General features: G+C 39.0%; 2 protein-coding genes across 6 annotated transcripts; one reads left to right on the forward strand and one right to left on the reverse strand.

Annotated features, from left to right (window-relative positions):
• The first annotated feature begins 20,375 nt into the window (after nucleotides 1-20,375).
• Nucleotides 20,376-20,900, forward strand: LOC149829966 (uncharacterized). The gene has a single exon (XM_090015349.1). The coding sequence runs from the start codon at nucleotides 20,376-20,378 to the stop codon at nucleotides 20,898-20,900; it is 525 nt and encodes a 174-aa protein (XP_089871475.1).
• Nucleotides 20,901-44,088: 23,188 nt separating this feature from the next.
• On the reverse strand, nucleotides 44,089-209,512 carry LOC149829967 (aromatic aminotransferase ISS1-like). Of its 5 annotated transcripts, XM_090016191.1 has the most exons (10): nucleotides 209,334-209,374; nucleotides 209,179-209,258; nucleotides 208,094-208,141; nucleotides 199,542-199,670; nucleotides 159,219-159,278; nucleotides 103,715-103,871; nucleotides 102,026-102,138; nucleotides 101,893-101,951; nucleotides 101,129-101,237; nucleotides 51,269-52,083 (listed from the first exon to the last, which is right to left on the reverse strand). In XM_090016191.1, the coding sequence occupies exons 2-10, from the start codon at nucleotides 209,239-209,241 to the stop codon at nucleotides 51,628-51,630; spliced, it is 1,194 nt and encodes a 397-aa protein (XP_089872317.1). In that variant the 5' UTR covers nucleotides 209,242-209,258; nucleotides 209,334-209,374; the 3' UTR covers nucleotides 51,269-51,627. The 5 variants fall into 5 exon arrangements, with proteins under 5 accessions (XP_089872320.1, XP_089872317.1, XP_089872318.1 ...); XM_090016194.1 differs by lacking the exons at nucleotides 51,269-52,083; nucleotides 209,334-209,374 and adding an exon at nucleotides 44,089-44,387 and having other exon boundaries at nucleotides 209,179-209,327; XM_090016192.1 differs by lacking the exons at nucleotides 208,094-208,141; nucleotides 209,334-209,374 and adding an exon at nucleotides 209,491-209,512.
• Between the last annotated feature and the right edge of the window lie 78,846 nt (nucleotides 209,513-288,358).

Raw genomic sequence — 288,358 nt, forward strand, 5'->3', positions numbered from 1 at the left:
ATATATATATATATATGTATGTATGTATTGTTGTGCTTCAGTGACGGAAATTCCTTGTGTGACTGCAAGAATTTTTCATAATTTATGTGTACTTGACTACACAAAACCTTAAATCAAGTAAGTATAATATATGAGTTAGAAGGGCACAATTCTGGACAAATTAACTTCTAAAAATTTAAGGGTAAGTGCATAATATATGTATTTAGTTTGTCCCCGAGTTTGGGACCTATACGATGAAAAAACTCCTTCAATGCATGTGAATTACTGAAATTGCATATCGATAGTATGCGGGTCGTAACGAGAGCACTTCTCGCAAACGATGGAAAATTTCTCTATGGAGCTTTGAAAATTATATGGTGATTGGGAATTTTAAAATGATAATACGTCATGGTAAATTTAATTTCAATTAGAGAATTAAATAAGCATTTTACTTGATATATATATATATATATATATATATATCGTTTTGGGTTGGGTCCGACCAGGGGTGATCCAGACCCATTGGGCGATTTTTCATGTGGACGTTTTTAGTCTTGGTGGACCAGCTGGTCAATGGTTGACCAGCTGGGCGGTGGCAGCATGGTAACATTTTTGAAACCTTTAGAATGTCGGCCATAGGTTTGCCAAATGGGCGGCAGCCCATGGCATTTTTACAAGATTTTTGGTGCAGCCTAAATGGCGCACTTCTAGTGGCTGAAAGGGGCGGCAACTTGAGGGCTCCCTTGTAAATTTTCAAAGTCTCAATGGTCTTTTAAAACCCTTTTGAATGGCATTTTTGAAAACCTTTTTGAAGTTTTTGAAATGAGAAAAACGATTGGCTTGTTGGGCGGCTATGAAAGGGGCATGGAGCACCCTAGCCCTTCATCCATTCCGGATTAATCCTAGCCCTACGTTCTAAAACCCTAGGTATTTATGCCTTGAAGAAAGAGAGAGAAAGCCCTAATGGGCAATTCTCTCTCTCTCTCTCTCCTCTCCTTCCCCTAAACCATGAGAGGTGTGGGTGCTAAGCACCATTTTCGTGGAAGCTCCTAGGCTTCCTCTCCATCATTTTGAAGGCCTTCGGAGGTGAGGTTTCAGTCCATCTTCCATTTTTGCATGTCTACGATTTTCTTTCAAAAATGTATGTATATGTGAGTACCTTCTTCTTTAAAGGCATGAAAACAACATCCTACTATGCGTTTTGTGATATGCATGAAGGTTTTCGGGGATTGAGATGTAAATCTGGAAAGTTCTTTCATTGTATGGCGTCTTTTAAAGGTATAGCACGAGACGAGACCATGACACCGAGCCACCTTGCATCCATGGCATGCAAGGGGTTTTTCGGGGGATTAGATAATTTCGCTCATGTTGCATATTCGTTTTTCATTTACTATTTGTTTTGGTTTTCTCTCCCAATGTTGTGTTTCCGGGCTTCTTGTGCTTCTTTACCCATTTTGGGTTCGATGGCATGGGTGTGGTCAGTTCGGTTTGCAGCCACCACTCACGGTGGGAGGGATGGCAGCAACACTGCCATCTTTCATTGTTGTGTTTGGGTGGCGGTTTGGGCTTGCACCTAGCCGAACCCACCATCTCTATCTCTTTTGGTCTGTCTCAATCTGAACCGATTTGGTTCAGACTAGACCTCAGCACCGCCAGTCTGAGCACAGGGCTCAGATAGGCTTGGGGTGGCCTTCGGCGTGCCCAAGTCAGCGCCGAGTGTTAGAAGCGCATTCGGGTGGGCACGTGACGTTAGCGCCCATGCGCCAGGCGCTGGCACTCTTGTGGCAGGCGCTGACCTGCAGCGTCGTGCCCCTTTCTCGTTCGGTGCGACCTGCACTCGTTGCTGGTCTGGACATCCCAGTCCAGACCAGTGCTCAGGGCTCGAGCATAGGTTCAGGTTTGTACCAGACCTGAACCAGGCATTTCAGCACCTGAACCGAGCCCGATTCAGGTGGTGCATTGCGGACGCAGGTTTGGTCAAGTCTAGACTGAATGTCCAGACTTGCTGCCGAGTTTCTAGGGACCCCATGGTCCAGCTGTGTGGGTCTGGACTGCTGTCTAGACAAGTGGGCCGCTAAACCCCGCGTGTTGGCAGCGAAGTAGTACCGTGAGGGAAAGGTGAAAAGAACCCCCATCGGGGGGTGAAATAGAACATGAAACCGTGAGCTCCCAAGCAGTGGGAGGATAATTTGATCTCTGACCGCGTGCCTGTTGAAGAATGAGCCGGCGACTCATAGGCAGTGGCTTGGTTAAGGGAACCCACCGGAGCCATAGCGAAAGCGAGTCTTCATAGGGCAATTGTCACTGCTTATGGACCCGAACCTGGGTGATCTATCCATGACCAAGATGAAGCTTGGGTGAAACTAAGTGGAGGTCCGAACCGACTGATGTTGAAGAATCAGCGGATGAGTTGTGGTTAGGGGTGAAATGCCACTCCCTACGTGGGTAGGTTGGGAGGCATCGCTCCCAAGCTGCACCTAGATGTGCAGCTGTGGCATTTTGTCAGCAACTTGGGTTGGTGTGTGTTGCGGCTTTGAGGCCAGAGCGTGGCCTTGGTGTAACCCTGTGTATGAGGTTGTTGCAGCAGTCGGGGGCAGCATGTTGTCGGGCCCCATCATCGCTATTTTTGCGGTTTTTCACGTATCGTGGCCACAATGGCCGTCTGGTTTAGTTGCACATCTCAAATGCACGATGACTTTTTCCATATCAGCATTTAGCAAATTTTTTTCTTTGACGCCGTGGTAACGAAAATATATATATATATTTTTTCCATACGTGTGATGACATTTCACTTATGTCACTTACGTGCATCATAGTTAGCTCTTTACGCAAATGTGTGGTTTGCTAAATATGTGAAGCAAATTAATATCATATGCAATGTTATGATTCATTGAAAAACAAGGAAATCACGTGCTTATTGCTCTTGCACTTAATCAGAATTATTTGAATGCAGTGGTTCAATAATTCGGACACTATGTTTCCCATTAAGTGTTCATGCCACTTGTCACTTGCATATTTTCTTGATGCACATTACTTTTGGTTGCATATTTATGGTAATTCTCGAATGCGAGATAACTTGGGAAAAATGGCATGTGTCAATGATTGATTTCGTGTTAGGCATGGCAATGATTTTGAGTACCCGTGTCATAGAGACTAGGGGTTGATAGAACTCCTTTGCGAGTTATCTTGGGCGATAGACCCACCTCGTGAGTTAAGCTCACTAATGTTGAAACGTGAGGTTACACGTACTCTTTCATCTAAGTGCACCTCGTATGATGTATCTCTAAAAGAGGTTTACTTCAGATAGCTAATTGCATGAAACAGTTGTTATTGCCATCAAATGCCAATGTTAAGTTCCATAAGCTCGTTAATTGCAATATTACATTTCTAATGCTTATTGTGATCAAGATGTGAGAGTTGTATTTTTCCTTGGCTTAAATGTTTGGCGTGTTGTCTAAGTATGTTAGTGCATGTCCTTGTCATTATTGATTAGCATCACTCCATTTACTCATGGCAGTTACTCTTGTTTTCCTCTCTTAGAATATGTTAACTGTCTCACCATGATGCACATACATGTTCACTTATACTTATGCATATCATGTCATAAATGCTATGGTTAGCTTATGGATTGTCGTGGTTGATTTCTCACCACCTCGCAAGAGGTCTGACCTCGTTTTATGAGGGTGCAGGTGTTTGCTTCTAGGTGTGCGATGGAGCTCGATGCACAGCGGAAGACATGAACCCACACTTCTAGAACCTTGTGACCCTGGCAGTGTTTTGTAAAGGGAATTGTTGTATCATTTTGTAAAATGTAGTAAATAAAATGCTTCATATTCTTGTTGTTCACACTGTGATCCGCCCAGAGCTTTCCACTTGTTTTTCCTTTCTAGTTTTTCTGCTTCGCGCAATGCATTTCAAAAAAAAATTAACCCTAAAATCTGAAGGATTTTCCAAGTTGGGAATTCTGGGGCGTCACAAGGGGATTAGGGAAAGCCCCTCATCCCCCTCCTTTCCCTCCCCACCATACATCTCCATCCGTTTCTTTTTAAAATGGAAAAAGAGAGGAGAGAGAGGGTCGATACCCTCTCTTCTCCTCCTCTCTTCCCCCTCCATCGTCTCTCCCTTCTCACGTTGTGTGTCTGTGTGTGGAAGAAGTGCAGCAGACTCCAGCCACTTCCTCCATCAGCCCCAACTCTAAGGTGAGCTCCCTCCCCATATGTTTCTCATTTTTTTTGGAATGCCTTACGGTTTGGGCAAGGGCACCCAAATCAAATATTTTTGCACACACTTGTGCAAAGGATCTTGGGCTGTTGAAACCCATAAAATGTTGTGGAAACCCCTGGTTTCCCCCTTCCATTCTTGTTTCCCATATAGGCATGATGTGTAAAAAAAAATTTATGTCTTCTTCACTCTCTTCTTAAAAAGGAAAGAAACGCCCCATTGAGAGGCTGGAGTTTCGTGGGCTGCTTGGCTGGGTTCTTCCATGGCCAGTCCAGGTCCTTAGGTGGTTTTGCTGGGCCCCTTTGGGCATGTTGTTACCCAAGCAACAAAGCCCCAGACTGACCATGGGAGTTTGGGCCTTTGTTGGGCGCCCCCTTGTCAAGGTAGACGTCAGGGCTGCTGCTGCAGCCCTCTTTAGAGGCCCGTTGGTCTGGGCGACGAAGGACCCAAACCCCACTAGAGGACCCACGCCCCCTCCTTGCTACTGTGCAGCCTTCCCCAAACCGGGTGCTGGGTGCACCCGGGTTCATCCCTTGGGCGCACCCACTGGTGGGGCGCTCGGCCCCATTTTGGCCGGTCTAGACCCTCAGTAGGGTCAGACCAGGGAGGTACAGGCTCCAGTCTGTAGCCCCCCCCCCCCCCTTTTTTGTTGACTCAGCAAGGTCTGAACCCACTGGGTCTAGACCGTGTTGTTTTGGAGCCCCCATCCTAGCTGGAACCAGGTGCACTTGGCACCCGGGACCCCCTCGGGGGGAGGCAGTCTTTGGGCGGCTTGGTATGGACACCTGATTGGGTCAGACTAAGAGCTACAGACCTAAGGTCTGTAGCTGGTGGCCCACCTTTGGGCCTGCGCGGTCTGGACGCAAGGTCCAGACCTTGCGTCGGTTGTAACCATCACAAAGGGTGGTAAGCACCCTTGGGCGCACCACTGGGTGCGGGTGCAGGCTTGGTCAAGGATCCTCTAGGGAACCGACCAGGGGCATGGGCCCAGCACACGCTCTAGTGTGCTGCCCTGCCCCACCTACTTCAGCAGGGTCTGAACTCCTGGGGTCCAGACCCCGCTATTTTGTTGACCCACCAAGTCGGGTCCCTTGGACTAGTCGCACCCCAACTGAGCATGGGCTTAGTCCGGCACCCTGGTTCGAAACCCCTTTGGGTTCAGACCAGGGGCCCAACCCAAGCCTAGCTGGGTCTGGTCACAGCTGGACTAGACCCTGTTAGGTGGTTCTTGGCCCAACAATTCGGGCATTTAGCCCAACCGAGCCCTTCGTTGGGCTCTAAGCCTAACCGGGTGCTAGTGCACCCAGGGGAAACTTTGTGTTGGCCCCTGGGCCATTGCTGCAGCCAGCAACACTTGGTCTGCACGTGAGGTGCAGACCAAGGTTGACTTAGGCCCAGTGGCTCAGTCAACAGCAGGCCCCCAGATGGGCCTTGCTCCTCCCCTTTGGCGCCAAAATCGGCACCGGGTGCTAAGGCACCCGACAACCTTGTTGCCACTTGGGCAGTCCGGTGTTGGACTCTGGCACTGGGTCCAGACTGCTAGTGGGCTTCGACAGGGTTGGCACGACCCCGTTGAGTTTCCCACGAAAACTCACCGGTGGCGGCAACCGCCCCTTCGTGTTGCCAACCTACAAACAGAGTTTAGTGATGTCTATTTGCAATCATTGTAGTTTTTGAAAAGATTTTTATATGTAAAACACGTGAAAACCAGACATCAAATAATAAAAAACGGTTCTCACTAGTAAATGAGACTGGGTTGAACTCATGGAACGGGAATATTTCGTATCCAAACAATCAATTAAACTAATTCAATTCTTTATTGCCGAATTATAAAATGTAAACTGTGCGAGAAAAGTAAGAACAACTAACTATTACACCAAATGAATACCCTTCACAGAGGGCGTAAAAAGCGATATTTACAAATCCAAAACTAAATAACTAATTCTAAACTGAAAACAAAATTCTTCTATTCTTGTGCTTCTGTGTCGTGTATGCGCTTGAGCTCCGCTCCTGTGCTATCCTGCACAAATCAAATGAACACGAGCAGTATACGAGATAGAAGTAGAACTATACTAAACTGACTAACTGCTAAAAATATGAAATCAGGAACTGACTAAATATTGAACTAATGGTTCAAGTAACTCAATTAACACTAATGCTTAGTCAAAACAACATGAATTGAAATGCTTTGAAAAACATATAATGCATGAAAGACAGTAAGTTCAGTGAAATGAAGAACAGATATTAAAAAAAACTTGAACATGAACTCTAAAGGTGAAAAACAAGAAATTACTGAAGATACATGAAAATCAGAATTTGAACCAATGAAAAATAGAAATTCAAAAAAGCATGTAATACTAGAAAACTGGAAATTAAATGACATGGAATCAAGAGAAATTTACTAAAAAAATACGAACAAGAAAATGGAAATGAAGACTGCGATATGAAAGAAAAAAAAAGAATTGTATTAGCAGGAAATCAAACATCAAATAAGAAATCGTGGTAACATGAAACAGAAAATTACTAAATATAAAAACAAGATTGAAAACAGTGTGAATACAAAACAAAAATGCAGGAAATGAAATCATAACAGGAAAATACAATCAAACAAACAGAAATTTAAGCTTTAACAAATGAAAAACATTAAAACTGGAAATGAACAACGCAGAAAACAAAACAGGAATTAAAAAAAAAAAACAAAACAGGAATTTAATCTGTGATGAATGAAAACAGGAATTAACAAACAGGAAAACAGAAAAGAACAAAACAAAAGATGATTGACGAAAAAAACAGGAACTCTATGTGAATTACGAATGAAAACAGAATTACGTTAAACAGGAAAATGAAATGAAAGAAATAAAAAAAAATCAAGAAATGAAAGAAAAACAAACTGAAGATAACAAGACATTAAATAGAAAATACGATGAATGCAAAACAGGGAAATCTATGCGATGAATGAAAGCAGAGAATTCAAAACAACTAATGAATGAAACTTATGAAACGAAAATGCTAACAAACAAATTAAACAGAATTACAAATGAATCAAAGAAATCTAACTAAAGAATCAACGAAACAGAAGGTCGGATGAATGAATGTGAAAGAACATAAGATCGGACAATGAACAGAAAAAAAATCGGAAATAACAACGATCTATATTTTTTTCATTTTCGTTTTTCACACAGAATCAATTGAGCAGGGAGAAGAAGAAGAAGATGAAGAATCTGAAGAAGAAGAAGATAAAGAAATTGCAGAAATTACCGTGAACCGTAGCTGGAAGGATTAGAAGAGAGGTGGCCTTCCACCCTCACGCCATTGCCGGATTGATTAGCTCCACTGGAAAAAGGGAAGAAGAGAGAAAGAGGGAGAAGGGGAAGAAGAGGTAAGGAGAGGTGGAGAGGAAGGGGGAAGAAGAGAGGGTTCTGGCAAAGGGGGAAGACGCTGGAATTTTTCTTTTCGTGGGTTTTTAAAGAGCAAACCGGTTTGTTAAACCGGTTTGTTATTATTTTTCAAAAAAAAAAGACTACAAGAAAAGTTATTTGCAGAAAAACTCATTTGACTTAAAAAAATATAACTACTCTAATATTTTTATAACTATAAAACTAAAACGATTTTAATAACAATATAAAAATGTATACTAAATTGCAAAATAAAACTATTTTTCTCTATTTTTTTATTAAAATGCTCTATCCTAGCATATAGATGGGTTTTTTAATTGATTTTAATACGAAATCATGCTTGTTTTTATGTAAAATGTACCTAAAATCTATGCATGATCATTTAGCCCTAAAGCGAGATTTCATCGCTTGCAAGCAACGTGGTAGTTGCAATCTCGGGATTCTGTTGCTCATACCCCGTTGTCCCATCGTGGCAGCGAGGTGGTTGAGCTCGCGACTGGTGTCGCGCCACACGTGTGCATGTGTTTGTTCGCCTTGACGGACCTTTCTAGCGGATAACCTTGTTCGTGCCCCGTTGTGCGGGCAGAGCGCGGTCATGCCTTGGGAATTGATAATGTACTTTCTATACAGATGGAATTGGGTTAAGTCTCGCTCTCGACACTCGTGAGTGTCGAATTCATAAAGGTCCTTCGCGAAAGGCTTCACTACGTGAGATTTGCCACGATACGATGGTTGGAGGATGCGTATTCAGAAAAATACGTAGTCCAAGCTCTAGACACCCCGCGCATGTACAATAGCTATTATATATATGTTTTGAGCTTCGTGTTGCTCAACAATAGTTTTATGCCACTTTATATCCTAGTTGGCATATTGTCGCTCACAGCACGATACTTGTTGGAAATTATGACTTTGTGATTTTCCTGCTTTCGCACGTGCACGTTGGCACATCCTGACACGTTTGTCACTAGTTTTTGGTTGTCCAGTGTATTCTTGTTTGGCTCACATTCATATATCGATGGATATACGATGCACCAGAGGTGTGCTTTACACTCGACATGACCTACACTTGAAAAGAATTGAAAACACTGTAGGGTATGACACTTTGACCTGTTGAGGTTTTGGGACTCGGTTGGAGTCTTCAGGCAATGGCCCGGGTTCGTGAGAGTGTACTCACGTATTGTGTCACCCTAGGTATAAAATGAACATGGTAATATATTGTCTTCACATCCAATGTGCTCGTGGTGGCCGTGTGAGGCTGATCACGTGAATGGCTAGGCCAAGTCCTCGTTTGCGTACCCCGCAGAGACCACGAGGCACTACTACCTCGAGAGGAGGTACGACTTGAAGAATGAGCCTAAATAAGATAAACTTGTCGTGCCCCATTCACAATTTGGTCACCCAGGGAGAGGGTGAATGGTACAACCCCGAGTGACATGTCATTACTACGACCCATTCTTCGAGGAGCCACAGAGCCCTCTAACCTCCAGTCACTCAGAGTTAGGGAGGTTGAGGTTTGTCCTCTTTAGGGACCTCTGCTACTACAGTAGCATGGATTGCAATCATTTGCCCCTGCAAAAGGTTTCTCTTAGTTGTATGCTGCCCGCAGGTGGTTTTGACTCGGTCTGTAGCATCCCTGGTTATCACATTAGAAATTGAATAACAGACACCTGGTGCATGTCTCACAGAATGCGAGGTTTCCTTCGCGTACCCGAAAGAGTAATCAGAAGAACATAAGTACTAACCAAACAGACTGACGTACAATAGTTGGTTACTTGTTTTACTCTAGCACTGCTTGTACTTCTGTTTAGTTGCTGCAATCTGTTGGTTAGTTCCTACTTTGTTTCAGTTGTTGCACTGTTACTTACTTCGTAGTTTTACAGTCGTGTAGCACGTGCACCTACTTAACACACACTTGTACTTTTATTTAAATGTTTCTAACTGTTTCATCATGATAGTCGTAGTATATTGCTTACCTTCTGCTTTTCCATAAAAATGATGATGTATGGATGGTTTGTCTCACCAGCTCGCAAGAGTACTGACCCCGTTTTATGGGGATACAGGTGACAAGTAGACACAACACGATATGACGGTGCACAGCAGGAGGCTTGAGACCCACACTTAGCAGCGGATCCTGGCTTCTTCTGGTTTTGGGGTTTTAGGGGTTATTCCTCTCTTTTGGAGAGATTGTTCCTTTTTGTACTCAGTCTCCTTTTGTAAAATTGTAAACATTATGGTAATGAAATGTATTTTGCTTTGACTTGTGGTTTGACTTCCTCACTGTGGCCCGCTCATATTTGCGGCCTTTGTTTTACCCCTGTTTTCCCTCCTGTGCTTTTGCTGGTTATTTTCACTCTGTGTATCTTTCAAAAAAAAATGCTCAAAAACCAAAGGTTTTCACAAGGTCGGGGTTTGGGGCGTCACAGAGATTGGTATCAGAGCTGCAGTTATAAGTGTGATCCAAGACTTCTGCGTGCATCGTCCATCGCAGTGTAAGTATGTTTTGTGTAGTTACTTTTGCTGCTTATTGATGGTTTTTGCGGTATTTTAGTTTGGCATGCTTAATTAGTTAAATAACTTGTTAGATGCCTGCTGATTAGAGAAATGAGCGAATGCACGGAGCTCTTATCAACTTGATCCGAGGCACAGAGGCCCTCGACCAAGCGGTTCAGCAGATTATGCGGAGTGCCCGGATACTTGCACATCTGGCACCTCCTTGTGGGAGATGTGACCAGTATCACACGGGATAGATTTGTCCACGTGCTTTGAGTGTGCGCCCCTATTGTGGTCTCAGGGGGCATATCAAGATTGAGTGTCAGCATAAGTTGGGTGATGAACTCGCGATGGGTAACGCTGAGACCGAAGAGAATGAGGCTTCTGGGTTCGGTCAGGCACAACCAGCGGTTGACCCGGTGGGAGACGCACAGGTTGCATCAGGTTCTTCCGAGTACACACCAGCTTCCTACTCACACTTAGTTTCTCCCGAAGTCCTTTGTGAACACCCCAAATTTTCAAAAAATCCAAAAATTCCTTCTTTGCCCCTGACCTCCGTCATCTGAATAATTGGGTCAATTTTTAACAAAAAATCTATTCATTTCTCGGATTCACTAGAATCCAGACTCAATTTTCTTTCTGATCCGAATCGGATATCCGGATCCAATTCTGATCCTGGATCTCTTATTGTTCAAAAAATTCAATTCTTGAATTTTATCGGATGTTTTTTTCTAGATCCAATCATAATCTAAGATCCAAATCCATTTTTTTTGTGCATATTCTAAAATAAATCTGGTATTTTCATAAAAACCTCATTTTAAAAAAGTCTTAAAGTTCTAAAAGCAAAATTCTTTTTTTTATTCAAAAACCTCCGTCAGGGTCTTGTTTCCCTCAAAAACCCTCCTTTTGAAAATATTTCTCAAAAATTACAAAAAAAATAGTTTCAAAAACCTTTATTTTTCTAGTTTTAAAGTTTCTATGTCAAAAATATAAAAATATAGAAGGTCTTTTAAAGCGCCTTTTTGAAAAAAAATCAGGTTCATATGAAAACCCTTTTTCTAAGGGGTCTCGATTTGGAAATTGCACAATATCGAAAGGGGGCTCGTTGAAAATCTTTTTTTAGGGTTTCTCTTTAAGAACCCTTCGCAAGGAAATCGAATGGTCAGGGCAGCGCCTCTCTCCCTCTCTCTCTCTCTCCTCCATCGCCCACTGATTTACCTCCTTCTTCCATCGTCGATCCCCAACGGCATGGCCCCTTCTCGAATCATCTTCCCCCTCTTTAAAAGGGGCGCGATGCGGAAACATTCACCCATCCGTCCTCACCCCTCCCCCTTCTGTGTATATCAATCTCTTTTTCTCTTTTTTTTCCCCATCTTCTTTTACTTCTGCTTCTTCTTCATCTTCTGTCTTTTCTTTTGATATTCTCCTAATCGGCTGAAGGAGAAGGTCGACCTCATCCTGTAGCAGCAATCAAAACCCCTCTCTTGCTTCGATTGACGATTCAGTAAGCATTTCCTTTCATGGGTTTTTCCCTTTGATTCTTTTTTTTTTAGTTTTTCTTGTTCTGACATCATCTACGCACTTCTGGTAGTGTTGAGTTGCCTGTGCAACATCAACCATCCCTATGCAAAAGTAAAAGGAGCATACTGATTCTGACATTTCCCTTTTATTTTGTAATTTATTCGTTTTTGTTCTGTTCATGTTATCAGATTTAGTAAGGTTATATAATTCTGTCAAATTTCACATCCGATTTTGTTAATTCTCAATTTTATCTATGTTGTGATTTCTTGTTTATGTTATAATCCTTAGATTCTAACACTTTTTCTTTGTTTTCTTTGTAATGCATTCCGATTTTTCCTCAATTTATAGGAGTTTAGATGAGCGTTTATATTGTTTAGATGTAATCCTCCCTTATGCTTCATTATTGACCCTTCATGCGTGCCATACATACCCTGTACCTTCAAATTTTGCACTATAATGATATGTCTCTCTCCGCAACGACCCAAATCCTCCTCTGAATCCATGACTCAATCAGATCAAACTGTTTATACATGGAGCAGAGGCCGATTTGGCGCAAATGGACAGTAGAGGCCAATAGGCTGTGAGTTGGTAGTAGAAGTCAATATACATTCCATACCAGCATGTGTTTGTTCACCAATACCCATATAATGCCATTAATTGCCTAGCATCAACATTCAACATCTGTTTTCGGGCTTCATCTAGGTCCAATCCTAATCCTCCATTGACCCTTGATTTTTATTTCCACTTTTTTTTTAGATGGTCATCTTTATTTCAAAAATTCAATTCCCTGTTTCTGTTTGGATATTTGCATTTGGATTGAGTTAAACATTATAATTCTCTTAGAAATTTTTCATCATGATTAAAACTTGTTGTAAGAGGAATTAGTATATGCCGTTCTTTTATCCCCTTTTTAGTTATTATGAATTTTATTGTCACTTCTACCTCCCCAATACATGTTTTATATAAAATTAATGTCTGCATATCAATCGTGGTGGCTGTTAAAATTTCTGCGTGATTACTATAGAATCTCCATTCGGTCCTCTGATATGCCCTTACGGCTCTTCATTTAAATACCATGTCATTACACATTTCAGTTCATTTGACCTTTTCAATGCATAATGCCATTCTTTTTCCTTTTTAATGGGTCTGGTCTCTCTTTCAATCAGAGTTTGTTATTTTTGACAAAGTATAAGGCTGGCGTGCTTGGTCTGCCTTCTCTTGAGATATCTGCAGGAGCTCTAGAGGTGCGTAAACTACAGAAGGAGCGGCGAGAAGGTCCCCCTTTTCAGATCTGAAGAGCAGGGTTTAAGGAATATAATCAATAAGCATCTATGCTACAACAGGAGAATGGTCTGAGATACCAAAAATAAAGATGATCTTTCATCCAAAAGACATGAGGGATTAGATGGAGTCAATCTCAAATTGTTTTCCTGCTATAAGCTCACGCAGGGGGTTGGAATTAGAATATAGGAAATTTTCTCACAGTTTGTAATGATATCCAACTTGTCACTTATATATCAGTATGCACTCATTCATTTTATTAAATCTTGTAGCATGTATTATACATCTCAAAAGGGTCATACATTACTTCCATTTTCTGGTGCGTTATCCATCAAGTAGTAATCTAGCATCACATTGCTATTACTTAAATGTTCCTCTTATATGACAAAAGCCATCACTCGTGAACCACGAATTTCTGTACAGGGGTGATTTAAGATCTTTTGCTTTCGGTTGTTCGTTATTGATAATATTATCTTTTGTAGGAATCAGTTTGTTGTTGCCGGAATCATGAAGATCATTTCATTGCTGTGGGAGTGCTTTTTTTTCACCCACTGGAATACTGTATTAACATACCATCCGCATTTGGTTACTGTTATTTGTTATGTCTCTAATGGTTTGATGTATTGGTAGGGATGTCATAGGATATACAGTGCTTCGAGAAGCAAGTTGCAGCATGGGGGTGATGATTCTAATGAAACAGCAAAAACCAGACCATTAACTCTGGTTGGCTGTGGAGCACATCATTAAGAAAGAGGAGTTAAACCATCAAACCTGTTTGTTTCAGGATTTGAACCCAGAAATTACAGGTATGGTGGGCTAGTGATTGACAATCCACTAGAGGTATACTTGATTTCATATAGCTTGTACATTCATTTTATTTGATTTTTGATTTTTACATTGCTCCTCATTTACATTCGTCCAATTCATAGGCATCGATTCATGTCATTCCATTCATGCAACATCTAGTTTCATCAGATTCATCAAACCGATTTTTGAGTATCCATTCCCTGCATCTATGCTTCATAAATATAGCATTTACACTTTATCTGAATTTGCTTTCTGATTCATATATAATATATTGATCAAATAATCCAACTAGATTCAGTTGCCATAATAAGTTTACTTTTGATAGTTGTCTGAATAATGGGTTTGATCTGTTGTGAGAATAAGCTCGAAAAAAAAAGAAATCTAACTTACTATGGAAAGCCCCTGTTGAGCCGCTTACAACAAATCCCTCCATTCATTACAAACAATCTCTGTTATATCTTACCATCCATCTCTCTTGTACACTTCATCTCTCCAGCATGGTTGAATGACAACCGAGGTCATAGCTCGATGGACTCATGTGAGATTTTACATCGCAACCTAATGGATGAGTCCCAGCCATAAGAGATTTAATTCAGCTGTCACCATCAAAATCGGTCTGCTAAAACTGATTTGCAGCTAGTAGCCCAGATTTTGTATAACAAACAGTTAGTGTGTTAAGTCATAAGCGTCGTCCTTGCCACTTTGGCACCTCCATTATGAGCTCCCACTAGCTACACAACAACACTTTACTATTTTTCATCCACTCACATATGCTTCTACAGCAAAATGGCCATATACACAGTGTTCCATCTTCATTCCTTCATTTCATCATCTCTATTGTATATATATTAGCACAGCACCTGTGCACTGAACATTTTTGGGTCAGTAAATGCACTTCAATTTGCATGGTTCCATATAAATTTCAAGTGCCCTGCACTGATTTCCATGCACTTTCATATACTTACCTGTGCATGGCTTCTGCATCCAGCCATACTCATTTCATTGCCCAGCCCTTGCCTACTACAGAGTGATTACATTCACTTGTAGCATCATTTACACCACCTTCACTACTGCAATACACTTACAACAATCACTACTTCCCACCAGAGAGCAAAGTACTAGCTTGACCAGTGAAATTTGTGGTCTAGGTAGCATATTGCATCAAAGCCAAAATGGAAAGGGAGCTTTTGTTCAGAAAAATAAAGACAGAAAAATAAAGTAAATAATCTGAATTTATTAAGATTATCCAGACTTTGGATAATGTTTGATTTACCCCATTTTTTGTTAATGATGGCAACTTTTTATCTCATTAAAGTTGGTTCTATGTTTCAGAACCTACATTGTCATTGTCTTACCACAGTGTATACTCACTGCACTACACTTATTTCACTGTATTCCCTTTCACAGCATCTCTTCACCAGCACCAAGCTCTACCATTGCCTTCATAACATATGTCCTATAACACAGCATTATCCCTTCTCCCTACTATACCACATTCACCAGCCACCCTCACCTTCCTTGTGGCACTTAGCACTACACATCCATATCACCTACATTTTCAGCACCTATCTCATTCACTATTCTCTGTACCTTCATTACTGTACACACTTGTACATTAGCATCTTCACCTAACCGTTATCACCCCTCGTGTCTCTATACTGCAGCATCTACTGCTGCATCTACTGCAGTATCCATACATTGTTGTGTACTTCCCCCACATTGCAGCCATACTTACCTTCAACACTCTCCCACAGCACCTTCACCCACATATAGGTATCATTTAGCATCCACCTGTATGCTTACATCCAGACTACTACATATGGCATCCCCATTTGATATCTCATCCACCTCGCAGCATCATAAGCATCCCATAATACTTGATGGCCATCATTTTAGCCTCACTTGTCACTCCAACTCTACCAATGCCTAGCCCACTCACGTTTCTCAACTTATCAGCAGCATGTGCATATTTCATTGCATTACTTGCTGCAAAATGCACTATTCATGCACTCATTTCACCACTATCACCCAGTGTCATACAATAATGTATAGACACCTTCATGATTGGCCACGATCACTTATAGCAACTCACAAACTGCGGCAATTCATGAGTTGCTATATTTTAACCCCCATGGTATATAGGATCCTCATTAGGCATGTACACCTTTTCCATCAGCTTAGTATATAACATGTTTGTTGCTATAACACATCAAATATACATCTCCATATAGATTTGCTCATTGATAAAATCATTGTATATGCATTTTCATTTAGGAATCGTCATATTACAATTTTGTTTCAATATAACCTCTTAGTTTTTTTTCCATGTTTCATATTCTGCTTTATGCTAACTTTGTTTTTGCAGGAATCTCTAGAAATGTTGGTTTCCTTCTTAGATTAGGATTTCAAATTCAATTTCATGGTTGTAATAATCAAATATTAATGAGAATCTTATCTTTTCAAACATAGATTAGAATATATGAGCATATAAATTATCTGTTTCATATCATTTTCCTCTTATTTCTCAAAAATTCATAAATGGGAACACAAATGGCACGTGCACCATTTTATAAAAAGTGATTAAATCCTAAGTTGATGATTTACATCAATGGCAATAGTCAGGATGTAAACAAAACTTAAATTTTTCATCTTTTATGGAATAACACTGGATCCACACTGGATCCCTCTTCAAAAATCATCATATTTCTAAAATATCTTCTTCTTTTTATCAGAGTTTAACTTAAAATTAACTCAACATATATATCAATGGCCATAGTCAGGATATATTGAGAGTTAATTTCCTTTTAAACTCTATAAAAGCACCAAAATATATTTTATTCTTCACCTGAATTCAAATGTGATTATTACATAATACATTCAATGACCATAGTCAGGGATGTATTATATCTTCAATCTTATTTTAATTCACTTAAAGAATAAAATAGGATTTTCAAATCCAATTTCAAATTCTTTAAATTCATTCATCATTTAGGATAGAATTGCATCATATTTTCAAAATTCTTTTTCAAAAAATCCAAGTGGTTTTGAATATCTTCTTCATTTCTCAAATCAATTCTTATTTATAGATTCAAATTCAAATTTCTATCTCATTTTCAAAATTCAAAGTCCAAATTGACTTTGAAATTTATTTCTATATTCAAAATTCAACTTCCAATTCAGAACCAAATTCAAATTCAATTCAATATCTCAAATTCAATTTCAAAGTTCAAATTGACTTTGAAACCTCTGATTCATCTTTTGATCTCAAAATTATTCTTTATCTTCAAAGTGCTTCTCAATTCAAAATCTAAATTTGAGATTGATTCTAAAATCTCAAAAATTCGATTCTTTCTAAGTTTTAAATTCAATCTGGGTTTTCAAAACCCAGACCCATCTTCAAAAGTCCCACTTGGACTTTCAAAATCCAAATCCAAAGTTAGAATCCAATTCCATCTTGGACCTCAGACCTCAGATCCAATTCCATTTAGGATCCAAAATTCAACTTTCGGATCTTAGACTTCGGATTCAACTCCACTTAGGACTCCAGAATTTAGCTACATCTTGGATCCTAGACTTCGGATCCAAATTCCATTTAGAAATTCCCAGACCTCGGATCCAATTTTATTTAGAATTGCAGTCCCATATTCAAATTCCATTTTGGATTTCCATATTTCAAATCCAATTCCATTTTCAGATCCCATCTGGACTCCTCAAATCCATTTCTATTTTTAATTTCTGTTTGGATTTCTCAAATCCAAATCCCATCCTGATTTCAAACTTTAAATCTGGAATTCAATCCCATCTCAAATATTCATTTCTTCTCCTAAATCCAGGATAAAAAATTCACATTTTAAAGTCCATTTCTGACTTTGAAACTTCATTTCTTTTCCTTTTATCTCAAAACCTCAAATCATTCTTTTCAAAGTCTGGATTTATTCTCCCAAAACTCTAATTATTTTCAAAGACTTAGAATATCGTTCTAAGTCAGATTCAAGTATTCAAAAATCAATTCTTCACTCCATTATCAAGTCCATCTCAAAAACACTTGGAAATTTTGAAATCATTTTCTCATAAGAGCATACATCTTTGCATTTACACAAGCATGATTCCTTGTGCATCTTTAGACTTAGAATAAATTCTTAGATAATATTAAGGCAAAGCAAAAGGCATAAATTTGATCCTTGGTTCAATTACCCCTGGTAAAGGCTCCAGGAACGGTCGAACCTCGTACCGATGAGCGAGCCCCGTCTCCCAATTTTCCTGCAAACATTTCAAAATGGAGGCGAGTAATCTTTTTAAATATTTTCAAAACTAAGGTCAAGTGACACCTTCGCAGAAGATTTCCTCTCTCTCTCTTATTTCTTTTCTCTTCTCTTCTCTCTTCTTTTTTTGTCTTTTATTTTCCCCTTTAAAAAGGGAAAATAGAGGTTAGAAAAGGAAAAGAGAATGAAGAGAGAGAAATACACAAGAGAAAAAATTTTGCAATGATCACAGTCCTCCTGAGTACACACATTCTTTTCCTCCTCATCCGATGCATAAACAATATGGAAACCGGAACACCTACCGCAACTACTCTTCAGAAACAAGCTGGATTAAACAGATAATGTTATAAAAAACAAGGCAAGGCTAGTGGCTCAAGGATACAATCAGGAGGAAGGTATTGATTTTGATGAAACATTTGCTCTTGTTGCTAGACTTGAATCTATAAGAATGTTTTTGGCATATGCAAGCTATATGGATTTCAAACTGTACCAAATGGATGTTAAAAGTGTTTTTTTAAATGGTTTTATAAATGAAAAAGTTTATGTAAAACAACTTACAGGTTTTGAAAATGAACAATTTCTGGATCATGTCTTTAAACTAAAATGTGCTTTATATGGGGACATTCAAAGGAAAGAGCTAAAATCTGCAATTTTCTTTCTTTCATTTTATTTAGTGATGTAATAATGTAACTTTGGAATAAGAGATTTACTTTTCTGCTTAGATTAGGATGCATATCATATAGTTTGAATTTTTGCAATATCTTGATTATGTGATTCATGCATTTTACTTAGAAGATCATTGTGTATAAACATGAATGGCACGTGCACCAACTCTTAGGGAGTTGATGAACTCGATGGAGTCCATATTTATGGCCCTAGTCGGAATATGGACGAGACCCAGCTTCAGCATCTTTCTACTAGTCACACCGAGCCTACACTCTTGGGCTATCTTCCAAAATTCACTGCATATCTTCAATTTTACAAAATATTTTAGAATTAACTAAGTAAATTACAATCATATTTACGGCCATAGTCAGAATATGTGGTAATATTACCTTAGTTTAATTTTAAAATTGCATATTTTCCTGAAAAGATGTTTTCATAAAAAGACATTCATTCATTCAGGATAGTTTGCATCATGAAATTACATGCATTTCTTATACTTTTTCTCAAGAAAAATTCATTCTAAGGAAATTGATTCCTCAGGAGACTTTGAAAATTTTCAAAGTTGGATTTTCTCAAGTTAAGTTTCCTATGATTTTCCTGGAAAACACTCTTTTTTTAGAATTCTTTTTCAATTCTTCAATGAAAATTTTCTAGCATCTTCAAAAACTCAAAAATCGATTTTCAAATATTTCAAGGCTAAGATTTTTAGAATTTCAATTTCCTGACTTTTGATTTTCCTTCTCCAAAGAGTTCTCCTATGAATTTTCAATCATTTTCCAAAGAAAATTTTCAAAGCTGGAGTTTTCCTGACAAACATTTTCTCTTTCAATGTTTATCTTTTCTCAAGAATTCTCTCCACTTTCCTAGGATTTTCTTACATTCTCAGAAACTTTCTTATGATTTTCAAATCCTTTTATCTGAGTTTTACTGAGAAATTGATTTTCATCTTTTGCCTTAGAAATATTTTCCAACTCCAAAGCATTTTCTAAGCATACATCATGTTTTCCAACCTACATTTTACAAAGTTTCATAGCACATGCTTGAATTCTCTGTGCATTTAGGATAGAACACGATTTTGATAATTTAGCTAAGTCAAGCACACATTTGGTCCTTGGTTCGATTACCCCTGGTAAAGGCACCAGGAATGGTCGAACCGCGTACCGACAGGTTGAGTCCCATTCCACGGAATATTTCCTGCAATTTTAAAATGAAGGCGAGTATTTCAAAACAATTTTCAAACTCTGGTCATGTTTGACTCGCAAGATTGTTTCCCCTCTCTCCCGTAGGGAAGGGAAAAATTTTGCGACGAAAACAGGTTTGGCGACCGTGATGGGACCTGTCCTTGTCTGATCAAAAATGTATTTGACTTAGTTTAATTATCGAAATTGTGTTCTCAAAATGTAGACTTGCTTTGTGTTTGCTTTTGTTGCAGAGGTATATGTGTGGTAACCCTGTTGTAGAATGGTAATTTTGGCTTGTACGGAATATATGTATGCATTACTTGTTTCATGCAATGAAATTATGTTTTGACTTGCCTCTTTCGCTTATACGAGTCTTTTTTTTGTTTAAGATGGCTTGGCGTGAGTGTTATGACCTCATCATAGATACCCTAAACAACCTAGCAGAGGTTGTTGGCAGGCAGGCCAAGGCCATGTGTGTTATGGGTGAGAATCTGCAAGCCTCTTAGGGATGAGAGACTCCTATTCCTACTCCCTCTCCAGTTTCAGCAATAGTCGTACCCTACAAGCAGTTCATGGGTATGAACCCTCCGTCTTTCGATGGGAAGTCTACACCTGAGGCAGCCGAGGACTGGATACAAGAGATCGAGTGGATCTTTCGTGTGTTGCAAGTCAGTGACGACCGAAAGGTGGACTTCGACACATATCGACTTCGGAAGGATGCCGAAAGGTGGTGGGCGACCACCTTAGATGTCAAGTTCTCGGGCGGTGCAGTTACGTGGGAGCAGTTCGTAGAGGTTTTCTACGCAGCCTACTTCCTGACCCACGAGCGCAGCCGAAAGATGCAGGAGTTCCTCGACCTTCAGCAGGGGAACTCTACCTTGGTGGACTATATCATGAAGTTCAGAAGCCTGGAGCGCTTCTGTTCACATGTCTACGTGACGAAAAAGGAACGAGCGATGAAGTTCGCTCGCGGACTGAAACTAGCTCTGCGTATGAGGGTGATTACGCGTGCCCCCTCGACTCTTGAAGAAGCCTTGGAGAAGGCTATACTTCTGGAGCAGGAATGGACAGAATCCCAGAAGATGCTACAATCCTGAGGAAATCAGCAGCAGCAAGGCCAAAAGAGTTGGCCTAAGAAGAGATCCTTCCAGCAGAATCCGGGAGAAAAGAAGTCTGCCTCGCCAGCAAAGAGGAACTGTCACAACAACAACAACCGTCAGTGACAGTACCGTCAGCCCCAGCAGCAACAGCAACAGCAGAGACAGGTAGTGGCAACAATGGGTTGCCCGAAGTGTCATATGGATCATCCTAGCCGACCGTGTCCTCGGGACCTCGAAGGATGTATCTATTGTGGCAAGATGGGCCACTACATCAGGGATTGTCGAAAGAAGCAGTCTGATGATCTGAGGAGAAACGCACCAGAAATGTCGCAGCCTGCACTTTAGCGACCTCCTCACCAGCAACAGCAGTCTTACCTGCCGCAACAATCTTCCCAGCAGAAGACAGGTAACCAGAGGACAGTGGCAGGGTGTGCCTACGCAGCCAATGTGGAGCAGGTGACAAAAGGAGAGTTGGTCCAAAGTACTATTCCAGTCGCTGGACATGCAGCTTTCACTTTGTTTGATTGTGGTGCTTCACATTCTTTTATTGCTACTAAATTTGCTAGTTCTTTGCCTATGTCTGCTATATCGTTGAATTATCCGCTGGAAGTTTGTACACTGACTGGTGATCAGTCTTTATGTACCTTGTACATTCCGGGAATAGAGGTATCGGTGGCAAGTCAGAACTTGCCAGCTTACTTGATCCTACTAGACATGACGGAGTTTGATGATATTCTAGGCATGGATCGGTTGTTTGAGTATCATGCTCAAGTCCTGTGCCGAGAAGGCAAGGTGGTTTTGTACCCTCCTGATCGTCTGATTTTGAAGATCAGCCTTGCTTGACCTATCAAAGACAGTCGCTTGATTTTGTCTTTTAAGGTTCAGAAGTATCTGCGGAATGGGGGTACTGCATTCTTGGTCAGTATCGCCCCAGTTGAACCAGTGTTAACCCCTATCAAAAATCTTGAAGTAGTTTGGAAGTTTCCTGACGTGTTTTTTGAGGAACTGCCTGGATTACCTCTGAAGCATGAGATCGAGTTTTGTATTGAGTTGTTACCTGGAACAACTCTGATCTCAAAGGCACTGTATCGTATGGCTCCGGCAGAACTCGAAGAACTGAAGCGTCAGTTGGAAGAGTTGATGGAGCAAGGCTTTATCAGAAACAATGCATCACCATGGGATGCACCTGTTTTGTTCGTGAAGAAGAAAGATAGATCCTTGAGGTTGTGCATTGACTACAGAATGCTCAACCAAGCCACGATTAAGAACAAGTATCCGTTGCCAAGAATTGAAGATCTCTTTGATCAGTTGCAGAAAGCGAAGATATTCTCGAAGATCGACCTCAGATCGGGTTATCATCAACTCTGGATCAGAGAGGAAGATGTCTTGAAGACAACTTTTCGAACTAGATACGGGTTGTACGAGTTTATGGTGATGCCTTTTGGGCTCACGAATGCACCAACAACATTCATGGACTTGATGAACCGTATTTTTCGTCCATTCGTGGATATGTTTGTGATCGTATTCATTGATGACATCTTGATCTACTCAAAGACTCCTGAGCAGCACCGAGAGCATCTGCGTATTGTTCTAGGAGTACTTCGGGAGCACAGATTGTTCGCCAAGTTTTCCAAGTGCAAGTTTTGGCTCCGGCGAGTCATGTTTTTGGGTCATGTGATATCCAGTGATGGAGTGTCAGTTGATCCTACGAAAGTCGAAGCAGTGTTGGACTAGAAGCAGCCTCAGTCTGTTATTGACATTCACAGTTTTCTCGGGTTAGCTAGTTACTATCGGTGTTTTATTCAGGATTTCTTCAGGATTGCGCTTCCTTTGACAAAGCTTTTGCGTAAGGGAGTCAAGTTTGAGTGGACTAACTCTTGCGAAGAGAGTTTTCTGATCCTGAAGACAAAGCTGACTACCTCTCCGGTGTTAGCTTTACCTTCGGGTAGAGGTGGTTTTGTGGTGTACACAGACGCCTCAAGTACAGGTTTGGGATGCGTGCTCATGCAGCACGGTCGAGTTATTGTGTTTGCTTCACGACAGCTGAAGATTCACAAAAGGAATTATCTGACTTACAACTTGGAGTTAGCAGCTGTAGTGTTCGCCTTGAAGTCATGGCGACATTATTTATACGAAGATACATTCGAGGTCTTTTCTGACCACAAGAGTCTCAAATATTTATTTTCTCAAAAGGAATTGAATATGAGACAGCGTCGTTGGCTCGAGTTCATCAGGGATTATGAGTTCATGTTGTCTTACCACCCTGGTAAGGCGAACGTCGTGGCAGATGTGCTTAGTCGTAAAGCGAGCAGTGTTCTGGCTAGCCTTGTATTGAGCCAGAAGTTGATCGAAGATTTCGTGGCTTGGAAGCCATTCTCCATTGGAGGCGGGTGGATCAGATTGTCTGGGTTGGCCATTCGATCAGAGTTCTTGCCTAAGGTTATCGAGGCGCAGAAGCGAAATGCTCAGTATCAAAAGTTTATTGATCGAGCTCGTGAAGAGGGCTCAACCTTTCGCATTGATGATGGCGATTGTATCCGCATGAAGGATCGACTTTGGGTGTCAGATGACCCTGAGTTAAGGAAAGAGATTCTTGATGAAGCACATCTGTCGAAGTACACCATTCATCCTGGTGGTACTAAGATGTTCAAGGATCTTCAACGTAAGTATTGGTGGAACAGGATGAAGCGTGAAGTCGCAGCATATGTATTGAGGTGTTTGACTTGTTAGCAAATCAAGATTGAACACAAACGTCCCGGAGGTTCCATGCTGAGGATCGAGATTCCTTAGTGGAAATGGAAAGATATCATGATGGATTTCATGGTAGGGTTACCGCGAACCAGGCGAAAGTATGATGCAATATGGGTGATTGTGGATAGACTCACCAAGTCTGCTCACTTCTTACCTATCTAGATCAGTCAGCCACTTGAGAGCTTAGCAGACTTGTACATCCGAGAGATTATACGGTTACATGGGGTACCTACGTCTATCATTTCAGATCGTGATCCCAGATTCACGTCGCGATTGTGGGGACAGTTGCAGTCAGCTTTGGGAACGAAGCTGAAGTTCAGTACTGCCTTTCACCCTCAGACTGATGGTCAATCGGAAAGAACAATTTAGATGTTAGAAGATATGTTGCAAGCTTGTATGCTCAATTGGAAGGGTGATCGGGATTCACACTTATGTTTGGTCAAATTTGCCTACAACAACAGTTATCATGCTAGTATCGAAATGGCTCAGTACGAGGCTTTGTATGAGAGACCTTGTCGATCATCGTCGTATTGGGACAATATCAGCGATCGATCCAGTAAATCGCTGATTGTTCTTCAGTACTACATTCAGCAAGTGCAGAAGATCCGAGAGCGTTTGAAGACAGCTCAGGACAGACAGAAGAGTTACGCTGACAAGAGGCGGCGAGAGCTTCAGTTTGATGTCAACGACATGGTTTTCGTGAAAGTATCACCGACAAAGACCATCTTTCGTTTCAGAAAGAAAGGAAAGTTGAGTCCTAGATACATTGGGCCGTTTTGGATTCTTGAGAGGATCGGTGGAGCAGCCTATCAGATTGAGCTACCGTAGCAGTATGCTCATATTCACAATGTTTTTCACGTGTCGATGCTGAGAAAGTACATTCCTGACCCATCACACGTCATCCGATACAAAGATGTCGAAATACAAGAGGACTTAACTGTAGTCGAGAGACTATAAACACCCCAAATTTTCACTCACCTCCCTGATATTTCCACCAAACATCACAACTCATCCCCTGAGGTTGCCAAAGGGCAAAATGGTCATTTTTTGAGCCTGGAACTCGCAAAAGTCCAAATTTCATCTACAACTCTCAAAATTTCTCCACCATGCGCCACTCTCTCTCCTCTTCCTTGATTGCCACTTGTCAATGTGGAGCCTCCGCTGGAATGGCACCACATGTCTTCAGTCTCTTTCCTTATTCCATGCCAAGTGTCACATGTCTACCCTCCTCATTTCTCTCTCCCTTGCCACATGGCACTCTGGGCCACCCTGAGTCACCACGTGTCCAGCTCTCCTTTCTCCAGAAAAAGTAGATTTGTCCCCCCTGAGGTGGCACCATCTGAGGTGCTTTCTCCTGCAGCTGACACATGTCAAGCTCTGCTCTCTTCAGAAAAAGCAAATGACACATGTCAAGCTCTGCTCTCTTCAGAAAAAAACAAATGACACATGTCAACCTCTGCTCTCTTCAGAAAAAGCAAATGACACATGTCAAGCTCTGCTCTCTTCAGAAAAAAAGCAAATGACACATGTCAAGCTATGCTCTCTTCAGAAAAAGCAAATGCCACATGTCTCTCTGCTTCCTTCATAAAAAGCAAGAATTTAAATATTCAAACTCCAGACTGAGGTGGCGCAAATCCAGAATTTTCCTCCTTAATTTTATTTTTTATTTGATTTACAAAATAACAACCTTTGAGGTGGTGCCACATAGGAGATTCCTGCAGAGAAAATCAAGCCAACTCCCCTTTAAAAAATTTCGAATTCTGCTGAGGTGTCATATTTACAAAATTGGTATTTTTATTCCAAAAATCCAAAATAGCATCCTCTGAGATGGCGCCACATGGAGGGTCCAGATTCATTCTGTTTGAATTTCAAAATTCTTTAGAAAATATATAAATACCCTAGCCCATGCCCAGTCAAGGAGGAGCTCTCTTCCTGGATCTGGATTTCAACTCCATTTTGACCCTTCCTCCTCTGAATTCACACCCCCCTTTGGTTCCATTTAATTTTTTTTTTTTTTGCATCTGAAGCTCCAGAATACCAGAAGAACGTAAGGTGAGTTCCAATTGAATTGATTTTATTGCAATCATGCTTTTATTTCAATTCACATGTCGAATCACATGGATTTTCGTTTTAAAGAAATGGTTCACCCGAATGATGGATTGAACCATTCTCATAAAATAACATATATTAAAATAATTATGCTTCCTTGATGATTTTCTAGCATTCATGCATTAGTTAGGTTTAGTTCATATTTTATTTCGTTAATTTAGCATATTGCATAAGTTAATTAGACTTTTTTTAGTATTTATGTCAAGCATGCTCAAAATTCGTATGTCTCTATTTTTTGTCAGTCAGTCTATGCATCATTTCATGTTTTTATTTTTATTCAAAAATGCCAAAAAAATCATATTAAATGTGAATAGCTATCCCTGATAATCTGAAAAAAAAAATCAAAATCATTTGAGTTCATATGCTTTGTTCAAAATTCCAAGTCGGGTTTTAAGACCCGGAAAGCATTCAGAATGTTGAATCCCGATTTGTAAAATCGAGATCTCCCTCATAAGAGATCCGATTTTCAATCCCAAAAATGCCTCAGACTCAAAATTGAGTCTAATTTTTTATCTCGTTTTCTTATATTTTTATGAATTTTTATGTTACCTGTTAAAAATCCGAGAGTTTGGGACACGTGTCAGAGCCCCATTGGAGCCTCTGAGATTTTGAATCGGCTTGGGTCGATTAATCCGCTCTGAATATAGATCCAAATACAGATTTATAAAAAGTGAACTTTACGTTCTAAGTTTCCTCTGTTTGATTCTAAAAGTTTGTAATTTTTAAGACAGTGTGCATGCCTTTTTCGGATTTTTTATTTTTGTCTCCTGTTTTGGTATTCGTATTTGCTCTTCTGATTTATGCATGCTCCATCATATTTTTATTTCTATGTCAGTTGCTTAAATGCTGATTACATACAAATAAAAGTTGTTCATATGCATGTCAGCAGTCTCAATTCTAATTTTCGAAAATTTTGGTAGTCAATTAGCTTTTTTTACCCATTTTCACATCAAATCCTATTAATTTTAGTCTCGTCAGAACCAAATCTTTGCTACAGAACTCACTGTAGGTCAAATTCCGTGGCTGTAAAAGACAAAGATGCTCCTTTTTATGTCCTTTAGTAACCTGCAAAATATCAGACATTTCTATGGTAGATTTCTGCATTATTGAGTTAAATACTATGTTTGGTTCGTATCCGTAGGCGAAATTTGCTTATTTTAGGGTTTTCTTTAAAATTTCGCATCTAGGCCATGTCATTTCATGCATTTTATCATTCTATGTTGTTTCTAAGGGTAGAGGAATGCTTTCTATCGAATTTGGCATGATTTGATAACCATTTGATGACAGGTTTAACCGTATCATCAAATCAGGGTTCCAGTGGGACCTGATCCAAGCGAAAAACAAGCAAAATTCGTTATTTTGGCCAAATTTCCAATGTTAATTCTGATTTTTACAGTCCCATCATAATTAGTATCATGTCATCATGTATTTCATCATCATTTGATTCCATTTGCATTTTAAAATCCCCAAATTTTGTTAAAACTCCTTAAAAAACCCTGATTTTAAAGGTATAACCTCAATATTAGGGGTATTTTGGTCATTTTGATCATAATTCTGAATTTCAAACTATTTATTACCTGATTTTCATGCATTTGCATCATTCAAATATCAAGAAAGCATGAAAATCAGTTTTATATCCAACTCAATCTAATAATTTCAGGATATTTTTGAGAAATCTTGGAAAAAACCCACATATTTGAGCTAACCCCATTTCAAGCTTGGTCGGCTTCTTGATATCATGCGAACCTAGGAGCCTAGATTCTGACCTAGATGACATTGATTTCATATAGCTTATGCATGGTTTGGTAGGACTATATTGAGGAGATACTTTCATGCTCACATAGACTTAGGTCTAAACACAACTCTTCTCAATTTAGGATCTGAATGCAAACAATGTATGCTTCTTCAAAAGTTTTCAAAAATCTATCTCTCTAGGACTTTGAGCCCTCTATTTCTTGCATGTGATCATTTTTTAAACCCCCCTTACCTATCTTTACCCGGTCTTTACGTTGTTGGGCTCTCTTCCAGAACCCTAGTTCGGGGACAGAGCCTCACAACTGAGCCACTTATTTGGGTTGACGCCCCCCTACCACGTACTATGGGCCACAGTCCGAAGTATATCGGTAGGCTCTCAAGGATGTTGGAAAACTTAAGCCTAGAACCGAAGATGAAAATTATATGCCACGTGCCTCGGATTTCAATTCGGGTATATCGGCATAACTGGATTGGACAAAGATGATCTGAACTTAGAGTTAGGATTAAGATCCTACAGTTGTTTTCAAAATGATGCATCTAGAGTCAGCCTTTTAGGGAGTGTTGTATGTGCATGAATGTATGCGCAGGATGTGATTGTATGTACCTTGTTTTCTCAATTCCTCATATTTCTCATATTAGGCAATTTTCCAAATATCCTTATTTTTCCATTTTCATGAAACATTCCTCTTATTTTCTACAAACCCTGGATGATTTTTCCAAACCATCTACTTTTTTCTCAAAACTCTAGGTGATTTTCCATTCTTTCGTTCTACTGGACCTCGAATTTCCAGCTTCATTTTATCCTGACTGCAATTTTCTAAAATCATATCTTTTTCTCTCATTGTTTTCTTTGATTCTCAATCCTTTTGTCTATTTGATGCTTCACCTTATTTTTCTCATGCATACCTTGATTATTGCAATGAAAATTGTTTATCCATCTTCCCTTTTGCCATCTCCTTATTCTAAATCCGTTTGCGGATTATTTTTCCAAGAGATATCTCTTTCCTTCAAAAAATGGTATTTTCCTCGTGGTTGACGACCTCGCCTAGGTAACAAGGCACATTTTCCGTTGTTTATTTCTCTTGCAAAGAATGACAACACAATTATCGTGATTTCAGCGGCGACTCCATCCCTAGTAATGGGATATTCTTCCAATTGTCTACCATATCGTCAATAATCATTTTCCTCCCAATCCAAAAATTTCCTCAGAGTCTAATCAAGACTTTATCCTGTAGAGAGCCTTCACAGCATTTGATGGTTCAGACAAGGTCAGGGAAGAAGACCGCACCAATTCAGCGTATTATCTACTCTTCAGCTTTAGAAGAAGAGATGGACTCGCCAAGATCAATCAGGAGTCAGGGTCAACAAGAAGATGATGTCATAGATCCTCAAATGTATGTCATGTTCCAAAAAATGATGAAGAAGATGATGAGTGAGCAGGCCGGCACCAGCTCAGACAAAAATCCATTCAGTCAGAGAATTAGAGATCGAGTGGCCAAGAAATCAACCAAGTCTTCTAAGAAACATGTTCAATCAGAAGACACTTCAGAAGAATCAGCAGAAGATACTGATGAAGATTGCGAGATTGTCCAGAAAGTTACTCACAAGCCAAAAGTTCAAGCAGTGACAGATCCATTTCAAGCACAGTTCAAAGAAATGGCTAGAGTGGTAAAAGATCTGCAAGCCCGCGACAAGGGCAAGAAAGTCTTTACCAGTGAGGATTTTTACGACGGTTTAGAAGGGGATGAAAATCTGGAGAATCTTCCCCGTAAGTTCATCAAATTTGACGGTTCTGGTGATCCCAAAGCCCACCTCGTCATGTTCTTCGCTGAGTGCCCCAAATTTAAGAAAGACAATAGGGCCCTATTTCTCTGTTTTCCTCACAGCCTAGAAGGCACCACTGCCAAGTGGTACTCCGAGCATATCAATTCAATCGAACTACGAGAGTTCGATAAGGTGGTCAACCTATTCATTGAGCGATTTATGTTCAACACTGAAGTGCTACCAACGTTAAATCACCTTTGTAATCTGAAGCAGGGAGATAGTGAAAAAGCCAGAGACTTCATTCGCAGATGGAGAGAGACCTGCAATAAAATGAGGAGCCTGATTTCAGAGGAGCATGCACTCCAAATTATTCTGAACAACTTTTCACAGCCTTTGAGGAGTCTTATTTCTACCTCACCCTCCAAGTCTTTCATTGAACTCACTGAACGAGCCGAATGGTTCGAGATGGGAATGGAGAATGGGGTCTATGAGGGCATTACTATTACAAGAAGCAGTCAAGAGGCCAAGAAGAAGACTCACTTCACTTTAGGCCTTCCACAGCAGTTCATTTTCAACTGTTGTAACGATGGGCCTTTCATAGCAGTTCATTTGAACTGTTGTGGCCTCTTGCCTTTCACAGAAGTTCATCTTGAACTACTGTGGCTTTTGCCTTTCACAGTAGTTCATCTTGAACTGTTGTGGGCTTTTGCCTTTCACAGTAGTTCATCTTGAACTATTGTGGCCTTTGCCTTTCACAGTAGTTCATTTTGAACTATTGTGGCTTTATGCCTTTTACAGCAGTTTATCAAATTGTTGAGGCTTCGTGCTTTTCACAGCGGTTTATTGAACTATTGTAAGCCATGTCTCATACCTTACTTCACTTAATACAAACCATACCCTTGGGCATTCCTATATTGTATTTCCCCATTAGCATTAGACTTACATATGCATATTCAAATGCATTCTCTCATTAAATATATGCATTGCATCCTCATAAGCACTCCATCAGTAGGTATATGTGTGCCCATAGGTAAATGTATGTGTATTTTTCATGAGCCTAAGGCATTGCATGTATCTTCTCATATAAATTTTCATTAGCTTAAGACATTGCATATGCCTTCTCATCTAGATTGTCATTAGCCTAAGATATTGCATGCACATTCATACATATATTTTCTCATCAGCATAGGGCAGGCCATATGCATCTCTCATTTAGCATAAGCATAACATCTTGCATACGCATTGCCTCGTTAGAATCGACAAGATCATATTCATTTCAGTGCTAATATAGCCTTTTCAAATTCTCTTTATATTTTATATCTCTGTCACTTGGTGCTGACTCATATTTGCAGGAGAAGCTTAGAAGATGTTGATTTCCTTCCTAGATTAGGAATTTTATAATTTCAATTTCAATTTCAATTCAAGGTTGTAATAATGTGATATTAATGAGAATTTCTACCTTTCATTTTAGAATAGAATGCATGAGCATATAGATCTCATAATTACTTGTGACATCTCATTTTATTTTCATTTCTATTTCAAAAATCCACAATGGTGAAACACGAATGGCACGTGCACCATTCTAATAAAAGGTAATTATTCCTAAGTAAATGATTCACATTTATGGTCATAGTCAAAATGTGAACAATACTTAGGATTTTTATCTCTTATGGAATAACATTTGACCTCCACTTAGGTCTCTTTTGAAAATCATCATATTTTTCTGAAAAATATTATTTTTCTGAAAAATATTATTTTTCTCTCACTATCAGAGTTTAAGATATAAATTAACTTGAGATATATTTGTGGCCATAGTCATGGATATATTAAAAGTTAATTTTGTTTTAAATCCTATAGAGGCACAAAAAATTATTTTATCCTTTATTAGAATTTAAATATAGATTAGATTATAATATATTTATGACCATAGTCATGAATGTATTATGATTTAATCTTATTTCAATTCTATTAAAGAATAAAATATGCTTTTAAATTTCAATCCTTAAATAAATTTCAAAGCATTCATCATTTAGGATAGAATCGCATTCTTTCTCAAATTATTTCAAATCATCTTCAAAATTTCAAATGATTTTTTAAATAAACTTTCATAATACAGTTTTCATTTTCTAAATTCAAAATCATTTTCAACTCTTATTTACAAATTCAAATTCATCTTTTATTCTCAATCCTATCTTATTTCAAATTCCAATCTTCAATCTTATTTCTGAATTTCACCTTTCTAAATTTCATTCAAATTCATTATTTCCATTTTCTAATTCTATTTCAAATCGTGAGTTTTAATTCAACTTTAAATCAAAGTTTTGAAATTTATTTTGAGATTCCAAATCAAATTTTGAGATTTACTTTGAAATTCAATCCAATTTTCAAATTCCCCTCTGATTTCAAATTTCAAACTTGAATTCAAATTCCATTCTCAAAATTCAAAATTCAAAATTCAAAATCCAAAATCCAAAGTTTATTCCAAATTTTCAATCTCTGGATTCATTCTTATGTTCCAGTTTCAACTTCAATTTCAAGTTCTGACTTTAATTTCAAGTTTCAATTTCTAAATTCGATTTCAAATTCCAATTTGAATCCAAATTCATTTCCAACTTCAAAGTCGAACTTCAAATTCAAAATCAAATCAATCTTCCAATTTCCAATTCCAATTCCAATTCCAATTTCATTTCCAAGTTAAAATCCTGATTTATCAATTTCAAAAACTTTAAATCTAGTCTTTATTTTTCCAAATCTCACTCTTTCTAAATTCCATTTTTGATTTCAAAATCTTCCTTTTAAATTTCAATTTCAGAAAACTCTCAAAGTCAAAATTCCATCTTTGATCTCAGTTGTGATTTTAACTTCAGAACTTCAAATTTCCTTTTCAAAATCTCAAATTCACTTCAAATTCCAAGTTTAGATTCAAATTTCAGTTTTTCAAATCAAGTTCAATTTCTGAATCACTTCTTCAAGGATATTTTCCAATTTCAAAATCACTTGGAAAAATCTAAATTTCTAAAATACTTCCAAAACATGCATCATATTCCAAACCATCATTTTCAAAATTCATTGCACAAGCATGACTCTTTGTGCATTTAGGATTTTTCGAATAATCATTTAGACAAATTTAGGCAAAGCAAAAGGCATTGATTCGATCCTTGGTTCAATTACCCCTGGTAAAGGCGCTAGGAATGGTTGAACCTCGTACCAACGAGCGAATCCCGTCTCTCCATTTTTCCCACAAATTTTCAAAACGGAGGTGAGTAAATTTTCAAATCTTTTTCAAATAAAGGTCAAGTGAGACCTTGCAAAAGAGTTTCCTTCTTTCTCTCTCTTCTTTCTTTCTTTATTTCTTTTTCCCCCTTCAAAATGGGAAAAAGGGCTAGAAAGGAAAAAGAAAGGAAAGAAAGGAAAGAAAGGAAAAGGGAAAAAAAATTGTGACGATCACACTGTCCTATTTGGACGTCCAACTCATAGCCAGTCCCACTAGGTTTTCTAGTTAAGTTAAGTTTTAAATTAGTTATAGTTTTAATTAAGTTAGATTTATCTTTAAACTAAAGTTAAATTTAAGTTAGAGTAGTTGTATTTTGTAAGTAGTGGTTTAATTTCATTATTTGAGTTATATTAGTACATTTACGTTAGAGTAGTTAATTAGATAGTCTAGTAAATGAGTTGAATAGAGTTCATTTTAATTGTTTAGGCCTTCTTTTCATTTTATGTATTGTAATTAGATTTATTTTATTGTCATTTATAGTCTTTCATTGCTTTGATTCAGTTCATGTTCAATTGTTTTCTTAGCTTAGTTTAATTAGTTTTAATTCAATTAAATTTAGTTGATAATTAGAGTAGATATTGTAGCGAGTGTTTAGAATGGATAGTTAATTTTTAATTATCGTTGTTTACTTTCAGAAATTTATTTTTAAATCAATTTTGTTTTTAGAATAGAGTTTAGACAATTGATTTTCTGTTTTTATCAATTATTTAGTTGTGATTAGGTGCAATGTATTTTTTCATTAGTAGATAATTAGGAATAGTGGAAACAAAAATTTCTGCAAAAGACCTATTTTTTAGCGAACTGAAGGTCATCATTTTATGAACTATTTGAACTAGTTTTGACCTGAAATTTTTATACTGATTTTATCAGCATGTCTACTATGTCTCTACCAATTTTCAGAATTTTTTATGCTGATTTGGTCAGGTAATTAATTTGATTTTGAAAACTGGTTCTGCAAAAAATCTTTTTTTGATTCATTGTTGTCAAGGGGCATTTTTGTAAATTCAAAAATTATTTTCTGAAGATTTTGGAAGAATTTTTAAATTATGTAAATTGGGTCTGATCCCTAAGTGTTTTTAGAATATCTCTGAAAAAATTCAAGGCCATCCGACCCCGTTTACATTTTCAAAATCCCAATCTTCCAGATTCTATCCTGAAATGTCATGTTTGACTAGGGGTTAGGGTGTTTAGTCATTTTTCTTAGAATTAATTTTTATTCAGTAAGTCTGTTATTTTTTTGAGTATTTTTAGAATAGAGTAATTATAGTCTTTGTCAGAAATTAGAGAATTAGATTAGAAAATTATAGTTAATTATTTATTTATTTACTTCATTGCTCAATTTTCTCGCTCTGTAGTATAGTTACATAGATAGTCACTTAGTGTAGTATAGTAGTGATTTAATCAGTTTTTAGTATTGGTTTACTTGCTTTCTTCAGTTCTTCAGTGTGTTGTTATTGCTTTCTTAGTTGTGGAATTAGTTGTTTAGTGGTTTCATCAATTTTCTTATTGCTTTCTTTATTTATTATGTGATTGTTTACATAATTTAGGTACTAACCTTATTGCTTGAGCTTGCATAGATTAGGTTGTTTTATAGGTTTTGCATATATATGGAGGAGGGCAGATATTGAATGTTAAAATCATTGGCTTCTTGAGATCTCATTGGAATCCCGGTGATTAGTTTTAGGATTTTATTATTTCTATTTGTTTTAGTGATAGTGTAATTTCTTTAAGTTTTGAGATATTAATAAAGTGAATAATTCAAGTGAATTGTATATTGCCTCATTTCGTTCCCTGAGTTCGACCTGGTCTTACCACTAGTGTAAGCTGGTTTATTTTTATTATTTGGTGTACAGTTTACACGAGAGTTTTATTGAAAAATATTATTTTAAAATTTATTTTTACAAAATCTACACCAACTGACTATAGGAAGGCTGGGCTGGGGGGTAGCTAGATCTCTAAAAACTAGGTGCATAACCGCCCTTCCTGGGTTGGTTTTGAGAAGGGATGGGGAGTTGGGCTTATAAATTTCTCCACAAGAAATTGGGATGGTTACGCCAACCTGGATTATATGTGTTGGAAAATGGGTTGGGTGCCGGCTTGGCAAAACCTTGCGCCATTTGAGCTTGCCCTTGGACAAACTCAGGGTACTGTGGCGCCACGGGGCAATCAAAGATATGGTGTGCTGGGCTAGCACACAGTGCACACACCTACATGGCCGGGAAGGGATTCGACAATAGTTGATCCAATTTTTGGGTCAGCAGGTCAACCTTGTTATGCAACTCAAGGTTCATCCCTAACTCGAAGATATCAGTTTTATTGGCTCGAACAGGGGCAGGTATAGCCCTCTGAGATCGTGAGACAGAAGCGTGGTGCATTGAATTCTTACTCAGGGTCTCAAATAGGGTCCACGCTTTATCCTCACTCTTCAGCATGAAAGTGCCCACATAGGCAGCATCAATCATTTGACGGTTCTTCTTGGTCAATCCGTCATAAAAATATTGCACAAGTTGCCAGTAGGGAACCTGGTGGTGGGGACACTTTTGGAGAAAATCTTTCATCCTCTCCTACGTCTCATGAAACATTTCACCCTCAATTTGCGAAAAGTTGGTGATGGCTTTTCGATATTGGTTCGTCTTACCAATCAGAAAGTATTTCTTGAGGAACTCTCTTTGCATGCGTTCCCAAGTGGTAATCTGAACTGTATCTAAGGCCTTCAGCCAATGTTTGGCTTTGTCCTTGAGGGAGAAGGAGAATAACATCAACCTCAATACGTTATCCCCGAAATTGTTGATTCGCACCGTAGAGCAGATCTCGATGAACTCATCAAGATGATGGTAGGGGTCTTCGTTGATAAGATTGTAAAATGATGGTAACATTTGAATGACATTGGTCCTGATCTCAAAATGATTTGCTTCTACATCAGGTCTCGTGATGCAGGAGGAGGGGGTGTAAGCATTGGGCATGAAGTACTCCCTGAGAGAACGGGTTAACTGTTGATCATCAGCCATGAGGGCGGATATGTGAGCTCTCCTAATAAGAGACTTGGGGTCCTCAACTAACTTAGCAAGCTCAGGGTCAAGCGAGTGCCGCTCTTCCATGCACCTGATGGTAGACTGGTGCAACAACCGTCCTAAGGAATAGGTTTTCTATCTACTTAACGTGTAGAGCGGCTAAACCACAGCAAAGCATAAAGCAAGTAAAGAAAAAAAATCTAGAAAGCAAGAAACAAACACCACACACTTGCACCCAACAAATATTTTGCGAAAAGCAAACTATGAGCAGGGTACCAATCGTGCACAATCACCTCCTAAGGGAAAACCTACTAGGTGGGTCATGCAGGAAAAGTAAACTATTTTCTAGGGCTCACAAGCAACGTGGTTTTAAATCCTAAGTACTGAAAGAAACTAGCAATCCTAAATAATTAAACATGAAAAGAAACTAGCAATCCTAAGTAAAGAACAGAAAGAAAACTAGCAACCTAAGCAATCGAGAACACACAATGGCAATAAAGTGAATACTTGTATTTTAATCGCCATTTTTCGATAACGACACCAAAAATTTGATGCAACTTTTTCAATAAAATGTTTTAAAAAGATATTTTCAATAAAAATGTTTGAGCAAACCATGCATCAAATAATAAAAATTGACTTGCACAAGTGGTGGAGTCCGGTTTGAACTCAGGGAATGGGGAAATACTTTGTATTCAAACAAATAATTAACTACTCTTTATTGCAAAAAAAAAAGAATTAATTAAAAAAAATAACTAAGAGAGTGCGGCCCTCTGCGGAGGGCTGAAACAAATAAAATAATAGTGCCTTATTATAAACCCAATTAATTGAATTGAATAAAACAAAAACTTAATCTAAAATATAGAGGAAAAGTCTTTAGTGCTTGAGCTTCTTTAGTCCCCTTGAGGTTATACTTGTTTTCTTGAACTTTTTCTTCTCTGAGGGCTCCCCGAGAGCTTGAAGAGCCTTTTGAGGGGACTTCAGAAGGCTCTTCAGGGGTACTTTTGAGGGCTTATCGCACGTGTAAACGCTTTCCTGCAAGAATCAAAACACGAAACACATAATAGAGAAAGAAAACTCTGAGAAAATCACAAGTTAGTTTTGAGAAAAATCACAAAAATGTGAATTAACTATCAGGAAATAAACTAATAACCTGTAACTAATTAATAACAAACTAAATTACTAAAAGACGAAATAGCAAAACTAACTAACTCTCAAGAACTAAATTATAACAAACTAATCAAGATTCTATAACTAGAAACACAAAAAATAACTAAATTTACCGAAAATCCAACTTGGCTAAAACTGACGATTAATGAACAATTAATGGATGAAAACAAGTAACAAATTTAACTAATTTAATTGACTAGCTAACAGGCTGAAACTAACTTCACAATCTAACTAGTAATAAAGCATCAAGAAATCAAGTTTTAAGTTGCTAACTAACTAGATATTTATCAAGAAACAAGAACCTGATTTTGTGCATTAATTAAAACTAACCCGAATAATGAATCGACTCAATGGTAAACTAGCTGACTAACAAGATGACATCTAATCTATCAGTGTTGTACCAAGTTTAACGAATTTAGCAATCTAGGATTGAAAGAAACTTACTACGTCAAAGCTATAAGGAATCAATACTAACTGACTATGCAGGAACTCACTTGACTTCAAGAACAAATACGTAAATATCAACTACCTAACCACTAACAGAATCTGGACGTGTGGGCTGTAGCTAATGGAGAACTAAGTCTAATGGAAGTGGTTGTATCTAAAAAATTATATCAAGATTAGCTATGCTCAAAAGAACGGTAATGCAATAGAGAAACGGGGCATCGGCTGAATCTTGTATTCTATGCAAAATAGTAAAACAATCAAATCTAATAACTAAATCACTTAACATAGACTAACGTGCATGATTATATGAATCTAAAAAAAATAAACTGTACCAATGATGGGAATAATGTGTTGTGTAAAAAAAAGGGAAACTCGATAATGGATTAAACAGAGATTCTACTTTAACGTCTAACTAAATTTAATTGGGTTAACCTAATTTAATCTAATGAATGTGAACTGAACACTACTCTATGCTACAGCAAAACATACTTGGCAGGTTACTTTATACTATATTGAAAAGCGAAAAAAAATTACTATCAATATCCTAATGGGCTAATATAGAAACACCTAATTAATCAATCTAATAACCACCGAGTAAGAAAAATAATTGATCTAGACCGAACCTAATCTAAATCTAACGCAAACTAAATTAAAACACAAGACAATGTTAGAAAATGCTAAGTTAAAACTATCGATTTACCTAAATTGGGGTTATTCTATGAACAAATCAAGAAAATGGTTAAACTATATTAAACAAAATATATATATTTTTTTTAGATGCTAAATCTAAAATTAATCTAATTAAATATGCAGATGATACAATGACATGATTTTTGAGATGCACAAACTAAAACTACTATGAGACGAGGAAGGAGAAGCAAATCGTACGATCCTCTTCTGACGGATGGGTTGAGAAGAAGAAACAACTTTTCCATTTGTTGCAAACACCTCCCGATGAAGAAGAAAGAAGGACCAACGAAGATAGGGGCAAGAAGAAGAAGAGAAAGAAAAAGAGAGAAGAAGAAGCCGGTATGGAAGAAAAGGGAAAGAAGAAAGAAGAGGGAAGAGAGAGAGAGACAGAGAAGGGAGAGAGAGAGCAAGGGAAGACGTCAACTTCAAGAGGGCTGGAAAAATGTTTTTCTTCATCTAAAAACACTATTTATATTATGAAAATTAGGTTAACACTTTTTTTTTCAGAAAACTCTAATATATTTTCAAAAATTTCAAAACAGTGCTTCTAAAAAATATGTTTCACAAAGCTACCGCTCAGAAACCAAATAGACTATGACTTAGACACTTCTACACTAATTAAAACACTAATCAAAACATCCTAAACAAAAGTAAACATTGAAAAATGCAATGAAGTATTTAAAAACATGATTTTTTATTTATTTTTAATTTAAATGCAATTTCTCAAAAATATCGATAAGGCTGGGTTTTTAACACGATTTTTTAACGAATCATGCATAAGATAGTATGAACCAAATGTAACAATATATGCATGATCAGCACGCATTGATCAAATAGGCCAGAGCACTATGTTTGATCACGCATATCAGTCGTGATCACCAGTGAGTCTAGGCTGACATGCGTGATTTCTTGATCATGCAGATCAGCCGTGATCATCCGACTGCCAATTTTTTTAAGACCGAAGGGCAACCCGAGCTGCACAAAAACCGATCCTTCTTCTCTTTTCGAGGCTGCCGCAGATAAGCATATATTATATATGATTCCTTGTTGTCATTACTTGGACGAGCCTTAGCAACAACCCAGCGTGATCACTACTCGGTCTGCATGCCCAACACGTTATTGTGTGTACATCATCTCATGAAGTGCGGCTTTGCTTATTAGTCTAACAGAATATATTAGTTAATCATTAGTTTTGTTTTGGTATTCTAAGGTGGTTAGAATTAGTTTAAGTATTTGTTAGTAGTTAATTTATATGCATGTTTTATTTGCTTAGAATAATATATTAGTTTAATTAGGTATAAATCGTATTCATGTTTTTCTTCCTGTGGGTTGATTAACATAGTTTGTTTCTTTTTTTAGTTTGTTCTTAGTTAGTTTCATAAATTGTTTCTTGTTAAGTAGATTAGTTTGTTATGTTTATTTGTCTTTTAGTTAGTTTATTTCATAATTTGATTCAGGTTAGTTCATGTTAGTTATAGAGTTAGTTATGCTATCTTGTCCTATAGTGTAGTGTTATTTCATGGCTTGTTTAGCGTTTTTGTGATTTTTCTTCAAACTAACCTTTGATTTTCTCATAGTTTTTCTTTGTATTTTTGTGTTCTGTGTTTTTATTTTTACAGGAAAGCATTTAGATGTGCGGTGAGCCCTAAAAGAGCTCTCTGAGGCCCCAAAAAGGTCCCCTCAAAAGGCCTTTCAATCCCTCAAGATGCCCTCAGAGGGAATGAAAGATCAAGAGATCAGCTAGCAGGTAGAAGAAGAAATCAAGAGACAAGAGGCTCAAGCACTGAAGACCTTTAATCTTTTTTTTTAGCTTAGGCTTTTATTTTATTTCAATTCAATTAATTTGGGTTTGTAATAAGGCACTTATTATTATTTTTATTTGTTTAAGCCCTCCGCAGAGGGTCGCACTCTCATTTATTTAATTAATTATTTTTTATTTTTCAAGGCAATAAAGAGTAGCTTAGTTATTTATAAAATATAAAATATTTTTCCCGTTCTTTGATATCGATCTGAACTCCACCACTTGTGCAAGCCAGTTTTTATTATTTGGTGTCTGGCTTTCGCACTGCTTTTATTAAAATACTATTTTAAAAATCTATTTCATAAAACTCACACCATCTGTCGATCATCAATCCATTGGGGTGAAGTGGGTGAGCAAACCTTAGACTCGCTCATTGTACTACAGTATTACACTAAGCAGATCCATATGATTAGAAAGAAGCTACTGACTGGTAAGGGGCGACAGAAGAGCTAAGCATATAAACGGCGTAGGGAACTCACTTTTTTAGTTGAAAACAAGGTTTTCGTCAAGGTCTCCCCAACCAAAAGTGTGTTCCGTTTTGAAAAGAAGGGAAAGCTCAGCCCTAGATTCGTTGGTCCCTTCGAGGTTTTGAATCGGATCGAAGAGACAGCATATAGAGTAGCATTGTCACCACAGTATGCATAGATACATAATGTATTCCATGTGTCAATGCTTAGAAAGTATGTTCATGAGCCTTTTCGCATCATCCAACATAAAGATATCAACATTCGAGAAGATATGATGGTGGAAAAAGACCCATAGAAATCGTGGACCGTCGGGAACAAGTGCCAAGAACTAAGGTCATTTTACTTGTTAAAGTGAGATGACAGCATCACGGCATCGATGATTGCACTTGGAAACCCGAATCTAATATGCAGGATAAGTATCCTCAGCTATTCACTTAGTACTCTTAACGAAATTTTAGGGACAAAATTCTTTTAAGAAGGTAATGATGTAAGAACCGTAATTTTTCAGCAAAAAAATTTAAATAAATTCATGAGGCATTTTCATATAAAAATAGCATATGAACTCGAAATACGAATTGAATAGATTTCAACAAACCAATTATACTTAGGATATTTGTATCTTCGTAAATATATGCTCAAACACTCAGGGAGCCATAACTTCCTCCCTAAGTAAAATTAAGAGATTTGTACAAGCCAAATTTTTTAGTTTAAGTGATACGAAGATAATGACGTACTAAAAAATTTTCAGAAAAAAAAAACACTGAAAACCCAAAATTTTTGTGGGACCCACAAAAATATTGGTGAAACCTACAAAATTATTCCTCAAAAAATATCTTGTGGGACCCACAGAATATTTCATGAAATATTTTATATGGGCCCCACACCAAAGGAACCTCCTGAAAATTTTTTAAAGCCAAGGGCAAAATGAGAAAGGGCTTTCTGGATTTTTCTAGAAATGAGGTAGGCTTGGGCTATAAATAGCCCTCCCCTCTTTCTCTTCTCATATTTTTGACCCCCCCTCTCTCTCATGCTCTCCTTCTCTCTCTAAAACCTCCCCTACCTAGTCTACTTGGTCTAAGTCTGTCTGACCTGGTTTGAGCCTGCCTAAGGTTTTCCCCTGACATTAACGGAGAAAGAGATGAGGGCAGGCGACCACAATGGTGGCAAGTGAGTTGGCCTCCGGCGAATCCCAAACAGGAGGAGGCTTAGGGAAAAGGTGGAAGCTCTGTTGTTGTAGAGAGAACTCAAGCAGCTCCGCCAGGCATGGGTGCTGGAAGGGAGTGGCGCCCTCAGATGCTCGAGGAGGAGGGCTGGCCATTGGTGGTGTTCACCGAAGATGGGTGGCGATGGTGGTCGGCCACCATTCTCGGGAAAACTGGAGAGAATTGAGAGAGAATGGGGTCAGCTTAGGTGAGAAAAGAAAAAAAATAGAAGAGATAAAAAAAGAGGGTTTTCATTGGGATTAAAAAAGAGGGGGTCAAGTGCCCTAGTGGGCCCCACCCAACTCTCATTTAGCTTCAATCGGTCTTATTTGGAACCGTTTTGGATTCAAATAGGCCCAAAACCCTACAATAAATTCTAAGTCCTATATATAAAAAATATCAAAACTAACCTAACTAAGATTATTATTAGCATTACTATATATATACAAAATTGTCTAAACATTCAAATTAGAGTTAAATGTGATATTATGTATTTAAAAAAAACATAAAACCTAATTTGAGTTGATCTGTTTGGGTCTGAACCCACTTGTAAAACCAGTTTCCATAAAAATCTTAATTTCATTTTAAAACTTTGAAATATATTTAGGACTTCTAAAACCCTTCCAAGATATTTATTTTAACAATAATTTATTAAACCTTTTGACGAATTAAAAAGTGCTATTTGGTTAAAATAACCAAAGTACCCTTTTTAAGAAAAAATTTCAAAAACCATCAAAATGTATCTAGTTAAGTTCAAAACACCTCATAAACACTAAGATGTGTTTATGACTCTAGAATAAATACTTTTTATTATAAATTAAATATTTTAATAGTGTTTTGTCTGAATAATTTTTGAAATGACTATTTTACCCTTTTTTATCAGAAAAGAATAATTTAAGCATGTAAAATATATACCCATAATTGACATCTAAAAGATAGAAATACATTTCTAACTTTGAAATAAAGATAATCTCTTTATTTATTTATAATCTCAAAATTTTACAGGTTTTACAAACTAAGTCCAAGGTTAACCATGAGTCACAAACCCCGACTCCCTATGGGATTTGACTTGACAAGATCTCTAACTTGAGAGCTGACTTAAACAACTATGCAGAACATAAATGCATGCATATTTTTTTTCATTTAAATTCATATTTTGCTATCTACCAATGCTCACAACAATTAACTTAAGTTTCAATAACATTATTATCTCCACGAGGGCACCACTGCCTTGGGTCGCTATAGGCTTGCCAATCTACATGTGGGTGTATATTCAACTATGAGTAATTTAGATATTTTGTTTTAAACCCAACAAGAACTCGGTTTACGAGGACAAAAGTCCAAAATCCTTCGTCAAGGAGTTCATTTCCTTGGAAAAAGTCATATTGCACTACTGCGAGCGTACGTAGTTGGGCCTCCACTAAAGGAGTCCTCCCTAGTGACCAAAGCGGGGCCCACAACAAAAATATGTCACCGCTAGCTGAAAAGTAGTCCATTGGCAACTTAGTAGAATCCCACGGGGTCGGTGCAAGCTTGCTCTCAAGGTGACAAGTTACCCCATCTTTCAGGGTGTAACCATGGTCTGTGTATCTTATTTATATTAAATTAAAACCTATTATTAAATTTTTAGTTTTTTAAAGTACCCTTCAGGTACTCATAGCCTTGCCCAACAAGACACACTGAAATTTCTAATTTAAGAGATAATTCATCTCTCGAGGCTAGTGTAAACACCTCATTTCACTGTCAATGAGCCCTTACTGCACCAAACAGTAAGCTCTTACTTGGAAAAATAATTTCCCGAGATCCACACTATCGGAAAAGAAATTGGGAGCATTCGTAAATCTCAAATTTACGAGTCCCAAACATCATACATAACTACTAGGGCCTATGTATATGGCTAAACAACCAGCTTCCTAGATCAACGAACAGCCATGTGATTCATAGCTGAAGTATATATATATATATATATTCAACATATAGGACAACCATGTGATTCATAGCTGAAGTATATATATATATATTTGTACCTATATTATTTTCTTTCAATGTATCAATATACAGGTCAGCATTAGGCATCATAAATATTTTTTTTTCATACATCAACATACATGTCAGCATTTGGAATCATATCTGTAAATTTTTTTTTACAGCATAGAACACATCTATTTATTAAAAACTACAAAAAATTTTGAGAGCAATAGAACAAGTATAAGTGTATTGAAACACTATAGAAAAAATTTTGACATCAATAGAACTCATATATGCATATTGAAACACTACAAATTTTTTTTTACAGCATAGAATACATATTTATGTATTGAAACACTACAGAAATTTTTTTACAGTAATAGAACTCATAAAAGTGTATTGAAACATGATAGAAAATTTTGTTGACAACAACATAACTCACATATGCATATTTAAACACTAAAAAAAAATTTGAGAACATAGAATACATATCTATGCATTAAAACACTATAAATTTTTTTTTAAATAATATAACTCACATATGCATATTGTAACACTAGAGATTTCTTTTTTGACAGCATGGAACTCATATAAGTGTATTGAACCACTATGAAAAGGTTTTTTTATAGCAATAAAACTTATATATGTATATTAAAACACTAAAAAAAAATTACAACATAAAACACATCTCTATGTATTGAAACACTAAAAAAAATTGACAGCATAGAACACATATATATGCATTGAAACACTACAAATTTTTTTTACAGCAATAGAATATATGTAACGACCACATTTCATACCCGTGAAAAAGTGGCAATTTTTTTTTATACAAGTGTGGAAACATTTTCAGAGACGCCTTACAGTTAAACACCACCACCACCACAAGGGATCTTATACTCATCTTTCATACCAAACCAAAACAAACCAAACTTTATTTATTCAAATATAGAGAGTCTGAGACATAATTAATTAAAGGTAAAGAAAGAGTCACACCATCCCAAGAATCTGCCATGTAGTCGTGTAGTCCCCTCGTGACTCTTCTCAAAAGCAAGTCCTCCCCACTAGGCATCTGAGGCTGCAAAAAATACCAAAAGTAGGGTATCAGAATCTAAAGAAATCTGTGTACAGGTTCCTCTAATGAATCAAATAAGAACAAACATAAATAAGATTCAGCCAATATTTTAAGAGACATAAAAATAATACATTTATAATTCAATTAATCATTCATGCAATAGGGAACAATTATTAGGCATGAGCGAACATTTAAATAACAACAGGGATCACAGTTTAAGCATTAAAGATATTTAGCATGCATTAAGGAACAACATTATGCATTCTTCAATATATCACAGTTAAGGAAACAAGTAAATATGCATGATCTAATGCATAGCAAGAATATGCATGATTCAGTGCAATGCATGAATAAATTATTATCTTTTATCAGAATTTTCTTTTTATATGCACGTCTTTATTAAATGTACACAGTTTAAGATCCTCTTTTTAATTACCATTGCCCGCGGATACTCAAAACGGGTAAGAATTTTTTAGGTCAAGTAGGGTTTACAGGGTAACTTAGCACACAAGTATTTTAGTACTGGGTTCCAAAGTTAGCCATCGACCGATATCAGAAAACAAGACCATTTATTGGAACATTAGAAATCAGCATCTAATGTCGGGACACCAGGGACATCAGCATCAACAAGTACCACTTTTCTTGGTATACCAAAACAACAGTTATGTCTACACACCACCTCCAAGCAAAGTGGCAGATTCTCTCTAAAACCATGGTCAGAATAAGAACCTCAATATCGGGTTCAGGGGTAACAACGCACACAGAGTTTTAGTATCCTCACGGTTTCTCCAAAACCACAATATCCAAAATTCTCACACTCTAGAAGGGACATCAAGGAAACGCAGATTACATTGTTCTTTAATTTTTTTATCTTGTTATTAATTCATCTCTTTTAATTTGCAATTCAACATGCAAAATCAATGACATAAGCTTGCAAATCAACATGTGAAGCTCTTTACGGGACCACAACTCATGGCAACATAGAATAGTGCAATAAGACAATAATATCATATTTGATTTTTATAATGTATATAACAACTACAACAAGAGCAACACATGCTCAAGGCTCACACAACCTAGGATGATCCATTTTGATCATCGATGCATTCATATGCAAAAATCATCAATCACATGCCACTATGCATTCCTTTCACATGCTTATCAATGCACACTCATACATGCAATTTTCATAGATGTGTAGGAAACAATAGTATTCAAATGCACACATTCATTTTTTGAATGTATGGGTTCACATGATCATGACCAATGCGTACTTTCATTCATGAACCAATTCCAGTATACATGAGAGCTAAGGCATACTTTTATTCATGAATTAACTTAACTAAACATGTGAACACTCATAAAATCATTTCATGCAATAACATGTCAATCTCATATTTATAAGTGTGCATGAGACAATAATATTCATATGCATATGCATGAGTTTACACATATCTAGGTTAAATGCATGCTTTCATTCAATACTGATATCCATGTCAAATGCATGCTTTCATTTATGAATCATTTCAATTTAACATATGCACACTCATGCCATTATACACATGCCAAAACACATCCATTTAATGTATGCACATGCACCAAAAAGCAACCTTGTATTAATACTTTGATTCAACATAGTGTAACAAGTTCTTTTGCATGCGAAAAGCCAAGTCTAATACAAATAGCAGATTATGGAATTTTACATGCATAACTGAATTCAAATGAAGCTTCATGATATCAACAGTAAACATGAACTAACAAATTTGAGTATATTTTAGTTAATCCAAAATCATGACAATAGCCTCCACTTTGAAATTCTTTAACAATTTTTTTTTTATAATCTAGCACAACCCGAGAATGTTACCAAAATACATAAATCCACAACTATGTTCAACTCATTATATCTTTGAATCTGCAACGTCCCAGCACAAGAGGACGTGTATAGTAGGGTAAGTTGTGGATTATGCAAACCCCAAACTATTATTATTCAAGATACCCAAAAGGTCTGGAATCAACAATAATCAAGCATAAGGTGCAGTGCTCATACAAATTTATTTATTTGTATCATTTTTTTTAATCTGCCCAACTGCCCAGCCAACAGTCGGTTGGGCTTCTGTCTTAATAACTGCCCAACCGACAATTGGCTGGAATAGCTTGGCACAAAGATTTACTACCAGAAAGGCTGAGCCCACCATCATGCTGGCAGGGACTCGGCCCTGCCCAGCTACATAAAATTATTATTTGTTTCCCTTACTCAATTGCAGAGTTCCTGGTGATAGTCATAGTTATGCTCTAAACCAGCAATTGGGGATCGTGCAGACCTCAGCCTGCCAATTTATAGCATGTTGCCATGGGCAACAGCAGGGTACTGCACTCATGTACAGGTAGAACAGACCCTGATTGGACTGAGTTCTACTATCACTTTATAAGGCCTATCACCTACTAATTTCCAGCGTAACAAAACTAACACAATCAAGCCTGTAGGGACAGCATATTGAAATTTGCGGTAACATCTGGTTTGGAACAGATCTGGTCCAAACCAGATTTTCACCTAGGCAATCCCCACACACACCCCTATATATATATATGGACTAATATTAAAACCAACAAAACATTGGATAAATACACCTGAAGATAAAATCTTAAGATGCATCCCTTGACAAAATCCATGTATGATAATAGGACAGCATGCATAAAAAAAAATCTCACTTGGGGAAAAGATAAATCTGCATCTACCTATACCTGTGTACCCAAAATCATATATTTCAAGATTTATGCAAGGAGGATCATATTTTCCCCTCTGTTTCTTTTTTTTTCAAATCTATATATATATATATATATATATAAATTCAGCGCATGTACATATTCAAAATTTCAAGCACTGCAATCCCTTGTCCACCTTCCCAGAATTGTCCACTTGTCCAGCGGACAAATCTGTCCAGGATGGACAGATCTGTTCAGGATGGACAAAATAGACAAAGGTTCATATCTGTCCAGATCTGCCCATCATCGCGATGGCCAAATCTGTCCAGATCTGCCCGCTAAACATATGGGACAGATCTATCCAAATATATATGTAAATACATGCGTTCCACATATGTATATATATATATATATATACATAAATACATAAATATGCATATAATCTAATGTAGGAATCAAAAATATGTATTCTAACCATGCATACATTGATTCCCATGAATCAGAATGGTGAAACTAAAATAAAATCCATGGTTTTCTTCAAAAAAATATTGCCTAAAACTTATTTTGGCTCTTTTTCTCATCTGAATCAAAAGAGAACACCCATACCATGAATCTAAGATAAAGAAAACGATGGTGGAATGTGGATTTTAAGGCTGGAGAAGGTTGAATCCCCCTTTCTTTTTCTTTTTCTTTTTCTTTTTCTTTTTCTTTTTCTTTTCCTTTTCCTTTTTCTCATCTCTTTCTCCCTCTTTCTTTCTTTCCCCTTTTCTTTAATTTTTTTTTTATAAAGTGAGGGAGAGGCCCCTTCTCCAACCCTCTTTAGATGGGCTGGAGAGGGAGGGTTTCCCCCTTGGGACCCTCTCTCACCTTCCTTCTTTTCAAAATTTCCAAACTTAAATTTTTTTGACTTTTCTAAAACTTTCAAAAAAAAAAAATTTTTGAGAGTCCTTAAACCCTCTTAGTAGCTCTTTATAGGTAAGTATGAGGACCCATCTTAGCAAGCCCTAATCAGCCCTAATTTCAAACTCGGAATTAATAAAAATTAAATAATTAAATAATTGTTTTTTATATTTATTATTTATTAATTATTTAAAAGCTTCCAAAAATAGTCAAATTGACTAGGAAGACTTTTTATACTTAATTAACTTCAATTTAAAGCCCCTAACTAAATTTAAAGCTTGTAAAAACTTTGGACATTGGATTTGGATTTGGATCCTGATCCAAAATCTAAACCCATACCCAAAACAAAAATAGATCTGGACTAAATCCAGATTAAAGTAGGTCTTAAATAAGATCCAAATCCATAATAATTCGGATCATATCCATCGGATCCAACTCTGAATCCATATCAACAAACTGCTCAATTTTTGAAAAAATACAATTTCTAGGCCAACCATAGCCCAAATTTAGAAAAGTAAAACATCGTTGCGCTCAGAATTTTGAGACGCATCCAATGACATATTACATAAATATCAAATTTTGAATTTCACTCGAAAATAACTTGAATTTCATTCAAAATTTGCTTGAATTTAAAGGTCGAAAACAAAACTTGTTCTCACGTTTCGATTGGCTTGTTTAGACCTTGTCGATGACACCTGGGCCAAGCCCAGACTTAAAAGCATCGATCTAAAATTGATGCTCAAACGATTTTTCTCCTAGACTTAGCCAAATTTTTGAAAATCTCATAAAATGACTAAGTATGAAAATACACGATATTACAATACATATAAGTGTATTGAAACACTGTGAAAAAAAAAATTGACAACACTAAAACTCATATATGCATATTGAAATACTACATAATTTTTTTAGAGCATAGAACACATTTTATGCATAGAAACACTATGGAATTTTATTTTTTTACAGCAATAGAACTCACATAAGTGTATTGAAACACTATGAAACTCACATACGTGTATTGAAACACTATGGAAAAAATTTTTGACAGCAATAAAACTCATATATGCATACTAAAACACACAAAAAAAAATTATAGCATAGAACACATATCTATGCATTGAAACACTATAGAATTTTTTTGACAGCAATAGGATACATATAAGCATGATTGAATCACTACAAAAATTTTTTAACAGCCTTAGAACAAATATTTGCATGATTGAGTCACTGCATAAATTTTTTGACAGGCTTAGAACACATATATGCATGATTCAATCACTACATTTTTTTTGACAACCTTAGAACACATATTTGCATGTTGAAATACTATAAAAAAAATTTACAGCATTAAAACGTTCACCTATATACATAATTAAATTACTAAAAAAAAAAATTGACAGGCTTAGAACATATATATGTATGATTAAATCACTAATTTTTTTTTACAGCCTTAGAATGCATATTTTCATGATTAAATCACAATAGAATTTTTTTGACAACCTTAGAGCACATATTTTCATGTTGAATAGCTATAAAAAATTTTACAGCATTAGAACACCTATATGCATAATTGAATTACTACAGATTTTTTTTTGCCAGCCTTAGAAAACATAGATGCATAATTGAATCACTACAATTTTTTTCCAGCCTTAGAACACATATTTGCATGATTGAATCACTAAAAAAAAATTTGACAACCTTCGAACACATATTTGCATGTTAAATCACTATAAAAAAAAATTTACGACATTTGAACACCTATATGCATAATTGAATTACTATAGAATTTTTTTTAACAGCCTTAGAACACATATTTTCATATTGAAAAAACTACATAATTTTTTTAAAACATTACAATACGTATATGCATATTAGACACACTACAGAAAATTTTTTACAGCATTACAACACGCATATGCATATTAAAAACACAAAAAATAAAATGAATAAAAATGACTATTCAACAAGCATGCAAATGTTAGAAAATTCGCATTCCAAAAATTTGTGTTGATTGCCCATTATTTGTGAATATCTTTAAAGATCAATTACTTGAATGAGATTCTCACGATTCTTTGCAAATTTTATACTATATATGAAAATTTGATGAAATATTTGCAAAGTTTCTAGATTTCAATTACAAAAAATTCATAGATTTGGTTATGCAAACTTCATACTATACATTCAAATTTAGTTAAATATTTATGAAGTTTCCACAAGTTTAAGTTACAAGAATTTCACATATATGGTTACGCAAACTTCGTACTATATATGAGAATTTAGTGAAATATTTGTAAACTTTCTAGGTTTCAATTACAAGAAGTTTGCAAATATGGTTATACAAACTTCTTGAAGTCTGCAAAAAAGAACGTATAAATATACATTTTAGTGAGAGTTTACAATGCATGAAGAGCATACTGATATATCACACAAACTTTATGTAAAGATTAAAATGATCCTTTTAAAGCCCAACACATTAGACATTGAGCAAATTTAAAAAATTGTAAAGCATTTAGGGAAAAGTGTCATTTTGTTGTACAACATGGTCATTTTTCATTCTAACTAACCATTCTAGACCAGCCACTTGCAAGGCCTCAAAGGCTCACATCCGAGACCTGTTTAGGTCACAATGAATGTCAAGACAGAGAAGCAAGCTCTTCCAACCAAGTCTTACCTAGACTCTCCCCTTGTCATCCAGTCATATGCATTCCAACTTACCTGAATTTTCTATACAAGGCTAGATTCATTCAATATGAAACATAACCAAGTGAATCAACTGCAACTCTCCCCTTGTCATCCAGTCATATGCATTCCAACTTACCTGAATTTTCTATACAAGGCTAGATTCATTTTATATGAAACATAACCAAGCGAATTAACTGCAACATTTCTATCAATAACAACAATTTGACAAGATCGCACCTGCAGGGTCGCCCAGTTGGTTAGGGTGAGTGTTGGGTGTCCAGAGGCCCCAGATCTCACGAGTTTGATTCTTCCTAAGATAAAACCCAGGACAGGCATGAAGCAGCACTGTGGTGCCGGTTCAATTCTCGGGGTTTGACAGTATAAGGTGGGACCAATTAGGGGTCAAAATGAAATTAACAACTCCACGATTGAAGATGAGTTAAGGTAAATTAAGTTGTATACAAACAATGGGAAAACCATAATGACTTGGCAAGTTACTTTCCTGGTTGCCCATGTCCAAAAACCACTTCACCTAAACAGGGTCACAAGGCTGCTCTTGAGCTAAATGAGTCAACAGCAAGCAACAATATTAGCCAGAATTGATATAACCAAGAGTGATTGACTTCAACTAAGTAATGCGTTGTCTATCAAAACCCAGCCAAGTTGATCATTTCTCAACTCGGCAAGTTCTTTGCATAATTTTTATTTTACAAGTCTGATAACAAGGATATTTTGGCATCATATAGTTAAAAAAAAATTTGTGATGTGCAAATTAATTGATTTCATTTCTTCCTCTAATTTATAAAAAGAAAACTTCTGCCACCACCAGTTGGAGCTATGAAGCACATACGGCACAATTCAAGAAGGCCACACTTTTCCTTTCATCAGCCAACCAATCCTTTTAACAGGAAGAGATCACAGTCACTGCAAAATGTTGGCCCATTGTCCTCACTTCCTGTCACTCTATGACCATTCCATGGCTCACAAGCTCTTCTATCCCCTTCCTTAGCCTACCAGCAGCAGCAATACAGTCTTCTTCTTTCAACCCTCCAAAGGATACTCGGATATATCCTGGACCACCGCTTGCACTCCCAGGAATCACGACTACGCCATGCCGTTTAGCGAGCCAGTGAACAACAGAGAAATCATCAGACAAGTGGTCAGGAAGCTTTGCCCACAAGTAAATGGCACCCTCTCCACCTTTGACAGCATCCTCACCTAGTGGTGATAAAGCATCGCGGAGCAGGTCCCGACGCTCAACCAGGGTTTGGACCTTGACTGATATCCACTCACGGCCAGCTTCTAATGAGTAGAGAGCAAGGCGCTGGCCAATAATGGAGGCACAAATGGGGATGTTGTCTTGGACCTTGAGAAGTTGCTCACCAAGCCCTTCTGCACTTGAAGGATAGGCTATCTGCAGATATGCACAAATTGGGCATGAGACAACTAACATATAAAAGTACTGTGGATGTAAAATGTCAAATGATGCTGCATTAGGTAGTCCACAGTGACTCATTAAGTTGATCACATTGAGCAAATTGGAGTGCAGGAAAGCTTGCTGATAGACTTGCTGATGAATATGGCCTCTAGCTAAAGGCCGGAGTGCACCTTGGGCTTCCATTACATATTTCTTACTTTATATTCACACCAGCCAATTAAGAATGGAAGGTGCAGGAATCTACCACGATTTTAATTTCCAATACAAGAAATAGCTTATATTTGATATGAATATCCATCAGCTGCCGGAGAGATACAGAACTCTCAATGAAATGACCTCATGATCACCAAGTCAAGATGAGCCAAGAATCTCAGACACCAGATGTATCATTTTACTAAAGTTTAGACTCAAGAATGTGTAACAGATCAGAATAGGATCATGCTATGCCTGTACTGAACTATCATTGCTTTCAATTTGAGTAAGATTCTCAAAGTGATGTTAAGGAAACATAACACAGGCACGAGGAAGGTTTGTTGGTGATGGTGATGTCACCAAGTTGACGTGATGTCACAGGTTTGAAACCCATGGGTGGTCCCTTACCGCAACGCCGAAGCTGGGTGTACTCCCCGGCGGGCAGGGGGGACCTCAAGGTGATGGCGGGGTCGGCAATGAAGCCGACCCACAACCCGTGATCCAACCGGATCTCCACGCGCGGAAGTTGACGATGATGACTGATGAGTCCAAACAGGACTCAATAAAAGGTCGATTCGGGATAACAGACCTTTGTTTCGACAAAAATGGTAAACACAAGAAAGATGCGTAACAGACACGCAGTTCCAACAAATGTAAGTACGCAGGAATTGTAGGGGTATTGCCCGATTTATATTGTTGTGTTTTATGTTCTAAGATATACGAATTGTAGAACAAGATTTGGAACATGCAGAGAACAAGAGAATATATGAAGCAGTAAACGAGTATAAACACCCCAAATTTTCCAGGTTCATTTCTGAACGCCCCCTTCATAGATGTCAACCTTTTTAGTACAGTATAGGAGTCTAGCTCCTAGGTCTATTCCAGTTTAGGTGTCATTTCACCCCATTTTACCAGAAAAATAAACATTTTATCCCTAGATAACCCTAGATCCTTGTCAGTTAGGTCCAACCAAGCTCATTTTAAGCTCAGAAGAGCGAGAATATCAATCATTTCTTGCTCCCCTGAGCTCACGACGAGTAAACCCTGTTCATTTTAGTTAAATTTGGTTTATTTCATGAAAAATGAGCTCATTTTTAGCTTAAATTCAATCCAATTGTCTCAGAGTTGGTCATTCTTAGTAGAGCCTATTCCTCTGTATTTAACTTGAGCTTATCAGGAGTTCAAGTGGTCCAATTTCAGTTCAAACTCGTTTTTTCATATTATTGGACTTCATTTTTAGCTCGATTCAGTTAATTTCAGCTAGAATTGAACTAAACCTAGTTAGCCTAGCTAAGATTTAGTTTGTTTAAGCTCAAGATTAGTTCACTTGAGTTCAGAAACCTTAGAACCCAAGTCAAGCCAGTTTAAACCTTACTTTCCAAGTATCACTCTTTCACCCTACAGGGCAAAATCATCTTGGTCATTTTTATTTAGAGGGGCAGTTAAGTCAATTTCTAAGCCAGGATAATTTCTAATCTGGACTCAGATCAATTCTAGTATTTGATACTCTATCTATATCTGAGATTCAATCTATGTTTCAATTTGGACATTGGATACCTGATCGGATCCAATACTGGATCTGATGTCCAATATTCATTCTCTATTCTGGACCTAGATCTTTTTATACAATCTGCTTTGTTATCTATTTCCAGGGTCTATTTTGTCCTCAGACCCGGATCTCTACATTAGATATCCAGGGTCCACTTATCAATTATTTATCATTTCATGATCCATTCTTCAACTCTTATTTAATATCCAGGATCCATTTCCACCATATTATCTTGATTCGGGATCCGCTTCTGCAAGCTCATCCTTGATCCAGGATCTAGCTTACCCTTTTACTATTCAGGATCCATTTTTAATGTCTTATCTTTCATCCAGGATCTGTCCATCATTTTCAAGCATGGATCATACTTATTGTCTGAGATCCAGATCCATTTATCATTTGAAACTTCGGATCCAAATCCGAATTCAAAACTTTCTTCCAATTTCAAACCTGGGTTCAAAATTGATCTTTATATTTTAATCAAAACCCAGTGTTTTACATTTGATATTTTGAAATGCCTTTTTCATAAAAACAATGTGTACCAGATCTAGATCCAGATTGGATTTTGATTTGGATTTTTGTTAGATTCGAATTTCAAAATGGATCTTAAGATCCAATCCACATCAGATGGGACCCACCTAGGCGGCATCACCTCTAGATCATTCTTTTCATTTTATTATTTCAAACAACTAGTTGATTTAGGACTTTGTTTTGATTTTTTATCTTTTAATTTTATCCCCTCTTGATTTTAACCTTTTATTATTTGTTTTAAAATCAAATGTGGACCCCACTCAAATGGTGCCACATCTAGAGAGTTCTAATCCCTTTTTTGTTAGGTATTTTAATTAGATTAAAAAAGAAAAAGTCAAAAATAAAACCAAATGTGGACTCTTTTGAGAAAATTGATTTTCCCTAATTTTGCTAATTAGTTGCTAATTAATTAAGCAAATATGGGACCCCCTAGAATCCCTATCCTCTTCTGATTTTTCTTATAAATAGAATTCAAGGGGGGGCGTCCAGCATGAATGAAGCAAGCCCAACTCTCTCTCCTCTAGCTCGCTCTTCTTCTTGATTTCTTTTATTTTCCTCCTTCCCTAAGTGTCGCCCTCCTTTTTTCTTCGTTTTCGATTGCAGCGAAGGAGGAACCACAGGTAACTTCTCTCCCTCTCTTTTTATTTTCTTTTACTGTTATTACTATTATTGTTGCATTTTTTTCTTTTTTTCATAGTCATGAGAAGGCTGGAACTCGGTTTCTCATAAACCGAGTCCCTCCTTCCAATCAGCTATAGCAAAATAAATCCCATGCTTCATTATTTTTCTTTTATTATTTATGTGCATCATAGATCTAGGTTTGCATTATTGTTTGCATCCATACAGAATCAAGAATATTTCATCTTTTTCTTTTTTTATGCATGTTTAGATTAGGTTTAATCTTGTTTATCAGTCATGCTCAAAATCTTGATTTTGGCCCTCGTGTTAGCATCATTATTTTATATACTTATTTTTATCGTTTTGAGTTGAATTTTTTATGAGATATAAATCCATATGCTTACGTGAATCTGGCCAAGTTTCATTATTTTTTGGCATATTTTGACCCGTTCTCAAAAATAAAAGTCGAAACCTGTTTTTTGCATCGTTTGATCGCTATTCGCAGCCTGGTTCAACTTGTCGGAGTCATATCTCCCTAACCGGAGATGATTTGTCAGATTCGTAAAAAGTGACTTCTTCGTCTGCATGTCTAGTTTATTCCTGATGAATCTGGTAATTTTTTATGTCTGTTTGCTATTTTATTTTAGCCAAAAAAACAGAACCTGTTTTTCTACACCGTCAGGCCGTTGTTCATAATCAGGGTCAACTTGTCGGAGTCATATCTCCCTAACCGAAGATGATTTTTCATATCCGTAAAAAGGGATTTCTTCGTTGTCGTGTCTAATCTATTTCTGAAAAATTTGGTAACTTTTTATGACTGTTTACTATTTTATTTTGACCCAAAATTGTGACAGGTACAAAATATCTCGTTCTGCAGCCTGTTTCTACTTGTTAATTTAATAGCTTTTCCCTGAGCATTTATTAAATTTATTTTTTGATTGCATGCTGTCTCTAGGGTTTTTAGGAGTCTTCATGTCAATTTTCAAGATTTTAGGAGGTCAATTGATATTTTATTTTGCTGATTTCAAAGAACCAGTTTTCTGTAAAATCCTGTTCTGCAGAAATACGGGCAAATTCGACCTTTTCTCGTTTATATTATTATTTTTGTAAGTAGTTTTTGTAGTTTTAAAGATTGTTCATGTTCCTGATGATGTCAGGGTGCTCTCCACCCGATTTGGTGTCAATTTGAACTTGTCTAGTTTTTGTATTAGACATACTTTAAAAATCGTTTCTAAAACCCTAGTTTTTAATACTGTTTTTGCAATTAGTCTAAATTTTTAGGGGTATTTTGGTCTTTTTACCTTCAATTCGGAAATTTATTTTATAATAAGTTTTGTTTTATAGTTTATTAAATCATGTATTTTATTTAGATTATTTAGAAATTTTGTTTTATGAATGCATGGGAAAAGGCTTATTTTGGATAATATCCCTCAAATTTCAGATATTGTTGGATAAATCTCGAAAAGCCTACATATTTCTACTAACATGTTTGCTGATTTTGCAAGAAAGTTCAAGACTTTATTTTTTCTCTTTTCTTTCTTTATTTTATTATTCAATTCCTCAATGTAAATTATAATCAAATACCAAAAATAGTGGAAACTTTATTTATTTATGCATAGCTTAGGATTGCATAAGCATATAGTTTTTTTCTCCATATATCTATTTTTGGTAAAAACTCATGAAGTTAGGCTTTTGAGAAATAAGTTTCAGCATTATATGAATGTTTTTACATGATCTTACAATTTAGAGGATTTTTAAGCCCTACGTGAAAAAAAAATCTGAATTCAATCTCGAAAGAGTGGTTATTTAGGTGGATTTCAAAGAAAAGATAGGATATGATTATTAGAGTTTGTTTTGAATTGCATGAATGAATATGCACAGTTATTTTGTGAAAAAATAAGCAGTGAAAATATAAAGTGATAATCAGAATAGAGCACATGTGTAGTTTGTCTTGAATTTCGTAGTTGTTCCTTAGTAGCTGGGTTCATGCACAATGCAAATTGCTTGCGCTCACACAAACAGGGCAATTGGGACGGTCAAACTTCTTTGTCTAGTCAACACTTGTGGCCTAGTGGGTTCGAGCAAGTAAGCTCGAGGGGTGTTCTACACCTGGTGCCCTAAAGCCGTCTGGTTTGGGAGTCACTGGCCCAACACTCGTTACGTGGACTCATTAGAAAGCCTAAGATGTGTAGACATTGCTGTTAAAATGTAAAACTGTACATATATGTATATATAATAATATTATATTATTATATATATAAATACATTTTTAATTTCTTTCTTTTCTGTATTTTTTTTCCTTTATTTTTATTTTTTGTCTTTATGTCATCTAGTTCAGTTTGAACTAGAATGACTGTTGCTAGTCAAGTCTTGTCCAGACTTGACTAGCAATAGAGCTGTTGGACTGACACAGTCCAACAGCTCTTAATAGAGCTGTTGGACTGACACATTCCAACAGCTCTAAATAGAGCTGTTGGACTGTGCCCAACAGCTCTATTGAGTCCTCTTTCAGCTGTGTATATAAAGGGGTGCAACCCCTCTTGTATTTCACTCCAATGCTTCTTAAGCAATTGGTTTTTCATATCAATAAAGAATACATTTTTATTTTTATTTTGTTTCCAGTTATACCCTTTTTAAGGGTTATGCTTTAGTGTCATTCTTGACACTTGCTCTTGTTAATCAAAGCTCGTGTTTCGAAGATCCCCATTTCATTTCATGGTATCAAAGCCGCGGAAGTACTAAATCTTGAGGAAAAGCTGCCTCGGTTTCCGTGCCCGTTTGCAAAAGTGTTCGCCACTTGAAGAGAAGTGTTTTATCACTTCATTGGAGAAGATTTCACATCTTGTTGTATTGTTTTTTTTTTTCTTTCTTTCTCATTTTCCTTCTTGTTTCTCTTCTATCCCTATTCTTTCTCTCCTTGTAATCGATGGATGACAATGATAAAGTCACCATCATGCCTATGAAACTAAGCGATACGAACTATGTAACATGGGCTTCAATCATGAAGCACCATATATGGGGAAAAGGCTTATGGGGGATTGTGGATGGTTCTGATTCGGAACCTAAGCTATCTCTTACTAAAAAGGAGGGAGATAAAGACGTCCCTCTATCGGAAGAAGAGAAAATCAAGGCTATTGCCTCATACGAGAAGAAATGGAAAGAATGGAGAATATCTCATGCGAAGATAATGTCATGGCTTATCAATAGCGTTGACATTAAAAAATGCTCAAGTCTTGCCAAATTTGATCATGCCGATAAGGCATGGGAATACCTTAAGAATATGTATTCCCTTAAAGATATTGCACACATGTGCAACCTCCAAGAAAAAGTTCGAATGATGACACAAGGAGACAAAACTATTCGTGAATATTACAATGGGTTGTCCGAACTTTGGGAAGAACTTTCCCTTTTAGAACCAAAGTGGCATTGTGCCGAAGACATCGAGCTTCGTCAGAAACAACTCGATGTTGAACATTTTTACCAGTTTATCACTAAATTAAGGCCGGAATTTGAAACCACTAAATCGGCCCTACTTCACCGGGGAAAAATTCCTTCTATTGTGGAAACTATTGAAGAGTTAACAATGGAAGAAAATCGCCTCCGGAAAGGTTCTTTAAAAATTGAAGATGATTCCGTTTTAGCCGTCTAGACCAGGGAATCATGTTCGATCATATAGGCCTCCTCACTTTAACCGACAAAATGGTGACTATGATAAGAAGAAAGTTATTTGTCATCACTGTCATGAACCGGGACACTACAGGCCACAATGTCCCAAACTTAAGGAGCTGAGAGAAAAAAGAGCTGCAATTGCTGGATCGGAGCCTAAAGATCAGGATGCACCAGTTTCCCTGGCCCAACTAATGGAGATCCTTCAGCCTCTCATCAAAGGTGCCTCTTCCTCATCTGAAGCTTCAACCGGCGCAGCAGCCTCATCTTTTTCTGATTTAGGTAAAATTTCTTGGCTTCTTGACTCTGGTGCATCTTTTCATATGACCCCAAATAATCAAAGTCTATCCAAATGTGTTAAAAATAAAACAAGTGTGTCAAAGGTCTTTACTGCTGATGGGACTTCTCTTGAAATAGAAGGAATAGGAGATTTTGAAAAAATTTATAAAACAAAAAATTTTTTTATTCCAGAAATTAGACATGTTCCCAAATTAAATTTAAATCTTTTATCTGTATCTCAAATTTCTGATTATGGGTGTAATATTTCTTTTTCTTCTCATGGTTGTTGGGTACAGGATCGCCAGTCAGGCAAGCTGATTGGGGAAGGCCATAGAGAAGGAGGACTCTATTACATGGATTTTTTGGAAATGCCGAAGAAAGCTTTTTGTTATAATATTCAAAAAATAGAGTTGGAACTGTGGCATAAGAGACTTGGTCACCCACATATAGCCAAAATCCAACATTTTCCAAATCTAGGGAAATTTTGTAACTCTGAATCATTTGATTGTAAAGATTGTATTCTCGGCAAAATGAAAAGATTACCATTTCAGAACAGAACCTTTTTCTCTTCAAGACCACTTGAATTAATACACTCGGATGTTTGGGGTCCTGCACCAGTAATTTCTAAAGGAGGATTTGTTTACTATGTTATTTTTGTCGATGATTTCTCCCGACATACGTGGATGTACTTTCTCAAAAATAAGTCTGAAGTATTTTCATACTTTCAAACTTTTCATAATATGGTTAAAAACAAATTTCAAAATGATATTACTATTTTTCGCACAGATTCAGGGGGAGAGTTTTTATCCACAGATTTTCAAAATTATCTTAAATTGCATGGCATCACACATCAAAGATCTTGTCCTTATACACCTCAACAAAATGGACTGGCAGAACGAAAACATCGTCATATTATAGAAACCACTAGAACTTTATTAATAGCAAATCAAGTCCCTAAAGACTTTTGGGCAGAAGCTGCCTTAACTGCCACCTATCTCATTAATAGGATGCCATCTTCTTCGTTACAAAATATCACTCCCATTGAAAAACTTATGAACATTTCTCCAGACTACTCTAGATTAAGAATATTTGGGTGCAAATGTTTCATATTTACTGACAAAAATGATAAACTTTCCCCTCGTGCGATTCCCTGTGCCTTTTTAGGATATGCTGAAAACCAGAAAGGTTATAGATGTTTTGACTTCAAAAATAATAAACTATATGTGTCTAGAAATGTTTCCTTTCTTGAAAAGGAGAGCTTCTTTGATTTTAGAAAATTAAAAGACGTCACTGAGTACTCCTTTTTGCTAGATCTAACATCAACATCTGATGAATATGACCTTGATTGTAACTTTGATGATGATCCAAGAATTATTGATCTTAATGTTGAAAATGAAGAAGTTCATAGAGATACTAGTATTCAATATTCCAGGCGACAAGAGTCTAATACTCCATGTGCACTTGAGAAATATTTTAACATTCCAACTAGACAATCATCCCGAATCTCGAGGCCTCCAGAAAAGTTTGTATCATACGAGTCTTTCTCACCCACATATAGGGCAGTTATTGCATTAATTCACTCATATGAAGAACCATCCACATATTTTCAAGCAAAAAATGATATCAAATGGATAGAAGCCATGAAAGTTGAATTAGATGCACTTGAAAAGGCTTCTACATGGAATATTCAAGATCTTCCTCCAGGGAAGAAAACTATAGGATGTCGATGGGTTTATAAAATTAAAACCAAGAGTGATGGTACTCTTGAAAGATATAAAGCCCGTTTAGTAGCCAAAGGTTATGCCCAAGAATATGGGATTGATTATGAAGAAACCTTTGCTCCGGTGGCTCGTATGACTACTGTCCGAACCTTAATTGCCTTAGCTTCTATCAAAAAATGGTCTATTTTTCAAATGGATGTCAAAAATGCTTTTTTAAATGGAAAGCTAGTTGAAGAAGTATATATAGAACCCCCTCCTGGTCTAAGTATTCCTAAGGGTAAAGTCCTTCGCTTAGAAAAAGCTCTTTATGGACTTAAACAAGCACCAAAAGCTTGGTATGATAGGTTTAGTCGTGTTATGATTGATATTGGTTTTCAATTCTGTTTAACTGACACTGCTTTGTTTATTAAGAATTCTGATGCAGGAATCATTGTGCTTCTTCTTTATGTGGATGATATGATCATCACCGGAAGCGATAAACAGGGAGTTGAAACAATCAAAACACTTCTTAAATCTCATTTTGAAATGACTGATTTGGGCTTGTTGAGATATTTTTTAGGCATTGAAGTTGCTTATTCTCCTAGAGGATATTTATTATCTCAGACTAAATTTGCTTTTGATATTGTTTTCAGGTCTGGTATTACTGATGATAAGAAAGTTGACACTCCAGAAGTTGTTAATGTTAAAATGAAGATTGATGATGGAGAACTTCTTGCAGACCCTACTCCTTACAGACAGCTTGTCGGGGCACTTTCCTATCTATCCATTACCAGACCAGATATAGCACATGCTGTTCATACAGCAAGTCAATTTCAACATGCTCCTACTTCTGTTCATATGGGAGCAGTCATGTGTATTATCAGATACATCAAGTCCTCTCTTTCACGAGGACTTTTCTTATCTTCCTCCTCTTCTCTTGATTTAATTGCATATACTGATGCTGATTGGGGAGGTGATCCCAATAACAGACACTCAACCACTGGCTTTTGTGTCTTTTTAGGAGAATCATTAATCTCGTGGAGGTGTAAAAAGCAGCAGAAGGTATCTCTCTCATCCACCGAAGCTGAATACAGAGCTATGGCAACCACGACCATGGAAGTAGTTTGGCTCTGACGACTGCTTGCTGACATGGGAGTTGAGCAACAAAGGCTTCACAAATGTGTTGTGACAACAAAAGTGCGATCTACATTGCCAGTAACAGAACATTCCACGAACGCACCAAACACATCGAAATGGATTGTCACTACGTCAGAGAGGAATATCTACACGGGATAATTGATCTGCCATATGTCACTTCAGAATATCAGTTAGCAGACCTCTTTACAAAGCCTCTCGCTGCTCCCCGATTTCACTTTCTCTTAGACAAACTTTCGCTCATTGTACCGTAAGTTTGAGGGGGAGTGTTAAAATGTAAACCTGTACATATATGTATATATAATAATATTATATTATTATATATATAAATACATTTTTAATTTCTTTCTTTTCTGTATTTTTTTTCCTTTATTTTTATTTTTTGTCTTTATGTCATCTAGTTCAGTTTGAACTAGAATGACTGTTGCTAGTCAAGTCCTGTCCAGACTTGACTAGCAATAGAGCTGTTGGACTGACACAGTCCAACAGCTCTTAATAGAGCTGTTGGACTGTGCCCAACAGCTCTATTGAGTCCTCTTTCATCTGTGTATATAAAGGGGTGCAGCCCCTCTTGTATTTCACTCCAATGCTTCTTAAGCAATTGGTTTTTCATATCAATAAAGAATACATTTTTATTTTTATTTTGTTTCCAGTTATACCCTTTTTAAGGGTTATGCTTTAGTGTCATTCTTGACACTTGCTCTTGTTAATCAAAGCTCGTGTTTCGAAGATCTCCATTTCATTTCAATTGCACATGACCGGAAGAAAATTGTATAGCTATGAAAATCTAGAGTTTAGTGACTCGAGTGATTAAGTCTGAGGGATATTTTGTATCTAGTGCCCTAAGGTCGTCTGGCCCGAGAGTCACTGACCCAAAGCTCGCTATATGGGTTGTGAAAGCTTGAAATTGACATAGTGCTCGAATTGAAAAAATAAAAAAATGGAGCTTAATGAAAATTCATTGCTTAGAAAAAAATTTAAAAATTGTTCAGAAAACATACATGTGAGGATAGATGGGCAATAATATGAATGTTCTTGATTTTCTGAGAAAAAAACATAGATAATTACAAACTCTAGAAAAGTAGAAGGAAAATCTTTATTACTATGGAGGCGTGTTAGACTCTAAACATGTTATGAGAATACATTTGCATGAAATATATGTTCAAACTCGTTTTCTGAAATGCCTAATGCTTTTTGGAAAATACTGGATATATTCATAACAGAGATGTTTGTGGGTAGCATCACTTTAAACCCTCGTGAAACCAAACTCGCACACTGGAGTAACCCAGGGGTTTAAAGGTCGTGTTGCATATGCTAAATGCAATCATAATTCCTATGAATTAGGATAATTAGGAGTTGTACTTGTATTACTTTTGAATTTATGCATTGCTATTTTCAGTTTCTTAGCGTATCTAATTAGAGGTTGCTTAGGATTTGTTTGGTCAGGGACTGGCAAACAAGCAAGCATGGGGGCATTTGATAACGCATAAAATGCATATTATTTTATCATGCATTTATATGTGGTTTTATGGCTTAAGTATCCATGTTTGTGATGTCTTAGGTACAAAGAGGCTTCGGTTAGCGCTTGAAACCGAGTTAAAATGAAAGAGAGAGCTATTTCAAGGTCATAGAAACAGTTTTCAAAGAGATTTGGATCCATATCTGACCCAAAGCCTTTACCATGGACCTTGGATCAGATTCATACTCGAACTCATCCAAGATTTGAAGATCCAAGGTGAGAAAAGACCGAATCACCCTCAAAGATGGCGCCTAGAGGTAAGTTGCAAATTTTAACAAATTGAAGGTAGTTGTTGAAAATAGCCTAAACTAAGGGTTGTTTTAGGAAATAGGATAATTTTTTCATATAAAGAGAAAGCTACAGCAACCCTAAAACTCGTCCAACAGCCTTGGAAGTCATGCCATCCTCTTTTCTTCTTCCTCTTCTTCTTCTCTATCGTTTTTCTCTTCTTTTCTTTCTTTTCTTTTTGGTTTTCTCCAGGATTCTCTTCGTGTTCTTCGCATTCTCTTTATTCTTTTTGCTATATTTTGTATCTAATCGTTGTAGGTACAATCTTTTGGAGCTTCAAAACGGATTTGGCTTGAAAACGCCAATTACCTTCATTGCTGGAGGCCGAGAATCCCATCTAGCAACCGTCGGCCATCTTTTCTTCTCCATCAATCTTCCCCTTCGTAGACTCGGCTCCGGGACGTGTGCAGCAAGAGGATATCAACGTTGCAGCAAGAAAAAAATGTGGGTACGTGTTTACAAGAAAGGTGGACAGCTTTCTTCTTTCTAAAACTCGTCGGACAACCCTTGAGGTAAGTCTTCTCACCCACTGCTTGTAGTTAGGCATATAATAGATTTAAGTAGATTTAGCATATAGTTCTTTGTTAGTTTATTAAATTGGTTTATTCATTAATTTTTTTTCAGTTTTCTGGTTATTTTAATAATAGTCTTGCTAGTGTAGGTATAGTTGTGTTATTTTATTTCGCACGAATTTTCGCTTAGAGGTTGCTACTTACGAAGGAGGATATTTATCATTGCCTCTTTAATTGAGCCCGAAGAGAGAGTCACGAGCTTAGTTTAGGATTTGCTTTCATTTTAATCATGTTAATTTTATCGCATTGTAATTACAAACATAGTGTAATTCTTTTATTTTCTTTTGAAGTATTAATAAAGTGAGATTTTAAGTGAAATATTATGTCTTATTTCTCGTTTCCTGAGGAGACGATCTGACTTGCCACTCTACACGAGTGCAAAAACTGGTTTTGAATTTATTATTTGGTGTGCAGTTCTTGTTTTAAAATAACTGTTTGCAAAAAATCACATCAAGGAGCATTGTAAGCATGCTTTAATATCTTACCTTAATCGACCAAATATCGTTTATGCAATGAATCAAGTTTAACAATTTATGCATTGCCCACGTACTAGTTATGTTGAAGCAATTAAAAGGATCCTTCAATATTTAAAAGGCACACTTGGAAATGGGCTTTGTTATCGTAGAAACAATAACAATGACAACAAGGTAAAAGTAATGGCCTTTTGAGATGCAGATTGGGATGGAGACCCAGATGAGATAAAATTTGTTTCTGGATATTGTATTTTTATTGGACATAATTTAGTTTCGTGTAGTAGTAAAAAACAGAAAGTCGTAGCTTGTTCCAGTACTGAGGCAGAACATAGATCTATGACAACTTCATCTGAAATCACATGGATTAGATAATTATTATCTTATTTAAATCAATAAGTGCCAAGCTCAATATTGTTTTGTGACAATCAAAGTGCCATTAAGATCAGTTAATCCTATTCAACACAGGAGAACTAAACGTATCAAGATTGATCAGCATTTTATCAAAAGCAAGATTGAAAATGGTGAAATCACAACACAATTCATTGGAACTCAGGATCAAGTGGACGATCTATTCACAAAAGGATTAAGCAAGCATATGTTTTGGTACTTGAAGAGCAAGTTGTCTATGCTCCTTATCAGGGGCAGAGCCACATTAGAAGGAGGGTGGGCACGTGCCCACCCTGACCTACTGAAACCCCCCAAGGGGGTATGGGTCAAGTTGGGTAGTGCCCACCCTGACCCGCAGCAAGGCCCACCCTAACCACAGAAGGTCAATGGTAGTGCCCATCCTGACCCGATCGGGTTCGAGTGAGGGTGGTCACTGGGGCCCCATTAAGCCCGACGGGCCCCAAGTCCTTACCCTCCCCTTTCCCAACTAAATCCCTAATCCCTAACCAAACCCATGCATAAGGCCAAATAACCGCAGGACTTCTTCGGTGTGCGCTTGTTTTGCTAATCTAATGATAACAACATTCATGGTTTCACAATCCCTTTGTGGAATTGAATCAAACAGGTGAAGTGCTTCCCTCTGAGGCATTTCATCAAACATATCACATGCATCTTTAGGTAGAGTTTCATCAGAAGATTGCTGCCCAACTCTCTCAGGAATTTGAACAAACACTTGGTCATTTAACTCCTTCAGGACTCTGACTCTGGGCAACACCGTGAAAGTGGGGACAATGAGAGCATGTTAACCTCAATCTTCTACAGCTAACGAGATTATGAAGCAATGCAAATGCCTTAATAACCATCGACAATTCTAGCCGGAAATTGAAAATTGCCTACCGTAAATTACTCGTCGAAGTTACCCACTCCACGGATTCAGACATTTTTCCAATGCCAGAATCCGTTTGTCAAATACCCAAATCTGTGAAGGCAACCATCCTATTTGTTTCTGTCGTTTTGGGAACAATCTGCTTCTCAGCATCATATGAACACAACTCCTCTTGGCAAAAGGACGGATCTCATCATGTGACATATGATGGAAATTCATGCTAAACTGATCCTAGACATCCAATTAGCACTTAGGATTAGTCCACGCTACCCAAATGTGGATCTAACTCTAGCCATTCAGATGCATCTGTTGGATGGCCACGATCGACATGGGATCGTGCGACATCATATGTCGTAGGATAGGATCCTTTCTCAAGCAATGTCTACTCAAAAGGTAGACACTAGAGTTTGGATCCAGATCCTTACATGGATCAAGTTTAACCAAAACAGGTGGAACCCTTTAGGGATGTCAATGGATCAGATTTTATACAACATTACTCTGTTTAGTTGGATTTGGTAACCCAAATTTGCTTATAATCATATGCGGATATGGTTTTGACTGTTTGCTACTGAATCCGACAAATATCCAGATTTGATGAAAATCTGAATTCAATTACATGTAAAAGATAAGATATGGTTGAAATGAAGTGAATAGCAATCACATTGGAATGCCACTAAGGGCTACAAGAGATCACAAACTCACAAAGACCACTATTGGGTCAAATATAATTTCACAAAGGAAGCAAGCACACAATCTCACAAGAACAATATAAAAATAAATATTATCATAATAACACACCAAATGCTTGTGAAAAGCATGAGAGAACAAGAGGTAGTGAGGCTCTATTTATAGAGCCTCACATGCAATAGAGGCAGTCCAACTGCCTCCAACGGTGATTGTTGAACTGCCACCCAACAGTCATATAGACATACAATATAAAAAAATAGAAAAAAAAAAAAGACTCTATAGTCCCTAGTGGATTGTATTCTATTACAGGACATTAAATGACCAAAATACCCTTGATATATGTATATTGTATAGATATATGTATATCAGTTAAATACAAAAGAATATACATTGTATTTTAACACTCCTTAAACTTACATGAAAGTTTGTTAAGAAAAAACAAAAATCTTGGTACAGGAAGAGCTTTGGTGAAGAAATCCGCAATTTGAAACTCGGACTGAACATATGGTAAAGTAATCGTCCCCTTCAAGTATTCTTCTTGAACATAGTGGCAATCCATCTCAATATGCTTTGTTCTTTCATGAAACGTATGATTGCTAGGTATATATTATAATATTTTTGTTATCGTAGCACAACTTTGAAGGTTCTGAAACAGCTAACCCTATATCTGAAAGCAAGGATGTCATCCATATGACCTCGGTTGTTGTTGTAGCCATCGCCCTATATTCAGCTTATGTAGAAGACAAAGACACTTTTTATCATTTTTTGCATCTCTAAGAAATGAGAGAATCACCTATAAACACATAAAAACCTGTGGTTAAGTGTCAGTTATTGGGATCCCCACCCCCAATCAGAATCAGTATAAGCAATAAGATTTAAAGATCAAGAAGAGAATAAGAATATACCTTTAGATATAGTCTTCTTGATGTATCGAACTATTCTTAACACAACACTCATGTGAACTGATGTAGGCGCATGCTGAAACTAACTAGCAGTATGTACTGCAAGCACAATATCTAGTCTAGCAATAGATAAGTACATTAGTGATTCGATAAGTTGCCTATAAGGAGTTGGATTATCTAATAAGACTATGTCTTCAGCTTGCATTTTGGCATTTATTATTTCAGGAGTGTCAGCATATTTTGTGTTTGCGATTTCTGAACGTGCAACAATATCAACTGCAAACTTTATTTGAAACAAAATGTATTTTCTTGGCAAATATGCTACTTCAATACCTAGAAAATATCTCAAAAAACCAAGGTCAGTCATATCAAAAGATTTCTTAAGTATAATTTTAATTTCTTTAATTTTCTTCTAATCATTTCTAGTGATGATCCTATCAACATACAAAAGCAACAGGACGAGTGAAGTACCTGTAAATCTTACAAAAAGAATTATGTCAGTATAACAGGATTTAAATCCAAAATTTATCATAGTTTCACTAAACCGATAATACCAGGCTTTAGGAGCTTGTTTAAGCCCATATAAAGTCTTTCAAAGACGAAAAACCATACCATTTTCAATAGTCAAACCAAAAGGAGGATCCATGTAAACTTCTTCATTTAAATTTTCATTTAGGAAAGCATTCTTAACATTTAACTGATATATAGGTCATTTCCTAATAGATGCTATTGCAACTAAAGTCCTAACAGTGGTCATGCGAGCTACTGTGGCAAAGGTTTCCTCATAATCTATACCATATTTTCGATAATACCCTTTCGCAACTAATCTTGTTTTATATCTTTTTAGGGATCTATCACTCTTTGTTTTGACCTTAAATACCCATTTGCATTCTATTGTCTTATTTCCCTTGGGTAAATGTTGAACTTCCCAAGTATAGGCCTTGTGTAATGTATCTAATTCTATTTTCATAGCCTCTATAGTTGGATGGTTCATAATGCGAGTAAACTGCTAGAAGACATGCCCTATAGTTTGAAGAAAATGATTCATATGAATCAAACCTACTTGGAATTCTAGTTATTCGTTCAAATCTTTTAACACTAGGATCTTCATTGTGATGCTCCCTATTGTCACGTGTAGAGTATTTTATAAGGTTATGAGTCGGTTCTCTTTCTTCTCTTGGTTCATCATTTTGCTCAACATTATCACTAACTATATCATCATTATTGTCATAATTGAACTTAGGCAATAAGTCAAACAAAAAAGCATTCCCAGAATCTTCCTTAGGTTTTTCAAAATCAAATCCCTTTTCTTTTTAAAGAAAAGTAATGTCACTAAATACATAAAGCTTATCATTTTTTCAACCATAACATCGATAGCCTTTTTTATTATCAGCATATCTAATAAAAACACATTCAATAGCTTTAGGAGAGAGTTTGCTGTATTTTTCAAGAAGCACAAAACATTTACATCCAAAAAAAAAATTATTTTTTCAAATCGGGAGTAGTCTTAACAAATATTTCAATTGGAGATTTGTTTTCTAAAATTTTAGAAGGCATTCTATTTATCAAATAGACCGCGATGAGAGCAGCTTCGACCCAAAACATCTTTGGAACTTCCTTTGAAATAAGTAATGTTCTAGTAGTTTCAATAATGTGGTGATATTTTCTTCCAGCAATTCCATTTTGTTAAGGAGTCCAAGGACATGATTTTTGGTGTAAAATAAGATGGGTTTTTAGGTATGATTGAAATTCTTTTGAAAGAAACTCTCTCCCGGAGTCGAAGTGGAAGGTTTTAATATTTGTTTTAAATTTGATTTTTAATAAGATTGTAAAAACATGAAAAAACGTCAGATTTGAGTCTAAGGAAGTAAATCCAAGTATGACTACTAAAATCATCTATGAATGTAGCAAAATATGAGTAACCACCTTTTGACATAACGGGAGCGACACCTCATGCATCCGAATGTACCAATTCAAAAATTTCATTAGTCAAAGTTCTAGATCCAAAAGGTAATATTTGCATTTTTCCAAGAATACAATCTTTGCATACATATTCTTTTTCCTTACAAAATTTTTCAAAAAATGAAAAGAGAGAAAGTTTGGATATACTTAGATGTCCTAATCATTTATGATAATGATCTAACTCAATTTCTTGGGCATGATTACAAAAAGAATTTTTGGGTAGACATAAAGAGTTCATATAATAAAGGTCTCCTCTTCTATGGTCGTGCCCAATCAGCTTCCCTGACTGAAGATCATGCGCCCAACTAGCCTTAGATGAGAAGAAGACCTTGCACCTATAATAAAAAATTTGAGAAACCGAAAGAAGGTTTAAGTCAAGTTTTGGAATAAATCTAACATTTGGAATAAAGAACTTATTTAAATCACCTTAGTTTGTAAAAATTTCTTATACTTTTAACTTTTAAAAGAGTACCATCGACAGTTGATAAACATGAAAAATATGAATTAGTGTAATCGGATAGTAATGACTTATTATTGTTAAGATATACATATAAGTGTGTATGTATATATATATACATATATATATGTATATGTGTTTATTGTTAACCGAAATACCCATTAGGAATATTTTGGTCTTTTCTCTGTAATAGGTGTCAGCCCATTAGGGGCTGACATTTCTGTATTTTATTTCATGTATTTATTTTTTGTCTTTTTTCTTTTTCACCTTTTGTCTTTTTCAGATTTGATGGGACAGCTCCAAATAGCGGTTGGAGCTGCCCCAACAGCTATATTTATGACTGTTGGGTGCAGCCCCAACAGCCATATGGACCTGCACCCTATTGGCTCCATTGTATTATATATGGGCCTCTTGTGGCCATGTATTCCCAACTCATTCTTGAGTGCTTCTATGCAATAACAAGTTTGTAGACCCTTGTGTGGGTGGTTTCGTGATTCAATCAAGTATTTTTACTTGATTGAAAGTGTGTTCTTGCATGTGTATTGGATTCAATCCACTTCATTACATGGTATCAGAGCTTTGGTGGTCTAAAGGCAAGTTTTTTGAAAAAAGTTCGTGGCAATATCAAGAGGAGAATCGTACACTTAGAGGATTCAACAAATCGAGGATTGTTGCAACGGGAAGCATGCCAACTCTCAAATAAGTCTTGTATTTCAGTCTTTTTCTTTCTTCTTCGTTCTCTACCCTTTCTCTTAGCCTTGTAAGGAAATGGAGAATGAAAGAGAGGTAATGGTCTCCATTCCCGTACGCCTAAACGATACAAACTATGTGATGTAGGCATCCATAGTTAAACACAAAATTGTTAAATTATGTAATTAATCATGTAATGTAATATATATATTTTATATATATAAGGTAATACATATACATATATTAATATATATGTATATGTATCTACTTATTATATATATAAAATATATATTTCTATTTGTTTAGCCGTAGGGGTAGTTTAGTCTTTTCCACTGTTTTATGCACATTCACTTTTATGAATGTGATTGTAAATTAATTTTATTTTTTCTTTCTTTTTATTTTTTATTTCTTTTCTTTTAAGTACCAAAAAGTACCTTGGGGGGCCCACTCAAATAGACGTTGGGCCCCTCCAACGGTCACATTTGTGACCGTTGGAGGGGCTTTAACGTCTATGAGTGGAGCCCCTCCAAGTCTCCTTTTGGTTGTTATAAATAGGGGCTCTCCCCTTTGTATTTTCTCATGGCTTTGAGTCAAAGCCCAAGTGCTCAATAAAGTGATTCCAATATTTTTTATGTCGTTGTGCATTTGTGAGATTTTGTGAGTTGTGCTTTTGTGCACAAGTGTTCTAAAGTGTTCTTATTGTGCATATGTGCCAAGTTTATTATCAAGAATACTAAGGTCTTGATCTTAGTATCTTGTTGGAGATACTTTTACAAAAATATGGGAAAAGAGATTATGGGGTTGGTGTACAGTACTGGAAGAGATCCCAAGCTCATTCTTACGAAAATTTAGAATGGGAAAGAGGTTGTTCTTCAAGGAGAGGAAATAGGTAAAGCCGTTTTCGATTATGAGAAAAAATGGAAAGAGTGAAGGATGGGTCACTCCAAAATAATTGGATGGCTCATCAATAGTGTAAACATCCACAAATGTTCTAGCTTAGCGAAATTTGATTTCGCTAGTGATGCATGGAAATATCTTAAAGACATGTATAGTCTTAAAGATATTGCTCACATATGCAATGTCCAAAACAAGGTGAGAACCATGACCCAAGGAGAAATGAGTATTAGAGAATATTACAATGCACTTTCTCTCATTTGGGATGAATTGGCTCTTCTTGAGCCAAAATGGCATTGTCCTCAAGATGTAAAATAGACCATTTCTACCAATTTGTGAATGGGCTTAGGCCCGAATTTGAGGGAACTAAATCGGCTCTCCTTCATAGAGGAGGTGTGCCATCCATAGTCGAAACTCTTGAAGAATTGACTATGGAAGAAAATAGATTGAAGAAGTCATCCGCTTCAAAGGATGAAGAAACCGTGCTTGCTATGTCAAAGCCCGATAATCATACTAGGAGTTATAAACCTCCTCATTTGTGAAAAATGAGAATGGGAGAAATCCTAACTATGAGAGGAACGACAAAAAAGGTGGCAAAATCATATACTATCATTGTTATGAACCGGGACACATCAAGCCGTTTTGTCCAAAAAAAAGAAAGAAGATCATTGAGATGATAAGAGAGTTGCTTCGGTGGAAAGAAATGATGTTGACGACTCCAAATGCATTGGCTCCCTATCTTTAGCTCAATTAATGGAGGCGCTACAACCAATGTTCAAAACTCAAGCTTCTTCCTTTTCGGGGGCAGCCGTATCCACAAGTGGTGACCCTGGTAAGACTTGTTGGATCTTGGACTCTGGTGCCTCTTTTCATATGACTCCAAATGAGTCAATATTATCCGAATGTCATTCTAACTCAAATGATTCTTATGTTTCAACCGCCGACGGAACATCCTTAAAAATCAAAAGTTTTGGAATCTTTAAAAAACAACCAAACTTTTACATATCAAATATTAGGGTTGTGCCAAAATTAAATTTGAACCTTTTATCGGTTTCACAAATTACAGATCATGGTTGTAAAGTTTTATTCTCTTCTAATGATTGTTTAATACAGGATCTCCAGTCCGAGAAGCAGATTGGGCGAGGCATAGAAGAGGAGATCTCTATGTAATGGACAATCTTGAGTTATCAAAACAATCTTTTTGTAATTTTGTGGAAAAGAAAGATATAGAAAATTGACACAAAATACTAGAACATCCTAGTATGACCAAATTACACTTGTTTCCATTTCTTATTATAAAGAAAAGAATTTGGTTTGTGAAGATCGTATTCTTGGTAAAATGAAAGTTTTACCCTTTGGGCAAAGACAATTTATATCCAAAAATCCATTTGAGTTAGTACATTCGGATGTATGGGGACCGGCTCCAATTATATCTAAAGGCGGGGTATCTTACTATGTTATATTTGTAGATGATTATAGTAGACATTCTTGGATCTTTTTTTTTATGCAAAAGTCAGAAGTATTTGATTGTTTTAAAAGATTTTTCTACTACGTAAATACTCAATTCAAAACCAATATTCAAATTTTTAGATCTGATTCTAGGGGAGAATTTATATCAAAAGAATTTAAAAAATTTCTTGATTCAAATGGCATCATTCATCAAAAATCTTGCCCTTACACTCCTCAACAAAATGGACTAGCTGAAAGAAAGCATAGACATATTGTTGAGACCACTAGAACACTTCTTGTATCAAGAAATGTTCCAAAAATGTTTTGGGCCGAAGTTGCTCTTACGACAGTCTATTTGATAAATAGAATGCCCTCAAAAGCTATTAAAAATATATCCCCTATTGAAAAATTACTTAAAATTCCCCCCGATTATAAAAGATTGAGAGTCTTTGGATGTAAGTGTTTTGCTCTTATCCATAAGAACGATAAACTTTCCCCAAAAGCAATCCCTTGTGTTTTTTTGGGCTATGCCGAAAATCAAAAGGGATATAGATGTTATGACAGGGAAAGGAACAAATTATATGTTTCACGAAATGTTACATTTCTTGAAAAAGAAGATGGTTTTAGCAAGGAAAAAATTCAAGAAAACTATGATTATTCGTTTCTTTTTTATCTAATCAATGAACATGAAGGGTATGAAAATCTTCATAATGAGCATGAGAGTGAACATGAAGACTCTCATGATACAAGTGAAAATATTGACCCATCCCATAGTAACATACAAACATATACTAGGCAAACTGAAGGGAACCCACCATGTGCTTTAGAAAGATATTCTCAAAATCAAGATATTGATTATGCTAGTATTAGAAAATCGGTAAGAATTTCAAAAGCCCCTAGTAGATTTGTATCATATGATTCCTTTGAACCAAGATACCGAGCATGCTTAATAGCCATACACTCATATTCGGAACTGTCATCCTACTATGAAGCTAAAAATCATCAAGAATAGATTAAAGCCATGAACGATGAATTAGAAGCATTAGAAAAGGCAAAAACTTGAGAAATTCAAACATTACCTAAAGAAAGAAAAACTATAAGATGTAGATGGGTTTACAAAATTAAAACCAAATGGAATGGGACATTGGAAATATATAAAGCTAGACTAGTAGCTAAGGAATACAGTCAAGAATATGGAATTGACTATGATGAGACCTTTGCCCCAGTTGCTCGAATGACGACTGTCAGAACTCTCATCTCTATAGCATCAATCCAAAAATGGCCAATTTTTCAAATACAACAACAACAACTACGCCTTCATCCCAAAACAATTGGGATCGGCGATATGAACCAAAAAAGAAAATCATTCTGGGTCTTCAACATGAATCCTTCTCCTCCAATCATTTCTATCCAAATGGATGTAAAAAATGCATTTTTAAATGGTAATCTGGATGAAAAGGTTTGCATGGATCCTTCACCAGGTTTGAATTTAGCACATGGAAAAACTCTTCGTCTACGAAAAGCCTTGTATGGGTTAAAACAAGTTCTCAAAGCTTGGTATGATAGATTTAGTAATCTGATAACTCAACTGCATTTTAAATCTTGTTTTACTGACACTGCATTGTTTGTTAAGTCTTCCAATGCAGGGATGATTATACTGTTGCTTTACGTAGATGATATGATAATCACAGGAGGTGATAAGCAAGGACTAAATCGTATCAAAGATGTGTTTAAAGACAACTTTGATATAACAGATCTTGGTTTTTTACGATATTTTCTTGGAATTGAAATAGCTTACTCACCTCGTGGTTATTTTTTGTCACAGACTAAGTATGCCGCAGAGATCATAGAGAGATCAGGACTCTCAGATGAAAAACGGGTTGACACTCCAGAGGTCATAAATGCAAAAATGAAGAAGGATGATGGAGAACCTCTACAAGATTAACCCCATACAGACAAATGATTGGAGCTTTGTCCTACCTTTCTATTACTCGTCCTGATATCTCTCATGCTATTCATTCTACCAGTCAATTTCAGCATGTTCCCACTATAGTACATATGAGTGTTGTAATGAGAATTATTAAATATATTAAGAATTCTATAAGTCATGGATTGTTTTTATCACCTTCTTCCTTATTAGAAGTCATTGCATACTCAGATTCTGACTGGGGAGGGGATGTAAATGATAGACGCTCAACTACTGGTTTGTGTGTTTTTTAGGTGACTCCCTAATCTCCTGGCGATGCAAGAAGAACAGAAGGTGTCTCTCTCCTCAACTGAAGCTGAGTATCGTGTCATGGCAATGACTACGTCTGAGTTAGTATGGTTGCGACAACTACTAGAGGATTTGGGAATTCACACCACAGAACCTTCCAAATTATGTTGTGACAACAAGAGTGTTGTATATATCGCAAGCAATCATACGTTTCATGAGGACAAAACACATTGAAATAGATTGTCACTATGTTCGGGAAGAATTTTTGCGGAAAACTATCACATTGCCTTATGTTTCATCAGAGTATCAACTCACGGACTTCTTCACCAAAGCACTTCCTTCACCCAGATTTCACTTCCTACTTGGCAAACTCTCGGTTGTTACACCATGAGTTTGAAGGGGGGTGTTAAGATATACATGTGTGTGTATATATATACATATACGTATATGTATATGTGTTTATTGTTAACCGAAATACCCATTAGGGGTATTTCGGTCTTTTCTCTGTGATAAGTGTCAGCCCATTAGGGGCTGACATTTCTGTATTTTATTTCATGTATTTATTTTTTGTCTTTTTTGTAACACCCGCGAATTTCCTGAGGAATTTACTGCTTACTTAGTGTTGATATGTATGCTTTCGTATATTTACGAGGTTATATCACATAATTAAGTATATTTTGATTGTGCCTTGTGATTTAGCTTTGTGTGCGCGACCCGAAAATCGCGTAAATATACTGTGTAAGTAAGAAGAGCCTAATTCTGGACGAATTAATCTTTGAAATTTTAAGGGTTAATTTATAATAGATTTTTATAGTTTGTCCCCGAATTTGGGACACATACGATGTAAAAACCCTGTCAGTGCATGTGAATTACGAGTTTTGCTCCAAGTTTGGACACGAATCGTAATATGCCTAATTCTTGCAAACGAAAGGCAATTTTCTTGAGAGGCATTGAGCATTCCATGTTAATTGAGGTTTTAAAGAGAACTAAATGATTTGTTGGGATTAATTTAATATTTAAATGCATTAAATAAGCATTTTCTTGAAGTATTGCATTTGGCAATTTTTGGATTTGGACCCGGATCACTAGAAGAGGACCCAAACCCATTGGGCGCCCCTCTAGAGGACAATTTTAGACATGGTTGACCAGCTGGTCAAGGGTGGACCAGCTGGGTGGCATATTTGAAAGATTTTGCATGGTGTTTGAAAAGAAGGCCACTATTGGCCCTTTTTCTTTTCAAAAACCTCATGATGGAGCCTAGGGCCCATCATGAGGGGCGCATTTTCCAAAGAAAAGGCATGGGGCTGGCGCCCCATGGCATTTTTGCAAACTTTTTGAAGGTATTCAAATGGTGAAACTCATATGGCTGGCTTGGGTGGCAGCCAAGGGGCAGCCCATGTAATTTCTACAAGTTATAAAGGCTTTTTGAAACTCTTTTCAATGGCATCTTTGAAAACCTTTTCAAAAGTTTTAAATGCATGACATGCATTGGGAGTGAGCTGGCTATGGGGGGGGGGCGTGGAGTACCCCAGCCCTCCATCTACCCACATTAAATCCTAGCCGTTCCTTTTTGTAAACCCTATGTACTTAAGTCTTGGAGAGAGAGAAAGAGGAGACCCCTTGGGCGATTTTTTTGGTGGAACTCCTCTCTCGTCCTTCCCTTCTCCAACTGTGAGTGAGAGAGAGAGTTTGAGAGTGTGCGAGAGAGAGTACCTTGTTGCAGCTCCAACCTTAGGCAGCATCCTCATCTCCATCTTCACTAAAGCCGCGAAGGTGAGACGCTCCTTCACAAGACCGTGGTTGTGGTTTTCGGTTGAGCTCCTTAGTCTCATTTTTTCTCACTTAAGTATTTAGCAAATAGGTTGCATGCATTGAGAATGTGGTTTATCGTTTTGAGAATGCCTTCACGCATTGTTTCTTGTTGTATCATGGGCGTTGTTGGCTTGAAAGCATTGCGGTTTTCACTTTCCCCCCTTGTTGATTTCATTGAGTGCATGTACATGCTTTGCATTTGTAGATTTTATAGAACATACATGCATGCGTTTTAGTTGCACAATGTAGTGGTAAGTTCCAAATGGTGGATTCTATTGTTTGCACACATTAGGCCCTCGTTTTACAATGCATGCATTTTCCTTTCATGCATCATAGTTGGTAGATGGCCTAAAAGCATTTCAGCCTTTATTTTCGCTCGCCTTTGTGGCTGGGATCGTGGCAGCCATGGATCTGCCCAGCTATGCCATGAGTTTGATTTTTCAGCAGAGTTTCTGTTTGGCAAGGACGCCGTGGACTAGCCCCACGCCATGCAGCCTACCCGATTGGGCCAACCACTTTGGGTTTGGGTGTTGCTGGCCTGGGCTAGTCGGGTCGAGCCTAGGTGAAGCGTGCCATCAGTTTTCACCATTTCCATTTAGTTGTTTCTGTTCGTTGGGCCATAGACGCCATGTCTCCTTTGCTTCATTTGCAGATTGGCTGGACGTTCCAGCAAGTGTGAACCAGACCGACGCCCAGCCAGGGCGTCCTCTTCTTCTTCCTTGTAGTGCGACGTGAACCGTGCCCAAACCCACCAAACCGGGTGTATGTGGGTCGGTTTGCCCCTGACCTGACATGGTCTGGACCGCATGTGGTCCAGACCTGTCAAGGGCCTGTCTCAAGTTTGTTTCATGGAACGTCTCTCTCTCTCTCTCTCTCTCTCTCTCTCTCTCTCTCTCTCTCTCTCTCTCTCTCTCTCCATTTTTGTTTTGGCGCACTTGACTCAGCACCCATTTTTGGGTAGCTGGAATGTTTGGATATCCTGACATGGTCTGGACCGATTTAGGTCCAGACCTGTTAGAGGCCCCTAACCGAACCATGTTTCGGTTAAGGCGCTCCTCGTGTTGTGCTCAGCTTAGGGCTGGTGCCGTTGGGGGGGGGTGCTGCAGCCTAGCTGCAGCAATTTTTGGACTGCGGCTGGGTGCAGGCCGCATGTCTGCGCCCCTTCTTTGGTGGCAGTCGTGCCACAGCTTGGGCCTGGACCGATTCAGTCCAGACCCGGGGCCTCCCTCACGTTGTCGTGGCCAGCCTGGTGGCTTTCCCCTGGACCAAACTCATTTGGCCCAGGAAGTTCGGCCCTAGCAGCATGTTGCTGCCTTCTTTTTTTGGTTCAGCAGGGCCGCCCATCTTTGGGTCTGCTGCATGCGCATGGTGCCTCATGGTGCCGATGTAGTGGTTAGGTTGATAACCTGTTTTTGGACGGACACCAGCCAGCAGTGGGGTCTTTTCCTGTTTTGGTCATGCCTTATGGATAGTTTTAGCAAGTCTCCGGACTGCAGCCTTTGGGGCTGCGTGTAAGCATACCACACGGGATCCAATATCCCAATGATCACATCAAGTGCTTTGCCTATTTACAACTTGTGCGACGAGTGTGTATTATTCAATGCGAACTATGTAAGAATGGTTGCGTATGCACACAAATGTGGTAAAAACCGCCAACTAGAATAGTATAGATTTACCCTCGTTGTGGGTATGGCTACCTTAGTAAAGGACGAGAAATGTTCGCAAATGACACCTTATCAATGCCCCTTTTCAATAAAATGAAGTATGCGTAGTTAAAAGACTTATGGCTCGTTGACCAAGCCAGATTACGTAAATATGGTTATGTTTGTGCAAAAGATGAAAACCCATCAATGCGGGTATTGTGAATGCCTACTCTCGTGCGTAGGTGTGTGACATAAAACGCAATTTATATTCGCGAAATGAATACCTTGATTAAACGCCTTCAAATAAAATGGGGTTTTTGCGAAACCCATAGCGTATATCATCAAATTAATGCTATCATCATATTCGTTATAATTGAATGTAAGATTCAGCTTTGGCAAATTAAATGTGTTTTCCCTATGTACGAGGGAGCTTGAGGCACACGTATGGAAGTTATTGGTCATATGTGACTTATGCAACAATTGGAACTCCTTGGCGAGTTGTTTGTGGGCGATGGACCCACTTAGCGAGATGAGCTCGCTTATGGTTGAGAAACATCGTTTATGAACTTTGGCACAACTTATGAGTCACGCCTTACCGTGACAAAATGCTTCTAACTGTCTCATCATAATGTGCAATGCTTTGTAATGTCACTTGGTTTGTTCTCGCACTTATGGCACGATGCACATACTTGTCCACTTGTATTTATGCACAGTTCACGATGACACATCAGTTTGCATGTCACAGCTTTTGTGTCGTTACATTAAAAATTTTATGTTCCTTGATGCATACCATGCTATAGATGTTAATATCTCATGCTATGCCTAATTATGTTCTAAATGCATGTTAATGATAGTAGTTATCATTTATTGCTTCATGTGTGGTTTTATCACTGCTTTACACCTGCTCCTGTTGTAAGTGCTCAATTCTTGTAAATAAGCATGCTATGTGTTTCATGATAAGTCTGCTTTCGATTTCCACATATGGTATATTGTGATTTGGTTTGTCTCACCAACTCGAAAGAGTACTGACCCCGTTTTATGGGGATACAGGTGTTTGTTAGGCGTGAGATGGAGCTCGGTGTGCTGCAGCGGACGCGAACCCACACTTTTGAACCCTTGTTGGATCTTTGCAGTTGTTGGTTTTGTATAAGGGACTTGGTTGTACATTTTGTAAATATTAATAAAAGTTGTTTTAAACCTTGTTGTTTCACTCCTGCGACCCGCCCCGGAGTTCGCCGCTTGTTTCCTTTTTGGTTTCTTCCGCACTTGCGCTTTTGTTTTCAAAAAAAAAAAAAAGTTTAACCAAAATCCAAAGGATTTTTAAAGGATTTTCAAGTCGGGAATTTTGGGGGCGTCACATTTTTCCTTTTTCACCTTTTGTCTTTTTCAGATTTGATGGGACAGCTCCATATAGATGTTTGAGCTGCCCCAACAACTATATTTATGACCGTTGGGTGCAGCCCCAACAGCCATATGGAATTGCACCCTATTGGCTCCATTGTATTATATATGGGCCTCTTGTGGCCATGTATTCCCAACTCATTCTTGAGTGCTTCTATGCAATAACAAGTTTGTAGACCCTTGTGTGGGTGGTTTCGTGATTCAATCAAGTATTTTTACTTGATTGAAAGTGTGTTCTTGCATGTGTATCGAATTCAATCTACTTCATTACACTTATGTGTCCTATGGAAAGAGGCTCTCGAATCCAAAATCCAAGAGAACTTACCCGGCGGAAAAGAGGAAGAGACGGTGGCATCAGATGTAGAGGGAGTGGCTTTTAAGATTTGTGAAATGGCCTCCGCAATTTGGGCAATCATCAAATCATTGAAGTTGTCACCTTTTATTGTTTCTTCATGTATTGGAGACTTCACTTATCGCAGCCACTTTTTTGAGTTTGGGACAATCCGACCTTATATGCCCCCGGTTCTTTGCAATAGTGGCAAGTAATTTTATCGCCCTTTATCATCCTTTATTTCATCCCCCATTGTATCCACTCCTATTATATCCTTCTCCATTGATTTATCAAAATGTAGGGGTTTATAAGTCTTTACAAAGTTTTTGGGTCTTGATACGGCAAGAACCTCATCACTAGACTTGTGTATTCCAAATCTAGTTTCTTTGCATATTTGAATAAAAGCATCACTAATGGAAGGAGCCAAGGTCCTATAAAGTAAAGAGGACCTAACTTGCTCAAATTCCGGTCGAAGACCGTACAGGAAAGAGAAGAGATTTTCTCTTTCAACTTATTGTTTTATCATCTCAATAGCCGAACCTTCCCATTTTTGTTCCACCATAGCCATCTCATTCTAAATCGAAGATAAGAGACTAAAAATCTCTTACAGTTCTATCATTTTGTTTAGTACGTACCTTATCTTAGAGATAATATAGCCTTGCCATATCCTTTGGAATTAATGTACTCTTAAGCCTTTTTGAACTTGATGATGTTGGTGGCAATCTTAAATTTCATGATATTCATAAACAATCAAAGTATTTGAGCGTTATTGGCCTCCCAATCTTCCATTTTGTCTTGATATTCTTGCAAAGCCTTCTCCTTTTCTTCTTCGGAGAGTTTGATTTCCTTCTTTTCTCGTTAGCTTTAGTTGGGGTTCATTAGTGGTTCCACTAACAAAATCCCGAAGTTTTTTCCCCTTGGTATGGTTTTCTATTGCGATGACCCACATCAAGTAGTTGCTTTCGTTGAGCATGTAGGAGATGACAAAAGCAGATTCTCTTTCACCCATGTTGAAAAAGTAAGCTTGAGGTTAAAGAACCAAGCTTGAAGACCACCACCACAAAGAGAGCACACCCAAGATAATTTTCACTACTACAAGAGCACAATCACACTCGAATGCCACTAAGGGCTATAAGAGATTACAAACTCATAAAGACCATTATTAGGTCAAATACAATCTCACAAAGGAGGTACACAATACCAAAATCTCACAAGAACAATATAAAAATAAATAGTTTTATATTAACACACCAAATGCTTGTGAAAAACATGAGACAACAAGAGGTAGTGAGGCTCTAATGCAATAGAGGGAGGCGGTCCAAGAGTCAATGGACTGCTGCCAAAGGTCATATTTATGACCGTTGCTAGTTGGACTGTCTCCCAACAGTCATATAGACATATAATATAAAATATAGAAAAATAAAAAAATAAAAAAAGACTCTACAGTCCCTAATGGACTGTATTCTATTATAAGACATTAAATGACCAAAATACCCTTGATATGCATATATTGTATAAATATGTATAGCAGTTAAATACAAAAGAATATACACTGTATTTTAACAATGGTATGAGCTTTTCACCATCTGTATCCAAATTTTAATTCAAATATGCAATGACCCTAGCTGTTCCCTTGCGACTTACAGTGTACAGTTGCGCTAGAGTCTGTTTTGCTTTTGTTGAGTCTAATGTAAGCTGCCCGGTTCAGGTGAATCAATACCCCGAAGGGGCAGCCCGTATACTTAACTGTAATAGCCTGCGGGCAAAATTGTGAATGAATTAAATGCGTTGAGCTTTCTTTTGTTCACCCTCGTTGTGATTGCTTCTTGTGATTGCAACTTCTCTCCCTCTATTCTCTCTTGCTCTCTTGCACTCTGATCATAAGCTTCCGCGACCGGCAAGCGAGCTGACGAGTAGGCTTGCGGCGGTAAGGAAGGACCGTCGCGCCGCGCTGGCCCATTGAAGGAAATAGGCCCGTGACAAGTGGTACAAGAGCCCGTTCTCGTGCTGGGGAAGGGACTCCGGAGTCGGTGTCGACAGACACGCCACGCCGACAGGCTGCGATTTGTGAGCAAGACATCGTGGCGCCTTATCAACACTTGCGCAACACCAGAGGCAAGGCAGTTGCCGAAGCTGAGGAGATGGGTTCACCTCGGGGCCAAGAAGAGTTGGCTGCAACTGTTAACAAGTTGGTGGAAGATGTGACTTCGCATGATGAAGCGATTTCACGCGCATGTGAATCATTCAATGGATTGAATGATGTGGTGGCGAGCCTGCAAGAGCAGGTGAACTTACTAATGGGGCAGGTCACTTCGTTGACGACTACAGTGATCGATCTTGAGTTGAGGAACCGTACGTTGCAGCGGACGGTGACCCTGAATGGCGGAAATGGTGAGAGACCATCAAGGATTGAAGTACCTAGACCCGCAAAATTCAATGGTTCTCGCGACAGCAAGGCCATTGAGAACTTCTTGTTCCAAGTAGAAGACTACTTGGATATCCAAAATGTGACCCTTGAAGATCTGAGGATCAAGGCTGCAGCGGCCTTACTTGATGGTGATGCTATCGCTTGGTGGAGGCGGAAGCGCAATGACATGAAGAGGGGTCAATGTGTGATAGACACCTTTGACGACTTCAAAGTAGAGTTGCGCAACTACTTCATGCCAAGAAATGCGCAGAGACAGGCTTACCGGATGGTTCGTGAACTCAAACATACTGGTTCGTTGCAAGACTATGTCAGAACGTTCCAGAAGCTTATGCTGGAGATACCTAACATGCCAGAAGACGACATGCTCAACTGGTTCATTGTGAGACTTCAACCATGGGCACAGTCCGAAGTGGAAAGGAGCAACCCCCGTATTTTGGAAGATGCATATGTGGCGGCTGAGCGCTTAGTTGATACTCAGCGCAAACCTTTCACCCCATCAACCAAAGTTGGGAAGAAGCCTGACCACGGAGGCAAGAAGGATGAGCAGCGCAACGATAAAGGTGAGGCGTCGACACGCCATCAATCCGAAAAGAAACAGAACTACACAAAGCATAACAACAGCAACAAGGGTGCGGTTGTGACATGTTGGTTCTGTGGTGATAGACATATCGCCCAGCAATGCCCAAAGCGCCTTGTAAAGGACGACGGGCAAGCCAATGCTGCACAGAAAGAATGCAGCGATACTGAAGGCAGTGACACTAAGACCATGCAACCGAGGATGGGCGCCATGCGATCGATTAACGCAGCTAGAAGTTGCGCAGCTAAGAACATGCAGGTCAGTAAGGAACTTATGTACGTAGAAGTCATTATGAATGGAAAGTCTACTTCGGCAATGGTAGACTCCGGGGCCACACACAACTTTGTCTTGCGGGAAGAGGCAAAGCGGTTGGGCTTGAAAACTGGGCCAAAGCAGAGGACTATCAAAACAGTAAACTCTGAGGCCAAGCCCATTCTTGGTGAAGCAAGAGATGTGGCTACTCAAGTGGGGAGTTGGGTCGGCAAAGCCAACTTCTCTATGGTGCCCCTGGACGATTTCAAGGTGATTCTGGGTATAGAGTTTCTGCGAAGCCAGAATGTGATGATGCTGCCAAAGTTTAACACGTTGACGATCATGGGATCAGACCTGTCCCACACAGTGCAGTGCCTTACGCAAAAAGGCAAGTCTTCAGTGTTATCAGCAATGCAACTGAAGAAGGGTGTCAAGCATGGGGAGCAGACATTCTTAGTTGCAGTGCGTGCAGATGAAGGGAAGGTAGAAGCAGCAGTGCCGCCGACCCTAGCCCCTCTATTGGAGGAGTTTCGGGGGGTGATGCCTCCGGAATTGCCAAAGCGTCTTCCGCCAAGACGCGAGGTCGACCACAAGATTGAGTTGACCCCGGGAGCAAAGCCTCCCGCAATGGTTCCATACCGTATGGGGCCAGCAGAGTTGAAGGAGCTGCGCAGGCAGCTAGACGAGATGTTGGACGCAGGCATTGTTCGTCCATCAAAAGCCCCATTTGGTGCCCCGGTCCTTTTTCAGATGAAACATGATGGCTCTAAACGGTTATGTGTGGATTACCGGGCCTTGAACAAGGTCGCGGTGAAGAACAAGTACCCATTGCCATTGATAGCAGACTTGTTCGATCAGCTAGGCAGTGCCCGTATCTTTTCCAAGCTAGATCTGCGATCGGGTTACTGGCAGGTGAGGATTGCCGAAGGTGATGAGCCGAAAACAACTTGTGTCACCCGCTATGGTGCTTACGAATTTCTAGTAATGCCATTCGGGTTGACAAATGCTCCAGCCACGTTCACGACTTTAATGAACCAGATTTTCTACCCTTACTTAGACAAGTTTGTGGTAGTCTATCTGGAAGATATCGTGATCTACAGCAGTAACATGGAGGAACATGTCGGGCACTTGCGAACAGTGTTTCAGGTGCTGAAGGAGAATGACCTCTGTGTTAAACGAGAGAAGTGTCTCTTCGGGCAGGAGGAGATCAGCTTCCTTGGCCACGTTGTGGGGCGTGGTGTGCTGCGTATGGATGGGCAGAAGTTAAGGGCCATCCAGGAATGGGTTCCGCCAAGCAAAGTGCCAGAATTGCGGTCATTCCTCGGCTTGGCAAATTATTATCGGCGTTTCATCGAAGGTTATTCCCTCATTGCTGCGCCCCTCACAGATTTGTTGAAGAAGAATCGGGTATGGCTCTGGACAGGAGCGTGCCAAGATGCCTTCGAGGGCTTGAAGAAAGCCTTAGTGAGAGAGCCAGTGCTGCGACTGCCTGATCATTCGAGACCCTTCGAAGTCCACACGGATGCCTCAGACTTTGCCATTGGCGGAGTTATTATGCAAGATGGTCATCCGATCGCATATGAGAGTCGCAAGCTGAAGGATGCAGAGAGGCGTTACACAGTGCACGAACGTGAGATGACCGCCATTGTGTATTGCCTCAGGACCTGGCGGCACTACCTTTTGGGTGCTGAGTTCGTCGTCAAGACGGACAATGTGGCCACGAGCTATTTTCAGACGCAAAAGAAGTTGACGCCCAAGCAAGCTCGATGGCAGATGTTTTTGGCTGAGTTCGACTTTGCCTTAGAGTACAAGGTTGGAAAAACCAATGTTGTGGCGGATGCCCTGAGCCGTAGGGCTGAATTAGCTGCTGCGCGCGCAGAGCCTTCTGAAGTGCATTTGGAGGGTGCATTGCTGAGCCGCATCCGCGAGGGTACACAGCAGGATCCGACCGCACAACACCTTGTTTCTCTGGCGCAGGCAGGGAAGACTCGGCGATTTTGGCTACAGGATGGCCTTCTTGTAACAAAAGGGGGACGCATCTTTGTACCACGGTGGGGAAGCCTTCGTCGAGAGCTACTCAAGGAGTGCCATGATACACTATGGGCCGGCCATCCTGGTCAGGAACGGACCTTAGCACTCCTTGAGCGCGGTTACTATTGGCCGCAGATGAGAGACAATGTTGAGGGGTATGTGCGGACATGCCTCATCTGCCAGCAAGATAAGGGGACAAACCAGAAGGCTGTCGGTCTCCTTGAGCCTCTACCAATTCCAGAACGTCCTTGGGAAAGCATCTCTATGGACTTTATTGTTAGTCTGCCAAAGGTAGAGGGCCTCAGTTCTATTTTAGTCGTGGTGGATCGTTTCTCAAAGTATGTCACCTTCATCTCAGCTTCCAAGGAGTGCCCTGCAGAGAAGACTGCAGAGTTGTTCGTAAAGCATGTGGTGAAGCACTGGGGCATACCAAAGAGCATTGTGAGCGATCGCGATGCTCGCTTCACGAGCAAGTTCTGGCGTGAAATATTTCGGTTACTTGGCTCTGATTTGTTGTTTTCAACAAGCTTCCATCCGCAGACAGATGGGCAGACAGAGCGCATCAACGGGATACTGGAGAAGTACCTTAGGCACTTTGTTAGTGCCAATCAGAAAAATTGGGTGAAGCTCCTTGATGTGGCACAGTTTTGCTATAATCTGCAGAAGAGCGAATCTTCAGGCCATAGCCCGTTTGAGATAGCCACGGGGCAGCAGCCACTGACCCCGCACACTCTTGCCGCACAAGAAAAGGGAAGGCCATCCTTCGCCTATCAGTTTGTTCGCGACTGGCACGAGCAGAATGAGCTGGCGAAGGCATTCTTACACAAAGCGGCGAAGAGAATGAAGAAGTGGGCGGACAAACACCGTCGGCCCGCAGGGTTCCAGGTTGGGGACCAAGTGTTGGTGAAGTTATATCCTGGTCGCACAGGCATCTTCCGCGGGCGGCACCGCAGACTACTCAGAAAGTATGAGGGACCCTTCACCATCACAAAGAAGGTGGGCAAGCTGGCATATAAGCTGGAGTTGCCCCCAGACTTCAAGGTGCACCCGGTGTTCCACGTGTGCAACCTTAAGCAGTTCCATCCAGATGATGGAGACCCGGAACGCAATGTGCCGCAACGCGCTCCCATCATGCAGAGGGCCCCGGCAGCACAACGGGCCGAGAAGCACCTCAGTCAGATCCTTCGCCACAAGGTCAACTACCTGGGGCAAGCGAAGAAATACTTGGTGCAGTGGGAGGAAACAGCGGAACCAACGTGGGAGCCTGCATTTCGAATGAACAGCCGCTACCCGGCTGAAGTCAGGGCTTACCACGAAACAGATGGCGCCGAGGACGGCGCATGATTTGAAGGGGGGAGCATGTTCCCTTGCGACTTACAGTGTACAGTTGCGCTAGAGTCTGTTTTGCTTTTGTTGAGTCTGATGTAAGCTGCCCGGTTCAGGTGAATCAATACCCCGAAGGGGCAGCCCGTATACTTGAACTGTAATAGCCTGCGGGCAAAATTGTGAATGAATTAAATGCGTTGAGCTTTCTTTTGTTCACCCTCGTTGTGATTGCTTCTTGTGATTGCAACTTCTCTCCCTCTATTCTCTCTTGCTCTCTTGCACTCTGATCATAAGCTTCCGCGACCGACAAGCGAGCTGACGAGTAAGCTTGCGGCGGTAAGGAAGGACCGTCGCGCCGCGCTGGCCCATTGAAGGAAATAGGCCCGTGACACTAACTAATCCTCGTAAAATAGTGATTTTTTTTTTTAACAATTGCAGAAACAAACCCAAGGATCTGGGGTTTCACAGATTTAATATACCAAACCACAAATAGTTTGTGCATTGAATCATCAAAGAATAATCAACTTTATTAATCAATGAATAATGTCAAATAACTGAATCAGTAAAATTGTCTACGACATAATAAGCCATTCTGTCAGGGAACCAAAATTAGTCACACAAAGCTCGCAGTCTCCAAGTAGCAAGTCAACCTATCACTGAACACCCGGACCTGTAAAACAAATTTTGAAAATGGATAAGAACCAAAGTCCTTTGTACGAATTCCTCTAAAAATTCAAATAGTAAGGAAATAGCATAAACCAAATTCATGCATAAATTTCAGAGGAATATCGCAATAACAATTTACCATAATCAATTTATCTTTCAAGCATTTAAACAAATATCATGCAATAACAATTATTATGCGAAACAAATTAAGTATGAATGCATGAACTAATGCAGAACAATAAATATGCATGATTCAATGCACATGCATGAATAACTTATTAAGTTATTTATCAGAGTTGCTTTTGCATGCATGTCCCTATTAAATGCACACAATTTTAGTTTTCACTTTTCCTTAAACCTGTAAATACTCAAAACGGGCACAAATTCTCGAAGTTCAAGTTAAGTTTTCAGTTGTAGCATAACACAATTTATATTTTATTATTGGGTTTCACACTTGTTGCTCGACCGATATCAAGAATCCTGACCTTCCATCAGAACAGTAGGAATCATCACCTAATGTCGGGACATCAATGGAAATCCTCAACCATTGACACCACTTTCTTGGTATACCAAAACTACAGTTGAGTCAACAACAACACCCTCAGGCAAAGTGGTTGAAATCTCCCTAAAATCGTGGTCGGGAGGTGAACCACCACATCGGGTTTCAGGGGCACAATCGCACACAAAGTTTTAGTATTCTGACGGTCTCCCATCACCGCTATCCAAGATTTTCACTCTATAAAATGGACATTAAGGAAGAGATTAATTACATTGTTTGGTCTCTTTTATCATTTAAATAAATTTCAAGTTCTTTACACAAGAACCATTTTGCAAATCCACGTGCATAACCAATTTCGGGCCCTAGTCCGCCACATTGTAACAGTGTAATTATTTTTGAAAAACCAATAATTTTCAAAAATAAATTTTGCAATGCATAAATAAAATAAACAATAAGTATAGCAACACATGCTTCTGGACTACACGACCGGCAGTGGATCATATCTGACCACTACAGCATCTCAAAAATGATTTATACATCTTTTGTAAAATGTTAGTGAACATGCAACACACACCTTGTTTCAAAACATGTTCACAGTGCACATTCAAACACACAACATGATTGCACATAAAGCCAATTGCATACGCATGAGAAGAGATGCTTGCAACACACATTATGTAACGCCCTAAAATTTCGAACCTTATAATTTCCTTGAAATAGTTGGGAAATTTCTTTTCTTTACAGAGTTTATTTCTAAAATCAGCGGAAACGATTTCTTTTAAAAGAAAGAGGACAGGTTTGACAACCTTGGGCACGTTAGCGAGAAAACAAAGATTTACCATGGACGATCTGCAATAAAACTTAGGAAACCATTTCTTCTATTTAAAGAGAGTATCAAGTTTGTACAAAATTTGGGTTTCCTCAAGGGAAACCGTATCAAAAACCAAAATGTCCAGGAGAAGAACTACGAGCAGAAACAGTGGATCCTTAAATCATCTCGCAGTCGCGCCATCGCCTGATGCACCTAATCGTCACATGTACCCATGAGATGGGTTAGTTTTGCGAAAAACTAGCAGGAGAGTACAAAGACAGAAAGAACTAAATTAGGCATAGATAATTTATGCAGTAGGTAGTAACGAGCAAACTAAGCAGATAGACTGGAGGAATAAGCTAAGTACAACAAACTGAAAAGGGTGTGCATGCTCAATTTAGTTATTACTTGATAACCGGCCATGCGGGTACATACATGGCACGTGAGTCGAAACAGTCGAGTCTAAGCCGAGTGTTCATTATGTTAAGTATTTTAATATACCTCGGTTGTCTGACTGAATCTTATTCCTATGGAGACGACCGATGGTCGAGAGAGTAAGTCCCCAAGGCCTGATAGGGATGCATCCAACTTCTGCAGAAGTGTTAGGCTAACTTATGTAGCCCCTATCCCTCCCCCTCTAACCTCCGATGACTGGGGAAAAACGGGTCTTTTGCCCTTCTTGAAAGCCATAAATGGACTGTCTATCGGAGTTGGTACCCTTCGTCCTCTCTCTTGACGAAGCCAGGTTGAATTGAGCGCGACGGGGTTTCTTAGCCGTTGCCTCATTCTTCATGCTCTGGTCCATTAGACCGAAACGAGCATCTTGCCTATGAAGGCGATCCCACTCTTATATGTGTTTTCAACAACCTGCACTAAGCATTAATCGAGGTCATAAGACTCTCTCATCCAATCGTCGTAGTACTAACATGTCTCGTATGTTTAAGAAGTACACTTACGAGAAAAGGGATACAGGTCCTTAATAGGAGCCTCGGGAGTGTGTTTTGCAAAGATATAATGTTTTAAAAAACTATTTTAACATATCAAATCTTTCGAAACGACACACAACTTGCCAACATAAGGCATGTGATTTTCTCGAATCTGACATCCGATGACGCAGTGTCTGGGTGCTATGTAAGTCACGACACTGGTTTTGGTAATTGGCTTCATAAATGAACCCATCACCTAAGAACTTGATCTTGCCCCAGATCAAGGGTTCTCCCAAAACCTATGTCACACGGACTCGGCTCCAAGGTCGCCGCACCCGCGTCGACACGCACCGACACGGGTGCGGACACGGGTGCGGCTCGGACTCGGTCAACCCGACCCTGGGTGTGGTCAACGCACCCAGGGTCATTTTGGTCCATTTTTTGGAAAAAAAAAATTTGAAATTTTCTGGGCTACAGCTGTAAGGAAAAAAACCCATCACAACTAAAAAACCTGTACACTTTCAAGTTTTAAGTACAGAATGGGCACAACTCAAGTTTTTGTGGTTTTTTCCTGTATGAAGAAAGTGAATTATTACAGTGTATGAAGAAAGTGCCCAAAAGTGAATTATTCCTGTATGAAGAAAGTGTACAGAATGCCTTCACAACTCATCACCTGTCCCCTAATGGGCACAACTTTGACCGAGTCTTATATATATATATATATATATATATATATATATATATATATATTAATATATATATATATATAGCCGAGTCCCCGTGTCCAAAATTTTTGAAATTGCGCCGCACCCGTGTCGCACCCGCACCCGCACCCATGTGACATAGCCCAAAACATATCGGGTAGAAAGAGGAATAGGTATTCCTCCTGAGTACACTGAGTCTATGGCAAGGCAAAAACAAAAGACAATAATGCGAAAAAAGAAATGCCTGGGCGCGAAGCGCGACGGCAAACAGGAACTGCGAAAGCAAGGGACAAGGATCGCGAAACCGCGTCCTTGAATTAAAAGACAGTAAGTAGTAACTATGAAAGCAAAAGCCTGGGCGCAAAGCGCGATGGCAAAAGAAACAGAAAGTGCGTAAGCAAAGGACAAGGACCGCAAAACCGCATCCTTGAATTAAAAGACAATAAGCAGTAAATACGAAAGTAAAAGCCTGAGCGCAAAGCGCGACGGCAAACTGAAATGCGAAAGCAAATGACAAGGATCACGAAACCGCGTCCTTGATTTAAAAATGTACTTATATACATATAAGTATATAAATATATCATTAAGTCCTTTCGATCATCAATTATTTAAGCTTGATTTAATTATTTAAGTCCTTGTGCAACTTCTCCTACCTTGGAGTATTGCGAGAATGAAGCCGTCTACGAACGTAAGTGATCGTCGGTTTAGTTCGCGGGGCGCGAACGGGCACCGTTGCGTAACACTGCAAAAGTACGTAGTTTAGCATGTATAAAATGAATATAGGTAGGGAGAAAGCTCGGTTTCTCCGCAACTCAATGCAAGAGTCATCGACCCCTACCGTTACGAAAGAGAACGGGGTAGGGTCCAATGACCCATGCCATTTAAAGGAGATGGGTGCAGGGGCCATCGGCCCCTACTGGATATCTAAAGGAGGGCAGGGGCCATCGGCCCCTGCCGTGATAATAGTAAGAGGGGCAGGGGCCTTTGGCCCCTGCTAAGTCTTCAAAAGGAGGGGCAAGGGCCTTCGAGGCCCTTGCTGGGTTTTTAAAAGGAGGGGCAGGAGCCTTCGGCTCCTGCCAGCCTTCTTAAAAGAAAGGGGCAGGGGTCGAAGGCCCCTGCCAAGGGAATGCATAGGGGGAGAGTGCAGGGGCCAAAGGCCCCTGCCGAGCCCTTGCTCGCCAGAAAAAGAGACAAGGGCCTCTGGCCCCTGTCGGTTAAAAGAGGGGCAGGGGCCAAATGGCCCCTGCTTGGTTTCCGAGGGGTGGGGTAGGAGCCTTCGGCTCCTGCTTCCTCTCTTAAGGAGAAGGGTAGGGGCCATCGGCCCCTACGTGGAAAGGGAAGGGCAGGGGCCATGGCCCCTGCCAGAAAATTAAAAGGGCATAGGGCTCCGCCCCCTGCCTGCTAAGAAGAGGAAAGCAAGGGGGGCGGAGCACCTTGCCTGTCGAGAAAAGGAGGAGGAAGGCTCTGTAGGGGCCGCCGGCCACCTGCCGGCCTTCCTGCGAATGAGGGGGAGGAAAAAGGGGGAAAAAGAGGGGGGAAAAGAGGGGGCTACCTGGGCTGCCGTGAAGGGGGGGTTCGCCGGAGAGGGTGGCGCCGTGAAGGGGGTTGGCCGGCGTCGACAAAGAGAGAGAGAGGTAGAGTCGGGGGAAGAGAGAGCAGAGGGGAGAGAGACGAGAGATGAGAGAGAGAGTCGGGGGGTCGGGGGAAGAGAGAGCGGAGGGGAGAGAGACGAGAGATAAGAGAGAGAGAGTCGGGGGGTCGGGGGAGGCTCGTAAGCCTTCCCCTCTCCCCTCTCGCCTTTTAATAGGGAGGGGGCGCACACAGGGCCCGCCCCCTGTGTCGCCGAAGGTTCCCCTCCCTCTGCGTGCTGCCAGCCCCTCTGAAAAGGATTTTCGAGGGGCTGGCACGGGTTGGATCCGGGTCGGGTCTGGACCCGACCCGGGTCCGATCTTTTTTAATTTTTTTTTTTTAACTGGTTTTTACACATTATCATGATCAAGTTCATGCATAAACACCTGTAGAGAGAGAGAGGGAAAGTCGTCAAAATCATATTTAGGTCTAATCTTCTCTAGTTTAAATAGAGATTAGCCAAAAGAATAGATTTACATATGGGTCCCTCATTATTTAGTAAATACCAAAACAGCCTTAAGTATAAATAAAAATTTAAGAGGTCGACTTATCTTAACACTCCCCCTCAAGCTGAAGTATAGATATCAATCATGCTCAGCTTGCCACAACATTTTGAGAAACTGGACCTGGCAAGAGGTTTTGTAAAAATATTTGCAACTTGATCCTCAGAGATTACATGCTTGGTAAAGATATGTCCGGCTTGAACCATATCTCTTATGTAGTGGCAGTCAACTTCAATATATTTTGTCCTCTCATGAAATACCAGATTATTGGCTATATATGTAGTCGCCTTGTTATCACACATCATCACCATAGGAAATGAAACCTTCACTTGAAGATCAGTCAGCACAGTTCGAACCCACATCAATTCAGCTGTCGTTTGGGCCATAGCCCTATATTATGATTCGGCACTCGACCTAGCAATCACGGTTTGCTTCTTGCTTCTCCAAGAAATTAAGTTACCTCCCACAAATACACAGAATCCTGTGGTAGATTTCTTATCCTCTACAGACCCAACATAATCAGCATCAGAGTAAGCAACTACCTCCAGGGTACCCCCTTTTTTTAATAATAACCCTTTTTTTAGGGGAAGATTTTAAGTACCTGAGTATCATCATTATAGCATTCCAGCGTACCTCATTCGGTTTGTCCATGAATTGGCTAACCTTGCTTACAGCCAAAGCAATATCAGGTCTAGTCACTGTCACATATAGTAACTTCCCTACCAATGAGCTATAGCTCTTGCTATCAACAAGTTTTGACCCCTCATCTAATAAATGAACTTTGTGATCCATGGGAACATACTTCCATTGAGACAAAACCACGCCCTCACTGCTTCTGGCCACTTCTATGCCCAGAAAGTATCTAAGTGGACTAAGGTCTTTTGTAACAAAATGTTTTTGAAGATTAGCCTTTATAGCTGCAATATCTTTCATGTTATCTCCTGTAAGGATGATGTCATCCACATATACCACCATAACGACTAGGCCTGAGTTAGTTTTCTTAATAAATAATGTGTGGTCTGACGCTGACCTATTAAAACCAAACTTTAACATCACATCAAACAACTTTTGAAACCATGCACGAGGACTTTGCTTTAGACCATATATCGTCTTTCTTAATCTGCACACCTTCTGACACTCCCCCTTAACCTCGAATGCAAGAGGTTGTTGCATGTATACTGTCTCAGACAGATCCCCATATAGGAATGCATTTTTCACATCTAGTTGACACAAACTCCATCCATGGTGAATAGCTACGGAGAGAACACGACGGATGGTGCCCATCCGTGCGACAGGAGAAAATGCCTCAAAGAAATCAACATCATATGTCTGAGTATAACCTTTTGCTACTAACCTGGCCTTGTATCTTTCAATTGAACCATCTGAGTTGTACTTAATGGTATATACTCATTTGCATCAAACAATATCCGCATCCAATGGGGGATCAACAAGGTCCCATGTCTGTCGAGACAATAAAGCATCAATTTCATCTTGCATAGCCTGCTTCCACCTGCTATCGAGTACTGCCTTTTGATAACTCAGAGGAATAGTTTCAGCAGATAAGGCTGAAATAAATACTTTCATCTGATTACCAATTCTGGCATCTGACACAAACTGGGACATAAGATATAAGGTACATTGTCGTGTCCCCTTTCGTAGAGCGATTGGTCTGTTATCATCAACATGAATGTCATTGCTATCAGGAGCACTTACTTCAGGAGAATAAGAAGATGGAGACACTGGAGGAGGTGGAGTTCTACGCACATACACCAATAAAGGATTGTGAAACCGTGAGGTAGGTGAAGTTGAAGGTGGAGTTGGATTCGGTAATGGGGGCACTGATTCCAAAGGAAAAAGAGGAACAGGAAGAGGAAAAGAGTCATCTTGATCAGCTTGCATCTAAGCACCAGTACTGGAATAATATGGAAGAGACTTCAAGAAAGATACATCCGCACTGACATACTCCCGACAAAAAATCGGATCATAACATCGATACCCCTTTTGATTTTTTGGATAGCCTATAAATATACACTTAGTGGCTTGAGTTGCTAATTTATCACGGTCAGGTCTGAGTCTGTGCACAAAACAAATGCACCCAAATACCTTGGGCAAAAGAGAGAAGAGAGGTCCATTAGGATACAGGATTTGCAAAGGAATTTGGTCTTTCACGGATGATGAAAGCATGTGGTTGATCAAATAACAAGTTGTGATAACCGCATCACCCTAATATGAAGCAGGAACATTGGATTGAATCAAAAGGGTGCGGGCTACATCAAGGAGGTGCCTGTGTTTTCGCTCGGCCACCCCATTTTGTTGGGAAGTATAGGCACAAGTGGTTTGAGGTTGATAAAATTGCAAAAGTGCTTTGGTTTTAAATTCAATGGCATTATCAGTGCAAATAATCTTGACAACAGATTCAAACTGAGTTTTTATTTCAATAACTAATGATTTGAGGATACTAGGAACTTCAGATCTTTCTTTTATTAAGAACACCCAAGACAACTTAGAAAAATCATCGATAATAACAAGATAATAACGACATTGGGTCCTGGTAGGAATCTTACTAGGACCCCATACATCCGCATTAAGAAGTTCAAAGACCTTATGACCGGACTAACTCTGACTAGAAGGAAACGAACTCCGATGATACTTGCCCAACTGACATGCTTCACACTGGAATGATGTAGTAGACGGAATTTGAGGAATGACACGACGAAGCTTCGACAATGAAGGATATCCGAGACGGCAATGCCACTAAACAGGACTCGAGGAATAATCGACTGCAGCATAAATGTTTCCCACAGGGTGATGTAGATAGTAGACTCCATTTTCTTCATAGCCTCCACCAATCTTCTTCCCCGTCAGCAAATCCTAAAAATGACAGCACACAGGATCAAATATCACTCTACAATTTAGCTCTTTTGTAAGGCAACTCACTGAGAGTAAACTTTGAGGAAATGCAGGAGCATGAAGGACATTTTTCAATTGCAAGGAAGAGGATATAGAGACATTTCCCTGACCGATAACCGGGGAGGAACTCCCATCAGCTAATGAGACTCCCTGATGTGCAGTAATAGCCTTTAGACCTGAAAAAATTTGAGAGTTTCCACATAGATGTCTAGATGCACCAGAGTCAATAATCCACTTACTATCATGAGGAGAAAGATGGTCTCCGGTAGAGTAGGCCACACCAGCTACAGGAGAAGAGGAACTTGAAGGACGATGAGAGACCAGCTCCTCATATTCTGCACGGCTAAGAGTGATAGATTCACTAGGAGAATTAGTTTCATGCTTTACCTCTAGTTTTGTAGCATTAGCTTTTGGAACATTTGGCTTCAATGGAGAAAATGCAGGCCGTCCATGTTTATCCTAGTAACAATCTTCAAAATGTCCTGATTTTTCGCAATAGGTACATTGGAGTTTACCTCTACCTCCCATACCTCTTCCATGACTTTTGCCTCTAACATTCATAGTATTTTTTCATCCATAACTAGATGGAACAGCTAAAGCAGATGACTGAGTGCAGGTTGAGATTGTGGAAGAGAGATGGCAAGTCTACTCAATCGATTGTATGCATCAACAAGAGTAGGAACATCAGACCCGGTCAACATTTGGACTTTTGCAACTAAGAACTCTGATGATAGGCCTGTGAGGAACCGAGCAACCATAGTCTGTTCTTGATGATCCTTTTGTTTAGAGCAACACAAAGGCCTATGAGCATTCAGCCTTTCAAAGGCAGCCTTAACAGAGGCATAGTACTGGGCCAAGTACTAATCACGTTGCTGCAAATTATATATTTCCTGTTCAACTTGGAGAATACGACTCATATTAGTCTCTTGAGAGTACGTATCTCGAAGAGTGTCTGACATCTGTTTAGCCGTATTGTAATAAATTAAGTCGTCTGCAATATGAGATTCAATGTCATTCATGATCCATGACATAACAATGTCATTATCTTCTTCCCAAGTATAATATTTTCCTATTTTATCATTTTGTTCAAATTCCAACAGAATATGTTTTCTATGATGTCCAGACACGGACATCATAAATGTTCTGGACCACCTTGCATAGTTTGTTTCATTTAATTTCACGGAAGAACCATATGAGAAAGGATTGGCGAAGGCTTTATATTCCCCAATAGCCTCATTCTTATAATCAGATTTTTGAACTTCACCTATAATGAATAACACGAACTAAGGATCCACAACCAATCTTGTTGTTACAATAGATGTCCTCGTGTACACAAAACTTTGTCACAATTCGTAAATGATCTGCTCCACAATATACAGATCCACTATGGTGATTTTTCTTTACCACAACACCCAGATCTGTGATCAGATCTGAACCAACCAGGACATAGGATAAAAACCATATGCAGATCCACGGTACATATGATAAAAAAAAACACGACAATATAAGATTTTTAATCTTCACAGCAACCTGAACATATGATCAGATCCAAAAGAATATGCAGATCCACGAAGATATAAGAATCCATTTTTTTTCGACAACCAGAACATACAAAAAAATGATGATATAAGATTTTTAATCTTCACAACAACCTGAACATACGATCAGATCCAAAAGAATATGCAAATCCACAACGATATAAGAATCCTTTTTTTTTCCGACAACCAGAACATAAAAAAAATGTTGACCCACGACAAATCTGGTCGTCACCCACTTCACGACGTCATCAATGCACCTGTACCTGTATCCACCAGATTTGGTCGACTGAAACCCATATTTCCACCACGACTTTTAGATCTGAGTCATGACTTTTGTCAGACTACAATCCGTTATCAGATTTGTACCACTCGGTTCCAAAAAAATTTGACTGAACACACCTTAGATCTAATCTCCTTCACGCGATCTGGTACCCTTCACGCAAGCTTTGGCGCAGACACCGAAATCACGCTCCCAAGGCCAATGGCTTTGATACCATGTAGACAGAGAGAGAGAGGGAAAGACGTCAAAATCATATTTAGGTATAATCTCCTCTAGTTTAAATAGAGATTAGCCAAAAGAATAGATTTACATATGGGTCCCTCATTATTTAGAAAATACCAAAACAGCCTTAAGTATAAATAAAACTTTAAGAGGTCGACTTATCTTAACAACACCCAAACATGCATACGATCATATTTATGCAAACATCAAAATAACTTCAAAATTTCATGGGTATGAGATGCACATTTGCAACATGGTATTCGGATGCATAAGCATGCATAATCAAATCACATCAGATATATCACCCTACAGTCAACATGAATGCGGGCATGAGCATAGCAACACTGTTCAAATTCAACATCCAACATACTGCCAACCTGAAGATTTGATAACAGTCCACAAAATAACATGTACTCAAATTTGATAACAGACTTCAAATTACATATTTTGAAATCGGATAACAGTCATCCAGTAACAACATATTTTCGAGTCTGATAATAGTCATCAAATTATATATTTTGAAATCTAATAATAGTCATCCAATAACAACATATTTTTTAATCTGATAACAGTCATCAAATTATATATTTTGAAATCTGATAACAGTCATCCAATAACATATTCAAATCTGATAACAGTCATCAATGTGACACATAATCAGATTCAATATCAGCCATCCAAAAATAACAGTCAAATCTGATGGCAGTCATTAACATGACACATAATCAGATTTGATATTAGTCAACCAAAAATAACATAATCAAATCTAATGGCAGTCATCAACATGACACATTCAGATTCAATATCTGTTAACAAACATAAAAATATGATAACAATTAATAAACTAACTTGAAATCAAATATGATAACAATTAATAAAATAACTTATGGGCAGATCTATAAACAACATAAAAAATTTACATGTTGCAGGTTTGATCTGACTACACACGACAAGTCTGATCAAGCTGCACCCATACCCATAGTGTCGATCTAATCAGATTGCTCATGCTCACATGCATCGGCAATCTGATCAGATTGCACAGTACATCCACGATAGGTGTCTAATCAGATTGCTCATACAACACACCAGCAATCTGATCAGACGTTATCAGCATAAAAAACATATAGGCAAGACTAATTCAATCAATGAACAAGATTCATCAAATATCAAGGTCGATACATACACACATGTATATATATATATATATATATATATATATATATATATATATATATATATATATATATATATATATATATATATATATATATATATATATATATTCAGCATGCTTAGCTAAAAGAAGAAATCGACAACATTTATTTATGCATATCGAAAATCAACATAGGTTAACATATGCTTAAACAGGGAAAAATTGATGGCATGCTCCTATCAAATCAAAAATATATAAAATCGTAACTTAATACATATTCCTATACATAGTTTTAAATCATATTTACCTTTTCCATCTAAACTTACACATGAACCAAATTTAAAACTATTTCTTCCCATAAGAACCTAGAGAAAAACCTGTACCTTAATCGAACGTAGAAAAAAGATCGAAAAAACGACGGATGTAGGGTGAGAAATTGATTTTTCTTCCTCTCCTTCCTCTTCTTCTTCTTCTTTTCTTCCTTTCTTTTTTTCTCTCTCTTTCTTTCTTTTCCCTTTTTCCTTCTCTCTCCCCAACGAGTTTGGGGTTTCCTCACTCTCTAACTCTCTCCCTCTCTCTCTAGAACCATGATTCAAGAGAGAGAGGAGTCCAGCCCACTCTTTTATATTCTTTCTAGAATTTTTTCTATTCTTATTATCTCTTTATTTTTATTTCCTTTTATTTTATTTTGGATTTTATCCAGAGGGTGATATTCCCTCTAGAATACTCAGGTAGATAAATCCAACATTTATTTAATTATTTTATTTTATTATTATTTAATTTAACAATTTATAGAAGACTCCAGAGGGTGCCGCCCCCTCTGGAAGACACCCATCGGGTAAAGTTCTACCCCAAGTAGAACTCTACCTCATCTAAATTAAATTTAAAATTGAATTTGAAGTTTTAAATTGGTCATATATGGATTTCGAATCTAGATTCAGATCCAAGCTCCAAATCCATATCCAAAATTCATATGGATCCTACCTAGACTAGATCCTAGTTAATATGGGTCCTGGACTGGGTCCAAATCCATATCAACTTGGATCAAACGGAGTGGATCTAGTCCGATCCAATCCAAAAAAAAGCAAAAATTGAGGTGGGTCATTTTTTAAAAACGCAATTTTCGAGTCAACCGTAACCAGATTTCAGAAAAATAGGACACCAACGTGCTCAGAATTATGAGGCGCATCTAATGGTATACATACCTGATTTTCGCCTCTGAATTTTGCCTAAATTTAACTCGATTTTCGCTCGAATTGAAAGGTTAAAAACAAAAATTTTCTCAAACTTTAATTGGCTCATCTAGATCTTGTCATTGGGCTCTGGGCCACACCCAGACCCAGCTGACATCATCTATATTTAAGGATATTTTTCCATGATTTTATCTTTTTCATTAAATACTTTAATTTAAAAATCAAAATTTTTGAAATTAAAAATCATGAGAAAATACGCGATATTACAAAATCCATGTAATCATATTTGGTATTGGCTACATCTTATCGAAATCTGAACTATTTACATTCCTAGAACCCTTGGTTCTAACATAGAAACATAGAAAGTTGTTGGATCCAGATCTGGAACCCCAAATTTCCTGGCAACTGAGGTATTTTTGATGCACCATGGACGTGATCTCGGTACAATTGTTGGACTTTTTTACCTGAAAATCTAAAATGGTTGGATGTATAGATTCAAGGTCCAAATCCTAAATAATTGGTCCAACTCTCTGGATCTAAATTGGATCAAAACCGAAAAATGGGATCATGCACAATATCAAAGGTTGGAACCAATCTCTGAATCAAATTTTTTTTGCACTTGCGAGTATAGTTTATTGTCATAGAAATTATTTTTATTTTTACTGTGTATTTATGCCCACCCTAGCTTAAATTCATGGCTCTGCCCCTGCTCCTTACCATGCACAACTTGAGGAGGGCTATTGGACCGTGAGGTTTCGAGTATGGATCAGAATCTGGATCCAGTTCCCATGATGGTGTCTTTATAATGCTTGTAATAGTCATGTGTTTACTTAGTTTTATATTTCCTTTATTGCCCTTATCTTATTTGTATTCACGTGTATATTAAATGGGGGTATTTTTGTAACAGCTCAATATTATTGATATATAGCCATCCATGACCCACAATGGGCTGTGTGGAATCAGTTTTGCTGCAGCCCCATTTTTCCCTTCTCATATTCCGTCACTCCCTCCTTTGCTCTTGGTGATATGCTCTGTTCTTACAGGACATTGGTAGAATTGATGATTTACTGCACTTTTCTGCAAAATATGCTAATAAATAAAGAGATAAAAAGACATACATATCCCACTCGCCATCCCATCATCCCATAGACCTTTGAGAAGGAAAAGAGATTGACAACATGCTGGTCCTCTATGCATGAGTGCTTTAGTCCATCGTACATAAAATACCTTGACAAGTACAGAGAAAATATACATCAGTTGAATAATAACTAAAATTTCATGACACCAATATACATTCTAGATTCAGAAAAATGACAGCACTCAAGAAGATAATGTACATTAACCCAATAACCAGTTTATTTTGTGCATGTTGCGTGCTATCTTCTGGCCACATATCAGCCTGATTGAATAAGTCTTGGTGTTCCCAGACCAAAGATGATGCAGCATGATCTGTAATATCCACTAGATACTGGAGAACAAAGCGGACTTTGGCACTCTTTCTTCATGAGTCAATAGCAAATCCACTTAACTATCCATTTGAGATGCACAACAGATACATCATGTAACACCTCTTCTAGTAAAATCAGACCAGAAGACCTTAAAAGAAGTTTCTTGGAAATAATTTCTCATGGATTTGTTTATCCTATTAACAGATTTTCTTTTCACAAACTGTTGAAGTCTTTCTCTAATGACTAACAGTAGCTGTCTCTGACAAATTCAACTTTCCAAATACCTAATGATGCTTCGATTAAAGTGATTTTCATGAGAAGTTTCACTCATTTCTGAAAATTTCAGGGAATATTACTAGAAATATAAAGGTGTTCATGTATATTTACCATGACTTGCTATACCCATACATCATATTCACAAAGGAAAACCTTACTCATAGGTATTATCTACTACAAGCCAAGCACCAGCTCTTCTACAGATATTTGTAATTCTCTGCATGACATGTTATTAAGGAGTTAGTGCAAATTTGAAGAACATTGTCAACCATCCAAATTTGCAACATTCACCTTCAGAAGGGGCTCTGGTATGTAGGTCCCAGACGGGTTGCCTGGGTTTACAACAGTGACAAGCTTTGGAGTTGGCATGTTCTCATTCTCTAACAAAGTCCTCTCCAACCAGTCTGTAACATCATTAAATTTTCATAAAAATCTAATGGCACCCATTGCTGAATGGTCATGTAGTATTCATGCAAGCATTTACAAGGAAAACAAATAAGATAGCTGGATGGTTAGAATCATACTATCTTAATCAAGGAGTCTTGGGTTCGCATTCCAGCCCCTAGCTCAACTAATAAAAAAGAGAAAGTGCCTAGATCTGAAAGAAAACTAAGGTAGCCACTGACAAGCTAAAAAAATCAAACTGATTACAGCAAATATTCCAATTACTAACACATTAATTTGGTTTTCTGAGTTTCTCCCTTCCAATAAATTTCAAATGAACCATTAAAAAGCCCCCTTAAAACTTCGATGCTGTATATGAATGTGAGTTAAGCTTAAGCATTAATAACATCATGATGCAAATTGCAGCTAGTTTGAGCTGTTTTAGAAATTTTGTATTGATCGTCATCTGAAATCTATATGCATTTTTTGGACATGAATGCTTAAAATAATGTGCAATTTATATGAATTATCAACATACAAAAACATGCATCACTACTATATTATGTGAAAAATTACTCTAAACATTTTGCCACGTTTTTTTTAACAATTAGTGCCATCAAGTTCAATCAATAACAATTAATTAAACAAGCAAGAAAGTTTCATGGAAGAATATTATAAATCCTACTATGGTTAATGTTCATCTACAATTCCATAAATATCAAATATAAAAATAATAATCATACAATATATTAAAATCAAAGAAAGGCAAATTATGGCATTTTTTCATAACATTTTGTAAAATGACAGGATTCTACAGTTATTATTCATGGAACTCTAAATTTGTTGTCTTTTCGGTTGTTCATATAAATTGTTGCTTGCATCCCTAAAAGTAGATATCCTTGTGGAAAAGGTGGTTAAGCTATGTCACATAGGTGCGGGTGTGGCAATGCAGCACTTTAAAAAAACTTGGGTGCGGGAGGTAAACAGTTAACAGCAGTAACACTAATTTTTAACAGTATTTTTTTTTCAAGTCCAGATTTGGACATTTATGACCCTGGGTGTGTTGACCGCACCCAGGGTCGGCTTGACTGCACCGGCTGACGCACCCGCACCCGAGTCGCGTCACGTCGATGCAGATGAGGCACCCTGCTGGCCGAATCCCTGTGACATAGTGGTTAAGCAACCGAAAGGTCTTCATCAAAAGAGACATCCTCTCATAACTTTTCAAGAACTATAAATTTCCAAATGTAAATTACTGTTCTCAAGATCATTTTGGTGATAGGTCTCTCTCTCTCTCTCTCTCTCTCTCTCTCTCTCTCTATATATATATATATATATATATATATATATATATATATAATTATATATATATATTATGTTATATTTATTAGCTAATACCCACTCATTCATTTGTAATTATGCTAAACAATAAAAATAGATAACTACACATAATTTGCAAATATTTAAAGCAGGAAGACAAACTGAACTTAGGTTTTAACTTTTAACCAAGTTGTACAGAAGGCCATCATTAAAAAAATGGATCACTTAGAAACTAGAAAAATATTTGCATACAAAAAAATAGGAGCATGTTAGAACCTGCATCTGGATGGAGAGTTTTAGGATTTCCAGGGCCAACCAATATGTTTGTAATGCCTGTCATCTGGAATGACATATATGCATTGAAATAGTATGGTGCAAACATTACGACGTAATCCCCGGGATCACAAAGTGTAAGGACAATATTTACAAATGCCTGTTCAAGCAACAAAAATATGAGATCAATGCAAAGAAGAGCTATGGTGCCATATTATTGAAATTCAAACTTCAGTTTACACACATCAATTTGAAAAAGAAGAGGCCGATTCATGTTTGATTATCATGTTTTGTCCTCAGCTGACCAAACATATCAAAATATCTGAAAAAATAGCCAGTTCAACATTTGGCTCTAGAACAGTGAAGAAGATACAGAATGATGGTTTTATATGAAAAAAGTTGAATACAATAGCACGCCCTCAATGAATTGGAGGAGCATTTCAGATAATTTAAATAGAAAACATTAATGACGGATGAGATGCAAAACAAGATAAACTTGTCTAAATGCCATGGAGCATGTGGAACAGAGGCACAACGTTTGGAAATAAAAAATACATAGATGATGAATATGTGATATATTGATGCAAATAGGTTTTAGTACAATAACCATAATACCAAACTCCTCAAATTGAAAATATCAAGTTGGTCATAGTTTGAATGCATATAAGTTAAAACTTTCAACTCTTATCAATCTAACCAATTATTCTGTGCATTTAACTGTTGCTATCATTCATAATCATTACACATTAGGTTCAACTAAACTTTTGCAATTTCTGGGTGCCTGTGGGTAATACCACCTTGCACTCTGGAAACTTTCAGACTCCCAAAAAAATATATATATATAATCATATCTTCTACAATAAATGTCTGTTCTGGTACATATTTCTTTATTGTTCAAATATATCTTCATAATTTTCTCATATCTAAATTGATGATATGCTTACATCTATATCATCTTGCTCTTAAAATTTTCCCAACTTCCCACTTATATTTATCAATACTTGTTAAAAATGTAAATTGTAATATATATATATATATATAATTATATTATTATTATTATATATATTTTTCTATTTTTCTTTATTTGTTTTTTCTTTATTTTTATGCATCTAGTTCACATTGAACTAGATACATAATCTAGTCAAGTTCTAGTTAGAACTTGACTAGACTATAACCGTTGCACTCTAGTCCAACGGCTATAATAAGAGTCGTTGGACTATCCAACGACTCTTTTTGGGAGAGCTCAAAGTGAGCTCTCCCCTCTCATTTCCTCTTGTATGAATAGGGGTGAACCCTTCCTTGTAAAGTCACTCAATGCTTCTTAAGCATTTTGATTATTAATAAAAAAATTTATTTTATTGTTGTGTTCTTCCATTTATACCCTTTTATGGGTTTTGCTTGAAGTGTCTTTTAGACACTCTTTTTGTGGATTCAAGTGCTTTTGTGGAAGAAGTGCTTTCGCCTTGATTTTCATGCCTCATTTGCAAAAGGTGTTTCATCACTTTGTTCTTGTCTCAAGAAGATTTGTTTGAAGAAATGAGGACTTGCACTACAAAAATTTGTTTGTTTCCTCTCTCTTACTCTCTTATTTACTCTTTTCTCTCTCTTCTCTCATCTATTCCTCTCTTACCCTTGTAAAAGATGGATGGCAATGATAAGATCGCCATTATACCCATGAAGTTAAATGATACTAATTATGTAATGTGGGCTTCGATTATGAAGCACCACATTTGGGGAAAAGAATTATGGGGTATAATAGATAGTTCCAATTCGAAACCTAAACTATCTCTTACCAAGAAATAGGGTGATAAAGAAGTTCCTCTAACGGAAGAGAAGAAGAGAAAGGCGTTAGCCACTTATGAAAAGAAACGGAAAGAATGGAAGATAGGACATACACAAATTATACCATGGCTAATAAATAGCGTAGAAATTAAAAAATGCTCGTCTTACCAAATTCGAGCATGCCGATAAGGCGTGAAAATATCTCAAAAATATGTATTCCTTTAAAGACATTGCACATGTATGCAATTTACAAGACAAAGTTCGGACAATGACTCAAAAAGATAAAACCATTCAAGAATATTACAATGAGTTGTCCGAAATTTGGAAAGAGTTAGCTCTTCTTGAGCTCAAATGGCATTGTGCCGAAGATATCGAGCTTCATCAAAAGCAACTTGATATGGAACATTTCTATCAGTTTGTGAATGGTTTGAGGCCGGAATTTGAATCCACCAAATCGGCCCTTTTACATCGTGAAAAAATTCCTTCTATTGTCGATACTATCGAAGAACTCACCATGGAGGAGAATAGACTCAGAAAAAAATACTTCTAAAGTTCATGATGATTTTGTTCTAACCGTGTCTAGACCGAAAAATCATACACGCACTTATAGGCCGCCTTATTTTAGAAAACAAAATAGTGACTTTGACAAAAGAAAAATCATTTGTCATCACTATCATGAACCAGGGCACTATAGGCCTCAATGTCCAAAGTTAAAAAGAAGAGATGAAAAAAGAATTGCATCTGTTGAATCTGAGTCAAAAGATCAAGATGCACCTGTTTCTATGGCTCAATTGATGGAAATTCTTCAACATCTTCTCAAAGGGGTATCCTCCTCAACTGAAGCCTCAATTGGAACAGTTGTTGCATCTCTCTCTGATCCAGGTAACTTTCTTTGGCTTTTAGATTCTGGTGCTTCTTTTCACATGACCCTAAATGTCAATAGCCTATCTGAATGTCTTAAAAATAACTCAATTGTGTCAAAGGTTTTTACAGTCAATGGTACATCTCTTGAAATTAAAGAAGTAGGATGTTTTGAAACTTTTCAAAAATATAAAAAATATTTTATTTCAAAAGTTAGATACATCCCTAAACTAAAGTTGAATCTCTTATCTGTTTCACAAATATTTGACTATGGATGTAATATCTCCTTCTCTTGTCATGGTTGTTGGGTATAGGATCGTCAGTGAGAGAAGCAGATTAGGAAAGGTTACAGAGAAGGAGGACTCTATTACATGGACTTTTTAGAATTACCCAAGAATGCATTTTATTATAATATTCAGAAATTAGAATTAGATTTATGGCATAAAAGACTTGGCCATCCTCGCATGTCTAAAATTCAACATTTTTCAAGTTTGGAAAAAATTTGTAATTCTGAAACTTTCTCTTATAAAGACTATATTCTTGGCAAAATGAAAAGACTATCATTTCATAGTAGAACTTTTGTTTCTTCAAGACCACTTGAGTTAATACATTCAGATGTTTGGGGACCAACACCAGTTATTTTTAAAGGTGATTATACATATTATGTCATTTTTGTTGATTTTTCTAAACATACTTGATTTATTTTCTTAAACATAAATCTAAAGTTTTTACTCACTTTCAAATATTTCATAGAATGGTTAAAAATAAATTCCAAAATGATATTTTTATCTTTCGCACTGATTCAGGGAGAGAGTTTATGTCCAAAGAATTCAAAGACTATCTCAATTTACATGGCATTACACATCAAAGATCATGTTCACAGACTCCACAACAGAATGGCTTAGCCGAACGTAAACATCGGCACATTATGGAAACTACTAGGACCTTGATAATTTCAAATCAAGTTCCAAAAGGTTTTTGGGCTGAAGCCACCCTAACTACCATCTATCCCATTAATAGAATGCCATCTTCTTCATTAAAGAATATAACTCCAATAGAAAAACTTGTCAATTTATCTCCTGATTATTCTAGATTAAGAGTCTTTAGATGCAAATGTTTTGTTTTTACAAACAGAAATGACAAACTCTCTCCTCATGCAATCCCATGTGCCTTTTTAGGATACACTGATAATAAAAAAGGCTACAGGTGTTTTGACTTTCAAAACAAAAAAAATATACGTGTCAAGGAATGTATCCTTTTTGAAAAAAGAAAGCTTCTTTGAATTTGAAAAATTCCAAGGATGTCATTGATATTCTTTTTTAATTGATCTAACTTCAAAATCCAATGAATGGGATTTTGAATGTGACGCTGACAATAATCAAAGTCCTATCGATCTTGAAAATGATGTTGATAATGGTGAGCAAAACCATAGGGATGTTAGTCTACAATATTTGAGACGTAGAGAGCAAAATCTTCCATGTGCATTAGAAAAATATTCTGAAACTCCACCCAGAAGGACATTTAAAATTTCTAGACCTCCTGGAAAATTTGTATCTTACGAATCTTTTTCACCCACATATAGGGCAACTATTGTGCTAATACAATCATATGTTGAACCATCATCCTATTCTCAAGCCAAAAATCATATACAATGGATAGAAGCCATGAAAACAAAACTAAATGCATTAGAAAAGGCCAACACTTGGACTATTCAAGATATTCTTCTAGACAAGAAGCCTATAAGCTGTCGGTGGGTCTACAAAGTCAAGACCAAAAGTGGCATGCATGACCATTGTTAAAACTTTAATTGCTTTGGGTTCAATTAGAAAATGGCCTATATTTCAAATGGATGTCAAAAAATCTTTTTTGAATGAGAATCTCATTGAAGATATATATATGGAATCCTTAAGGGTAAAGCTCTTCGTTTAGAAAAAGCCCTTTATGGTCTTAAACAGGCACCAAAAGCCTGGTATGACAGATTTAGTTATGTTATACTTGATATTGGTTTTCATTCTTGTTTAACTGACACTGCTTTGTTTATTAAGAAATTTGATGCAAGCATCATTATCCTTCTCCTTTATGTGGATAATATGATCATCACCGGAGACGACAAACAAGGAGTTGAAAATATCAAAACCCTTCTTAAAACTCATTTTGAAATGACTAACTTAAGATTATTAAGATATTTTTTAGGAATTGAAGTTGCTTATTCCCCTCGGGGTATTTAATATCTTAATCTAAATTTGCCTCTGATATTGTTTTCAGGTCTGGCATTACAGATAATAAGAAGGTGAACACCCCAGAAGTTGTTAATGTTAAAATGAAAATTAATGATGGAGAGCGTCTTGATGATCTCACTCCATACAAACAACTTATCGGAGTACTTTTTTATCTTTCTATTACTAGGCCAAATATAGCACATGTTGTACACATAGCTAGTCAGTTTCAACATGCTCCCACTTCTATAAACATGGGAGTTGTTTTGTGTATTATTAGATACTTAAAGACCTCTCTCTCACGAGGCCTTTTCTTGTCTGCCTCATCATCGTTAGATTTAATTGCTTATACTGATGCTGACTGAAGAGGTGATCCTAATAATAGGCACTCAACCACTGGTCTTTGTGTTTTTTTAGGTGAGTCCTTAATATCGTAGAGGTGCAAAAAGCAGTATAAGGTCTCTCTTTCCTCCACCGAAGCTAAATATAGAGCCATGGCGACCACTACAATGAAAGTTGTTTGGCTCAGACGTCTGCTAGCTGATATGGGAGCTAAAGCAACACAAGCTTTTTAAGACTGTGCTATGACAACAAAAGTGCAATCTACATAGCAAGTAGCCGGACTTTCCATGAGCGCACCAAACACATTGAAATGGATTGTCACTATGTCCGAGAGGAATACTTACAAGGAACCATTAATCTGCCATATGTTACATCGGAATTTCAATTAGCAGACTTCTCCGCTAAACCACTTGCGGCTCCCAGATTTCACTCTCTCTAGAAAAACTTTCACTCATTGTACCGTAAGTTTGAGGGGGAGTGTTGAAAATGTAAATTATAATATATATATATATATATATATATTATAGATTTTTTTTCTATTTTCTTTATTTGTTTTATCTTTATTTGTTTTTTCTTTATTTTTATGCATCTAGTTCACATTGAACTAGATACATAATCTAGTCAAGTTCTAACTAGAACTTGACTAGACTATAGCCGTTGGACTCTAATCCAACGGCTATAATAAGAGTCGTTGGACTAGAGTCCAACCACTCTTTTTGGGAGAGCTCAAAGTGAGCTCTCCCCTCTCATTTCCTCTTGTATAAATAGGGGTGAAGCCCTCCTTGTAAAGTCACTCAATGCTTCTTAAGCATTTTGATTATTAATAAAGAATTTTATTTTTTTGTTGTGTTCTTCCTTTTATACCTTTTTTTATGGGTTTTGCTTGAAGTGTCTTTTAGATATTCTTTTTGTGGATTCAAGTGCTTTTGTGAAAGACCACCATTTCATTTCAATACTTGCAGTTTCTACATCAGTGTTGTAAAAGGCATTAATTTCAAGGCTTGAAACACACACTTCAAGGAAAAGTGTATGCTTCAGGTCTGAACCACTGACCTCAAATATAACCTGCACTAAGGCACGTGTCTCGGGATTGTGAAGTCATCCTTTGTCTTGAGGTTGCTCCTCACAATGAGTCACATAACTCAGTTAGTGGGAGAAGGTAGTTCAAGTTTTTCTGTGTTTAGTCATCCCAATTTACTTCTTGTCTTCATCCAATCCTTGCTAGTTTTCTTTCCTTCAGGATTTCATTAGAATACTCCTGGTCCTACGGTCACAATGGTGGTGTTAAATATGTATATGTAAATGGATATATTTCATGTACTATATTGTACCACTGTACTGTATTGTACCACTGTACTGTATTGTACCACTTGTACAGCATACTGTACTGTATTGTACCACTGTACTGTATTGTACCACTTGTACAGCATATAAATATCAATGGAAAGGGGAGAAGATCCTATTGCCGCACAACATTTTTTTTTTCTCTCTTCCCTCTTACCACTCTCTCTATCTCTTGTTACGATAGTAAGGTGACTCCCACATCTGATTTCTCACATGGTATCAAAGCCAAGGGCGTGGTAATCACGATCATCTGGAAGGCCCCTAAGGACCTTGACGTGCGTTTTTGGGCGTTCTCAAGGAAAGTGTTTTTTCCATCTTTTCTCGGTTGTTTCTCCGTTGAATCACTATATTTCGACGTCGTTTCTTCATTTCCTCATATCGTGCATCTTTTCCTTCTTACATATTCTGTTATCCCCAATTTTATCAACCCTAATTTCTGTTTTCCCCAAATTTGGGAACCCTCATTTCTCAAAAGTGCCTCTTTTCTCAAACTTCTTGTGATTTCTTATCTATTTCTTGCAATATAGTTGATAAATCGTACATTCTGCACGATTAACTGAAAAATTGTGATTTCCAAAACTCAAAAATTCCTGTCCGTACGGTTCTGTCCGTACAACCTACGAATTTCTGTCGTGCTGTTTGATTCATCCTTGATCTTCTTCCTTATGGATTCTAAAATCAGCCCCGGATTTCTTTCTCAACTTGTTTCTCACAAATTAACTCATGATAACTACTTACTTTGGAAACGCCAAATTCTGCCGTTTATCCGAAGTCATGGTCTTTCCGGGCATCTGGATGGGGGATCACCCGCCCCACCTATGACTATTACGCAAGAGGTAACTGGTAATGATGGGAAGGTGAGTTGCATTGCTATTCCAAATCCTGCGTATGATGTTTGGTTTCAGAAGGACCAATCTGTGGTTGCCTATTTGACTGCCACGTTATCTGATCGTATATTACAAACTATCTCTGACCATTTTACTGCTGCAGAACTATGGAGACATCTTGCTCACTCTTATTCACAGGTTTCTGAATCACGTGCACTTCAACTGAAATGGCAGTTCCAATCTATGCGAAAGGGAACTAAGACCATTACTGAATTTCTAGGGGATATCAAAATTATCATTGATCAGTTGGCCGCTATTGGATATCCTGTTTCTGACAGAGATGTTGTTCAGCAGGTATTGGGAAGTCTTGGGCCCCAATATCGTATGTTTTGCACTGCATTACAGGTTGCCTCTACACTTCCATGCTTTGAGGATTTACAGGCCAAACTCCTACAGTATGAAGTTAGTTTGACTCAAGATCATCTTATTGATGATCCTCATCCTGTCATGTTTACATCTGGGTCTACCTCATTTCGTCCACCTGCTGCTCATATGGGCCGTGGAGGACTCCTTCCTACTCCTACTGCTCCACCTGCCACTAGAGGTACCCGTGTCCCTACTTGCTTCCATTGCAACAAGCGTGGCCATGTGAAAGCAGATTGTTGGCACAACCCACAGAATCGCAACAAGGCAGGGAGGCCAGGACCAAGAGCTGGACAGATGAATGTTAGACAGTTTCAGGGGCAGCCGCAGGGAAATTTTCGAGCACATCAGGGTACTGATCAGGGACAGAGTGCAGGGTTGCCACATGATGTGCAACAAATTCTGATGACTGCATTTAACAACATGAATTTGCGTCAGAATGATGATGGAGTTTGGTATATTGATTCTGGAGCAGCCGCATATGTTACTTCTGATGCAGGTAAACTTTCCAACATGGTTCCTTATATTGGCACTGGCACTATTGTCACGGGAGATGGTTCCCACCACCCTATTTCTCATACTGGAAATGCATCTCTCTCTTTGTCACAATCTACACTACCATTGAAAAATGTCTTACTCCTGCCATTGAGAAAAACATTTTATCTGTTTCTAAATTGGTTGATGAAACAAATTCATCCATGGAATTTACTCTGTCTTCTGTTTGTCTTAAGGACCTTCGAACCAAGAAGATGCTCGCTAAGGGTGAACGACGCGGAAACAAGTACGTCTTCGAAGTAGCCCCCGGGACTTTGAAGACGTCATCTACCGTGACTCCATCTTTTCCTACTTATTTGAGTCAGTCTTCTTCTGTTATGCAATGTAATAAGCCAGTTTCTTGGCATCGTCGGTTAGGTCATTGTAGTCAAGGGTTCCTTGACAAATTGTTTTCTCAGGGTTTTATTCCCAAAGTCAAATTAGATCATAAGTGTCCTAGTTGTAATGTCTGCAAGAGTCATGTACTTCCCTTTCAAAGTATCAATAAAAGAGCTTCCAAGCCATTTGAAATTATTCACTCTGATGTTTGGGGCCCAGCTCCTGTTTCATCTCTATCTGGCTCTCGTTATTATGTGTTATTTCTTGACTCTTTCACTCGTTACACTTGGATTTACTTTATGAAATCTAAATCTGAAGTGTTCAAACTTTTCAAACAATTCCATGCTCTTGTTCAGAACCTTTTCAATTCAAATATCACTTATTTCCAGTGTGATGGTGGTGGAGAATACATATCTCATGATTTTAGTGAATATTTAAAGGACCATGGCATCACACGTAACTCCTCTTGTCCTTACACTCCACAACAGAATGGAGTAGCAGAACGTAAGCATCGGCATATTGTTGAAACCGCGTTAAGTATGATGCACAATATTGATATTTCTTTCTCTCTTTGGACTGAGGCCTTTCACACTGCAGTGTATATCATTAACAGGTTGCCTATGGAATTATTAGGAGATCAGTCTCCTTATTATTTGCTTCACGGTCCTCACCCTTCTTATGATGATTTGCATGCTTTCGGATGCATTTGTTATGCCCATGTGGATCATTCTTTACGTAACAAGTTTCAGGACAGAGCAGTTCAGTGCAGATTTCTGGGATATGCCGATGGGTATAAAGGATATAGATGTTATGATCCTATTTTGGGTAAGATTAAGGTGTCTAGAAATGTTGTTTTTGATGATGACCATTTCAGCACTTGTGATACTTCTCAGGTATATGAGCAAACTACTTATGATCCATGGCTTTGTGATACTTTGCTATATGACTCTATCAGAGATCCTGTTGTTGATGAACCAATTCAGTTTGAAGCAGACAACTCCATCATCCAGGATGCACCTTCACGGTTTTCAGGTTTGGTTTATGCCCGTCGAGGAGCCCCTCCAACTCCATCTCACGAGGCTCCCCCTCTTCGACGATCCACACGTGAAAGGCATCCTATCCATCGTTGGGTTAGTTACAACAATTTTTCTCTTGACTTTCAGTTGTTTCTAACCAATGTGGCCAAAGAGAAAGATCCGTCTACTTTCCATCAGGAAGCCCATTCTCGAGCTTGGGTTGAAGCTATGAACGAAGAAATGGCAGCACTTCATGAATGTCATACATGGGATATTGTTCCTCGACCTGTTGATAGAAATGTTGTTGGTTCCAAATGGGTTTACAAGATCAAGCGTAAACCAGATGGTAGCATTGAAAGATATAAAGCTCGCCTTGTTGCACGCGGATTCACACAACAATATGGGCAAGATTATGAGGAAACTTTTAGCCCTGTTGTCAAAATTGGCACCATTCGTGTGATCCTCACTTTGGCACTTCAGCATTGTTGGTCTCTTAGCCAGTTGGATGTCAAGAATGCGTTCCTACATGGGGACTTGAAGGAAGAGGTGTATATGGAGCAACCTCCTGGATATAGTGAACATGATGCGGCTACATGGGTTTGTAAATTGAGAAGGTCTCTTTATGGTTTAAAACAGGCATCTCGGTCTTGGTTTGAGAGTTTCTCCATGGAAATTCAGCAGCATGGCTTTTCTAAGAGTATACTTGATCATTCTTTATTTATGTATAAGAATGATCATGTTACTACTTGGGTTCTTATATATGTTGATGACATCATTATCACTGGGAGTGATGATGCACATATTGCCTTGGTCAAGTCTTTACTCATGGCCAAATTTAAGATGAAGGACTTAGGCCCATTGCGATACTTCTTGGGAGTTGAAGTCGATAGGCAAGATGATAGACTCACTCTAAGTCAACACAAGTATACTCTTGACATTCTTCACACCACTGGTATGATTAATTGTAAACCTCTCAGCACCCCATCTGTCTTAAATCATAAGTTTAGTGCAAAAGAAGGCCAATTATATCATGATTCCACTTTATATCGCCGCATTGTTGGTATGTTGCAATATCTTACATTTACAAGACCTGACATTGCTTATGCTGTAAATCAAGCATCTCAGTTTATGCATGCTCCCACTGATTGTCATATGGAATGTATTAAGCGTATTCTCAGATATCTGAAAGGGACTATTGGAGATGGATTGCTCTATCACAAAGATGAAAGCTTCACTACAGGACACCGTTTACTTACATATTGTGATGCAGATTGGGGTGGGGACCCTGATGAGCGTAGGTCGGTTTCAGGATATTGTGTTTTCATTGGCCCAAATATTGTCACTTGGAGTAGTAAGAAACAAAAGGCCATTGCTAAATCCAGCACTGAGGCAGAGTACAGGGCAATGGCAGCAGGGACAGCTGATGTCACTTGGGTACGGCATCTTCTTCAAGAGTTGAATGAACCCATCTCTTCCTCTCTGCTTTTATGTGATAATCAAAGTGCCATTAATATTTCTTTTAACCCTATTCATCATTGTCGCACGAAGCACATTGAGATTGATCAGCATTTTGTTAGACAAAAGATTGAAACAGAAGAAATTGAGGCTTCGTATGTCAGATCAGAAGACCAAGTGGCAGACATCTTCACCAAAGGATTGGTTAGTCATCAATTTTGGTTACTTAAGGGCAAGTTGAGCATGATTGAAGATCATCCTCAACTTGAGGGAGGCTGTTAAATATGTATATGTAAATGGATATATTTCATGTACTGTATTGTACCACTGTACTGTATTGTACCACTTGTACAGCATACTGTACTGTATTGTACCACTGTACTGTATTGTACCACTTGTACAGCATATAAATATCAATGGAAAGGGGAGAAGATCCTATTGCCGCCCAACATTTTTTTTTTCTCTCTTCCCTCTTACCTCTCTCTCTATCTCTTGCTACGATAGTAAGGTGACTCCCACATCTGATTTCTCACAGGTGGCACCTGAGCCAATCAATGCCAGTGATCTCTAAAGGAAGAAGGTGATGATGGTGATGAAGGCACAGTGTGATCAGACCACTATGGCTGGATGGGAGCTCGAGAGGAAGAATGTGTAATGAAACAAGTAGAAATACAATAAAGAACCCAATAAGGTTCAACAAGAATGTGAAAGAAGTGCACAAGCACTAATCCACCAAGGGATAATATACTCACAAAAATGAGAATGAACTCAATAGCACAACACATGCATACAATAGCCATAAAGGGCCAACACAAAGTAAAAAAATATAAACTTTGAATATAAAATGCTTAAGCATTGGAGAATACAAGAGAGTGAGTGCCCTTAAATAGGCACTCCAAGACACAAGGGGCTAGTTGGACCAGCCCAACAGCTATAAAGTACAAAACAAAAAAAGAAGAAACAGAAAATAAATAAAAAATAAAAAAAGACAAGTCAGTCCCTAGAAGATTGACACCTATTACATAGTTAAATTATCTGAAATACTCCTTATGGATATTTCATTTGACAAACAGAGAATACAAATATATATAAATATATATATGTATATTGATACATATAATTTAACACTTCCCTTCAAACTTTTAGTGTAATCACCGAAAGTTTGCTAAGAAGGGATATAAACCGAGGTGAAGCCAAAGCTTTAGTGAAGAAATCTGTCAGCTGATTCTGAAGTCACATAAGGCAATTCAATAGTTCCTCACAAAAGTTCTTTTCGGACATAATGACAATCCATCTCTATATGCTTGATTTGTTCATGGAAGGTATGGTTGCTTACAAAGTACATAGCACTCTTATTGACATAGCACATCTTCAAAGAACTAAAGATGACTAATCCCATGTATTTGAGTAGACTCCTTAACCAAATAATCTTCATAATTGTTGTTGTCATGACTCGATATTCAGCTTCGGTGGATAACAGGGAGACCTTATATTGCTTCTTACACCTTCGAGATATAAGAGTCTCCTAAAAGTACACAGAAACCAATAGTTAAGACTCTATCATTAGAATTACCTTCCCAATCTACATCAGGATAATCAATTAAATTTAAAAAAGAATAGGGGGATAGAAATAGCCCTTTAGTTCTAGAACTTTTGATATATCTGACAATTTGTAGAACAATACTCATATGCACCATAGATGTGGCATGCTAAAATTGATTGGTTCAGTGTACCACATGAGCAATGTCTAGTCTTGTGATAGATAAGTAGGTCAAGGATCCAATCAGCTGGCGGTAAGGAGTTGGATCTTTAAGAGGTGTTTCATCTTTCAATCTTAATTTTGCATTTACAACTTCCAGTGTGTTCACCCTATCAACAGAAATTTCAGATTTGACAATAATATCTGCGGCCAACTTCATTTGAGACAAGATATATCCTCTAGGTGAATAAGTCACTTAAATACCTAAGAAATATCTCAAAAAACCAAGGTCAGACATATCAAAATGTTTTTTTAGAATATTTTTAATTTCACTGATTCCCTTTTTGTCAGTCCCTGTAGTGATCATATCATTAATATACAGTAGAAGAATATGTAATGATCATATCATTAACATATAATAAAAGAATAATAATGTCAGTACCAGTATCTTTGATAAAAAGAGCAGTGTCAGTATAAAATTTATAACTCAGGTTTAACCATGGTTGCTAGTCGAGGAAGCAGGAGCGGAAAGCAATACGAGAAGCGGGAGCAGAAAGCAAGGCACTTTCAAAAATTTAGGAAGCAAGAAGCGTGGGACTACTTAGAAGGGAGTCACAAACCGTCTCGGAAGCGACTTAGGAAGCGAGGGGGAAGCGAAAAAAGAAGAAAAAAAATAAAAAATAAAATGGAAAAAAGAGAGAAGCGAGGGGGAAGCGCGCTTCCCCTAAATGGGAAGTGTGTTTCCCATAAAAGGGAAGCACGCTTTCCAAAAAAAAGGGATGCTTCCCCACGCGTTTTGGAAGCACGACGTTTCGCACTTCCGAAGCGCGTATCGGGGAAGTGTGCTTCCCCTACTATAGGGGCGCTTTCGATAACTCTGGGTTTAGCATAACTTTGATAGAGCCATCATACCAAGCTTTAAGGGCTTGCTTAGGCCCATATAAAGCTTTTCTTAACCGAAGAACTTTTTTCTTATCGATTTCAAAACTGGGAGAAGGATCCATGTACACTACCTCGTTTAGGTCCCCATTCAAAAAGGCGTTCTTGACATCAAGTTGATAGACTATTTTCTAATGTAAGCTAAGGCAATTAGTGTTCTAACACTAGTCATACGAGCTACAAAAGCAAAAGTTTCTTCATAGTCTTTCATACTCTTGAAAATAGTCTTTGGCCACTAACCTTGCCTTATATCTTTCTAATGATCCATCTTTTTTTGTTTTGATAGTCTTTTTCTCTATAGGTAATGATTGGATTTTCTAGGTCTTGGCTTTCTCAAGGGCTCCTAATTTTAGGTTTATTGCATCAATCCATTCGAGAATTTTTTAGCCTCATTATAGGTTGAGGGTTCATAAAAGGAGTAGATATTCATAAGACAAGCTCTATATCTAGGTGAAAAGTTTTCATGACACATCTTACATGATGTCTAGAGTATCTACTAGATTTCCTACCACTGGTTTCTCCTAAATTTTGGTTATGAGAATAACTATCAAGTGCATGTAAAGGGTGTTCAACAGTTCTTCTAGAATAGCTTTGAATATCACGATTTTGGGTAACCTCCATGGAAATCCCAGAGTCGTCAATATGCATATCATCAAGATTATTATCATGTATAAATTCATCAGAAGCCTTCTTTGACAATAGATCAAATAAAAAGGAATATTGAAGATCGTCCTTAGGCTTATCAAAATTAAAACCTTTTTTATTTTAAAAAAAGTTAACACTTTTTAAAACATATAATTTGCCATTTTTCTTATCATAGCATCTATACCCTATTTGGTTATTGGCATAACCAAGAAATACACATTCAATGGCTTTGGGGGATAATTTGTCTCTTTTTTCAATAAGTACAAAACATTTACATCCAAGGATTCTTAGAAATCTGGAGAAGTTTGACAAAGTTTTTCAATTGAGGATATGTTTTGTAAAGAGGATGAAGGCATTTGGTTGGTAAGATATATTGTTGTTAGGGCACCTTCAGCCCAAAAACTTTTTGGAATGTTTTTTGAAATAATCAAAGTTCTCGTAGTTTTAATGATATGACTATGCTTTCTCTCAGCTAAGCCATTTTGTTGAGTGAAATTTAGATAAGATTTTTTTATGTGAAAATTAATTTTTGAAATCATTAGACAAATATTCTCCCCTAAGTCCAATCGAAAAATGATAATATGAGTTTGAAATTGGTTTTGCACAATTTTGTGAAATTCTTTGAAACATGATAATATATCAGATTTTTGCCTAAGGAAATGGATCCAAGTATACCTAGTATAATCATCAATAAATATAACATAATAGGAAAAGCCCTCCTTTTGACATGACCGGAGTTGGTCACCATACATCCTAATGCACAAGTTCAAAAGTTTGATAGAGATAAAAGTTCTAGAGCCAAAAGAAATTTTCTTCATTTTTCCAAGAATACATTTATTACATATGAACCCTTCAGAACAACAGTCTTTCAAAAATGGAAAAAAGAGCTCAGATACCTAATCTTTGATGCCATACAAAAATACCTTTTTCATTAACAAAATTACAAAATGATTATTTATTAAGATAAAGAAAATCCATGTAGTAGAAATTTCTCCTCCTATGTCCTTCCCCAATCAGCTTCCGTAAAAAGGGATCTTGCACCCAACATTTTTTTTATGAGGAGACCTGTAAAACCCGAGATTTCTTATTTGAAAATATCTCAAAAATTTTCAATTTGGGCCTAGACCCACATTACGGATCCAGGACCCATAAAGGGGAGGGGGTAATTAGGATTGATTATTTGAAATCTTGATTAAAAGGGTAATAATAAATAAATGAAAAAATTTTCTAATTTAAAATTTTTAATTTTTTTTTTATTCGAGGATCCACAATGGATCCATTTGGATCCACTTGTGGACCCATTTCGTTTTGGGGCTGGGTTGCGGGTCCCGGGTTCGGACCCGAGCCCCACCCCAACTAATAGCTTTTTAAAATAGGAAGGGCAACCCGATAAGGGTTGCCCGATAAGCCCTAGCAGGAAAGGAAAGGGGGGGGAAGGGGGTGTTATGCAAGGCGTAACCGACCCCCTCCCATCTCGGCGAGGAAGGAGGGGGGCTGGGGTCGATAAAAGGGGGGGTGAAGAGGGGGTTATGCCCTCTTCACTCGGGCGCTCTCTTCCCCATCTTTCCCCATCTCTCTCTCTCTCTCTCTCTCTCTCTCTCTCTCTCTCTCTCTCTCTCTCTCTCTCTCTCTCTCTCTCTCTCTCTCTCGCTCGGTGTGCGCACGCCGGAGGGCAAACCACCATCGTCAGGCAGCGTGGGCTACCGGCTGCCATTGAGGGTCGCGGCAAGCAGCATCCACCCTCCCTTCTTCACGACAGCAGCCTCCAGCCACCGGAAAACCACCGTGAAAAAGGTACGGGTACCTCTTTTTGATTTCAAATGGGGCATCGGTGGAGGTCTGATTCCATGCAGCAGTCGATGGGAAATCTTGTAGAACAGTTCCACTGTTGCTCCCTTGCACCTTCTGTGCTTTTGTTGTATAGAAAAAAAAAACTTTCAGTTGCTAGATAAGTATGTTGTCGATTGCTGGCAGCATACACAGGCCCATATTGGGCCTGTGTATATGCTGCTAAGCCCAGCCAACAAGGTCGGCTGGGCTGGGCAGGTGTGTATATGCTGCTAAGCCCAGCCAACAAGGTCGGCTGGGCTGGGGCAGGTGTGTGTATGCTTTTGAACCCAGCCGACAGGGTCGGCTGGGCTGGGTGTTCTCCTTTTCAAAAAATATATATATATATATATATATATATATATATATATATATATATATATATATATATATACATGACATTTTTACAGGTAATGTGCGTAAATAACATTTCTTTTAATGTTGTTCTTGTTGACAGCGTACACAGGCCCATATTGGGCCTGTGTATATGCTGTTAAGCCCAGCCATCAAGGTCGGCTGGGCTGGGCAGAGTTGCAATAAAAACAATTAAAAAAAAAAAAATCAGTTCCTTGTCGCAGGTATGCTGTTCTTTTTGACAGCACACACAGGCCCAAACTGGGCCTGTGCACATGCTGGTGGACCTAGCCGACAGGGTCGGCTGGGTTGGGCTGGGTGTTTCCTCTTTACAAAAAAAATATATATATATATAATAACAAAGGTGCTTAAGCTGTTGGATTAAGTTGTGGACAGTAAAAGAAGGATGGGATTTAAGTTATAAGCCTTTTTGGGCTGATTTGTTTTTCTACACGTCATGTTTAATCATGTTTTTTTTTAACAATAACAAGTCTCAATTTGTATTTTTAATACATGAATATATCACTATGATGCATGTGCGTATCTGTGATACATACAGTATATGTTTCTTTTTCAACTTAAATCAAGTCAACTCTCTTTGTGATCCATCCTAATCTTCCATTATGAATATAAATATTTTCTTAGCTTCTGATCCATCCTTGTTGACCCATTTTGTGTTTTCATATATCGATATGAAATTTCATGGAAAAACATTTAGATTTATCATGCTGTTAGGCATTCTTATTTTAATTTGAATGGTTGGACAATATTAATATTGTTAAATGAATTGGCATCAGATTTATCATGCTGTTAGGTATTCCTATTCTAATTTGAATGGTTGGAAAATATTGATATTGTTTAAATGTATCAGATTTATCATGCTGTTAGGCATTCCTATTCAAATTTGAATGGTTGGACAATATTGATATTGTTTAAATGAATTGACATCAGATTTATTATGCTGTTAGGCATTCCTATTTTAATTTGAATGGTTGGAAAATATTGATGTGGTTTAAATGAATTGGCATCGGATTTATCATACTGTGAGGCATTCTTATTTTTATTTTGAATGGTTAGAATGTGATGATAATTCATCCATGGTTTAATTCTGATATGTCTTAGAAATTAAAGATGGTATTGAATTTGTGATCCGTGTATTTGTGTTCCGGTGATCAAAATGAATCATCGAGGGTTTGGTAAACACGAGCTGTGGGAATATTTTTCCCTTACTCATTTCAATGCATTTCAAAGATCAGGCTTCATAAATATTTCAGCTTTATTGCACTGTTCTATATGTTTCCACAGGCCGGAGTCCTGTGATGGCTCTCGCGAGGTAGATGCGAGCTTTTATCTTTCCTTTTGCATATTGTGTTGCAAAACTTAAGAAATTAAATTTTAAATAAAAGAAATAATAAAGCACAGTGTAATATACCTTCTGGGATCACCCATCTGGAGAATGGGGATCTTAGAAATCCGGTCTTGGGGAGACTGTGAGGATACAAAACTCCGTGTGCTTAATTTTGGTCACCTGAACCCGATATTCAGGTTCCTTCTCCTGGCCACGGTTTTAGGGAGAGTCTGTCACTTTACCCGAGAGTGGTGTATTTGACACAGCTGTTGTTTTTGGTACCAAGGAAATGGCACTTGTGGGCGTGGGGTGTCCCTTGTGTCCCCGACATTAGATGTGGAGGTCTAATGTTCCGAAGGTGATTCGGTCGAGGGCTAAGTTAGAACCCAGTAATAAAATATAAATTGTGTGATAAGCTACCCAGGGAACCTAACTTAACCTCGGGGTTTGTAACCGTTTGGTGTATCCGCGGGCAACGGTAATTAAAAAGAGAAACTTAAAATTGTATGCATTTAATAGGGCACGCATAAGGAAACAAAAGACTTAAATGGAAGATAATAAAATGATTCATGCATTGCATAAAAGACATGCATTTTTCCTGTTATGCATTAGATCATGCATACTTTAATGGTTTCCTTACTCAGTACATGAGGGTAAGTGTTGAATGTTTAATTCTTGTTGCATGCTGAAATTTTAGTAGATGCTGTTACTTACTGTCTTTGCATGCTTAGCAATTATGATTGTTGCATGAATAAATTCTCAGTTGCTATAATCTATCTTGTATGCAATTCCATTAATTGTTACATGATATCTCATCTTCACTCGTTCTCTCATTTGTTTCATAAAGAAGTAGCTGTGCTCAGGATTTCGATTCTGACACCCTACTTCATTGTTTTTTTCGCAGAAACAGGTGATTAGTGAAGTCGACAGCTATTGCGAGGGCGCGAGAGTCACAACGAGTTTTGACAGTCTTCTATGTGGACAGAGTGGCTCTTTGTTTTGTTTTGTTTTTTTTATATCTAGTGTTCTTGTTATTTGCTTATTGTCATCAGTAGATACTTTAGACAGACACTTTATTTTTGAGATTTGTTTTTCATTCATGAATAAAGGTAATGGTTAGTTATGGATGTTAATTGCAAGTTCCTTTGTGGTTTGTGGCTATCCAATTGGAATTGGAACTGTGAGGACCCCGGATCTCTTGGGAGTTCTCCGCACTGTTTTTTTTTTTTTTTTTTTTTTTTTAAAAAAAAAATCCGCATTTTCAAAGGGGATGAGTTGGGGTCGTTACAGGTTTGGTATCAGAGCGACCACAAATACTTGCAATTTTATCGTCTTTTAATGTTTAATTCTCATAATTAGTATGTGAGCCCTGTCCTGAAGCGTCAACAAGTTGTGACTCGTCCTCCAAAGCAGTCTTCTTCACTGGTATGTTGCTTAATACTTTTGCTTACTTTATATAAGATCTGTGTGATTATGGTAATTATAATTTCATGTTCTTTGGGGTGAATTGTAAAAAGTCTGATGTAATTCGAGAACGAATATTGTTCGTGATCAACCCTAAGGGGGTAGTATCGATAATGGTCTAATTTGGAAAAGGTGGTGCATTGTAGATGTCGCACTATACCCGTAGAGGCGCTTCGTGTTCTACTGCTGCTCCCACAAACTGGCAGGAGGAAAGAGATTTCATGATGGGGGCCATCCATACCCTGACAGAGACTATGACGGCTCAAGCTGCACAAACGGCCCAAGGGGCACAGGCTGCACAGGCGGCCGTGCAGGCAGCAACTCGTGACCCTCCGGTCAATATTGTTCCCAACGCAGGTGGCGTTTCGTTCGAGCGGTTTCTGAAGTTGGACCCGCCTTCCTTTTCAGGAAAGACAGACCCAGAGGCTGCTGCGAGCTGGATCGAGGAGATCGAGCGGGTGTTTGACGTCTTACTTGTCCTTGAGGAGAGAAAGACGCTCTTTGGCACGTACCGCTTAAAGGGCGATGCCATGAACTGGTGGGACACCCTGCGAAGGGTGAAATTTGCTGACTGGGATGAGATTCCTTGGGAGACGTTCAGGGAGGAGTTTCTGGACGCCTATTTTCCCCCTTACGCCGAGGAGCAGATGCAACAAAAGTTCCTCGATCTGACTCAGAGGACCATGAGTCTCGTGGAATACACTACTAGGTTCCGGAGTCTGGAGAAGTATAGCTCAAACCTCTTCAAGAATGAGAAGGCAAGGGCGGCTAGATTCGTGCGTGGACTGAAGGACGGGTTGCGGACTCGTGTACTCGGGGGTCGTCCTTCTACCCTGGCCGAGGCGATCGAGTCAGCCACCGTACTGACCGAGGACTGGGAACGATCCAAAGGTGGTTTTCAGAAGAAGGGTGGCAGCGGAGGAGGTTCTTCAGGCGGGACCAAGAAGAATCCTCCAGCAGGAGGGGGAGTGCAGAACGGGAAGAAGCAGCGGACCTGGGACGGGCGACAGCAGGGCGCGCAACAGGGCCGACCTCAGCCGCGGAGACAACAGGGGAAGGCCCAACCGGCGTGTCGCAGATGTGGCAAGAATCATCCATTAGGTTTTTGCCCATCGTTTAAGGGGGTATGCTACCAGTGCCAACAGCCAGGGCACATTGCCCCATTCTGTCCGAACAAGCCTGCGGTTCCGGGTGGACAGCCGCAACAACCACAGCAGCAGAGGCCTCAACAGCAGCAGGGTCAGCGCAAGACCAATGGACGGGTCTACGCAACGACAGCAACCTCCAAGGATGATCAGGCTGATCTGATCGAAGGTATATTCTTAGTTGCCGAACACTTTGCACGTGTTATGTTTGATTCGGGTGCAACACACAGCTTTATTTCCTCTTCTTTTGCAAAGTTGCTTGATTTGGTTCCATCTAGCCTCGAAAGGGCTCTTGATGTGATGTCACCTATGGGTGCATCCTCTTCCTGCGGGAAGTATTTTCCGTCCATATGTGTGGTGATAGAAGGCCTTGAGTTGTCGGCCGATTTGGTCATTTTGGATATGACATTCTATGATGTCATCTTGGGCATGGACTGGTTGTCCAAGCATAATGCGACCCTCCAGTGTCGAGGCAGGAAGGTAATCTTGGAGCACCCCAAGTTATCGGCATTGTTGTGCCATTCGACGAGACCAACCGATGGGGTGAAGATCATGTCAGCTTTGAAGGTCTCCAAGTACCACAAGAAGAGTTGCATGGTATTCTTGGCCAGTGTTTTTGCTCAAGACAGTCAGGCGCCGTCCTTGGAGCAGTTAGACGTTGTCCGCGAATTCCCGGATGTTTTTCCCGAGGATTTGCCGGGTTTGCCTCCGCATCGAGAAATTGAGTTCTCGATCGAGCTAGTGCCTAGTACAGCACCAGTTTCACGCGCTCCGTATCGCATGGCACCTGCTGAGTTAGGGGAACAGAAAAAGCAGTTGCAGGAGCTTCTTGACAAAGGATTTATTAGACCGAGTGTATCCCCTTGGGGTGCCCCGGTCCTCTTTGTTAAGAAGAAGGATGGTTCAATGCGACTTTGTATTGACTACCGCATGTTGAATCAAGTGACGGTGAAGAACAAATACCCTTTGCCTAGGATCGATGATTTGTTTGATCAGTTGAGAAGGGCCAAGGTGTTCTCGAAAATCGATCTTCGTTCAGGATATCATCAGCTGAGGATTAAAACCGAAGATATTCCTAAGACAGCGTTCAGGTCCAGATATGGGCATTATGAATTTCTAGTGATGTCATTTGGACTTACAAATGCCCATGCGGCATTTATGGATCTGATGAACCGGGTTTTCAAGTTGTGGCTGGATTCTTTTGTCATCGTGTTCATAGATGACATTCTGATATATTCGGAGAGTGTGGAGGATCACCGAGAGCATTTGCGACTCGTGCTGCAGACACTGAGAGAACATCAGCTTTATGCTAAATTCTCAAAGTGTGAGTTTTGGATCGATAGGGTGATGTTTCTTGGTCACGTGATATCCGAGAGAGGTGTAGAGGTTGATCCAGCAAAGGTGGAAGCCGTTTTGTCATGGGAACAACCGAAGACGGTGACAGACATTAGGAGTTTCTTGGGATTGGCGGGTTATTATCGTCGATTCATTCAAGATTTCTCGCGTATAGCGGCTCCGATGACTCGGTTGTTGCAGAAAGGAGTGAAGTTCGAATGGTCCTCTCGCTGCGAAGACAGTTTCCAAGAGTTAAAAAAGAGGTTGACCACAACGCCGGTGTTGACATTGCCTTCCGGGGCGGGTGGTTTTGTGGTATATAGTGATGCGTCAGGGACTGGACTGGGTTGTGTTCTTATGCAACATGGAAATGTCATAGCATACGCTTCCCGACAGCTAAAGGTGCATGAGAAGAATTATCCCACACACGACTTGGAGTTAGCGGCAGTAGTGTACGCGCTGAAGATTTGGCGCCACTACCTTTATGGAGAAACGTTTGAGGTCATGTCTGACCACAAGAGCCTCAAATATATCTTCACCCAGAGGGACCTGAATTTGAGGCAACGTAGGTGGTTGGAATTCCTAAAGGATTACGACTTCTCCATCGCTTACCATCCGGGTAAGGCGAATGTGGTGGCTGATGCGCTTAGTAGAAAGGCGTCAATCACAGCAGCTAGCTTAATTGGACGCAGTTGGAATCTGTTCGAGGAGTTCGTACAATGGCAACCTTTTTCTGATGACTCCGAGCGCATCCTTTGTGCCGGGATGCAGGCCCGACCAGAAATCATAGATCGAATTGAGGAACTCCAATCAGAAGATCCGGACTTTGAAAAGTTGTGCGAAAGTGCTCAGAAGCCAGAAGCGCAGTTTCGCCGGGAGGAGGGCGGAACCATTATGTTCGGGGACCGATGGTGGGTTCCAAAAGCGTTACGGGAAGAACTGATAAGTGAAGCTCACAGGTCGAAGTATTCCGTTCACCCTGGTTCCACCAAGATGTTCAAAGATCTTCAGAGGACGTACTGGTGGAATGGGATGAAACGGGACATCGCGGAGTTCGTATCTCGGTGTCTTACTTGCCAGCAAGTGAAGATTGAACACCAGAGACCGGGTGGACTTTTGCAGCCTCTTGAGATTCCAGAATGGAAGTGGGATGATATCTCGATGGACTTCATCGTAGGGCTGCCTAAGACCCGACGACAACGGGATGCCATATGGGTGATTGTGAATCGGTTGACAAAGAGTGCTCATTTTCTCCCGATCAGGATTAGTCAAAGCTTGGAGAGTTTGGCCGATCTCTACGTAGAAGAGATTGTTAGGCTCCACGGAGTGCCTCGTTCGATAGTGTCAGATCGGGATCCGAGGTTCACATCTCGATTTTGGCGCCAGCTTCAGAAAGCCCTTGGCACTACCTTGAAGTTTAGTACTGCTTTCCATCCGCAGACAGACGGGCAGTCAGAGCGAACGATTCAGACACTCGAGGACATGTTGAGAGCGTGCGCTTTGGATTGGGCCGGTGATTGGGACAAACATGTGAAGCTTGCAGAGTTTTCTTATAACAATAGCTTTCATGTTAGTATTGGTATGGCCCCGTATGAAGCACTGTATGGCCGACCGTGTAGATCTCCGGTTTGTTGGGATGAGGTTGGAATGAGAGCAGTAGAGTCTCCAGAAATCGTTCAGCACTATGCGGATCAGGTGCGTTTAATTCGGCAAAGGTTGATTGCAGCTCAAAGTAGGCAAAAGAGTTATGCCGATCGGCGGCGCAGAGAGCTCAGTTTTGAGGTAGGCGATCATGTGTTTGTTCGAATCTCGCCTACGAAAAGTATCTTCAGGTTTGGGAAGAAAGGCAAGTTGAGTCCTAGGTATGTGGGACACTTCGAAGTCCTTGGACGTGTCGGAGAGACTGCGTATCGAGTAGCCCTTCCTCCTCAGTTTTCGCAGATTCACGATGTTTTTCATGTCTCGATGTTGAGAAAGTACGTGCCTGACCCCTCACACGTAATTCACTATGAGGCGATCGAGGTACAACCTGACTTAACAACGGACGAGAAGCCGATAGAGATTGTGGAACGCCAGGAAAGGGTACTGCGCAGTAGGACGATCCCATTTGTAAAGGTGCGTTGGCAGCATCATGGGCTAGATGAATGCACTTGGGAGCCTGAGGCGGACATACGTCAACACTATCCTCTTTTATTTGGTACGTGCTAATTTCGCGGACGAAATTCTTTTAAGGGGGTAGAGATGTAAAACCCGAGATTTCTTATTTGAAAATATCTCAAAAATTTTCAATTTGGGCCTAGACCCACATTACGGATCCAGGACCCATAAAGGGGAGGGGGTAATTAGGATTGATTATTTGAAATCTTGATTTAAAGGGTAATAATAAATAAATGAAAAATTTTTCTAATTTAAAATTTTTAATTTTTTTTTTTATTCGAGGATCCACAATGGATCCATTTGGATCCACTTGTGGACCCATTTCGTTTTGGGGCTGGGTTGCGGGTCCCGGGTTCGGACCCGAGCCCCACCCCAACTAATAGCTTTTTAAAATAGGAAGGGCAACCCTATAAGGGTTGCCCGATAAGCCCTAGCAGGAAAGGAAAGGGGGGGGAAGGGGGTGTTACGCAAGGCGTAACCGACCCCCTCCGATCTCGGCGAGGAAGGAGGGGGCCTGGGGTCGATAAAAGGGGGGGTGAAGAGGGGGTTATGCCCTCTTCACTCGGGCTCTCTCTTCCCCATCTTTCCCCATCTCTCTCTCTCTCTCTCTCTCTCTCTCTCTCTCTCTCTCTCTCTCTCTCTCTCTCTCTCTCTCTCGCTCGGTGTGCGCACGCCGGAGGGCAAACCACCATCGTCAGGCAGCGTGGGCTACCGGCTGCCATTGAGGGTCGCGGCAAGCAGCATCCACCCTCCCTTCTTCACGACAGCAGACTCCAGCCACCGGAAAACCACCGTGAAAAAGGTACGGGTACCTCTTTTTGATTTCAAATGGGGCATCTGTGGAGGTCTGATTCCAAGCAGCAGTCGATGGGAAATCTTGTAGAACAGTTCCACTGTTGCTCCCTTGCACCTTCTGTGCTTTTGTTGTATAGAAAAAAAAACTTTCAGTTGCTAGATAAGTATGCTGTCGATTGCTGGCAGCATACACAGGCCTATATTGGGCCTGTGTATATGCTGCTAAGCCCAGCCAACAAGGTCGGCTGGGCTGGGCAGGTGTGTATATGCTGCTAAGCCCAGCCAACAAGGTCGGCTGGGCTGGGGCAGGTGTGTGTATGCTTTTGAACCCAGCCGACAGGGTCGGCTGGGCTGGGTGTTCTCCTTTTCAAAATATATATATATATATATATATATATATATATATATATATATACATGACATTTTTACAGGTAATGTGCGTAAATAACATTTCTTTTAATGTTGTTCTTGTTGACAGCGTACACAGGCCCATATTGGGCCTGTGTATATGCTGTTAAGCCCAGCCATCAAGGTCGGCTGGGCTGGGCAGAGTTGCAATAAAAACAATTAAAAAAAAAAAAATCAGTTCCTTGTCGCAGGTATGTTGTTCTTTTTGACAGCACACACAGGCCCAAACTGGGCCTGTGCACATGCTGGTGGACCTAGCCGACAGGGTCGGCTGGGTTGGGCTGGGTGTTTCCTCTTTACAAAAAAAAAAAAATATATATATATATATATAATAACAAAGGTGCTTAAGCAGTTGGATTAAGTTGTGGACAGTAAAAGAAGGATGGGATTTAAGTTATAAGCCTTTTTGGGCTGATTTGTTTTTCTACACGTCATGTTTAATCATGTTTTTTTTTAACAATAACAAGTCTCAATTTGTATTTTTAATACATGAATATATCACTATGATGCATGTGCGTATCTGTGATACATACAGTATATGTTTCTTTTTCAACTTAAATCAAGTCAACTCTCTTTGTGATCCATCCTAATCTTCCATTATGAATATAAATATTTTCTTAGCTTCTGATCCATCCTTGTTGACCCATTTTGTGTTTTCATATATCGATATGAAATTTCATGGAAAAACATTTAGATTTATCATGCTGTTAGGCATTCTTATTTTAATTTGAATGATTGGACAATATTAATATTGTTAAATGAATTGGCATCAGATTTATCATGCTGTTAGGTATTCCTATTCTAATTTGAATGGTTGGAAAATATTGATATTGTTTAAATGTATCAGATTTATCATGTTGTTAGGCATTCCTATTCAAATTTGAATGGTTGGACAATATTGATATTGTTTAAATGAATTGACATCAGATTTATTATGCTGTTAGGCATTCCTATTTTAATTTGAATGGTTGGAAAATATTGATGTGGTTTAAATGAATTGGCATCGGATTTATCATACTGTGAGGCATTCTTATTTTTATTTTGAATGGTTAGAATGTGATGATAATTCATCCATGGTTTAATTCTGATATGTCTTAGAAATTAAAGATGGTATTGAATTTGTGATCCGTGTATTTGTGTTCCGGTGATCAAAATGAATCATCGAGGGTTTGGTAAACACGAGCTGTGGGAATATTTTTCCCTTACTCATTTCAATGCATTTCAAAGATCAGGCTTCATAAATATTTCAGCTTTATTGCACTGTTCTATATGTTTCCACAGGCCGGAGTCCTGTGATGGCTCTCGCGAGGTAGATGCGAGCTTTTATCTTTCCTTTTGCATATTGTGTTGCAAAACTTAAGAAATTAAATTTTAAATAAAAGAAATAATAAAGCACAGTGTAATATACCTTCTGGGATCACCCATCTGGAGAATGGGGATCTTAGAAATCCGGTCTTGGGGAGACTGTGAGGATACAAAACTCCGTGTGCTTAATTTTGGTCACCTGAACCCGATATTCAGGTTCCTTCTCCTGGCCACGGTTTTAGGGAGAGTCTGTCACTTTACCCGAGAGTGGTGTATTTGACACAGCTGATGTTTTTGGTACCAAGGAAATGGCACTTGTGGGCGTGGGGTGTCCCTTGTGTCCCCGACATTAGATGTGGAGGTCTAATGTTCCGAAAGTGATTCGGTCGAGGGCTAAGTTAGAACCCAGTAATAAAATATAAATTGTGTGCTAAGCTACCCTGGGAACCTAACTTAACCTCGGGGTTTGTACCCGTTTGGTGTATCCGCGGGCAACGGTAATTAAAAAGAGAAACTTAAAATTGTATGCATTTAATAGGGCACGCATAAGGAAACAAAAGACTTAAATGGAAGATAATAAAATGATTCATGCATTGCATAAAAGACATGCATTTTTCCTGTTATGCATTAGATCATGCATACTTTAATGGTTTTCTTACTCAGCACATGAGGGTAAGTGTTGAATGTTTAATTCTTGTTGCTGTGAAATTGTCTACGAAGAGACAATACATAAACAAGCATAAAAACCTTATAAAAGAAGTGCACGAAAGCACTCTCACAACACTTGAACAAAATACACAAAAAGTGTATAAATAATAAACATGCAATAATGCATGTATTTCAATATATAAAAGCAAATGCTTGAGACTCTCAAGCTTAAGAAAATACAAAGGGGGAACACCCCTATTTATACAAGAAGGAAGGAGGCAAGAGGGGGCTCCCCAAAGGAGTCGTTGGGGAGCTCCCAACGGTCACAATTGTGACCGTTGGGGGCTCCCCAACGACTCTATTGGGGAGACCCCCAATGCACTTTTTGAGAGTGCAAAAAGAAAAAAATAAAAATTAAAAGAATTACAAAAATAATGGAAAAATTACAGCATATTCCAAATGGAATATGCGCAAAATGTAAAATGACAAAAATACCCTTTCGGGTAAAAAAAGGATAAAAATGTATAAATATATATACTTATATATAGAGATACGTATACATATAAAATATGTATACGTATCTCTATGTATATAAGTATATATATTTATACTTACAATATTGATTTTGAGTGTGCATTTTAACACCCCCCCTCAAACTTACGGTGTGATAACCGCAAGTTTGTTCAGAAGGAAATGAAATCTAGGCGAACAAAGAGCTTTTGTGAAGAAGTCCGCAAGTTGATACTCAGACGTCACGTATGGTAGATCAATGACCTTCTTCAAGTATTCTTCTCTGACATAATGGCAGTCCATCTCTATATGCTTTATTCGCTCGTGAAATGTGTGATTTTTGGCAATATAGATTGCACTTTTATTGTCACAGCACAGCTTAGTTGGTTCTCGGATAGGTACTCCCATATCTTCCAAAAGTTGTCGAATCCATACAATTTCCATGGTAGTGGATGTCATGGCTCTGTATTCGGCTTCAGTGGATGACAAAGAGACTTTCTGTTGCTTTTTACACCGCCATGAAATCAAAGATTCACCTAGGAAAACACAAAAACCAGTGGTGGAGTGACGGTTACTAGGGTCACCTCCCCAATCTGAGTCAGTATAAGCAAGTAATTTTAAATCAGAAGAAGAAGATAGAAATACTCCCTTATTGTGCCCTTCAAGTATCTGACGATGCGAAGAACAGCACTCATATGAACGGTTGTGGGAGCGTGCTGAAACTGACTGGCGATGTGTATAGCATGTGATAAGTCAGGTCTAGTAATACTAAGATACATTAACGAACCTACCAGCTGCCTGTAAGGGGTAGGATCGGTTAAAGGAACACCATCGTCAATTTTCATTTTTGCTCCCACAACTTCAGGAGTTTCGCATACTTTGTCATCAGAGATCCCGGATCTGTCAATAATCTCACAAGCAAGTTTAGACTGAGATAAAAAATAACCACGTTGCGAATAAGCAACCTCAATTCCAAGAAAATATGTCAGAAAACCCAAGTCTGACATCTCAAATTTTGAAGTCAAGACGAACTTAATACCCTTGACTCCTTGAACATCATCACCTGTAATTAACATATCATCAACATAGAGCAATAATATTACAATCCCTGCTTTAGATTTCTTAGTAAATAGAGCAGTGTCAGTATAGCATGAGAAGAAACCATTTTCCAACATTACACTGGTAAATCTATCATACCAGGCTTTGGGAGCCTGTTTCAATCCATAAAGAGCCTTTCGAAGACGAAGAACTTTATTTTCAGGAATCTTCATGCCTGGTGGGGCATCCATATATACTTCTTCGTTAAGATCACCATTTAAAAAAGCATTTTTCACATCCATTTGAAAAATGTTCTAATTTTTAATAGATGCAATAGTAATGAGACATCTAACTGTAACCATTCGGGCTACAGGAGCAAAAGTTTCTTCATAATCAATTCCATACTCTTGCCCATATCCTTTTGCAACTAAGCGAGCTTTATATCTTTCAAGGGATCCGTCACTCTTAGTTTTAACCTTAAAAACCCATCGACAACCTATAGTTTTCTTTCCTATGGGTAGAGTTTCGAAATCCCAAGTTTCAGCCCTTTTAAGAGCATTAAGTTCATTTTGCATAGCTTCTTGCCATTCTATACATTTTTTAGCTTCTTCAAAGTTTCTAGGCTCAAAATAAGAATGAATGGCACTAAGACAAGCCCTATATCGGGGTGAAAAGGAATCAAAGGAGACAAAACGAGTTGGAGGTCTCCTATTCCTCTCAGATCTACGGTGATCGAGAATAGGAACAAGTTCACTATATTGATCAATAGCACTTCTAAAGGTGTCTTGGTTTCTACGTGAGTATGTTATTGGATCACTTGAACTCCTGCCTTCTTGTTGGTTATGCTCTTCGACATTACCCTCAATGTCCTTATCATGGTTTGATGATACATCATCATCACTAGATATATCATCATTACTAGACAATAAGTCAAAAAGGAAGGAATAATCAAAATTTTCTTGTTGCGAAACATTTTTTTCAAATCCACTTTCATTTTCCAAAAAAGTTACATTTCTAGAGACATATAACTTATCTTCTCGAAGATCATAACACCGAAATCCCTTTTGAGTTTCAGAATAGCCAAGAAAAGCGCAGGGGATAGCCTTGGGAGAGAGTTTGTCATTCTTATCCGTAAGTATGAAACACTTACACCCGAAGACTCGTAACCTATTATAATCTGGTTCAAGTTTATATAAAATCTCAAAAGGGGATATTTTTCCTAATAATCTAGAAGGCAACCGATTTATCAGATAAACAGAAGCAAGAGCAGCTTCAGCCCAAAAAAATTTTGGTATGTTTTGAGAAATAAGAAGGGTTCTAGTGGTCTCAATAATATGTCTATGTTTTCTTTCGGCCAACCCATTCTGTTGGGGGGTTTTAGGACAAGATCTTTGGTGAATGATTCCTTGATCTTTAAGATATATTTTAAATTGGTTGGAGAGATATTCTCCTCCAAAATCACTTCTAAAAATCTTTATGTTACTATTAAATTGATTCTTGATCATCGAATGGAAAGTTCTAAAGCATGAAAAGACTTCATGTTTGAATTTAAGAAAAAAGATCCATGAATATCTAGAGAAATCATCCACAAAAATAACATAATAAGAAAAACCTCCTTTTGAGACAACAGGTGCCGGTCCCCAAACATCGGAATGAACAATTTCAAAGGGTTTTGATGAGAACATAGTTCTTTGCTCAAAAGGTAAACTTTTCATTTTTCCGAGAATACAGTCATTACAAGAAAAGGAACTTTTACATAGGTCTTTTGCAAAATGTAAGTAAGACAACTTGGTGATATTAGGATGACCAAGTCTTTTGTGCCATATGTTTATATCTTTGTTTCGGGCAACATTACAAAAAGATTTTGGAACTCGAAGAGATTCCATGTAGTATAAATCGCCTTTTCTAAAGCCTTCCCCAATCAATTTCCCGGACAGGCGATCCTGTATTAAACATTTATCACATGAAAATTTAATATCACAACCATGATCCGAGAGTTGAGAAACAGAAAGAAGATTTAAATTAAGTTTAGGTATAAATTTAATTTTTGGAATAAAAAAATCTTGAGTTTCAAAATTACCTATTCCTTTAATTTCAAGAGAAGTTTCATCCGCAGTGGAAACAAAGGATGGAGAAGCATTTTTTGAATAATCGGAAAGTGAAAACATGTTTGGGGACATATGAAAGGATGCACCTGAGTCCAAAAGCCAAGGGACTTTACCTGGAATGGAAGAAGTAGACACGGCGGCACCGGATGTAGCTCCCTTGAGAAGAGGTTGAAGGGCTTCCATTATTTGGTTCAACGAGAGTGACCCACTTGATGATGCCTCTTCCTTTTGTGGTGCGCCGGTGGTGGCCATAGCAAGGAGCTTCTTCCATTTGGGACATACCGGCTTGATATGCCCCGGTTCTTTACAAAAGTGACATATAGTCTTGCTATAGTCCCGCTTCCCTCTTTGTCCACCATCTCCTCCTTGATTTTGGAATTTAAAGTGAGGAGGACGATAGGTCTTTACATTATTTCCGGGTCTTGATACGGCATTAACCTCATTATTTTCTTCATAATTACAAGGAACCATAAGAACACTTGGTCGTTGTTTACATAAATTCATACGAGTCTCCTCACCACTTAATTTGGTGAGAACATCTTCAAGAGAGGGAGGAGTAAATGAGGATAGAAGTGATGACCTTATTTGCTCAAATTCCGGTCTCAACCCATTCAAAAAATTGAAGAAACGATCTTCTTCAAGTTGCTTGTGGCGGAGTTCAATTGCCTCTCCACTCCATTTTGGTTCAAGCATAGAGAGCTCATCCCAAATAGAGGAAAGATCGGCAAAATATTCCCTAATAGACATTTCACCTTGAGTAAGGGAGAGGGCCTTCTTTTGAAGGTAATACTTATGAGATAGGTCTCTTGATGTATACATCTTCTCGAGATAATGCCAAGCTTCCGATGCCTTTTTGAATTTGATAATGTTGGCATTAATCTTCGTTTCGACGGATGCGAAGAACCAAGAAAGAATCTTGAAATTCTTCATTTCCCATTCGTCGTGTTTCTTTGAGTATTCTTCAAGAGCTTTGATCCTTTCCTCTCCCTCAAGAATCTTGATTTCACTTCCGTCCATTATGGTTATCTTGGGTTCCGGTTCCGGAATTGTTCCTTGCACATAACCCCACAATCCTTTTCCTTTTATGTGGGCCTCCATATTCCCGGCCCAAATATGATAGTTGGACCCATTCAACTTGAAGCCAAGGGCAAAGTGAGACTCTTTCTCACCCATTAAGACGTAGAGAGAAGAAGAAAAAAGACGTACCAATACGATGTTTCAACTTCTTTTTAGCACAAGATCCTTCTAAAATATTTGAGAAGCAAGATCCACCACTTCAATCTCAAAAAAATCCGAAGGCACGGTTTTCGAGGCACTCGAACAAAGGCGGATCTCACGATCTCCAATCAACAACCGAGCTCTGATACCATGTGAAATTGTCTACGAAGAGACAATACATAAACAAGCATAAAAACCTTATAAAAGAAGTGCACGAAAGCACTCTCACAACACTTGAACAAAATACACAAAAAGTGTATAAATAATAAACATGCAATAATGCATGTATTTCAATATATAAAAGCAAATGCTTGAGACTCTCAAACTTAAGAAAATACAAAGGGGGAACACCCCTATTTATACAAGAAGGAAGGAGGCAAGAGGGGGCTCCCCAAAGGAGTCGTTGGGGAGCTCCCAACGGTCACAATTGTGACCGTTGGGGGCTCCCCAACGACTCTATTGGGGAGACCCCCAATGCACTTTTTGAGAGTGCAAAAAGAAAAAAATAAAAATTAAAAGAATTACAAAAATAATGGAAAAATTACAGCATATTCCAAATGGAATATGCGCAAAATGTAAAATGACAAAAATACCCTTTCGGGTAAAAAAAGGATAAAAATGTATAAATATATATACTTATATATAGAGATACGTATACATATAAAATATGTATACGTATCTCTATGTATATAAGTATATATATTTATACTTACAATATTGATTTTGAGTGTGCATTTTAACAGTTGCATGCTGAAATTTTAGTAGATGCTGCTGCTTTACTGTATTTGCATGCTTAGCAATTATGATTGTTGCATGAATAAATTCTCAGTTGCTATAATCTGTCTTGTATGCAATTCCATTAATTGTTACATGATATCTCATCTTCACTCGTTATCTCATTTGTTTCATTAAGAAGTAGTTGTGCTCAGGATTTCGATTCTGACACCCTACTTCATTGTTTTTTTCGCAGAAACAGGTGATCAGTGAAGTCGACAGCTACTGCGAGGGCGCGAGAGTCACAACGAGTTTTGACAGTCTTCTATGTGGACAGAGTGGCTCTTTGTTTTGTTTTGTTTTTTTTATATCTAGTGTTCTTGTTATTTGCTTATTGTCATCAATAGATACTTTAGACAGACACTTTATTTTTGAGATTTGTTTTTCATTCATGAATAAAGGTAATGGTTAGTTATGGATGTTAATTGCAAGTTCCTTTGTGGTTTGTGGCTATCCAGTTGGAATTGGAACTGTGAGGACCCCGGGTCTCTGGGGAGTTTTCCGCACTGTTTTTAAAAAAAAAAATCGCATTTTCAAAGGGGATGAGTTGGGGTCGTTACAAGACCTCATACCCATAATCTGAAATTTGGGAAACGAATAATAAATTTAAATTGAGTTTTGGAACAACTCTAACTTTAGGAATTTCAAAATCTTTGGAATTGTTTGAAAATGTTGCAATACTTTTAATTTCTAAATTAGTTTCATCGGCCATAAAAACACAAGGATTTTGTGCTTTCGAATAAGAGGGATTCTAATGGAATCATGTGAAAGGAGGCACTAGAGTCGAGAATCCAAGAAGCATACTTGGAGGAGAGGAAGTAGATATGGTGGCACCGGAAGTAGATGTAGAGGAAGTCTTAAGGAATAGATGTAATGCCTCTGTTAGGTAGTGAATAGAATCCTTAAGATCTCCTTTCATGAAAGCTTCATCACTCTTTTTGGGCGGTGTTTCTTCAACGGTTCCTACCTTCTTATCGAGCTTGGGATACTACGGTTTGATATGACCCGACTCTTGGCAAAAGTGGCAAATAACTCTCCACCCTCCTCCTTTGTTATAATAGTTACCTCCTTTATTGTTATTTTTTCAAAATTGCGGAGGTATATACGCTTTAATATTGTTACTGGGTCTTGACACGGCGAAAACCTCCTCACTTCCCTTAGTCATGTCAAGTCGGGTCTCGGCTTGGAACACCTTTCCAAGAGCATCATCAGAAGCGGTAGTATTTGTAATATCGCATATTTTCATACTTAGTTAAATTAGAGATTTTCAAAATTTTGACCAAGTATAGAAGAAAAATAGGTAAAATCTCGATTTTAGGCCGATGCTTTTGAGTCTGGGCTCGGCCCAGGTCTCGTTGTCAAGGCCTAAATGAACCACTTAAAACGTGAGAAATAATTTTATTTTCAACTTTTAAATTCAAGCAAAATTCAAGTTATTTTCAAACGAATTTCAGAGGCGAAATTCGAGTTATATATCGTTGGATGCGTCTTGAAATTGTGAACGTAACGATATTTTATTTTTCTTGATTCGGGTTACGGTTGGTGTAATAACCCGTGAAAAAAAAATAAGTTAGGATTCGGGTCGGATCCGGACCCGGACCCGACCCGGACCCAATTGAGGCACCGCCTCCCTCGTGCCTTCTTTAGAAAATAAGGCAAGGGGTTTCAAATACGAACCCCCCCCCTCGTTGTCTCTCTCCCTCAACGCCTCCCGACTCTCCCTCGCTCGTCTGCTACCGCCACTTGCGACCCCCCCTCCGATGCCGCCGATGCCGCCGCCGGCGACTCCCCAGGTACGCTTCTTTTTCTTCTTCTCTCCTCTTCGTCTCCCCCGACCCTCCTCTTCAAGGGTCGGTGAACCAGAGCCACCAATCGTGGTGGCTCTGGGTCTGCCAGGGAGGGAGGTGCTGCGCACCTCCCCTCATTTCCCCCCCCCCCCCCTTTTCATTTTCTTCTCCCTTCGTCGACTGACAGGGGCAAAAGCCCCTGCCGTTTGGCCTGTCACGGCAGGGGAGGGGCCGAGCCCCTCCTCCCTGCCTCCTGTTACGGCAGAGGAGGGGCTCGGCCCCCTCCTCTCTGCTCCTTCTGTCACGGCAGGGGAGGGGCCTAGCCCCTCCTCCCTGCCTCCTGTTACGGCAGAGGAGGGGCTCGGCCCCCTCCTCTCTGCTCCCTCTGTCACGGCAGGGGAGGGGCCGAGCCCCTCCTCCCTGCCTCCTGTCACAGCAGAGGAGGGGCTCGGCCCCCTCCTCTCTGCTCCCTCTGTCACAGCAGTGGAGGGGCCGAGCCCCTCCTACCTGCCTCCTGTTACGGCAGAGGAGGCGCTCGGCCCCCTCCTCTCTGCTCCCTCTGTCACGGCAGGGGAGGGGCCGAGCCCCTCCTCCCTGCCTCCTGTTATGGCAGAGGAGGGGCTCGCCCCCCTCCTCTCTGTTCCTTCTGTCACGGCAGGGGAGGGGCTGAGCTCCCCTCCCTACTCCCATTCGGCAAGGGAGGGGCTGAGCCCCCTCCCTGCTTCGTGTTACTTTAGGGGAGGGGCTGAGCCCCCTCCCTGCTCCTTGTTTCGGCAGGGGAGAGGGGTCAAGCCTCTCCCTGCTCCCTCTTCTCGGGCGGCAGGCAGGGGCTTTGCCCCCTGCTTGTTTACGTGCTCGACCGGCAGGGGCCAAGACCTTGCCTCTTGGTGTATTCGACTGGCAGGGGCGAAGCCTCCTGCCTCCTCCCTTGTGCTAACGGGTTGGGGCTTGGTCCCCTGTCTCTTTGCTCTTCTGGCAAGCAGGGCGACGCCTCGGCCTCCCTCGTGCCTTCATAAGGCAGGGGTGCAACCCTGCCTCCCCGTTGTTTGCTGACAGCAGGGGCTCGTGGCCCTGCCCCGGCTTCTTGCGCTTATAGCAGGTGCGCATTGTAATGAAATATGCGGAAAAGAAATGTATGTCCTACAATGGACATTCACACATAGAAATCAAAGAACAAGTCCAAAAGAGGACATACACAAAAGCCAAAAATGGCTAGAAAGCATAAAATCTTATAAATGCACTAAAGGGCTTGTAGAAGCCACCCTTACAAATGGGGAGACCCCACTTATTTATAGGCAAGAGAGGAGTGAGGGAGAGTTAGAGAAAAGCAAGAGAGAGGGACCATTGGGAGTCCCAACAAGGAGTCGTTGGGCTCCCAACAGTCACAATTGTGACTGTTGGGGGCCCAACGACTCTTTGTTGGGGCCCCCAATGGCTGTGCATTAAATGCACAAAAAGAAAAATAAAAAAGGACAAAAAGAAATGGAAAAAATAGAAAAAGAAAAAGGGAAAAAATAGAAAAGGAAAAAGACTAAAATGCCCCTATTGGGCGAGTTATAGAATTACCCCTTATCGGGTAGAATATATTTATATATATATATATATATATATTACATTATATATTTTAACACCCTCCCTCAAGCTTTACGGGGATACAACGAAAAGCTTGTTGAGAAGAAACATGAAACGAGGAGCAGCAAGAGCTTTGGTGAAGAAGTCCGCCAACTGGTACTCGTATGTGACGTAGGGCAGTGTAATGGTTCCTTTTAGGTATTCATCTCGAACATAGTGGCAATCCATCTCAATATGTTTAGTACGCTCATGGAAGGTGTGGTTGCTTGCAATATAGATAGCACTCTTGTTATCGCAACACATCTTCGAAGGAATTGAGATGACGATGCCCATATCACAGAGGAGACTTCTAAGCCACACAAGCTCCATGGTTGTAGTGGCCATTGCACGATATTCCGCTTCAGTTGAGGACAATGATACTTTATGCTGCTTCTTGCATCTCCAAGAAATCATAGAGTCACCTAAGAAAACACAAAAACCAGTGGTTGAGACTCTATCATTGGGATTTCCTCCCCAATCAGCATCTGTATAAGCAATTAAATCAAGTGATGATGAAGAGGAAAGAAAAACTCCCTTAGTTATGGTGTTTTTAATATATCTGATAATCCTTAAGACTGCACTCATGTGCACAGTTGTAGGTGCATGTTGAAATTGACTGACGGAATGAACTGCATGAGCTATGTCTGGCCGAGTGATGGATAAGTATGTCAGAGACCCAATGAGTTGACGGTAGGGAGTAGGATTCTCGAGAAGTGTCCCATCTTCCAGCCTTAGCTTTGCATTGATAACCTCAAGGGTTTCTATCTTTTTATCATCCGAAATTTCAGACTTAGCACAAATGTCAGCAGCAATTTTCATCTGAGAGAGAATATATCCTCGGGGTGAATATGCAACTTCAATACCTAGAAAATATCTTAAGAAACCAAGGTCAGACATGTCAAAATTTTCTTTTAAAATTTTCTTAATATCATGGATTCCTTGCTCATCATTTCCAGTGATGATCATATCATCAACATATAGTAGTAAAATAACTACAGAGGACCCTGCACTTTTCACAAATAACGCAGTGTCAGTATAACATGAACGGAAATTTAAGCTAGTCATTACATTGCTAAATCTGTCATGCCAAGCTTTTGGAGCTTGTTTTAACCCATATAGTGCCTTTTTTAGTTTAAGAACTTTGTTTTCACCAATAGATACTCCTGGTGGAGGATCCATATAGACCTCTTCACTTAGTTCGCCATTAAGAAATGCGTTCTTAACATCCAACTGATAGATAGGCCATTTTTTAATGGATGCAACCGCAATAAGAGTCCTAACACTAGTCATTCTATCTACGGGAGCAAAGGTTTCCTCATAGTCTATTCCATACTCTTGTGCATATCCTTTAGCTACCAACCTAGCTTTATATCGTTCTAATGACCCATCACTTTTAGTTTTAATTTTAAAGACCCATCTGCATCCAATAGACTTCTTTCCAGTGGGTAATGAAGTTATTTCCCAAGTTTTAGCCTTTTCAAGGGCACTAAGTTCTAGTTTCATGGCTTCAACCCATTGAGGAATGTTTTTGGCTTCATTATAGTGTGATGTTTCATAATAAGAGTGTAATGCAATTAGACATGCCCTATACTTAGGTGTTAGGGATTCATAGGAAACAAACCTATTAGGAGGATTGGAGATTCGACTAAATCTCCTTAAAGAGGTTTCTACTATGTTGGAACTTTGAGAATATTTTTCTAAAGCACTTATGGGAATTTCTTGACGACGCCTAGTATAGGTTTGAATTGACCTATTTTCAACATCATTACTTCCATTTTCATCATTGCTAAGAGGAGTATCCTCTAAATCATTAAGAACATCCTCTACGTGAGGAGTCACATCTTCTTGAGAGAGAAGATCAAATAAGAAAGCATATTCGCTTTCATCAATATCTTTATTTTTCTCAAAACCGTTCTCATTTTCTAAAAAAGTAACATCTTTGGATACATATAGTTTGTTGCTTTTGGGATCGAAGCACCTAAAACCTCTTTGATTTTCTCCGTATCCTAAGAACACACATTCGATAGCTTTGGGAGATAGTTTATCGCTTTTATGTGTAAGGACAAAACACTTACACCCAAAAATTCTTAATCTATTAAAATCGGGTGTTCTTTCAAAAAGTTTTTCATATGGAGATATATTTTGAAGGGATGAGGATATCATTCTATTTATCAAATAAGTGGAGGTTAAGGCGGCTTCGGCCCAATAGCATTTTGGAATTTCTTTGGAAATGAGAAGGGTCCTAGTGGTTTCCAAAATGTGTCTATGCTTTCTTTCGGCTAGACCGTTTTGTTGGGGAGTCCTAGGACATGACCTTTGATGACAAATTCCATTGGTTTCCAAATATTCTTGAAATTCATTAGATAGATATTCTCCACCGGAATCGGATCGAAGAATGGAGATATTAGTTGAAAATTGATTTTTGACAATCATATGAAATTTTTTTAAAAAGTTAAAAACTTCGGATTTTAAATTGAGAAAATAGATCCACACATATCGAGTGAAATCATCAATGAAAGTAACATAATATGAGTATCCTCCTTTTGATATGACCGGAGAAGGACCCCAAACATCCGAATGAATTAATTCAAAGGGTCTTTTTGGCACAAATGTTCTTTTTGGAAATGGGTGGATTTCATTTTTCTAAAAATACAACTCTTGCAAACAAAATGTTTCTCATTATAAAATTTCTTTCCAAAAGGAAAGGAGTACATTTTTTAGAAGCTTGGATGTCCAAGTCTTTGATGCCAAGTTTCTATATTTTTATCTTGGACATGATTACAAAAAGAGTTGGTGGGAAGTTTCAAATTGGTCATGTAGTAGAGATCTCCCCTCCTATGGCCTTGCCCAATCCGCTTCCCGGACTGGAGATCCTGTATAAAGCAATCCTTGGTTGAGAAGGAGATTTCACATCCATGATCACATATTTGAGAGACAGATAAGAGATTTAAATTAAGTTGAGGTACTACTCTTACATTTGGCACAAAAAAATCTTTTGAAAAATCTAAGGTTCCAAAGCTTTTAACTTGTAAAGAGGTACCATCGGCGGTGGAGACAAAAGAATTTTTGGAGTTGCTATATACATTGGATAGTCCATTTTCAATAGGGGTCATATGAAAAGATGCTCCAGAGTCAAGAATCCAAGAAGGCGTACCTGGAGAAGAAGAAGAGGCAATGGCGCCTCCCGAAGTTTACGGCGATTTGAGTAGAATTTGAAGTGCTTCGGATAGTTGAGCAAGGGAGGACTCTTTCCCTTTCATTGGCTCCTCCTTCTTTTGGGGAATTTCTTCAATAGTAGCAACTTTACCTTTTGGAGGCTCATTTATCTTTGGACAATTAGGTCTTATATGACCCGGTTCTTGACAATGATGGCAAATAGCTTTCCTATAATTGCCATTATAGTTATTTTGCCTCCCAAAGTGTGGAGACTTATATGCTTTCATATGATTGCGAGGTCTAGACATGGCAAGAACTTCATCTCCTCCCTTAATCATGCCAAGACGAGTTTCTTCTTAGCATATTTCGGCTATGGCATCTTCCAATGGAAGCGGTTTTGATCAATGAAGAAGGGAGGACCTTACTTGTTCATATTCGGGCCTAAGCCCATGTAAAAATTGGAAAAAGTGTTCTTTCTCCATTTGTTGTCTTCTCATTTCAACATCTTCACTTGATACCCATTTGGGTTCAAGAAGGGATAGCTCATCCCATAAAGGTCCAAGAGTGCTATAGTAATCTCTTACACTCATTTCACCTTGCTTAATGGTACGAATTTTTTCTTGGATAAAGAATTGACGAGCAAGGTCTTTTTGGGTATACATACCTTTCATAAAGAACCATGCTTCATTTGCTAAGCGGAATTTGGCAATGTTGGCGCAAATCTTTAGCTCCACGTTGTTCATGAACCATGCAAGAATTTTTGCATGCTTACTTTCCCAATCTTCTACCTTGGATTGGTGATCTTCAATAGCCTTCATGCGAGCACTTCCTTCTAGAGCCTTTTCTTGATCACTATCTATCTTTGTAAGTTGAAGTTGAGGTTCCTTAATGGTGCCCATCACATATCCCCAAAGCTTTTTACCTTTGAGGTTGTTTTCCATGGCGGCGGCCCACATCATGTAGTTCGTACCGTTAAGCTTGAAGGAGAGATCAATCTTTTGTTCTCCTTCCATTATATAATTAAGAATGGAGGACAAACAAAGAGAGAGAGAAAACTAGACAACTAGCTATATAAAACAAGAGCACAACCAAGGCTCTGATACCATGTAATGAAATATGCGGAAAAGAAATGTATATCCTACAATGGACATTCACACATAGAAATCAAAGAACAAGTCCAAAAGAGGACATACACAAAAGCCAAAAATGGCTAGAAAGCATAAAATCTTATAAATGCACTAAAGGGCTTGTAGAAGCCACCCTTACAAAGGGGAAGACCCCACTTATTTATAGGCAAGAGAGGAGTGAGGGAGAGTTAGAGAAAAGCAAGAGAGAGGGACCATTGGGAGTCCCAACAAGGAGTCGTTGGGCTCCCAACGGTCACAATTGTGACCATTGGGGGCCCAATGACTCTTTGTTGGGGCCCCCAATGGCTGTGCATTAAATGCACAAAAAGAAAATTAAAAAAGGACAAAAAGAAATGGAAAAAATAGAAAAAGAAAAAGGAAAAAATAGAAAAGGAAAAAGACTAAAATGCCCCTATTGGGCGAGTTACAGAATTACCCCTTATCGGGCATAATATATTTATATATATATAGATATATATATATATATAAATATATATTACATTATATATTTTAACACGCATTTGCACGATGCCCCTGCCTCTGCTTCCTTTACGTCAGGACGGCGACATTGCCCCTGACCTTCTATTTTTGGTATTAGCTTGCTAAGATCGTTACTTTTGCAGCTCGTACGACGGGTCCCGCTCGCGCTCCGCGACCCGAGCCGCCAATCGCGTACATCCACGGACGACAGCTAGCTTCCAACTCTCAAAGGTAGGGGAAGATTGCACAGAAGACTTGGACAATTGAATTGAGTTCAATTAACTAAAAAGGACAATTAAATAAATATATATGCATATATATATATCATATATATTTATACGAGTACACATTTAACACAAGGGCGCGGTTTCGCGATCCTTGTCCTTTACTTTGCCGTTGCGCATCGCGCACAGGTTTTGTGTTGCACTCCTGTTTACAGTTCCTTTACTTTGCCGTTGCGCATCGTGCAAAGGTTCTGCGTTGCACTTCTGCTTACCGCCTTTACTTTGCCGTTACGCCTAAGCTCTTGCTTTTGCATATGTGTTGGTATTGCCTTGCTTTTGCAGATGATGTGCAGGTTCTTGCTATTTGCGTATGCCTTAAAGGCATCCCCGTGGAGGATGCAAGAGACATCTATCACTCGCTCTTGCGACAAGAGTTCAGTTGGGAGCTGGCGATACACCTCCGTTTAAGGAGAGGGATACCTCGCAAGGATCCTGGCTCTTCGTGTGCGCAGTCCTGCAGAGTCGACTTGAGATTTTAGGGAGTTGCGCAAAAGCATCAAAGACTACTCCAAATCGAAGCATTTGGAAGGATGTGACTGGTTGGCTTTGCTCGCCTTCTTGGCTTATCTCGGGTGATCCCGAATTGGGGGTTCGAGCGAACTTCGTAGCGGGTGTTCTGTTGAGAAACCCGTATCCCGTCTATCGAGACTGGTATCGAGTCATGCGAGACATGTAGATACCCCAATAGCGGATGTGATTCGAGATAATCACATGCATAATGTTGGCACAAAGTACTGTTGTTTCAAAAGATAAAGTAAAGTTGATAAACTTTACATCTTTGTGAAACACTCTTGTTAAGGCTTCTATTGAGGAGCTATACCCCCTTCATCATAGAGTACTTGTAGTCGTGCACGACACGTCTAGTACTGCGATGATCGGATGAGATGGTCGTGCGACCTCGAACAACGGTAAATGCAAGATGTTGTAATCACATAAATGGCCTCACATTCGCCTTCACAGGCAAGATGCTCGAGTGGTTTAAATACCACAACAGTGTAGTAGTGTGCCCTACCAACTGGTGTGGTTTGAGTGATGTTATTAAACATATAGGAAAAACAACCAAGTTCACGGCTCTACCGGCCGTGATGACCCATTAGGCCATCCATGCATCACAACAAAAGCAAAAGTAGTGTTTTATTTATAACACTAGGCCAATGTGTCAAAAACATGCAACCATAAACCCAATTATAAGCATGTCATTTTTACATTCTCACTACGAGTACTACCTCCATCACATATGGGTATCCATCCAAACGTATCTCCTGCAAGTATGTGCACGTGAATAAACCCCGCAATTTTGCACACTTATGTTAAATGAGACATCCATAGTCTAGTAGAAGCATGATTATACAGTTTACATGTATACTCATAACTTTGCTCATTTCCATCAAAATGTGCATCTATTAAAACTCACACTCCTCCTGTCGAACAGAACAATATATCACTGAAGGAGGGAGGCAGAAATTAAATATATATTATATATATATATATTTTTTTTATAACACATCCAGCCCAGCCGACAAGGTCGGCTGGGTCTGACAGCATATGCACAGGCCCGGTGTGGGCCTGTGTATGCTGTCAAGACCTAAACAGCATAGGGGAAAAATCCCCTTTTTTTGAAATTCTGTATTTATTATATATATATATATATATATATATATATATATTCTATGGCATCCGACAACCCCTATCGTATGCCTACACACACGACACGCCCAAGTGAGAAAAACTGCATTCAATGATACTCTGCTTCCTACACCCTTATGGCTACCAGGCTCTTTATCAGCCATAGGACATTCAACAGTTGATTTGACTACATGCACAACTATCCCAATTTAAAAGAAAGCCATAGGGTCTGATTTTATCCCAACCCTGCACTAGACATGTGAATCTTGCTTCCACGTAATGGACCTCTCACATGCCCTTTTCCAAGTAAAACAGAAGGGTTCAATGCTCCTACTTACAGGGATTAACATAACATGTAGTATTTTAACTAGCTTGGTGGAACGAAAATATCCGTGTTACATGGTCCAAATCTAGCAGATAAAAAAAAATATAGATCAATCTAATCTTCCAGACTCAGCGAGCAAAATTTAGAGTGAGCAAATTTCATACCAAATCCGGTTTTCAGTTTGTACGCATAAAAATCATAAATCATTATTATCCATCTCTTCCCTGACAGCCGTTGACAACAAAGCATAAAACTACAGCCTTCTCAAAACAATAGAATATGCAAGATCAAAACACAGATCAAGTAATCTATATTATGCATACCAGTCAGCCAACTTAGATCATTACCGTATATATATATACAACTACGCAGGATGATAAAATAACACACCCCTTCTTAGAATTGGCAGTACAGAACTACGAATCACAAACTCATACCAATTGAACTGGTCTATAAAAAAAAACTGAATGTAGTCGAACCAACAAGGATTTTGGCGACCTTAGATTTCAGCAATCACAAGCCGGCTCATCCATAACATACTGTCCAGCACTCTCCAATGGGGTGAGCAGAGGATAAAGGAATTGGGGTTCAAAAATCCAATATATGCAAAAGAAAAGCCCTCTTTACGATAACCAGTAACCCCACCGAACCAAGGTTCTGCACAGACTTAGTCCACTCAACAGTACAATCGACCCTACTCCCCTGGGTTTAATAAACCACCGAACCCTTTTTTCTGTTTCCATCCAAAGAAAAAGAGCACAAAATCGAACCGGGGTTTGATTGCTCATTTATTTCCATGAGAGGGGACCCGTACCTCTTATGGTGGTTTCCGGTGGCCTGAGACGAACGTCGCAGAGGGGTGCCGACTGGTGATGCTCCTTCCAACCGCCGTGAAGGGAGATGCTCGAGGGGCCCTTGACGCCTGTGGTTGGCCGGTGATGGGCTCCTTCCTCCGGCGTGCGCACACACAGCGAGAGAGAGAGAGAGAGAGATCTTTGGGGAAACAAAAAGCGAGAGGGGGAAACCCACCCGAGAGCCACCCCCTGCTTTTGAAAGAGATAGCCCGACAAGGTCGGGGCCGAACCTCCCGCCGGCGGCTGCGCCTCAAGGCCTCCTCCCCCATGCGATACCGTTAGGGTTCTCTCTCAGAACCCTAACCTCTGAGTCCCTCTTTTGCTCCAGACTTATCGGGCAACCCTTATCGGATTGCCCCTTCTTCTACTTTTTTTTTTCCAGATTTTATCGGGCAACCCTTATCGGGTTGCCCCTTACACTTATAAGCCCTGTTACATAAGGCTCGGCTCGGGTCCGGACCCGAGACCCGTAAGCCAACCCCAATGATATGGATCCACAGTTGGATCCAAATGGATCCAACTGGGGATCCCCAGATTAACCTTATAATAAAAAAAATTTATTTTATTATTTTTATTTCCTTTTTGGTTGACACTATTTATAACTGCTTGCCCCTTTATGGGTCCTAGATCCGAAATGTGGATCTAGGCCCAAATTGCCTATTTTATTTTTTTGAAATATTTTGTAAGATAAACAAAAAATTTAGTAGCAACATTTTTCGGTTTTTACAATTTCACATGGTATCAGACCAAGGTTGATTATTGAAGATCGTGGGATTCTCCATTTTCGAGTGCCTCGAAAAACGTGCCTTCCGATCTTTGAAGTTTGAAGTGGTGGATCTTTCTTCTCAAATATTTTAGAAGAATCTTGTGCAAAGTTGGTGTTGGAAATATTGTGTTGGTACGCTTTTTCCTTTACCTCTCTACTCTCTAATGGGCGAAAAAGAGTCTCATTTTGCTCTTGGTTTCAAATTAAATGGGTCCAACTATCATGTTTGGGCCGGAAATATGGAGGCTAATATAAAAGGGAAGGGCCTATGGGGATATGTACTTGGCACAATTCCGGAACCGGAACCCAAGATTACCGTAGTAAATGGAAGCGAAATCAAGATTCTTGAGGGAGAAGAAAGAACCAAAGCCCTTGAAGAGTACTCCAAGAAACACGATGAATGGGAAATGAAGAATTTCAAGATTCTTTTATGGTTTTTCTCATCCGTGGAAACCAAGATTAATGCCAACATTATTAAATTCAATAAAGCATCGGAAGCTTGGCATTATCTTGAAAAAATGTACACCTCAAGGGATCTCTCTCATAAGTATTACCTTCAAAAGAAGGCTATCTCCCTTACTCAAGGTGAAATGACGATTAGGGAATACTTTGCCGATCTTTCCTGTATTTGGGATGAGTTTGCAATGCTTGAACCAAAATGGAGTGGAGAGGCAATTGAGCTCCGTCACAAGCAACTTGAAGAAGATCGGTTCTTCAACTTTTTGAATGGGCTAAGGCCCGAATTTGAGCAAATAAGGTCATCTCTTCTCTCCTCTTTCTCTCCCCCTTCTCTTGAAGATGTTCTCACCAAATTAAGTGGTGAAGAGACTCGTATGAATTTATGTAAACAAGGACCAAATGTTCTTGCGGTCCCTTGTAATATTGAAGAAAATAGTGAGGTCAATGCCGTATCCAGACCCGGAAACAATGTAAGAACCTATCGTCCCCTTCACTTTAAATTTCAAAATCAAGGTGAAAATGGTGGTCAAAGAGGAAGAAGGGACTATAGCAAAACTATTTGTCATTTTTGTAAAGAACCGGGGCATATCAAACCCGTATGTCCCAAATGGAAGAAACTTCTAGCCATGGCTACCACTGGTGTACCGCAGAAGGATGAGGCATCTTCGAGTGGGACCCTTTCTATAAATCAAATAGTGGAAGCTCTTCAACCGCTCCTCAAGGGATCTACCTCCGGTGCGGCCGTATCCACTTCTTCCTCTCCAGGTAAAAGCTCTTGGCTTTTGGACTCCAGTGCATCCTTTCATATGTCCCCAAACATTTTTTCACTTTCCGATTATTCGAAAAATGGTTCCCCATCTTATGTCACCACTGCTGATGGAACCGCTCTTGAAATTAAAAGAATAGGTAATTTTGAAACTCAAGAATTTTCTACTCCAAAAATCAGATTTATACGTAAACTTAACTTAAATCTCCTCTTTGTTTCTCAACTCACAGACCATGGCTGCGATATTAAATTCTCTTGTGATAAATGCTTAATACAGGATCGCCAGTCCAGGAAATTGATTGAGGAAGGCTTTAGAAGAGGAGATTTATACTATATGGAATCTCTTCAAGTTCCAAAAGTTTTGTGTAATGTTTCCCGACATAAAGATATAAATGTGTGGCATAAAAGACTTGGTCATCCTAATATCACCAAGTTATCATATTTACATTTTCCAAAAGACCTATGTAAAAGCTCTTTTTCTTGTAATGACTGCATTCTCGGAAAAATGCGAAGTTTACCTTTTGAGCAAAGAACTATGTTCTCTTCTAAAACTTTCGAAATTGTTCGTTCAGATGTTTGGGGACCTGCACCTGTTGTTTCAAAAGGAGGTTTTCCTTATTATGTAATATTTGTGGATGATTTTTCCAGATATTCGTGGATATATTTTCTTAAGTTTAAACATGAAGTGTTTTCATGTTTTAAAAATTTTCATTCAATGATTAAGAATCAATTCAACAGCAACATAAAGATTTTTAGAAGTGACTCTGGAGGAGAATATCTCTCCAATCAATTTAAGGTATATCTTGAGGATCACGGAATTATTCACCAAAGGTCTTGTCCTAAAACACCTCAACAGAATGGGTTGGCTGAAAGAAAACATAGGCACATTATTGAGACCACTAGGACCCTTCTTATATCTCAAAATATTCCTAAAAACTTTTGGGCTGAAGCAGTTCTTGCTTCTGTTTATTTGATAAATCGCTTACCATCTAGGATATTAGGAAAAATATCTCTCTTTGAGGTATTACATAAGCTTGAACCTGATTATAATAGGTTAAGAGTCTTTGGATGTAAGTGTTTCATACTTACGGATAAGAATGACAAGCTCTCTCCCAAGGCTATTCCTTGTGCCTTTCTTGGTTATTCCAAAACTCAAAAAGGTTTTCGTTGTTATGACCTTAGAGATGATAAGCTATATGTCTCTAGAAATGTAACTTTTTTAGAAAATGAGAGTGGTTTTGAAAAAAATGTTTCTCAACAAGAAAATTTTGATTACTCCTTATTTGACTTATTGTCTAGTAATGATAATATATCTAGTGATGATGAGGTATCATTAAACCATGATGAGGAAAATAATGCAGATATTGGTGAACATAACTCACTTAATGAACAAGAAAGTAGAGTTCCAAGTGAGTCAATAACCTACTCTCGTAGAAACCAAGACACCTTTAGAAGTGCTATTGATCAATATAGTGAGCTTTCTCCTATTCTTGACCATAGAAGATCTGAAAGGAATAGAAGACCTCCAACTCGTTTTGTATCTTTTGACTCTTTTTCACCCCGATATAGGGCTTGTCTTAGTGCCATTCACTCTTATTTTGAACCAAGAAATTTTGAAGAAGCTAAAAAAGGTATAGAATGGCAAGAAGCCATGCAAAGTGAACTTAATGCTCTTAAAAGGGCAGAAACTTGGGATTTCCAAACTCTACCTATAGGAAAGAAAACTATAGGTTGTCGATGGGTTTTTAAGGTTAAAACTAAAAGCTATGGATCCTTGGAAAGGTATAAAGCTCGCTTAGTTGCTAAAGGGTATGGGCAAGAGTATGGGATTGACTATGAGGAAACTTTTGCCCCTGTAGCCGAATGGTTACAGTTAGATGTCTTATTACTATTGCATCTATTAAAAATTGAAACATCTTTCAAATGGATGTGAAAAATGCTTTTTTAAATGGTGATCTTAACGAAGAAGTATATATGGATGCTCCACCAGGCATGAAGATTCCTAAAGATAAAGTTCTTCGTCTTCGTAAAGCCCTCTATGGTTTGAAACAGGCCCCCAAGGCCTGGTATGATAGATTTACTAGTGTAATGTTAGAAAACGGTTTTTCCTCATGTTATACTGACACCGCTCTATTTACTAGAAGATCTAATGCAGGTATTGTGATTCTATTACTCTATGTTGATGACATGCTAATGACAGGTGATGATGTTCAAGGAGTCAAGGGTATTAAGTCCGTCTTGACTTCAAAATTTGAGATGTCAGACTTGGGTTTTCTGACATATTTTCTTGGTATTGAGGTTGCCTATTCGCAACGTGGTTATTTTCTATCTCAGTCTAAGCTTGCTTGTGAGATTATTGACAGATCAGGAATTTCTGATGACAAAGTATGTGAAACTCCTGAAGTCGTGGGATCAAAAATGAAGATTGACGATAGTGTTCTCCTAACAGATCCTACTCCTCACAGGCAGTTGGTATGCTCTCTAATGTATCTTAGCATTACTCGACCCGACTTGTCGCATGCTATTCACATCGCAAGTCAGTTTCAGCATGCTCCTACAACCGTTCATATGAGTGTTGTCCTTCGCATCATTAGATATTTGAAAGGAACCATGAACAAGGGAGTTTTTCTATCTTCTTCCTCTGAATTAAAATTGCTTGCTTATACTGACTCAGATTGTGGAGGTGACCCTAGTAACCGTCACTCCACCACTGGCTTTTGTATTTTCTTAGGAGAATCTTTGATCTCGTGGCGATGTAAAAAGCAACAGAAGGTCTCCTTATCATCCACTGAAGCAGAATATAGAGTCATGGCATCTACCACCATGGAAATTGTATGGATTCGATGTCTTTTGGAAGATATGGGAGTAGTTGTCAAAGAACCAACAAAGCTATGCTGTGACAATAAAAGTGCAATCTACATTGCCAAGAACCACACCTTTCACGAGCGAACAAAGCATATAGAGATGGATTGTCATTATGTCCGAGAAGAATACTTGAAGAAGGTCATTGATCTACCATATGTGACATCTGAGTATCAACTTGCCGACTTCTTCACAAAAGCTCTATGTTCGCCCAGATTTCATTTCCTTCTTGACAAACTTGCGGTTATCACACCGTAAGTTTGAGGGGGGGTGTTAAAATGTATCTCCTAAAAATCATTATTGTAAATATAAATATATATATATTTATATACATAGAGATATATTTACATATAATATATTATATGTACATATATGTCTATGTATATAAATATATATATTTATATATATTTACCCGAAAGGGTATTTTTGTCATTTCCTGTTTTGCGCATATTCCCTTTTGAAATATGTTGTAACTTTCTTTTTTTCTTTTTTTGTAATTCTTTTTTTCTTTTTCTTTTTGACATTTTTTAATGTGCATTGGGGGTCCCCCAATAGAGTCGTTGGGGGCCCCCAACGGTCACAAATGTGACCGTTCGGGGCTCCCAACGACTCCTTTGGGAGCCCCCCCTTTGCACCTTCTTGCATTTGTATAAATAGGGGTGTTCCCCCCTTGTATTGCTTAAGCTTGAGAGTCTCAAGCATTTGGTTCTTTCTATAAAATACATGCCATTGTGCATGTTTATTATTTTTACGCTTTTGCGTACTTTGTTCAAGTGTTGTGAGAGTGCCTTCGTGCACATCTTTTCTATATTATTTGTGCTCGTATGCGTATTGTCTATTCATAGACAATTTCACAGGTAACCATGATCTGAAGTGTGATGTTGGTGGTTTATCTCCCATTCAGAAGTTCAAAGGATAAGATGGAAGTACGTGTGTTAAAAGGTCAAATTTTTTTTTAATCCATGTTCACACATTAGTAAGCCTAAATATGCTGGAAATGTGATCAATGTGGAGTGAACATTGGAGGAACAGCCATCGGTCACTAGCATGATCTATATTTTTTTTTTTGCTGGACAATTTTGATTCAATATTGAGATAGTTCCTGCCCAAATCTGTAGCTTTCTTTTACCCACCTTTTAGTACAATCCATCTCTTCTTAATCCTGTAGAGATTTCTGTAACATTGGTTAGTTACAGGAGGATATCCTCTTTTGTGTTTCTGTCCAGACTTTAAGGTCTGACAAAATTACTTTTACATACCTGCAGCAATCTATTTCCTCCCATTATATCTTCACGATTTGTAGTATAATGCTTTCACCCATTATGTTCCCTAATGCAACACTCACTGTAGCCGATTTGCACCCCAAAGTTATCAGCTTATCTCAGTCCACCTGAATGGCTGAAATCAAGTTGATCACAGGGGAACAAAGAGCCATTATTTCTGATCTTTATTGTAGTCAACTGTAATTACTTCATAGCTAAATAGGTTGTGTTAAAAGATGCTATATCCTTGAATCAGCCGTTGGATTTTATGCTGCAAAATATTTGAAGTTTCCTCAATTTGCTGAATGTGAGCATAGCCATGGCAACACATGGACGTCTAGTATATCACTCATCCAACCATGTTGGCATACTAATGATTATTTTGCATGATATAGAATATTTTTGTATAGCCATTAACACATCTCCATGTTTTATTTTGCATGTTCAGGGTATCTCTTACAATCTTTTCATATCATATTAGTCTAGATATTCATAACATACCTTGTACTTCTCACCATATCAGTAAATTCTTCATCAGCATGCCATTAAGTTTATCATACATATTCATTCATCAGCATCTCCTTCATAATTTAGGGATTATATTTAAAAGGGGCATTGTATATATATGTTTTTCCATCATTTAGCTTAAGTCTATACTCTTCATACTTATCATGTACGTTCTGTACTTAGTATATGTCATAAACATTTTCATTATATATATATATATATATATATATATATATATCATATACATTTTCTTGTTAACATAAGCTTTACACTTAGGTATATTGTATATGTAATGTCCCTCATTCAACTTAAACATGGCGTCTAAGCATTTTCATAAGCATTTCATATATATTTCCAGTATTATATTTTTATTAATATGGTATCTCCATTGTAATCTGTGTATAATCGTAGGTGTGATAGTGTTAAATATGAGATTTTCAATTTCTTTTATGTTGTTTCTTGAATCAATTCCCGTTTGGAGGAAAAATCCGAAAAATGCCGATTCTTTTGGCTCTTTATTATTTATTTATTTATTTTTTTGCTTTATGTCAACAATATAATAGTTAAATGTAAATTTGGAATAATATTTACTTTTACTGCTTAGATTAGGATGCATATCATACAGTTTTTTTCTGCAATATCCTGATTACATGAATCATGCATTTTCCTTGAAAACCACTATGGATGTACACGAATGGCACATGCACCCGCTACTAAGTAGTTAGTAAACTCGGAGGAGTCCGTATTTATGGCCCTAGTCAGAATACGGACGAATCTCAGATCTACTATCTTCTCATTAGTCACATTGAGCCTACACTATTAGGCTATTTTCAAAATCACATCATATTTCCATTTTGCAAAATATTGCGGAATTAAATCAATTAAATCCTAAACATGTTCACGGCCATAATCGGAATATGTAAAGAGTTTACTTTGATTTAATACACGTTTTTCCAATGAATTCCTCATAAATTTCCTGAATATTTTTGTCGAAGTGCATTCATCCATTCAAATCATCGGCATCATGAAATTACATGCATTTTCATGCTTTTCTCAAGAAAATTTCATTCTAAGGAAATCAATTCCTCAAAAAATTCTGAAAATTTTCAAAGCTGAATTTTCCCAAGTCAAGTTTCCTATGATTTTCTTAGGAAACACTTCTTTCCTAGCATTCACTTTCAACTTTTCAAAGGAAATTTTCTAGCCTCCTCAAAGACTCAAAATCGATTTTCCAATCTTTCAAGGCTAAGATCCTTAGAATTTCAATTTCCTGAGTTTTGATTTTTCTTTCTCAAAAGAGTTTTCCTATGAATCTTCAATCACTTTCCAAAGAAAATTTTCAAAGTTAGTATTTTCCTAACAAACATTTTCTCTTCAAGTTTTTCCCTTTTCTCAAAGAATTCTTTCCATTTTCCCAGGATTTTCTCACATTCTCAGAAATGTTCTTATGATTTTCAAATCCTTTTATCAGAGTTTCCTTGAGAGAAATCGATTTTCATCTTTTGCCTTAAAAACATTTTCCAACTCCAAAACATTTTCTAAGCATACATAATGTTTTCCAACTTGCATTTTATAAAATTTCATAGCACATACCTGAATTCTCTGTGCATTTAGGATAGAACACGATTTTGTTAATTCAGCTAAGTTAAACACACATTTGGTCCTTGGTTCGATTACCCCTGTTAAAGGCGGCAGGAACGGTCGAACCTCGTACCGACAGGTCGAGTCCCATTCCATGGAATATTTCTCGCAATTTCAAAATGGAGGCGAGTATTTCAAAACAATTTTCAAAACTCTGATCAAGTTTGACTCGCAGGATCGTTTCCCCCTCTCTCTCGCAGGGAAGGAAAAAAATTTGCGACGATAACAGGTTTGGCGACCGTGATGGGACCTGTCCTTGTCTGATCAATTATGTGTTTGACTTAGTTCAATTATCAAAACTGTGTTCTCAAAATGTCAGTTCTTTTACTTTCTGATATCATGCGAACCTAGGAGGCTAGATTTTGACCTAGTTGACATTGATTGCATATAGCTTAGGCATGGTTTGGTAGGACCAGATTGAGGAGATATTTTCATGCTCACATAGACTTAGGTCTAAACACAACTCTCCTCGATTTAGGATCTGAATGCAAACAATGTATGCTCCTTTAAAGATTTTCAAAATCTATCTTCTGCCGTAAAAGACCGACAGGCAAGGCTTTTGCCCCTGTCGGTCGACGAAAGGAAGAAGAAAAGAAAAGGAGAAGAGGAGGCGGCAGAGGGGTGCGCACCTGGGGTGCCGACCTTGGGTTTCTGGAAGGGAGCTCGGGTCGGGGTCGCCTGTGCCGATCCCGTCAACAGGAAAAGACAGGAGAGGTGAGGGGTGGTCACCTGAGGGCTGCCGGACGGGAGGTCGCCAGTGGCGGTGGGTTGTCAGGGGGTCTCCGACGAGCAGAAACGAGAGGGGGGTCGAAGGAGAGAAAGTGCAGAGACAGAGAACGAGAGAGCAGAGGGGAAGGAGGTTTCGAGAGACCTCCCCCCCTTTGTCGTTGCGTGCTTTTATAAGCACGCAGCCGATTAACCACCAGATCTGGGTCGGGCCCGGATTCGGCCTGGGTCCAAAAAAAAAATTTATGGGTTTTACATGTTCGTTTTTCAGAATTTCTTTGGGTTCAAATTCAAAGGAAACCGCTTCCAATTTGGGAGGAAATCTTTGGTTATTTCCTTTAAAACATTGGATTATATGCTGAAAAGAATTCTTTATTCTTCTTTTACTATTGTTGCAGCACTGTTGAGCATGAATATTCGTGAGAAAATTATGCAAACAATGAGGTAGTGACCATTTTTTGCTTCTTCACTTTCGACGTGGCTGAAGGTTTAGTCTGATTGGTTTCGAGGCATTTGATAATAATGCCTCTTTGGTGTAATCTTTTGTTGGGTTGTGTGTTGTTTAGTGTTGGTGCCCGTGGTGCCATTTTCATTGCTGATGCTGTCACCCAGCAATTAAGGAGTCCAAGGAAAGCAAGCCAGCAAGTTGGTTTTGTATTTGTGTTAGTTTAAGAGTGATTCAGGTTGAGTTTCTTGATTATTTAAATTTCCTGTCATTAACAAATCTCAAACTCACTTCAATGATTGTTTCTACTGTTGAACTTTCTGATAAGTTTAGGGTTTAGTCCAGAGTTACCGGAAGCGCCTAGCTAAAAGGGGAAGCGCGCTTCCCCGAAGCGCGCTTCGAAAGCGCGAAACATCGCGCTTCCGAAGCGTGGGGGGAAGCGTCCCCCTTTTTTGGGAAGCGTGCTTCCCTTTAATGGGGGACGTGTTTCCCTTTAATGGGGGACGCGCTTCCCTTTAAAGGGAAGCGCGCTTCCCATCATGCTTCCCCCTCGCTTCCCCTATTTTTTCAATTTTTTTATATTTTTTATTTTTGTTTTTTTCGCTTCCCCCTCACTTCCGAGACGCTTCCGAGACGCTTCCTAGGTCGCTTCCGAGACACTTCCCGAATCGCTCCTAAGTGGTCCCACGCTTCCTCGCTTCCTAAAATTTTGAAAGTGCCTCGCTTCCCGCTCCCGCTTCCCGTATCGCTTCCCGCTCCCGCTTCCTCAACTGGCAACCATGGTTTAGTCCAATGGTTTTGGGGTGATGGGTGAGAAAAAAAAATGTATGCTTGGTTGGGCCTTTCATTGCTTAATGAAAAATAATAAAAAAAACAAAAACTTAATTTAATGTTGATAAGGAATTTTGATGAATCAGTATTTCTTTTCATTGTCCGACATTACTAACCGATGCTTAGGGTGAATTTTGCATGCATGATGAATGAGATTATGACAATGTTAACTGTTAAAACTTCAAAATTATATATATATATATAATATAATATATATATATATATATAATTTATTACATTTTTGCCCCGCCGCACCCAAGGTTTTTTAAAGTGCCGCACCCTCACCCATGTGACATAGCCAACAACTATAAAGTACAAAACAGAAAATTAAAAAATAAAAAAGACAAGTCAGTCCTTAGAGGAAAGGACTGACACCTATTACATAGTTGAATTGACTGAAATACCCCTGATGGGTATTTCAGTTTACATACACAGAATACATATATATATAATTTAACAGAATATTCCCATTTTCTTCTCAAGAAACAAGTGAGATATTTCTTTGCAAAATTGTGCTCAATTTCATATTTGCCAATTCCACCAATATCTCTTGTTACTTGTTAGATGAATTATAATTTTGAGGAATGAATCGAGAGAGAATTTGACTTCTTTAGGCAAGCTGTGGTTGGTAAACAAAGACAGGTTTTTTAGCAAGGTATAAAATGTATCATCAAATATTTAATATGATTCCAGAAGATCTATTGTCCGTTCAAGTAATGGATTGTAGCCAATTGAAAGGATCATTTGATCAATCTAGATAAAATTTCAATCCCATTCGTGATGAGGATTTGACATGTCAGACATTGATCGATCCAACAGAGATTCAACAACTAAAAAAAAATTGGTCCTTTGGGATCCTTCCCCTCTTCAAATGGAATGAGATTGATTTATGATATAACCTTTTGGATGTTATTCAATGCCCTGACTATTCACGGAACATGAAAAGCAGATGAATAATCATCTGTTTCAAAATATTCCGTGACTTCAATTACATCTGAAAATGACTTGTAAACTTTATTGTGACCATCTCTCATTGGTGCTCATTCCAGAACTACAACAAAGAGAAGTGTCTCGCATCTGTACAGGTGGAAAACATTCAAATTTAAATAAGTGGCAAGAAGAGCTGCTTGACTCACCTGGTTGGCACCAGCAGTGACCATTACTGAAGAATTGAACAACTTGTTCTCTCGGCGAAGCTGCAATTTGTTAAAGTACTAATCAATATTAATGATAGGACCTTTACAAATAATATTCTTTTAAGAAAAAAGCAGCAAAATGTCAGAATATTGCACAAATTATGAGATTCATTGCAAACATCTTATCCAAGGCTTTCTTCTTTAAAGAAAAAATTCCACACAGAACTTCAAAGACCCACCAATGTATTGGCATACTATTAAAGGTTTAAATGTTGTTGTTTGATACACCTGTATTTATAGGTCACATCATATAAGAAAAATATTTGTTATCATAACAAAGTTAGTTACAATAATTCCATGTGACAAGAGGACAATAGATGATGAATCCCTAACCAATGAGTTACTAATCCAACTCACAGTTGCCTGATCAAGCATCATTTGTTCCATGTTTATAGTGTACCAGTATCAGTTATAACATAAGATTATTAGTAGGAACAATCTTGTAGAAAGATATATATCTCATCAATCAACAATGAGTGGTAATCAATTCTATGCATACATTAAAACCAAAAAGAAATGATTCACCATGAGTCCACCACTAATATATAAAATGTGCACATGCAATTGGTCAATAAGATTACTCGAATGCACAAACTAGTGAGCCACCTTAAATACTAGACATGATTGTTAAAATATATATATATAAATGTATACATATAGATATATATATTTTTGTAATACCCGATAAGGGTAAATAGGTCATTTTCAATTTTTACGCATATTCACTTTAAGAATATGATTGTAATTTACTTTCTTTTTCTTTTATTTTTTTCTTTTTCCTTTTTTTATTCTTTTTAACCATTGGGGGCCCACACAATAGACGTTGGGCCCCTCCAACGGCCACAATTGTGACAGTTGGAGGGGCTCCAACCTCTATATGTGGAGCCCCTCCAAGGTCTCCATGTGTATTATAAATAGGGGTTGAACCCTATTGTATTTCTCAAGCTTTGAGTCAAAGCTCTCTCACTTCTTTAATAAAGATTTATATTTTTTTATGCCTTTATGCATTTGGGTTCTCTTGAATGTGTTGTGCCTCTCTGCACATTTGTTCCAAGTGTTCTTGTTGTGCACGTGTTTCTCACTAAGAACTTAGTGTTCTTATGTTCGTTGTCTCTTTGAAGACATTTTCACATGGTATCAGAGCTTGGTCTCTAGAAAAAGAGCTCCGGTATTGCGTCATCTGTGTGGTCTCCTCGAAGAACGTGCACATTCCTCTCTATCATTCTTTTGATACAAAAAGCTCTTGTAAATTATTTCAAGTAAAGCGCAATACATCAAGTAAGCTCAAAGAAGACCCGTTGCGGTAAAATTTCAACTCCTGAAGACTTTTTCCTTCTCATTAAAGGCACTTCCACGAGGGAAAAGGATTCTCACTTCTCCTTAGGATTTAAACTCAATGGGTTCAATTATCATGTTTGGGCCGATAATATGGAAGCCCATATTAAGAGAAAAGGTCTTTGGGGCTATGTCAAAAGCACCATTCCCGAATCCGAACCAAAAATCACCATTATTGAAAAAGGTGAAATTAAGGTTCTTGATGGGGAGGAAAGAGAAAAAGCTTTTGAAGAATATAATCAGAAGCATGAAGAGTGGGAAATAAAGAACTATAAAATCCTTTCTTGGATTTTTTCCATGGTGGAAACAAAAATAAATGTCAATATTTTGAAATTTAAAAAGGCATTTTATGTTTGGGATTATCTTGAGAGGATGTATACCTCGAAAGATTTATCTCATAAATACTACCTTTAAAAAAAAGGCATTGACCCTCTAACAAGGAAAAATGCCTCTTAGAGAGTACTATGCTAAATTATCATCCATTTGGGATGAACTTGCTCTTCAAGAACTCAAATGGTATAGAGAAGCTATTGAACTAAGGCATAAGCAAATGGAAGATTATCACTTTTTCAATTTTTTGAATGGGCTTAGGCCCAAATTTGAACAAACTAGATCCTTGCTTTTATCTTCTTGTACATCTCCACCTTTAAAATATGTTCTTACTAAATTGAGTGGAGAAAAGACTAGATTGAGAGAATGAATAAAACCAATCAAAGTGTGTTGGCCGCTCCTTCACAAGATGAAAATGAAGGAGCCTATGTCGTTTCTAGACCGTGGAATAATGTCAAAGCATATAAACCCCTTCATTTTAACAAGTTCCAAAATCCAAATCAAGAAACAAGAGAGAATGGTGGTCAAAATGGGAGAAGAGAGTATAGTAAAATTATATGTCATTTTTGCAATGAACTGGGACATATTAAACTGGTGTGTCCTAAGTGGAAGAAGATGGTTGCCATGTCAACTACATTTCAACCGCATAAGGAAGAGGGTCCATCTACTTCAAACAATGGAGCAATGTCTCTAAGTCAAATCATGGAAGCTCTCCAACCTCTTCTTGAGGGGTCCGTCTCCGGGGCCGCTATGTCAACCTTCTCTCCTCCCGGTAAGAATCCTTGGCTTTTATATTCAGGTGCCTCATTTCATATGACTCTAAATATTTTGCTCTTTCCGAATACATAAAAAATTTATCTTCTTCTTTTGTCTCAACTGCGGATGTTGCTTCTCTTGAAATTAAAGGAATTGAAAATTTCGAAAAACAAGGTTTTTTTTATTCCTAAAGTTAGATTTATCCCTAAATTAAATTTAAATTTACTTTCAGTTTCTCAACTATCGGACCATGAGTGTGATATCAAATTCTCATCAAATAAATATTGGATACAGGATCGTCGGTCCAAGAAGTTGATTGGAGAAGGCTCTAGGAAAGGAGATGTATACTACATGAAATTTCTCCAAATTCCAAAACACTCTTTTTGTAATATGGCCCAATATAAAGATATAAATATTTGGCATAAACGCCTCGGCCATACCAATATCATCAAGCTTTCTTATTTACATTTTGTCAAAAATCTATGTAAAGACAACTTCACTTGTAATGATTGCATTATTGGAAAAATGAGAAGATTACCTTTTGAACGAAGAACCATGTTTACAACTAAACCTTTTGAAATTGTGCATTCGGACGTATGGGGACTGGCACCCGTTATATCTAAAGAAGGATTTTCTTACTATGTCATTTTTGTGGATGATTATTATAGATTTTGTTCGATATACTTTCTCAAACATAAACATGAGGGTTTTTTTTTACATTCAAGACATATCACATGATGATAAGAATTCAATTTAATGGTAAGTTTAAAATTCTTATGACTGATTCCGGAGGAGAATCTCTCAAATAATTTTAAAAATTATCTTAAAGCTACTAGAATTATTCATCAAAAATCATGTCCCAAAACACCCCAGCAAAATGACTTAGCCGAGAGAAAGCATAGACATATAGTTGAGACCACTAGGACTTTACTTATCTCTCAAAAGATCCCTAAAAGTTTTTGGGTCGAGGCGGCTCTTGCATCCGTCTATCTTATAAATCGTATTTCTTCAAAAAATTTGAATAAAATATCACCTTTTGAAATTTTATATCAAAAGGAACCTGATTATAATAGACTAAAAATTTCTGGATGCAAATGTTTTGTTCTTACCGATAAAAATGATAAACTTTCACCCAAAGTCATCCCTTGTGCATTTCTTGGTTATTCGAAAACTCAAAAGGGATTTAGGTATTATGATGTTAAAAATGACAAACTATATGTTTCTAGAAATGTAACTTTCTTAGAAAACTCAAGTGGTTTTGAATAATACAAACCTAACGAGGATAACGCCGATTATTCCTTCTTGTTTGAATTATTATCTAGAAATGAGGATATTTCTAGTGATGATGAAATGATATATGATGCCTCTAATAGTGATTTTCAAGAAAATGAGAGTTCTCCACTTCTTGAGTAAACTATCGAAGAAGGAATAACTAATAAACCAATCACGTATTCACATACAGATAGAAACACTTTTAGAAGTGCAATTGAAAAATATAGTGAATCCAATGAATCTTCTTCAATAAACAATCCTCGTAGAACCGAGAGAACTAGGAGAAACCCTTCTAGATTTGTATCTTATGAATCCTTCTCACCTAAACATAGAGCATGTCTTAGCGCCATTCATTTTTACGTGGAACCTAAGAATTTTGAAAAAGCTAAGAAAATGATAGAATGGACGAATGCAATGGATAATGAACTTGAAGCTCTTAGGAAAGCTAAAACTTGGGAATTCCAAAATTTACCTATAGGTAAAAAAATGATAGGATGTAGATGGGTTTTTAAGGTAAAAACCAAGCGTAATGGATCACTTGAAAGATATAAGGCTTGTCTCGTTGCCAAGGGATATAATCAAGAGTATGGTAAAGATTACGATGAAACATTTGCTCATGTTGCAAGAATTATCACCGTTATGTATTTAATTACCATTGTCTCTATTAAAAAATGGAACATATATCAAATGAATGTCAAAAATGCATTCTTAAATGGAGATTTAAACGAAGTCTATACGGATGCTCTTCCAGATATAGATGTGCCCAATAGTAAAGTTCTTCTTCTTCGAAAAGCCCTCTATGGTTTGAAACAAGCTCTCAAGGCTTGGTATGATCGATTTAACAACTTAATGATAGAAAATAATTTTATTTAATGTTATCCCGACACTGCTCTATTTGTCAAGAAATCAGGAATTGCAATTTTGTTTTTATATGTTGATGACATATTGATTAGAGGTAATGATATCAAAGGAATCAAGGATATCAAGTCTCCATTAACAGAAAAATTTGAAATGTCAGACTTAGGTTTTCTGACATAGTTTTTAAGCATTGAAGTTGTCTATTCTTACAGGGTTATTTTTTGTCTCAAACTAAACTTGTTTGTGAGGTCATTGACAGGTCAGGCATTACAGATGATAAAATATGTGAAACTCCTGAAGTAGTAGGAACAAGAATGAAGATCGATGATGGGATTGCAAGTCAATTTCAGCATGCCCCTACATCAGTCCATAAGAGTGTCATTCTTCGAATTATCAAATACATAAATGAGACTATTGTAACGCCCCAAAATCCTGTACTTGAAAACTTTTATAAAAAAGGTTGAAAGCTTTGAAATCGATTATTTATCAGAGTTTGAAACAGGAATTCAGCGGAAAATCATGTTTGAAATAGCAAGTCCCTAGACCTTGGGCGCATTACAGCGCAAACGTCTCTTTACAAACCGATTTGCAACTGAAATATATTTATTGAAATAAAAAAAAATAGAGTTTTGGTAACACAATTTTAATAATTCAGAGTTTAATTCAAAAGAGAGGCTTTCAAAAAAACTCTATACCATATTTTACCAAAATGTCATCAAGAGCGAAACATCAAGGAAAGGGTTTCGCCTTGAACTGATCACGTCATCGCGCCATCGCAAACTGTATCAACTTGTTCACCACCTGCCCACAAAATTGGTCAGTTTCGTGTAAAACAAGTAAGAGTGCAAAAGACAAAGAAGAACAAAGACTGTAATAAGCAAAATAATTACTCAGCTAAACAGGAGAAACAAAACTAACAGAGCTAACCATATATGTTGTCGAGTATAACAAGCAAAACTCCCGTAAAGAAAATAGCTAAATACGAGAGCAGTAAGGAACAAAGTGTTGAACAAGCAAAATAATCATATATAGCAATCCAACTGATTCTATAGGTAGAGAGTAACTAACTCCACCAAGCAATCAAGCATAGTAAGCACGGTAACTAAATAGGATTGACAATCATAACAAAGCTTACCATGCATGCAATAATCATTGAATTCTTCTGTTCACCGACAAGTAACTATATTAATCATAAAATGCAAGTCATTGCACAACAAGCAGTTTACAAGCTACCCGTGATTAAGCAATTATCCGACAACAATTATATATTAACCACAAGGTGTAGGCAGCTTGTAAGACAAACAACTACATTAGTTCTAGTTGTAGACAGTCCGTAGATTACGAGCTGTGAGCAGTTACATTCGTCATATAAACAGTTCGCAGATTACGAGTTGTGATCAGTTACATTTATCATAAGAAACACAAGTCAATAAGTGTCATATTACAACAAGCACGAATAGTTCCACCAAATATTAAAGCAAGTCACATGCTAACATATTGCAACTATCGTAATGCTATTATCATAAGCATTCAACTAGTACGATCAGCTAGTTATTACTAACAAGAAACTGTGTAAGCAACTCAACCAACTAGAGCAGCGCCACAACAGGCATGCATAGTTCAACGAATGGTAAACGTTGAACTACAGAGCAAACAAGCAATTCACGTCACAGCACGCACATCTCAACAATGTGAATAGTGTACATTTTGTTTTGACTATTAGTTGGTCGTTGTGGGTACGCATAAGGCAAAAACGTAGAAACAACTGAGATCGATCCGGGGGTTTATTATGTTATGTATATTATGATACCCCAGATGACTGACTGAGTCCGCTCTTAAGGGAACGGCCATTGACCAAGAGAGTAAATCCCTAAAGGTATTCGTGGCCCGTGGATGCATCCAAACTTCTGCAAAAGTGGCCTCAAAGTTATCTTTGTAGCATTTCCCCTAACTCTGATGACTGGGGAAGCCGAGTCATTTGCCCGAAATAGCCATTAAGGGCTTGTTCATTAGAGTTTTCTACCATTCATCCTCTCTCTTGATGAACCGTTCCGAACAGGCACAGCGGGGGTTTCTTAACCGCCGCCCCATTCTACATGTTCGGGTTCATTATGCCCGCTCGAGCATCTTACCTGCGAAGGAGCATAGTCATCATTTAATTAATTATACGTGTCAATGCACGTTTGAGGCAACCACACACCTCTCATCCTGCTCACCGCAGTACGCAACGTACCTGTTCAAAAGTACAATCGCAATGAGATGGGTCAACTCATAGTGAGGATAACAACATCACCATTTTGTGATCTCAAACATGTGTCATTGCACGTTCGAGGTAAACACAAACCTCTCATCATACTCATCATAGTACGCAATGTACCTATTCAAAATTACAACAACGATAAGAGGGGCATGGATTTCTCAAAAGGAAATCCCCACAACAATGCTTTGCCGAGAAGATATCGTGTAATCATTCAAGTTCAAACTTGTCATGTGCAAGTCCTTTAGATTGTCACGAGTCTCTTGCCTATTAGGGAAACATCGATATTACATGATTATCATAAAGTGTCAAAACATGCTTCGAGGTTACTACAAACCTCTCATCCTACTCCTCGTAGTCCAAACATGTAACACCCAAAATTTCAAACTTACAAACCTTTCAGAAAAACAGATAAGAGACTAAAAAGGAATCTCTTCATCTCAGAGATGGTTTACGAAATCAGCGGAAGACTATACTTTTGTTAATTTCAGAAAGGCAAGCTGACAACTTTGTGCGCGTTAGCTAAAAGAACCAAAACGCACAACCCATGCTACTTGCAAACACTTGGAAAAAAACCACTTTCATTTAAGAAGTTCTCCAAATAGTACAAAATTCGAATATCCCAAGGAAAATCCATTACAAAACCCCAAACAACAGGACGCGAGCTAAGAGCAAGAAGAAGGACGTCTTGGAGTCATCTTGCCATCGCTTGTGGTGTACCTAATCATCACCTGTACCCATAGAATGGGTTAGTTTCGCGAAAAACTAGTAGGTGCACAAGAGAGATTACAAGGAACTGAATTATGTAAATTTAATTCAGTAGGTTACACAGTTTAAAGCAGATATGCAGTTAAACAGGTAAGCAATGCACGCAGATAACTAGTGCAAACGCGTAAGTAGTGCAAGCGAACAAGTAGTGCAAGCGAATAAGTAGTGCAAGCGAGTCAGTAGTGCAAGTGAATGAGTAGTGCAAGCGAATCAGTAGTGCAAATGAGTCTGTAGTGCAAGCGAATCAGTAGTGCAAGCGAATCAGTAGTGCAAATGAGTCTCACGACCCAACAACCAATGTGAACAGACTTTATGTTCCGATATTACTGGCCTGCGGGTACGCGCAGGCAAAACGTAAAAACAACTGAGACTAGTTCGAGTGTCTGTTATTCTATGTATTTTCAATAACCCAAATAGCTAGTTGAGTCCGCTCCAAAGGGGACGGCTTTAGCCGAGAGAGGATTCCCCAGAGGCTGAAAAGTAGTGCCACGGATGCATCCAACTTCTGCAGAAGTGTTGAGCCAACTATTGTAGCCCCTTTCCCCTAACTCCAATGACTGGGAAAGTCGTATCATTGCCCGTAGGGTGGTTGTTAACAACCTGTCCATTGGAGTTTTTGCACCGCTTTGTCCTCTCCCTTGACAAAACAACCAGAAGCGAATGGGTGTGTTAGGGGGTTGCTTAACTAACGACTCATCCTATGTTGTGGTCTTCAAACCACTCGAGCATCTTGCCTGTGAAGGCGAATGTGAGGCCATTTATGTGATTACAGCATTGTGCATTTAGCACTGTTTGAGGTCGCACGACCGTCTCATCCGATCATCGCAGTACTAGACGTGTCGTGCACGACTACAAGTACTCTATGATGAAGGGGGTATAGCTCCTCAATAGAAGCCTCAACAGGAGTGTTTCACAAAGATGTAAAGGTTATCTACTTTACTTTATCTTTTGAAACAGTAGTACCTTGGGCCAATATTATGCATGTGATTATCTCGAATCACATCCGCTATCGGGGTATCCACATGTCTCGCATGACTCGATACCGGCCTCGATAGACGGGATACGGTTTTCTCAACAAAACACCAGCTAAGAAGTTCGCTCGAACCCCCAATTCGGGATCACCCGAGATATGCCAAAAAGGCGAGCAGAACCAGCCAGTCACTTCCTTCCAAATGCTTCGATTTGGAGCAGTCTTTGATGCTTTTGCGCAGCTCCCTAAATCTCAAGTCGACTCTGCAGGACTGCGTACACTAAGAGCCAGGATCCTTGCGAGGTATCCCTCTCCTTAGACGAGGATGTGTCTGTAATGCCCCGAAATTTTTAACCCAAATTGATGTGATTTTTTTTATATATATATAACAACGGAAATTAGTATTAGGTACGGATATTATTAATATTATTAGTGTTTATGCACCTCAAGTAGGTTTAGATGATTCCATTAAGCATCAATTTTGGGAAGATTTAGATGGAGTAGTACAAGGGATATCTTATGGAGAAAAGCTTTTCATCGGCGGTGACCTTAATGGACATGTAGGCATTAGTAGGGATGGATTTGAGAGTATCCATGGAGGCTATGGTATAGAAGAAAGAAATGAAAGTGAAGAAAGGATTTTAGATTTTTGTTTGTCCTATGATATGATCTTAGCAAACACTTGGTTTAGGAAGAGGGAGTCTCACCTAGTAACATTTAAAAGTGGGGTTAATACGAGTCAGATAGATTTTTTCCTACTTAGAAAGAGAGGGGTTGTTGCATCGATTGTAAGGTTATACCGGGAGAAAGTGTAGCTACACAACATAGAGTCTTAATTTTAGATCTTAGAATTAGACAATGCCGCAAAAGGGATAGACATAGGATAGATCCTAGAATTAAGTGGTGGGCACTGAAAGGAGCTAAACAAGGAATGTTTGTAGAGCAGGTAGTTAAGGAAGCTGATTGGTGTCTCGAGGAGGATTCAGAATCAATGTGGAATAAGATAGCGGGTGGCATGAGAAAAGTGGCTAAGGAAGTATTGGGTGAGTCTAAAGGCGGTGCACCACTAGGTAAGGATACATCATGGTGGAACGAGGATGTCAAATTAGCTATTAAGGTTAAAAGAGAGTGTTATAGAAATATAAGTAAGAGTCGTGATAATGAGAATTTGGAGAAGTATATGATAGCAAAGAAGGAAGCTAAAAAAGTTGTTCGAAACGCGAGAGCTAAGGTATATAAGGAGGTTTATGACAAGTTGGATACCAAAGAAGGCGAGAAGGATATTTATAGGCTTGCAAAGATGAGAGATAGGAAATCGAAGGATTTGGGTATTGTTAGATGTATCAAAGATGAAACGCAAAGGGTTTTAGTCAAAGATGAGGAGATTAAGGAGAGATGGAAATATTATTTTGATAAGCTATTTAATGATAGTCATGCTCAAGATCTTGGAGACTTCTCCATTCCTTTTCATGAGATTAATCGTGACTTCATGCGCAAGATTCAAAAGAAAGAAATTGCAGAAGCTTTGAAGAAAATGAAATCAAGAAGGGCAGTTGGCCCAGATGGTATACCTATCGAGGCTTGGAAATGCTTGGGAGAGAAAGGTTTAGAATGGTTGACAAATCTTTTTAACTTGATTTGGCGAACAAATAAGATGCCTAATGAGTGGAGGAAGAGTACTTTGGTGCCTTTATATAAGAATAAGGATGATATACAAGATTGCACAAACTATCGTGGTATAAAACTCATGAGTCATACTATGAAACTTTGGGAGAGGGTGATTGAGTCTAGGTTGAGGAAGGTTGTCATGATATCGGAGAATCAAATTGGTTTTATGCCTGGAAGATCAACTATGGAAGCTTTACATCTTCTTAGACAACTTATTGAAAGATATAGGGAGAGGAACAAAGATTTGCATATGGTTTTTATTGATTTAGAGAAGGCATACGATAGAGTACCTAGGGACGTTCTCTGGTGGACAATGATGAAGAAAGGTGTTTCTCTCAAGTACATTAGTATAATTATAGATATGTATGAAGGAGTAGTAACCAATGTCCGCACTTGTGGAGGGGTGACAACCAATTTTCCGATAACGGTTGGGTTACATCAAGGATCTGCTTTAAGCAAGACCTTTCCTATTTGCGATAGTGATGGATGAGCTTACGAGATCAATTCAAGAAAATGTACCGTGGTGTATGTTGTTTGCTGATGATATTGTTTTGATTGATGAGTCTAGAGCTGGGGTTAATGCTAAGTTAGAATTATGGAGACAAACATTGGAAGCTAGAGGTTTTAAGTTGAGTAAGAGTAAAACTGAATATATGGAATGTCGGTTTAGTAAGCAACGAAGTAGTGATGGGAGTGTAGTGAAGCTTGGTGAGCAAGAAATACCGGTGAATGATTATTTCAAATATTTGGGATCCATCATTCAAAAGTATGGAGAAATTGATGGAGATGTAAATCATAGGATAAAGGTTGGGTGGATGAAATAGAAAAGTGCAACTGGAGTGCTGTGCGATCGTAGAATGCCATTGCGGTTGAAGGGAAAGTTTTATAGGACGACTATTAGACCCGCTTTACTATATGGTACGGAATGTTGGGCTGACAAAAGACATCATATTCAAAAAATGAGTGTAGCTGAGATGCGGATGCTTAGATGGATGTGTGGAAATACAATAAAAGATAAGATTCGGAACGAGGAGATACGTAAGAAGGTAGGTGTTGCACCCATTGAAAATAAGATGCGAGAGAATCGTTTACGGTGGTTTGGACATATTCGGCGAAGGCCTAATGATGCTCCAGTTAGAAGGTTGGAGAAATGGGAAAATATATTAGTTAAAAGAGGTCGGGATAGGCCTAGGAAGACTTGGATGGAGATGATAGGAAAGGATATGAATGCTTTGAACCTCACCGAGGACATGGCATTGGATAGAAATGATTGGAGGAAAAGGATTCATGTGGAAGACCCGAAATGAATTTCTTTTTTGGTTCATATCGCTGACCCCAATTGTTTTGGGATGAAGGCGTAGTTGTTGTTGTTGTTGTTGTTGTATATAACAACGGAAAGAATAACCAATATAGGGTTAAGCATTTCGGAACATCACATATGAGAGAAAACTCAATACAGGTATTTCATTTCATTATGATATGAACAATTAACTTACCATAAACCCAAGGAATCAATGGAGCAGTAAATCAACAATCTTGATTCAATGCCTAATCCCGTAACCGCTCATAAGTCTACTCGTTTACCTGAAAAATGGTAAAAATTATAAGAATTAGACTACCACGTCTAAGTAGGAAAACTGTAACTCTAAATGCAGGTATATCATGAATCAAGCATGTGATGTGGGTGTTAAAAGTGATTTTCGACATATGTCTAAACAAGTAAGCAGTTTATGCCACAGAAACCAACATTCATATACATGAGCATGTAAATAGTTATCCAACAACCATAACTGAGCAAGTAAAGCATCGTGTGCAACATTAATAAGCAAATGAATGTGTATTGCAACAGTGATAACAATAACCTGTACAACTCTCAGATAATTCTTCAACTACTTTATATCTAAACATTTCCAAATTTTATATCGTCACAAGCTCAGAATATACAGCATATTAAATAACATAAACACCATAACTCCAGTATTTCCACTCACTGTGATACCTAATTTCATTAAATTGTGTTTAAATTATCTTACCCCGCGGGTACGCATGGGCACAGGTGACCGTCTCAGAAGAGAACGTTCGGGGGTATATTATTAAGAGTATTTTATTAACCCGAACATTCTAACTGAGACTGAATCCCCAAGGGAGCAACTAATAGCCAAGAGAATCTCCCAAGGGCTCAACTCAAGACAGAATGCATCCCTAACTTCTGCAGAAGACATGGAACTACCACCTAGGACATATAGGTAGTCTTGGTCCCTAACTCCAAAGACGGAGACCAACGAGCCGCTTCACGCTCGAACACAACACAAGTCCTCGAAGTTTTGTACCACCTACCCTCTCCAAGGTAAGCCTCAAAAACTTGTTTCATTGTTTAATTATTGTTCCGAAGTTCAGGGCATTTCCCCACTTCCTCCTATTACCTTAGCAGTTGATCACAACCTTAGTCGTTTTACCAAGGTTTATAAAACAGTCTCAATCCTTGATAATATTGATTTCATAAACACACTTAAGATGTTCTGGTGACTTTAAACTAGTCAAGCACACCACATTTACAATTAAGTTTTCATCATTTGATTGCCATAGCACAAGCTAATAGTCTAAGTAACCGCATCGAGTAATCCCTTCATATTGCCCCCTTTAGGCAAAGCACATTTCTATATGTCACTAAGTGCATCTTCGTATATTTGATACTAACATAACATTCTCATTCCTCAAACACCGATAATGTGTTGAGTACAAGCAATTCACCTCACACATTTTCTGACAAGCAGTGTAGTTTAAGCACGTGGTATTTCATGCAAATCAGTCACAGTATTAGAGAAAAGTGCAACTTAAAGAACTGTATAAAGTCCAACCCATAACAGGGTATAACACATTGAACCGCACATGTTGTTTATATGAATAAAAATGAATTGGCTAGAGAATATAGAGCAGTACATTTAAGGGAAGCAAGCACAATAAAGAAACCGCATACATCAAGTTAAATAAAATCTAAACATAAACAAATTGCATAATCTAGAGTGCAGCATATAAGTAGGATATCTTTTCCTTTTTCCCCTGCGTGACTAACCCAACTACACCTGGACTAAATCCATGGCCTAGCAAGGAGAATCACAACACCCTACGTCAACAGTTTGTAACAACTAACTATCATGAGCGGCGTGTTTTACACTCATACAACTTCAATTATTTAAAAATACCCAATCATGTGCATTCTTATACTAAGCAGGACATATTCTAAACATATAATGACCGATTGATAAAAATAAATACAGCCCTAATATCCCCCATGTAGACTTCCTCTAATATTTCTGGCAAACCATTTATCTCACAAAAATTCTGGCTTTATATACGCAATTTTTTTTCTTCGCAAGTGCAAAGTCTTCAGCTCAAGAAACATACTAATAAGGAAAGATGAAAAATAACAACAACAACCCAGGTTTAATTCAACATTTCCTTGGATTGAACAACATAAATATCTTTATATGTTTATCCAAAATGGAAAACCCCCAAGGTTATCCATTTTCAAAAAATCGAAAATCCTATGGCTGAGACTATCCAATACATCAGCCGAAACCACAAATCAACTTGATTTGGGGATTCTACAGATTAAGGTTAGGCATGAAATCCCCAAAATCTAAACTCACGACTACCGAAAACCCTAACTCACAGACCTGAGTTTTCCGGTAGCCAAGAACCCCATCGGAACACCCAGAAAATGAGAAAGATCATGTTTCCCCATGACTGACCCAACCACAATCAGACATCAATCTATACCTAGCACAAAGAGGTACAGAATCCTACCTCCGGATAAAAAATCGTTGGAGGTGTCGGCAACACAGGTGGTCGGCTTCCTCCGACGTCGGTGCTTCTGCAGGCAAGCACAAGATCGTCGATAGCGAGGTGAAAGGGCTCCAGCAAGGTGGGAGGGAAGAGCCGAGAGGAAGGCGAGAGAGCAATGAGAGGTGAAAGGGGATCTGCAGAAGGGTGAGGTCCTCTTCTCCCCTTTATCGAGCAAATGTCCTCTCCCTCTCTGAGAATGGTAGAAAAACTGGGTTGCAGCCTCTCTGTAACCCTTCCCCATTCTTCCTGTATTGGGCAAGAATCGTGCCCCCCCCCCCCCGCACGATTCTTTGTCTTTTAAATCTTTTAAGATGTGGTCGGGTACGGGTCGCGCGACCCGCGGTGCCGTTGTACCGAATCCACTCTAACGTGGATCCGGGTCGATTCTCGGATGCTGGATCCACAAGAAACGTGGATCCGGGTCTGAAGTGGATGGTGGATCCACAGGTTGGATCTATTTGGGTCCAAACCCAACTCATCCACATCTTTTTAATTATAATCTTTTGGATCCGGGTAACGGATCTCGAACCCAAAATGCATAAAATTTTGGGTTATTACCCGACTAAACTCTTGTCGCAAGAGGGAGAGTGGTAAATGCCTCTTGCATCCTCTATGAGGATGCCTTTAAGGCATACGCAAAGAGCAAGAACATGCACGTCATCTGCAATAGCAAGGCAATACCAATACATATGCAAAAGCAAGAGCCTAGGCGCAGAGCGCGACGGTAAGGTAAAGGCAGTAAGCAGAAGTGCAACGCTAAATCTCGACGCGATACGTGACGGCAAGTAAAAATTGATAGAAGGTAAAGGGCAAGGGTTGCGAAACCGCATCCTTGAGTGAAGTGCATACTCGTATAAATATATATATTTGTATATATATATTTATTTAATGGTCATTTTTAGTTTAATTGAACTTAATTCAATTATCCAAGTCTTCCTGGCAATCTTCCCCTACCTTGGAGGGTTACGAGCTTGCTGACGTCTGCGGACGTACACGATTGACGACTCGGGTCGCGGAGCGCGAGTGGAATCCGTCGTAGCTGCAAATATGCGATATTAATATGCAAACCCAGACAAAAGCAAAAGCAAGGCAAAGACTCGACCTCTCTAATACATAGGGTGGGGCCAACCGTCCCAATTGACTCGAAAAAAAAGATGGGGCAGGGCCAAATGACCCTTGCTGCCAAAGGAGGGATGTAGTCAATACGAGCAGATGACTCATGTTGACTAGGAATTCCTCGTTAGAGACCAACAATTGTAATGATCTGTCTCCATCACGATGTAGCTTCCAAAGATTTCTCGGGCCTGTCGGCGAAGGGTATAGGCTCGCGCAAAAAGGGCAGGGGGCCATCGCCCCCTGCTGGCAAACAAAAAGGCAGAGGCCGATGGCCCCTGCTGGCAAACAAAAAGGCAGGGGCCTATGACCCCTGATGGCAAACAAAAAGGCAGGGGTCGATGGCCCCTGCTGGCAAACAGAAAGACAGGGGTCGATGGCCCCTACTGGCGCAACTAAAAGGGGCAGGGAGGAGGGGCTCGGCCCCTCCCCTGCCATAGTAGAGAACAGGGAGGAGGGGCTCGGCCCCTCCCCTACCGTAACGGAAGCAAGGAGGGGGCTCAGCCCCTCCCCTGCCGTAACGGAAGAAGGGAGGAGGCTCAGCCCCCTCCCCTACCATAACGGAGAGCAGGGAGGGGTGTCGTGCCCCTCCCCTGCTAAAAGGGGGCACAGGGAGGGGGTTTGACCCCTCCCGTGGCCACACAGAGAGGTGAGGGAGAGAAAGAGAAGAGACTGAGAGGGAAAATAGGGGAAGAAAGGAAGCGGTGGCGTACCAGGGGGTTTTCGGAGGAAGCTCGGCGGAGAGGAGCTCGCCGGAAAGAAAGGGGGGGGTCGCCGATGTGGGTGGCGGCGGGCTGTCGAGAGTCGCCGGCGGCGGTGACGGTGGATGAGCGAGAGAGAGAGTCGGGAAGAGACGAGAGGCGATGAGGGGGTTTCGTAACCCTCCTCCCGCCTGCCTCGCTGTCTTTTAAGACAGCGAGAGGCGGTGGTCTGGGTCGGGTCCGGATCCGGCACGAACCAAAACAAATTTTTTTTTTTTCGTTAGATCCTACCCTCCTTAAAATAATTTCGTCCGCGGAATTTCTATTGCATATATTGGTCAAAATACAAGTCAGGGTATTTATCCCTGATATCAGACTCAGGCTCCCATGTACATTCATTAATTTCATGGTGTTGCCAACGTACTTTACAAGAGAAATCGTCTTCGATCTGAGCACTTGGTCTCGACGATCAACAATTGTCACTGGTCTTTCCTCGAACGTCAAGTCTTTTTGGATATTCACATCATCATAATGAATTATGTGCGATGGGTCGTGAACGTATCTTCTCAGCATAGATACGTGAAAGACGTTGTGGATCTGAGCGTACTGAGGAGGCAGCGCAACGCGGTAAGCCGCCTCGCCGATCCGATCCAGGATCTCAAAAGGTCCGACGAATCACGGACTCAGTTTTCCCGTCTTCCCGAACCAAAAAACGCTCTTTGTAGGAGATACCTTAACAAAAACCATATCTCCCGTTGAGAACACGAGCTCTCTACGTCGACGATCGGCGTAACACTTCTGCCGACTTTGCGCGGTACGCAAACGTTCTCTGCTCATCTGCACTTGCTGAGTATAGTGCTGTAGCACTATAGGTGCATCTAGCATCCGTTCACCAACCTCATCCCAGTAAACAGGTGATCGACAAGGCTTCCCGTACAAGGCTTCGTACGGGGCCATGCCGATACTCGCATGATAACTATTATTGTACGCGAATTCTGCCAACCCGGTATGAGAGTCTCATTCTCCCTTCCAGTCTAACATGCACGCTCGCAGCATGTCCTCCAAAGTCTGAATCATGCGTTCAGATTGTCCATCGGTCTGAGGGTGGAAGGCAATGTTGAATTTTAGCTTTGTGCCCAAGGCGAACTGCAGCTGCCCCCAAAACCTGGAGGTGAACCTCGAGTCACGATCGGAGATGATTGACACAGGAACACTGTGCAATCTCACAATCTCCCTGACATAGAGGTCTGCCAAGCTGTCCAGTGACTGACTGAGCCGTATAGGGAGGAAATGCGCTAATTTAGTGAGTCGATCCACGATCACCCAAATCGCATCGTGTTTCCTTCGCGTCCTCGGCAAACCGACGATGAAGTCCATCGTGATGTCCTCCCACTTCCATTGTGGAATCTCCATCTGCTGCATCACCCTGCTTGGTCGCTGGTGCTCGATCTTAACCTGTTAGCAAGTCAAGCACTTCGAAACGTACTCGGCTACGTCACGCTTCATTCCACTCCACCAATACTTGCGTTGCAAATCTTTGAACATCTTTGTGCCGCCCGGGTGAATCGTGTACTTGGACTTGTGGGCCTCAGCGAGAATCTCATCTCTCAAAATAGGATCTTTTGGCACCTAGAGACGATCCTTACGCCATACACCTCCTTGCTCACTCAGTCGGAAGGGGGTATCGGCACGCTGCGCTAGAGCCTTCAGTTTTTCGTATTGCGCATCGATCTTCTGACTGACAAAGATCTTTGACAATAGCTCAGGTTGAGCTACCATGCTGGAAAGACTGATCGAAATTGGAGTGACTGCAAACGGTTCCCACGATATCAAATCCTCGATCAGCTTTCACCCCGCAAATAACAAATTAACGAAAATGCTGGGAGACTTGCGGCTCAGAGCGTCGGCCACAACGTTTGCTTTTCCTGGGTGGTAGGACAAGGTAAAGTTGTAATCCTTGAGGAATTTCAGCCAACGTCGCTGCCTCATATTCAGCTCCTTCTGTGAGAACAAATATTTTAAGCTCTTATGATCTGTAAAAGACTTGAACCGCTCCCCATACAAATAGTGTCACCATATCTTTAATGTGAAGACCACCGCTGCTAACTCCAAATCATGAGTCAGATAATTCTTCTCATGTATTTTAAGTTGGCGCGATGCATAGGCGATCACTCTATCGTTTTGTATTAAGACGCAACCCAAACTTGTCCCGGAAGCGTCGATGTAAATCACGAAGCCACCTTAACCCGAAGGTAAGGCCAAAATAGGAGCAGTCGTTAGACGTTCCTTCAACATCTGAAAATTGCTCTCGCACATGTCGTCCCACACGAACTTAGCTTCTTTCTTCAGGAGCTGCGTCAAGGGTAGAGAGATCTTAGAAAAGTCCTGGATAAATCTTCGGTAATACTCAGCTAATCCAAGAAAACTCTGAATGTCGCGAACATTCCTTGGCTGTTGCCAACTGAGTACGGCCTCGACTTTCGCTGGATCCACGGACACACCTTCCTTGGAGATGACATGTCCCAAAAACATGATCTCCTCGAGCCAAAACTCGCACTTAGAGTACTTAGCGAATAAACGCTCCTTTCGCAAGGTTTCGAGAATAACTCTCAAGTGCTCACGATGTTGCTCCCAGCTATCTGAATACACCAAGATGTCGTCGATGAACACGATTACAAAGGTGTCCAAGAAGGGTTTGAACACCCTATCCATGAGATCCATGAACGCTGCAGGAGCGTTAGTGAGTCCAAAGGGCATGACCGTAAATTCGTAATGCCCATACCTGGTCCAGAAGGCCGTCTTGGAGATATCATCTTCCTTAATTCTGAGTTGATGGTACCCAGATCTAAGGTCAATCTTTGAGAAGATCTTGGCCCTCTGCAACTGATCGAACAGATCCTCGATACGTGGCAACGGGTACTTATTTTTTATTGTCGCCTGGTTAAGCATCCGATAATCGATGCACAACCGCAATGATCTGTCCTTCTTTGACCGCTCGCCTGCGGTTGTGGAGTCTGATATTGTTGTTGCGGCTGTGGTGGCCGAGGGAGCAAAGGTGCTCCGCTGGTCTGCCTGGAATCGTCAGCCGCCTTTTTGCGGCAATCAAGGACGTAGTGGCCCATCTTGCCACAATACAGGCATCCGCCTGTATCGAGCGGGCACGCCTGCCCAAAGTGATATTGTTGGCATCTGGGGCATACGCTGCCTGGCTAGAGGGTTGCCCTGTGGCCGTTGACGCTTCGAAGGAGGATATTGTTTCTTTCCTCCTTCGCTCTTTACAGGAAGGAACGGTCGTTTGCCTGGGTCGCCGAAAGGTGTCTTTGGCTCACCACCCGTAGCAGGTGGCCTCCTGCTTTGAGTACTCTTAGTGCGCTCCCAGACTTCACTCAGAATGGTGGCGGCAGCAACTGCCGCAGAGAAGGTCGAGGGCATGCTCGTTAGGACCCGATGCATGAGTCCCTCCTTCAGCCCCCGAACAAACTTTATTGCTCGCCCGCGATCATCCGCGAACAGGTTGGGGCAGTAGGGTTCCAAACTCTGGAATTTGGCGATGTAATCCGTCAAACTCGAATTGCCCTAGTAGAGCTCCAAGAACTCCACCTTCTTCTTCTCCCTCGCGTGAGGCGGGAAGTAGTTCTCCAAGAAAGTCTTTCTGAAAGCTTCCCAAGGAATGGGCGAAATTCTAAAAAACTGCACACCCCGGGCCATGTCCCACCAACTTCGGGCATTCCCTTTCAGCCTGAAGGTCCCGAATAGCGTCTTCTTGTCATCGGGCACTGACAAGACCTCGAACACTCGTTCCACCTCCTTCACCCAGTTATCGGCCATGTCTGGGTCGGGCTTGCCGTCGAAGGTCGGGGGGTCAAGCTTCAGAAATTTCTCATACGTCACTGCGGTATGCGGGATCGGCTCAGGAACGGGCGCTGGTTTCCTTTGGGAACGAATCTGGTCTCGCATAGCCGCTGCCAGGGAACCTAGGGAATCCATCACGAATCCCCGTTGATCTGACCATTCATCAGCAGACCCTTCGTTTGAGTTCCTTGTCATCCTTGGAGTAAACAACGAATACCACTAATTAGAAATTTTATGAAGCTCGAAACAAGCAAAAACATAAGTACTATTCATGTTTAACATGAATAGTTTATGTAACTCCAGCAATACTGGTACATAAGCAAAACGTGTCAAGCCACTTAACTTAACAATGCAAAGTGCACCTACTAAGCAAGAGGAAAGTATACTCACAGCGCGATGCGGATGCTCAATGGTCAAGAATCCTTGCTTCCCTTAACTCTGATACCAAGTTGTAACGCCCCAAAATTTTAAACTTGCAAACCTTTCAGAAACACAGACAAGAGACTAAAAAGGAATCTCTTCATCTCAGAGATGGTTTACGAAATCAGCGGAAGACTATACTTTTGTTAATTTCAGAAAGGCAAACTGACAACTTTGGGCGCGTTAGCTAAAAGAACCAAAACGCACAACCCATGCTACTTGCAAACAACAACAACTACGCCTTACCCATGCTACTTGCAAACACTTGAAAAAAAATCACTTTCATTTAAGAAGTTCTTCAAATAGTACAAAATTCGAATATCTCAAGGAAAATCCGTTATAAAACCCCAAACAACAGGACGCGAGCTAAGAGCAGAAAGGACGTCTTGGAGTCATCTTGCCATCGCGCCATCGCTTGTGGTGTACCTAATCATCACTTGTACCCATAGAATGGGTTAGTTTCGCGAAAAACTAGTAGGTGCACAAGAGAGACTACAAGAAACTGAATTATGTAAATTTAATTCAGTAGGTTACACAGTTTAAAGCAGATATGCAGTTAAACAGGTAAGCAATGCACGCAGATAACTAGTGCAAGTGAACAAGTAGTGCAAGCGAATAAGTAGTGCAAGCGAGTCAGTAGTGCAAGTGAATGAGTAGTGCAAGCGAATCGGTAGTGCAAATGAGTCTGTAGTGCAAGCGAATCAGTAGTGCAAATGAGTCTCACGACCCAACAACCAATGTGAACAGACTTTATGTTCCGATATTACTAGCCTGCGGGTACGCGCAGGCAAAACGTAGAAACAACTGAGACTATTTCGAGCGTCTGTTATTCTATGTATTTTCAATAACCCGAATAGCTAGTTGAGTCCGCTCCAAAGGGACGGCTTTAACCGAGAGAGGATTCCCCAGAGGCTGAAAAGCAGTGCCACGGATGCATCCAACTTCTGCAGAAGTGTTGAGTCAACTATTGTTGCCCCTTTCCCCTAACTCCAATGATTGGGAAAGCCGGATCATTGCCCGTAGGGTGGTTGTTAACAACCTGTCCATTGGAGTTTTTGCACCGCTTTGTCCTCTCCCTTGACAAAACAACCAGAAGCGAATGGGTGTGTTAGGGGGTTGCTTAACTAACGACTTATCCTATGTTGTGGTCTTCAAACCACTCGAGCATCTTGCCTGTGAAGGCGAATGTGAGGCCCTTTATGTGATTACAGCATTGTGCATTTAGCACTGTTTGAGGTCGCACGACCGTCTCATCCGATCATCGCAGTACTAGACGTGTCGTGCACGACTACAAGTACTCTATGATGAAGGGGGTATAGCTCCTCAATAGAAGCCTCAACAGGAGTGTTTCAGAAAGATGTAAAGGTTATCTACTTTACTTTATCTTTTGAAACAGCAATACCTTGTGCCAACATTATGCATGTGATTATCTCGAATCACATCCGCTATCGGGGTATCCACATGTCTCGCATGACTCGATACCGGCCTCGATAGACGGGATACGGTGTTCTCAACAAAACACCCGCTAAGAAGTTCGCTCGAACCCCCAATTCTAATCAAGAGATGAATTCTTCTTCTGCTCCCAGAAGATCCACTCGACCCCGACATCCTATTGATAGATGGGTAAGTTATGAGAATTTCACTATGGATTTTCAACTCTTCTTAACCTCTCTAGGTAAGGAAGATCAACCCACGACTTTCTATCAAGCAGCAAATTCTAAGCGATGAATTGAAGCTATGAATGAAGAAATGGAGGCTCTTCATGAATGTGGCACTTGGGAGATTGTTCCCAGACCACATGATCGAAATGTAGTTGGGTCCAAGTGGGTCTACAAAATAAAGTATAAGCTGGATGGTACTATTGAGCGATATAAGGCTAGGCTAGTTGCCAAGGGATTCACCCAGGAGCAAGGACAAGATTACGATGAGACCTTCAGTCCAGTTGTGAAAATGGGTACTATTCGAATCATATTATCATTGGCTATTGAACATCAGTGGATTATCAGTCAACTGGATGTAAAAAATGCATTTTTACATGGAACTCTAAAGGAAGAAGTGTACATGAAACAACCCACTGGGTATGCAGAAGGGAACTCCAGAGAATATGTGTGTCGATTAAAGAGAGCTATATATGGTTTGAAGCAAGCCTCTCGATCTTGGTTTGACAGTTTTTCTCTTGAAATAGAGAAATATGGTTTTAGTCGTTCGCTTCTTGATCATTCACTTTTCATATTCAAATGTAACGACACAATTACCTTATTATTGATATATGTAGATGACATAATCATTACAGGTAACTCTATTGAACACATTGAGCAGGTCGAAGAACTCCTGAACCACAGGTTCAAGATGAAAGACCTTGGTAAACTGCGATATTTTCTTAGAGCAGAAGTTGACAGAACTATTGAAGGCATGACACTTACCCAACATAAGTATACCATTGATGTTCTCAGCAAAGCAGGTATGAAAGATTGCAAGCCTCTAAGCATACCCAGTGTACTTCATCAGAAACTCAATTCCAGAGATGGCGATTTGTATGAGGATCCTACAGGATATCGCAGGATAGTGGGGATGCTTCAATATCTTACTTTTACTCGTCCTGATATTGTCTATTCAGTCAATCAGGTATCTCAGTTCATGCATGAATCGCGTATTGGACATATGGAAGTTGTTAAACGTATTCTTCGATATTTGAAAGGAACTGTTGGAGATGGTCTTTTGTACAGAAAGAGTATGAATGAACATAACATGCAAGAACTTCTTGTTTACACAGATGCAGACTAGGCAGGAGATCTAGATGAGCGTAGGTCAGTGTCAGGATACTGTATTTTCGTTGGCCTAAATCTTGTATCTTAGAGCAGTAGAAAACAAAGGGCTATTGCCAGATCAAGCACAAAAGCTGAATATAGATCAATGGCAGCTGCTACAGCTGAGGTAACATGAATTAGACATTTGTTGACAGAAGTAGGAGAGTCAATATCTAAATGTATTCTCCTATGTGACAATCAAAGTGCCATCAACATGTCATTCAATCCTATCTACCATAGTCGTGCCAAGCATATTGAAATTGATCAACATTTTGTAAGACAGAAAGTCGAAGAGAAGGAAATTGAACCAGAATTTGTTCAGACTACTGATCAAGTTGTTGGCTTTTTTACCAAAGGGCTTATCAAGGACCGATTCTGGATGTTGAAAGGCAAGTTGTTCATGGTTCAAAACTATGTACAACTTGAGGGAGGATGAAAAGAAGTGTGTATTCATGATTGGGTTTGGATTTTATCCAAATCCAATTTGAGTTCATCCAATTAGCACTCTAATTAGCACATGTTCATTAAAGGCACTAATGGCATATTGTAATTTACATTTGTTGTGTGATGGGTATTTTCGTACCCTAGTAATTGTAACAGCATGTATTTAATGTGAAGCCCAATACCACTGTCGATCATTGGGGGGAAATCCTGCAGCTTTCTTTTCTCTCTCTCTCTCTCATTCGGTGGTGTCTGCTCTTGTGTATGAAACAGGGAACCACGATTTCTATCAGGAGGCTCGGCCCCTCCCTTACGAAATAGAGAACGCAGAAGAAGAAAAGAAGACAGCGAGGAGAGGTGCTCGGCACCTCCCTCTTGGTAGACCCAAAGCCACCCATGATGGTGGCTCTGGTCCACCGCCAACAACCGGAAAAGGGGAAAAGGAGGGTTTAACTGGGAAGACCGCAGCGACGGGAAATGTCGCTGGTGAGCAATGCCGAAATGCGAACACGAAGCAGGAGAGCAACACCGAGGTCGGGGAAGGAGGGTGTCAGCCGAGAAGACGTCGACGAAGGTGGAGGGTCGCCAGCAGCTTCGTTCGTCGGCGGCTCCAGTCGTCGGTGGTCGCAGAGGAAGGGGATTTGAGACGGGAGGCAAAGAGGAGAAAGGCAGTGACAGGGGTGGCTCACCGGAGTTTGGAGGTCGTCGGTGGCAACACCGGAGAAGATAAAGAGAAGAGGAAGGGGGACGATGATGTCCCGGTCACGGGTGGCGATGGCTGGATGCCGGTGGACAACAAGAGAGGGGAGCGACGGGGAGAGGGGGTCGTCGGCGCTCGAAGGTCACCAGCGCTCAGAGGTTGTTGGCGGCTCCAATCGCCGGCGTCTGCAAGGGGCAGAGAAACAGAAGGGAGGAGAGAGAGAGAGAGTGGCGAGGGTTTTACCCCTCGCCCCTCTCAACCTGTGTCTTTTAAAGACGCAGGCTCTCGCAAAGGTTCGAGAGCCCGGGTCGGGGTCGGGCTCGGGGTCGGGCTCGGGTCCAAACTTTTATCTGAGTCCGACACGGCGAACTAACCTCGGAACGTGTCTAGCACGATTTTTATTTTTTTTACAGGCTTTACACAGGGAGTAACTAACTCCACCAAGCAGTCAAGCATAGTAAGTAGGGTAACTGAATAGGATTGGCAATCATAACAAAGCTTACCATGCATGCAATAACCATTGAGTTCTTCAGTTCACCGACAAGTAACGATATTAATCATAAAGTGAAAGTTATTTCACAACAAGCAGTTTATAAGTTACCCATGATTAAGCAATCCAACGACAACACTTATATATTAACCACAAGATGTAGGCAGCTTGTAAGACAAACAACTACATTAGTTTTAGTTGTAGACTATTCGTAGATTACGAGCTGTGAGCAGTTACATTCGTCATATAAACAGTTTGTAGATTACGAGTTGTAAGCAGTCACATTCGTCATAAGAGACTCAAACCAACAAGTGTCATATTACAACAAGCTCGAATAGTTCCACCAAATAGTAAAGCAAGTCACATGCTACTATATTGTAACTAGCGTAATGCTATTATCATAAGCATTTAACTAGTATAAGCAGCTAGTTATTACTAGCATGAAACTGCGTAAGCAGCTCAACCAACTAGAGCAGCGCCACAACAGGCAATGCATAGTTCAGCGAATGGTATACGCTGAACTACAGAGCAAACAAGCAATTCACGTCACAGCATGCACATCTCAACAATGTGAATAGTTTACATTTTGTTTTGATTATTAGCTAGCCGTTGTGGGTACACACAAGGCAAAAACGTAGAAACAACCGAGATCGATCCGGGGGTTTATTATGTTTATTGATGGAGATGTAAATCATAGGATAAAGGTTGGGTGGATGAAATAGAAAAGTGCAACTGGAGTGTTGTGCGATCGTAGAATGCCATTGCAGTTGAAGGGAAAGTTTTATAGGACGACTATTAGGTCCGCTTTACTATATGGTACGGAATGTTGGGCTGCCAAGAGACATCATATTCAAAAAATGAGTGTAGCTGAGATGCGGATGCTTAGATGGATGTGTGGAAATACAATAAAAGATAAGATTCGGAACGAGGAGATACGTAAGAAGGTAGGCGTTGCACCCATTGAAAATAAGATGAGAGAATCGTTTACGGTGGTTTGGACATATTCGGCGAAGGCCTAATGATGCTCCAGTTAGAAGGATGGAGAAATGGGAAAATATATTAGTTAAAAGAGGTCGGGGTAGGCCTAGGAAGACTTGGATGGAGATGATAGGAAAGGATATGAATGCTTTGAACCTCATCGAGGACATGGCATTGGATAGAAATGATTGGAGGAGAAGGATTCATGTGGAAGACCCAGAATGATTTTCTTTGTTGGTTCATATCGCCGACCCGATTGTTTTGGGATGAAGGCGTAGTTGTTGTTGTTGTTGTTGTTGTTGTTGTTGTATATTATGATACCCCGGATGACTGACTGAGTCCGCTCCTAAAGGAACGGCCAGTGACCAAGAGAGTAAATCCCCAAAGGCATTCATGGCCCGTTAATGCATCCAAACTTCTGCAGAAGTGGCCTCAAAGCTATCTTTATAGCATTTCCCCTAACTCTGATGACTGGGCGAGCCGAGTCATTTGCCCGAAATAGCCATTAAGGGATTGTTCATTAGAGTTTTCTACCATTCATCCTCTCTCTTGATGAACCGTTCTGAACAGGCACAGCGGGGGTTTCTTAACCGCCGCCCCATTCTACATGCTCGGGTCCATTATGCCCGCTCGAGCATCTTACCTGCGAAGGAGCATAGTCACCATTTAATTAATTATACGTGTCAATGCACGTTTGAGGCAACCACACACCTCTCATCCTGCTCACCGCAGTACGCAACGTATCTGTTCAAAAGTACAATCGCAATGAGATGGATCAACTCATAGTGAGGGTAACAACATCACCATTTTGTGATCTCAAACATGTGTCATTGCACGTTCGAAGTAAACACAAACCTCTCATCATACTCATCATAGTACGCAATGTACCTGTTCAAAATTACAGCAACGATGAGAGGGGCATGGATTTCTCAAAAGGAAATCCCCACAACAATGCTTTGCCGATAAGATATGGTGCAACCATTCAAGTTCAAACTTGTCATGCTCATGTCTTTTAGACCGTCACGAGTCTCTTGCCTATTAGGGGAACATCGATATTACATGATTATCATAAAGTGTCAATGCTTCGAGGTTACTACAGACCTCTCATCCTGCTCCTCGTAGTCCAAACATATCGTACATGACTAAGAGTACGACTACGAGAAGAGGGGCATGGATTTCTCAGACGAAATCCATCAGCAATAATCTCGCAAAGAAAGGAAAAGCGCCAACTATTTTAGTTTAGCCAGAAAACCCAATAACTAGGTCTCGCATCAGGGGTGAAGCAGCACTGGTCTAACGATGACGCAGGTTCCTCAGTAGAACCCTCGTCCATCTCATGCACATGCCCATAAACTGGGTTATCCGAGTTGTATCGAATACGCGAACTGAAGTTGTAAAACACTTTTCCCCAACACATCGATTTGGGAGATCCAGTCGCTATCTCGCAAAAGGCTTTCAAAATATGCTTTACAAAACTATACAACAACAACTACGCCTTCATCCCAAAACAATTGGGGTCAGCGATATGAACCAAAAAAGAAAATCATTCTGGGTCTTCCACATGAATCCTTCTCCTCCCATCATTTCTATCCAATGCCATGTCCTCGGTGAGGTTCAAAGCATTCATATCCTTTCCTATCATCTCCATCCAAGTCTTCTTAGGCCTACCCCGACCTCTTTTAACTAATATATTTTCCCATTTCTCTATCTTTCTAACTGGAGCATCATTAGACCATCGCCGAATATGTCCACACCACCGTAAACGATTCTCTCTCATCTTATTTTCAATGGATGCAACGCCTACCTTCTTACGTATCTCCTCGTTTCGAATCTTATCTTTTATTGTATTTCCACACATCCATCTAAGCATATGCATCTCAGCTACACTCATTTTTTGAATATAATGTATGTTGGCAGCCCAACATTCCGTACCATATAGTAAAGCGGGCCTAATGATGCTCGCTTTACAAAACTATACGTTTCGAAAATAGGTTGGTGCGTAAAAGTCATCCTTTTTGGAGAACCAAGTGCATAAGTGTGTATGGTGTCTTTTAAGACAAATAAACAATTTGAAATATGCTTGAAGCTGCACTCAGTGAGTGTAAGCTAACAAAGAGCAAGCTCGTGCACGCTACAGTGCGACGGTAAAGTATGATCGATCCCCAAAGTGCAAAACTACGTGTCGAGCACAAAACCTCGAAAATAGTGCACAAAGTACGAAATTGTACCTCAGCTAATCAACCAAGCAAGAACGTGAATACTCAAAGCAATGCATGAGATATGAAACCGTACCTTGATCAAATCAAACACGTAAACAAATGAGTAATGATAGTGCACAAGGTACGAAACCGTACCTCGGCTAACAGAGGTGCAAGCAAGTAATACTCAAGGCAAAAGAGCATCAATAACTTAAAAACCAACAAGGACAGAAAGGAAAGCCTTGGCGCATAAAGCGCGGGGTAAGAGAAAGGAAAAGCGCAGAAATTAAATGTGAAACAGAAGCTTGGGCACATAAACCGCGACAGCAAAGTAAAGACAAGTAAAAAGTCAGAGCGTAGCGAGGGGCAGTAGAAAAGTAAAGTGCAGAAAAGTAAAGATGACAAGAATTGCGAAACCGCGTCCTTGAATTAAAAAGCATGAAATGTAAAGACAGAAATTAAAAGCCTGAGCACATATAGCGCGGCAGCAAAAGAAAAGGAAAGTGCAAGGAAAGTAAAGAGGACAAGGATCGCGAAACCGCGTCCTTGAGTTAAAAGACATACGTATATATTTTATACGTATATCATCGTCCTCTTTCATTTTTAATTATCTTTTCTTATTTTAGCATTTATTTGTTCATTGTTCTTTTACGCAAGAATCCCCTACCTTGAGGGGTTGCGGGTCCTCGTACGCCTGCGGCGTAGGTAAGCATGGGCTCAAGCTAAAGAGAGCGAGTCAGCTCTATCGTGCAACCTGCGAGCGTAAAAAGGTTAGCATGAACATGATCAAAAACAATAGGCGAGTCTGGTGAGACCCGTAATGGTCGTCGAACCGAACCCCGATACACGGCTAGGCAGGGAGCTCTGCTCCCTGCAGAAGAGCAACAAGGGCAAGGAGTCCTCGGCTCCCTGTCTTCTGAAACAGCAAAGGCCCTCCAGCCAGGGCGTTGCTGGGAGAAGGCGGCAGAAAGGGGCAGAGGAAGGAGCCTTGCTCCCTGCATGCCCGAACAACAAAGAGGGGGAAGAGGGGAACAGGGAGGGCTCGACCACTCTCTGCCAACCAGAACACAGGGAGACGACAGGGGTTGGCCCCTGCCGACCCATCCGAATACAGGGAGGTGGCAGGGGCTCGACCCCTGCCCTCCTAACGAGAAAAGAGAGGGAGACGACGACAGGGCTTGGCCCCTACCGTCGTTCCCATACTTAGGGAGGTGGCAGGGGCTCGACCCTTGCCAACCTACCGAGAACAAGAAAAGGGGAGGTGGCAGGGGCTCGGCCCCTGCCGACCTGCCTGAACAAGAGGCAGGCAGGGGGGCCTTCCACCGTGTCGACCAAGGCACAAAGACCACCCAGGAGCCCTCTGCCAACTAGAGGAGGCGACGCAGGCAGCAGCCCTGCCGCCTGCCGAAAAGGAGGTGGGCGGCAGGGGCTTGGCCCCTGCCGGCCTGCTTGAGCTAGCCGACGACAGGGCCTCGCCCCTATCATCCCTCCGAAGAAAAGACACAGGTGGCAAGGGCTTGGCCCCTACTGGCCTGCCGAAGGCAAGCAGATGACAGGGCTCAGTCCTTGTCGTCCAGCCAAAAGACCCCATAGGTGGCAGGGGTTTGGCCCCTACCCGCATGTTGACCCGATGCAGGCGGCAACCCTGTCGCTTGTCTATTAAAAGGACGAAGAAGATGAAGACAGACGAGGAGGGGTGCTCGGCACCTCCCTCCTGGTAGACCCAGAGCCACCCACGATGGTGGCTCTGGTCCACCGCCAACAAACGAAAAAAAAAATGGGGGTTTACCTGGGAAGATCGCGACGATGAGGGGAGTCCAAGGACGGCTCAGGCGATGGCGGGACCTCCTTTGATGGGCGAAAAGGGACGAAGGAAGGAGAGGATGCTCTCGGGGTCACCGGCGTCAGGCTCCGACGAGCAAAGGGAGCTCCGACGTCGGGGGCTCCTTTGACGAACCAAAGAGGCACGAGGGAGAGGGTAACGGGGCCGTCTGGAGTTCGCCAAGGAACCGGTCATCAGGCGGCCTCCGACAAGCTGTGGGTGACCAAGAGCGGGGGATGTTGGCTGAGACCACTGGCGCACGAGGTCGGACAGGAGAGGAGAGAGGAGGTGGCCAGCGAGAGAGAGAAAGGGAGACGGTGACAGGGAGGGGTGGCTCACCGGGGCTCTGGTGAGGGATGTCGTAGGTGAAGGTCGGCTTCGGTCGCCGGTGTCAGGGTCGACGACGGAAACGGGAGTGAGAGACGGAGGCGGGAGGCAGAGAGGAGAGAGAGAAGGGGCGAGGGTTTTGCCCCTCGCCTCACAGCCTACGTCTTTAAAATACGCAGGCTCTCAATCCTTCGAGAAGCCGGGTCGAGTGTCCGGGTCGGGCTCGGATCCGGGTCCGACACGGCGGACCAACCTTGATACGTGCCCTGCACGTGTCTGACACGTGTTCGACACAAATTTTTTTTACAGACTTTACAACTATAAATAAGGGAGTATTTTTATCTTCTTCTTCTTATTTAAATTTAATGGCATATACTGACTCTGATTGGGGAGGTGACCTAAATAACCGTCACTCTACCACTGACTTTTGTATATTTTTAGGTGAATCGATGGTTTCATGGAGATGCAAGAAACAACAGAAGGTGTCTTTGTCTTCTACTGAGGCCGAGTACCAGCCATGGCAACTACAACCATGGAAATTGTTTGGTTGCGACGGTTGCTGGAAGATATAGGAGTTTGTGTTCAAGGGCCTACAAAGTTGTGCTGTGACAAAAAAAAGTGCAATATATATTGCCAAGAATGATACATTTCATGAACGAACAAAGCATATCGAAATGGACTGCCATTATGTTTGAGAAGAATATCTAAAGAAAGTCATTGATCTCCCCTATGTAACATCAGAATATCAACTGGCTGACTTCTTTCCTAAGGCACTCTGTTCTCCTAGATTCAATTTTCTTCTTAGTAAACTTTTGGTCATCACACCATAAGTTTGAGGGAGGATGTTAAAATATATATATATATATATATTTATTTATTTATTTATTTATTTTGTGTAATACCCGATAAGGGTAAATAGGTTATTTCCAATTTTGACGCATATTCACTTTAAGAATATGATTGTAATTTATTTTCTTTTTCTTTTATTTTTTCCTCTTTTTTTTGCTTTTTTTATTCTTTTTAACCATTGGGGGCCCACACAATAGACGTTGGGTTGTGACCGTTGGAGGGGCCCAACGTCTATATGTGGAGCCCCTCCAAGGTCTCCATGTGTATTATAAATAGGAGTTGAACCCATTGTATTTCTCAAGCTTTGAGTCAAAGCTCTCTCACTTCTTTAATAAAGATTTATATTTTTTATGCCTTTGTACATTTGGGTTCTCTTGAATGTGTTGTGCCTTTGTGCACATTTGTTCCAAGTGTTCTTATTGTGCCTTTCTGCACGTGTTTCTCACTAAGAACTTAGTGTTCTTATGTTCGTTGTCTCTTTGAAGACATTTTGACAATGATGTGATCAACACCAAAATATACCAGGACAAGTTACAAGCAAGATTGAGGTCAGATCTACATGCAAATTGGAGGAGTTAAAGGAGAAATAGGCATCTTTTAAAGGATCTTGGAGGTTTAAAAAAATCTCAGAAACAGTTCGCACAAACATGAACAGCAGACTCAACCATGAGAAACGATCGGTTTCAGTGAGAATAGGCAGATCAGACTCTTATTCAACTTCATGGCAAAGATTGAATAACATCTCCTATCAGAAGGTTGGAGCTTTAATTCAAGCATGCCAGGCAGCAGAACATTCTTATCATCTTTAAGCAGCGGCTCAACTCCAAGAGCTGGGTTTCAACAGGAAGGCTGGAGGCTTGTGTAATGAGACAGGCTCAATCCAGAATGACATTGTTTGACTGTGTACATCTGTGGCTTGACAAATCACCAAAACTAGAATTCTACATATGTAAAGTCTGTCCCAGTGGATGTCTAGAAGTTCCAGGAAATGATATAATATTTCTAACAATTTTCTTGACATAAAGAGTTAAAGACCTGTGAACTTGAGTATAAATGATATGCATAAAACACTAATTGTAACGCATAAAAATGCACTTTGGAAAACAAAAGTTCATTTGTGGAGACCCTATAAGGGATATCATGTGTGTCAATTGCAGATCAATTCAGAAGGCAGATCCAACTCCAAATAGAACATTGGAGAAAAACCTGAAGATTAATTTAAACATATGATTCCACAATGGGTTAGATGGACGAAGAAACCTATTTTGATGCATTGCAAGACCCATATAAGGACCATAAATGAAAATCAACACAAGACAAAAAGATCTTCCAGAAGTCAAAAAGTCAAGGTGTGCATGCGTGAGTGTGTGTATGAGTGCGTGAAAAGGGGTGTGGGGAAGGGCTTTATTTTGGTAGCGTCGAGAGAGCTGTAGTGCTGTACTCTCTAGTAATCTTGCTGATTTCCATTTTCTGTTCAATGTTCTGTGGATCTGAGCATACAGATATGACCTCCATAGTCTATTTAAAGGAAGACGTGCATTAGATTAAGAGGCTTTGATGTGTCTTCAGGTTTCCAAAAGAATCTAAAGTGTACAGTTAAAACTTCACAAAAAAATCAGTTTTTATTAAAAAAATAGACATAAAGCATGTTTCTTACTAAACAAACCATGATAAAACATCTACATAGTCTAATTGACTAAAAAATACCTGTATAAAGAGTATGGTATCCTCCAGGATACCAAAATAAATCTCCAACTCTCTTTCTCCAAATATTTCATTTCATTATGAAAAATGTGGTTATATATATATATATAAATATATATATATATATATAAACATTGTTTGAAAATGAAATTGAAAAATGAAAATATTGGTGATCATTACTGTTAGAGAAAGTACTATAAAGTCACAAACTAGAGGAAAATGCAAAGCCCCTCACAGACCATAAGAGTTTATTTGGGACCATGTGTTGCTTCTTCTCCAAGGTAATCCAAGCTTCTTCCTCTTCCTAAAAGTTTATTAAGAAGTAATATGGTTCTTCAACCTCATAGGGATTTAATATACTGCATTTATAACTCCTGTGGGTAAAGTTTTTTATTATATATAAATGTTTGGGCCTGCTCTTGACCTCAATGAAAAGAAAAAGGACAAATGGCTAAATATAAAATGACCAAGAGGCTAAAAAGATAAAAGTACTATGGGAGCATATCGTGCCATATCCAAATAACTGAACACACTAAGACAATTCATAATCAGTATGCCATCATGTCCTTTTCACATGCATGAAATCTGTTTTACAAAATTGAGTTTAAAGTATGATATAATCTTGGTTTGCATCCATATATATAGTATCTACTTGTCAATCATATAATACTATTATTTTACAGTATTGACATCATCTACTTTTTGTATCTAATGGCCAAGCATATAATAACGAGTTTGTACACATGATGCAGCGAAGGTGCCGGGTTTCTTGAGTGCTTGGAGTCGGTTCTGAGGATCCACGATCTCAGCGTGTGCGATGAACAGGAAATGAACAGAGAACAGGCCACCGAACTCGGTGGTGTAAACTGATTGCTTTATTTTTCTTTTATTTTCAATAGGAATCAATCTAACACATGATGAAATGTAAAACAATCCATTAATCCTTAACCTAACAAGGAAAAACCAATGAAATGAATAACAGGGAAAGAAATAAGAAACAGGAAAAGAAAAGCTGCGGCTGTCTTCAATCTTTGCCCTGCACGAAACCCTAGGCATGGGTTTTTAAAGGCATCTGATGGATCTGAGTCTCGGGTCCAACTATGGACCCGAGACGCGACCCGAATCTGTGTCCTGCAAGACTTGAGGTGATCGGATTTGCGGTTGTCTGGAATATGTACGTGTCACCTCCTTACACCGAGTCACCTTACCTGTGATCGGTAGTTCCTGGGTCCGATCGTCCATTCTCTGAAGTGGATCGGGTTTCAGGGCCAAATCAGGGTCACGTGGTACGGACCCAGTCGGGTCCTGCTCAGCATCATTCTCCTCTGGTTGGGAAGAAGTCGGCTCTGACGACTTGTTGTCGCCATAGTAAGTATATAAATCAGACACATTGAAGATGGGTGAGATATGCCAATCATCAGGCAGCTCAAGGAGGTCGGCATTCGGTCCCAGTCGGCGAAGAATCTTGAAAGGGCCGTATTTCTTAGGACTCAATTTGCTATAGGTACCCACTGGAAAACGCTTGGGACGTAAATAAACTCACACTAACTAACCGACTTGAAACTGGATATCACGACGACCCTGGTCTACGAAAGCTTTGTAGGCGTCGTAGCTCTCAACTAACTTGGTTTGGACCTGCCTGTGGATGTCACGCATGTATTCAATGGCATCAAATGCATCTGGGTCTGGGTCTGAGACATTAGTCATCGGGGCTAAGTCAACTACATGAGTGGGTGTCCGACCATAAACCACCTGGAAAGGGGACTTGCCTGTGGACCGGTTGATGGAACTATTATATGCAAACTCAGCTTGAGGCAATACTAGGTCCCAAGTTTTGACATTGTCCCCTACAAGACTACGTAATAGGTTCCCTAAAGCGCGATTTACAACTTCGGTTTGTCCGTCGGTCTGTGGGTGGTACGCACTACTGAACTGAAGCTTGGTCTTCAACAAGGCCCATAATGATTTCCAAAAATGGCTCATAAAACGCGTGTCACGATCTGAGGTGATCGTGTGGGGTAAACCGTGGAAACGGGTGACATCCTTGAAGTAATAGGAGGCTATTAATGATGCGTTGGTGGTTCGCTTACACGGAACAAAAATAGTCATTTTGGAGAATCGGTCAACAACGACTAAAATTGAATCAAAACGACGCGGGGTTTTGGGAAGACCTACGACAAAATCCATGGAACACATGCTCTCACGGGCGCTCAGGAATGGATAACGAGGTATACAGACCACTATTTTGACAATGACCCTTAGACGCTTGACACACCCGACAACTCTGGACGAACTTGACATCTTTGCGCATCTTGGGCCAAAAGTATCGTTCATCTAACAGAGCAAACGTCTTATCATGCCCAAAGTGCCCAGCTAGTCCCCCCTCATGTAACTCGGAAATCAACTGAATCCTAAGGGAAAAATCTGGTATGCACAACTTATTACCGCGAAGGAGATAACCGTTGTGTATACTAAAACGATGGTCAGCTGTTTGATGAGAGGAGAGGCAACCTTCCCAGACTTGCTGGAAGTCAGGGTCCAATGGGTACAACTCCTTACACTGCTCGAACCCAATAACCTGCACTGACATAGTCATTAGGAGGTTGTTCTTCCTGCTAAGAACGTCAGCTACCTTGTTCAGGGTACCAGATTGATGGTGGATCGTGAAGGTGTACTCTTGCAAGAAACTGACCCACTTGGCATGACGAGCACTTAACTTCTTTTGACTATTCAGGTACTTCAAAGCCTCATGATCCATGTACAAGACAAACTCCTTATAAATGAGATAATGTCTCCAATAACGAAGAGCTTGTACAACGGCATAGAATTCCACGTCATAAGTGAAATATTGGCACCTAGCCTGAGTCAGCTTTTGACTAAAGAAAGCAACGGGTCTGCGGTTCTAACTCAAGACGGCGTCAATCTCCACTTTAGAGGCATCGCACTCCACCTCAAAGACGGCATTGAAATCCGAAAGGGCAAGGATAAGGGCACTAGTCATTTTTTCTTTGATGAGTGTAAAAACCTTTCCCGCGACAGGTGTCCAATGAAAACTAGTACCCTTAAGGCACTCTGTGATAGGGGCCATGAGGGTGATGAAATTTCGCATGAATCGATGATAGAAAGTGGCTAACCATTGGAAACTACGAATCTCTCCTATAGTCTTTGGGGTTGGCCAATCTATGATCGCACGGACTTTCGCGGGATTTGCCTTAACTCCATCAGATGACACAATAAATCCCAAGAACACACCGCTGGACGTCAGAAACTCACACTTTTTGGCATTGAGGTACAACTTTTCGCTTCTTAAGATCTCTAAGACCTGACGCAGGTGACCCAAATGGTCAGACACAGACGAGCTATAAATCAGGATATCATCAAAATACACAACGACAAACTTTCCTATACAGGGACGCAACACTTGGGTCATCATATTCATGAAAGTACTTGGGGTGTTAGATAACCCAAATGGCATGACTAAGCACTCATACAATCCATCATGTGTCTTGAACGCCGTTTTCCACTCATCCCCCTCCCGGATACGAATCTGGTGATATCCGCTTTTTAAATAGATTTTGGAGAAAATGGAGGCACCAGACAACATATCAAACATATCATCCAAACGAGGAATGGGAAAACGGTATTTGACAATGATGTGGTTGATCGCCCGACTATCAACACACATGCGCATGGACCCATCTTTCTTACGAGTAAGCAGGGCAGGCACAGCGCAAGGGCTCACACTCTCACGAATAAAGCCCTTCCGCAGCAATTCCTAGACCTGCCTCAATAACTCAGCATGCTCAGATGGATTCATGCGATACGCGGGGAGATTAGGGAGACTCGACCCTGGGACAAAATCAATAGCATGTTGCACCGCTCGCGTGGAAGGAAGGCCATCTGGGAGGTCCTCTGGTATAATGTCACGACACTCATCAATAAGGGGTGCGACGTGCGCGGGAACGGGCACGGGCGTATTCGTTGATGGTTTCGCCACAAGGGCATAACAATAACCATCTTCCCGACAATAGTCCAAGAACGACCCGTAGGATAGGCCTGCAAGTCGGGGAACTCGCTCAGGCTTATCCACCGTGGAAAAATCGGTCTCCTTGATAGGGAGAAAGACGATCTTATGGCCCTTGAATATGAACGAGTACGTGTTCCTACGGTCATCGTGAATGGTCTTGCGATCAAACTGCCAAGGACGCCCCAGAAGGATGTGACACGCGTGCATAGGGGCTACATCACACCACACCTCATCGTGGTAATGTTCCCCCATGGAAAACTAGACTAAACAGCGCTGGGTAATAGAAACTTCGTTGCCTTTCTTGAACCAGGCCATCTTGTAGGGTTGGGACAATTTCTCAGTTTTTAGGCTCGGGGTAGTCACGACACTCTCAGACACCATATTCTTGCATGCTCCAGTATCAATGATAACATCACACGCGTGACCCTCACAGTTGCATCGGGTTCTAAAAATATTGTTCCTCAACCATCTCAATGGGGCCGACTCTCGGGCTGCGGTCAACACATGACGAATGGACAATAAATTTTTGACATTGTCGTCGAACTCTACAACTTCCCTCTCGTCATTCCCCTCAGTAAACGACTCACCCTCACTCTCACTATCAGACGTTGACTCGACGATGCCCTCGATGAAATGTGTATTCTTGCTCATGGTGGGGCACTTGGACGCAACATGACCTAACTCCTGACACCTAAAACAACGAATGGCAGGCTCACTGGGCTTGGCTCGGGATCTGGTGTGATAAGCGGGGCCGGATTGGTCGGGTTTGCTAGGGTCAGTTTTAGGAGTGGACCTTAAGTCCTCCTTCCTAGGGAAGCTCGCTTCCTTGGTTGGGAAACTTGACTTGGGTCGACTAGACTGGTCACTACGAGTGGTTCGATATTCCTTCCTCCTTTTCAGTTTTTCCTCCACATTCATGGCATAGTTGCTTGACTGATCTATTGACTCAACTGTGATGCAACTAAAGTCATCAGAAATGACAGAACGGGAGACCAGAAATGTACCCCGTGACCTGCTGGCGGGCAGTCTCCTCAATCTGCACTCGTAGAGAAAGACGATGGAACTCAGAAGTGTACTCCGCCACAGTTCGGGTGCCCTGTCGCAAGGTGAGGTACTCTTTGTAGGCTCGCTCGGCGTGATCTGGCGGCAGGAATTTGGACTGCATCAGCCTTTGCATCTTTTCCCATGTTCGCACGCTCTCTAGGCCTTGTCGCTCCCGCGACCTCTACAGCTCCACCCACCATGTATGTGCTAAGCCTCTCAATCGAGCGGAGGCTAGAGAGACACGACGATGCTCAGCTACACTGTGGTAGTCAAAGAAGAACTGGACGGCATAGGACCAGTCGAAGAACTACTCCGCATCGAACCGACCTGCGAACTCTGGAAGCTCCAGCTTCACTCCGTACGTGGAGGGGCGCTCTAGTGCCCTCTATTGTTGGGCCTCCACCATTCCTGCAGGATGCTCGTTCCAGAAAGTGTCATCATCCCACACTGCTTCATCATCGCGATTCTGCTCGCCTGGCTGCTGGTGCTGACGTACTCCGACGGCTGGCCGACGCTCAAGTCCACGCTAGTCCCTGCTGAGTCTGCCTCTGTCTGGCTTGCCCGTGGAGGGTAGCCATCTGTGGTCGGTGTTGTGGCACCGGGATGACAGGGGATCCAAGGTAAGGTGGATAGGTTTGTCAGATCTCGGGCTCTAGGTGGGTAGGAATGGGGTAATATGGGTCTAGATTATCGGTTGGATTGGGATAAGGGCAGTGGATTGGGTTTGGTATGGGGTTTTGGATCGAGACTCGGTTATAGGTTTGGGGCTGGTGAGGGTACCGGGATTGGGTGGTGTAATATTGTGATGAATCACCCGATTGGATCTGGATCGGGTCTAACCCTAAGCTACGCGTCGGACCCAGATATGAATAGGTCGGATCGGGGATCGAGTTATGGGGAATAAAGGTCTGGTTTGAACTCGATCCACGATCCAGATGAGTATGGGTCTGGTCCTGACCCGGCTCAAATCCAAACTGGAGCTCTATCCGGGACCGATATGGGTTTGGGTCGGTAAGGGGTCCGTTTTGAGGTTCAAAATTAATGGGTTGGGTCAGATTCAGGGCGACCCGCGAATCAAACCCAACTGGGTAAGTCGGGTTAGAGGGTTCGACACTCGGACCCGCTCCTGGAGACCCAAAGGGTCATCCCCGAAACCCGGGCCCTGTATTTGCGAACTCAGGTCTGGACCCTCCTGGGTCCGGACCTGGCCAGTGGTTTGTTGACTTCTTGCTTCCACGCACAGAATCATCGAGAAAAATTGCCTTCCCAGGTCGTGCCGCCACGCCTGGATCGGCAGCCAGGCCCAGCGTGATGCTGGGACCCTGCAGGCATGGCCCACCCAGTGGGATTGTTCCAGCAACTCGCAGCCACGGGCCTGGACCTTCGGCAGGACCCAACATAAAGCTGGGGTCGTGCGGAGCACGTCCGGCCTGCGGTGCAGCCGCATGGGCCTGCTGCAGTGAAAGGGGTACACCCGAGGGAGGCGGCATACCTGCGTGGATCCTCTGGTTCGTCTGGAGCGGAGGAGGCAGATCAGAATAGGGAGGGAGAGCCAAAGTTGGAGCTTTGTCTTGGACAGGTTGAACGTGCATCGACTGATGACCCGGATCTGCCCCCTGCATTTGGGTTGACGTTGCATGCCCCTCTCCCAGTGTTTTGAGGCAGACCAGTCGATCCTCAATCCCGTCCAGTCGTTTTGATATGCTAACTATTTCTTTGTTCATCCTCGACATATTTTCCTCCATCCTGGTCATCATTTCCATCATACGCAGCATTGGACCCTCGTTGCCGGCAACCTCTTGCTCGTTTACGTTCGTCGGATCGCTCCTCGCCTCTTGAACCATATCGCTAACGACGGAGGAGATGTTGGAGCTCTAATACCACTTTGATGCAGCGAAGGTGCCGGGTTTCTTGAGTGCTTGGACTCGGTTCTGAGGATCCACGATCTCAGCGTGTGCGATGAACAGGAAATGAACATAGAACACGCCACCGAACTCGGTGGTGTAAACTAATTGCTTTACTTTTCTTTTATTTTCAATAAGAATCAATCTAACACAGGACTCGACTTGATGAAATGTAAAACAATCAATTAATCCTTAACCTAACAAGGAAAAACCAATGAAATGAATAACAGGGAAAGAAATAAGAAACAGGAAAAGAAAAGTTACGGCTGTCTTCAATCTCTACTCTGCACGAAACCCAGGCATGGGTTTTTAAAGGCATCTGATGGATCCGGGTCTCGGGTCCAACTATGGACCCAAGACGCGACCCGAATCTGTATCCTGCAAGACTTGAATTGATCGGATTTGCGCTCATCTGGAATATGTATGTGTCACCTCCTTACATCGAGTCACCTTACCTGCGATCAGTAGTTCCTGGGTCCGATCATCCATTCTCTAAAGTGGATCGGGTTCCGGGGCCAAATCAGGGTCACGTGGTACAGACCCAGTCGGGTCCTGCCCTGCATCAACACATCATCTAATATGCCCTGGATTTCAAACTTTTTCTGAACTGCACCCTCCAGATCATTGTCCAGCCTTATGTTTACTTGCATATAGAATAGTAGGTATTTTATTGTGAAACTAAGCTTAAAAAAGTAGCATCAATAAAATTGACTGAGCGCATCATAAATGAAAGGTGTTTGGTATCTCACATGCCAATCCATCAAAAATGACATCATAGTGGGAAATCATGGGACTTCCCAAAAAAATATACCATTTTAGCAAATACCTTTTCAGTCAGTGCCTCTCTAAGTTCTGGAAGACCTTCATCAGCACCATACTGGCTGGTTGAGGGCTGCCATACAGCTTCTTTGACCTTTTCTAAAGCCAGTTCTGGTGGCTGCCAATAAACTACTCCCTGTACGAGAATCAATATGATAGTCAAAGAAACTTCAAGATGGATATGGTAAATATGATAGCTGCTGCAAATTATTAGGGAAGGCATAGACAAAAGCATATAATGCACTGATTCAATATTTATTGTGTATGGTGGAATCCATTTGTTATGTTCATTATTGCAGTTACAATGCTTGATTGATGGAGTAATTCTCGTAGTTACCATAAACAGGAAGCACCGTTAGGCTACCATGTAATCAACCAATAACTTGAATAAAAATAATCTTCCCTTGGAGATTGCTCATGTTGCATTTTCTCCTCTGTCATATTTTCCTCTCATTTACTAAAATTTTTATTGCTCATATATGGCATTACAATAGGCTCTATTTAATACCATGTCCCTTTGATCAGAGGTAAGTTACTATTTCCTCCCCTGATCTGTTACATCTGAAAAATCACTTTCTCCAGTATCTCGCTCTGAAAAATGTGTAGCTCTATATATTTGTTCATGTTACATCTGAAAATTTCTTTTCTCGAGTATCTTGCTCAGCAAGCCTAGCTCCATACTGTTGTTCAGTATAATTTTTTTTTGGGATAGGCAAGCTGAGGTTAGGCAGACGCCCCACCAGTTATACAATCATACCATTGGGATTTGAACTTGCAACGTCCCGACATGAGGTGATGCGCACTAACTGCTCCTACCAAACAAGCAGAACCCCCGTTGGTTTGATGTTCAGTATATGAGCATTCAGAGCCTACTGTCCAAATCCTGCAGTAGCTGAGAGAGTGTGGGAACATCACATGGAGGATCTATATTGGTAGTTTTACACGGCAAGCACCAAGAATAGAGTCACATGCACCAGTAGGAGAATCATGATATTAAAGGTGAACCTGCCCGTTAGATACCTAGGGATCTTTATGTCGTTTATTCATGAGCATATGCTAGACATCATGGAGGAATAGTACGTGGATTCATGTGAGAGGTTCAAGTTATATTTCCTTCACCACCAGTACTCTTACACAAAGTCCAACCAGTCTATGAATTCCACATCACCTCTGAACAAAAGAATTGAGTAGCCAGAGTTAAAATGAAGCCTAAGAACCTAATTAATAAAGCAAGACACAAGGGATTGGGCATCATGGATTGCAGTGTCTTCAAATTACTGACTGATAAAAGGAGAAAGGGCATCAAGAACCATGAGGAACACAATCATGCTGTTGTCTTGATGGTGGAGATATTCTACAGGCATGGAAAGTCACCAGCATCAAGGCATGATACAAGTTCTTGGAAGATCTTATGTGCTCATTGTGCAACTACAAGTATGGGGTCGGAAAAGGCAGGGTCATGGTGTTGCAGGTTTGATAAATTAAAGCACAGAATGGTCTCCATCAGGTCCTCAGGAGATCCACAGCATGAAGAGGCCTTGTAATGAAATGGTGGTCTTCAACAAATGCACAAATAACTCACAAACAAGTGTCTATTGGAGACACTACAAAGCATGACCCTTGAAAGGGTATAAAAGGAAGAACACTTGAAAAATAAATAATACTTTATTCATGAACAAAATGCTTAAGAAGCATGGTTATTTACATTGAAGGGGGTTCACCCCTATATATACAAAAAAGTGGGAGAGAGGAGAGCTCATTTTGAGCTCTCCAAAAGAGACGTTGGATTCCTACGTCTCTTAATATAGCTGTTGGACTACAGTCCAACAGCTATTTGCTGGATCAAATATCTAGTTTCTATTGAACTAGATGCTAAAAAAGAAAATAAAGAAAAATAATAAAAGAAAATATAATAATATAATATATATATATATATTACAGATTACATTTTAACACTCCCCCTCAAACTTACGGTACAATGAGCGAAAGTTTGTCTAAGAGGAAGTGAAATCTGGGAGCAGCGAGAGGCTTGGTGAAGAAGTCTGCTAATTGATATTCTGATGTAACATACGGCAGATCAATGGTTCCTTGTAAGTATTCCTCTCTGACATAGTGACAGTTCATCTCAATGTGTTTAGTGCGCTCATGGAATGTTTGGTTGCTTGCAATGTAGATCGCACTTTTGTTGTCACAGCACATCTTTGAAGCTTGCGTTGCTTTAGCTCCCATATCCGCTAGCAATCGTCTGAGCCAAACAACCTCCATAGTGGTAGTTGCCATGTCTCTGTATTCAGCTTCGGTGGAGGAAAGAGAGACTTTCTGCTGCTTCTTGCACCTCCACGAAATTAAGGTTTCACCTAGGAACACACAAAAACCAGTAGTTGAGTGTCTATTATTGGGATCACCTCCCCAGTCAGCATCAGTATATGCAATTAAATTTAATGAAGATGAAGCAGACAAGAAGAGTCCTCGTGAAAGAGAGGATTTTAAGTATCTAATAATACGCAAAATCGCTCCCATGTGCACGGAGGTGGGAGCATGCTGAAACTGACTGACTGTATGAACCGCATGAGTTATATCTGGCCTAGTAATGGAAAGATAAGAAAGAGCTCCAACAAGTTGTCTATAAGGAGTAGGATCATCAAGAAGTTCTCCATCATCAATTTTCATTTTAACATTGACAACTTCTGGAGTGTCTACTTTCTTATCATCTGTAATTCCAGACCTGGAAACGATATCAAGAGCAAATTTAGATTGAGATATCAAATACCCCCGAGGGGAATAAGCAACTTCAATGCCTAAAAAATATCTTAATAAACCTAAGTCAGTCATTTCAAAGTGAGTTTTAAGAAGAGATTTGATATTTGCAACTCCCTGTTTGTCGCCTCCGGTGATGATCATATCGTCCACATAGAGAAGAAGAATAATGATGCCTGCATCAGATTTCTTAACAAACAAAGCAGTGTCAGTTAAACAAGGTTGAAAACCAATATCAAGCATAACATGACTAAATCGGTCATACCAGGCTTTTGGAGCCTGTTTAAGACCATAAAGAGCTTTTTCTAGACGAAGAGCTTTACCCTTAGGGATACTAATACCAGGTGGGGCTTCCATGTATACTTCTTCAACAAGATTCCCATTCAGGAAAGCATTTTTGACATCTAATTGAAAGATAGGCCATGTTCTAATGGAGGCCAAGGCTATTAAAGTTCTAACAGTGGTCATACGGGCCACAGGAGCAAATGTTTCTTCATAATCGATGCCATACTCTTGGGCATATCCTTTTGCTACTAAACGGGCCTTATATCTTTCCAGGGTCCCATCACTTTTGGTTTTGACTTTGTATACCCACCTACAACCTATAGGTTTCTTACCCGGAGGAATATCTTGTATCGTCCAAGTATTGGCCTTTTCTAGTGCATCCAATTCTATTTTCATGGCTTCTATCCATTCTATATGATTTTTTGCTTGAGAATAGGATGATGGTTCAACATATGATTGTATTAATGTAATGGCGGCCCTATACGTGGGTGAAAAAGATTCATAAGACACAAATTTTTCTGGAGGTTTAGAGATTCTAGACGTTCTTCTAGGTGAGACTTCAGAGTATTTTTGTAATGCACATGGAAGATTTTGCTCTCTACGTCTTGAATATTGTAGACTAACATCCCTATGGATTTGCTCTTCATTATCATCATTTTCAACAGCAATAGGACTTTGATCATTGTCAAGGTCACATCCAACATCACATTCATTGGATTTTGAAATTGGATCAATTAAAAACGAGTATTCAGTGACATCCTTGGATTTTTCAAATTCAAAGAAGCTTTCTTTTTCCAAAAAAGATACATTTCTTGACACATATAATTTGTCATTTTGAAAATCGAAACACCTGTAGCCTTTTTTATTATCAGCATATCCTAAAAAGGCACATGGGATTGCACGAGGAGAGAGTTTGTCATTTCTGTTGGTGAAAACAAAACATTTGCATCCAAAGACTCTTAATCTAGAATAATCTGGAGTTAAGTTAACAAGCTTTTCTATTGGAGTTGTATTCTTTAATAAGGAAGATGGCATCCTATTAATGAGGTAGGTGGCAGTTAGGACCGTTTCAGCCCAAAAACTTTTTGGAACTTGATTTGCAATTAGCAATGTCCTAGTAGTTTCCATAATGTGCCGATGTTTGCGTTCGGCTAGGCCATTCTGTTGTGGAGTGTGTGGACATGATCTTTGATGTGTAATACCATGTAAATTGAGATAGTCTTTGAATTCGTTGGACATAAATTCTCCCCCTGAATCAGTGCGAAAAATAGAAATATCATTTTGAAACTTATTTTTAACCATTTTATGAAATATTTGGAAGTTAGCAAAGACATCAGATTTATGTTTAAGAAAATAAATCCAAGTATGTCTAGAAAAGTCATCAACAAAAATGACATAATATGTATAACCACCTTTGGAAATTACTGGTGCGGGGCCCCAAACATCCGAATGTATTAACTCAAGTGGTCGTGAGGAAACAAAAGTTCTACTAAGAAATGGTAACCTTTTCATTTTGCCAAGAATGCAGTCTTTACAAGAAAAATTTTCAGAATTACAAAATTTTTCCAAACTTGGAAAATATTGAATTTTAGACATATGAGGATGGCCAAGCCTTTTGTGCCATAAATCCAATTCTAATTTCTGAATATTATAACAAAATGCATTCTTGGGTAATTCCAAAAAGTCCATGTAATAAAGTCCTCCTTCTCTATGGCCTTCCCCAATCAGCTTCCCTGACTGGCGATCCTGTACCCAACAACCATGAGAAGAGAAGGAGATATTACATCCATAATCAGATATTTGCGAGACAGATAAGAGATTCAAATTAAGTTTAGGGATATATCTAACTTCTGGGATAAAAAATCTTTTGGATTTTTGAAGATTTTCAAAACATCCTGTTCCTTTTACTTCGAGAGATGTGCCATCGGCTGTAAAAACCTTTGACACACTTGAGTTATTTTTAAGACATTCGGATAGACTATTAACATTTGGGGTCATATGAAAAGAAGCCCCAGAATCTAAAAGCCAAGGAAAGTTACCTGGACCGGAGAAAGATGCAACTGTCGCTCCAGTTGAGGCTTCGGTTGAGGATACCCCTTTGAGAAGAGGTTGAAGGATTTCCATCAGTTGAGCCATAGACACAGGTGCATCTTGATCTTTTGACTCAGATTCAACAGATACAACTCTTTTTTCTTCTCTTCTTTTTAACTTTGAACATTGAGGCCTATAGTGCCCCGGTTCATGACAATGATGACAAATAACTTTTCTTTTATCAAAGTCGCTGTTTTGCCTTCCAAAATGAGGCGGCTTGTAAGTACGAGTATGATTCCCCGGTCTAGATACAACTAAAACGGAGTCATCATCAACTTTTTGAGTACTTTTTCTAAGTCTATTTTCCTCCATAGTGAGCTCTTCTATAGTATCAACAATAGAAGGAATTTTTCCACGATGTAAAAGGGCCGATTTGGTGGATTCAAACTCCGGCTTTAGACCATTCACAAATTGATAGAAATGTTCCATATCAAGTTGCTTTTGGCGAAGCTCGATGTCTTCGGCACAATGTCATTTGGGCTCAAGAAGAGCCAACTCTTCCCAAAGTTCGGACCACTCATTATAATATTCTCGAATAGTTTTATCTTTTTGAGTCATTGTCCGAACTTTATCTTGTAAATTGCATACATGTGCAATATCTTTAAGGAAATACATGTTTTTGAGGTATTCCCAAGCCTTATCGGCATGCTCAAACTTAGCTAGACTAGAGCATTTTTTAATGTCTATGCTATTGATGAGCCATGACATAATTTTTGCATGCCCTATCCTCCATTCTTTCCATTTCTTTTCATAAGTGGCTAACGCCTTACTCTTCTCTTCTTCCGTTAGAGGAACCTCTTTATCACCCTCTTTCTTGGTAAGAGATAGTTTAGGTTCCAAATCGAAACCATCCACTATACCCCATAAACCTTTTCCCCAAATGTGGTGCTTCATAATCGAAGCCCACATTACATAGTTAGTATCATTTAGCTTCATAGGAATGATGGTGATCTTATCATTGTCATCCATCTTTTACAAGGGTAAGAGACGAATAAATAAGAGGAGAGGGAAAAATAAAAAGAAAAGAAAAAGAGTAGACAAAAGAATAAGAGATGATACAAAACCAAATTTTTTTTGTAGCACAAGTTCGCCTTTCTTCAAACAAATCTTCTTAAGCCAAGAACAAGGTGATGAAACACCTTTTGTAAATGTGGCACGGAAATCGAGGCGGAAGCACTTCAAGATCTAAGGATTTCGTAGCTTTGATACCATGTAATGAAATGGTGGTCTTCAACAAATGCACAAATAACTCACAAACAAGTGTCTATTGGAGACACTACAAGCATGACCCTTGAAAGGGTATAAAAGGAAGAACACTTGAAAAATAAATAATACTTTATTCATGAACAAAATGCTTAAGAAGCATGGTTATTTACATTGAAGGGGTTCACCCCTATATATACAAAAAAGTGGGAGAGAGGAGAGCTCATTTTGAGCTCTCCAAAAGAGACGTTGGATTCCAACGTCTCTTAATATAGCTGTTGGACTACAGTCCAACAACATTTATTATTATAGCTGTTGGACTGTAGTCCAACAGCATTTATTATAGCTGTTGGACTACAGTCCAACAGCTATTTGCACAGTCAAGTTCCAACAGGAACTTGACTGGATCAAATATCTAGTTTCTATTGAACTAGATGCTAAAAAAGAAAATAAAGAAAAATAATAAAAGAAAATATAATAATATAATATATATATATTACAGATTACATTTTAACAGGCCTCTCTTGCAATTATTTCACATTCTTGGGTGGCCAAAATTGGACCAGCTTGAGAAACCCGCCATCTGCAGTTGGGTCAGATTTAGAAAGAGACAATTTATGGTGTTGGTAAAAAGTGTGAAATTAATCTGCTCCTTAGTAGTGATAATAGTTTATTGAATTGCAGAAAGGATCTATTGTCCGATGACTGACAGACCAACTCCAAAGTCCGAAGGCAATTGTTCGGATGGTTCGGGTGTCAGGCCCTTGAAAAGTGCAACTTTTTTAAATTTCCCTTGCTAATATGTTGGCTGGAGATTTACAAGCAGAATAGGTGTTCATGGATGGGAAAATGTGACTGTTAATACTTTGACTATGGCTTTGACTATCTACAAGAATCTGTGACTTTTCCTAAAAGTTTTTTATTTTTGCTTGGGCAGAGGACCTTAGTACCATTTGCCAGAACCCGAAACTCATTCGCTTAGAACGATTGGATAAATTCGGCAAAACAGAGACAATTTCTGAAACTGCTGACTGTGGTGAGCCAGTAGTATCTAAAGCTAGAATTTAAGTGCAGCCTCATGGCTGCTCTATCCACATGCTTATGGCAAACAAGATCAGAGCATGCAGATCATCCATATTCAAATATGTCAACTAGCAAGTCAGCCTGTAGAGACACACGTTACTTTTCTAAAATTTTCTTACATCAAATTAAGATTGAGGCTTTGTTTGGTAACCAGCAGCTGGGTTGGAAATTGAAGAATTGAATTGGAATTTGTCCAAACACCTCTGCCAATGATTGTTCAGAAGAAAGACATTGAGCAGGCATTTGAGGACTTGAGAAAGCAGTTATAGCACTTACTCTTTTGTATTTGCACCCAAAAGTGAAGCTGTCAAGTACCACCTCCTAGAGGTAGTACCTGCCAATTCCACGAATTGAGGGTTTTCACTTTTAACTCCTCAAAACCCAACCACCGCCCAGCTCCCAAACAGAGCCAATAATTACATTTCACATATATATTTTATCTTCTTTAATGATATTTCCTGCTCATCTTTAAAAGACAAAATAAACAATCCTGTGACACGTTATTGAGACAATCAGAAGATTCAGAACCCAAAGAATTCCCTTCTCTTCCATCTTTTTTAAGTGACTGTCTATTTTCCTTTTAGCTAAAGCGTGAAAAAGAATATTGACACTCGTTCAGCAGACTGTTTCAGGATTTTCTCAGAATTCCAAGTATGAACTGATGATGTGATACCCTGAAGCACACAAGCTAAATTTCATATTAGCTTATGTTCTACTCATGATTGAGACTAGTATAATGATCAAAGATTACAGACTGGAAAGGGCAATCACAATATGTTGTGTAATGCTTCTGCACACTAAATAAGTGGTTGAGAAGTATTTTATGCAGCTACCAGATCAAATGACTAATAAGATGCTATTATATATCCTGTTTTCTTAATTAAAATTAGACCCAAACAATTTGCATCAGAAAGCACCAATATGAAGGTCTCTTTTATCTTGGTTAATACATTAGGTCACGAACATTGTGTTTCATGAAAAGCAATCCAATGTACATGTCAACTCGAGTATTTGTCACAAATTTGATATACGCATTAAAAGCTTTCTGACCAAATAGATTTTCAACTAAAGGAAATCAAACAAAAATTCATTTTTTGAAAATGCAAAAAGATATAATGACTTGGATAATTCCCTACATACCTGTGCTAGTGAGATTGCACCCTTGATTCCCCGTATCAATTGTTGTATCTGTAGGAATAATGTAAAAATACTTTATGCAACAGAAAAGAATTTGTAAAGGAAGGAAGAATTTCTTAGGTTAGATGTGAAGGAATCACTAGGGGCTTTTCAGGAAGACAGGCACTACTTAGATACCAAAGGACTCTTAAGGGGAAATCGAGTGCTGGCTCCTGAACTGTCTGCTAGGTTCACCAGGGGCTTTATAAGCTAGGTTTTTGATTTGTTGAAGTAGCCTATACATGCAAATGGTCCCATTTTCTCCTGCATGTGTTTTCCTAAGTTTATTTCAGTTACTTATGTTTGTTCTCGCAGGTGCATTTTTTACTTTTTGATTCCTAAGCATGCTTAGATGTGTATTTGCTTCCTCGTTTCAATCCTAAGTGTATGTTTGGATGTGTCTAAGTTCACGCATGTTTCTGTTCCTAACATGTCAAAATTTTGATCCAAACATGCATGCTTGACCTTTTAAGCGTAATTCTACGTTAGGCTTTGCATTCCCTAAATTTCATTAGGCTATTTCTCGAACCGCTATGGATGTGTGTTTATGCATGCTTTGCAGGATTTGGACATCATGGAGGCTGATTTGGGCCTGTGGAAGTAGAGGGTCAGATTGATGTTGCAGATATAATAAGGGATGTTGGTGGCCATAACATGGCAGTGGGTGCCGTGGTTAGTGAGGGAGGTGCAAGTGAGAATGACCAGCAGATATTCAGCCATCTTGATATTCATGAGAGCCAAAGAAAATTTTCCGTTTTTGGTCACACGAAGAGAGAGACGTCTAAAAAAAATGACAAAAGGAGGCATATTAAAATACCAAGAAAAGCAAGAAATTCAGCATATTCTTTGCCAATGATGAGCTTTTCTATGCCACCAGGAATGGGCATGCCTATTTTCTCGAGATGGTAAGAGCTGAAACGTTATCGTTCTTATCAGATGACACAAGAATCAGGAATAAAACACCAAAGCACCCAAAGTAAGAAATTAGTAGTCTTTGCCATTAAAATTGTCTAACAGAGGCATAGTGTCTATAGTTGACGATGGCAGACCTGGACCATGACTGGAGTTTCGGTCTCTAGAGCCCTCTTTGCTAGATTTGCGTATGTTGCCATCCCGACCACACTGAGAGCTGCTACAGATTGGGTGAATGTTAAACGCCAGAGAAAGAGAGAGAGAGATCAAAATAGCAAAGCATTTAGCTTACCCTATAAGCAACAGAGAGAGAGAGAGAGACTCTAATAAGGTGGCTGTCGAAGCCCCGCAGTGAAATGGAACTTAGAGGAATCTCTGGGCAAAGGAAGTAAAAAGGAAAGTGGAAAACAAAAAGGACTAGTAAATCCAAAACAATGGCAACCACCTACCCCTGATCACGACACCGATGCGTGAAAAGAACGGAAACCCCCCAGCAACTTCAGCCACTCAAAACCATTTAAAAACTCTTGAGGTGTGAAACGCAAGCACCATTTGACCCTCTCTCTCTCTCTCTCGGAAGAATTGAGACGCAAGTGCTTTTTGACTCTCTCTCTCTCTCTCTCCAAATTTGACCTCATCCCACCCACTAATTTGCCACAGCATATTTACAACAGCTGCAAAGATAACGTAAACCAAACAGAAGAGAAAACCTTGCCTCCACCACCAACTCAATGCCGCATCTTTTTAGTACTCTACGAAACTCTATCGCCCCCAAACCATCTTACAAAAGAATGAAGCACCAAACACACCAACTCCTCTCCTAATTAAACGTCAAACCAAACAAACCCAACTTTGGTTCTGTCCAAAGATGGTAACATGGACAAGCAACAACATACCAAGGTTGTTAAATGAGATGAGGCTAAGCCAGGCGTTGAGCATGTTATGAAGCGAGGCGTAAGCATCGAGGCGTTGGAGCCTAAGCTTCATGATCAATCAGGGTCCAATCAAACCCGATCCATTTTCACCCCAGTCCCCGACCCCTAGGGCATCCTCATCTCTCTCTCTCTCTCTCTCTCTCTCTCTCTCTCTCTCTCTCTCTCTCTCTCATAGGAAGCAACGGCAAAATCCTCTTCTTCCCTAAAGAAAAGAAAAAAGAAACCCTAAAAAGAAACAGAGAACGAAGAAGAAGAAAAGGAGGGAGTAAAGTGAATGTGGTCTTGGGACGGTAAAGGGGATCAAGGAAGGATGTATCTGAGCGGGCGACTGGGGTGGTGTGCACGACGCATGGCAGCTCCATGGGTGGAAAGACGCAAGAGATCATGGTGGCGAGGGGAAAGGTGCTGGAGCTCCTCCGCCCTGACGACACTTGCAAGCTCCAGACCCTCCTCTCCGTCGAGGTCTTCAGCGTCGTCCGCTCCCTCGCCCAGTTACATCGTTGTTGGGTCCGACTCCGGCCGCATCGTCATCCTCGAGTACAACAAATAGTCCAACGCCTTCGACAAGGTCCACCAGGAGACCTTCGGCAAGTCCGGCTGTCGCCGAATCGTCCCCGACCAGTTCCTTGTCGTCGACCCCTAGGGTCGCACCGTCATGATCGGCGCTTGCGAGAAGCAGAAGCTCGTATACGTCCTCAACCGCGACACCACTGCCTGCCTCACCATCTTTTCCCCTCTCAAGGCTCACAAGTCCCACACCCTCGTCTACTCCATCGTTGTCGTCGGCTATGACAACTCCGTCTTTGCCGCCATCGAGCTCGACTACTCCGAAGCCGACCAGGACCCCTTCGACCATGCTACCATCGACGCTCAGAAGCATCTCACCTTCTACGAACTTGGCTCTCCCGCAAGTGGTTCGAGCCCATTGACAACGGCGCCAACCTGCTCGTCGTCGTCCCCGATGGCAGATTTTGGCAGGAAAGCGATGGTTTGCAGGGACTACACAGATGCATACGCTTAAGAAGTGAAGCTCATTTCGACTTGAAGTGTGCGCTTCACATGAGTGAAGCGTGCGTTTCAAGCCTGAAACGCCTCACTGCAATGCCTCAGTACCTTGAGCGTGTGCTTCGCCTCTGAGGCGTACGCTTCAGGTACTGAGACGTACGCCTCTCACTACACTGCAACATACTATAGAAATGCAGGATTTTAGGAAAAGAATGCAAAAAAGGTGGAAACTTTATCATGATTTCAGGTACATATCCAAAATCCAAACAAGAATCTACATACATACAGACTTGGATTTCTAATCCTAGAAGAATTGTGCTTTTCTTTTTTATTACCAAGAAGAGACTATGTTACACACTTGAAGACCAATAGAACACCTTTGTGACTGAAATTACATGAGATTTTTGAAGTAGACATCTTAGTTTCAGTTGTCAAGACAAAATTAAATCCAAAGTATAGCTTCGAGATCGAGAAGTTCAAAATTTGAATTCTCATCATGCTTTTCCGATTACAAACTTCTTTAGGTAATTTTGTCCTTATTTCTTGTTGTTTCTGTTTTCTCTACATTTTCCTATTGGTCCATTGATACGTTCTCTATAGGGATTCAGATTAAATCCAAAACAAAATTAGAATAGATCTAAATTGAGAAAATAGAAAACAGGTTTTGTTTGATTCTCATAGACTTTAGTAAAAAAAGTGATTTCGGTTTTTAGTGTAAAATTCGAGATTTTTCTTTCATAATTAAAATAAATAAATGATGAACTTTATGTGCATATGTGACATGAGTGCAATTTTTTATTTTTTTAGAATTTTAGAATTTTTTGTTTTTCTTGATTTCGAATTATTATGAAGTTAAGTCTCATGTTATGAAGAACATTATAAAAATAATTGTAAAATTTTAAATTTTAGACTAAATAAGAAATAAATAGCGAATTTTAATTAAAAACTAATTTAATGATCATTTAATAAAAAGGGTAATTTGAAATAGATATAAATTAAACTTTTAAATTTAAAAGTTTTATTTCATTTGGTTTTGGTGTTGGATCTATAAGGTGACATGCCTTTGTGGACCCCACCAATATCCATGTAGTAATGGAGCTCCAACAAGTTAGATTTTAATTAATAAATTGATTAGAGTTTAATTAGGAGAATTAATGTGGTACCAAAATTTTAAAATAGCCTAATTGGTTAAGGGATTAGGGTGGGATGCTCCTCTCGCTCTCTCTCTCTTAGAAATATTTATGTATTCAAATAATATTTTTTAAAGTATTTTATGAAATAGCTAAATTACTTATATTATACACATATATATTTTATTGTCTTGCCTAGGTGGCACAACATAATCTTATAATTTTCTTAGGCTCTCACTCTTCACACATTTTTTGGTGAGGAGAGAGACCTAACCAAATTCCAGATTTAATATAAGGATGCCACTTGGCACGCTCACACACTTAGGAAATAAAATAAAAACAAAGAAATAAAGAAACAAAGGAAGAAAAAAAATTAAAAATAAGAGAGAAATCTAGAAATAAGTGGAAAGTTGCATAGTCTAAGACTCTTCCCCTCCCACACATTTTTTGAGGAGAGAGTTTCATTTCTTTTGAAAACCTAACAAAAGAAGGAAACTAAGGAGAGAGGGCTATATGAACCCCCTATCACTCTCACCTTCTTAGTTTTTTTTTCTTCTCTCTTTCCTCTCTCTATCTTTTATTTTCTTCTTTTTTGTTTTCTTTTTCATCTTCCTCTATTATACACGCCCTAGGAGGTATGGTGTGTGGCTTGATAAGCTATTAACCCTGCATATTACATCAAGGTGGTGGCGGTGAGACTATCAGATCATCCGATTTTTTTTAGTTAATCAATTTATCAATTATTTCATATAAGATTTACGTAGTTTATGTTGTGTACATACACCAAACATACATATGTAGACTGTATATTACTTCAGAGGTGTATTTTCAATATCAGATCAGTTCATACATATTTTTATTGAGAAATGTTGCTTATTGGGACTTTCATTAACATGAATCATGGGTTTTTCATAAAAACATTTTTGAAAGGAGCATCTAAACAAGGTTTTAATTATTGGATCATGTTAGATTTAGTCATAATATTTTTTTGGGTGTTGTCCTTGGGTTGTTCATTATGTAAATTTTTTAAGTAAATTCACACCTAAATAATTTTTATTAGTTTATGTTATTCATTGGTTACATTGGAGTAGTAACCAATGTCCGTACTTGTGGAGGTGTGACAATCAATTTTCCTATAACGGTTGGGTTACATCAAGGATCTGCATTAATCCTTTTCCTATTTGCTATAGTGATGGATGAGCTTACGAGATCAATTCAAGAAAATGTGTCGTGGTGTATGTTGTTTGCTGATGATATTGTTTTGATTGATGAGTCTAGAGCTGGGGTTAATGCTAAGTTAGAATTATGGACACAAACATTGGAAGCAAGTAAAATTCCACTAGAGGGGGGGGGGGGGTGAATAGTGAAATTCTTAAAAGATTGATAAATTAAAAATGAAATGCAATAAGTCACAACACATAAAACACAAAGTTTATACTGGTTCAGTCAAAACCCTGACCTACATCCAGTCCCCAAGCAAACCACTTGAGCTTTCCACTATAACATCTGAGTTACCGGATAAATAGTACAACACCCTCTTCCTCAGAGGTCTTCTTCTCTCAATAGAGAAGGGGAACACCCTCTTTCACAGATGTCTACTTCTTTCAACAAAGAAGGAAAACACCATTATTCATAAAGGTCTTCTTCTCTCAACTGAGAAGGGGCACACTCTCTTTCACAGAGGTCTACTTTTTTAAACAAAGAAGGAATACAGTGAATAACAGAAAGTTACAATACTTCCTATAGAACCTTCAGAATGATATGAATGCACGAATGAAGGATTCTCACAATATTTTGTTCTTTTCACTCAAAAGATACTCTTTGTCAAAGAGCTATTCTTGACTTTTTCTCTTTTTTTTTCTCTTTCTTTTTCTAGGCTCTTTTTTTCAAATATCAATAGGATTTTTTCTCGTTGTAAGCTCACATGTCCCTGTTGAATAAATTTTTTGATTGTGTTTATATAGCTTTAGAAAAATAGTCGTTGCCTTTTTGAAATGATGGTCTTTTTGGGATGTGAGATGTCAAGTCATTTCAAACAACACTTTATGGATTTTCGAAAAAGTCTTCTTTCTATAAAAGTAGTGTATGGGGTACACTAGTCGTTGTAGTATTTTAGGTATGATATATTTTATGTAAAAAGTCTATTTCTCATAATAAATGACTTATAGTACATTGAACGTTGGATTATAAACCATCATGTAGTTTTGTTTTTATTCTAATTAATGATTTAGTACTTTAGTATTTTATTTAGAAATCGTCACTTCTTTACTTAAATGGGTGTAAGTACAATAAATGCTTTGAGTCATTTAATTTGTAAATGGTCAAATCTCAAAATACTTTATGGTATGCTACTTAATGTCTACACAGAGAATAAAGACTTTAAGCAAGTCGACATTCTTGAGTGGGATTAAGATAGTCATTTCTAAACAAGTTTTTGAGGAAGCAATCGATTATGACACAAATTTGTAAAACAATATTTCTCATAAAGTGCTTTTATCATTTTTACTTGTTATTCTTTGGTTAAGTCACGTATAGATTATATTTTAATATTTTGTGAAGGTGAACTCAAGTAGACTATTCTTTTTAATTAGTCATAAGAATTATTTTTATAAATCACTTAATTTACATATTCCTAATTCTCTCATAATTCTTATAAAGTCTTCATTTTTTAAAGGTTTAGTGAAAATGTCTGCTAATTGTTTATTAGTGGGTATAAATTCCAGTTTGATTACATTGTTTAGGACTTGTTCTCTTAAAAAGTGATGTCAAATCTGAATGTGTTTAGTTCGAGAGTGTAAAATAGGATTTTTAGACAAATTTATAGCACTGGTGTTATCACATAAAATAGTTGTATTTTCGAATTTTAAACCAAAATCTTTTAAAGTTTGTTTCATTCAGATGACCTGTGTACAAGCTAGGCTAGCAACTATGTATTCAGCTTCAATAGTTGATAATGATACACAGTTTTGTTTCTTACTGAACAATAAAACTAGTGAGTGCCCTAGCATATGACATGTTCCACTTGTGCTTTTTCTGTCAGATTTACTTCCAGCAAAGTCAGCATTACTGTATGAGATTAAATCAAATGTAGATGATTTTGAATAAAATAATCCAAAATTAACTGTGTCTTTTAGATATCTCATTATTCTTTTTACAACTTTAAGATGTGATTCTTTTGGATTTGACTGAATTCTTTTTACAGCTTTAAGATGTGATTCTTTTGGGGTTGGTGCTGACGGTTCTAATAACGATGGTTGTTGTTGCTGTCCTGAGGGTGGTACTTCTTCGTTGGTGGATAAAACTTCTTCCCACCAAGGTTCTTCTAAAATTGTCTCTTTTTAGGCCAACTCTTTTGGCCTAACTGCTGGTTCCCTCTGAACTGTTGCACCTTCTGGAATTCATACCAATCTTGCTCCAGAAGAGTGGCCGTCTCCAAAGCCTAATCTTGTATCGTAGGTGTAAACTTTTGTGCAGAGGGTAGACTTCAACCCGCAAGCAAACTCCATTGCTCGATCATTCTCGATAACATAAACGTTAGGACAATAGCCCTCCAGACTTCTTAATTTTGTAACATATTTAGCTAGTGTGGAGCTCTCTTACTGAAAGTCTAGGAACTCTTGCATCTTTCGGCTCTGCTCGTGCGTAGGGAAGTACATGACATAGAAAACTTCAACAAATTGCTCCCACGTGATTGCTTTATTCGCAAATTTGACTTCTAAGATTGTCGCCCACCACCTTTTCACATCTTTCTGAAGTTTGTATGTTCCAAAGTCTACTTTTCGGTCGTCGCTGACTTGTAATACGAGAAAGATCCGCTCGATCTCTCAGACCCAATCTTCTTCCACTTCAGGAGTCGATTTTCTATCAAAAGATGGAGGGTTCATGCTCATAAACTGCTTATATGGTACTATGGTAGCTGAAGTCTAAGTAGGTGACTCGCATCCCTGAGTTGCCTGTTGTAAATGGTCACCCATGATACGCATTGTCTCTGCCTGACGACCAACAATCTCTGCAGATTGTTGAGAGACTCCATCAGGTCATTGTATTGACCTCACCACACCATCTTGAACAAGAAAAGCTCATATAAGAGAAAGTACAACTTTCGAAAAACACAAAGTCTATTCATAAGCAAAGGATTCATGCATTTCATTACATAACAAGCCCAAAATACCCTTTTGCTAAGACAAGGTTACAAAATATATCCAACTACGTTGAAAAACAAAAACGAAACACTAACTCAGTGTTTCCACAAAATGTTCACAATCAAACAAGCATCTTCATTTCTGACTAGTGTAACTATCTCGGTAGTTGTTCCGGTTCCTGCACCATCTCCACTTCGGACGAGGAGGAGATGTTGGTGTGTACTAAGGGAAATCCGGTGGAGTACGTCGAGCCATCTCAGGGCCTACGTCAGGGACTTCATTCTGCACTGGAGAAAGATGAGGAGTTGGCATATACTGAGGGAAAACATGGTATGAATATGATGTTGGCGAGTACTGAGGAGAGTTTGGTAAAGTGCGTAAATCTCCCATGGGGTCAACTTCTAGCGGTACTGGACCGGTCTCTGAAGCCACATCTTCTACAGTCTCAGCATTACCCTTTCAAATTTTGTCTCTCAGTTTACGCTGGCACTCAATCTCAATATGCCCTCTAAGATCATACTAAGGGAATTTGCTTAATTCACGGGGACAAATTTGACCCACATGATACAGCTCACACCTTGCACATAGAGGTGCCGAATGTGCAATCACTTGAGCACTTTGCACTATTTGTTGAATTGCCCGGTCTAGGGCTTCTACGCCACGAATCAAGTAGTGCAGAGCTTCAAAAATCCTTTCATGACCTGCGTCCGACGACATCTAACAAACATATATCTAACTATGCAGAAAGACTTAAACAAAGCAGTAATCAAGCAGGAAACACTAAAACTACTAAGTGAAGTATACTTACAGTGCGATGGACGATGCATGCTGAAGTCTTGGACCACACTTAGAACACTGTTATCATCGAAAAAAATTTCCCTCCCTCCGTGCGAGAGAGAAATGATTCTGCGAGTCAAACTCGACCAAAGTTTTGAAAATTAGTTTTGAAAATTACTCGCCTCCATTTTATAAATTTGCGGGAAAATTTTGTAGAATGAGACTCGTCAGTCGGTACGAGGTTCAACCGTTCCTGACGCCTTTACCAGAAGTAATTGAACCAAGGATCAATGTGTGCTCAGCTAAGCTCGAATATCTAAATTATGTTTTATCTCCTAAATGCACAGAGAATCAGGTATGTGCTATGAAGCTTTTGAAAAATGCATATATCGAAAGATGATGTTTGCTTCTGATGTATGAGAAAGATTTGGAGAATACTTGGAAAAGGAATTCATTGCAAAATCATAACATTCTTTAGAAATCTCCTTTTGAATGGAAAATAGATTCTCAGGACAATTGAAATTTTGAGAAAATCGATTTCTGAAATAATCTGATTATTCTTTTGAGAAAATTGATTTCTGAACTAAAATAAGTTTATGAAAGCGGATTTGAGAATTCTGAGAAAACCAATTTCAGATGTGATTCAAAGATTTTGAGAAAATCGATTTTTGGAAAATCTGAACATTCTTTATGAGAAAATCGATTTCTTTATTGAAATAAAGTAATAACAGAAGATTTGGCTTTTTGAAATACTTCATGATGCAAATTAGCCAATGTGAATGAATGAATGCAACTTCGAAGAATATTTTTTGAGGAATATGAGAAAATCATTTGAGAAATGCAATGGATTTTTGAAGTTAGCCTCAGAGTGTAGGTTGAATGTGGCTAATACGAAGATGACAAATCTGGGTCTAATTCGTATTCTGACTATGGCCATAAATACAAATTCTATCGAGTTTGTCAACTCTCTAAGAGCTTGTGCATGTACCATTTGTGTCAACCATAGTGGATTTCAGAAAAATGCAATGAATTGTCATACATCAAATATCAGAATTTATGAAAGCAAAATATATGCAATGCACCCTATTCTATGCAGAAATTTAACTCTCATTCCAATATTACATTTGATATTACATTGAATTGAATAAGAAAAAGAAATACAAGAATAAAGGCTTCCACTTGAATATCCCTGCAAAACTAGAAAACAATTTAGCACAAATATGTAGGTTTATCTGGATTTATCCAAAAATATCAAGAAATTATCGGATTTTATCCAGATATAAACCCAATCCATACCTCCTTGATATAAACATGAGAAATAAATGATGCAAATGCATGGAAATTCGAAAATAAAGTTTCGAAATTCAAAATTAGGATGAAAATAACCAAAATGCCCCTAATAGCAAGACTATGGCCTTGAAATCAGGGTTTTTAGAAATAATTTTTGTAAAAATGAGAGTTTTGAAATCTAAATGAAGATAAATTTAAACACAAGATGATATAACATGATTGTATGCATGAAAATATGAAAAATGAAAGTTTGAAAATTCAAAATTGAGGTGAAAATAACTAAAATGCCCCTGATAACAAGACTGACCTTGAAATCAGGGTTTTTAGAAATATTTTTTGTAAAAATAAGAATTTTGAAATTCAAATGAATATAAATGAAGATAAAATCATACATAAGATGATATGATATGATTATATGTATGCTAAAACTTTAAAAATGCAAAAATATCACAAAACACTGAATTTTGCCTGAATTTTGCCGGAAATTGATCTCAGAATCAAGTCAAATTTGGCATGGACACCTATTTTAATCCTAGAAATGAAATGGAATATGAAAATCAAATTTTTTTGGTATTATTTAATTTGGAAATTCAATAAAACCCCTAAAAATGGATGATTTTGTCTACATTCCCTAATGACAACAGATTTAAAGACTAATCTTTCCATAAAAATTTACAAGATTCTGCCTGGTGATACAGGACAACTAGAGGAGGATTTTTTCCTTTTACAGACTTGGGATTTGACCTATGGCCGGAGAGCTACAACTTCGGCAATCTAGGCCAGAATCCGGCGACCTTGAGATTGTAGTCAAACTGATAGGTTTTCACAAAAATTAAGAAAAAAATAGCAAACAACAACTAAAATCTCTAAAATTTTAGGAGAATGTTGCAAACAAATAAAGAATCGGATCCTCTTTTTACAGTTTTGTTATTGAAGCTACGGTTACAGAGGACAAATTGGATTATCAGACCCCTAATTCTGACGAAATTAAAATAACAGAAAATTGACAGGTAAACTTTTAAAACCTATAAAAAATAGAAATCTGAATCTTAAAATCCTGAAATTCTGAAAAATGACAATGGCGATGATGAGAAACAATTTCTCTTTTGATAGTCAGAGCATCCGACTTACAAGTTTGAAAGCCACAAGCATTTTAGATCGATCTAGAGCTCCGACAACTTTTAACAAATATTTCATAGTGGTCTGCAAACTCGATTTGTGAAAGATGACAATTTTATCATAAAAATACAGTAAAACCCAGTAAAATACTAGATTTTTTTATAAATCCATGGTATTTTACAGATTGTGAATTGAATCTCCCATGAGGGGGATCTCGGATTAACAAGTCTGCTATAGGGGAATCCATCATTTTCACAGAGTTAAAATCCCAGTTCGTTGTTTGATTTTTAATATGGAGTTTCAGACTCAATTCGGTCTGGGTTTTTTGCAGAGAATCATGAACAAACACATTCGTTTACCATAAAAAATCAGGATTTATTGATAAGAAATTAAACATGAAATGACATCTGAACTACACGTCTAGAATCAAACCTATAGACTATTAGATTTTCATTAATGAAACCAATGAAACATGCATAAAACAATAAAATAAAATAGATGCAATGCCTAAAATATATAATCTACATGAAAACAAACAATAAAATGAAATAAAATTCAGGAGGTATGATTCATTTTGATATTTCTCTCAAAATGAGAGATCCAATCCTTTGAATGGATGAGTCTCATTGTTTACTTAGCCCACACATATAGGATACATATATATCTTCTTGTTTTGCACCATTGTGAATCTAGTTTTTAAACTGATTTCACATTCTTTATATGAAAGCCAAGCTTGAAGGTTTTATTTCAAAGAATGACAAAAATGATATCCCACAGATTTAATGAAGCAAATACAAAGTGATAAAGTAAGTGAAGGCTTCTTACCTTGAGACCTTATTGCAATGCTTGGAGATGTGGCTATAGTGAAGAAGATGACAATGTGAGGCTGCTAACAATGGAAAATCGGAGAGAGGAGGGAGCTGCTACCAAGGGAAGCCGTGTTAAAGTGGCTGCAATAGTGGAGAGGAAAAGGCATTGGCTGAAGGAAGGAGGTACTGGTGGTGGCACTGGAAGTGCTGGTCACCAAGGAAAGGCTGGAGGTAGGTGCTGCCAAGGAGGTGAGTGGCAGCATTGTTGGAAGAGGAGGCTTGCTGCTATAAAGGGCCAGCTGGAGCTCCCCTTGTGTGGTGGCTGCAACTGTGTGGCTGTCACCTGTGGAGGGATGAACCACTTGAGGGGCTGGAGGTTGAAGGTGATAGGGGCTGTGGTGAGAGGACTGCTGCCAAGAGAGGAAAGAGGAAGAGATAGAGGAGAAGAGGAGATAGTTGGAGAGGAGTGGTATGGGCAAGCCGTATGGGTGTATTGAGAATGAGAGTTAGGCGTGAATGAATGAGTTAGAGAGGAGGTAGAGCTAGGGCTGAATGAGAGTCAATAAAGGAGAATAGCCCAACCGTGGTACCAAAATTTTAAAATAGCCTAATTGGTTAAGGGATTAGGGTGGGATGCTCCTCTCGCTCTCTCTCTCTTAGAAATATTTATGTATTCAAATAATATTTTTTAAAGTATTTTATGAAATAGCTAAATTACTTATATTATACACATATATATTTTATTGTCTTGCCTAGGTGGCACAACATAATCTTATAATTTTCTTAGGCTCTCACTCTTCACACATTTTTTTGGTGAGGAGAGAGACCTAACCAAATTCCAGATTTAATATAAGGATGCCACTTGGCACGCTCACACACTTAGGAAATAAAATAAAAACAAAGAAATAAAGAAACAAAGGAAGAAAAAAAAATTAAAAATAAGAGAGAAATCTAGAAATAAGTGGAAAGTTGCATAGTCTAAGACTCTTCCCCTCCCACACATTTTTTGAGGAGAGAGTTTCATTTCTTTTGAAAACCTAACAAAAGAAGGAAACTAAGGAGAGAGGGCTATATGAACCCCCTATCACTCTCACCTTCTTAGTTTTTTTTTCTTCTCTCTTTCCTCTCTCCATCTTTTATTTTCTTCTTTTTTGTTTTCTTTTTCATCTTCCTCTATTATACACGCCCTAGGAGGTATGGTGTGTGGCTTGATAAGCTATTAACCCTGCATATTACATCAAGGTGGCGGCGGTGAGACTATCAGATCATCCGATTTTTTTTAGTTAATCAATTTATCAATTATTTCATATAAGATTTACGTAGTTTATGTTGTGTACATACACCAAACATACATATGTAGACTGCATATTACTTCAGAGGTGTATTTTCAATATCAGATCAGTTCATACATATTTTTATTGAGAAGGTGATAGGGGCTGTGGTGAGAGGACTGCTGCCAAGAGAGGAAAGAGGAAGAGATAGAGGAGAAGAGGAGATAGTTGGAGAGGAGTGGTATGGTCAAGCCGTATGGGTGTATTGAGAATGATAGTTAGGCGTGAATGAATGAGTTAGAGAGGAGGTAGAGCTAGGGCTGAATGAGAGTCAATAAAGGAGAATAGCCCAACCGTGTGATGTGTTTTAGAAAGAGTGCAAGGAAGAAAGGGGAAAGAAGGGAAGGAAAAGGAAAGAAGAGGAGGAAGAAGGAAAAGGAAAGAAGGAAAGGGAAGATAAAGGAAAGAAAAGAAGAAGAATGGGCTGGCATCAAGGAGGGAGGGAGGAAGGAAGAAGGAAAGAAAGGGAAGAAAGAAGAAGGAAAAGGGAAAAAAAGAAGGAAGAAAAGAAAGAAAAGAAGAAAAGAAGAAAAGAAGAAAAGAAGAAAAGAAGGGAAGGTAAAATGGAGGGAAAAGTTGAGGAAAGGAAAGAAAAAGGAGTGGAAGAAAAGTAAAGAAAGTGGAGAGAGAGAGGGGGTCGACCCCCCCAATGGGGTCCACTACTCCTCTAGGTGGAATTAAATAAATAAAAAATAGAATAAAAAGAAAAGCAAATAAAATAAAATAAAAGAAAAGACTTTTTTATTTTTATTTTTTGAAAACTCAAAGTGTGGCGCCACCTTGGAAGTGGGCTCACACATTATTTTGAAATTCATTTTGAAAACCAAAGGGGTGAAATGGTTTCTCAGAATAGTTTTTGGATTAAATAAAATATTTTTGGCAACTTTGAAATAAAACTCGGAATTTGAAATTTTGTACCTATTTGTAGTGCAGATCCAGTTTAAAAATTTGAAAATCAAGTTTGAAAGGAATCCAAATTGTTTTCTCAGGAAAATATTTCTAAATTTAGAGTCCTGGGGGTAAAAATGTCAATTTGAAAGCCCAAGGTTTGAATTTGAACTTTGAAAAGATTTAAAATTCAAATCTGGATTGATATTTTCAAAACTGTTGTTCTGGATCTCGAAAATGAAATGAAATGTAATGAAATATTATGAAATGATGGAAAATGATGAGAAAATGATAAGAAATGGCATGAAATGTCATGCAAAATGCAAACTCTGGATAGAGAAATTTGGATATTTGTGATCATCGCAAAATTTTTCCTCTCATAATGTTCTCTCTCTTCCTTCTCTTTCCCTTTCCAACCTCTTATTTTCCTCCTTTTTGAAGGGAGAAAGATAAAAGACGGAAAGAAAGAGAGAAGAGAAAAGAAAGAAGAGAAGAGGAATTCTTTTGCGGGTTTCACTTGACCTTAATTTTAAAAATATTTGAAATAACTCGCCTCCATTTTTGAAATATTTGCGGAAAAACTGGGAGACGGGATCCGCTCGTCGGTACGAGGTTCGACCGTTCTGGCGCCTTTACCAGGGGTAATCGAACCAAGGGTCAAATTAATGCCTTTTGCTTTGCTAAGAAATTATCTAAGTATTTATCCTAAGTCTAAAATGCACAATGAATCATGCTTGTGCAAATGCAAAGATGTATGCTCTTTTAGAAAATGTTTTGAAGAAATCCCAAGTGAATCCGATAAAGTGAAGAAATGTTTTTTAATTTAGAACTTAAGATTAAAGTTCTAAGTTTTTAGAATAATCAGGAGCTTGGGAAAATAAATCTGGAATGAAATGGAATTGATTTTAAGAGTTGGAGTAAAATTTGGTTTTTGGAATTTTGAATGGAATTGGATCCTAGGTTTGGAATCCAAGATGGTTATTGGATATGAAAATAGAGTTGGACTCTGGATCCTAATATGGAATGGGATCTGAAGTTTGAGATCCACAGTAGAATTGGATCCTGGATCCTAAGATGGAATTGGATCTGAAATCTGAGATCCACAATAGAATTGGGTTCTGGATCCTAGAGTGGATTTGGATCTGAAGTCTGAGATCCCAAGTGAAGTTTGAGTCTGGATCCTAAGATAAATTTGGATCTGAAGTCTGAGATCCAATGAAGGGTTGGATTCTAGATCCTAAGAATTGGATTTTGGATCTAAATCTGAGATCCAATGGTAGAATGAGGATCTGGATCCTAAAATGGTTTTTGGATCTGAAGTCTGAGATCCAATGTAGGGTTGGATTCTAGATCCTAAGAATTGGATTTTGGATCTAAATCCGAGATCTGATGGTAGAATGAGGATATGGATCCTAAATGAAATTTGAATCTGTGTTTGGAGATCCAAAGTGAAATAAGGGTTTTGACCCTGAATGGAATTTGGATCTGTGATGGGAGATCCAGAATAGAATAGGGATTTGAATCCTAAATGGAATTTGGATCCGTAGTTGGAGATCAAAAGTGGAATGGAGTCCTATACTTGGAAATCTGGATCCAAGTTGAGATTAGGATTTATCTTTGGATTTGGGTTTTGAAAATCCAAAATGGGACTTTTTAGAAAAGTTTGGATTTTGAGATTCAGAATCAATCTCAACTTAGATTTAAAACTTGAAGAAAATTTGATTTTGAATCAGAAGATGGATCAGAAACTTCAAAGTTTAAATTGAGCTTTGAAATTGGATGTTGAATTGAGTTGGAAATTTGGAGTTTTAATATAAAATGATTTTGGAATTTCAAAGTCAAATTGGACTTTGAAATTGAATTTTGAATCTTTGAAATGAGATAGAATTGGATTTGGATAAGATTTGATCTGAGAAATGAAGAAGAAGAATCACTTGGAATTTTGAAAAGGAAATTTTGAAAATATGATGCAATTCTATCCTATGTGATGAATGAATTTGAATAATTTTGAAATTGGAATTTGAGAAGCTATTTCATTCTTTAAATGAATTAAAATAAGATTAAAAATATAATACATCCTTGACTATGGTCATTGAATGTATTATATGATAATCTATATTTAAATTCAAAAGAAGAATAAAATACATTTTAGTGCTTTTATAGAATTTAAAATGAAATTAACTCTCAATATACCCTGACTATGGCCATTGGTATATGTTTTGAGTTAATCCTAAGTTAAATTCTGATAAAAGAAAGAAAATATTTTGAGAAAACATGATGAATTTTGAAGATGGATCCAGTGTTATTTTGTAAAAGATGAGAATTCTAAGTTTTGTTCACACCCCGACTATGGCTGTTGATGTAAATCGTCAACTTAGAATTAACTTACCTTTTACGAAATGGTGCACGTGCCATTCGTGTTTCACCATTGTGGGGATTTTGAGAAATAAAGAAAAAATGCATGGAATAAACAATTCATGGCATTCTATGATGCTCATTCATTCTACCTAAAGCAGGGAAACGTAAATTTTTATTCCAATCTAGCTATTACAACATATAAAATCTAATTTACAACCCTAAGTAATGATGTCTTTCACATATTTCCTGCAAAAATCAAGTGTTAATATGCAGTAGAAAACACAAATATAAAAGAAAGATAATGCTTTATAGGACGAAGAGCATAATAGAGTATACATGGCTATGTATATACATAAGGGAATGGATTCATGGAAGCATGTATGTGTATTCCTATGACTAGAAATTTTTCATAAGATATAAACATATTTATATATACATACATATGATAGGTATGATGCTGGTGTCTAAGGGTAGCTACATTGCATAATTAACAAGAGGGTAGCTATGAATAGCTAATTATTTAATATAGAGAATACCGAACATTTGACAGGAATGTAAATTCTAAAGGCATTATGCAACAGACTATAAGAAAGGAGATTTCATAATGCAAACCTGTACATCTTTCATGGCGAAATCACATTTGCATCAATGTTTGCCAATGAGATCATCCAGACTTCACGGCATATCACATGAGTTTGGAAATTATAGGATTAGTAGGGTGACTGGGTGTGACTGGGTGGATATGGGTCGGCTTTTGGAAGGATGATAGGGCAGATGGGAGAGCTAAAATAGGATGGCCCAAACAAAAGAGCCGTGAAACAATTTAGAAAAATTACATTGAGTTACTGCAAGCCTACAATCTTGTTACCCACGTTTCCCATTTCTGTGTTAACTTCTGCAACTTTATCATGCACTAATCTTAAAAAATGGATGCCGAAACAATAAATGAACCTTGTATTGACAATAAGATAGTTGAACTCCTAGCCAATAACTTCGCCATGGTTGCGACTGTCCAGCCTTTGGGGTAGTCTGAAGGTTTAAAATTCCCATCCAACTTTTGAAAGAAATGCTGAAAAAATGACCATCCAGAAACTGAATATATAGACTACACAGATGGAAAGACATTCTTTCCGACATACTTGAGCACAGTCGAATATAGGAAGTAATTTACTCACTAGAACCCAGTATACAGATATAAGCACAATACTTCAAAATTTCCCAATATGAGCTGAAGTTCTTCTCCTGGAAGATCAAGGATCCGTACAAAGTAGCCAAAATAATCCCATCATTAAACCGATGGAGGATCAACACCAGGGAATGAAGAAATAGTCTTTCCCTATTCCATCATGTAGCTGTTGGAGAGCAAACTACACGCATGTAGTACCATAGCAAGAGCTGCAACCACATATGTTTCTGAAATCTAAAAATGATTCATGAAAGTATAATACCTTTTGCCATTACAAATGATTTGACAGGAAAGAGTGTGTGTAGATAAATTCTTTATCTCTACTTTGCAGAAGACATCTCCAGTGAGTGATACATTCTATAGCAATAACTCAAACCTGACGGCTGACAAGGGAACTATTACCCCAAAAGGGTAAAGAAAAATATCCTCCTTCTTGGTATGCATTGCAGTGGCCCGAGAGCTATGGCCTTAAGAAGGTCCAGCTAACAATATTGATCTTGGGTTTGATGTTCTCATCCTCTCAACAATGACTATTTGGACGGCAACAGAAGCTAACAGTACACGAAGTCCAGAACTCATTATTTTGCCATCAGACTAAATCCACTGAGAGCAAGCAAGCTTAGCAACATGGCCTAAGAACTTTAAGTATCCTTGGATTTGATCTAAGAAAACATATATAGGATCGCAACTTTGACCAGGAGCATCATTCTATAACGAAAATTCATTACATATAAACAAAAAAAATGTATGACCAGTTTGATTGGGCTTGTGAATATAATTCAACTAGTTTGGAGCAAGTCTTTTGAGAGAAATCTTAAGCCGGATGACGTTGAATCTTGATCAATGTACCTCTTTACCTGCCAGCTATTATTACAGAGAGCAGAAAGATAATTCTGCATCTATGTGGCCAAGTTTGAACAATTATTGCTTGGAGGACAAATTCCCCCTCCATACCATGTACCCGAGCTTAATGCATATAACTCGGGATTGATCCACCCAATGCTTCCATAGGAAAAGGAATCTTAACCAGTGCTACAATTACCTTTGAAAAATTGAGCAGTTGGATGGAGTCGATGCAAAGAGTGCAGGGGAATGGGGGGTCAAACATACATAAGTAATGAAGGAATAATAATACAGATGGGAACAAAACAGCGAGTATTACTGGATTAAATCCGTTAATCAATAAATCAAAAGGTGAAACAAATATATGAGTCAGCTGAATAAATCCCTGGATTTAAACACACATTAACCAATCCAAACTCATAAACCCAGCAAAAGATATCAAGCATCATAGACTGTTATAAACGATAAGACAAAGAATGAGAAACCTCAAAATCGAAAAACGGAGGAAGAAAGTGAGAATCAATCATATCAACAGGAATTTAAGATCAAACAATATCATGTTAAATCGATTGGTATTCGAAATTATTTGAATGTAAAGAAGACTTTAGAAGAAAGAAATTAAAATAAGTGTCGGAACAATCAGTTCCATTGATATTGCATATCTATAAACCGAAATTGCAATACGCAAATCGGGATTAATAGAGGATGCGTTACGGGACCTGGTAAGATTCAAGAAAATATAAAGGGGAAATAGAATAAATAAATAAAAGAAAAGAAAGTAACCAAAGGCAAATGCAACAATCCAGGGATGAACGAAATGTTCTTTTGAAGCTATAAAAATGGGAAAACCGGAATATAACGCAGGGGGTGTCTGAATAAGATCGGAAAAAGGGGACTCACCGAAGTTTTTGCAGGGAATGTTGATCTTCTTTGCTTGATCAGAAGGGAAGAGGCTGAGGCTCCTTCTTTCGTTAAAACTCTTCCTGCTGAAAAAGAGAACCAGGGGAACGAGAGGAAAGGGGTTCAGAGAGCCGATGAGGAAACGCCGGAAGGATGAAATGGTTGTTGCTTGACATGAAATGGATTGCAAATGGGTTTTTGTACAGAAGCTCCGTGAATGCTTATTGATGATCGATGCTTGAAGTGAAGAAACGATCTCAATGAAAAACAATGGATGCTCCAAGTAAAAGAAAAATCTCCGGAACAACAAAAGGGGTTATCAGAGAATCGAATGTGGGGGGGGGATGATCAGCACCAGTAAAAAAATCGATCCTCCTCTTACCCTTGTTCCCTTTTTTTTATAGAGGGGAGAGAAGGTTCGTGAACGAAAAATTGTTGGAGATGGAGGATGGAAGAACAGGCTGACTGTTACCAATCGGACGGTGGAGAGGAGAAGGAAGAAGCGCGGGAGCGGGTTGTTGGAATTTTTTTTGATATTTCCTAAAAGAGGCTCCCTTTAAAAAGGAATTTTTGTAAAATAGTTCAGAGTTGAGGTTTTCAGCAAGAAGTTTTTTAAAAACCTTGAGAATCATTTGCTTTTCTTGTAATTTTTCCAACTTTTTTTTTTGGTTTATTTTTCGATTTTTTTTGTATTTTTAGAATAATCCTAAAGCTTTACGAGAAGTTGAAGATTTTAAAACTAATTTTTTTGTGTTTTTGTAGAAATATTTACAAAAGGAAATTTTTCTGAGAATTTTAAAGCTATTAAATATATATATATATATATATATATATATATATATATATTCTTCAGAAATGGGTTTAAATATGGATTCAAAGTCCTGGATTCAGATCCGAAATTAACCTTAAATATACCAATATGGAATATAGTTCAGACAATCTAAAAAAAAAAAAAATACACGAAAAAAATGAATTTGAATGGGACGAAAAAAATGAATTTGAAATGAGAAAATGAATACACGAGGACCTTGATGGGACATTTTGAAAAATGCCTTGTGAGACGAAGCTCAAGTAAAATCCTTTCTTGGATGGATATACAAAGCATGGGTTCCTTGATGGGAAGAACCATGAAGGGACTGGAAGAAAACATCTCGTCAAAACGAGGAATCTCATTAGAATATGACTTAGGTTTAACCCAAACCTGCAAGGAAGATACCTCGCGAAGCGAGGTTCCGGGTTAACTCTTAATCTGGATGGGAAATCTACCATACGGGTTTCTCAAAAATGGAGAAAGCACGATGGGACCTTCGGAATTTGGATGAACAAATCCGAGAGGGGTTTTTGCGAAAGGAAGAAATATAGGGTTCCCTAAAGCTTCGAAAAGGGGAAGAAATTGGGCGTCTCATTGCTGAGACTGAAATAACTTTTGAAATTAATGATCTTTCGCAAATGGTTCAGGTTTGCCCCTTATCCTGAGTGGGGTAATCCATACGGAATTTGTTAATGAGAAAAACCGTGATGGGACAGGAAGAGATACTTTCTTCAGAGGTAACTCTTCTTGGAAATATAAACAACGCTAGGTTGCATCAAAATGGATATTGAATGTTCATTTTATTCTTGGAATAGCTAGAAAATTTTGCCAATAAGATAAAATCATAGTGAATTCAAATGCTTGGAGATATGCACGTACGTGCGAAAGATATTCTCTCTTTTACCTAGAGTATTTCCCCAAATGAGGTTAACTCCTCAGTTCTAAGAGTCAAATTCAAAATTTTAGCACTGATGATTTTCTTCAAGGAAGCTATCCATTTCCCTGATATGAGAATAAAAGAAATATTCTTAATTTCATAAAAGCAAGAAATGAAGAGATATTGATAAAAGAATTTTGCATGAGAAAAGATGACTTCTGGCAACTTTGGCAGTTTTGATATCTGGGCGTTTTCCCTACGATGATCTTTTTGCACTCTTTTTGAGTCATTGGGCTTTCTCGGGTTTTTTTTCTCATCATCCTTCATTTGGATGGGTCCTGACTTTTCTCTCTTTTTCAGGGAAGGGGACGTCACAAACTCCTTCATCTTGGAGATGTTCTGATCCTTCTTTTATCTCAGGGATTCTATTGATGATGTTGGCTAAAAAGGTCTTTAGATAATAGCTGGAATCAAATATCTTTTAGGGTTTGTCGGTAGGTTCATCACACTCGCCTTCATCTTAACGGTGATCCGAACTTTCCCTGCAAGGATCCGTCACAAATTCCGTCATCTTGGAGATGTTTAAAATCTTTCTTTGGCCCTGGGGGTCTACTCGCTTAATTCACCTTCATCTTGACGACAATTGAGAGATCCCTTTTGCGGGTATTTGATTGCAACTTCTAAACGAAAATGAGAAGATATTGGGTTGAGTGGGTTCTTCTTATAGCTCAAGATATTTCCACTACCTGATTGCCAGAAAGTCATTTTAAAACATGCGCCATAGCCAAGATCAATATAAATTCACTTCTGGCTTTTCAATATCATTGAAGATTTCTTTCATTGATTATATCGAGGATATTTCTTACATCCTTTTGGTTGATCAACAGGAAAAGATTTGAATTTTACCTTTTTTTCGCAAAGAGTTTCACCTTCTTGGAAGGAAATACAGGAGGTAATCTAAGGAAATTCTTTTTGTGTAGTAAGAATATTTAGAATCAACAAAATGTTTTTAGCAAATTGGCAAAATTTTCATGAATTCTTTGTGAAATAATCACTCAATATAGATTTTGATGAGACCTTGAGCTGTAATTTAAAGAAATGGCGTAAGAAATCAGACTTTAGAAAACTGGATTTGATGAAATACATGAGGTTTTGGAAATCCCGACCAGTTTATGAGAAACAGGATTTTTGATAATCCCGACCAGTGAAAACACTGGATTTCAAATCCCGACCAGTGAAAAATACTGGATTTCAAATCCCGACCAGTTATGAAAACTGGATTTCAAATCCCGACCAGTTATGACAACTGGATTTCAAATCCCGACCAGTGAAAAATACTGGATTTCAAATCCCGACCAGTTATGACAACTGGATTTCAAATCCCGACCAGTGAAAAAATACTGGATTTCAAATCCCGACCAGTTATGAAAACTGGATTTTAAATCCTGACCAGTTATGAAAACTGGATTTCTGATAATCCCGACCAGTGAAAACACTGGATTTCAAATCCCGACCAGTTAAAAATACTGGATTTCAAATCCCGACCAGTTATGACAATTGGATTTCAAATCCCGACCAGTGAAAAATACTGGATTTTGAAAATGAAGGATTTAATCTGATGGTTTGAAAGTGATTGAATTTGGGAGATTATAACCCGAGGGTTGAGAAAATGATAAGACTTAGAGGATATTACAACCAAAGGTTGGGAAACTGATAGAATTGAAGACCTTGAAATGATAGAATTGAGGAGTCGCACCCTAAGGGTTTGATCTTTTGGAATACACGGCCAGCGAGAGCTGGATCTTTTGGAATACAGGACCAACGAGACGCTGGATCCTCTGAAAATACATGACCAGCGAGATGCTGGATCTTTTGGAAATACATGACCAGCGAGATGCTGGATCCTTTGGAAATACATGACCGACAAAAGCTGGATCTTTTGAAAATACGTGAAGTTTTGGGAGATTTAAGTCAGAACTTGAATTTAGAAGGAGAAAGGTCTTTGGTCAGAAGACTGATTTTAGAAGGTTACCGGTGTGAGAACCGGATTTTCCAAATGAGCTCAATTTTGAGAAATAACCAGTGCGAGAGCTGGGTTTTGAAGATGAGCTAGATTTTCAAAATGAGTTTTTAGAAGATAATTCAGGATTTATCCCCTTATCCTGAACGAGGAAATAATAAAGAGAATACCTCATTGAAAGGAGGCATCAGGTTTATCCCTTAACCTGAAGGGGTAGTTTGAAGATAAAAGTAGAAAATTTTTTTTAATAAGATTGGCAAATTTGTTAAAACTTGACATAAACGAGCATTAGCTTGATGTAAATCTGATCAAAGCAAAATGAATCAAATGAAAAGACAATAAAAATCCAGGATCAATTAAGAATTAACAAAATTTGTGGAGAAGAACTTTCGTCTAATCCTGCCTGCATATGATGGAAGAAGATGATCGTGGATTAAAATAAAATGCCCCAGTATCATGGAGAAGAATGTAAGAATTGATAGAAGATCATTATTTTTATTGAAATGGCTCTTTGAATAGTACAAAAGATTTTTGAATGAAAATTCTAAGTATAAAATTTCTTCAAATGCAGAGCATTGATGGGATCTGGCATCTCCACTCCATCTGTATTGATTAGACGATATGAATTGCGAGGCAAAGCTTCCTTAACCACATAAGGGCCTTCCCAATTGGGTGACCACTTGCCTTGTGGTCGATGCTTGAGATGAGCTGTCGATCTGAGCACCAAATCGTTAACTCGAAATTTTCTCTCAATGACAGACTTGTCATAATGTCGAGCTATCCTCTGTCGATAAGCTTGAGCATGCTCTGCTGCTTTGAGCCTCTTTTCATCCAGTAAATCTAGCTGCACCGATCTCTGCTGCTGATACTGATCAAGTGGCAATTCTAAGAGAGAAGCGAATTTGAGAGCGGGCTTTTGGATATGGAGAGGTAACACCACTTCAGTCCCGTAAACAAGTTCTGAAGGAGTGGCATTAGTCGGAGTCCGAATGGTGGTTCGATATGCCCAAAGCGCGTCATGAATTTTCTCATGCCAGTCTCGACCTGTCTTCACAGTCCTTTCCAAAATACGAATCAAGATTTTATTGGTGGCTTCAGCTTGGCCGTTCCCTTGAGGGTAATAAGGGGCTGAGAAATGATGGGAAATTCTGAATTTAGAACAGAATGTCTTCATCCTCTCATTTTTGAAATGGGTTCCATTATCTGAGACAATATCATGTGGTATGCCGAAGCGGCAAAGGATGTTCTTATGAATGAAAGAAACCACATGGCGGCCTTCTACTGTGCGTAGAGTAACAGCTTCAACCCATTTTGTGAAATACTCTGTCGCAGCCAGGAAGTATTTGTGTCCGTTGGAAGCAGAAGGAGTAATCGGGCCGACGACGTCAAAAGCCCACATAGAAAATGGCCAAGGAGAAACAACTGATTGTAGATATGCAGCCGGAGCATGAATATAAGGTGCGTGCAATTGGCATTTGACGTACTTCTTCACAAATCTATGACAGTCCTGCTGCATGGTATTCCAATAGTACCCTGCTCGAACGATCTGCTTGACGAGAGTTTGATAGCCAGCATGACCACCACAAATCCCTTCATGTGCCTCTTGGATAACTTCCATAGCTTCTTCTTTGTCTAAGCACCTTGAATACTCAGAACTGAATCCACGGCGGTAGAGGACATTGGCGAGAATGAAATATCGGGTAGACCTACGCTGGATTGCACGTTGCTCCCTTTTTGGCATCTCTGGTGGAAATTCACCAGTCTCAATGAAGTTCTTGATACTTTGATACCAAGGCTTCTCCTTCTGATTGACCTGGTTTACTTGCATAATTGAATCGAAAGCGGGTTGTTCGAGTCTGCCAACTTCGAAAGAGCGACATGACTCACCACCTTTGAAGGATAAAATGGAGCCTAGGCTGGCTAAACCATCAGCTATCTGATTATGCTCTCTTCTGATATGTTTGAGCTGAAATTCTTCGAAGCTGTCTACAAGAGCTAGGACGATCTTATGATACGGGATCAATTTGGAATCTTTCACTTGCCATTCAGCGTTAACTTGACTGACAACAAGTAGTGAGTCGCCAAAAGCATGCACTCTCTTGACATTGAAACTTTGCAGAATTTTGAGACCTTGTATTAGAGCTTCATACTCGGCCATATTATGAGTGCATTGGAAACCAAGCTTGAGAGAATAAGGGATCATTTCTTTTTCTGGAGTAATTAACAAGACTTCAATCCCGACACCAGACATATTTTTAGAGCCATCGAAGAACAAGTTCCACACTGAGGGCTGTTGGATATTACAGATGTGCTCGTCAGGAAAATCATCTTCTGCTTTAATTTCTTCCGTCAAAGGGAAATCTGCCAACTGATCTGCGATCGCTTGGCCTTTAATTGACTTTTGAGAGACGTACTCTAAGTCATATTGCATCAGCAGGACTTGCCACTTTGCGATTCGTCCAGTGAGAAACGGTTGTTCCAAAATGTATCTGAGAGGATTAAGTTTCGATAGAAACTTGATTTCATAAGCCAATAAGTAATGTCTCAATTTCTGGCACATCCAGACCAGAGCCAGACAAGTTTTCTCCATCTGAGAATACTTCTTTTCATAATCAATGAACGTTTTGCTCACGTAGTAGATGGCGTGCTCTATCAAACTGCCTTCTTCATACTGAGCGAGGAATCCACCACAGGCATTCTGATTGACTGAAATATATAGTAAGAGAGGCTTTCTCAGCTTTGGCGGCTTCAAAACTGGTGGATTGAGGAGATATTGCTTGATGTGCTCAAACGAGAGTTGGCATTCTGATCCCCATTCGAATTTAACTCCTTTTCTTAGCAAATGGTTAAAAGGCTCACATCTCATAGCCAAATTGGAGATGAACCTGCGAATAGATTGAATACGCCCTTGAAGACTTCGCAATTCTCTCAGATTAGTTGGAGGCGGCATGTCAATAATGGCTTTTGCTTTAGCCGGATCCACCTCGATCCCTTTCTTGCTGATGATGAAGCCGAGCAGCTTGCCGGACTCGACTCCAAAAACACATTTCTGAGGGTTAAGTCTCAATTTGTAAAGAATAAGTCTTTCAAAAACTTGACTAAGAGCATCAAGGTGATCCTCTTCTTCTTTAGACTTAACCAAAATGTCATCCACATATGCATCCATATTCTTATGCATTTGATCGTGGAAAATAACGGCCATTGCCCTTTGATAAGTTGCCCCGGCGTTTTTGAGCCCAAATGGCATAACTGTATAGCATAAGGTTCCCCATGGAGTAGTAAATGAGGTCTTCGACTGATCACGAACGGCCAACTTGATCTGATTATAACCTGAATATCCGTCCATGAAAGAAAACATGGCGTGACCTGCTGTGCTATCGATCAAGAGGTCAATATTAGGAAGTGGATAATCATCTTTCGGGGTGGCCTTATTGAGATCCCTGAAATCAATGCAAATCCGAACTTTTCCGTTCTTTTTAGGGACGGCTACAATATTCGCCAACCAATCTGGGTAATCAATGGCCCAGATGAAGCCTGCTTTTAATAAATCTTCAAGTCCTTCCTTGACTTGTTGCTCAATTCGAGGATCTAACTTCCTTAGTTTCTGTTTGATTGGTCTGGCTTCTGGTTTCAACTTGAGTCGATGCTCAACCAGCTTGATATCCAATCCTGGCATATCTTCGTAAGTCCAGGCGAATACTTCTTGATGCTTTTTGAGGAATTGGATGAGTCTAGCCTTTTTAGTTTTGCTTAGACTCGACCCGATTTTGAGAATTTTTGGATTATCTTCCGACCCAATGTTAATATCCTCAGTTGGATCCTGAACCAAAGATGATGGTTCATCCTGCTTCTGAATGTGAGCAAATTCTGGCAAATCCTGAATAGTGGAATCAAATTCAGCTGGCTCTTCAGTCTGTTCCGCTGTCTGACTGACCTCTGCTCTGTTTTTCATCTCAGGAAACCTTGCCAATTTTAGATACTTGGGATTGATAACAAATCTTGTCATTGATTCAGGAGTTAATGGTCCTGAAAATGTGAGAAAGGTTTTTTATTTAAGAGAAAGTACGAGCCAAATCAAACTTTTGTATAAGTAAAGAACAATATAAGAAGAAATGATAGATGCTCAAAAATGTGAAGAGAAAGTTGATCTTTCATTGATTAGAAATGAAGTATTTACAAGACATTGACAAAAGATGGGATCGTGTTGTCCCTACAAGATTTAACGAAAGATAAGAAAAGAAAGCAGAGAAAACTAAGGCATCATCTCTTTATTGGCTTCCTCTGACAAAAATGGTCTTCTTGCTGGAATCCTGGCCGGTGAACCCCAACCCTGAACTGTCCGCATGCCGAACTGGAATGATGGGCTCTATTATGCCATCTTCATCTTTCCCCATGCCTCGGAATGGCTGGTATCCATGTTTTATCAGCAGATCAAGTCCCTTTCTTGCTTTAGAAAATTGAGGAAATAAGGGATGATCTTTGAAGGAGGCGTAATCAATGCGTCCTCCTAACTTGAAGAAACAAGGTCCCTGCCATTGGACCGTGGCTGCGACATTTTCTTCTTCCATGACATCTTTTAGCTTCAGCATCTCTAGACTGTCACTGAGATTGATCTCATCCGCTTCTCGGATGCTTGGAATATCAGCTGTGAATGTCGGACGAGGAATCATAGGCTGTGGCAGCCTCTCTTCAGGATCTTCACCCAAAATGGTGGTGATCATTCCACCTTTGGACCACTTTATGCATTGGTGGAGAGTTGATGGAACTGCATTGGCGTTGTGGATCCATGTTCGTCCCAATAATAGATTGTAAGTTGACGGCACATTGACAACATGGAATAGCACCGTGTGCACTGAGTAGTTGATAAAAATTTCCAGGAAGATCTTGCCCTTGGCAGTCTGCCCGTGATTATCAAAGCCGTAGATGGTGATGGGATCAGGCACATATTCTTCTTCTTTTAATCACAATGCTTTCGCTGTCATTTCTGGGCAAATATTCAGACTGCTGCCCCCATCCACAAGTACGTGCGGGACAGTCATGCCCCTGGTCCTGACCACTATATACAATGCATTGTTGTGGAATGAATGAGGCTTAGGCAAGTCCTCATCTGAAAAGGTAATAGGCGCGTTAGTCATTGCTTGGTTTACTATCTGCGCCATGTCTTCGGGCGTAGTGCCCGACTTTACTTTGATCTTTCTTAATAGATCATTGAGCTTTTCCTGATGCTGGGGAGAATCATGAGTCAACTCGAAAATGGAGATGTTGGAGAGCGCTGTAATAGGCTTCTGGCCCGCTCTTCTGCTGCTTCTGAGGTTTTTGCTTCCTCTGCGCAGGTTTCCTGTCTCAGAAATCTTTTTGGAAAAACTTGGGTTTTTCCACTCTCCACTGACGTGTTTCTGATGTTCAAAAATGAGAGGATATCCCTTCTCCGAGATGCAGGCTGGTCCTGGCGTAGAACCATTACCTGATGCTGCAGACTCATCTCCTCTTCGGAACAAGGATGTATGTGACTCTGCGGGAGAAAAGAACCTTCTGAAACGGTTGACACTGAATGTTTTGGGAATGGGGCGGACAGAATGTCCATTTTGCCCTCTTCTTCATCCTCGATGAGGATGCTTTTATCAATACAATCCTAAATCAGATGCTTCAGGACAAAGCAATACTCAGTGTCATGGCCCATTGCTCTATGGAACTTGCAGTATTGTTCCTTAAATCTTCCCATGAGCACTGGCGGATCTGCAACCTTGGGAAGTTTTACCATCCCGTGAGACAGCAAATACTCCAAAATTTTCTCCAGTGGCTGGTCGAGGGGAGTAAACTTCCGATCCCTGCTCCAGTTTATATGTTTAGGTTTTTCTTGAAGGTCCCCCTTTTGTTGAGGACCGGTCGGGAGAGGCTTATCATTGTTCTTGAAGAATTTCCCTTTCCTTCCTCTGTTCTGCTCGGGCTTCGTGCCACTGCCACTGCCCTGATCATCCCCTGGAACCCCGACGGAGTAGGTGAAGTGTGCCTTCTTCTTTGGGTCTTGCACATTTTTGGCTAAGGCAACACCTTCGTACATCCCGTTCTCTACTCCCATCTCGAGCCATTCTGCTCGCTCCGTCAGTTCAATAAACGATTTGGAGGGATATGGGAAGATGCGGCTTTTTAGGGGCTGGGAGAAGTTGTTGAGAATGACTTGGAGGGCATGCTCCTCAGAGATAGGGTTTCTCATTTTGTTGCACAGGCTTCTCCACTTGTGGATAAAATCCCTAGCCTTTTCATTGGGCTCCTGCTTCAAGTTGCACAGGTGGTTTAGGGTGCGCAGAGCTTCCGTATTAAATAGGAAGCGCTCAACAAACATGTTGACAACTTTGTCAAAATCCCTCAATTCGATGGGATTGACATGTTCAGCGTACCATTTGGCAGCTATCCCCTCCAAACTGTGGGGAAAACAGAGAAATAGGGCACGGTTGTCTTCGCTGAACCGGGCGCATTCTGCAAAGAACATGGCAAGATGGGCCTTGGGATCTCCGAATCCATCAAATTTAATGAATTTTCTGGGGAGGTTCTCCAAATTGATGTCCCCCTCTAAACTGAGGTAGAAATCCTGCCTGGTATATGACCTTTTTCCTTTGTCCCGGACTTGCGGGTCTTTGACGATTTTTGTCAGTGCCTGGATCGAGTCTTCTGCGGGGGCCCCATACTTGGGCTTGTTCACTGACACTGTCTCCTCTACCGGCCTCTTAGACTGCCGCAGATGTTTCGGGATGTAAATCAACTACTCTTTTTCAGAATTTTCTTCCGCTGACTCAGAATCTTCAGAGGTACTGTCACGCTGTACTTTTTGCTTGCTAATTTTGACAGGCTTCTTCATGGGTTTTTTCTTCGCTTTGGTCTTAGAAGCCGCCTTCTTTGGAGTCGCCTTAGCCTGCTCGGCCATCATTTTAGTCATCATTTTCTGAAAAACCCGGTACATGGCCGGATCAACATCGCTTTCATCTCCGGAGTCATGCTTTTTGGATAATCGGGGAGAATTCATCTCCTCTAGCTCGCTGTCACTGTGCTGTTGAGCGGCCCTCTTATCAGCCCTTGTCTGAACCATTTTTCAGATGCCAAAGCTTTCCTGCAGAATATGGGAATGGTTAGAGTATGGAAAAGCTTTTTTGAAAATCATAATTTCTTTGAGAAAAAGCAAGAAATGAAGGGATTTGGTAGACAATTTCAAGAGATTATCCCATTACCCGGGATTGGGTCATCACACGATTTGTGATAATTGTATTACCATTTGATGATAACAGAGAAATGTGCCTTGTTACCTAGGCGAGGTCGTCAACCATGATAAGATTTGAAGAAATGCGGAAGGAATATCCCTTTTACCCGGGATTAGGTCGTCGCTCAAGTTTTTGTGACTTTTATTTTCGCTACAAACAAAATACAGAAAGCAACATTTTTTTGGCCAAAAAGTAAATTTTTATTGATATTTTTTCAAAGACAAAGAGAGGGTGGGCAGACAGTTTGCCACCACTCTTGATATTCAGATGATACATTTGGCCCAGGAAAAATAGACAGAGAAATAAATGCGTTCCAGGTATATTTAGCGACATGATATGCCCCAGACCACTGATCCGACTGCAGGTTGAATTCTGACACGTTGCCTGTCGGGAAATGGGTGTTGGCACGAACTTGCCGCTGCAAAAACTGCCTCAGACATCGTTCCGGCTGATAATCAATACAAAAGAAAGGGCCCATCAACTTGTAGCGCTTGTCACAGGCATAAGTGTATCGAGGAATAGTCTCTCTTCTATCAAAGAAATCCCAGGTGATCTCTTTTTGATGCAGCTTCTCGATCAGAGCTCGGCATTGGATGACCGTCTTCGGCTGCTTACTGTTGACCCTGAAAGAATTGGCCTTCGAGGGAACATGGCGTAGGAACCACGACTGCAAGGCATAAGTGCATCCTTCTACCAGAATGGTCTCCCCAAGAGCAAATCGAGCCAAACCTCTGTAAAGGAAGGCTAATGCGGCCATGGAGACTGAGAGCTGACGGGTCTGCTTGCTTCCCCATCTTCGAAAGAGCTAAGCAACTCTGATGTCTATAAAATTCTGACCATCTTGGAAGAAGGCTAACCCCACTGTGCACAGGATCATGGCGTGCTGAATTCTGTCCTTCGCTGCTCGGGACAAAGTGTCAACCTCTTTGTAGGCTCCATACTTTTGATATAATTCGAACAGGTCGATGAACTGATTCCCACCAATCGCGGTGAGAGGCCAGGATCTGCTCCCCGTTGCTCTTGCTAAGGCTTCTCGAACATCTACCCCTTTGATGTTGATAAAAAATTGCTGCTCGACAGGATCATCTGACTGACCAGCTGGTTCGGGCAATCCCATAATGTCATTGAACTCGTCCATCAGTAGGGTCATCTCTCCCCATGGAAACCAGAATGTGCAGGTACGTGGATTCCACCGTTCTGCCATGACCTGAATCAAAGCTCCATTGATGGTTCGCTTGCCTACCGCTGATGCCATTTCCAACCCACAGTCATCCAAGTGGTCTGGGAACATACGTGAGAAGGTGGCGAACCAAGAATAATACCACCGTGGGAAGAAAGTACGAGACTGGATGACCCGCAGATCTGGGGTTCCATCCCTTATTTGATAGAAGACATGATCCCAAGGAAAGATAGTATCGGGAGATTCAGATGCCATCGGAGTGATACTGAGGCAAAAAGAGGAAGCGAGTCAGATAGAATGCAAGACTTTCAAACCTGGAAATTTTGAAAGATTGAGGGGATTTCTAAAAGACTTTTCCAGGGTTTTTGAAGAAAATTTGATCTAAAAGAGAAAAAGAAATGTAGGTAGATAAAAATACACACCTGGGGTTTTTGGAAATAAGGGTAAGTTTTGAATAATACACCCAGGGTTTTTGAAAAGGGTCTGATACATATATATGAGAGAATAAGAGAAATATCACACAACCAAAGTTGCACCAACAAGGATGCGCATACAACACTCCCTAAAGGCTGACTCTAAATGCAATATTTGAAATGGCTTGTAGGACCTTAATCCTAACTCTAGGGTTCAGATCATCTGATTCCAATCAAGGTACTTCGATATACCCAAGCCGAAGCTTGAAGTACGTGGCATAGAAATATTTTCTCCGGTTCTAAGGTAATGGCTTCCCAACATCCTTGAGCACCTACCGATATACCTCGGACTATGGCCCTTAGGTACGTGGTAGGGGGGCGCGAACCCAAATAGGTGGTCCAGTTGTGAGGCTCTCTCCCGAACTATGGTTCAGTGAGACAGCCCAGCAACGTGAAGACCGGGACAATATAGGTAAGGGATGTTTTTGAAAACATGTTCAACATGCAAAAATCAGATGGCTCTAATGCAAGTCCTAAAGAGATAGATTAAAATGAAAGGAAGCATACACTTGCATACATTGTTTACATTCAATACCTAAAATTGAGGAGAGTTGTATTCAAGACCTAAGTCTAATGTGAGCATGGAATAATCTCCTCAATATGGTCCTACCAAACCATACTTAAATCCTATATGCAAAGATGTCAGCTTTAGGACAGAGTCTAGGCTCCTAAGGTTTGCATGAAAATGAAGCTGACATATGAAGAATAAAGACTTTAGATAATATCAAAGCAAAAGAAAAGGCATAGATTCAACCGGACGAAGACGGGTCCCATCACGGTCGCCAAAACTGTGATCATCGCAAAATTTTTCCTCTCGTAATGTTCTCTCTCTTCCTTCTCTTTCCCTTTCCAACCTCTTATTTTCCTCCTTTTTGAAGGGAGAAAGATAAAAGACGGAAAGAAAGAGAGAAGAGAAAAGAAAGAAGAGAAGAGAAGAGGAATTCTTTTGCGGGTTTCACTTGACCTTAATTTTAAAAATATTTGAAATAACTCGCCTCCATTTTTGAAATATTTGCGGAAAAACTGGGAGACGGGATCCGCTCGTCGGTACGAGGTTCGACCGTTCCTGGCGCCTTTACCAGGGGTAATCGAACCAATGGTCGAATTAATGCCTTTTGCTTTGCTAAGAAATTATCTAAGTATTTATCCTAAGTCTAAAATGCACAATGAATCATGCTTGTGCAAATGCAAAGATGTATGCTCTTTTAGAAAATGTTTTGAAGAAATCCCAAGTGAATCCGATAAAGTGAAGAAATGTTTTTTAATTTAGAACTTAAGATTAAAGTTCTAAGTTTTTAGAATAATCAGGAGCTTGGGAAAATAAATCTGGAATGAAATGGAATTGATTTTAAGAGTTGGAGTAAAATTTGGTTTTTGGAATTTTGAATGGAATTGGATCCTAGGTTTGGAATCCAAGATGGTTATTGGATATGAAAATAGAGTTGGACTCTGGATCCTAATATGGAATGGGATCTGAAGTTTGAGATCCACAGTAGAATTGGATCCTGGATCCTAAGATGGAATTGGATCTGAAATCTGAGATCCACAATAGAATTGGGTTCTGGATCCTAGAGTGGATTTGGATCTGAAGTCTGAGATCCCAAGTGAAGTTTGAGTCTGGATCCTAAGATAAATTTGGATCTGAAGTCTGAGATCCAATGAAGGGTTGGATTCTAGATCCTAAGAATTGGATTTTGGATCTAAATCTGAGATCCAATGGTAGAATGAGGATCTGGATCCTAAAATGGTTTTTGGATCTGAAGTCTGAGATCCAATGTAGGGTTGGATTCTAGATCCTAAGAATTGGATTTTGGATCTAAATCCGAGATCTGATGGTAGAATGAGGATATGGATCCTAAATGAAATTTGAATCTGTGTTTGGAGATCCAAAGTGAAATAAGGGTTTTGACCCTGAATGGAATTTGGATCTGTGATGGGAGATCCAGAATAGAATAGGGATTTGAATCCTAAATGGAATTTGGATCCGTAGTTGGAGATCAAAAGTGGAATGGAGTCCTATACTTGGAAATTTGGATCCAAGTTGAGATTAGGATTTATCTTTGGATTTGGGTTTTGAAAATCCAAAATGGGACTTTTTAGGAAAGTTTGGATTTTGAGATTCAGAATCAATCTCAACTTAGATTTAAAACTTGAAGAAAATTTGATTTTGAATCAGAAGATGGATCAGAAACTTCAAAGTTTAAATTGAGCTTTGAAATTGGATGTTGAATTGAGTTGGAAATTTGGAGTTTTAATATAAAATGATTTTGGAATTTCAAAGTCAAATTGGACTTTGAAATTGAATTTTGAATCTTTGAAATGAGATAGAATTGGATTTGGATAAGATTTGATCTGAGAAATGAAGAAGAAGAATCACTTGGAATTTTGAAAAGGAAATTTTGAAAATATGATGCAATTCTATCCTATGTGATGAATGAATTTGAATAATTTTGAAATTGGAATTTGAGAAGCTATTTCATTCTTTAAATGAATTAAAATAAGATTAAAAATATAATACATCCTTGACTATGGTCATTGAATGTATTATATGATAATCTATATTTAAATTCAAAAGAAGAATAAAATACATTTTAGTGCTTTTATAGAATTTAAAATGAAATTAACTCTCAATATACCCTGACTATGGCCATTGGTATATGTTTTGAGTTAATCCTAAGTTAAATTCTGATAAAAGAAAGAAAATATTTTGAGAAAACATGATGAATTTTGAAGATGGATCCAGTGTTATTTTGTAAAAGATGAGAATTCTAAGTTTTGTTCACACCCCGACTATGGCTGTTGATGTAAATCGTCAACTTAGAATTAACTTACCTTTTACGAAATGGTGCACGTGCCATTCGTGTTTCACCATTGTGGGGATTTTGAGAAATAAAGAAAAAATGCATGGAATAAACAATTCATGGCATTCTATGATGCTCATTCATTCTACCTAAAGCAGGGAAACGTAAATTTTTATTCCAATCTAGCTATTACAACATATAAAATCCAATTTACAACCCTAAGTAATGATGTCTTTCACATATTTCCTGCAAAAATCAAGTGTTAATATGCAGTAGAAAACACAAATATAAAAGAAAGATAATGCTTTATAGGACGAAGAGCATAATAGAGTATACATGGCTATGTATATACATAAGGGAATGGATTCATGGAAGCATGTATGTGTATTCCTATGACTAGAAATTTTTCATAAGATATAAACATATTTATATATACATACATATGATAGGTATGATGCTGGTGTCTAAGGGTAGCTACATTGCATAATTAACAAGAGGGTAGCTGTGAATAGCTAATTATTTAATATAGAGAATACCGAACATTTGACAGGAATGTAAATTCTAAAGTCATTATGCAACAGACTATAAGAAAGGAGATTTCATAATGCAAACCTGTACATCTTTCATGGCGAAATCACATTTGCATCAATGTTTGCCAATGAGATCATCCAGACTTCACGGCATATCACATGAGTTTGGAAATTATAGGATTAGTAGGGTGACTGGGTGTGACTGGGTGGATATGGGTCGGCTTTTGGAAGGATGATAGGGCAGATGGGAGAGCTAAAATAGGATGGCCCAAACAAAAGAGCCGTGAAACAATTTAGAAAAATTACATTGAGTTACTGCAAGCCTACAATCTTGTTACCCACGTTTCCCATTTCTGTGTTAACTTCTGCAACTTTATCATGCACTAATCTTAAAAAATGGATGCCGAAACAATAAATGAACCTTGTATTGACAATAAGATAGTTGAACTCCTAGCCAATAACTTCGCCATGGTTGCGACTGTCCAGCCTTTGGGGTAGTCTGAAGGTTTAAAATTCCCATCCAACTTTTGAAAGAAATGCTGAAAAAATGACCATCCAGAAACTGAATATATAGACTACACAGATGGAAAGACATTCTTTTCGACATACTTGAGCACAGTCGAATATAGGAAGTAATTTACTCACTAGAACCCAGTATACAGATATAAGCACAATACTTCAAAATTTCCCCATATGAGCTGAAGTTCTTCTCCTCGAAGATCAAGGATCCGTACAAAGTAGCCAAAATAATCCCATCATTAAACCGATGGAGGATCAACACCAGGGAATGAAGAAATAGTCTTTCCCTATTCCATCATGTAGCTGTTGGAGAGCAAACTACACGCATGTAGTACCATAGCAAGAGCTGCAACCACATATGTTTCTGAAATCTAAAAATGATTCATGAAAGTATAATACCTATTGCCATTACAAATGATCTGACAGAAAAGAGTGTGTGTAGATAAATTCTTTATCTCTACTTTGCAGAAGACATCTCCAGTGAGTGATACATTCTATAGCAATAACTCAAACCTGACGGCTGACAAGGGAACTATTACCCCAAAAGGGTAAAGAAAAATATCCTCCTTCTTGGTATGCATTGCAGTGGCCCGAGAGCTATGGCCTTAAGAAGGTCCAGCTAACAATATTGATCTTGGGTTTGATGTTCTCATCCTCTCAACAATGACTATTTGGACGGCAACAGAAGCTAACAGTACACGAAGTCCAGAACTCATTATTTTGCCATCAGACTAAATCCACTGAGAGCAAGCAAGCTTAGCAACATGGCCTAAGAACTTTAAGTATCCTTGGATTTGATCTAAGAAAACATATATAGGATCGCAACTTTGACCAGGAGCATCATTCTATAACGAAAATTCATTACATATAAACAAAAAAAATGTATGACCAGTTTGATTGGGCTTGTGAATATAATTCAACTAGTTTGGAGCAAGTCTTTTGAGAGAAATCTTAAGCCGGATGACGTTGAATCTTGATCAATGTACCTCTTTACCTGCCAGCTATTATTACAGAGAGCAGAAAGATAATTCTGCATCTATGTGGCCAAGTTTGAACAATTATTGCTTGGAGGACAAATTCCCCCTCCATACCATGTACCCGAGCTTAATGCATATAACTCGGGATTGATCCACCCAATGCTTCCATAGGAAAAGGAATCTTAACCAGTGCTACAATTACCTTTGAAAAATCGAGCAGTTGGATGGAGTCGATGCAAAGAGTGCAGGGGAATGGGGGGTCAAACATACATAAGTAATGAAGGAATAATAATACAGATGGGAACGAAACAACGAGTATTACTGGATTAAATCCGTTAATCAATAAATCAAAAGGTGAAACAAATATATGAGTCAGCTGAATAAATCCCTGGATTTAAACACACATTAACCAATCCAAACTCATAAACCCAGCAAAAGATATCAAGCATCATAGACTGTTATAAACGATAAGACAAAGAATGAGAAACCTCAAAATCGAAAAACGGAGGAAGAAAGTGAGAATCAATCATATCAACAGGAATTTAAGATCAAACAATATCATGTTAAATCGATTGGTATTCGAAATTATTTGAATGTAAAGAAGACTTTAGAAGAAAGAAATTAAAATAAGTGTCAGAACAATCAGTTCCATTGATATTGCATATCTATAAACCGAAATTGCAATACGCAAATCGGGATTAATAGAGGATGCGTTACGGGACCTGGTAAGATTCAAGAAAATATAAAGGGGAAATAGAATAAATAAATAAAAGAAAAGAAAGTAACCAAAGGCAAATGCAACAATCCGGGGATGAACGAAATGTTCTTTTGAAGCTATAAAAATGGGAAAACCGGAATATAACGCAGGGGGTGTCTGAATAAGATCGGAAAAAGGGGACTCACCGAAGTTTTTGCAGGGAATGTTGATCTTCTTTGCTTGATCAGAAGGGAAGAGGCTGAGGCTCCTTCTTTCGTTAAAACTCTTCCTGCTGAAAAAGAGAACCAGGGGAACGAGAGGAAAGGGGTTCAGAGAGCCGATGAGAAAACGCCGGAAGGATGAAATGGTTGTTGCTTGACATGAAATGGATTGCAAATGGGTTTTTGTACAGAAGCTCCGTGAATGCTTATTGATGATCGATGCTTGAAGTGAAGAAACGATCTCAATGAAAAACAATGGATGCTCCAAGTAAAAGAAAAATCTCCGGAACAACAAAAGGGGTTATCAGAGAATCGAATGTGGGGGGGGGATGATCAGCACCAGTAAAAAAATCGATCCTCCTCTTACCCTTGTTCCCTTTTTTTTATAGAGGGGAGAGAAGGTTCGTGAACGAAAAATTGTTGGAGATGGAGGATGGAAGAACAGGCTGACTGTTACCAATCGGACGGTGGAGAGGAGAAGGAAGAAGCGCGGGAGCGGGTTGTTGGAATTGTTTTTGATATTTCCTAAAAGAGGCTCCCTTTAAAAAGGAATTTTTGTAAAATAGTTCAGAGTTGAGGTTTTCAGCAAGAAGTTTTTTAAAAACCTTGAGAATCATTTGCTTTTCTTGTAATTTTTCCAACTTTTTTTTTTGGTTTATTTTTCAATTTTTTTTTGTATTTTTAGAATAATCCTAAAGCTTTACGAGAAGTTGAAGATTTTAAAACTAATTTTTTTGTGTTTTTGTAGAAATATTTAGAAAAGGAAATTTTTCTGAGAATCTTAAAGCTATTAAAAATATATATATATATATATATATATATATATATATATATATATATATATATATATATATATATATATATATCTTCAGAAATGGGTTTAAATATGGATTCAAAGTCCTGGATTCAGATCCGAAATTAACCTTAAATATACCAATATGGAATATAGTTCAGACAATCTAAAAAAAAAAAAAATGAGCTTTGAAACTACTTTGATTTTCTCAGAAAACAGGGTTAGGGGCAAAAGAGTCATTTTTACAAAACTTTGAAAAATTTGGGGTGTTCACAATATTGGACCTCGATTGATAGTTGTACCAGTTTAAAAAGTGATAATTTTGAAAAAAATGAACAAAATGGTTCAAGAAATGGTTTTTGTCCCTGCCGAGCCAAGAGTGACACTGAAAATTGGGATTTTAACTGGTTTGAACTGAAATGGACTATAATGAACTGAGTTCTAGGGTTTCAGAACTCAAATGGATCGACAAAACACTGGCTCAACTGAACTCATAGACTGAATGGTCGAGAAATGGTGAGATGTTCAGGGAAATGGTGAGAAATGATCATTGGAGTGAAGTGAACCTTGAACAATAACTGGGTTTGAGCTGGAACAAAAATCAGTAATACTGAGATGAACTAAAACTGAAGCTCAAACACTAGCTCAATTGACTGAATTTAGCTAAATTTTAGCTGAAATGAGCTGAAATGGGCTAAAATGAACTCCTAGACTGCGAGAAATGGATTTGAACTTAAACTGGAGCACTTGAACTCCTGGTGAGCTCAAGCTAGACTCAGAGAAATAGGGTTGACTAGGACTGACTGACTTAGAGACAATTAACTTGGATTTGAACTAGAAATGAATTCATTTCTGAGGAAATGAACCCATTTTGGCAGGAATGATCAGAAATGAACATGGTCTGCTCATCGTGAGCTTAGGTGAACTAGAAATGACTGACATTCTAACTGTTCTGAGCTTAAGAATGAGCTTGGATGACTCTGACTGACAGAGATCTAGGATGATTTAGGGGTAAAATGATAATTTTCCTTGTGAAAAGGGTAAAATGATATTTAAACTGAGGCAAGCTCGGGGTTGAACTCCTACACTGACCTACCAGGGTTGATATCTGCAAGAGGGGTGTGTGTCTGAGAATGAATGATGAAAATTTGGGGTGTTTACAGATGCCCCTCTTTGTTACTAAGCCGGTTTAGAGCCAAACTTAGTGGCAAAGAAAAACGTACCAAATTTGGGCTATATATAAAAAAATGCCCCAGTTAGAAGGATCTAACTGATTATGAAGAATATAGCCCTAATGAAGATGGTAGATATGAAATGGAGAATGATGAAGAAGTGAAGCTCAGGTTTTGCCCTTAACCTGGATGGGACGAAAAATATCTCATGTAGAAATGAGGGTCGCAAAGAAGGTAATGAAAATGGTTTTCCCTAAAAGCTTTGGAAAAAGGAGTGATTTGGGCATCCCATGATTGAGACTAAATAACTTTTGAAAAATGACCTTTTGCGAAGAATGGTTTAGGTTTAACTCTTATCTTGAAAGGGAAAAATGAAATACCTCATCAGAATGAGGCTCAAGTTTAAACCCTTAACGTGATTGGGAAATGAAATACCTCATGAGAATGAGGCTCAGGTTTAACCCTTAACCTGATTGGGGAATGAAAATGATAAACGTCACTTGTAAGAGGTGTAAACACCCCAAATTTTCCTCATCCATTCTCAAACAACCCTCCTCGTGCAGTGTCAACCCTGTTAGGTCAGTGTAGGAGTCAAACCCCGAGTTAGTTTCAGAAAATTACCATTTTACCCACTTTCATTAGGAAAATTACCATTTTACCCCTAGGTCATCCCGGACCCCAGTCAGTCAGAGTCAACCAAGCTCATTGGTCATTTTAAAACATTTAGAATATCAATCATTTCAAGCTCATCTGAGCTCACAATGAACAAACCATTTCCATTTCTGACCATTCCTGCCAAAATGGGATCATTTCTTCGGAAATGAGCTCATTTCTCACTCAAATCCAAGCCAATTATCTCTGAGTCAGTCATTCATAGTCAGTCATACTCCCCAGAGTCTAACTTGAGCTCACCAGGAGTTCAAGCGCTCCAGTTTTAGTTCAAAACCATTTCTAAGTGTTTAGGAGCCCATTTTAGTCCATTTCAGCTCTTTCAACTGAAATTGAGCCGAGTTCAGTCAATTGAGCTAGTGTTCGAGCTTCGATTTTAGCTCATGTCAGTGTTATTGACCTTTTTTTTCCCTCAAAGTCAGCTCAAGTTCGTAATTCACTTCACTCCAGTGACCATTCCGTACCATTTCTCTAAAAATGGCAGCTTTTCTTGAAAATTAAGTTGGAAAGGTCAGTTGAGTCAGTGCCTGGTCAGTTCATTTGAGTTCTGAAACTCTAAAACCCAGCTTAATCTAGCTCATATCAGTTCAATCCAGCTCGAACCCCAATTTTCAGTGTCACTCTGACCCAGTAGAGTCCCAAAAACCATTTCTTGAGCTATTTTGCAAATTTTATCAATTTTAATACTTTTTAAACTAGTATAGCTACCAATCGGGGTCTCACATCCAAAATTCTTTATTCAGGGTTAGCATTTCGCATAGCATTTCATGTCATTTCATATCATTTCTCAGCATTTCATAACATTTCATCACATTTCATTTCATTTTCGAAGTCCAGAACTCCAGTTTTATAAATTTCAATCCAGATCGAGTTCTAAAAGCTTTCAGAAATCAATTTCAAACCCTGGGTTTCCAAAATTGACAGTTTACCCCCAGGAGTCTAAATTTGGAAATATTTTCTTGAGAAAAACAATCTGGATTTATTTCAAACACAAAATTTTGAATTCTACATTAAATTTGCTTCGCAACGAGGTATTGAACTTCAAAATCCGAGCTCGTTTCAAAACTGACAAAAGCAGCTCGTTTCGTTTGGAAATATTTTCTCGAGAAAAACAATTTAGATTTCTTTCAAAATCAAAATTTTGAATTCTACATTAAATTTGCTTCGCAACGAGGTATTGAACTTCAAAATCTGAGCTCATTTCAAAAACTGCCAAAAATAGCTCGTTTCGTCTGGAAATTTTCTGAAAAGACCATTTTACCCCTTTAATTGTCAAAATGAATTTCAAAAGTGAAATTTGGAGCCTCTCTGAGATGGCCCATCCATTTGCATTTTATTGTTTTAATTTATAAGAAAAGAAAAAAAAATATCTTTTTTTTTTGTTTGTTTTATTTTGTTTTTATTTTATTTTCTTATTTTATTTTTCCTAAGGTGGGACCCACAAGAGGGTCAACCACCCTAGCCCTCAATCCAGCCCACTTCCTTTCTTCTTTTTTTTTATTTTCTTTTTTTTTTTATTTCTTTTCTTTCCTTCTTTCTTTCTTTTCTTTCTTTCTTCTTCCTTTTTCTTTCTTTCTTTCCTCCTTTTTCTTTCCCCTCTCTCCACTTACGTAAGCTTCTTTTCCAGCCCCTTCTTTCTTCCTCTTTCCCTCTCCTTCTTCCCCTTTCTTTCCTTTTCTTTCTCCCCTCTTCTTTCCTTTTCTTTCCTTTCCTTCTTCCCTTCCTTACTCCCTTCTTCCTCCAAAGCCATACGGCTGTAGCCTTGGGCATTACACAGCCTTCTTCATTAATCAATGGTAACTTAGGGAAAGATATGATCTTTCCTAAGTTACCAATCAAAAAAGAAAAAAAAGAAAAAGAAACAAAGCCACTTACGACTGATGGCTATTGAACGCCTCCCTCTTCTCTAACTGATTGACGTCTCTCTCTTCCCCTCCTTGCTGCAGCTCCATCTTTTTTTTTTTTTGACAGCAGCCTCCTCCAAGGACTCCATCCAGCATCATCAACGTCTTCACCTCCAGCCACCTCTACAGCTTCTTCAACGTTTGCTGCCTCCCCCCTTGGTGATGCCCAACAAACATCTTCTTCTACGTTGCAGCCACCTGCTACCTCCTTGCTCCAGTCGGTATAGCAGATCTTGAAGCCAGCCCTTCTTCAACGCCATCTCCAACTACATCTTGCTGCAGTAAAAAACCAACACTCGTTGAAAGCATCTCACACGACTCCTCTCACGCCTAACACTTTTCCCCTCTCTCATTAAGCTGATTTTATTATTAAAACTTAGGACTTGATTTTTATCAAGCCCTAAGTCATTACACCAAATCTTTCATGCTCAGCCTCTAGCATCTTCAAGCAACCATTATCCCAACCTTGAAGCTCCGGCCGGTGTCCACCTTGAAGCAGCTCCAGCCTGCTTCCTTCAACCTCAAGACACCCAACCACCAAATAGCAGCTCCACAATCCTTTGAATTGATTAAATTAGCATGCTCAATCTTCTTTAGTTGCATGTTCCATCTTGTTGTTCTTTTGAGAGAGATAAACTTGATTTTTATTTTTAAATCTCTTAAGTAAAGAAGAGCAAAATAGGGAAATTTGGGTAGAATATCATATGGGATTTAGATTTATTTTGTGATATAATACAGTTTCTTCCCAACTTGAACCATTTTAGGCTTGTCATGAGAGTTTTATTTTGCATTTTGGGCATGTTTTATGTTAAATACATATGTTTTATATGTATGAGCTAAAAGAATGAAAGATCCATCTAATCGATGGATTGGATCTTTCATTTCATAAGCCAAAAAAAAAAAATGTATTATGCCCCCATTGATTTATGTTTTAGTTTTATGCTTCATGCTATTTGATGTTAGAAAATGCATTTAGATTAATCTATTTTGTTATTTATTTCATATTATATAGGATTCATTGTTACTTAGTTTAAAATCTACAGAATTTCAGTTTTAGGTGAAGTCCAGTTGTTATTTTATGAATGTATTTTCTTTCAAAAATCAAAAAAAAAATTGTGATATCCTTGGTTGCATGTCTTTGTTTTACTGCAGAAAATTTGATTCAATTCCGGTTTCAGAACCCATCTAAATCGATCAAACTCTACATCGGGTTTTCTCTCTCTCTGAATTTCCAATTTCTGCTTTAGCAGACAAGAACCTACGACACCACCCTCGTGGGAGATCCGGATCATCATCCAAAAATCACAGTAGATATATAATTGAATCTACTAGTGATCTGGAAATTTTTAGGTTTTTCCAAGTAGTTTTGACCTTTGAAAAAAATCGGATTTCTCAGACCCTTGGGAAAATATCGATTTTCTTTTGTCAGGGTATAGACAGACCTTAATGCACTGAGTCAATCCAATCTGTAACCCGTCTGCAAAAACTTTCAACATGAAAGTTGTTCCTAACATAATTTTCTGTCATTTACCAAAATTTAAGAATTTTTAGATCTGTTTCATTATTTTTCCCGAATTTTTCCTTTTCTGTCTAACAGATTCCAATATCCAGAAATCTCAGAGATTTAGGTCTCTGATAACAGCATGACCTTTTCCAAACCATAACCCAAATCCCAATGGTGTCAAAAGATCAAATCTTACTCTGTTTGTCAGGGACATGTTCCCATAATTTCAGCCATTTTTCCATATGTCTGCTATTTTCCCCACATTTTCTACCGAAACCTGTCTGTTTCCTTCATTTACTAGAGTCGCCGGATTTCGATCCGACTTGCCGGAGTGGTACAGCTCCGACCATAGGTCAAAACCAGAAAGTGTAAAATTAAAAAATCCTTGCCTTACTGTCCTATGTCACCCCATAAAATTTGGGAAATTGTTATGGAAATTTGATATCCTAAACCCCCTTTAGAATCAACATTTTAGGCAAAAATCACAAAATTTAGGGTCTTTATTTGAATTTCCATATTGTAAAATACAAAAAAAATAGATTTTCGAGCTCCATTATGTTTCTACAATTATTTTAGGTGTCCATGCCAAATTTGGTTTAATTCCAAGTTCATTTTCTCCATGTGTTAGTTTATCTTTAAATTCAGAAGCGAAAATCAGACGAAAATCAGGTTAAATTTTATATTTATGATGTTTTCGCCATTTTAGGGTTTTTATCATGTACATAAGCATGTAGAATCATATTAGGGTTAATTTCAATCTCCTTTGCATTTCATATTTTCCAATTTTGCAAAATTTATTCCAGAAAACCCTGGTTTCAAGGCCATAGTCTTGTTATCGGGGGTATTTTGATCTAAATTTCGAAATTTTAATTTCTAATTCTCCAACATTTCATGCATATCATCATATTTTATCATATTATGTTTGATTTATTTCATTTGATTTTCAAAATTCCAAAATTTATAAAAATTCTTTCAGAAAACCTTGATTTCAAGGTCATCAGGGGTATTTTGGTCATTTTGACCGCAACTTCGAATTTTCAAGTTTATTTTCGAAATTTATTCATTATTTATCATGTTTATATCAAAGGGGGTATGAATTTGAGTTTATATATGAATAATATCCGATAATTTCCCATATTTTTCGGATAAATTCAGAAAAACCTACATTTTTGTGCTAACCTTGTTTTCTAGTTTTGCAGGAACATTCAAGAAGAAGACTTAGCTTTTATTTATTTTTATTTCAATTCAATGTAACCTCAAATGTAATAATTTGGAATAAGAGTTACTTTTCTGCTTAGAATAGGGTTGCATTGCATATAGTTTAATTTATGCAAATTTCAATATATAATGTATGATTCATGCACATTATTTCAAATTCACTATGGATTACACGAATGGCACGTGCACAAGCTCTTATGGAGTTTATAAACTTGGCGGGATTCGTATTTATGGCCATAGTCAGAATACGAAGAAAACCAAGATTTATGATCTTCATATTAGCCACATTCAGCCTACACACTTAGGCTAACTTCAAAAATGCACTGCATTTTTTTTAAACTTCAAAAGGATTTCTCAATTCCTCAATGAAATTCTCTTTTCAAATTCATATTCATTCATTCATATTATTCAAATTGCACTATTTTCAAATTCATTTTCCAATTTCAATTTAAAAAAAATTCAGTTTTCTCAAGAATTTCCAAGTCTTTCTCAGGATCTGATTTTCTCAAAATCCTAAGTTTTCAAATGACATTTCAAAGCATTTCCCAAGTTCAAATCAAGATTTTCCTATGTTTTCAAATTCTCAAATTTCAAAATCCCAAGTTTTCAGAAATCGATTTTCTCATATTTTCCAGTTTTCCTGAGAATTCATTTTCCATTTCAAAAGTCATTTTCCAATGAATGTCTTAGATTTTCTCAAATCCATTTTCTCAGAAAAGAAAATTCCAAAACTCAAAATCGATTTTCCAAAGGTCTGGTTTCCTGAGAATTCACTTTCCAATGCAAATTTCTGATTTCCAATGAAATTCAATGATTTTTCTAGGAATTCCAATTTCAAGTACTTTTCCAATCATTTCCAAGCATATTTTCCAAAGCAAACATCATATTTTCTCAAAATTGCATTATTTTCTAAATTTCATAGCACAAGCCTGATTCTTTGTGCATTCTAGGAAAAATAGAGCATAATTTAGATATTTGAGTCAAGTTAAAGCACGTAATTGATCCTTGGTTCAATTACTTCTGGTAAAGGCGCCAGGAATGGTTGAACCTCCTACCGACAGGCAGATCCCATTCCACAGAATTTTCCCACAAATTTTCAAAACGGAGGCGAGTTAATTTTCAAAAACCATTTTCAAAACTTTGGTCGAGTTTGACTCACGAAATTCATTTTTCTCTCGCAAGGGAGGGGAAAAATTTTGCGATGATAACAGGTTTGGTGACCGTGATGGGACCTGTCCTCGCCTGATCAATTATGTGCTTTAACTTAGCCCAATTGTCAAAATTATGTTCTATGGAATGTCAGCTTTAATTCCTGATATCATGTGAACCTAGGAGCCTAGACTTGAACCCAGCTGACATGGATTGCATGTAGACTAGGCATGGTTTGGTAGGACCATATTGAGGAGAATTATGCATGCTCACTTAGACTTAGGTCTGAAATACAACACTCCTCAATCTAGGACTTGTATGAAACAATGTTCGCTTCTTCAAAAAATTTCAAAATTCTATCTCTTTAGGACTTAGAGCCCTTTGTTTGCCTGCATGTGATCATATTTCAAAAACCACCCCACCTATGTCTACCCGGTCTTCACGTTGCTGGGCTCTCTTCCAGAACCATAGTTCGGGACAGAGCCTCACAACTGGGCCACTTATTTGGGCTAACGCCCCCCTGCCACGTACCAAGGGCCATAGTCCAACGTATATCGGCAGGCGCTCAAGGATGTTGGGAAAACACAAGCCTAGACCCGGAGATGAGTTTTATGCCACGTACATCGAGCCTCGGCTCGAGTATATCGGCATAGCATGATTGGACACAGTTGATCTGAGCCTAGAGTCAGGATTAGGGTCCTAAAACTCTTTTAAAATCAATGCATTTAGAGTTGACTTCTTAGGAATTGCTGTATGTGCATAATTGTTTGTAATTGAATGTATGATATTCATTTTCGCCTTATTTTTTCAGTTTTTCCAAAATACCGAACAATTTTCCAAAATACCTCATTTTTCATCTTTTATGAAATATCTCCTTTTTCTCAAAAACCCTGGACAATTTTTCCAAATTATCCACCTTTTCTTCAAAACTCCAGGAGATTTTCCATTCTTTAGTTCCTCTGGACTTCGAATTTCCAGCTTTCATTTTATCCTGCCTGCAATTTTCAAATTTCTTGTATTTTCCAAAGTCTAATTTCAGTCTTCTTGTCTTTCAGTCCAATGGCATCCAGTCAGCTCGATTCTGTTTTTCCTGATGGTCACATCTCCTATGAGGTGTGACAAAGTCTTCCTGAGCATCGATCTCTTAGCACCGGACCCTTCTTCCCCCGGTGGTACTATGTCTGGTTCAAAAACTTCTCTCGTATGTTTCCGGACCACTTGAGCGATTGCGGGTTGGAATTGGCATCTGCAGTGGGAAAGTTGACAGTCAACGGCAATCTGATTCATGCACTGGCAGAGCGGTGGAATCCGTGCACTTGCACATTCTGGTTCCCGTGGGGCGAGATGACACTACTGATGGATGAATTTTCAGAGATTATGGGACTGCCTGAGCCAGCCGGTCAGCCTGGAGATCCGTTAGAGCAGCAGTTTCTGATCAATGTCAAGGGTTTGGACCCCAAAGATGCCGTAGCTCGCATGACAGGGCGCAAGTCTTGGCCACTGATTGAAGAAAATGGGAATGAATACGTGAGTCTGATCGAGATCTACCGACAGTATGGAGAATTCGCAGAAGTCAGCTCGTTGTCCAGGACAGCTCGAGAGAGAATTCAGCATGCGATGGTTTTGTGTACTGTGGGACTTGCTTTCTTTCCAGATGGACAAAATTATGTGGATGTCAGAATAGTTCAACTTCTGAGAAGATGGGGAAGTCGACAGACCAGCCGTCTCTCGATAGCCATGGCCGCGCTTGCTTTTCTATACAGAGGACTGATCCGCTTCACACTTGGAGAGTCCATCTTAGTCGAGGGATATACTTATGCTCTTCAATCTTGGTTCCTTCAGCATGTACCGACCAGAGCTAGTTCATTCAGATACAACGGCAAGGAGCTCCTTCCAGTTGCGCGGTACCGATTCCTGATCGACTATCTGCAGGAAGAAGAAGTGGTGTGGGACTATTTTAATCAAGAATTATCGCCTCCCAGATACACCTATGCATATGGCAAGAGATTCAAGTTGCTTGGCCCATTCTTCTGTGCTTACTATCATCCAGAGCGGTGTGTTCGACAGTTTTCTCAGAGACAGAAGCACATAGAGATGCGACTGCTATCAGGAGTTGTGCCAGAGTTCGACCTTACATCAGCACAGTGGTCCGGAGCATACCATTCTGCCAGATATGGTTGAGACTCTTTTGTTACTCTTCCGCTTTTTCCGGTCTTCGTGTCTCTGCTAGTTATAAAGAGTGGTGGCAAATTGTCTGTCCACCCCCTCTTTCTCAAGTTTATTATTGATGCAATCATGTTTTCTTTCAATAAATAAAAATCTTGCAAATTCTTCAATTCTTGGTTTGACGACCTCGCCTAGGTAACAAGGCTTAATTTTCAGTTGTTTATTTTCTTTGCAAAGGAATGACAACGCAATTGTCGTAATACCAGCGACGACTCAATCCCTAGTAATGGGATATTCTTTCAAATTGTCTACCAAAATTCCCAGCGAATATTTTCTTCCAATCAAAATCTCTCTCAAAAGCCTAACCATTGATTTTGCCCTGCAGAGAGCATTCGTGACAGTCAATGGTTCAAACAAGGTCAGGAAAGAAGACTGCACCAGTCGAGGGAATCACATATTCGACAGCTTCAGACGAAGAAATGGATTCCCCGCGCTCAGGCAAAAATCAGGGCAACAGGTTGAGGATGACATTGATCCTCAAATGTATGCCATGTTTAAGAAGATGATGACCAAAATGTTGGCAGAGCAAGCGGAAGCTAGTATAAAGAAGACCCAAGTCAAGCCAAAGGCTAAGGGTCATGCAATCAAGAAGCAGGTGAAAATGTCTAAGAAACATGTCCAACATGTTGATACAACTGATGAAGAAGGATCAACAGAAGGCACAGATGAAGAGTTTGAGACCCATCAGGCATTTCGCAAATCTACTCAGGGGCAGGGGTCAGCCCACAAATTCAAAGGGCAGTCTGTCAATGACTCTGACCAGCCGCAGTTCAAAGATGTGGTCAGAATGCTTCGAGCCCTGCAGGCCCGCGACAAGGGCAAGAAAGTCTTCACCAGCGAAGACTTCTATGATGGTTTGGATGAGGATGACAATCTCGAGAATCTCCCCAGAAAGTTTATCAAATTCGATGGTTCTGGCGATCCCAAAGCTCATCTCGCCATGTTCTTCGCTGAATGCTCCAGATTCAAGCGAGACAACCGAGCACTTTTTCTATGTTTCCCTCACAGTCTGGAGGGAACCACAGCTAAATGGTACTCGGAGCATATAAATCCAATTGAATTGAAAGAATTTGATAAAGTGGTGAACATGTTCATCGAGCGATTCCTCTTCAATGCTGAGGCACTTCCCACCCTCAATCATCTCTGTGGCCTCAAACAGAGAGAAAACGAAAAGGCAAGAGATTTCATTCACCGCTGGAAGTCAGCTTGCAACAAAATGAGAGACCCCATATCAGAGGGGCATGCTCTATCCTTAATTCTAAGTAACTTCTCACAGCCTCTGAGAGGCCTCATCTCTACTGCACCATCAAGGACATTCATTGAACTGACAGAGCGAGCCGAATGACTCGAGTTGAGCATGGAAAATGGTTTCTACGAAGGCTTCACTTTCACCAAGAACAACGGCTAGAATGAGCAGAAGAAGAAGACTCACTTCACTCATTCTGTCAGAAATAATAATTGGAACCACTGTAAGGGGCAGAACAAAGATTTCTGTTATGGGGTAGGAAGTTCCAACAAGAACGATCAGAAAGGCAAGTCAGTGCCTCAATACAATAAGCCACTTCAATTAGAACAGGGACCGAAGCCCCGAGAAAAAGTAAAGCATGAAGGGTGGAGTTATGACAGGAAATTCACTCCACTAGACCAATCCCTCGAGACTGTGCTCGAGTATATGTTGACCAAGAAGATGGTCAAACTGCCTAGGCTGGCCGATCCCCCTGTTCCCATGGGAAAATTCAAAGATCAGTTCTGTAAATTTCACAGAACAGCGGGACATAATACTGAGAACTGCTTCGTTCTCAAGAATATTGTTCAGGATCTCATCGATAAGAATCTTCTAGTAGAGGGTGTCGAAGATGAAAATATGGATATTCTGAAGAAACCCTTTCCCCATCATTCTACAATGGTCATTTCTGAACAGCCTTTTCAGCCACAGGAGCATATCAGGCCATGCTCTAAAAAGGATATACAAGTCCAACATCAGGTCCTTGTGCTGCAGCAGGCTCAGTCCAAAGCTCAGAAGATGGACCTCATTGCAGCCTTTGGAAAAATGAAAGTATCTGACAAATCCGCTGGGGTATCTCCTGAGGTGGCTAAAAGAATGCCATGGCTCCCCAAACACTTTATTAAGCCCGCCCCGGAGAAAAATGAGACATCCACACCACAGCCGATAACTGCATTATCCAATGTCTCAATTTTGGACTTAGCTCAAGCCTCCACCAAACACCAGCAGGTGTTGAATGATCTGTTGCGGAAAATCAAAGTGAAACCGAGCATAACTCCTGAAGACATGGCCCAGATAGTCAATCAGGCCATGACAAATGCTCCAATCACTTTCTCAGATGAAGATCTTTCCAAGCCGCATGTGTTTCACAACAACGCTTTGTATGTTGTGATTCGAACCAGAGGAATGACTGTTCCTCATGTGCTGATAGATGGAGGCATCAACCTCAATATATGCCCAGAAATGACAGCCAAAGCTTTGGGCATCAAAGAAGAGGAATATATCCCGGATCCGATCACTATCTACGGGTTTGATAATCATGGCCAGACAGCTAAAGGGAAATTTTTCTTGGAAATTTTCATTGACTACTCGGTCCACTCTGTCCTCTTTCATGTGGTCAATGTACCCCTAACGTATAATCTGTTGTTGGGACGACCGTGGATTCACAACACGAACGCGGTGCCGTCTACTCTGCATCAGTGTGTCAAGTGGTCAAAAGGTGGAATGATCACAACAGTCTTGGGCGAGGATCCGGAGAAGAGGCTTGCACAACCCATGGTTCCTAGGCCCACTTTCACTACTGATATCCCTAGCATTAGGGGCATTGATGAGGTCAGCTTTGAAGAAAATTCGGGAATACTGCAGACGGCTGAACAGCCAGCACATACAGTGGCCATGACTCGATGGAGAGGCCCATAGTTTTTCAAGATTGGAGGACAAATTGACTATAGTACATTCAAAGATCATCCACTGTTCTCCCAATTTATAAAGGCCAAAAAGGGATTTGATCTGTTAGTAAAGCATGGTTATCAGCCTTTTCAAGGCCTGAGAAAAAATGGGAATGGTCGTCTCGAGCCAGTAATTCCTCAGCACTATCCTCAGAGGGCCGGATTGGGCTTTAGTAGCAGAAGATCTCAGAAGGGCACTATCTTTATCAAAGGAACCCACTAAGGGCATCTGCTTGTCTTTCATTTCTATTCTTTTGTTTTCACATTTAGGATGATATCCCGTTTCATTTTAATCATTGTCCTCAATTCAATCTTTCAATAAAGTTGCAAATTTCCTTTGTCTATCTGGGTGCCATTTGTCTCTTTACTTCTCGTTATCAAATCTTTGAAAATTTGCCATTATTTTGCTCTTTTATCTTTCAAATTATTTTCTTAACAAAAGTAATTTGTTTTATGATAGGCGATTTTCCTGAATCGATTTATTCTCCAATTTTCAGAATGTCTTCCCGATCTATCAAGAAGCTCGTTCTTAATCCAGAGGCCTTTTCAAAGCCAACAATGATTCATCAGGTTAAAATAAGAGCAGAATGTAGTCAGATTACAAAGCAGTCAGAAGAACCTGCAGAATTTGATTCAGCTCTTCAAGAATTACCAGAATTTGCAGCAATTCAGAAACAAGATGAGCCATCATCCTTAGTTCAGGATCCGACTGAAGATATCAATATTGGATCAGAAGACGATCCTAAAATTCTCAAGATTGGCAGCAGTTTGAGCCCGAAAGAGAAAGAAAGGCTCACCTGTTTTCTCAAGCAACATGAAGAAGTGTTCGCGTGGACGTATGAGGACATGCAAGGTCTAGATACCAAATTGGTTGAGCATCGTCTCATCCTAAAACCAAATGTCAAGCCAGTTAAGCAGAAACTGAGAAAGATGGATCCTCGAGTGGAACAACAAGTTAAGGAAGGTCTAGAAGACCTACTCAAAGCAGGGTTCATTCGAACCATTGACTATCGAGATTGGCTAGCAAATATTGTTGCTGTTCCCAAGAAAAATGGTAAGGTTCGAATTTGCATCGACTTCAAAGATCTCAATAAAGCGACTCCTAAGGATGATTATCCACTTCCTAATATTGATCTTTTGATTGATAGCACAGCAGGTCACGCTATGTTCTCTTTTATGGATGGATATTCCGGATATAATCAAATCAAGTTGGCCGCTCATGATCAGTCCAAGACATCTTTCACTACTCCTTGGGGCACTTTTTGTTATACAGTCGTGCCATTTGGGCTTAAGAATGCTGGAGCCACTTATCAGTGTGCTATGGCCGTCATTTTCCATGATCAGATGCACAAAATCATGGATGCCTATGTCGATGATATTCTGGTAAAGTCCAAAGAAGAGGAAGATCACATTGAAGCTCTCAATCAAGTTTTCAAGCGGCTCATTCTTTACAAGCTAAGACTCAATCCACAAAAATTTGTTTTTGGAGTCGAATCTGGAAAATTGTTAGGCTTTCTAGTCAGCAAGAAGGGGATAGAAGTTGATCCTGCTAAGGCCAAAGCTATCATTGACATGTCTCCCCCGACTAATTTGAAAGAATTGCGTAGCCTTCAGGGACGCATGCAATCAATTCGGCGATTCATATCCAATTTGACCATGAGATGTGAGCCTTTCAATCATTTGCTCAGGAAAGGGGTGAAATTCGAATGGGGACCAGAGTGTCAGCAATCGTTCGAACGCATCAAGAAATATTTGCTCAATCCTTCTGTTTTAAAGCCGCCAGAATTGGAGAAACCCCTACTACTATACATTTCAGTTAATCAAGTTGCTTGTGGTGGATTCTTGGCGCAATACGAAGAAGGCAGTCTGATAGAGCATGCCATTTACTATGTGAGCAAAACCTTCATTGATTATGAGAAAAAATACTCTCAGATAGAGAAGACATGTCTAGCTCTAGTTTGGATGTGTCAGAAATTGAGACACTATCTGTTGGCATCTGAAGTCAAGATCCTATCCAAATTAAATCCTCTCAAGTACATTATAGAGCAACCCTTCCTCAGTGGACGGATTGCCAAATGACAAGTTCTATTGATGCAATATGATTTGGAATATGTCTCTCAGCAATCTATCAAGGGCCAAGCAATTGCAGATCAATTAGCAGATTTTCCTCTAGCAGAGGATGTTAAAGTCGAGGATGATTTTCCCGATGAGCGAATCTGCAATATTCAACAATCCCCAATTTGGAATTTATTCTTTGACGGTTCCAAGAATATGGCAGGCATAGGAATCGGGATTCTGTTGATCACACCTGAGAAGGAGATGATCCCCTTTTCTCTCAAATTAGATTTTCAGTGCACTCATAATATGGCCGAGTATGAAACTTTGATACAAGGTCTGAAAATTCTACAAGACTTCAATGTCATAAGAGTGCATGCTTATGGCGACTCTTTGCTCGTCGTCAATCAAGTCTTAGTTGAATGGCAAGTGAAGGATCAGAAGTTACTTCCTTATCAGAAGATCGTCTCAGCTCTTGTTAGCAATTTCGAAGAATTCCAACTTTTCCATGTCAAGAGAGACTTCAATCAAATTGCAGACAGTTTAGCCAATCTGGGATCCATCATGTCTTTCAAGAACGAAGAATCTTTTCGCTCCTTTGAAATTGGCAGACTTGATCAACCTGCTTTCGTCCCAGTAGAGCAGATAAACCAGGCTGAGCAAAAAAAGAAGCCCTGGTATCATGACATCAAGAATTTTATTGAAACTGGCGAATTTCCTCCAGAACTCTCAAAGGAAGAGCGGCGAGCAATTCAGCGCATGTCTGCTCGATATTTTATTCTTGCTGACGTCCTTTATCGTCGTGGATTCAGCTCTGAATATTCCAGATGTTTGGACGAAGAAGAAGCCAAAGAAGTTATGCAAGAAGCACATGAAGGTATCTGCGGTGGTCATGTTGGCTACCAAACTCTTGTCAAACAAATCATCCGAGCAGGCTATTATTGGAGAACTATGCAACAAGATTGTTATCATTTTGTGAAGAAGTGCGTTCAATGCCAGATGCATGCACCTTCCATTCATGCGCCAGCGACATATTTGCAATCTATCGTCTCGCCATGGCCATTTTCTATGTGGGCTTTTGATGTTGTTGGCCCCATTACTCCTTCTGCTTCAAATGACCATAAATATTTTCTTGCTGCAACAGAATATTTTACTAAATGGGTAGAAGCAGTCGCTCTACGCATAATAGAAGGTCGACATGTGGTCTCATTCATCCATAAGAATATCCTATGTCGTTTCGGCATACCACATGATATTGTGTCAGATAATGGCAGTCATTTCAAGAATGAGAGAATGAGGACTTTCTGTTTGAAGTTCAAAATTCATCATCATTTCTCCGCTCCTTATTATCCTCAAGGAAATGGCCAAGCAGAGGCCACCAACAAGATTTTGATTCGAATCCTAGAGCGAACTTTGGAAACAGGCCGTGACTGGCATGAGAAGATTCATGATGCATTGTGGGCGTATCGAACCACCATTCGAACTCCAACTAATGCTACTCCGTCAGAACTTGTCTACGGAACCGAAGTAGTATTGCCTCTACATGTTCAGAAACCTGCTCTGAAATTTGCATCACTTCTCGAATTACCTCTTGATCAGTATCAGCAACAGCGGCTAGTACAACTTGATTTGCTAGGTGAAAGAAGACTCAGAGCAGCAGAGTGCGCTCAATCATATCGTTAGAGGATAGCCAGACAATATGCAAAATCAGTCATTGAAAGAAATTTTTGAGTCAATGATCTAGTGCTCAGATCAACGGCTTATCTCAAGCACCGCCCAGGTGGAAAGTGGTCACCAAATTGGGAAGGTCCCTATGTTGTCAAAGAGGCACTACCTCGTAATTCATATCGACTCATCAATGCCGACGGAGTAGAATTACCAGATCCCATCAATGCTCGGCATTTGAAAAATTTTTATACTTAAACCATGTCTTATTCTTTGTAATTCCTCCAAATTTTGTTCAATAATGGTTAAATTCTCCTTTCCCAGTTATACTGGGGCATTTTTAAAATTTTGTTTTTATCTACAAATATTCTGTATGCAGGCAGGATAAACAAATCTCTCATTTTGCATGCATGTGCATTCATTTATATCATTTTCATATTTGCATACATCTGCATTCATTGGCATGCATTTGCATCAAGTTCGCTACCCATTCAGGATAATGGATAATCCTGAGACCCCGACAATCATTCTCATACAATTCCCAAATATTTTAATAGCATAGGTCTCTTTCAAAAATTCAAATTTTAATTTAAAAACAAGGTAGGTTTTCAAAATCCAGCGCTCGAACTGGTACATTTTCAAAATCCAGTGCTCGAACTGGTGTGTTTTTAAAAATCCAGTGCTCGAACTGGTACATTTTCAAAATCCAATGTCTATGTTGACATATTTTCAAAACCCGGTATTCATGTTGGTGTTCTTTCAAAGTTGAGCACTCGTGGTTAGTGTCTCCCTGGTTGGTCGTATCACTCAACCTCTCGGGTTCAATCTTTATGTTGATCATTCATCAAATTTCAAAATCCCAAGTTTTCAGAAATCGATTTTCTCATATTTTCCAGTTTTCCTGAGAATTCATTTTCCATTTCAAAAGTCATTTTCCAATGAATGTCTTAGATTTTCTCAAATCCATTTTCTCAGAAAAGAAAATTCCAAAACTCAAAATCGATTTTCCAAAGGTCTGGTTTCCTGAGAATTTACTTTCCAATGCAAATTTCTGATTTCCAATGAAATTCAATGATTTTTCTAGGAATTCCAATTTCAAGTACTTTTCCAATCATTTTCCAAGCATATTTTCCAAAGCAAACATCATATTTTCTCAAAATTGCATTATTTTCTAAATTTCATAGCACAAGCCTGATTCTTTGTGCATTCTACGAAAAATAGAGCATAATTTAGATATTTGAGTCAAGTTAAAGCACGTAATTGATCCTTGGTTCAATTACCCCTGGTAAAGGCGCCAGGAACGGTTGAACCTCGTACCGACAGGCGGATCCCATTCCACAGAATTTTTCCGCAAATTTTCAAAACGGAGGCGAGTTAATTTTCAAAAACCATTTTCAAAACTTTGGTCGAGTTTGACTCACGAAATTCGTTTCTCTCTCGCAAGGGAGGGGAAAAATTTTGCGATGATAACAAGAGGTAAATTGGAAGGTTAATGAGGCAACTTTCTTGAAGAGGAATAAGGCAACTCTTTCGACAACACGAAAGACGAACAAGACAATCTTTTCGAAGGAAAGTAAGGCAACTCTTCCGTCAACGCGAAAGACTAACAAAGTAATCCTTTCAAAGATAAATAAGACAACTCTTTCGACAATGCGAAAGATGAACAAGGCAATCCTTTTAGACAAAAGTGAGGCAAAACTTTCAACAACACGAAAGACAACAAAGGCTATCTTTTCGGAGAGAAGAAATGCAATTCTTTCGACAACGCAAAAGATGAATAAGGCTATCCATATGGAGAACAGAGATGTAATTCTTTCAACAACGTGAAAGATGAATAAAACTATCATTTTAGAGAGAAGGTGAGGCAAATCTTTCAACAATGCGAAAGACGACAAAGGCTATCATTTCGGAGAAGGTGAGGCGAATCTTTCAACAATGCGAAAGACGACAAAGCTATCCGTTTAGAGAAAAGTGAGGCGAATCTTTCAACAATGCGGAAGACGACTAAGGCTATCCGTTTGGAGAAAAGGTGATGCAAATCTTTCAACAACGCGAAAGACTACAAAGGCCATCCTTTCGAAGAAAAGTGAGGCAAATCTTTCAACAACGCGAAAGACGATAAATGCTACTCTCTCAAGGAGGTAAAAGGTGATGCCAGAATATGTCAAGATGGATATTTAGCTTTTTGCTTCATATCGGGATTGTTAGAAAATATTGTCAAAATGATAAAATTGTAGTTGATTTAACACAATTGAAATGTAAGATATTTGTTTGAAAGATATTCCCTCTTATACCTAGAGTATGACCTCCAACCGGGCTCACTCTGTAGAATCCAGAATCAAAATCAATTTGCTTGCAATTGGCTTTCTTCAAGGAGGCCATCAATTTCCTTGATACGAACAGAAAGGAAAGTATTCTTGATATTGTGAAAACGATTAGTGAATGGATATTGATAAAAGAATTTCGCAAAATTAAAGAGGATTCTTGGCAGATTTGGTAGTTTGTTATCCTGAATTTTTTCATGATGATCTTTTTGCACTCTTTTTGAGACAAACTTTGAGCTCTCTTGAGATTTTGCAAGAATTTCATTGCATCAACCTTCAACTTAGAGATGCTCTGATTTTTCTTTCTTCTTTCTTTTTTTTTGGAAGGGTACGTCACAAACTCCTTCAACTTGGAGATGTTTTGAGCCTTCTTTGATCCCAAGGATTATATTGATAATATTGTCTCTTAAATTAAAATCTCTTTCGATGATAGCATTGATCAAATATCTTTTAGGGATTGGCAGGAGGTTCATCGCATCAGTCTTCAACTTGACGATGATTTGAACTTTTTCTTGAAGGATATGTCACATACTCCTTCAACTTGGAGATGTTCCAAATTTTCTTTGCCTCTGAGAATCTAATTCGTCCACCATCTTCAACTTGACGATATTTGAGAGATCCCTTTTGCAGATATACAATTGCAGTTTGATATTTATTGAATAGATGTTAAAATTGAGTGGATTTTTCTTTATCACCCAGGATATTTCCACTGCCTTATTACCACAAGAATGGTCTTTAAAAATGTGCCATTGACTGCGATCAATATCAATCACTTATGGCTTTGCGATAATATTGAATTTTCTTTGCTAGCTATATCGAGGATTTATTCTTCATCCTTTTGGTTGACCAAGAGAAAGATTTTGAATTTTGAATCCTTCTTCGCAAAAGCTTCACTCTTTTGGAAAAAATACTAAAGACAATTTGAGGTAATTCTTTATGAAATAAAAGCTTGAGATTAACAACTGTTTTTTATAGCAATTTGGCAAAATATTCTTGAAATCCTCAGTGAAAGAAATCGCTTGACATCCGAGTTGGCACATCCATGGGATGAGGCTTAAATTCTAAGATAAATCCAATACGAAGTTGGAATTTTGAAGGTAAGTCCTGGCACAATGCTGAATTTTGAAGGTAAGTCCAACTCAGAAGTTGGTTTTGAAAGAACGACCGAGTCAAAACTCAGATTATGTAAAAAAAACTGGAAAATCTGAGTCGGAACTCGAGTCTTCAAAGGAAAACTAGGAAGTTTGGTTTTGAAGGAAAGAAAATTCAAGTCAAAACTCAAATCTTCGAAGGAAAACTATACCAATTTGGATTTAAAGGAGAGAAAATTTGAGTTGGAACTTGAACCCTAAAGGAAAAACTTATCTAATTCAGATTTAAAAAAAGGAAATTTGAGTCGAAACTCGAATCCCAAAGAAAACATTGTATCAATTCGAAAGAAAAGAAAATTTGAGTTGGAACTCGAACCCAAAAGGAAAAACTTATCCAATTCGAATTTAAAGGAAAGAAAATTCGAGTCGGAACTCGAATCCCAAAGGGAAAACTATATCAATTCAAAAGGAAAGGAAATTCGAGTCAGAACTCGAACCCTAAAGGAAAAATTTATCCAATTTGGATTTAAAGGAAAGAAAATTCGAGTCGGAACTCGAATCCCAAAGAAAAAACTAAATCAATTCAAAAGAAAAGAAAATTCGAGTCGAAACTCAAACCCTAAAGGAAAAACTTATTCAATTCAAATTTAAAAAAAAGAAAATTAGAGTCGAAACTCGAACCCTAAAGGAAAAACTTATACAATTTGAATTTAAAAGAAAGAAAATTTGAGTCGGAACTCGAATCGCAAAGGAAAAACTAAACCAATTCAGAAGGAAAGGAAATTTGAGTCGAAACTTGAATCCTAAAGGAAAAACTTTTTTGATTCGGATTTAAAGGAAAGAAAATTCGAGTCGGAACTTGAATCCCAAAGGAAAAACTATACCAATTCAGAATAAAAGGAAATTTGAGTCGAAACTTAAACCTTAAAGGAAAAACTTATCCAATTCAGATTTAAAGAAAAGGAAATTCAAGTCGGAACTCGAATCCCAAAGGAAAAACTATACCAATTTAGAAGGAATGAAAATTCGAGTCGGAACCTGAATCCCAAAGGAAAATTAAATCAATTAGAAAGAAAATTCGAGTCGGAACTCGAATTCTGAAGGAAAACTAAACCAATTAGAAAGAAAATTCAATTCAAAACCCGAATTTCGAAGAAAAATTAAATCAATTAGAAAGAAAATTTGAGTCGGAACTCGAATTTTGAAAGAAAATTAAATCAATTAGAAAGAAAATTTGAGTCGAAACTCAAATCCCGAAGGAAAATTAAATCAATTGGAAAGGAATTTCATGTCGAAACCCGAATCTCGAAGAAAATTAAATCAATTAGAAAGAAAATTTGAGTTGAAACTCGAATCCTGAGGGAAAACCAAACCAATTAGAAAAGAAATTTGAGTTGGAACCCAAATTTCAAAGGAAAATTAAATCAATTAGAAAGAAAGAACTCGAATTCTGAAGGAAAATTAAATCATTTAGAAAGAAAATTCGAGTCGAAACTCGAATCTCGAAGGAAAATTAAATCAATTGGAAAGGAAATTCGAGTCAAAACTCGAATCTCGAAGGAAAACCAAACCAATTAGAAAAGAAATTCGAGTTGGAACCCAAATTTCAAAGGAAAATTAAATCAATTAGAAAGAAAGAACTCGAATTCTAAAGGAAAATTAAATCAATTAGAAAGAAAATTCGAGTCGAAACTCGAATCTCGAAGGAAAATTAAATCAATTGGAAAGGAAATTCGAGTCAAAACCCAAATCTCAAAGGAAAATTAAATCAATTAGAAAGGAAATTTGAGTCGGAACTCGAATCTCGATGGAAAATTAAATCAATTGGAAATGAAATTTGAGTCAGAACCCGAATCCCGAAGGAAAATTAAACCAATTTGAATTTGAAGGAAGGAAAATTCAAATTAAACTTGAATCCCAAAGGAAAAATTAGTCCAACTCGAGCGTTGGATTTTTAAAAGGTAGTCCGAGTCCGAACTCGGAACTTCAAAGAAAAAATAATTGAGTGGAAAACCTTAGTTGAAACTCGAATCTTCAAAGGAAAAAAGTTAGTCCAACTCGAGCGTTGGATTTTTTTTAAAAGGAAGTCCGAGTCGGAACTCAAAACTTCAAAGGAAAAATAATTGAAAGAAAAACCTGAGTCGAAACTCGAATCTTCAAAGGAAAAAAGTTAGTCCAACTCGAGCGTTGGATTTTTAAAAGGAAGTCTGAGTCGGAACTGAGATCTTCAAAGGAAAAATAGTTCGAAGAAGAACCTGAGTCAGAACCCGACCTTAATAGAAAATTAAATTGAAGGAAAACCTGAGTCGAAACACGGATCTTCAAAAAGAAAAATCTTCCGACTTGGTAGTCGAATTTTGAGAGGGATCAACAAAAATATTGAATTGAATTTGAAGATTTCAAATTTTTTAGAGATGAGAAATTAATTCAAAATTCTTGACCTAAGATGATTTAGGATTAGAATTGTTTATGATGGTCTCAGGATTATCCCTTATCCTGAATGAGAAGTGAATTTGATGCAAATGGATGCAAGTGAATGCAAATGAAATGCAAATGAATGCACATGTGCGCGTGTTTGCCAGACTTACCTACATTTGAAGATCTTCGTGCTAAGCTCTTACAGTATGAGATGACTTTAAAAGGATTCTCTGAAGGTAATCACAACCCCATTGGAGCCCACGACGTTCTTGCCACAGGAGTCACCTATGGTCGAGGACGTGGCAGGTATGAATCTCGAGAAAGAGGAGGTCAAGAGAGGAATGGACAAGGAGCTCGTGGAATATTACCTACTCCTAGTATGCCTCCTAATCTGCAAAGGCAAAGGACAATACCTACCTCCTTTCTCTGTAACAAAAGGGGGCATATAAAGGCAAATTGTTGGTTTAACCCGCAAAATAGAGGAAAGCAATTGAAAATAAGAAAGGGAACCGATACATTGAAAAATAGTGGAGAAGTCAAAGAATTGTTATTGTCTGCTTTGGCTGAATTAAATATCAAATAGAATGATCAAGGCACTTGGTATGTTAATTTTGGTGCAGCCACTCATGTCACTGGTGATATTGGTAAGCTTCTAAATCTTGTTCCTTATGTTGGTAGAAATAGTATAGTCACTGGAATGGGTCTCACCACCATATTTCACACATTGGAAATTCTGTAATTCCTATGTCCAACTCTTCTCTTGCTCTATCAAATGTCATCCATGATCCTAATATCAAGAAAAATATTGTTTCTATCTCTAAGCTTATAGATGACATTAATACTTCAGTTGAGTTTACTCCTTTCTCTGCTTGTATTAAGGACCTTCACATGAGGAAAATGTTTGCTGAAGGAAAACGACAAGGGAATATGTATGTTTTCCAAGAGAATCCTTCCTCTCATATTCAGTCTGTTGATTCCACCTTGAAGCTCACATCCTCATCCTCAGTTCATCCTGACAATGTTTTTAATCTTTCTGAATGTATTAAGCAGAATCTTTGGCATGGTCGTCTGGGTCATTGTAGTAGTCATTTTATTGATAAGCTTATTTCAAGTAGTCTTATTCCCAAGTCAAGTCTAAGTTTAAGTATCGACAATAAAAAATGTTCTAGTTGTCTTCAATGTAAGAGTCATGTTTTTCATTTTCATTCTATTAATAAAAGAGCTTCAAGACCATTTGAGATTATATGTTCTAATGTTTGGGGTCCGGCTCCAGTTTCTTCCATGTTCGACACTAAATATTATCTCATCTTTGTTGATAGCTATTCTCGATATACATGGATCTTCTTTATGAAAAATAAATCTGAAACCTTTAAGTTGTTTCATAACTTTCATTCCTTTGTTCAAAATCAATTCTCTGAGAATATCATTTATTTCCAATGTGATGGAGGGGGTGAATTCTCTTCAAATGACTTTATTAGTTTCCTCCAGACAAATGGGATAAGTAAGCAAGTGTCTTGCCCTCATACACCTCAACCGAATAGGATTGCTGAACGGAAGCATCGCCATATTGTCGAGAGTGCAATGAGCATGATGCATGATAGTAATCTTCCAGTTACCTTCTGGACAAAAGCCTTTCATATATCAGTCTATGTCATAAATCAATTTCCCATGAACATTTTGGAAAACTAAGTACCCTATTTCTCTTTGCATGGTGTGCATTCAAATTATCATGATTTGCATGTATTCGGGTGCGTATGTTATGTTCATATTGACAGTCAATGCGGCATAAGTTTCAGGATAAGGCTTTAAAGTGCAGATTCATTGGGTACGCTGATGATTACAAAGGCTACAGATGTTATGATTCCGTAAGCAAGCGCATCAAAATATCCAGAAATGTTGTGTTTAACGAATCAAATTTTGGTCATAATGCTATCACTCTTGAAATTGAAGTTTATCATCCTTGGTTAAACTCAGATCTCTTTTCTAGTATTGATGATGTTTGTTTCTCTGAATGTCATCAAAGAGACGAGGGAAACGTATCTACTGCTGAGCAAATAACTCAGGAAAGTGTGAATTCTGAGTCACTATCGGCCCTAGAAAGGTATAAAGGCATTGTTTACTCTTGACGTGAGAAGGAGATACCCCTCAACTCTAATCAGAAGCATAATCCTCCCGTTTCCATTCAATCACCTATTCACAGAAAGTCTACCCGATCTCGACATCCTATTGATAGGTGGGTTAGTTATGAGAATTTTATGATGGATTTTTAACTCTTCTTAGCCTCCTTGGGCAAGGAGGATCAACCCACAACATTTTATCAAGCAATAAATTCTAAGAGATGGATTAAAGCTATGAACGAAGAAATAGAGGCTCTTCATGAATGTGGCACTTGGGATACTGTTTCCAGACCACATGATCAAAATGTGGTTAGGTCAAAGTGGGTGACAGGATGTTTTAAAAACAATTTTTTAAAAAAAATGCCCTAGTGTGATAGGGGAAGAAGATTTTGAACAAAAGGATAAATGATTGACGTTTGAAAAACGCTCTCTGAAGGTGACAAAGCAACTGACATTTGATTGATTCAGGAGAGACTCTGAAGAGGGTCATTCCTTATGAAAGGACATTTTGCAGAGAAGGAAAACAAAAGGTGGTCTGAACCATTCCACAATGCCAAAATTCTCCGTAAGACAAAGGGATAATTAGAGTGATGAAAAAATTCTGGAAGGCAATAAATTTGAGAATAGAAGGAAAACAATGGATAAAGATTTGAAGTTAGGTTGACAATTTGAAGGATATCCCTTTACCAGAGATTGGGTCATCGCTGTGATCACGACAATTGCGTTGTTATTCTGTGAGAGAAAATAAACAACCAGGGTATGCCATGTTACCTAGGCGAGACCGTCAACTACGAAGGAAAATGCTATTTTTGAAGGAAAGAGATACCTCTTGGCAAAACAATCCAGAAAAAAGGCTTGGAAAGAGAGCAAAAGGAAAAGTGGATAGACAATTTCCACCGCAATAATCAAGGAATATATGAGAACAATAAGGTGAAGAATTTTGCAAATGGACAAAAGGATTGAAAATCCAAGGAAAAGGAGAAAATATATTTTTTTTTTGGAAAATTGCAGGCAGGATCAAAATAAGGCTGAAAGTTTGAGATCTAGAGGAAAGGCAGAAAAAGGAAAATCACCTGGACTTTTTGAGAAAAAATAGGAGATTTTTGAAAACCATCCAGAGTTTTTATAAAACTGTTGGAAAAATAGATGAGATTTGAAAAATGATGTAAAAAGCAAATAAGAGGGAAATGAGAAATAAAAGAGAAGGCATTCAATCACATCCTACCCAAACAGTAATGCACATACAACACTATATAAGAAGCTGACCCTAAATGCATCAGTTTTGAAATAGTTGTAGGACCCTAATCCTGACTCTAGGCTTAGATCATCTGTGTCCAATCATGCTATGCCGATATACTTGAGTCAAAACCCGAAGCACGTGGAATAAAAATTCATCTCCGATTCTAGGCTTGTGTTTTCCCAATATCCTTGAGCGCCTGCCGATATACTTTGAACTATGACCCTTGGTAAGTGGCAGTGGGGTGTCAGCCCAAATAAGTAGCCTAGTTGTGAGGCTTTGTCCCAAACTGTGATTCTGGAAGAAAGCCCAGCAACGTGAAAAATGGGTAGAAATAGGTGAGTTGATTTTTTGAAATATGAGCACATGCAAGAAAATTAGGGAGCTCTAAAACCTAAAGAGATAGATTTTTGAAAGCTTTGAAGGAGCAAACAATGTTTACACACAAATCCTAGATTGAAGAGAGTTGTATGAGACCTAAGTCTATATAAACATGAATAAACTCTCCTCAATTGGTCCTACCAAACCATGCCTAGCCTATATGCAATCCATGTCAGCTGGGTTCAAGTCTAGGCTCCTAGGTTCACATGATATCAAAAAATAAAAGCATATATTGTGTAGAACACAATTTTGATAATTGAGCTAAGCCAAAGCACATGATTGATCAGGCAAAGACAGGTCCCATCTCGGTCGCCAAACCTGTTATCATCGCAAAAATTTTTCTTTCCTCTGCGAGAGAGAGAGAAATGATTCTGCAAGTCAAACTCGACCAAAGTTTTGAATTTTTTTTTTGAAAATTACTCGCCTCCATTTTTGAAATTTGCAGGAAAATTCTGTAGAATGGGACTCGCCTGTCAGTACGAGGTTCAACCATTCCTGGCGCCTTTACTAGGGGTAATTGAATCAAGGATCAATATGTGCTCAGCTAAGCTCGAATATCTAAATTATTTTTTATCTCCTAAATGCACAGAGAATCAGGTATGTGCTATGAAGCTTTTAAGCAATGCACATTTCAAAAGATGATGTTTGCTTCTAATGTTTGAGAAAGATTTGGAGAATACTTGGAAAAGGAATTCATTGGAAAATCATATCATTCTTTGAAAATCTCCTTTTGAATGAAAAATCGATTCTCAGGACAATTGAAACTTTGAGAAAATCGATTTTTGAAATAATCTGATTATTCTTTTGAGAAAATCGATTTCTGAATTGAAATAAGTTCAAGAAACCAGATTTGAGAATTCTGAGAAAACTAGTTTCAGAGGTAATTCAAAGATTTTAAGAAAATTGATTTTTGGAAATTCTGAACATTCTTTCTGAGAAAATTGATTTCTTTATTGAAATAAACAAATAACAGAAAATTTGGCTTTTTGAAATATTTCATGATGCAAATTAGCCAATGTGAATGAATGAATGCAACTTCGAAGAATATTTTCTGAGGAATATGAGAAAATCATTTGAGAAATGAAGTGGATTTTTAAAGTTAGCCTAAGAGTGTAGGCTGAATGTGGTTAATACGAAGATGACAAATTTAAGTCTCATTTGTAGTCTGACTATGGCCATAAATACAAATTCCATCGAGTTTGTCAACTTCCTAAGAGCTTGTGCATGTGCCATTCATGTCAACCATAGTGGATTTCAGAAAAATGCAATGAATTGCCATACATCGGATATCAGAATTTATGAAAGCAAACTATATGCAATGCACCCTACTCTATGCAAAAATGTAACTCTTATTTCAATATTACATTTGATATTACATTGAATTGAATAAGAAAAAGAAATAAAAAAATAAAGGCTTCCACTTGAATATCTCTGCAAAACTAGAAAATGAGTTTGCACAAATATGTAGGTTTATCTGGATTTATCTGAAAATATTGAAAAATTATCAGATTTTATCCAGATATAAACCTAATTCATACCTCTATGATATAAATATGAGAAATAAATGATGCAAATGCGTGAAAATTCAAAAATAAAGTTTTGAAATTCAAAATTGGGATAAAAATAACCAAAATGCCCATGATAGCAAGACTATGTCCTTGAAATCAGGGTTTTTAGAAATAATTTCTGTAAAACTGAGAGTTTTGAAATCAAAATGAATGCAAATGAAGATGAAATTAAACACAAGATGTTATAACATGATTGTATGCATGAAAATACAAAAAATGAAAGTTTGAAAATTCAAAATTGAGGTGAAAATAACTAAAATGCCCTTGATAAAAAGACTATGGCCTTGAAATCAGGGTTTTTAGAAATAATTTTTGTAAAAATGAGAATTTTGAAATTCAAATGAATGTAAATGAAGCTAAAATTATACATAAGATGATATGATTAAATACATGCTAAAACTTTAAAAATGCAAAAATATCACAAAACACTGAATTTTGCCTGAATTTCATCTTTCTTCTGATAGTTTAACTAACACACAAGGCAATTGATCTCAGAATCAAGCCAAATTTGTCATGGACACCTATTTTAATTCTAAAAATGGAATGGAATATGAAAATAAATTTTTTTGGCATTATTTAATTTGGAAATTCAATAAAAACTCTAAAAATGGATGATTTTGCCTACATGCCCTAATGACAGCAGATTTGAAGATTAATCTTACCATAAGAATTTATAAGATTTTGCATGGTGATAGAGGACAACTAGAGGAGAATTTTTTCTTTTTACAGACTTGGGATTCAACCTATGACCGGAGAGCTACAACTTCAGCAATCTAGGTCGAAATTCAACAACCTTGAGATTGTAGACAAACTGACAGGTTTTCACAAAAATGAAGGAAAAAATAGTAAACAATAACTAAAATCACTAAAATTTTAGGAGTATGTTGCAGACAAATAGAGGATCAGATCCTCTTTTTACAGTTTTGGCATTAGAGCTACGATTACAGAGGACACATTGGATTATCAGACCCCTAATTCTAACAAAATTAAAATAACAAGAAATTGACAGGTAAACTTTTAAAACCTATAAAAAATAGAAATCTGAATCCCAAAATCCTTAAATTCTGGGAAATGACAAGAGAGATCATGAGGAACATTTCCTCTTTTGACAGTCAGATTATCTGACTTACAAGTCGGAAAGCCACAAGCATTTTAGATTGATCTAGGGCTCCGACAACTTGTAATAGGTATTTCACAGTGGTCTGCAAAACTCGATTTGTGAAAGATAGCAGTTTTATCAGAAAAATACAATAAAATCCATAAAATACTAGATTCTTTTATAAATCCATGGTATTTTACAGATTGTGAATCAAATCTACCATGAGGGAGATCTCGGATTAACAATTCTGCTACAAGGGAATCCAACATTTTCATAGGGTTGAAATCCCGGTTCGGTGTTTGATTTTTAAAATGGAGTTTTAGACCTCAAATTGATCCGGTTTTTTTTGCAGGGAATCATGAACAAACACATTCATTTACTATAAAAAAATTTGGATTTATTAATGAGAAATTAAACATGAAATGACATCTGGACTACACGCCTAGAATCAAACCTATAGACTATTAGATATTCATTAATGAAACCAATAAAACATGCATAAAACAGTAAAATAAAATAGATGCAACGCCTAGAATATATAATCTACATGAAAATAAACAATAAAATGAAATAAAATTCAGAGGTATGATTCATTTTGATATTTCTCTCAAAATGAGAGATCCAATCCATTGAATGGATGGGTCTCATCATTTACTTAGCCCACACATATAGGATACATATATATCTTCTTGTTTAAAACCATAAAGGAGGTCCTTGCATCATTGTGAATCCAGTTTTTAAATTGATTTCACATTGTTTATGAAAGCCAAGCTTGAAGGTTTTATTTCAAAGAATGACAAAAATGATATCCCACGGATTTAAGGAAGCAAATACAAAGTAATAAAGTAAGTGAAGGTTTCTTACCTTGAGACCTTATTGCAATGCTTGGAGATGCGACTATAGTGAAGAGGCTGACAATGTGAGGCTGCTAACAATAGAAAACCGGAGAGAGGAGGAGGCTGCTACCAAGGGAAGCCGTGTTGAAGTGGCTGCAACAGTGGAGAGGAATAGGCATTGGCTGAAGGAAGGAGGTACTGGTGGAGGCGCTGGAAGTGCTGGTCACCAAGGAAAGGCTGGAGGTAGGTGCTTCCAAGGAGATGAGTGGCTGCACTGCTGGAAGAGGAGGCTTGCTGCTACAAAGTGCCGGCTGGAGCTCCCCTTGTGTGGTGGCTGCAGCTGTGTGGCTGTCACCTGTGGGGGGCTGAACCAATTGAGGGGCTGGAGGTTGAAGGTGATAGGGGCTATGGTGAGAGAGGACTGCTGCCAAGGGAGGAAAGAGGAAAAGATAGAGGAGAAGAGAGGAAAGTTGGAGAGGAGCGGTATGGGCCAGCCGTATGGGTGTATTGAGAATGAGAGTTAGACATGAATGAATGGGTTAGAGAGGAGGTAGAGCTAGGGCTGGATGAGAGTCAATAGATGAGAATAGCCCAACCGTGTGATGTGTTTTAGAAAGAGAGCAAGGAAGAAAGGGGAAAGGAGGAAGGGAAGGAAAAGGAAAGAAGATGAGGAAGAAGGAAAAGGAAAGAAGGAAAGGGAAGAGAAAAGAAAGAAAAGAAGAAGAACGGACTGACATCAAGAAGGGAGGGAAGAAGGAAGAAAGAAAGGAAGAAGGAAAGAAAGAGAAGAAAGAAGAGGGAAAAGGGAAAGAAAGAAGGAAGAAGAAAAGAAAGAAAAGAAGAGAAGAAGGGAAGGAAAAAGGGAGGGAAAAGGAGAGGAAAGGAGAGAAAAAGGGGAGGAAGAAAAGTAAAGAAAGTGGAGACAGAGGGGGTCGACCCCCCCCTGTGGGGTCCACTCCTCCTCTAGGTGGAAATAAAAAAATAAAAAATAGAATAAAAAGAAAAGCAAATAAAAGAAAAAAAAAGATTTTTTTATATTTCTTTTTTGAAAACTCAAAGTGTGGCACCACCTTGGAAGTGTGCCCACACATTATTTTGAAATTCATTTTGAAAACCAAAGGGGTGAAATGGTTTCTCAGAATTTTTTTTGGATTAATTGAAATATTTTTGGCAACTTTGAAATAAAACTCGAAATTTGAAATTCTGTACCCTTTTGCAGAGTTGATCCAATTTGAAAATTTAAAAATCAAGTTTGAAAGGAATTCAAATTGTTTTCTCAAGAAAATATTTCTAAATTTAGAATCTTGAGGGTAAAAATGTTAATTTGAAAGCCCAAGGTTTGAAATTGAACTTTGAAAAGATTTAAAATTCAAATTTGGATTGATATTTTCAAAAGTGGACTTTTGGATCTCGAAAATGAAATGAAATGTTATGAAATGATGAAAAATGATGAGAAATGATGAGAAAATGATGAGAAATGACATGAAGTGTCATGCGAAATGCAAATCCTGGATGGAGAAATTTGGATATTGGACCCCGATTGACAGTTATCCTAGTTTAAATTGTGATAATTTTGATAAAAATGAACAAAGTGGTTCAAGAAATGGTTTTTGTCCCTACTGGGCCAAGAGTGACTCTGAAAATTGGGGTTTTAACTGATTTGAACTGAAATAAACGGGAATGAACCGAGTTCTAGGGTTTTAGAACTCAAATGGACCGACAAAACACTAGCTCAACTAAACTCTTATACTGAATGGTCGAGAAATGGTGAGATCTTCAAAGAAATGGTGAGAAATGATTACTTAAGTGAAGTGAACCTCGAACAAGAACTGGGTTTGAGCTGGAACAAAAATCAGTAATACTGAGATGAACTAATTTCGCTAAAATGGGCTAAAATGGACTCCTAGATTGCGGAAAATGGATTTGAACTAAAATTGGAGCACTCGAACTTCTGGTGAGCTCAACCTAGACTCAGGGAAATGGGGTTGACTAGAAATGACTGACTTGAAGATAATTAGCTTGGATTTGAACTAGAAATTAGCTCATTTCTGTAGAAATGAGCTCATTTATGAGGAAATGAACCCATTTTGGCATGAATGATCAGAAATGAACATGGTCAGCTCATCGTGAGCTCAGATGAACTAGAAATGACTGACATTCTAACTGTTCCTAGCTTAAGAATGAGCTTGGCTGACTCTGACTGACAGGGATCTAGGATGACCTAGGGGTAAAATGATAATTTTCCTAGTGAAAGGGGTAAAATGGTATTTAAAATAAGGCAAGCTCAGGGTTGGACTCCTACACTGACCTACCAGGGTTGACATCTGCAAAAAGGGGGTGTGTCTGAGAATGAATGAGGAAAATTCAGGGTGTTTACAAACACTGCTCTGATACCAACAACTATTTTAACGCCCCGGATTTCTAAAACAAAGCTAAGTTTAAAATTTTCATGAATTTCTTTTTTTTTCTTTGCAGCGGAACTTAGAAAAACTTTTAGCAGTGAAATCAAACGATAATGAGCCGTCGTTTTAGAAAACTCTGGGTGAGTCATAGGTATGTGGCCAAGCTCTCATTGACCACCAAAGTGTTCTATTTATCAAAATCACTTGTTTATTACAAACATCATTGCTTGGAAAAACAATACTTGGTTTAATAAAGAAAGTTGTACAACACTGTCTAGAGATCCTGGAACTCGATGCCGCCTTGCTCCACATATCGCAACGCAGATTCAACACCTGAAATCTCTATTAAACGGGGTCAGAACCACTGATGGTCTAGTAATCAAACAATCATGCATCCATTCAACTCAAGTAAATGCGTTGACCACTCAGGGTCACAGTTCGTAATAACGATGCTCAAGTCTCCACGACTTAGCGTATATCTCAAGAGCCTCCTCAGAGCTATGAGTTGAATATTCACTCAAGTCTTCATGACTTAGCGCAAGCCTCTTCTGGGTTGTAATTTGAATATCCGCTCAAGTCTCCATGACTTAGCGTATGCCTCATTCGGTCCTCAATTGAGATGTCAAAGCTTAAGTCTTCATACTTGGTACATCCGTATCATACGAACCTAAGGCACAAGCTCCTCGAGCTTTGCCTAGTCATGTAGATACAACATGGATCTTTGCTTAATCAGTTCAATAGTATACCAACCATGATACCTTTCATAAGGTTATGTAGGACTCGATACAACAACGTCCATCCACTCATATATTCAATACATCGCTGAACCTAGAGCTAATGCATTGTTTCGTTATTAACATTTCACCCCCTGGTACACGGGAGAACTCTTTGTCCAAGCATTAACATGACGTTCTAGGGGTTGATTATTCTATGTATTTTAGATACCCCAGAGGCCTGATGACCCCATCCATGTTAGGGCAGTAATCTCGTATCGAGAGAACCCTAACAGGCCAATTTGGATGCATCCTCTACTTGCAGTAGTTGGGTTCAATCCTTAAATATTAAGGATAACCACGACCTCAAACCCCTTGAGTGACTGAGGTCCCAAAGAACTCTGTCAAGTTTAATATCAAATATATGTCACTCAAGCTATACCATCATCATCTTCCACGATGAGCAAGTACTGAAGGGGTCTTTCAGTCTAACCGTTACTTGTCGGATATGATATTGTCATTCGGACAGGCTATTTCTTCATGCACTGAGGATATATGTACCCGACCTCATTGAGTAATCCCCCCTAACATGGCCATCAACCACGGGTTCATGAGACATTTAAGTCTGATTCATATGTATGCTTAACTGAGCTCTTGACTCTTCGGCCATCACGAGCATCTCACCTCTTTGGGTGGACAATGTACTTTGACACGACGACTCTTACGAGTCTAGTTGTATAGCAGTATCCATGAGCATGCATATGACTTGATCTCTCTTAGATCGGCTTTTCGGCGTGTTTCATCGCAATGAGCAATTAGCCTAGTCCAGGCGTAACAACCACTCTGACTCAGCGGCCCTTACGAGTGAAGTGCCCTTACAAGCGAACATGGAAACGTGCCTTTCTAGCAGCGTTTCAACAACAGGGCATCTTCGTGCCAATCAATTGGTTCCGACAACTCTTCTGCTAACCATTTCGACAACACTTTCTCCATTTTGACGGTAGGAGTGAGTCTAACCTTTCTACGTTGTAGAAAGTACTGAGGGCATATGGGAAACACCTCGGCATGATGGAGTAACATGCTCTACTCTTTCAGAGCTTGGTTGAGCTTCTTTAGAAATTTCTGCAACACTCCCTCTCTTTGAATGAGGAAGCATGCGATTCTTTTAAGCTCAGAGAGCATCTTTTCAGAATTTTCAGCAGCACTTACCCTCTTTGACGAAGAAATAGCTACGCTTTAACTCAAAAAAATGGATGCACACCATTGTGCATACTTTTCATCCATCAAGGTTGATTGAAACCTTGGGCTATAGCCAGGCCATACGCAAATGCCTTAGTCTTTATGAAAAAGCAATTTTGTGCAAAAGCGAAGCCTTTCTAATAGGGGTCTCATTCGTCAAGCAAAATCTTGATCGATGAGCGGTAATGAAATTGCATTGGCGATGTGGAGTTGATATCCATTTGAACGCTCACTTATATGCCATATATTTAGTATAAGTAGAAGCCTGTACTTTATATGGCGGCGGCGTAAAGGAATGCATATACTTATTATTCGGGGGGTGAAACTGAATAAAATATTCTACATATATATTTGCAGAAAGCAGAGAAACCTTGGCATCGTTCGACGCGACAGTAATAAAAAATGTATAATTTAAAGGCATTATCGAAAACTGCAGAAAGCAGAGAGCCTTGGCATCATACAATGCAATGGAGAATGGTAAATTATATTTAAGCAGAAGCCTTGGCGATATAAGATGTGACGACAATCTCAAGATAATATATGCGAGAATCGATCCAACGATAGTTACAAGGCGAGTGCGTAAACACCAAAGTGTCCTAGAGAGCTCAACCAAGAACTAGAGTAAGATACTATTTTTAAGAACACATATACTGTGCATTCAAACATATATATATCCGACAATAGTCACAAGGCGAGCACATGAACACCAAAGTATCTTAGATGGATCAACCAGGGACTATAGTGAGATACTACTTCAAAAGGTATATGCTATATACAAACAAGCAAATACTTGAGAGAGATGGATCAACGAAGCGAACTTACTTCAAATTGCGGAAGAAACGACTCTGACTGCTTTAAACGGGGTTCGAACCTTCCTTAAAGAGGTTAGACTAGGTCAGATGAGGTCGACCTAGTTGAGAAAAAGGAAGAGCAGGTCAAGCTACTAAACCTAAGTGGTTTAAACAAAACTGGGTTCGGTCCAAGTCAACTGGGTTCAACAGGTTCAGACTTAGCCCAAGCTGGTTGGGTTTGGGTTCAAAAAATCAAACCAAGGTTTGAGACCAAAAAGAACTTTGACTTTGACTTCAAACCCAACTAGGTTCAAGTCAAGTCAACTGGGTTTGGACCAGGTCAGGTGAGGTAGGACCAAGTCAGGCAGGCTAGGACCAGATCAGGCAGGCTCAGGTCAGGTCAAGCAGGCTCAGACCCACTCAGGCAGGCTAGGCTAGGTAGGGGAGGTTTAGGAGAGAGAGAGAAGACAAAAAGGGGTTGAAATTTTTTTCTAAAGGGAGGCAAGGCTATTTATAGCCAAGCTTTCTTAGCCCCTAAGCAAACCCATTTTTCTAGATTTTTCTAGAAAAATCTAATGCTTTTTTTTCCCTTTTTGCCCTTTCTTTATGAGAAATTTCAAGAGGTTCCTTCTAGATGTGGGACCCACATGAAAATTCCATGGGGTATTTTGTGGGTCCCACCAGATATTTTATGAGGAATATTTCTGTGGGTCCCACCAATATTTTTGTGGGTCCCACAAAAATTTCAGGTTTTCGGTGATTTTTTTTTTTTGAAAAATTTTGAGTACGCCATTCTCTTCGTATTGAAGTAATTAAGAAAGTTGTCTCATACAAATCTCTTGATTTTATTTAGGGAGAAAGTTATGACTCCCTGACGGTTTGAGCATATATTTGCGAAGATACGAATATCCTAAGTATATCTGGCTCATAGGAATCGGTTCGATTCACATTTTGAGTGTAGATGCTATTTTCACCTAGAAATGCCTCATGAATTTTATTCAAAAGTTGTCTGAAAAATTGTGGGTCTTACAACTATAACGCCCCAAACCGTAACCAAGGAAAACCCATAGATTTTTAGAGTTATTTTTTTGAAAGGTTTTAAATAAGCAACAAAAAATAGGGGGGAAATAATGGTTGTAAGTTTGGATGAGTTACAAATTATAATAATTATCAAAAGTCACTATATCGAGTCCTTTACAAAATGACACTATGAATACATCATAAATATAAAGTCTCCCAAAAGTCAGAGAACAATCCCCTCAAAACCAAAAACCAAGACCATCAATCAAAGTGTGGGTCCCAAGCCTCCCGCCGTGCAGCCATCACATCACAGCTAGCAATCGTCACCTGTATCCCCATGAAACAGGGTCAGTACTATTGCGAGCTGGTGAGATAACCAAACAAGATATACCATTTTCAGGGAAACATAAAGCATGGGAGCAGATGAGATATGCTTCATAAGTACATAACAAAACTACAACTATCATGATGGAACAGTTAAAAATATGCAACCAAAGTAATTGTGCGTGCGAGCATATATATGTGCAACATGCAACAAGTGCGAGAACTAGCAAAAGTAGCAATACAAAGCTATATGCAACATGATGAGAGAGTTAGAAACATACAACCAAGGTAAAATGACTACAGTACATACAACGAGGAAGCAAAGGAAGGAAACACAATGTACAATTCTAAGGTAACGAAGCATAAACATCTAACAAGGCAAGGTTAGCATGTGATTGGTTACTGATTATGTTCTTCTTGCTTACTTTTTTGGGTACGTGAAGAAACCTCACATTCTATGAGACATGCACCCAGTGTCTATTATTCAATTTCTAATGTGGTAACCGGGGAAGCTACAGACCGAGTAACCTCATGCGGGCAGCCCAAGGCTGAGAGAAACCACACATAGGTAATAGCTTGCAATCCTCACTACTGCAGTAATAGAGGTACCTCAAAAGGTAACATTGACCTCCCTAACTCTGAGTGATTGGAGGCCAAAAGGATGCCTTTGCTCCTATTAACGTGTCATAGTAATGACCTATCACTCGAGGTTTGTACCATCCACCCTCTTAAAGGTAAACCATCTTGTGAATGGGTAACCAGGCAATTTATCATTCTTAAGCTGGTTTTACAATACACCTCCTTTCGAGGTGTTTTGGCACACATGCCTCGTGGTCCCTGCAGGGTCACACAAATGAGGTTTTGCCCGCCCATTCACATGCTCGAGCCTCACACGGCCAAAGAAAGAACACATCACCTGTGAAGGCGATACAATACCATTCTATTCTTAGGGTATCACAACACGTGAGCTCTCTCACAAACATGGGACCATCGCTCAACATGACTCCGGTGGAGTCGCATAACCTCAACTGGCAAATTGTGCCAATACCCTATGTGGTGCTAACTTCCCAACCCTTTGTCGGGCTACATCAAGTGCGTAGTGTGCGACATGTATCAGTGTAGTGCCAAGGTGTAACACAAGCTACAACATGATAGCGCACAATACTCAAGTATAACATTCGATGTAAGCAAAAGATAATCTAGTTTAGTGTCATGGTGTGCCAAAGTGTGTGTGCAAAGGCATACATCATATTTTCTATATTCTCGCACACATATCGAAATATAAACAATGGCAATTATGCATATCACATTCAATCACATTGCAACGTGCAATTATGTGCATGTGTGAGGTGTAATTTGGCAAAAATATGCCACATTGCAACATGCAATTATGTGTAAGTGTGAGGTGTAATTTGGCAACAATATGCGATACACAAATAAAATATGCGATTCCACCAATTTTCTTGCAACTACGACATTAAACACATTTCAATGAGAGATATCCATGCATGTGCCCATATGAGCGAGTGGTGTATGTTATTCTAAGCAATTGAAATGCAAGATTATATATATGTATATACATATATGCATGCATTCAACACTATGCACTCAGATTGCCATTGCCATACACTTTATCAGTGACTATTGCACTACAATGAGTGCTTAAACGCACACAACTATCACTTGCACTTTTGCGAGCAGAGGAAAAATCTACGAAGGCACCAAGACTTAGCGCCAAAGTGCTGGGAATAAAGGACTGTATTCTGCAACAATGCACATAGCACGAATGTGCAGAAATAAGGGGTGCCAAGGCAACTCAACCTGCTGTCTTGATCCATATTTCGCGATAGTCCATGGAACTGCAAAGCATAGCAGTGCATATGCTGCTAACACAGCAAAGCTGCTGCCCTGCACACATGCTGGAAACGGCCAACAGCAGGTCATGGCCTGCTGTCGATGCTGGTGGCATCAAACACTGAGGTTGCAAGACTAGCCCGTCGTGGATGGATCCAGACTGCTTCAGTCCAGGCGTCCAAGCTCTAACGCCAATAAAAAATAGGGCCTGGTCCTTGCAGGACCATACCAGCCTGAACCACACCCATGCCTAGTCTGAACCAAGGCGGTTCGAACCAGGGGGCGCAGTGCAGCCCACAGTCGAAAGCCCCGAACTGTGCTAGTTCGGGCGCTCCAACGCCGAACACACAAGCTGGGTCTGGTCCATGCGGGACTAGACCTAGCTAGCCAAATGAAAGGGGGAGAGAGAGAGACCCTGGTCTGAACTAGGGTGGTTCAGACCAAGTTTTACTGGTGCAGGCCGTGGCCTGCACTGAGAGAGTGCACAACCCACACAAGATCCGGGTGCAGCCTGCACCCGGCTACCAGCTTTTTGCAAAGCCTCATGGCAAAGAGCCCCTGTCCGAACCCCGTTCGGACCAGGGAGCCCCTGGCAAGGTCTGAACCAGGGCGGTTCAGACCGGCCAGAGCTAAAGCATAAGAAGCTACAACAGGCCTCGACTGGGATGCTGTTGTAGCCCTACAACAAAGGAGAGGGATGACACAAGCATGCGACCTGCGCCAGGATGCCTACCACACCGTGTGGCTGTAGGGCATGAAACCCCTGACCGAATCCTGTTCGGACCAGGTTTTCCCCTGACAAGTCTGGACTGAATCAGTACGAACTATGTTAGGCTGAGAAAAGTGATCTACAACAGGCCTGAGAAGGGGGGGGGGGGCTGCTATATCTAAGCAAAAAACCAAAACAACAACAGAAAAAGGACAACCAACATGGGGAAAGAGGAGCTGCGCTCAAGCACAAAAGGAGAAGAAACAAGGAATGCCAGAATCACAACTTGACGAGGGAGTGTTCCAGCCATTCTACACAGTTTTTCCCTTTAGCTGGAGCCCCACATGGCTACAAAGAACACCATGGGAAAACCCGAACCACGACAAAGAAAAACACAACATCATAGCAACAAAAACATGTGTGTGTGTGTTCAAAATGTGAAACACAACCAAAATATATTAAATGCAATAACTAATCCACCAAAAAACCTTGCATGCAACAAGTGCAAATGGGATTTTTGGCTTCAGGCTTGAGCACTAACAAAAACCACTATGAAAACGGTATAAGAAAGGAAGAATCACACCTTTTTCGAATTCGGTTTGAGGAAGGGAAAAATAGTCTCTTCTCTTGCTTGGAAATAAAACCCGCAACAAAGTCACATACACAACCACACTAGCCACACCCAAAAATTCGGTAAGAAGGAGAAGAGAGAAGAGAGAAGAGAGGAGTATGAGAGGGAGGGAGAGCTCAAGAAAAATTGCCACTTTTGGGCTCTCCTTCTTTCTAGAAATGTTTTATATGGATGCATGGCAAACAGACGACTAGGATTGATTCGAGAAGATCTATGGTTTAGAATGGCCTCACACCCCTCTAGGCAATGACAAGGGTGTGATATCTTTGCATGGCCGCCCAACACTCCCAACCAGATTCTCCTTTTCATTCTTTCAAAAGTGCCATGGGGTTGCCACCCCATGCACCCAATGAGAGCCCTCTTCTTTAATGATTACCTTACTTAATATTACATGGATGCCGTGGGCTGCCGCCCACTTGGCCAATCCACATCCTCTATTCAAAATCTTTCACATCTCTTACCTTTTTGCCACTGCCCAGCATGGTCAACTCGACCAGCTAGGCTCTCTCACATGGGTGATGCTTAGTGAGGTCGAGCTAGGCTAGGTTTGACCCTCTGGTCAAGCCCAACCAAACCCTTAAACAAAACAAACCATTTTTTTGCTTCATTAGCATTTTACACTAAGGGTTAATATATATATATATATATATATATATATATATATATATATATATATATATATATATATATATATATATATATATATATATATATATATATATATATTTGAAATGCTCCGCTTCAATTCCGGTAAGACCCATACTTCTTTAAAACACATTCTTTGTCAAATTACGTAAAATGAGAGAGTTTTAATTCATTTAAACTCTTGATTTACAATTTGACTGATCTTATGCAATTTGAATAAAAGTTAGGGTTTTGATGAAAAATGCATTATAATATGCATTTGTTTCAATATATATATATATATATATATTCGTATTAGGGTTTCAAATATATATATATATATATATATATATATATATATATATTTCTCGTAGATATACAAAAATAATATGCATGTATGCAAAAATCCTCGTAGATATACAAAAATATTTCTCTAAAAATTCTTATTATGCATTGAATTTTCTCAAAAAATTCATAGGCCTTACACTTATGGCTTTTCAACATCATTGAATTTTCTTTTATCAGTTATATCAATGATTTTTCTTCATCCTTTTGGTTGACAAACATAAAAGGTTTGAATTTTGAGTCTTTCTTCGCAAAAGTCTTTGTCCTTTTGGAAAGAATACTGAAGGTAATATGAGGTGAAATTTTTATGCAATAAAAGTTTGAGATCAACAACTATTTTTTATGACAAATTGGCAAAATATTCTTGAAATCCTTGGTGAAAGAAATCACTTGACATCCAATTGACATATCCATGACTAAAGATTGGACCGTGAAAAAGATTCAGTATTTGATAAAAGATCAACTCGAAAGTTGAATTTTGGAAAGACCGACACAAGACCATATTTGGTGAGAGGACCAACACAACTGAATTTGGTAAAAGACCAGCGCAAGGCTGGATTGGGAGAAAGGGCCAACATAAAAGCCAGGTTTGGTAAAAGGACCAACGCAAAGCTGGGTTTGTAAAAGGACCAACGTAAAGCTGGATTTTGTAAAAGCATCAATGCAAAGCTGAATTTTGTAAAAGGGCCAACTTAAAGCTAGATTTGGTGAGAGGACCAACATAAGGATGGATTTGGTAAAAGGACCAACGCAAAGCTGAATTTGGTAAAAAGGACCAATGCAAAGCTGGATTTTATAAAAGGACCAGTGCGAAGCTGGATTTTGTAAAAGGACAGGTGCAAAGCTGGATTTGGTAAAAGGACCAGTGCAAAACTGGATTTTGTAAAAGGACCAATGCAAAGATAGATTTTGTAAAAGGACTAATGCAAAGCTGGATTTGGTGAGAGTACCAGTGCTAAACTGGATTTGGAAGGACCAGTGTAAAAACTAGATTTGGAAGGACCAATGCTAAACTGGATTTGGAAAGACCAGTGTCAAAACTGGATTTTGAAGGACCAGTGTTAAACTGAATTTTGAAGGATTGATACTTGGCAAAATTGTAACCCGAAGGTATAAAAATTAGCATCAACAAAGATTGTAACCTAAAGGTTTGATTGTAAAATTTGGTGACCCAAAGGTCTGCTTGACCGAAATTGGTTGACCGAAAGGTCTAAA

This window comes from Nuphar pumila, chromosome 8, assembly GCF_984573655.1.
Source record: "Nuphar pumila chromosome 8, dmNupPumi1.hap1.1, whole genome shotgun sequence".
Taxonomy (NCBI): domain Eukaryota; kingdom Viridiplantae; phylum Streptophyta; class Magnoliopsida; order Nymphaeales; family Nymphaeaceae; genus Nuphar; species Nuphar pumila.

What these genes read in the sequence shown, in the direction of transcription:
- LOC149829967 (XM_090016191.1), bottom strand. Translation starts at nt 209,241, where the DNA reads ATGGCAACATACGCAAATCTAGCAAAGAGGGCTCTAGAGACCGAAACT. An exon ending in GAGAGGCACTGACTGAAAAG is followed by an intron (nt 159,279 to 199,541) that starts GTATTTGCTAAA and finishes AACAAATTGCAG; the next exon opens with CTTCGCCGAGAGAACAAGTT. An exon ending in TGGGATGGCGAGTGGGATAT is followed by an intron (nt 52,084 to 101,128) that starts GTATGTCTTTTT and finishes GCATATCTGCAG; the next exon opens with ATAGCCTATCCTTCAAGTGC.
- LOC149829966 (XM_090015349.1), top strand. Translation starts at nt 20,376, where the DNA reads ATGGGTATGAACCCTCCGTCTTTCGATGGGAAGTCTACACCTGAGGCA.